We start from the raw sequence: 253,975 nt of genomic DNA on the forward strand, positions 1-253,975 counted from the left end.
TCCCCTTTTGCAAGAGCTTCTTTACAAGCCCCAGGGGCACCCCTCCCCCCAAAGCAAAGCAACTTCCACTTCTCCCCGGGGCAGGTAAACCTCCTCTCTGCAGGCGCTCCGCCTCCGCACAAAGCCAGGGCGGTTCTAGAATGGCCCGAGGAGTCCAGCAGGGCCTGGAGTCCCGAGGCCCAAGGTGCCCCCATGCTCCCTGTGGTGGTTCCTGCTGAGCCGGCAAGCCCTCTTGATGCCAGTGGAGAAAAGTGGAGTTGACGAGGGTGCGAGGTCTGATCCCTTCCTGCAGCCTGCTCCCCCCATCCCGACCTTCAGACCCAGGGGACAGGTTCCCCATCTGAGGAGGCCTCCATGGTCCTGGGGAGGAGGTGCCCAGGGTCCGGGAGGCTTCCACACGCGCCCACAGCCCCCTCACCCTGGAGAGGATGAGTCCAGCTGAGGAGGCGAGGGTGGGGCTGTGCGTGGTGGGGACAGCCCGGGGACGGATCGCCTACGCACATGCCCGAGGCACTTAGATAGGCAGGTAGGAGCTGAGAGGCCCGAGGTGAGACCCGGTCTCCCGGCAGGAGAGAGGCCCACCCAGACGCCCTCGGGTGGACAGCAGGGAGACTGACCTGCAGCAGGTCAGAACCCTCAGGCCAGTTGCTCAGGGTGGGGCTTACATGGGCCCCACTCCCCCTCAGAGCCGAGGTTCCTCCTTATTGGTGCGTTCAGTCTGTGCCTTCCCACTGGATCCTGGCCCTCAACTTCAGTGCCAGAACCTTGGCTTCCCCCTCCCTCCTCGATGGCCCCCTCCCCCACCTCCACCCCGGTCTTTTCTGGTCACCTCACTTGTGTCGTCACTTGTCTGCCGATCGCTTGCAGCTGGAACGTGGACATAGTTATTAGGCCTCCAACACGATCCTTCACTTTAGAAAATATATATTTTTACTGATTTCAAAGAGGAAGGGAGAGGGAGAGAGAGAGAAATATCAATGAGGAGCTCTAGTGGGTTTGGCTCAGTGGATAGAGCGTTGGCCTGCAGACTGAAGGGTCCCTGGTTCGACTCCTGATCAAGGGCACATGCCCAGGTTGCAGACTGGATCCCCAGTGGGGGCGTGCAGCAGGCAGCCCATTAGTGGTTCTCATCACAGATGTTTCTATCTTTCCCTTTCCTTTCTTCTCTGAAATCAATAAAAATTATTCTTTAAAAAATAAAAGTTTAAAAAACAAAAAATACCTGCCAGTTAGGAATACCAGGCTGGCATCAGCCCCAGAAGGTCCAGTGGCAGCAAGAATGTGTTACCAGCGGCCCTGGGCGCCGTCCTAGAGGTGGTGGTGCAGGGGCGAGCTAGGCCCATAGGAGAAGCCACCGACCTCAGGCTGAGCCTGTCACAGGTGTTTTTTAGGTAAACCAGGCCTGAGCCCCCAGGAAGCCCCCGAACCCCGAGATCCAGGCAGGATGCTCGCATCCCATGCCCCGTGAGAGATGCGGGTTAAGCCAAGGTGGAACGCAGACTTGCCTGCCCGCGGGCCGCATTTTGTGGTTGTCATGGTGGCTTGGTTTCATCTAAGCACAGGGGCGATTGCAGACTATAAGAAGCCCCCGGTCCCGGGGATTCGGCATCCCCTGGCTAAACTGGCTGGGTGGGGACCGCCCGGGGACGTCTGCGGACGCGGGCGGGAGGGAGGCCGGTTGGAGGGGGCGTGCCTACTCCGGTTGTCAGCATGGTCTCCCTACCCCAGCCGGGTCCAGGGAATCCGCGGGCTGGGCGGGCGTCCCGGGGACGCGGGACCTGGGACTTTCTTCCGCTCCATTCTCTGGCCCGGCGCGTGTCTGACAATCTACGCCGAGGAAAAGCTGGTGCCCGCGGTGGTAACCACAGTCGTGCTCCGCAAGGTGCGCTCTCGAGAACCGACACGCTGGGTCGGGGCGGGGTGGGGGGGGCCGAGGCGAGCTCCCACGGACAGGCCTCCGATCGGCGGCCAGACGGTAACGCCCCATAGGTTTCATAACCTCCATCCCCACACCCCGCGCCTGTTTTTGCGGAGTGGGCCACGGGGCAGGCCAACGGCCAGGGCAGGCGCACAGCTGCCAGCAAGCCGTGGGGAGCAAGGTCCTCCGCGTTCAAGTCCGCGCTGGGAAACTACAACTCCCAGGGTGCCCCGCATCGTGCGACCACGACTCCCAGAGTTCCCCGCGCGCCCGCGGACTACAAATGGGTGCGCGCCGAGCCCGCCCGCCAGTGAGCGGCTCGCAGAGCGACCCGGCGACCCGGCACGGGCTGGGCTGGCGGGCGCGCGCTGATTGGCGGCACGGCCGGCGCGTGGGCTACGGCGGCCGGCAGGGGGCGGCGGCGGCAGTTGGCCTTGGGTCCAGAGGCGGGGCCGCGGGCCTCGGGCGCGGAGAGCCCGGCGGGCTACGACTCGGCCGCGGCGAGGTGCGGGCTGGATCATGAGCGACCGCGGCGGCGCGGGCGGCTCCCGGCGCCGGAGGACGGGGTCGCGACCCTCGGGCCAGGGCGGCGGCGGTGGCCCCGCGGCAGCGGAAGAAGTGCGGGACGTGGGCGCCGGGGGGGACGCGCCGGCCTCGGCCCCCGAGAAGGACAAGGACCGAGACGCCGATGTGGGCGGCGGCCCCTGGGACCTAAGGTGAGCGGTGCCGCTGACTCATAACCTCTGACCCCTGACCCTGGCCCCTGCGACCCTCCCTGTCCCTGGGGCATGGCCGCAGCAGCCAGGGGTGCCCCTGGGGCTCCCACAGGGAAACTGAAGCCTGGGGGTGCAGGTCGCCTGCCGAGGTCACTCAGGCGGGGCGCCGAGGGGAGCCGACAGCAGCCCCCGCTTGCAGACCCTCCTCCGTCTCACATCCTCAGGTGGGTCGGGAGCCGGCGGCTTGGGCGGGCTGGTCCCAGCCGGGCACAGCTTTCCTCCGTCTGGACCGAGATGGTTCGGATCCGGGGATTTGTGATGAAGGGGGTCTCTCCTGAGGGCTGTGAGGGTGCCTTAGGGGTGGGGGAGCGTGAGCCCGCTGGGGAGACCTGAGGACAGGAGGGGGAGGGGGCAGTGAGTGTCTGTCCCTTCCTTTCCTGGCGCTTTCATCCCTCACCCGGCGCCCGGCCGGCCTGGGCCCTGCTTGTTGCCAGGACGAGTGCTTGCTGTGGGGCCGAGCTGGGCCTTGGTGGGGAACAGGAGAGGGGTGTGGAATGGGCCCACCCCCAGGCGAAGGACTGGGAGGAAGGGATGGAGGCAGCAAGTGGAGGCCGAGGGGACCCCCTGGCCACCCTCGGGGCTCTGGCTCTGGAGCAGCTTCAGGACTAGAGGTTATGGAGGAGGAAGTGGGCGGTCGGTCACTCTGCTCTCAGTAAACAAGGACTGAGGCTTTCTTCACGGGGTGCCCTGGGGACCGGGGCGAGGGCAGCTGGGGTGTGGGCACTGTTCTTGCCCTTGGGGTGCTCACAGTCCACCTGAGTGATAAGGTAATCTCCACGGAGCAGTGTGAGCAAAGGTCAGACACAAAGTTCATGAAGGCTCGCGCTGAGAAGGTGGCTCTAGGAGAGGGATGCTTTCTTCCGGGAGAAGGGGGGGTGCTGCTAAGGGAGGCTGCAAAGAATGGGGGTTCTTGAGGGCCCTCTGCTAGCTCCCCAAGTCACTTTACATGGGTAGAACCGGTCCTGTGCCTTTGCTAGCTAGCTGGGCGGAGGGGGACCCTGTCTGCCCATCCTGGAGGTCTGGACCCCTGGAGTGGGGTGGGGGCTGAGCCTGCCTTGCTCTGGCTGCCCTCCTGGATTGGCCTCTGGAACTCGGCCTCCACCTGCCTGCCCTCCTCCCTGCTGTGTTGCCTGTTCTCTCCCCTTCCTGCCCCCCCCACCCCCCCCCGCCCTTCTTGCTCACCTGCAGGCCAGGCTCTGGTGTGAGCTCATTTCTTCCAGCCCAGGGCCAGGGTGTGGCTGTGGGCGGAAGGAGAGGGCACCTCTTTCTGCCCTGCCTGGCTCACTCCTCCCAGGCTCCACACACACTCCCTCAGCAGGCCTCTCCCAGGGGGCTTGTCCCTGCGGTGTCCTCTGCTTCTCCCCTCCCAGCAGGGTCCGAGGATGTGGGGAGCTCACTCAGCCACCAGGCTTGGCCCAGAGGCTGGGGGAGTGCTGAGGAGGTGGCAGCTGGGGGTGAGCTGGCACTCTGCTCCCCTTTGCTCTGCTTGGCCCAAGAGCTGGCCATGTGGCCCCAGGCGTGGCTCACCACCAGGGGCTGTGCCTCTGGGCCAGCTTCAACCCTGGTCGGGCCTCAGTTTCCCTGTGCCCAGCCCCGTGCTGATGTGCGGGGTGAGTGAGGCGACACATGTGATGGTTAGAAGGGCCCTGCTGGCTGGGTGGGCCTGGGGGTGGGTGTGGGCGCTGCAGGGCAGAGGCTGGGAAGCCCCTGCAGGAGGGGAGAGGGGAGAGTCTGGCGTGGGGGCAGAGCTTGCCTCCGGTGCTCTGCTGCTTTCTCCCCTGGCTGGGGCCTCTGACCTGGGGTTGAGGATGGCCAGGAAGCTGGTGGAGGCCCTGAGGGGTCGGGGTGGGCGGCTGGGGGAAGATATGAAAAGGTTCTGTGACATTATTTTGTGTCAGATTGGAAAAGACACCCTTTCTCCACCCCCATTTCCATCTTAGAGACGGACGCAGATAAAGCCAGCACAGTCTTGGCGGCCCAAAGGGGGCAGGGGTCACGGTGTTGTGAAAGGCCCGTGGGTGTGCCGGGCTGGCACCACCGGAGGCGGCTTTGGGCTGGTTCCAGTGAAAGCCAATGGGTTTGAGCTTGGGGGAGGGCGTCTGGGACAGGCTCAGAGACCCTCCCCTCGGGGGAGCTGGGCCTCGGACCCCTACCTGCCTCGTGGAAAGGCAGGTGCAGGGCCTCACGGGGAAGAGGGCCTTGGGTGGAGGTCACAGGAGGGACCCAGAAGGTGGTGCCAGAGGCCGGGGAGAGACTGGGAGAGGCAGGTGGGCCAGGCAGGTCCAGCCTTGGTCTGGGAGGCAGGAGTGCGTGTCCGTGCTGCCTGGGCTGGAGAGCGCGGAGCAGCATCTTGGCTTCTTGGTCCCTCGCCTCCCATCGGAGTGCGGACCCCAACCACAGCCAGGCTCGCCTCTGACCCCAACCACAGCCAGGCTCGCCTCTGACCCCAACCACAGCCAGGCTCGCCTCTGACCCCAACCACAGCCAGGCTCGCCTCTGACCCCAACCACAGCCAGGCTCGCCTCTGACCCCAACCACAGCCAGGCTCGCCTCTGAAGCAGGACCCGCTTCCCCATCCGTACCGCTCAGGCAGAGATGTGCGTCTGCAAGAAGGAAGGGAGGCCCTGGCCTCACCTATTTCAAAACTGGAGGCCTTGCTCAATGTTTGTGGGGCTTTCTGCTGGCCTGGCGTGCTGCTGGGGTGAGGCTGCGCACAGCCTGCGAGCCAGCTGTGGCCCCTCCCCCACCTCTGCAGCACCTGAGGATCAGGCAGGGACGTGAGGGTCCCCCAGCCCTAGCACTGGGTGGGAGCAATCCTGCCTGCTTCTATGGGAGACCCCAGCCATCAGGTGTCCGGCCCCCGGTGGGCTCCTCTCAGCCCCCAGCCCAGCAGGAACACAGTGCTGACCTGTGCTTGGAGGCCACAGTGCCTGAGAACTGGCCGCACTGCTCCCCGAAGGTCATACCAAGCTGGGTGCTCAGCTGGCCCTGGCTGGGTCCCTGTGCCCGCTGAGCTGTGTAGGCCAATGTGGGGGGGCTGGCTTGAGGGGGGTCCCTTCAGCTCCCTGGTAGGTGGGATGGGCTGCCCACCCCACCTCTGCCCAGCCTTGCTGGGTGGACTCTGGCTGTGGGCCAGCACCACTCCATAGCTAGGTGGGTGGCGGCAGCTAGAGGCCTCTGCGGACGAGGCTGGGTCCTGGCCTGGATGCTCCTGCCTGGCTCCCCTCAGACTGTCGTGGGGGAGGGTTGGCGTGGGGAGAGGACACAGCTGCTGGGCTGGGAGGGATGAGTTGCCCAGTGTGAAGAGCTGGGTTTGGCTGCCCCAGACTGGGAGGGGTGGGCAGCTGTGGCCCTGCCCGAGGTTCTCATTGCCTCCTGCCCTGTCAGGTGCCACCGCCTGCAGGATTCTCTGTTCAGCTCGGACAGCGGCTTCAGCAACTACCGTGGCATCCTGAATTGGTGTGTGGTGATGCTGGTGAGTGGATGGTGGCTGGTGGGTGTGTGTGGGAAGCTTCTGTGCTGTGAGCTGTGGCTGAAGGGCATCGAGGAGCAGAGAGGAGGGGACAGGAGGGGTGGCTGGCCCTGGGCTGATGGGCTGTGGGGTTGAGGATGGGGTGTTCTGTGCATGCGGGGCTCCCTTGGCAGCACGTGTGAGTGGTTTTGGGGTCCCAGAAGAATCCCCTCTGCTCCTGAATGGCCCTCGTGGGTGTGGAGCCCTGGCTGGCCTGGCCTGGGGCGAACAGGGGTGTGAAGATGGCTTTTGGGCTCAGCACAGCAACCAGCCACTGCTCTGCAGGCCCCGTCCCTCTGCCTTAGCCTGGGTCGTAGGTGCCCCCAGGAACGTGCCTCTAACGCACCTGTGGCCGGGCTGAGGCCCTGCTGCTGGGCCCAGTTCCTGCTGCACCTGGTGGGGTGGGACCAGCAGTCCTGGCCCTGGAGCAGCTGGAGTCCAGGCTCAATGGGCGGCATGAGGGCGGGGCTGGGAACAATGGTCTGTCTGGGCCCAGCCCCGTCCACTCTGGCTGATATGGCCCCCGGCCTTCAACCCTCAGCCTGACGGGACACACCTGCCCCCAGGCTCCTGGCTGCCTGTGCGGAGGCCCAGGCACACCACACCCTCCCTGCGCAGTCCTAGGAGGCGCCCTGGGAGCTGTGGGCACACTGCCTGGTGGGTGAGAGGCTGGTGGGATGGGGTCCCTGTCCTCTGGAGCCATTGCAGGTCTGGGCTGGGCTGGCAGAGGCTTGGCAGCGGGCAGCACTGCTCTGCTCAGCCCCGGGGCCTGCCTGGCCCTTGGCACAGCCCCACAGCCTTTCCCCTGCTTCTGGAGCCTCTGCCGTGCCCACCGCAGACGTGCGCGCTCAGGCTGTGCGTGCCCGCCTCTCTTGCAGATCTTGAGCAATGCACGGTTGTTTTTGGAGAACCTCATCAAGTGAGTTCTTCCCCAGGGCCCCGGCCCCACCCCCGAGGCCCAGCCGCACTCACTGCCAACTCGGGGCCCCCACTTACCTGCTCAGGCCTTCATCTCCCCAACCCCCAGGTACGGCATTCTGGTGGACCCCATCCAGGTGGTGTCTCTGTTCCTAAAGGACCCCTACAGCTGGCCCGCCCTGTGCCTGGTTATTGGTGAGCTGGGCACTGAGGAGGGTCTTGGGTGGGGGAGGGCTTACTGGGCCTGAACCGCCTTGTGCTCCTCTGTCCTCAGTGGCCAATGCCTTTGCTGTGGCCGCCTTCCACGTGGAGAAGCGCCTGGCGGTGGTAAGCAGGGCCCGCATGCTGCTGCCCGGGCCAGAGGTCCCCTCCTCACAGGCCTGGGCCCAGGGCAGGTGCCACCCTCCCCACTGCGTGTGGCTCTCCTGGGAGGGGCTGCACCCTCGGCCTGGCAGCTCCCCAGGGAGACCCCTGGTCCAGGGAGTGGGCCCTGGCTGAGTGCTGCCCCCGCCCCCCAGGGTGCCCTGACGGAGCAGGCGGGGCTGCTGCTGCACACGCTCAACCTGGCCACCATTCTCTGCTTCCCAGCGTCTGTGGCCTTCCTGCTGGAGTCCATCACTCCAGGTGCCCCCCATTCCACCTGCCCCATCCCAGCCAGTCGTGGGGGGACCCCGGGAGAGACGCAGGCCAGCCTCAGGGGCTGCCCCTGGCCGCAGCTCTCCTGTGGGTGGTGTGGGAGGCCACGGCCTGAGCCTGCCTTTCCTGCAGTGGGCTCCGTGCTGGCCCTGGCGACCTACACCATCCTCTTCCTCAAGCTGTTCTCCTACCGGCACGTCAACCTGTGGTGCCGAGAGCACAGGGCTAGCGCCAAGGCCAAGGCTGGTGAGGCTGTCTGCCGGGGGCGGGCGGGACTGGGCAGCAGCAGGGCCTCACCTTGTGCATCCCTCTCCTTCCCTGGCCACCTCCCAGCTTCTACCGGGAAGAAGGCCAACGGTGGGGCGGCCCAACCCCCAGGCACCGTGAGCTACCCGGACAACCTGACCTACGGAGGTGGGGGGCCTGCAGCTGGCCTGGGGGTGAGGGACAGGGGTGGGGTTCACAGCCTGGGCCCTGGTGCCAGCTCTGCCCTCCCATTCCAGATCTGTACTACTTCCTCTTTGCCCCTACGCTGTGTTACGAGCTCAACTTTCCCCGCTCCCCCCGCATCCGAAAGCGCTTCCTGCTGCGGCGGCTACTTGAGATGGTGAGGCTGGGGGCTGAGAGGGGCTGGGTGGCTCCAGGTGCTGGGGCTCAGTTTGCTGCTCTGCTTCCTCCCCCAGCTGTTCTTCACCCAGCTCCAGGTGGGGCTGATCCAGCAGGTATGGGGAGCAGGACGGGTGGGGGGGCAGGGGGCCTCCTGGTGCTCTGGGGGGAGCTGATGCGTGCCCTCCTTTGCAGTGGATGGTCCCCACCATCCAGAACTCCATGAAGCCCTTCAAGGTGAGTGCCAGGCTCCCCGTGGCGGGAGGGGTGTGGCCTGGGAGCCCGCTGAGCCTTGTTCCCACAGGACATGGACTACTCCCGCATCATCGAGCGCCTCCTGAAGCTGGCGGTGAGCAGGCTGGGCCTGGGACGGGCCCGAGGGGTGGGGGTTCTGGAACCTGACACCACCTCTCCCCCAGGTCCCCAACCACCTCATCTGGCTCATCTTCTTCTACTGGCTCTTCCACTCCTGCCTGAATGCCGTGGCCGAGCTCATGCAGTTTGGGGACCGCGAGTTCTACCGGGACTGGTGGTGGGTGACCTCAGTGGGGCCGGGGCCGGGGCCGGTCCTGGCGTCCTCTGATCACGGTCTCTTACCCCAGGAACTCTGAGTCCGTCACCTACTTCTGGCAGAACTGGAACATCCCTGTGCACAAGTGGTGTCTCAGGTGAGTGTGGCGGGTGGTGGCAGGCCCTTGAGTGGACCTGGGCGCCTGCCCACGGCCTCCTCCTCCCATAGACACTTCTACAAGCCGATGGTCCGGCGTGGCTACAGCAAGTGGGTCGCCAGGACCGGGGTGTTCCTGGCCTCAGCCTTCTTCCACGAGGTCAGTGCTTTGTGGGCACCCTGCCTGGGGCCCGGAGCTGGGGTGCCGTGGCCCCGAGGAGCCAGCTGACAGCCCTCTCTCCCCCACCCAGTACCTGGTGAGCATCCCTCTGCGCATGTTCCGTCTCTGGGCTTTCACCGGCATGATGGCTCAGGTGAGCGCCGGGGCCTCCTCGCCTGCCGTTAGGTGCCCGGGGCAGCCAGCCCGTGGTCACCGTGGTCGGCTGACTGCATGCCCTCGTCCCCAGATCCCGCTGGCCTGGATAGTGAGCCGGTTCTTCCGTGGCAACTATGGCAACGCGGCTGTGTGGCTGTCGCTCATCATCGGGCAGCCGGTGGCGGTGCTCATGTACGTCCACGACTACTACGTGCTTCACCACGAGCCCCTGGCGGCAGAGGCCTGAGCTGCTGCCCGCACTCCTCACTGCCACCTCGCCTGCCTCACTGCCCGTGGCCGCCTCCTGGCCCTGGGAGGCCTCTCTGCCCCTATGGGGCTCCTGCCCCTCGGGAACGGGAGCAGCAGCACAGGCCAGTGCCTCAAGGACCTGTGCTGGCCCTGCCCAGGGTCCGAGGGTGTCAATAAAGTACTGTCCAGTGTGAGCTCGGCCTGCTGAGGGCGCTGGGTACAGCCTCACCACCTGGTCCAACAGCGCTGGCCGTGGGGGCAACTGTTTGGGGGCTCAGAGGGCCTCAGGCTGTGCTCTTGGGATGGGGAACTGGGTCCCCTGGGGTCCATGCCCTGGGGGGACAGCACCCTCAGGGTGGGGGCCAGAGGGGCTGGGCAGATCCCACCTGACGTCCTGGGTGGCAGCTCTCACTGCCTGAGGTCTGCTGTGGCCAGACTTCCTGCCCAGATCCCCCTTGACCCCGTGTGGTGTGGCTTAGGAGTGGGTGCCTAGTCTTCCTGGAAGTGGACCTTGGCTTGGGGCCGGGCCTGGAGAAGGGTCAAGTATGCCAATCCTTGCCTGGGGCCTCCCCCTTGGTGGTGGATGCACCCGTGGGGGTGGGGGCACATGTCTCTGGAGCGATCGTCTACATGACCTGAGCGGGCGGGCCCTTGCCACCCTACTCTGGCCCTGGGCTGGGTGGTCCCCATGGTGCAGCCTCAGGACACTGCCCAGACCCTGTTGCCCGCCAGGTGGGAGGCAGCCGGGCGGGTTCCCACCTTGTCTTCAGGATCCGCTCTTGGGATGGAAGAGCCGGGGGCTGTGCCAGGCCAGGTATTCGGTTGGCAGCTGGGGCCCCACAGGGAGTGTCTGAGATGCCCAAGAACCTGCTCCACCCGTGTCGTCCTCTTCCTTGAGCCACAGAGGCATTGCCGGAAGGAGGATGGGGAGCATTGGGTGGGGAAACCCCTGGGGGCGCCAGCTGTCAGGTGGGCTGTGCCTCACTGCCCTGTGGCTGACCGTGCAGGAGCCAGACCCGCAAGGCAGAGCCACACTCCCTTCCCTTCAGCCAGAACCCTCTTCTCCCAGTGAAGGCTCTGCTGGGCAGACAAGCCATGCCCCCCAGTCCTGCAGCCCCACAGGCCCCTCCCTGCTCCTTTATTAATCCTGAGTGCACACAGGCCCTAGAGCAGGTGTGCTGGGGCCTCCTCACTGCCCCCCTGGGAGGAAGTGGCCACAGGCCAGTGTAGAGCCCGTCTTGTCCATCCATGGCCGTCTACATATATACCTGTATGTTTATTTCTGTGAAGGGGGGAGGGGGACTCATGTAAAAACCAAAATACACTTTGTGAAAGCCACAGTATTGGTCAGTGCGGCGTGGCTGTGAAGCCCCAGGCAGGCCATGGCATGTGGGGCTGCGCCTCCTGAACCCGTTAGGAGACAGTGGGGTCCTTGGCTTTGGGGGGCTCGGAGCCCGTCAGCAGGGAGATGGTGGGGTCGTCTGCATAGTCGTCCCCCTCTGAGAAGTAGGAGCCATCCCCAAGCTCGAAGAGCACAGGCAGGTCGCTGCTCCCCACGTCCATGGGGCCGGGGTCCCTCAGGAGCAGGGGCTGAGCTGTGTAGTGCACCAGCTGCTTTCCTGGGGGGGCGGAGAGGGGATGGCATGGTTAGGATGCTGGCGGGAGGGGACGGGAGGGGACGGGAGGCGGGCAGGTGGGCTTGCTCACCTGAGTCGGGGCTGCTATTCTCTGCCTCGAGAGGCCTGGGGGGCTCCTGGGGAGAAAGGAGCTCCTGGATCTGCTGGGGCAGGAGGGCATTGAGGGTTCCTGCTCCCCCACCCTCGTCACCTCCCCCCACCCCACCCCCACTCTACACACACTGGCCAGGCTGCTGTCCAGGTCTGGCAGGTTCATGTCTGGCACTGTCACCGAGGGGCTGAACAGCTGCGAGAGAGGAGGAGAGTCAGGCTGGGCCTGCGAGCAGGGTGGGCGGCGGGAGGTGGGCGGGGCGGGACTCACATCCAGCAGGGCACTGGTGTCCACACTGAAGCCGTGGCTGGTCAGCATGGTCTGCAGGTTGTCCAGGTTGGAGTCCATGGCATCCAAGTGCTCACTGAGCTCAGCCCTGGCCGGGTGAGGGGGCAGCTGAGGCATCGCCCCAGAGCCTTCCCCCTCAGCCACACCCCCTGCCAGAGGGCTCCCCCTCAGCCACACCCACCCTGCCTGGGGCCAGAGCAGCCATGTGTGAGGACAGGGCCTGGGTGCTTGGCAACTGGGGGGAAGAGTGACTGGGGCCACACGGGCTGGCCCGCCCCTGCAGGCCTCTGACAGCACGGGCCTGGGCCAGGAGGGTTCAGGCTCTGAGCAGGATGGGGCAGTGGTTCAGGCTTGAAGTCTTGCCTTTGCATGGAAGACAGTAGGGAGGGGAAGGCTGTGCTCAGTGTGAGGTGGGCCGGGCTTGCCCCGTGCGGGTGGGAAATACCCAGGTCTGGTGGCTGTGACCCAGAGCATCCGGGCCATGGGGCGCACCGAGGACACTGGGGAGTGGCCAGCCCGCCCTGAGAGAAAGCCAGTCTGCACAGTAGCAGGGACCCCGGCCAGACTAGTAGCCGAGCTCGCCTGGAAGGCCCCTCGCTGTCAGCCAGTGATTTGGGGCACAGGCTTGGGCCCTAGAGCCTGGGGGCCACACTCCCTGCAGGCGGCCTGGGATGCTGTTCACCAGGCTGGGCCGAGTGGTCCTCAGCTGGGGAGGGGCCCGAGCTCTGGAAGAGCCCTCCCCCCTCCCCAGTGGGGACAGCGCTAACCCTGGCTGGAATCGGCCATGCAGAGAGGAGGAGGGGTAGGGGAAGAGGCGGGCGACCCCAGACATCTGTGGAGTGCGAGCCAAACTGCAAGATAGAAAGACAAGAGCCCATTGCAGCCGGGCCCGGAGGGTGCGTGCCCCGCCCGCGCGCCTGGCTCTGGTGGCAGGGCCTCTGCTGGGCAGCAGGACCAGGTGACTGACAGCTGCAGCCAGGGTGGCCCAGAGAGCAGGTGCCACAGGCCACCATCCTCGACTCCTGAGTGACAAGGTGTGGGAGCCAGGCTGGTCTCCATCTCCCTCCCCAATACCAAACTCTGAGCTCAAGACCAAGTCTGCAGCCCTGTGCCCAGCCCTCCAGGACAGTCCTAGCCAGAAGCCCCCGGCACGTCCAGGGAGAGAGGCAGTGAGGGCAGCACTCACTTGTCCAGGCATGCGACGCTGAGGCACTTCTCGGGGGACGAGGAGGTGGGCGGGGTTGAGGGGGGCCGGCCCCCCGCATCTGGGAGGGGTGTGGCTGAGGCAGCTGGGGCAGGCTCACTCTCCCGCAGAATGGAGTCAATGAGGGCAGTTGGGGACAGGGGGGTGTCCACAATGGAGGACAAGCGCCCAGGACTCTCCTCCGGCGGGGGGCTCCGAGGAGGACTGGGCGGCTCCTCCTTGACGTGCACCAGGGGGCTGCTCGGCAGGGGCCTGCGGGTGGGGGCACAGGCGTCAGCAGGCACCTCCGGGGCCCCAGCCCTCTTCGGACCACTAGGGAGGTGGCGCGGTCCCCACCGCTCATCTATGCTCCTGCCGGGGGAGGCCAAGGGGCTGCTGGGAGCCAGCTCGGTGATGTCGGAGATGATGGGTCCGGTGCTGGAAACGGCCTCTGGGGAGTAGAGGCTGGAGCTGCTGTAGGCCGGGGACGGAGCCTGCCATCAAAGAGGGGACACATGTGGCTGTGCCCAGGCAGCACGGCCCCCACCGCCCGCTGCGCCCAGAGCTCACCGAGTAGGGACCGGAGCCGTGGAGGGGCTCCAGGGAGTACTGCCGGCTGTACTTGGGCAAGGAATGTGCTGAGCCACTGTCGTTCAGCATCAGGGGGCTGCGGGGAAGGGTGGGTTAGCTGCCTCCTGGCCCCGGTGGCACCCAGGACCCAGTGCTGAGACGGGCACCCACAGCGCCTCACATCTTTCTCTTCACCCCCAGGATCCGGTTCGACTGCACCAGCGAGATGAGGAACTGGATAAGCTGTGGGGGTGGGGGGAGGCGGCAGTTAGCCCAGCCGAGGAGGGGACCGCGGGCGCCCTGAAGGCCCGCCGTGTACCTTGTTGACGACTTTCTGCTGCTGGGCGTGCTTCTGCCGCAGGCTGGCCACCTCCCGCCACAGGGCCTCGTTTTCACTGCAACAGACCAGGGTGCAGTCAGCGGGCCGGGTCCCAGGAGCCCCAGACTGAAGGGCTCCAAAGACACCCCACCCCACCCAGGCAGGTGCAGGGTGCAGGGCTGTTGGTGACCACCTATCGCTAGCTTGTCTCTCCACTCCGGACGAGGATGGGCTGTGTGACAAGATCAGGGGCAGGCCAGACCTTGCTGCCACTACCCCCCTCCTTGCTCACCTGCACCTCAAGGGAGGGATGCTCAGTCAGGTGGGGGGTCAGCTGGAGGCTAAGGTCAGATGCAGGCGGAGTGTTGGCTGCACCCCAGAATCCTCCTGGGGGCTTCCTGAGGCCCCCCCCCCTTGACCTTTGCCCAGCCTGAGGACAGGAAGGCAGGCCAGAGGGACAGTGGCAGCCCAGCTCTCCAGGCTGCAGAGCAGCATATGGGGTTGACTGTTACCTTTCCAGGGCTCAGGGCCTGAGTGTAGCTCAGAGGTGGCCCAGGGAATGGGAAGAGCCAGCTGAGCCCACCCTCCCACCAGGTGAGCAGGGCTATGAGCGGGTTGCCCTCCGCTGGGCCAGCCCTGCCAACACCCCCTCCCCACCCCGCCCCTGCATGTCTTGACAGAGCGGCCCTCTTGGCCTCACCTACAGAGATGCCCGACTGAAGGCCACGCTCATCTGGCCCCAATGTGAAGAGTCAGAGCCCAGGAGCCACTTCCATGACACAGGTCACAAGGGCACCAGCACCTGCCCCCTGAGCAGCTGAGGTGCCCTGAGCCAAGGACAGCCACCCCGGCTGGGGTTCCTGAGGTCCCCAGGGCCCTTGCGGGCATGGGAGGAAACCCAAGCTGGCCTTTCTGAGGGTCTTGGTGGAGGGGGTAGCACAGGGCTGTTATGTGGTCACCAGACGTGAGCCAGGGGCAAGGGTTCCAGAAAGTACCTGCTCCTTGCTCCCCAGGCCTAAGGTGGGGATAGGCAGGAGAGGGGACGTCTGTGCTGAGTGATGCCAGGGACAGTGGGAGCCAGCAGGAGGGGCCTGGCCACCCTGGTCTGCGGGGAGGGCCAGGAGGGCTGGTGTGAGCGGGCGGAGAATGGGGCCAGTGCTCTGAGCCCAGCTCCACATGCTGCTGCAGGAGCGGTCAGACCCCACCTCCCGGGGAAGGAGGGTGGCCAAGCAGGCGCCTCGAGGTGTGCAAGCCCAAACCTAACTCTGTTTGGGGAGCAAAAGGCCCGAGAGCACCTACCACCCCCGCAGGCGGTGGGAAGTGCCCAGCACGTGGCCCAGCACCGCACGCTCCTCCGCCCACCTCCGCCCGCTCCCGTGGGACCTACTGCTTCATGGCCAGGAGCTTGGAGTCCATGCTCTCCTGCTTCCCCTTCATCAGCTGCACGTCGGTCAGCAGCTTGGTGACACTGTCCTGGTGAATCTTCATGTCCTCACTCTTCAGGGTGGACACCTAGGTCCCCACAGGAGGTTACTGTGACGGGCCCCGCAGAATCGGGGGGTCTGGACACGGGGAAAGGGCCAGGGGCTGCGGCCTTGAGAATGGCCTTCTCTGCAGCAGCCGGCGGGGCACAGGCAGGGGTCCGCGTGGACAGGAGGAGGGGCCATCGGAAGTGGGCTTGGAGCAGCCAGGCCAGGCCAGCAGGGCGCCGAGTGGACGCAGCTACCCCACCGTCGGGGGAGGGCAGAGGGCTGGGGACAGGGAGGCGGCTACTCACGCTGGTCACCTTCCTCTTGATGTTCTCGAGGAGCTGCTCCTGGCCGCGCAGGAAGCAGGGGTGCTGGAACTCGGTGTCGTCCCGCTCCGGCTTCACCAGGCCGCCCTGCTCGATGTGCACCACCTTCCGGAAGCCATCTGCACACGATGGGGCATGGCAGCTCTGCCTCGGACCGGGGACCAGACCCGCCCCCACCCCCCAGCACTGCCACCTCAGAGTGTCTGCCTGCAGTGGCTGGGCAGTCTGGCCTGAGACCCCGTGTCCCCACAAGACGTGGCCTCTGGACCTCAGGTTCAGGCTCATGAGGACGGTTCCCCCAGGGAAGAGGCCGCCTCCCCGAGCCCTGAGGTGTGCTGGCTCAGGCCACGCCCCTGAAGAAGGTGGGTGAAACCACAGGTGGGTCACCGCCGGCGCTCTCTGCCCCCCAGACCCGCGGCGGGCACTCACACATGTTGAGCTGCCGCACGAAGCTGGCCATGTTGTTGTGCTTGAAGTACTTGGGCAGCACCTCCTTGGCAAACTGGCCCTGGTCGTACACGTGGAAGCTGTTCCCGCTCTGAGGAGACACGCAGCGAGTCAGGCGCAGCGGGAGCCACTCGGCCAGAGAGGGGAGGGGCCTCATGGCAGTCAGGTGCCCCACCCAGGGGCCTGGAGCTTCCCCAGGGCCGAGGTCCCATCCGGGAAGCACTGCGGCACTGCAGGCCCATTCTTCAGGGGACCCACTTTCGCTTCTACAAGCAAATGCACTGAGAGGAGCCGAGACCCCACCTTCCGGCAGCCAATACACGGGCCCTGATTCAGTTATTGCAGGAAAGCTGTGCTCAGAAACGCAACTCCACCTTCCTCTGGGCTCTGAGAGGAGAAACAGGTTGTACAAACCGCTACACTACCCGCTTCTTCCATGTCTTTCCACGAGGTGTGTGTGGGGCAGGCCCTGTGCCGGGCAGGGTGGCACGCGACCGTGAACGTAGTGGCACAGGGAGCGGGCTCCCCTGTGGGGAAGAGGGTTAAAGAGGTGGGAAAGCCCGATGATCCCTGCAGTGTTAGTCTAGGACTGGAGCACTTTTTTTTTTTTAAATTTCCGAGAGAGAGGAAGGGGGAGAGGCGGAGGGAGGGAGGGGGGAAATATCGATGTGAGAGAGAAACACTGATATTGGTTGCCTCCTGTACACACCCCAACTGGAGACAGAACCTGCAGCCTGGGTGTGCCCTGAGTGGGAACTGAACTGGCAACCTTTCAGGGCATGGCACAGCACTCCACCCCACCAACTTAGCCACATTGGCCACAGCTAGAGCTTCCTTTGTTAAAGCCTTCAGGACAATTTCCAGAGACTAAGTTATTTAAATAAGCTTTGCTGTCTTTGTTTGATTTAACTCCCAGCTCTCCCAGTATAAAAAGCTTTTTCTCTAGGGATGTCTAATTTTCTTTTTTTGTTAATCCTCACCCAAGGATTTTTTCCCATTGATCTTTAGAGAGAATAGAAGGGAGAGAGGGAGAGGGGGGCAGGGAGAGAGAGAGAGAGAGAGAAACATGTGCTGAGAGACATACAGACTGGCTGCCTCCTGTACTCGCCCAGACGGGGTGGGGGTCGAACCTGCGACCTTAGTGTACAGGCGGACACTCTAACCACTGAGCAAAAACTGGCCTGCACGGGATGTCTGGGTTTCACATCTTGTGGCTGCCTAAGACAGTGGACAGCCCTAGCTCGTTTGGCTCAGTGGATGGAGCATCGGCCTACAGACTGAAGGGTCCCAGGTTCGATTCTGGTCAGGGGTGCAGGCCCGGGGTTGCGGGCTCGGTCCCCAGTGGGGGCGTGCGGGAGGCAGCCAATCAATGTTTCTATCTCTTTCTCTCCCTTCCTCTCTGAAACCAATAAAAATATATTAAAAAACAAACTCCAAGAAGGGTAAATGCAAAGAAATCCACACCTGGACACTCATGTCAAACTGCAGAAAGCAAGAGATCAAGAGAACCAGGAAGCAGCAGGAGAGGAGACTCCTCACGCACAGCAATCCTTAAGACCAAAGCTGGTTTCCACCACAACCTCGGAGGGCAGAAGGCACTGGGTCATATTAAAGGTGCCGAGGCACCCTCACTCCAGGGAGCACGCCCTGCCCTGCCCTTCCCTTCTCCCTCTCCTTCCCCCACACGCATGTGCCCCTAACCTCTAAGGGACCCCACGACACTGGCACCCAGGGGAGCAATGGGCAGCGGCGGCCGGTCCCAGGCCAACCCTCTGAACCTGTCTCCAAGGCTCCCTTTAGTCCGACGTCCCAGTGGGACGGAGCAGCCCAGCCTGGGTGCTGGGTGGCTTTCTGCAGGCCCTCGGCCGCACTGTCCTGGGTGGGCGTGTGCTGTGGTCGGTAAGACTGACCGTGGAAAAGGAAGGAGCGAGTTCCCCTCTGGGATGGCAGTGTGAGCAGACCACCGAGCCACATCCAAGTACAGCCAGCAGGGCGCACTGCCGGATGCCGCACTAGGAGGGGCACAGCCAAGGCGATGGAGACGACTCCCCTCAGGTCCCAGCCAAGGCCGACTGCCTCTCAGGAGGGAGCAGGCACAGCAGCTCACCCGACCCAGCTCCAAGGTGACGAGGCGAAATGCCTGGTGATTGCAACCAAGAGCCTGGGGTCCCCTTCTTCATGTGCTCCATCCATGGGATGGAGGCTCTAACGCAGGCACGGCCGGCTGAGAGTACTGGGACCTAACTGCAGGGACTGCTCTGCTCCAGACTCTCAGCCAAAGACCGGCCCCTCGAGTGACCCTCTGACCACTGGTGGCTCTGACACAGGCCACCTGGATGGACCCGGCCTTGGGACCTCCTGTCACCAGGACTTCTCCCAGCCCCACCCAACTGTGAGGGTCATTCCTGCTCCCAGCAAGAAGAGAACAGCACTGACCAGGCTGGGACAGGTGAGGCTGAGAGACACCAGGGCCAAACTGTAAGCAGGGCCTCCAAGTCCAGGAGGAGGCCCTTTTACTCCAAGTGAGACGTGCCTCCTGAAACTGTCCGAGGGCTTCCCGGCCTCACTGGCCATGATCCTAGGCCACACAGACCAGGTCAGGCGTGCAGGCTCCAGCTGCTCCTCACCCCATGGAGAACTTGCCAACCGGGCTCAGGCCGCTGTGGCCACTGTGAGTGGCGGCTGCCACCGGTCTGATCCTATCGGACTTTTCTTTTCCAAGGCTTTGCCCAGAACACAGACTGCCGGTCCTGGGAGTATGCCAGCAGGGCTCCCCTCACACCTCACAATCTTTTCTTTTTAAAAATACATTTTTATTAATTTCAGAGAGGAAGGGAGAGGGAGAGAGAAACATCAATATTGAGAGAGAATCACGGATCGGCTGCCTCCTGCACACCCCACACTGGGGATCCAACCTGCAACCCGGACACGTGCCCTGACAGGGAAATCGAACCGTGACATCCTGGTTCATAGGTGGACACTCAACCACTGAGCCACGCTGGCCAGGCCGCCTCACAATCTTTAAGCACAAACAGCAAGCAGATTAAGGGGCAGGGCAGATCATCCTAGTAGAATTAAGCTCTGATGTCCCTCCCAGACTGGGTGAGGGTGTTCTCTGAGAGTTCAGGGCAGGAACAGGAGGAGGAAGGCCCAAGAAAGGAAGACAGAAACAGGGGGCCATTTCCTTTGGTCGGTCAAGTTCAAGGTCTAGAACAAGGGAAGGGTGGTAAGGGGGCCCGCCTGTGGGGACGCACCCTGACCATCTCTGGGACTTGTGCAGCCCATGAAGGCTCTGGGGAATGGGGAACACCCACCCGCAGGACCACATCCCTGGGACCAACAGAAAATGTCTCCAACGGGACTTCTAGCCTCTTTATTCCAAACACTCTTCCCGCAGAGCGAGCTTCAGCCACCAGACAACCCAAGGGCGAGAGAGCCTGGCTCGCGGGAGATACTTGCAGCCCAGCCTTCCCCTCCTCTCCTTGCAGCTCAGGAGCAGGAGCGGGAAGTGCTTAATGGCCCTCAGCGGGTAGGGCGCTCGGAGGCACCCAGAGCCTCTCTGCACCCGGACGGGCCCGTTTAGAGGCCGCACAGTCGCCGGCCCTGGCCCTCTCGGGAGGCGGCGTCGCAGCCAGGAGGCGAATGAACAGCAGGCTCTCGTCTCCAACTGCAGACACAGCCTCTGGTTTACCCCGCGGCCGGAGCGGGCGGGTCCAGCAGGCTCAGACCACGCATGTAAACAAGGCCGCTGCCAGGCAACTGGGCGCGGGGACGGGGATCAAGACGCCCCCTCGAGGAATGAAAAACAAAGCTCATCTTGGAAACCCAGCTGTGCTACCTGGACGCGGTGTGGAGGTCAACCTGAGCTTTCCGACCTTTTCCTTCCCGTTTTCGCACTAGAGCAACGCCCTCGGGCTCGTGAGCTAAGTCCTGGTGCTTTACGAACAGCTGCCGACCACACAACCGGTAACTCGTTTGGGAAGAGAGAGGCCACCTGGACGCAACTTTCACTAGCGGAACTGGGCGCCCGTCAGAGCACACACGCACCCCCGCAGCTGTCCGACAGTGAGCAGCCCAGGAAGGAGAGGCCCGCCCTCCTCCCCGCCCCGCCCCAGGGGAACTTGGCGCGGACCGGAGCCGGCGCCAGGCCTCGGACGCTCTTTCTCCCTTGGGCCCTCCGTCCCCACACCGAGCGGCCGAGGCGGGGGCCTGCCCCGGCCTCCCGGGGACGCGCCCGCCCTCACCGGGCTCCAGCAGATAAGCGCGTCGGTGGCCGGGTCGCTCACGAGGGTCCACAGCTTGGTCAGGAAGGCCGGGACGTTGCTGGGCCCCGCAGCGCCGGGGCCCACGGGCAAATCCATGGCGGGGAGAGGCGGAAGTAGCGACCGCAAAGAGAGGCCGAGGCCGGGCTAGCGCCGCCGCCGCGTCTGTAGGCCGGGCCGCGCTGCCGTCGCCGCTCGCTGCGCAGACACGGCCCACAGGCCTAGCATGGCCGCCGCCATCTTGCGACTGGCGCCCCCACGCCGGCGCCGCCTTTCTGCGTCCGCACGGCCCTAGGCCCCGCCCACACGCTGCGCGCCTGCGCACCCTGGCTCCGCTGCGCCTCACCAATCAGAGCGCGCGGGGCGAGCCTGCCGCGCCATCTGACCCCTCTGACCCCGCCCTCAGGCCCACGCGACCGAGTCGCTGCCGGAAGTGGCGGGACCCGCTAGGATCATGGTGGGCGCGCGGAGCACGGGGTGCGCGGGCGCGGCGGCGGGAGCTCGGCCCGGGAAGCGACCTCAGGAGCCGGAACCAGAGCCCGAGGAGGTGACAGCGGGCGCCGCGGGATGTGAGCGGGCGGCGTGGATCCCACGTGGCGGCTGGGGGCGTGGGTCGAGCTCGCGTGCGGGAGTGGGAGCAGGAGTCTGTCCTCCGGTGCAGGCGGCCCTTGGGGGCGTCCAGGGCAGAGAGTGCCTCTTGCGCAAAGGGCGGCCGAAGTGGGAGCGGAGGGGACGGGTCTGTGGGGCGGAAGGATGAGCAGCAGAGAAACAGCAACGGGAGCCGGCCCCTCGTGCAGCAGCCTCTCGGACCCGCGGAGTTCTGCCTCCCACCGGGAGAGAGATTTCCGCTCACGCCCGCCGTCAGCACTTCCATGTTTACACATCACTTACGTGTTAGATACGTTGCAAAAAGGAGGGAGGCTGTGCGAATAAGGAAGCCTGACTAGAACCCACTGCCCGCGGCCTCGGACACCTCGTTCTCACTGGACTCATGGCCGCTGGTGCTGTCCAGCCGAACCCCGGCTCGGCTGTGGGGCTGTCATCCAACCCGGGTCCTACCAGGCGCGGGCAGTGGGGCCTCTGGCTGACTCCAGGGGGCGGGGTTGCCCCTCACTTTGGGGCACGTCCTCCTGCCCCCCCCCCCCCCCCCCAGCAGGCCGCCCTGGGCCCGGGCTTGGCTGCTGGCACCACTGGGCTCGGCTCGTCCCAAACCGCCGATGCCATTTGCACTTGCTGCTCTAGTGGCGTAGCTAACTAAGTGTCGGAAATAGGCAGCTTGCTTCTGTGAAAGCGGAGGGGAGTGCTGTGGAATACCTGGTGCGTGCAGGCTGTCCAGTGAGGCGAGAGACTTATAAATACTGAGACACAGTGAAATATAGGACTCTCCACTCAGATGCTTCCTAAATGTCTGCCAGTCACACTTTCCAAAGAGGAATTTATTTTTCTTTTTAAATTTTTAAAACATTTCTTAGAGTGAGAGAGGGAGGGAGAAACATTGATTGGCTGGGATGACGCCCAACCAACGGAGCCACACCAGCCAGGGCTCTTGTTCCACTTCTAAAGGCAGTGATGGGCCCTGGCTGGTGTGGCTCAGTGGACAGAGCATCAGCCTGCAGACTGAAGGGTCCCAGGTTCTATTCCAGTAAAGGACACATGCCTGGGTTTCGCGCTTGATCCCCACTAGGGGGCGTGCAGGAGGCAGCCGATCCATGATTCTCATCATTGATGTTTCTATCTATCTCTCCCTCTCCTTCCTCTCTGAAATAATAAATAATAAACAAACAAACAAGTAAGTAAAGGCAGTGATGGGCCTGCTCACTGTGCACCCGGCCTGTAGAGTTAGGGATGAGATGGTATCTTCTCCACCAGGGGTTGCATGGTAATCTTGTTTTTAAGACAAGCTTCGTTTTTATCGTTCTTCAACCAAACTTTGCACCCACTGCTGTCCCGCCTGGTTGGGTACGGAGGCTCTTCAGGGGGGAAAGCCTTGCCCTCTCGCCCTCAAAGCTCTGGGGCCTTGGGTGCCGGGTGGGTGTGGAGGGGGAGAGCGGATGCGAAGTGAGTTCTAAGAAGGGGACATTGTTTTCCAAAGTCCTTCCCTTGTGAGATGCTGGGACTTAAATGTCCCTTCCAAGGGCGGAGGTGGGCTGTGAGGAAGGCCTGACCTGGCCGTGGAGGCTGGCCACAGGAGCTGTGGGTCCGTGTGTGGCCACGGGAGCAGGCCGTGGGGTCTGCCATCATTCACACTGTGCTTCTTGCAGCCTTCTCTCCTCTGGGCCCGTGCTCCTGGCCTCGGGGACGGCAGCGATTCTGGCCTCTCCGACAGTGAGGAGAGTGTATTCTCAGGCCTGGAAGATTCTGGCAGTGACAGCAGCGAGGACTCCACTGAGGGACAGGATGAGGCCGGCCGTGGTGAGGGCCACGGCAGGACAGAGAAGACTGCTGGGCAACAGGTGAGTGACCCAGGACCCCGCGTGGGCTCCCTTGTCTCCATGAAATCGTCCAGGAAAGAAAGCACCTGGCAGGCCTTGGGCCCTTGGGGGTGGGGGTGCGGGGGGACACATCTCCCTGCACTGCTTCCTCCCAGTTTTCCTGAGGAACCCAGGCCTTGTCGCTCCTCTGATGCACCTGGGACACATCTGGGACCAGGTGGAACACGTGTTTGAAGCTGGGATGCTCTCCAGGGCACTCAGCCCAAGTCGCTAGGCTGGTTTTTAAAAAATATATTTTATTGATTTTTTTACAGAGAGGAAGGGAGAGGGATAGAGAATAGAAACATCAATGAGAGAGAAAAGTCGATCAGCTGCCTCCTGCACACCTCCTACTGGGGATGTGCCCACAACCAAGGTACATGCCCTTGACCAGAATCGAACCTGGGATCCTTGAGTCCTCAGGCTGACGCTCTATCCACTGAGCCACACTGGTTAGGGCTAGGCTAGGTTTTTTTTTTTTTTTTTTTTTTTTAATATATTTTATTGATTTTTTACAGAGAGGAAGAGAGAGGGATAGAGAGTTAGAAACATCGATGAGAGAGAAACATCGATCAGCTGCCTCTTGCACACCCCCTGCTGGGGATGTGCCCGCAACCAAGGTACATGCCCTTGACCGGAATCGAACCTGGGACCCTTGAGTCCGCAGACCGACGCTCTACCCACTGAGCCAAACCGGTTTCAGCTAGGCTAGGTTTTTAGGGGCAAATCCTGAGGGGGTTTGCAGGCAAGGGACACCTGAGGGAGCCAGGCCACCTCACCGGACCCCGGGGCCACCTGTTCTGTGATGTTGGGGAAAGGTGCACCTCGCTCTTTCTTAATTAACAACAGGGAGACGAGCTGAATTTAACGGAAATGCAACGTTTGTTAGTTAGAATGTTCTGAGGAGCAGCTTTAACCGTGTGCACTGGCCCTGAGTCCGAGAACAGAAGGCCTGGGCTTGTGCAGGAGTTTCTCTCCTGACGGACCAGAACGCAGACTGGTGCCCGTGGCGCTGGGCGCTCAGAGGAGAGGGCGCCTTCTCGCTCCTGGCCCTGGGTTGTAGGGTTGTGAGCAGCTGTTTTTCCATGTCTTTTTAACTTTAAAAAAAAATCCTCACCTGAGGATATTTTCCCGTTGATTTTTAGAGAGAGTGGAAAGAAGGAGTAGGGAGAGGGAGAGAGAGAGAGACATCGATGTGAGAGAGACACACGGAATGGCTGCCTCCCACAGGCACCCCAACGGTGGTCGGGGATCGAACCTGCAACCCAGGTGCGTGCCCTTGACCAGGAATGGAACCCGAGACCCTTCCTTGCATGAGCGGACACTCTAACCACTGGGCCACGCCGGCCAGGGCTGCTCCGTCTGTTCTTTGGAATCCCTTTTCCTAGAACTCCCTTTCAGCTCACCTTTCCCCCTAAAACGCAGCTCACTGTCCAGCCTGAAGTCCCTTTTCTCGTTTCCTGGGTGGAAACGGCTGTGCGTTTACCGGGCATGTCCTTCCCACGGGGCTGGGGAAGCGCGGGTCGTCCCGGCGCTGGATTTCTGCGCTCCCTCTCCAGCCGCGGGCAGGAGGAGCTCGGGGAGGAAGAGCCGTGTCCTTGGGTGTGAATGAGGACAGGGACCGCCCGGCACGGCGGTCGGGTGCTGGCCGCTCCCCCATCCTTCCTGCGGGAGCAGTGGCCCCAGCCCTGTTGCTTGGCTGGGTGTCGTTGGGGGGACTCCTTGCTCCTCCTCATCTTGTGTCCGCTCTCCTCTGTGCACCCTGCCTGTCTCCAGCCCCCTGGGGGTGACAGCCCTGTCCCCGTCCTTTATCGCCCTGCTGACCTGAGTCCCTGTCTGCCAGGCCAGTCGCCCGGTCTCCTGGCTGCACTCTCCAGCTCTGCCCCTCACACTCTTTTTATTTTAAAAAAAATATTTTTATTGATTCCAGAGAGGGAGGGAGTGAGAGAAACACCAATGATGAGAGAGAATCATTGATCGGCTGCCTCCTGCACTCCCCCTAATGGGGATCGAGCCCGCAACCCGGCATGTGCCCTGACCCGGAATCGAACCCGGAACCCTTCAGTCCACAGGCCGACGCTCTATCCACTGAGCCACACCGGCCAGGGCTGCCCCGCGCACTCTTGACGGTGTGTCAGTGTCTTCGAGCTGCTGCTGGGAGCTTGGTGCCAGCCGCCTGCACCTGGGCCACCGAAGGAGGCCACACTCCCTGTGTCTCCCATGTCCGCCTCCGTCCTCTCCCTGGCTCTCCACTGACCACCCACACTGTCCTCTCTCTCCTTTGGGCTGGTTTCAGCCCCCCACCTTCCTCCCCACCCCCACTCACCCCTTCCTGGGGCCTCACCCATCTCCCAGCAGAGAGGCTGGCCAGGGTCACTGCCTGCTCTTGGTTCCACGTCTCGGGGGGGTTTGTGCCTAAAGCCATGTCTTCCCTTTCCTGCTTGTTTAGACCCACTTTTTTCTGCTTGTTGTGTTTGGTTTGGTCTTTTCTATTTACATGGGGTCATTTTCTATTTTTTTAAAATATGTTTTTATTGATTTCAGAGAGGGAGAGAGAGAAACATCAGTGATGAGAGAGAATCATGGATGGGCTGCCTCCTGCACGCCCCCTCCTGGCGATTGAGCCCACAACCCAGGCATGTGCCCTTGACTGGAATCGAACCCAGGACTCTCCAGTCTGCAGGCCGACGCTCTGTCCACTAAGCCAAACTGGCTAGAGCTCTATTTTGTTTTTTTAATCTTTTGTGAAAAAGTTCCCACTTTCATTAGTTTGCTTGCTGCGATCAAAAGAGACCTAGTAATGTTTCAGCCCAAGGTGCAGTATTTTCCAGATAACAGAGTCCTGTGTACAGAACTCACTGTGAACCCCGGGAATGGGGTGTGGGGACCCTGCCAGATCTGGGCTCCACCCGCAGCCCCTCCTCAGGGCCAGCTGCCCACAGAACCCTGCTTCCCGTGCCTCCTGCCTGCGGCCCCAGCAGTCCACATGGGCAGGTTCAGGGGGCAGTGCCAGATGGTGCCTGAGCCCCTCCAGGGCCGTGTGGATCTGGAACCCCACCACCGTGGCGGGGTGTGCCCGAGGACCCGGGGTGCTGACGGCCAGAACTGGGGTGCTGTGCAGGGACCTTCATTTCTGTGCTGGCATCCTTTCTGCTTTATGTCTTCCTGGTCTTGCTCCTTAACTGTTTCTTCAATGCACTGCCCCCTGGCGGCTGCTGGCTGCCCTGCAGCATCGGGTCTTGGAGGTGTGGGAGGGGGGGAACGGGGTGCCCCAAGGGGACTGCGCATTGAGTCTTGTGGGAGTCACCGGACAGGGCACGTGTCTGCGTCTCCCGCCCAGATCCCTGGCCACACCTTTGGCACAGATGCCGAGGGACTTGGCGCCTGAGGAGCGCCGGGCGGGCTGGCGCTGTGGGCGGCCGTGAGCAATGCCCATTGGGTCTTGTTGAGATTCACAGACAGCCGGGCCCAGGGCCTGGGGCAGGTGTGCCTGCTGGGGGCTCCGTGGGCACGAATGGCAGAGAGCTTTGGGCCTGGGTAGGGCAGGGACTCGGGGTCGCCCTCTGTATCCCTGCCTGCACCCACGCCTTCCAGGCCTTGCCAACCCACTTTGACCGGCGGTGCGGGAGCAGGGGCAGGGGTCATGGAGACCAAATCCTGCCTGGGTCCTGGCCGGGAGAAACTTAGGGTTCACCTTCCTCACACTGAGGGGAAAGCAGGAGGAAGAGCTGTCCTGGGGGCGGGGGGCGCGGGCTCTGGGCCTGGGGGGCTGTGCTGGAGGTTCCTGCTCCCCAGCACTTACTGCCCCCAGGGGCGAGTGCGGACTGTTTTCCCCATCACCCCCTTCCAGTGCACCGGTCCCCCCACCATGCGGCTGGAATCTGTTTTCCAGGTTGAGGTGTAAATGCTCAGCAACACCCACTCACTGACCTGGTGGATGGGGTCAGCCTGGGGCCAGGGATGTGGTGGGTGGGACGGGGCCTGAGAGCCGGGGACCCAGGTGCCGCGGGGCTGAAGCTGGGCCTGGGCCAAGGGCGGGGTCTGCTCTGGGAGGGGCTGCTGTGGCCCCTGGGATGTGGCTGACGGCGCCACACCTCCCTCCAGTGGGACCCCCAGCCCTCACTTTGCCCCGGACCCCAAGCTGGCACTGGGGCTGTTGGGCCAGGATCCCTGTAGCCCCCTCTTCCGTTACGGGGCTCAGGGATGCTGGTGGCTGGTTGCGGCCTGGCACCAGGTGTCGCGCCCTCCCCCCGCCTTCCCCCTACCCCCGGGTCCTCTCCCAGAGCTTAGACATGGCGTGGGTTTGGCCCCGACAGAGGACCCGGCTGGGCCCACTCCCCAAAAGGCCCCCGAGGCCTGGGGGTCCCTGGTCTTGTCCTGAGGCCCCGGCTGCTTTGGAGCTTCTCAGAGATGGGGGGTGGCGGGAACCGTGACCTCAGAGTCAGCTGGACGGACAGTTTGTCCTCACGCTCCCACCCCCCAGGAGGGGCCTGGGGTCAGAGGGCTTTGGTGTCAACAGGAGCACTTTCTCCTCCCTCCACAGGCCGCCAGCACCCCCTCCTCGCCCCCGAGGACGGAGGCGGCAGGAGCACAGGGCGAGGACGAGTACGCGGAGGACAGTTCCGACGAGGAGGTAGGCCGGCGCTGCGGGCAGGAGAGCGGCCCTCGGGCGGCCGAGTGGGCGTCTGGCCCCGGCCCCACTCGGGATCTGGAAGAGCGATTGGGGTCTGGGACTCATGACTGCAGGGTGTGTGTCATCGCGGGGGGAGGGGTGCGGCGGCCCAGCCTGTGCCCTGGCCCTGTGGGGGCTGGCACGCACGGTCACACTCCGCCTGGCGTTCCCCACACCACCCAGGCCTGTCACCCCGGCCACCGGGCCACCTGTCTCGAGCGCGGAGGGAGGAGGGCAGCAGCCCTGGCGCCAGGTCCTCCCGGCACAGGCTGGGCAAGGCCCCTGGATCTGGTGGCCTCAAGTTCACAGTCGGGAGGGGAAGTGGGGACCGTGTGATGTGGAGCAGGGGCTCCCTTTGGGGTCCAGAGGTCCTGATGGGTGGGCGGGGAGCGGGGAGCTCTGAGCGCGCGGTGGCCGTGGTCCTCGTCCACCCGTCCCCTCCCTGGTACCTCTGTCAGGTGTGCCTGGAGGCTGGGGGGCCAGGTCCTTGGCCTCAGGAGCGCTTCCTGCGCCTGTCGGGGCGGCCAGGCCTGGGGAGGGCGGCCCCCCACTTGCTTCCACCCCCATCCTAGGCTCTGCTGGCAGCGGCTGCAGGAGCCTTGGCTGTCCGCCCGATCCGGTCTCTGTGCGTTCAGAGAACAGAGACAAAACAAAATAAATTGGTTTCCTGGCCGGAGCAGCGGGCGCGCGGCGGAGGGGGGCCGAGCGGAGCGGCTCCCTGCCTGTCTCCCCCTCCCAGGGGCTCTGGCTGTCGGCAGCCACATCCTGTCGGCTACTTTTTTATATTCGGTATTTTGAGAAATCGATGATGATTGTAAATGGAGTGCAGGCCGGGGGAGGGGCCTCCCACCTGGGGGAGGGGCGCTCCTGTCCCGGAGCCACTGCGGGGGCTGCGGGCGCTTCCTCCGAGATGAGTATCCCATATGGCGGCTGAGTGACAGGCAGGAGCCGCGCTGCCCGCCCTCTGCCGCCAGAGCAGCCCCTGGTGGCTGGAGGGGCGGCCGAGCCCGGCTTTCGGGAGTCCGTCGGGTGCCCCCACCGTCAGAAACGGGTGCCCCTTGGGTGCTTGTGGGTCCGTGGCTCCCACCCTGAGGTGGTTGTGGCTGTGTCTCCAGCGTCTGAGCAACGCTGGGTGGGCTCGGGGAGGAGGCCCTGGAGGCTGGGGCGTGTGGGGTGCGGCCAGGTGACCGAAGGGTCAGGGTGCAGACCCTGGCGCTCCCTGGGCTGTACCTGGTTGGCTGTGATGCCAGGACCTGTGACCACCGCTCTGGTCAGGGCAGCTCTTCTCCCGCGAGTCTGGGGGTGGCCAGTGGTGCCAGGACCCCACTCGGCGGAGGGCAGGCTCCTGACGGGGGTGCTCCTGGGAGAGAGGCCCTCCATGCGCCAGCCTCCCGCCCCTCGGGCCTGCCCTACCCATCGCCCGGGTCAAGAGTTGAGGCCCGGGCTGGGGGCTTCTGGGCCCTCTGGCTGTGCCTCAGCTGGGCCTGCCCCCCCACCCCCATCCAGACTCCGCTGGCGTGGTGCCTGCCTTCCTGGGAGACCTGGTTCTGTCTCAGGACTCACCCTCTGTCCCTTTCCCCAAGCTCACTGGGCCAAGTCCCCGGACGGTGCTGGTCCTGGCAGGGTCCTGGCGAGTGGGGAGCCGAGGAGCCTGTGGGCTCGTCCGCCCAGCCCCCACATGTCCACCTCGCCCCTCTCCAGGGCACCGGCACCTCACAGACGTGATCTCATCCAGCCGCCAGGGCCCAGGGGTGGGGGAGGGGTGCGGGGAGGGGGCTGGCGGTCTGCACGGCGCTGCCCCTCCTCTTTGTTTAAGCAGCTGGAGAAACTGAGGAAAACCTTGGGCAGGGAGGGGCCCCCAGCAGGCTTGCGGCTGTGTGTCTAGGGTGAGGGGTCAGGGCCGCTGTGAACTCTGGCAGAAAGCAGGGAGGACCCCGGGCCCGAGCCAGCCGGTTGCGCCCAGGCCGGGGTGGGGGCAGGGCTGTGGCGCTGGCCGGCTCCTCGGCCCCCACGGCCCCCCTCGGCTCGGAGCTATCTCAGATCCGCAGGGACAGCCAGGCCTGTCTGCGTCCAGAACCCGCGATCCCCTCTGCTCTTGCGCCAAACGCCGTTAATGGCTTCTCCGAGCTACCGAACCGGCAGCTGCCTCCAGTGCTGGCGGCCTCCCGCTCCTCCGGGGCGCCCGCCCCGCCCGGCCGCGCACTCAGAGCGCTTGCGTCGTCGCTGGCAGCCGAGCAGGCGGCTCGGGTTTCTGAGCTGTTTGTGGGACGCCCAGCGCGGAGCCTGCTAGTGTCTCAGCCTCACAGACCGCCCCGTGCCCCGGCCTCCCTGGCGGCCTCCACCCCTCAGCCAGCCTCCGAATGGGGCCGCTGCCAGGCCCGGGTCTGGTCCCTGCCTCTCCTGGGAGGGGCACTGGCCGCACTGCTGACCCACGGCCTCGTCGGTGGCGGGAGGGCTCGGTGGGAGTGATGGTCGAGACCGCAGTGCCCCCTGGTGCCTTTGCCCCGCTCCAGCGCTGAGCCAGGCCAGGGTGCTTGGGTGGGGCCCCTGCCCGGGTGGGCCTGGCGCTGCCCAGGAGCCATTCTCGCTGGAGAGAAGCCCCCCGGGGGCAGGCAGGGCAGGGCTGGTGAGAAGGAAGGAAGCAGGGGGTGTCCTGGCCCCTTAGGAGGTGTGCAGTGAGCACCCTGGGACCCAGCGGGTCTTGGGTCTGTGCAGCAGCCGAGGTGAAGGTGGCTGCAGAGCCCCAGCCTGCTGGGTGCCCACTGAGAGCCACCTTCCCTGGCACTGGGAGCCTAGCCGGGGGGAGGAGTGCCGGGCACGGCCCCCTTCCAGAGAAGGGCTGCCTGGGGCTGGGGTGTGACCCTGGGAGGCAAGCTCTGGGGAGGTTGGCAGGGGTGTGGCTCAGGCAGGGACAGCTGAGGGCCCTGCTTGGTGCTGGGGGGGCCCTGCAGGAGGTGGGGGCCGGGGGCCAGTGTGCAGTTCCCAGGACGAGGGCTGCTCTGTCTCTGAGTCGTGTGGCTCAGAACAGGCCTTGACACTCAGTGAGGGGCCAGAGCCTGCACCCCACTAGCAACGCTCCCTGGACCCTGGTCAGCCCAGGAGAGGGGCCGGGGTTGGGGTCTCAGTATCTGAGGACCTGGGAGCAGGGGTGTCTCCGCGCCTTCCCCCTGCAGACCCCCTGGGGACAGACCTGCTCCCCCACAGCCGAGCAGGTAGGGGCATCAGTGAGCTTGGAGGGCCCTGTGCCTACAAGTGTCGGCTGGCTCAGGGGCGGCCCAGCCGGCACGGCTCTGGTGAGGGACGGACAGACGGAGTGGGGCGCCGGGGCTGGTGTCGCAGAGCTGCCCTGCTCCTGAGTCCAGACCTAACGGGCAGCCCATGGAGGAGGCGGGGGAAGGGGCTCTGCCTGCTTCCCGCCCTGCTGGGTCCCCTCCGCCGGCTTCCTCCAACCCTTGGGTCTCAGGACCGGGACGCCTGCCGGAGCCTCTGGGGTTCCCTGCAGCAGGTGAGCTGGGCCCTGAGATCAGACACCTCGGAGGAGCCGAGGACGGGGAGCAGGAAGGCCCAGGCCCCCAAGACAGGCGGGAGCTTCGTGCAGGGGCGCTGCGAACAGGGCCGCATTGTAATCGGAGAGGGCCGGGAAGAGCGAGCGGAGCGAGGGCGGCTGACCCCGCGCTCCCGGGGGACAGGTGGAGAGGGAACGAGGAGCGAGTGAAGGATTCCAGAGGTGGGCCGGCTTCCTCCCTCGCAGACAGACGGGCGGTGGCAGCCGGCCAGCGTACCTGCAGTTCCAATCTGCGGTCCTGACAGCTGCAGCCACTTTGGGGAGGGGGAGGGGCGGGCTCATCGGGCGGAACCGTCGCCGCCGCCGCCGCCGCCGCCGCACGCACGCAGCCACTGGCTGCCTCGTCCGGCGCGGTTCGGGGGGGACCTGCCCGTGGCTCCCACAGACGGATGGGGCCGGTCCCTGGGGCAGAGCGGCCCCAGGAGAGCGGGGCCGGGGCCGCCTGTGCCCTCAGCCCGGCCTGCAGCACAGGGCCTGACCTGGAGGGGCTGGCGTGCTCCCCCGCGGGGTCACATGTGCTTCCTGGCAGACGCAGGTGCTGAGCAGGGTGGGGGCCGGCTGGCCGCGGGCGCAGGCGGCCTGGTGATGAATCATGTGGTGCCGCCAGCAGCTCGTTCCCCGGCCGGGGACAGGGAGCTGACAGCCCAGGCCGATGGGAGTGTTTCCAGTCCAGCTTGGCCTGCAGAGGCGGCTGCTGGCCCGGTGCGGCGGCCCCCGCCTTCCCAGATGCCTGTGGGGCACACAGAAAGCCCTGGGTCTTTGTCCCTGGCCAGCGGTGGAGGGAAGGAAGCAGGGCTGCGGTGGGGGAGCACCTGCCACCCCCGGCCCAGCGGGCTGTGCAGCCGAGGGGACGTGCGTGGGGCCGCCCCCAGTCTGGTTTGAATTTCTGGAGCAGTGGAGGGTGACGGAGTGCTCCTCCCCGCACCCCCCCCCCCCCCCCCCCCCCCCGCTGGCTGGCGGTCCAGCCGCTGCTACTGGTGCAGCTCAGGGAGCAGCCGGGCCCGCTGCCCAGGCCCGAGGCAGCCAAGCTGCAGCCGCTGCTGGAGTCACAGGCAGCAGAGGGCTTGGCCCGCGTGCACCCGACCGGCTGGGCCCTGGGGACCGTCCCAGAGGCCTGTCCTCCCCCTGACTTCCCACCTCCACACGTCCTCCTCCGCACGCGCCCAGGCGGGTCCCTGCCGCTGCTCCCCCTCCACACCCCCTACCGCCCCCCCTCGGCCTCCCGTCTGTCCTGCTCCTCAGGATATTCTCTCGGCCTCACTGCGTGCCCCCCTTCCCCATGGGGACTTGGTGACGTGAGGTAGGCGCACAGTGGCTACCCATCATCTTGTGGGGGTTCATGAAGGAGGTTGTCCCCCCAACCTGGGCCCAGGTGTGGAGACGTGAGGCCAGTGTGCCACGGAGCCTCCCACAGCCTGCGTGGGCTCAGTGCAGCAAGGGGTGCCTCGGACACCCCAGAGCACTGCTGCCCAGCTCCCCCAGGGCATGTTCTTGGTGTCCTGGGGTCCCAGGAGGGGAAGGGGAGCCTCTCTCAGTCCCCAGGTGGCCCCGGAGTCCCCTGCTGGGTCCTGCTCCCCAGCAGGCGGGTGGGGGGCTGGTGCAGTGACCGAGCGCGCCCTCCGCCCTCCACCCTCCCTGGGCCAGCTGTGGGCTCCTTCAGGATTAGGGAGAGGAAATTTGGGGTTGGGTTTCTCCGAGTGGACCTGCCGCTGTGACTTTTTATCCTGTTATATTTCTATCAGATTGGACACAGCCCCCCTCTAGCCCTTAATGGCTCTGGCTTTGAGAATTTCCTCCGAAATTACACCACCGCTTCCTGTTCCGCAGTTCCCTGGAGCCCATCCATGCAGAGGAGGGGGCAGCTCTGGCCCTGCCCTGCTGGGTTGCCCATGTGAGCCTCAGCACCTGGCCGCTCCCCGGGGCCCAGGAGGGCATGTCCGAGGGGCCCGGCGCCTGCACGGAGGCTGAGGCCCAGGACCGATACCTGCCCTCTGGGCCGTTCCTCACACTCGCCAGAAGTCAGGCTGCTGGCCCCGGGGTGGGGGAGGAGGCCCACCGAGGCCACCCCGCCTTCTCGCTGTGCCCTCGGAGCTCACAGCCGCCGAGCTGTAATTGTCACCTGCAGGGTTTAATGGTGAGCCAGCTGTGCACAGCCAGGGAGGGGCCCCAGCGCCCTCCTCATTGGCAGATGGCACTTTAGGGTAGACACGGGGGTAAGTGGCTAAGGTCCTTCCCGTGTGGGCCAAGGGCAGGGCTGGGCAGGACGGGGCGTACCCCGGGGTGCATGCAGGGGCTGCCTCTTGGCCCAGGCCTGTGGACCCACGCTGCCAGGCACTGCCCCTCGCTCAGCTTCCCCACACGTCCATTTCTTGGGGCTCCATGGTCACAGGCTGAAGTGCCAAGGCCCTGAGGCCCACACGAAGCACTGGCACCATGCAGGTCCTGAGTGGGGCCCCAGGGCAGCTGCACCCACCAGCCCTGTCCTCCCCCCTCTGTCTCCTTTGTCCCCCAGGCCCAGTGCCCTGTCAGGAGGCGCCGCACTGTGCCTTGGGCCTGGCGGGTGGGGCCTGCCCTGAGAGCTGGGTGCCTCCAGCCCAGTAGGAGCGGGCGTGGAGAGACAGCCCCTGGGGGTGGGCCAGGATGGACGCTGGACCCTTTGAGAGGAAGTGGGCTCCCACTTTGGAAGATACTGTTTTGTTTTTAATTATACAAAATTTTCAGACTTTATATTATCATATCAAAGACACAAGATGCCAACATGTAGTGACCAAAGAAAACCCAGGGAGGAAGCCAGCGTGGACAGTTCCAATGGCCTGGGCAGTGCTGTGGCCAGCTCAGAGTCCCGTCGCCACCTGCCTCTCCATGGGCCCCACTCGCAGCCGGAGGCGGAGCAGGCCTGTGGGTGCCCGCACAGGAGGCCTGTGCCCGAGTCAGGTCCCTGGGGCTCTCCGGGTCGCCCGGTGGCTTCAGCCTCTAGCTCCGGATGGCCGTCTTTCTGTCCCGGTCCTTGCTCTGCAGAGGGAGGGCAGTGTCAGGGCCCGGCAGAGACCCAGTGCCGCCGGCGCCTCGGACCCTGCGCCCACGGGGTGGCGGGCCAGGGAAGCCCCCTTTCGCGCTCACCCCGCTTCCCCGGGCAGTGGGGAGGAGAGCACACTGCTGCGCAGCCGGAATTGTAAAATTAAATTTCCCAGATGTTCAGGCCCCAGGAGCTCGCGCGTGCTGTCTGGAGAGGAAGTGGGGATTGGGGAAAGCCGAGCCGTATTTTCTCCCGCTCACCCTGCTTCTCCGGTGCCACCAAGCACAGCAGGAGCTGTAAATCACGCCCTGCGGAGCCCTCACCCCCGCCCCAAGCCCCTGCCAGCCTCCTGCCTTCAGACCCACGGCACATCTGGGTGGGCAGCCCTGGGGCCCGGCTGGGCCAAGGGAGGGACGGCAGGTGCCCGAGAAGCCTTAGGCCAGGGCAGGGGCTGTAGCCTGGCAACTGGCCCCGAGGGGTCCTTCCTGCCTCCCTCCCCGCCCTGTGGAGGCAGAGGGCCCAGAATCGCTCAGACCAGCCCTGTGTGCCCCCAGCTTGTTCCAGGCGGTGCCTGCCTCTCAGACCCCACCTGGTCCTGGGTGGGCCTGTCTGGTCCCCGGAGGACTGTGTTTGGGGACGCACAGAGGCCCGGCCTGCCGCCTCCAGCCTTGCCTCCTCCCTCCCTGGGACGCGCGCCCTTGGGTTACAGGCGCTGCCAGGGGGCTGCTCCTTGGCCCTGCCTCTGCCCAGCAGGTGTGGGCTGTAGGGGTGATTTGGAGGTAGGGGTTCCACGTCCTTCTCAGGGCCCTATCCGTGGGTGCCCTGCGTCCACACTCACCAACTTCCTCTGGTTGCTGAGGCAGAAGGTGCAGATCTGCTTGGGCTGGGCATTCTCCGCGTCGCGGGCCGGGGGCGGCAGGGGCGGTGGAGGGCTGCCAGCCCGCGCGGCGTGGAAGAAGGCGGGCCCCGAGTGGCAGGGCTGCCCGTCGCCGCAGGCCTCGCCCACCAGCAGCACGTTGCCCAGGTGCGAGATGTAGCTGGAGGCCAGGCGCAGCGTCTCGATCTTGGAGAGCTTGCGGTCGGCCGGCTCGGTGGGGATAAGGGTGCGGAGCGCCGTGAAGGCCGTGTTCACGCTATTGGTGCGGTCCCGCTCGCGCGCGTTTGCCGTGTGCCTCTGCCGGGGCTCCCGGCCGGGCCGTCCTCCGGGGCCCGGGCCGCCCCCCGTCCTGCGCCCCCCGGCCCTTCTCCGGGCTCCCTGGAGGCCGCAGCGCGCGGCGTGCACGCGGCAGGGCTTCTCGTCGGAGCCCGAGCTCTCGCTGCCCTGGTCCTCGTCCTCCGACAGCGGGCTCACCTCTGGGTACAGGTAGCGGCCGGGCGGCGCCGAGCGCAGCATGGTGAGGGGCAGGGCCGGCGGGCACGCCGTCAGCTCCTCCGCGCGCAGCGCATGCCGCCGAGCCTCGTGGGCAGGCGCCCGGGCCGGGGAGGCGCGCGTCTGGGGCGCCCACGGTGGCGGCTGCAGCACCGCGCGCACGTGTGCGTCCCGGGCTGGAGTGGGGCCGCGGGCCCGGCCTTTATAGCGGCGGCGGCCCCTCCCCCTCGCGGCCCCGCCCTCCTCCCGCCTCCCCGCCCCTGGAGGCCGCGGAGCTGGGGCCCTGCGTCCCTTTGCCTCCGGGCGCCGCGCTGAAGGGGCACTGGCCTGGCCCAGAGCATCTTGCTGCCTCTGGGGGATGCGGGAAAGTGGGAGCCCGCTTCTGGGTGGATGTGGGGCTGTGCTGTGCAGCCCCCTCGCTCCCCCTCAGCAGGGCAGGAGGGTCAAAGGGGACCCCACGACCCCAGCCTTTTTCTCTGGCATGACCAAGTTAACCCAGCTGCCCTGGCCACGGCGCCTGGCCACACCCTGTCTGTCTCTCCCTCCCATGTACACTTGGGCCTTTTGTGCCAGGCAGGCGGGGTGGTGGGGGGGCACAGAGGATTATTGAGGAGCTACAGTTCAGCCCCAATTCCTGCAACCCCCCCTAACATTGACATGTGGGGTCCCCTGGTGGCACACAGCCTCCTCTGCACCTGCCCCCACCTGGCATCAGCTGTACCCTCCAGGTCTGGCACAAGCTGTGTCCTCTGCCTGGACCGCGGTCCCCCCCCCCCCCCCCGACTGCTTCCTGGCTCATGCCTCTTCTCTGGAGAAGCCTCCGCATGCCCCTCCACACCCCCTGCCCCTGGATTCCCCCCGAGGGTCTGTCCAGTTCAGAAATGGCCGAGTGGACTTGGGGGCACTGGAGGCCCCCACCCTTGCAGAGAAGGAAGGGCATTCCTGGCACTGAGCGGGCACATGGTGCCCGTGCTGGGAGTGCTAAGGCCGGTGGGCAGGTGCAGAGGGTTCTGTCCTGCAAGGGCCTGGGCTCCCAGCTGGGCTCACTCTCCTCCGGCCCCTCCCCCTGTGGCTACTGTTGCAGGAAGCGGCGCCTGGGCAGCAGTCTCAGTGCTGGGTGGAGGGAGGGTGGTGGCTGGCAGGGGCCTTGACCAGGAATGTGTGTCCAGGAATGCGGCTGCTCTGCCCATAGGGGTGGCGGACAGAATGGGGGTAGCTGGGGGGTCCTTGCATGCCTGTAGGCAGCATGCAGTGGCCTCTGCCTCCCCTTGGAGGGGTCGGCGGGGTCTTCCCTGCCTGTGGCTGCCCATTTTTGCTTCAGTCCCTGCCAGGGGAGGGAGCCCACGCGATGAGCTCACCCTTGTCTGTGGCTCCAGAGCCTTGGCCAGGGAATCCGGGGGGGCTCAGGGTCGGCACCACTTCAGTGGAAAATGTGAGGTGCAGCTCCGGAGCCTCTGTGGGCTGAAGGGGGGCAGCCTGGCCACTGTGCCACGTCACGCCCCAGAGCAGGCACGTGTCGGGGTGCCTGGTCCTGCCTTGAGGCCTGTCCTGTCCCTTGGTTCTCGCCCTTCCCCCTCGCCTGTCTCTGAGGGGCTTGAAAGGGGGGGTGGCACGGTGGGTTTGCAGTGCTGACCTGCTTCCTGCTCCCTAGGACGTGCGGAACACGGTGGGCAACGTGCCCCTGCAGTGGTACGATGACTTCCCTCACGTGGGCTATGATCTGGACGGCAGGCGCATCTATAAGCCCGTGCGAACCCGCGATGAGCTGGACCAGTTTCTGGACAAGATGGACGACCCTGATTACTGGTGAGCCTGGGGGGCAGGATGGGGGAGGGGGGAGGCTTGGAGCTGGACTCTGATGGGCGGTCCCCCAGGCGCACAGTGCAGGACCGGATGACGGGGCACGACGTGCGGCTGACAGATGAGCAGGTGGCCCTGGTGCAGCGGCTGCAGAGGGGCCAGTTTGGGGATGCGAGCTTTGACCCGTATGAGGTAGGTGGCTATGGCTGGCCCTGGGGTCGGGGCACCTGCAGGGACCTGGCCACAGCCTGTGCTCGTCTCCCCAGCCGGCCGTGGACTTCTTCAGTGGGGACCTCATGATTCACCCGGTGACCAACCGCCCCGCCGACAAGCGCAGCTTCATCCCGTCCCTGGTGGAGAAGGAAAAGGTGGGTGCCCCTCCTCCAGGTGCGGCCACACCGCCCACCCCACCCTGCCCTGCCCTGACCACATCTGTCTGCAGGTGTCTCGCATGGTGCACGCTATCAAGATGGGCTGGATCCAGCCTCGCCGGCCCCGGGACCCTACCCCCAGCTTCTATGACCTGTGGGCCCAGGAGGACCCCAATGCCGTGCTGGGACGTCACAAGATGCATGTGCCGGCGCCCAAGCTGGCCCTGCCGGGCCACGCCGAGTCCTACAACCCGCCCCCCGAGTACCTGCCCAGCGAGGAGGAGGTGGGTCTGGCTCAGGTGGGGTTTGTCCCGGGCCCTGGCCCCAGCTCACCCCCGCCCCCGTCTGTGTCCACAGAGCCTGGCCTGGGAGCAGCAGGAGCCCAGTGAGCGGAAGCTTAACTTCCTGCCACGCAAGTTCCCAAGCCTCCGGGCCGTGCCCGCCTACGGCCGCTTCATCCATGAGCGCTTCGAGCGCTGCCTTGATCTCTATCTGTGCCCGCGGCAGCGCAAGATGAGGGTACACAGAGGCGGGGTTCCTGGGTCGGGGAGTGGGGGGAGGGAGGGGTACACGGTGACCGCGTGCTTTCCCGCCTCAGGTGAATGTGGACCCTGAAGACCTCATCCCCAAACTGCCTCGCCCACGGGACCTGCAGCCTTTCCCCACATGCCAGGCCCTGGTGAGCAGGGGGTGGGGGAGCACACGCCTGGGAACTGTCCATGTCCTCGTGTCCTCACTGCCCCTTCTCTGCAGGTCTATAGGGGCCACAGCGACCTCGTCCGCTGCCTGAGTGTCTCCCCAGGGGGCCAGTGGCTGGTTTCAGGTGGGCCTAAACCTAAAGTGGGGGAACCCCAACCTGAGGGCCTGGGTGGGAGGGCGGGCACTGAGGGCCTATCTGCTGTGTCCAGGCTCAGATGATGGCTCCGTGCGGCTCTGGGAGGTGGCTACTGCCCGCTGCATGAGGACTGTGCCCGTGGGGGGCGTGGTGAAGAGTGTGTCATGGAACCCCAACCCCGCCATCTGCCTGGTGGCCGTGGCCGTGTAAGTGTGAGGCTGGGTGGGGGAGGGGCTGGGGCAGCAGGGGCTGCCTGTCTGAGCGGCCACGCACGGCTCTGCCTACAGGGAGGACGCGGTGCTGCTGTTGAACCCAGCTCTGGGGGACCGGCTGGTCGTGGGCAGCACGGACCAGCTGCTGGGCACCTTCACCCCACCCGAGGAGCCTGCCCTGCAGCCCGCCCGCTGGCTGGAAGCCTCCGAGGAGGAGCGCCAGGGGGGCTTGAGGCTGCGCATCTGCCACGGCAAGGTGTGGGGCATGGAGTGTGGGGGCATGGGAGGGCGTGGGGTGGGGGTGCAGAGGAGGGCCTGCTCAGCCAACCTCACCTCCTGCAGCCGGTGACCCAGGTGACCTGGCACGGGCGAGGGGACTACATGGCCGTGGTGCTGGCCACCCAGGGCCACACCCAAGTGTTGATCCACCAGCTGAGCCGCCGCCGCAGCCAGAGCCCCTTCCGCCGCAGCCACGGGCAGGTGCAGCGCGTGGCCTTCCACCCCGTCCGGCCCTTCCTGCTGGTGGCCTCCCAGCGCAGCGTCCGCCTGTACCACCTGCTGCGCCAGGAGCTCACCAAGAAGCTGATGCCCAACTGCAAGTGGGTGTCCAGCATGGCTGTGCACCCTGCAGGTGAGGGGGGGGGCATGGGGGACGCACCCCTTGGGTGGCATCACCGGCACCAGGTTCCCACCACCACGTCTGCCCCCAGGTGACAACCTCATCTGCGGCAGCTACGACAGCAAGCTGGTGTGGTTTGACCTGGACCTTTCCACCAAGCCGTACCGAGTGCTGAGGTGAGGCCCTGCGCGTGCGTGTGCGGGAGGGCTGTCATCGCTGGGCCACCCCCCACCTGCCCTCAATCGGGTCCCCTTTCCAGGCACCACAAGAAGGCCCTGCGGGCGGTGGCCTTCCACCCCCGGTACCCGCTCTTCGCATCCGGCTCCGACGACGGCAGCGTCATCGTCTGCCACGGGATGGTGTACAAGTGAGTGCTGACCTCTCTCCCCCAGGGGACTGCCCCGGGGACTGCCCCTGTCTGAACCCTCCCTCCCTCTCCCACAGCGACCTGCTGCAGAACCCGCTGCTGGTGCCCGTGAAGGTGCTGAGGGGGCACACGCTGACCCGAGACCTGGGCGTGCTGGACGTTGCTTTCCACCCTACCCAGCCGTGGGTCTTCTCCTCGGGGGCTGATGGCACCGTCCACCTCTTCTCCTAGAAGCCCGGCCTGCGCTGGGTCCAGGCACCGGCTCAGACCCTCAATAGAGATGTTTCTCCCCGACTGGGGCTGTGGCCTTGCGTTTGAGTTGCTGACTAGCTACCCCCACGCCTCACGAACTCAATCTTCCCAGTGGGGGGACCAGCTAACCTGTCCCACAAGGAAAGGCCACGCGTTGCACCCCCCGTCACCTGCTGAGGAGTGAACAGCTTTATTGGAAGCCGGGGGGAGGGGCACAGACTGCCCGCCCTGCTTGGTCCCGCGAGGCCTGGGCAGGCGCTCCGAGGCCCAGGCCAGCCCTGGCGGTGCTGCTTGTCGGGGACAGCATGCCGGAGCCTCAGGCGAACTTCACCAGGCGGCCCAGAGTCTCGGCAGCTTTCACTCGCACCTTGGGGGCTGGGTCCTTGAGTAGGAGCTGGAGGGCTGGGGGACAAGGAGCTGCATTGGGGCGCCTCCGTGGCCCTTCAAGAACTGACTCTGAGCCAGGGCCCCCACTCAGGCAGTGCTAGGACTTGTCCCACCCCCTTCCTGGCGCAGGACCCCATGGAGCACTCCCCACCCGGTGCGTGGGGCCACCCGCCTACCACCCTCCTAAGACAGGCCTCTGCTGGGAGGGCTCGGGAGCCAACGGAAAGATAGTTTTTCCTTTTTTAGTGTTTTTTAAGCTCTTTTGGAACAGTTAAGAAGTTTCCGTGAATTACTAGAGACGATGAGGTCACCAGTGACAGGGAAAAAATCCTTGAAATCCAGGAAAATCACTTAGTCCCCCCTGGTGCCCACAGGGTCAGTGGGAGCCCTGTGCAGCCAGACAGGTGGGGGTGGCAGGGGCCCCTGGGCCCTGACCTTGGGGGGGCGGGGTGCTGCTCACCGGCAATGAGCTGCTCCAGGTCCACCTGCGCCTGCTGCTGGGGCTCCACGTGCAGCACCAGGAACCCTGCGGGCAGGGGTTGGGGTCAGGGGGCGGGGAAGGCCCTGGGGAGGGGCAGAGAGGGGGGCACTCACCTGTGAGCATGGGCGCAGCCGCGCGGACGTCCTCCCAGCTGCTCTTGAAGTAGAACAGGCTGGTGCTCACGAGGCGGCCCAGCAGGTCTGGGAAGTAGCACATCTGCAGAGGCCGCCAGCCAGTCAGGAGCACCCCACGCGGTCACACCCACGCAGTTCACGCACCCCACGCCCACCCCCTCACCAGGTGCTTGCAGGCGGCATTGAGGAACTCCCCGAAGTGCAGGCCACGGCCATCCTGCAGGTGCTTCTGGAAGACGGCTGCCAGCTCCTCACACTCCAGGTTGGGGCCGCACATGCGCAGGGCAAACCTGCAGGCCTGCGGGGCAGCACTCAGCGCCCTGCCCGTCCCAGCCCCACCTGGCTCTCCCCTCCCCCGCCGGCCACTCACAGCAGCCACAGAGGCCTGGGGGTCCCGCAGATGCAGCAGCAGGGGCACCAGTCCCCCCACCACCTGCTCCAGGAAGACGTCGTCGCAGGCCCCGTGGCAGGCCTTGTTGAGGTGCCCAAAGAGGCGGATGGACACAGAGCGGAACTCCATCTTCTCCTGCGGGGACATAGGTATCACCCCCAGGCATGCCCAACCCTGCCAGCCACAGCACCAAGCCCTGGGCCCTTCCCCTCCACATCCTGTCCTTGTGTTGTGGGTGCTGCCCGCCTGCCACGGGCCTGACCAGGAGCAGAGGTGGGGCCAGCAGAGCATTGGGAGGGAGCCAGGGTGACCTGGGGAGCAGGTGGGGCAGGGGCTGAGGCTCAAGAGGCAGGAGGGCCGGGAGAAGGTGCCTGGCTGGGAGTGGGTGCCCTCCCATCCCCGCCCGCCTACGCTGTCGAAGAAGGGCCGGATGCGGATGGCCGTGTGCAGCAGCACCGCGCGCAGGTCCTCGGGCTCCGCCAGGCCCAGCAGCTTGGCCAGGCCTGCCATGGCCTCCAGGGCCACCAGGCTGTGTGGGTCGTCCCCGTCGTCCAGCCCGCTGATCATGGCTGTCAGGAGCTGGGGGCCGTGGGCCCGCACCTGGGGACGCCCTGCACTCAGCTGTGTCCCCAGGTCACCGAGCCCTGGGGCCTGTGACACGGTTCACAGAATCACCAGACCCCGCCCACAGGCTCGCCAGGCCACCTCCACGCACACCCCCACCTGCCTGGGTCTCCGGGACCACAGCTCCACTGTCCCTCCATCGGCCCCAGGGGCTGGCGGGGAGCTCACCTTATCGGGGGAGCCGGAGGCGAGGTTGGCCAAGCCGCGGAGCACCAGCCGCCGTACACCGGCACATGGGTCCTTCTGCCGGGCGGCCAGGTTGTCCAGCAGCGACTCCAGAAGCATCAGGTCATTCACCACGTTGCTGGTGAGCAGCTGGAGGCAGAGGAGCTGTGACCTGTTCCCAGGGGCTCACTCCCTGGCCTGGCCCCCTCCCCAATGCTCTCCAGTGCGCTGTGGGCAGCCCAGTCCCAGGCCACTGTGAGGTGGATGCTGCAAAGGTCAGCTAAGGGCCAAGCTAGGCTAAAGGCTTTCCCTGTCCTCTTTCCCACCTTCTGGACCCAGCCCACCCGGCCCCATGGTGTGGCCTGGGCAAGTCGTCAGCACTGTCGGTGCTACTGGCACAGAGCAGGCGTGGCACCAGGCGTGGCCCAGGGGGCTGGGCGAGGCCAGGTCAGTGCCAGCCTATGGGGGCTGCCCCGCTATGGGTCCCTCGCCATCAGAGCAAGCAGCACCTACCTCGGCCAGGAAAGCTGTGGAGGTGACCCTCTGGGCCTCGTACACACTGCTGTGTGCGCCCAGCAGCGCCTTCATCACCAGGGGCAGCCGGGGGCCTGCGAACTTGGCCATGGCACTGGGGGAGGAGACCACGCCATGCAAGGGTGGGGCTTTGGGCCACCCCCGAGTCCATCCTGGGCCAACTCCCCCATGGAATGGGCAGGGCCTCTTCCACCCTGCACGTCAGAGCCCTCAGTCCCAGGAACCTGTGCCCCACCCCCCCACCCCGCACGCCAGAGGGAGGCCCATGCGCCCACGCGTGCCCTCGGGTATACCTGCTCTCAGGCTGGGCAGAGACTCAGGAAGCTCCACCACTAGGGGGCCCTCATGTGTGCCTCCCTGTGGGTCCCAGAGCCCCTAGCCACTGCCTGGACAGGAGCTGCCCACAGTGCTCACCTGGCCAGCCGGGCCACCCCATCCTCATGCCCTGCGGAGGTGCTCAGCAGCTCCCAGCCCCCCTCCAGCTCCACACGCTGCACCACGTCCTCGCTGCCGCCCCGCAGCAGCACGGCCCGCAGAGCATCCACTGCAGTGCTGGGGGGACAGGCAGCTGCACTCAGCCCCCGCCCCCCCCCAGGCACACAAGTCCCAGGGCTATGCAGCCCACACCCCGCCAGCTCCCCCTCCCACTCCGGACCCTCTGTGAAGACTGCTGCCCCCACTCCTGAGCCTGGACCCTCACAGAGTTGTCCCTGCACCTCAAGCTGTCTTTCCCATGTGCACAGCCTTCCCCCCGCAGGGGCCCCCACATCCTGCAGGAAGGGACAGCAGGTGGAGCCCAGTCCACTCCCAGGGGTCAACTGGGCTGCTGTGCAAATGATGGAGAGAACCTGCTCCGAGGACATGGCCGCCAGGAGCCGGAGCAGCTCGTAGGAAATGCCCGGTGCTGCCCACCCACTTGGCCAGTCGCAGATGGTAGGTTGGGCCGTGCCTGCTGTCCCAACCAGAGCCCTGCAGGAGGGGCCAGGCCCACAGGGCCCAGCTGGAGTCCAGTGTCCACCCCTCTCGCCGGGATAGGCCCCCAGCTCAGGCAGAAGCGTTCAGCTCAGGGTCGGGGGAGAGCAGTGGGCCTGCACCTGCAGAGCCTCCCAGCAAAGCCTGTGGCCCACAGACAGTTTGGCAGGGTCCTCAGAACCACGCAGGGAGCCCCTCCTCCCGCACTGTCCCCTCCCCGCTGCACAGTGGTCCCCTCTCACTGGCCCGCGGAGGTGTGTGTCTGCGAGGCACCCTCCCTGGGAATTCCTGGCCGAAGCGCAGACACCCACCCAGGGGCCAGCGGGGAGAAAGCACTGGACGGCGACTCTTGCTCTTCCCTTTGCTGTCCCTGGAGCCTGGAGTCCAGCGGAGGCCCAGGCATAGGGGGGGCCTCCCTCACCGGCCACCAGGGTCACTGGGCAGATGCAGGGCCAGCCCCTCACCCTGCTCCAGGCTGAGACCAGTGCTCTGGGCAGCTCTCGGCTGCAACAAATGAAGGCATTGGTCTGGCCTAGGAGGATGTGGACAATTTCAGGGAGGAGCCTCCCTGCCGGTGCCTGCTGCCGGAATTTCTGTGGATGCGGCATTTGCAAGGGTCTGACTCGCAGGCTCACGGCCTCCATCAGAGCCAAGACCTGCGCCAGGCTCTGCTCCGGTCCCAGCTCAGGGGTGGCAGCCCAGGGCCCCGGGGCAGGGAGTGTGGCCTGCAGCCCCCACAACTCCCGGCCATGGGGCAGCGTCCGGCGCGCCAGGCCCTGGGCTCGCTGGGTTAGTGTCCTCTGGTCCGTTCACATTTTCCACTTGGCCTTGCAGAGCTGGGCAGGCCCTGGCACGCAGCCTCTGCGAGGCTTTACGAGCTGGTCCTGTGGCAGAGCAGCCTGCATGGGGGCGGGGTGGTGACGCTGTCCCCGTGCGTCCCAGCCAAGGGGCACATCCAACCCCAGACACCTGGGATGGGTAAGGAGGTGGCCCGGGCTCACGGCCACTCAGCTCCTGTGCTCACCTTGTGGCCGAGGTAGCTGGAGCCCTGAGGGGCCACTGTTGGGCCTGGTAGTGGCCCTAGGGACCAGGGCGGGCAGGCAGACACCCAGACTGCTGAGCTCAGTGATCCACCCTCAGCGAACAGCTGACCTCGCCTGTACCCCGTCTCCTGCCAGGGCCAATGCCTGCTTGGCAGAGACCACAGGACCCTGGGCCCACGTGGGCCTGGGGGAAGTGGCTGCACAAGCTGAGGCTGGGCTGACCTGGGACAGCAGACCTTGGGGAGGCAGTCAGGCTCCTGCAGAGCTTCTGCCTGGGTGATGGGGGGGGACTGGGCCGAAGAGGCTGCGCTGGAGGAGTGGCTCCCTGCAGGCCCTACAGCACCCCACACCCTTCCCGAAGGAGGAACCCTCTGCACCTGCCTGACCGTCCCCACCAGCCCCTGCCCACCAGCGCGAGGCGAGGCCGGCACTGCCCCAGGGACCTGCAGCGCATCCCAGACAGTCCCCAGCCAAGCTTCTCAGAGGAGAGGAGGGGGCAGCCCAGGGCAGCTGCATTCCCAGGAGTGTGCCCCTGCAGTGTGTCACCAGGGAGACATGGCTCCAGGCACAAACTCCCCCCTTGGCCTGGCGCATACACACCAGAGGCACCCCAGTGTGGCGCGCTCACACCACACGCTCTGTGCTCACAGGAAGGTGCTGGGGCAGGAGCTGAGGACCTGTTACCTGCAGGGATCAAGGGTCCTGGAGGCCAGTGCTGAGCTGCCGGCCCTCCGCTCCTTGGCCTGCAGGTTCCGGGGCAGCTGGACGCCCACCGTGCAGCTGACGCGCAGCAGCAGCCCCGCAAACAGCTGGGGGTAGAGCTCGGTCACCGCAGGCCCGGACGCCGGAGCAGACATGACCTCGTGCAGCGCGCAGGTGGCCTGGGGACAGGGGCCATCTCAGGCTCACCCTCCCTTTGGGCCACATATAACGAGGGGAGGGCGGCTACTACGAACGCTGAGCCCTGCCTCCTAGGACCCAGACTAGCCCACCAGAGGTCTGGGGTGTGCGGGGACCCCTAAGGGCTGCCCAGCTGGGCCCCTGGGGCGGGAGGAGGCTCAGGAGCCGTGTGCCCACCCGGGCACAGCCCCCTACCATCTGCTCTTGACTCCTCAGCAGAGAGGAGGAGGGAACTCACAGCTGCTTTACTGTTGAAATCGCTGCCAAGCCAGGTTTATTTTTTCCGAAGGATGAAACAGAGTGGTCTCCCTTGGGGACCGACACCTGTGAGGCCTTTACGAGGCTGGGCTCTGAGCTTGCTGGCTCTGGGGCCCTAGGCAGCTGCCAGGTGCCTTTGGGGGCAGTGCCCAGACCACCTGTGGGGTCAGCCCGCCCGTGAGGAGAAGGGAGCGGGGCAGCACTCACCGCGAGGGGCAGCAGCGTGGCCACGCGGTCGGGGGAGCTGCTCAGCAGGAAGGCCCGGCTCTCCTTGAAGGGGACGTCTCTGCTCATCCTCTCCAGCAGCAGCCCCAGCACCTGGGCGCTGAGGCCGGGCTCCACCGCCAGTGCCCGCCACAGGGAGCAGGTGTGGCTGGGCAGGGAGGGTGGTCACCACGAGGCCACTGCCAGCCCCAGTTCCACCCCCCACATGCCCACCAGACTCAGCTCCAGCCAGGAGGAAATGGTGCCCTGACCTCAGACTAAACTCACCCCTCCCCTGACCCCAGGGTCCATAACAGAGGGCCTCAGTGAGGCAGTGGGAGGGGTCCCAGGAGCATCTACAAAGCGCGCGGCACGTGGCTGAGACCAGGCACACGGAAGTCAGCCTGTGAGAAAAGCAGACGCCCCTGCATACGGGGCTCAGACACAGGAGACGGCTCTGCTTGATGTCAGCGTGTGTACAGAGGACGTGACAACCCAAATACCCGACAGAACGGGAAATTCTAAAATCAGAAAGAGCACCAACGCCCGTTAGGAAGAGGTGTATCGCTGCTTGGTGGACACGTGCAGCCGGATGCAACAGAAGGGAGAAGCAGGGACCTGGAAGACGGATGGAAGGAACCAGCAGGACCCAGCGTGGGGAGAGGCCACGGTGGGGTCCAGAAGACGGAACCGGAGACAGGTCTACAGACACTGACCTAGGTCCCAGGAGCAGAGAAAGAGACTGAAGAGAATCAGGTTGAAAAGTGTCCAGAATTCAGGAAGCTCAGCACTGCCCAGCAGAATCCAAGGACCCTGGGCCCAACCCAGAACATGCGCAAGTCAGTGACCAGGGATGGCTCCTGCACGTCCAGGGAGAGCGCGTGGCACCCTCACACAGCTCGCCAGTCAGACTCAGGAGCCAGAGGCGGCACAGCATCTGACAGCAGTTGCCAACTGGTGGTCCGTGAGGGCCGAAAGGTTGGCGACCACTGATCTGACACACACAGTGAAAGAAAACGCTGAACCAGAATTCCAAACGCTGCAAACAATCGTCAAGAAGGCAGCAAACGAATACGTTCCAGGCCCACGCAGTGCTGGGATGCCAAGATGCACAGGTTGGGCATCGTCCTGTGCACTGAAGGGTCCCTGGTTTGGTTTCCGGTCAGGGCACATGCCCAGGTTTCAGCTTGATCCCCAGTGGGGGGCATATGGGAGGCAGCTGATTGATTTTTGCTCTCACATCAATGTTTCTCTCCCCCTATCCTTTCTTCTTTCTCAAAAAAAAAAAAAAAAAATCAAATTAAAAACACACACCAAACTAAACAAAAACAAGTACATCTCAGCTGACAAAGTGCAGCGTTTTCAGCAGCAGACCCTCAGCAAGGAGCAAACCCTGGTGGCCCTGTGGACAGACGCACATGCCCACCAGGATGGCGAGGACACACCAGGGGAATGGGCGGTGGGCAGGTGGACGGCCCATCCCCTGGCACCCCAGGCGGCCGCACACTGCTGTGGGAACAAGGGGGCATGCTGGGCCCAATAACGTTCCTCATGGACACTGAGACGTCGCGACCTTCACGTGATTTCACATCATGAAACATGCTCCTGATTTTCTCAGCTCACAGGCTGTGTAACAACAGGCAGGTGAGATGTGGGGGAGGGCTGCACGTGCCAACCCTGACCCAGGTCAGCCCACTCCTGTCCCAGCCGGGTGCTCACAAAACATCAAGTGACCAGAAAGAAGGAGCGACTGCGCATGTGCCAGAGACAGCACATCCCACGGCCCCCTCCACAGGCCGTCCATGGCCCACGGGCCTGTGACTCCTCAGGCCCTTCTGGAAGTGACGCCCCCATGAAAACTGAAGCCCGGGAGGGACGAGGAGCCACATGCAGACACGGGCGGGCACCGCCCCAGAATGACCTCCAGGAGCTACGGCGACAGCGGGCGGGCGGGCAGGTGTGCACAGGGCCTGGAGGGAGGCCCCGTGCAGGTCCCTCCCCTGGGCCCACGTGGTCATTTTAGAACGACCCCTGAAGGAACAGAGGCAGAGTGTACGACCCCCACAGTAATGCGTGGGAAAGATGACGTTACAGCTGCGTCAGCAAGATGACGAGGCCGAGACGGGAGGGCGGAGGAAGCACCAGGCAAGCAACGGCCAAGGTCGCCTCAAAGCAAAATCCTCGCCAGAGAGGAGAGGAGCTTCGCCTGTGACGGCTGTGGAGCCAGCGCAAAAGCAAGGCTGACAGGACCCGCAACGCAGAGCACCGGGTCTCCGGGTGACAGTGGGCCGCCATCACCGAGGGAGCAGCACAGAAGGGCAGCGCGGGCAGCAACGGCCACCAACAGGCTGAGGTGACGAAGGAGACGCGGGGGACAGGAGGACGGGCACTGATGGGTGCTCGGGAGCCGGGAGTGCGACACGGGGGACGGGAACCCCTTCCTGGCTCAGAGTGAGGGCCAGGCCCCAGGGTCTACTCACAGGTGGGAGTGACACCCTACAGAGGACAGGCCAGGAGAAGTGACCGCGAGCCCAGGGTGCCCACTGAAACGTGGAGGGCACAGTGATCCCAGGACAGGGTGTCTCCCGGCCCCCCCCAGGACCTGGGGTCTCGCCAGCTCCCAAAAGGAGGTGCCAAGTGCAGAGGCAGGTGGAAACTGGGGGCGCAGGGAACTCTGAGCTGGTGCCCATCCCAGCAGCTGGTAGACACCAGGTACCTGTCGAAGGGCAGGGGACTGCCCAGGAGGCTGGTCACCACAGCCACGCAGTGCTGGGACGCCAGGACATACACGCTGTGCTGGGCAGACTGCAGCACGTGCTCCTCGCGGGTCTCCTGCAGCTTGGAGCGCAGCACGCTCATGATCTCGGGCACCTGTGGGTGGTGGGTGCGGCGTCAGACCTGGAAGCAGGACCCCGGGAGCCAGGTGCTGTCCATGGGGCCATGGGAGGGGGCAGCCCAGGAGCTGCAGGGTCCCTCATGGGGCTGGGGCGGAGAAGGGAGCCTGGTGCCCTCTGGATCTGTGTGGAGCACTGAGGCCAACAGGCCCCAACAGCCCCTCACTCCCTATTTAGGGTGTCCAAGCCTCAGGCACTCTGACCAAGGAGAAGGTGGGCAGTGGGCTGGGATGGAGGAGAGGGAAGGGGAGGCTGACCTATCCCCAGACTGAGGCTGGGACGGGCCAGGAGAGGGAGGGCCGCGGCCCCCACTGCAGAAGCCACCAGTGAGACAACCAGAGCGAGGAGCCTCCTCATGGCCTCATCATGCTGGGTCCCCGCCCTCAGCAGGTGCTGGCCCCGACCACAAGGACCCCCACTGCATGCTGCACACGTGGAAAGCACCTTGGTCTGAGGTGAACACGGGAGACAGAGCTGCAGGGACAGGGTCCTGGGACAGAGCTGCTGGCAGTCGGTGCACCCCAGCAACCGCTGGGCCCTGGGCAGGGCTGGCCGACACCTGCCCAATGGGACCCCGAGATGGGGCTGGCCCGGCTGACGTGAACCCCCCAGGCCAGGCCTTGCCTGCTCTTCCATGTGGTGTGTGCCATGGGTCCCCTCTCAAAGGTTTGTGGACACTGACACCTCGAATATAGAACGAGGACCAGCCCACTCGCCATGCCCCTCCCAGAACCTGGGCATGGCCATGTCTCCTGGACCAGGCGCCCTCTGCTCCCAGCTCGGGCAGTGTGGCAGTAGGAGGTGCTGAGCCTGAGCTATGCTTCCTGCACAGGCCTCCTCCCGCTCTTGCCCTCTGTTCTGTACAATGTGCTCTGTTTTGCGATCATGGGTCACACGTCACCTGCTAGAACCACATTTTCTGACTCGATGTCAGAGGAAGTGTCCAGGTGTCTCCGAGAGGCCCCCTGCCAAGCTCTCGTAGGGCAGGAAGGGAAACGCGGCCCACCGTGACCCCTGTGGGCACCAGGCACTAGAGGCCATGTCACTGCAGCTGGGAGTCGGACATGTGTCCCACCGCCCCTGTGTCTGTGACCGAGCTGGAAGGAGATGGCTCGGCAGCTTTCCCCTAGGAGCCCAGCAGCTGGCTCAGTAAGTGGGGCGCCTGCCTTTACCAAGAACAGGGTGTGTGTGTGTGGGGGGGAATCCAAAGTTATAAAATTTCTAGAAGAAAATGGGAAAAGCTTTATGACACTGGATTTGGCGATGGTTTCTTTGACACCAACAGCAAAAATAGACATGGGCCGAAACCGGTTTGGCTCAGTGGAGAGAGCGTCGGCCTGTGGACTGAGGGGTCCCGGGTTCGATTCCGGTCAGGGGCATGTACATTGGTTGTGGGCACATCCCCAGTGGGGAGAGTGCAGGAGGCAGCTGATCAATGTTTCTCTCTCATCGATGTTTAAGTTTCTATCCCTCTCCCTTCCTCTCTGTAAAAAAAATCAATAAAATATAAAAAAATAAAAATAGACATGGGACACATCAAATGTCTATGCATCAAAGGACACAATCAACAGAGCGAAAAGGCAACCTACAGAATGGGGAAAAACACAAGTCGTATACTTGGTAAGGGGTTAATATCCAGAATTTATAAAGAACTCAACAACAACACAATCACACAGCCTGACTTACAAGGAGGAAAAGGACTTGAGCAGACGTTCTCCAAAGAAGACATACAAATGGCCAACACGCCCATGAAGACGCTCAGCATCACCAATGGTGAGGGAAATGCAAATCGCAACCACAGGGGAGCTCTGGCCGCTGTGGGTCAGCGGTTAGAGCGTTGGCCCGCACCCCACAGGATCTAGTTTGATTCCCGGACAAGGGCATGTACCTGGGTTGCATGTTCAATCCCCGGCCCTGGTGGGGGCACATGTGGGAGGCAACTAATCCATGTGTCTTTCTCACATTGACGCCTCTCTCCCTCTTTCTGCATCTCCCTCCCTCTCTTCTGCTCTCTAGGAATCGATGGGAAAAGTATCCTCAGTGAGGATTAACAAAAAGCCCACAGGAGACACCACGTCACACTCATCAGGCTGGCTATACAACAAAACGGGCAATAATCAGCGCTGGCGAGGATGTAAAGTCAGAATCCTCATGCATTGCTGGTGGGAATGTAAACTGGTGCAACTACTATGGAAAACAGTATGGTGGTTCCTCAAAAAATCAAAACAGATTTACACCATATGACCCTGCAATTCCGCTTCTGAGTATCTACCCAAAAGAACAGAAAACAAATGTAAAGAAGATATTTACACACCATGTTCACAGCCTTATTCTTAAAATAGAAGCTAAGAGACAGAAGCAACCCAAGTGTCTGTCTACAGCTGAAAGGAAAGACACGAAAGGGCCGCTATGAGTGCACTGGGACCACCAGTGGCCACTGCCTCCAGCTGGCCGGTCCCCCTCCGCCTGCCCAGAGCCACAGCACCCCTTCCTACCACTCACATCTGACCCGGAAGCCCCACTAAATGCAAAATAAAAGCCAAACCTTCGCCCAGCAAACCCCGACTGTCACAGCTGTGCCTTCTTCCCAGCCTCCTGCCACACTTCCCCTCCCCGGTCCTGAGGCCAGCGCCACCCCGCCTGAGTGCCGTTCCTCTCCAGCCTCACAGCGCTAACCCCCATCACAAACTGCCTGCTCACCCTACCCCCCCTGAGGAGAAGACCTTGGCGCTATCCGACAGGAAATCCTGTCCACAGGGTATCACCTACCGCTGCAAACCAGTAAGAAAGGCACAAACAGCCCAGGAGAAAGATGGGCCAGGCCCGCTGTGACGCTGGAGCAGCAGGCAACATGCAGAAACGCAACTAGAACTCATGGAAAGCCATGGCACACCCACTGGAAGGGACCCACCCTCGCACTCCCGTGGCCACCTGGTACTTGGAGCCTCCAACCTGCAGTCATTTTGGGGAGTCGCAGCGGTGCGTACTCAGCGGCTTCTCCGGGTGAGCCTGCTGCGGGCCCTCTGTGCAGGCACCTTCTGCTCTCAGGGCCTGAGACCTCACCAGCTTCCAACTCCACCCCTGGAGCATTTTGCTTACCATTCCCTTTTCCCACCTTACTTTCTGAACGGAGTGACTTTTGCCAAATTCTCAGTCTTCACACAAAAGAGAATTTGTCCCTATTAGATCCGCAGGGAAAGGGGGCAGAGTAGGGAGCCCCCACTTACCCAGGCCCCGCCCCACAGGTCTAGATAGACCCAAGGTCCATGCCTAGCCACACCCCTCCCCAGAAGCCACGCCCATAAAATGCCTCCACGCCCCCTGTCCAGCCCGCCCCACCTCACCTTCTCCAGCAGCATGCTGCCCCGCTCCTTCAGCAGGCAGTTGATCATGACTGTAGCCGCTCGGGAGCAGTTCTTGTCGGGGTCTCCCAGGCTCTCAAACAAGGTGAGCAAGAGGTTGATGAGCTGATCCGGCGGGAGGCGCTTCGCAATAATCTAGGAAGAGGGCTGTGCGTCAGAAAGCAGAGGAAGGGCTTCCAGACATGGCATCTCTGGGCGGGGCCAGCGCCATTCTGCCTGCAGGCCCCTCCTCCAGCCTCAACACCCTCTTCCTGGCCCTGCGCTGTGGGGTGCCAGGGGCCGTGGCCCAGTCACAGAAGCCCCAACTCCCCACTGAAGCCTGGTGCTCCCATCCCTGTGCCCCAAGCCCACTGCCTGGTGCTGCACCCCGTCCAGCGCCCTGCCCCGCCCACAATGCCAGGGGCTCCTGCGAGTCCCTCTCAGCCCAGACCGTGGCCTCCCCTCTGTGGGTGCCTGGCAGGTACCTGAGCTATGCTGTGGCAGGTGTGGAAGAGGATGGCAGGGTCGGGGTGCACAAGGCCGTCTTTGAGGGTGAGGAGCCGCTCTGCCACATCATCGCGGTAGTCACGGGAGAAGCCTGTGGAGGCAGGAGGCACGTGGAGCTGGGCAGGACCCCCCTGGCCACCTGGGCCCAGCCTGCTCCTCATCCCTCCGGCACCTCTGCCCAGCCAGAGGCTCACCCTCGTAGCCCAGCTGGAGGTAAAGCAGGGAGTAGACACAGCTCACAGCCTCCTGGCGGGTGGCAGGCCACAGGTCCGCACACCGTGGGGAGAAGAGGCCGACGAGGAGGCCCAGGTTGTGGAAGGGCACCAGGGCCTGGAGAGGAGGGGTGGGCGGTGCTGTGGGGACACTGGCTGGGGGGACAGTCAGAGAGGGGAGCTGGGGCCCTGGGGATGAAGGGGATGGGCAGGTGCTGCCTGTACCACTTAGACCCAGCTATGGACCCAGTTCAGGCCATACGCAGTCTACTGGGGCACCTAAGAGGGGACACAGGGCAGGGCCGATCAGGAGACAAAGACGGAGCCCCACAGGCAGCAGAGGGGCAGGGCTCCGATGATTCCACCAACCCCCGTGGGAAGCCCCCTGCCCCAGAGGCAAATCCCACCCGGTGAGGGAACTGCAGGAGACCCCCTTTACCAGCTGGTCCTGGTCCCGTTTTCAGGGCCCTTTCTTCTCTCCTCAAACACTGAGCCTTGCGTCCTGCCCTGGGCCTTTCACCACCAGTTACGACCAACCCACACCCCTGGGCCTTCCTGCCTCCTGCCCGCTTCCTGGTCCTGGAGCCACCAGCCTGGGGATTCGTGGGAGGAGGGAGGCTGGAGTGTTGGGCAAAGAACCCTGTGACCAGCTGCTGCTCATCTTGGGGAGGTCAGATGTCGGCTACCGCTGGATGGGGTCCTGTGAAGACCAGGCACGAGGGAGCCTGAGAGGGGAAAGCCTGGCCGTGCACACGGAAGGCAGGAGCCATTGGGAGGCCTGTGCAGATCTGGCCACATAAGGAATGAAAGCTTGGGCACATTTTTTTAAAAATAGTAAAACATCAAGAGAAAAAGCCTATAATCACCCTGATAGATGAAAAAAAGGCATCTGGTAACATCGTCTGTGCTCCTGATAAAAGTCCTCATTAAGACCTTAGCCGGGTAGCTCAGTGGGTTGGAGCGCCGTCCCGACATGCCAAGGCTGCAGGTTTGATCCCTGGTCAGGACACATACACGTAGCGACCAAGGGATACAGAAATAAGTGGAACAACAGATTGAGGTCTCACTCTCTCTCCCCTTTTCTCTCAAATCAATGAACTCCGGAACCAGTGTCCTCATTAAAACGTGTGCTATGGGGGGCGTGAGAGGAAGAACACGTGGCCCAGCAGCAAAGCTTCCCAGGGAGGGGGTGTCGCCTCGCCGTGTCCCCGAAGTGCTGGATGAAGAAGGGACTCAGGTGCACGTACGGGGGGAGGGGGGAAGAGGGGGAGCCAACAGTCCCAGCGTTTGAAATTTGGTATGCGGCACGGGATTATGTATCTGAGAAGCACAGGAAACTCACGGAAAGCTCATCAGAAGTAACGGAGGAGTCTTGTAAATGACCCAGTTACTAAGTATCCAAAAACCCAGGTTCCTCCATACCACCGTCAGCAGTAAGTAGGCCCCAGTGAGGGGAGTCACACTGACAACCACATCTACCCTGTGGAGGGCTGGGGGCGCCACCCTCCCAGCCGCTGCGGCTCAACTACCATCCTCGGTTCCGTCCGCCTGCCACAGAGTGCCAGGGCTGTGCCACATGAACCCCAACCACCTAGATGACAGCCTCGTAGGACACTGGAATTCTGGGAGAGCACACACATGAGCTCCATGTGTCTCACCAAACACTGAAATGCACACACTGGCTCTCGGGCCAGCTCTGACCACCCGCCGGAGCTGTCCCCGTCTCCGCCTTTTCCACAACATCCCTGTGGTCGGGCTCCGTCGTTGCCTACCTGCTGCTTCCACCTCCAGAGCCCTCATCTGCTCCCCAGCATGCATTCCCTCACCCGGGGACCATATACACATCAGTTCTGGGTGGCATGTGGGCCCCGTCAGACTGAACTCCCAGTGGCCAGCCCTGAGGACACTCCTGGCCCCGACAGGCCTCCGCCCATGTCTTCAAAGAGCACGGACACTGTCTGGGTGTGGGACGAGCCTGGGGTGGTGGCCGATGACAGCAGGAAGCCCGCCAAGTGCTTGGTGACATGAGGGCCCTGACCATGGGACCCAGGGACGGGACGGTCAGGAAGGTGGGGGCAACTGTGTGCTCACTGCCTGTTACTCACACTGACGTGCAGGTGCTCCAGGAAGAATTGCAGCAGACAAGCGCTCAGGCCCAGCGCCCGCACCCGCTCGTAGCCCCGCGGGGACTTGATCCACGGGCTCAGGTGCTGGGGAAGATGGGAGTTTCACACGGGTGCCCATGGGGACAGCCCAGGAGGCAGGAGTCTGTGCACAGTGGGCAGGTCAGTGTCCCTGCCAGGCCACCCTTCCAAGCTTCAGGGGCCAGAAGGACATCAGGGTGGGTCACCACAGCTGCAGCTCATCCCTGTCCTGCTGGCCTGGACCACACACATGGCCCCCCAGGTGGACCCAGAGCAAGCTGGGCCTACAGAGGGATGGGGTGTTCCCAGGGAGGGAGACAGCATGGCCACCACCTGCCCATCCCGGCGTCTCGATGGCCCCAGACTATCAGAAGCTCACATCTGAGGCACCTGCAGGGTCTCTGGGTCCCAGCACCATGAGATGAAGGAAATGCGGGAATGGGCTCTAGGCCCCATCTGGGTGAGGGCCCACCCACCTGCACACCTACCCACAAACCCCCACTAGAGAAAGCACCAAATGGCCCCTGTGCTGCCCCTCGGCAAGGAGGGTCCTGAAAAACAATGGAGGATTGGCTGCCAGGTGCCCACCCCCTGGACAGTGCACCCCATTGCACACCTCCACCATGAGCTGCAGGCCCTGGGGGGTCATGTTCCGCCGAAGGATGCTCCTCAGCAGATCCTCAAGGGCGTGCATGGTGTCCAGGTACAGGAACTGGAGGGAGGGAAGGAGGTGCCGGCCCACCAGTGACCACACCGCCCACAGCAGCCTCTTCTCTGCCCCCCACGGACACGGATAGGGGGCGAGGGGCACATGGAGATACCTCCTGGGGGCCATCCTCCCCCTCGGGCTCGGGCAGCACAGCCATGACGCTGTGCAGACAGCTGTGGATCATGTCCGACTGCACCTGCTCTTCCAGCTCGGGCTCCAGGGAGCTGCGGGGCAAGTTAAGGGCGGGGTCTGTCCAGTCGCACCTCCACCCCTGTGCCCTCACCCCAGGAGCCCATGCCCAGAGGAAAGGATACCTCAGGTGAGAGCAGGCGAGCATGGCCTTCTTCCGAATGGGCGTTCGCAGGGAGTCCGTGGGCTCTGCCTTGATGAAGTCCTGAGGGGCAGCAGGTGACTCAGCCCTGAGCTGAAGCACTGGCTCTCCTCCCCGTCCGGCTCCCACCTTGCTGTGCCCAGTAGGTGCTGGGCCCTCACTGCACGTGCCCCGCCTCCCCAGACCCACCTCCCCTTGTCCAAGTCAGAGCCCTCCAGCCGCCCCGGGCACCCCAGAGCCGCACGGCCTCACCATCATCTGGGCCACCAGCTCGGCCTTCCTGGCGAAGTGGAAGGAGCCGGCCTGCGCACTGCTGCAGATGGCCTGGCACACCATGCACACGCTCTGGACGAGGCACAGCTGCAGGCCCGGGTCCTGCAGGGACAGCAGGCTGCAGGAAGCCGCCGACACTGCTCCCCAGCCACTGCCCCTGGGTTCACAGGCTGAGCCCATAAAGAGGGGCTGCCCACAGCAAGAGGCCAGACCACACAGCCTGTTCTTAAGGGCTTGTCAAAGCCACAAGGACAAGAGGGCACCTGTGAAGGCACCTTGAGGCACTCGGCTCTCTGCCTGGCCCAGGCCCTGAGGCCCCTGGTCGTGGCTGTGGGCAGGCCCTGCAGGTAGATGGCGAGCTCTGTCCTGTGTCCCCTGCATCCTGTGGCTGGAAGGCTCCCCCCAGGTGGGAGAAGGAAGCACACTCAAGAAAAGCCCACCAGATGGGGATGCCCCTGCCTGTCCCACCAACCTGGCCTCTGAGGGTTTGAGGAAGGTAGTGAGGGCAGTTGTCCGGGGGGCATGGGTGGTCTCCCCACCACCACTCTAATGGGCTGCGGGGGGACAACTCTTAGGACAGCCCCTCCCCCAGCAACCCCAGGAGAAGAGAGGGTCTGTCTTTGAGGGGAGGGCCCAACGGTCACAGAGGGGCTTCCGGGTTAGTGCCAGAGGTCCCAGCAGGAAACATGTTAGTGAGGCCAGAGGCCACTGTCGCTACCTCCGAGCTTAGCCTTTTCCCAGGAGCGGCTGTGAGGCCAGCCCCATGAACATAGGGGAGCGGAGCCAGGAGAAGGACTGAGGTCCGCATCTCCCTGCCCTGCCTGCCAACCTCTTCCCACCGCCATCCAGAGCCCGGGACAGAGCGGGGAGGGGCTGCTCCAAGGTACATGAGGATGCCCCCCTGGCTCCTCCCGTGAAGCCCAGCCCAGCAGAGAGAGAAAAGCACAGTCCACGCTTATCTCCTACACACTGTACCTTGGTCTCTACCTTTATTCCCAGAACCTGAACAACAAAAAGTGAGAGGCATTAACATGTGCAATGCTAGGTCATGGCGTCAGTGCCCGCCCCGGACGCCCGCCCTGTGCCCACCTTGGTGCTGAAGCACTGAAACATGTTCCGCAGGATGTCGGTCTCAGCCCTGGCCAGCACCAGCTCGCGGGGGGCCTGCGCCGCCACATGCCCGTAGCACAGGATCAGCGTGCCCTTCACTTTGTCTATGTCATTATCGCTCCGGTCCTAGGCGGGGCGGGGGCAGCAGGCCTCAATCACACAGCCCCCTCTAGCTCTTGCCCTGCATCCCACACCCCGCACAGGAGGCCTCCCACGCAAGCCCCAAGTCTCTCTGGGAGAAGGCATGGCTGCCAGCAACATCAGAGGCTTAACCGACCATACCAGCCCCAGGAGAGCCCAGATCTAGGCTCTTTGGGGACCAAGGGACAGACCAAAGGTCTGAGCAGGGAACAAGGTGGGAGGGTCAAGCAGGAGGAAGCCGAGCCAGGGTCTCCTCCGCCCTTGGGCCTGCTCACACCTACACACAGGAGTGCGGGTCGGCCCTATGCACACAGCCCAACCCTGAGAGTCTGTGACTGGGACCGGCCTAGGGGGCAGGCACCCAGCCCTCCTGTAATGGGTTTTGGCAAGAACGCAGCCTCTACCGGCCACCAGGGGGCAGAGAGGAACAGGGGCACCCAGGAGGAGGGCTGGGTGCCCCTTGACACGGGCTGAGGGGGAGCCCACACTCAGTCACTCCACCCACGAGGAAACAGAGGCTGGATGCAGCTCCCCACCCCACCCCTGGCCTGCAGGGCACCCAGAGCCAGGTTGCCCCACCGCCCAGGACCGTAGAACCCAGTCTAGTCCCATCAGACCTCCTCCCTGGACCAACTGCTGCACCTTAAAAATGTTGAAGATGCCGATGGATTTTCTGAACACATCCGACCTCACAAAGTCCTCCAGCTGGGCCAGGGTGTCGTCCAGGTGAGAGATGGCACAGATCCCAAAGCAACAGGCCAGGCCCTGGGGAAGTGCATGGGGCACTCACACCCGGGCAGTGATAGACAGGGGTTTGGGGGTGAGGACAGGAGGAGCATGCATTATGCATGCACACTGCACACACCCTATGGTTGCATCTGTGCACAGCACACACATATACACTCACACTCACTAGTGCCTAAGAGAGGACAGTGAACACTGCCAGCCAGTCGTGGGCCCAGGACTTTGGGGGGTGGGGGTGGGTGCTGGCACCTCACGCTCGGCCTCCTCCTGGTATCTGGCTGTTTCCAGCAGCTCCTGCAGGAGTTTCCTCACCACGTCCTTACTGGAAGCAGCACCCAGGGTGGTCCCCACACATTTGTACAGGAAGTTCTGCAGCAAAGCCAGGGAGTGCACTGCGCTGGTGCCCGGTGGAGGGAGGCCCGGCACTGCCAGCCAACATGGGAGGGGCTGTTGGGAACCTGTGGTTCTGGCCACTGCCTGAGCGGGGAGTCTCTAGCCACCAGCCACTATGAGGCGGCTCATAGGCCTTCTCTTCTCGGCTCTGCCAGAGCCACAAGGGCCCAGAGGTAGGCTCAGGTACCAAGTGACGCAGAATCAAAGCCCAAGAGCTTGGACCTAAGGACTGTGCCCAGAAAACCCCAGCAGACTATTCCCCCACACTTTCTCCCAGGGTGCCCCCCACCTGGGCACCTTCTCCTGGACCCCCCCTCACATCTTCCCCTGAGGCTTCCCCGCCCCCGCACCTTCTCCTGGGGCTCCACCCCCGCACCTTCTCCTGGGGCTTCCCCCCCCACACACCTTCCCCTGGGGGCTCCCCCCCTGCACCTTCTCCTGGGGCTCCCCCCCCCCCGCACCTTCTCCTGGGGCATCCCGTTGTAGCAGGGTAGCTGCTTGCACATCTCCAGGCTCAGCTGGCAGATCCACGTGTTGTCAGACACAACAGCAAGACTGTCCCGAAGGAACTGCAGGCAGGAGCAATGGTGAGGCTGGGAACTCAGCCTCCCAGGACGGGCTGGGAGGGTGGTCCTGTGCCATGGTTCTGAATGGTGGTGGGTGACCCTCGAGTCCAGGCAGACATGCAGTGGGTGAGGGTGCGGACAGCTCTGGGCCAGGCAATGGAAGACAGAAGGCGCCGTGGCTGGGCAGCTCAGAGCCCCTGAACTCTGGCTGTCACAGCAGTCCGGGCAATCTGTGACAGTCCTCACCCAGAGACATCCATCTGTCCTTCCCCCAGGCATGCCACTCGGTCAAGGCAGGTGTCACAGCCCTAGAAAACTACAGTCCCCTAAGCTCTCCCTACCCAGGCTGGCCACACCTCAGTCTCTTCTCCCTTCTCTCACCACCAACAGCTTTTCCTCCCATTCCTTCTGTGACAGGGTCTTCTCAGTATGTTCTGAAATGACAATCACCAGTCAGCCTGCCAGGCAGGCCCGTCACACAGACAAGAATGGAGTGTTCAGAACACCCAGCCCAGGCCCCGCCCAGCACCCCGACCTGGCCCAGGACCTGCCCAGCACCCCCACCTGGCCCAGGTCCCACCCAGCACTCCCACCCAGGCCCAGGCCCCACCCAGCACCTCCCACCTGACTCAGGCCCCGCCCAGCACCCCCACCTGGCTCAGGTCCCACCCAGCCCCCCCACCCAGCCCAGGCCCCACCCAGCACCCCACCTGGCCCTGCCCCACCTTCCAGAGCACAAAGAAAACCCAGAGGGGCCCACATCCAGGTGCTCCCAAGTGACACCAGCAGGAGCACCCTTGGGCCTGCTGTCTAGACCCTCTCTGAACCCCAGTGGAGGCTATTTCTTCCCAATTAGGGAATCCTGGTCCTCACAGGCCAGAGCTGCCCTGACAGGCATAGTGGGGTGCAGGGGCCCCCACCTCCTGGGGCCTCACCTTCCAGGTACTCCAGCAGCAGGGCGATGGTCGTTGCCCACCGCTGACCCAGCAAAGGGTGGATGTCCCGATGCAGGACGTTCAGGAGGCACAGCGAGGCCGCCCCACGGCTGCCCCCCAGGTAGGGGCTGGAAGACACGGTCTGCAGAGGCGCAGGTGGGAGTTCGCGCCCATGCCGGACCATAAGACCGCCCACGAGGTACTGGGGTGGAGGCAACAAGCCCCTCAAGACACAGATCCCCGATACCCAAGTGGGAGTGCCTGTCTGGCCCCCATTGAGAGGCAGCATTCTTTGCTCGGCCATGACAGCGCCGTGAGCACGGGGGTTCCCAGGGACAGAGGGGAGCGCCCACTCCTCTCCCGATCCCTCGGAGGGAGCTGCATGCTCACCAGAAGCCTCGTGGCTATGGCGTATGGAGATGGCAGGGTCACTGCAAGGGAGACAGGACTCTCAGAGCTGCTTCCAGGGCGAGGTGGGTGGGGGCGGGGTTAGCAAGGGGCAGGGACCTAGAGGGGCGGGGCTAGTGAGGGGCGGGGCCTGGGGACGGGGCCACGCACACCAGCTGCGCACCGTTGCCGTCGTACTGGATGAGGGGGGCGTCAGCCGCCGCCTCCTGCCTCTTCTGGGCCAAGTGCACGAGGCTCCGGCAGAGCGGGGTCAGCGCCCCCGTGAAGCGCACGGGGGTGAGGAACTCGAGCAGGTGCGGCCAGAGGACCTAGGGGCAGTGCCATGGTCAGTGCGGCCGCGGGGGCCACAGCCTTGGGGAGGCTCTGCCGCCACACCCCCGCAAGCCCCGCGGAGTTCAGGAAGGTTTGGCCAGTCAATAGGCCCTGGACCCAGGGGCCCGAAGGGCGTGGTCAGTCACAGGGCGGGGCGGGGCGCACACTCACATCGCTCATCCTGTCCACGGTGGTGCTGACCAGGTAGAGGGTGCTGACGCTGATGTCACGCACGCTGTCGGCCTGGGGCTCCTCCTCGCCACTGGGCTTCTGATGCTGGGGGACGGGGCGAGGCAGGAGCACGTGGAGCGCACACAGCATGGCTGTGACCCAGGGTTACCGGGCCATGGGCTCTGGGCCGTAAGGTCAGACCCTGCCCAGCCACCACCCAGGGGATAGCCACGTCCCCATGGACGGGAAATGCAGTCTGCACTCAACTCGCCCAAGAAAGCAGGCTCACTGGCTTAGGTCTAGTCTCCAAAGTAAAGGAAACCCTGCGCATGTCCTGTGGGCCACTGACTGCCTGAGGAGTAACCTCACCCCTGACTCTGGCCCTGCTGACGTCTGCAGAAATGGGGGTCACCGCCTGAGAACACGCCCCCTTCGACCAGGAACAGACTACAACCTCCAGACAGTGCGGGGCCTCTGAGAAGCGTGCATCCAAGAGTGACCTGCCTCCGAGTGCTCTGCCTGCCTTCCACTCCTGCTTCGGAGCACCAGCGCCCAGCACCACACTCGGCAGCTGCAGGGCTGTGCAGGCTGACCCCACTCGCGGGAGGCCCAAGCCAAGGAGAAACACTAGGGTGTGCAGGCCTGGAACTGCAATGTTTAAGCTCACTCTAAAAACACACCAAACACACAGAAACAACTGTGAAGGCCTGACCACCCATTAGGCCAAAAAAGGATCTGAACAGACTCTTAAAAGCGGAACTATACCTCGCCAGATTCAATGCAGATGATGCAATAAAGTTACAAATGCACAACAGCCACGGAAAGCCGTTCCTCTAGAAAAGGTTGAATGCCCTGAGAGGAACTTTGGGTTAATAAAGAACCCAAATAGAAATGGCAAACTATCTCACAGTGGCTAGCGAGACCACATCCAAGTCCATCAGGAGCAGAACTATGAGGACACAGGCCAAGAACATGCCTGCCCTGGAGAACATACTACAGTGTCTCTCAAAAGGCAGTTTTAATGTTTCAGAAGCCCAGTTAAGAGCTTTGTTTTTTGTAATTTATAGACCATGCCAGTTAGAAAATCCTTGCTTAACCCCAGGGCTTTCTCCTATGTCGTCTTCCAGAAGTTTTAGGTTTTAGATTTCGGTCCAGGATCCATTTTGAATATTAATTTTTGTTTTGGCTGAGGTTCATTATTTTGCATATTTGTCCAATTGTTTCAGCTCCACTGTTGAGAATATAAAGACACCATGCAACAGAGGTGTCAAAACATCTTTACAAACCCAAATCTGACTGAGAACTTGTACCCAGAGAACTCTCACTACTCAAGAACAAGGAAACAAACAATCCAACTCAAACTCAGGCAGAGGCTGCGACCAGATGATCGGAGAAGACACATGGGGCCGTGAGCGCCCGAGGAGACCAGGCCCAGAGTGGGAGGGCGACCAGGCCCCATGTTCCCCAAGGCTGGCAGCAGGGAGGGCAGACCACCCAATAGTGCCTGTTTCATTCACCAGGGTCTAGCTCGCTCTCCCTCCAGAAGAAAAGTGGGATTTGCTTAGTAACATTTTAAATAGAAAAGCCTCAAAGAGAGCCCCATGCCTGTTCTGTCTCTCCTGTCTGAGGACGTGACCACTGGGGCGCAGGGGCCCCAACTGACTCGAGAGAAAGGTGCTGGGCCCGCTCCGCCTGCCCCCACCTGGGGCCACGCACCTTCTGGTGCCCACTCTCCAGCAGAGCTGACAGGCCCCAGCCCCAGCGGGGGCGGGGGGGCCCTTACCTGGGCTTCGGGGGGCAGTGCACACTGCTGCACGATGTACTCCAGCATCGCCTCGCCCCCGGGCTGCTCCAGGTAGCCATGGTGGGCCATGGCGCTGATCACCTGCACCACCGCCCGCTTCACCTGCAGAGGGACAGGCCTGGACAGTCGTCTGGACACAGGAATCTCGCCCTTTTCTCTGCCTGCACCTGTGCCTTTCTCACAGCCCCTCAAAGGTGCCTCACATTTGGGGCTGGGATCCTCCTACCCCTTCCCCAGCTGGCAATTGAGGGGCCTCTCTCTGAAGGGTCACCAAAACTCAGCTGTCACCAAAACTCCCTTGGGAGTCCTGAGCCTGCCTTCCAGCCCCGCAGTGGCTCCACCTGAGGGCACGGCCAGGTCACCTCCTCCCGGGCCACTTCGCTCCAGCTCAGCCTTCAAGGGGCTGGCAACCGAGGTCTACATGATGGGAGCCCCGATGAAGACCCTGAGGCAGGCCAGGGGCCCCCGGAGTGGCAGCCTCTGTGCATTCACATCCCTGCCCACGATTCCACGGGGACAGGGCGACTGGAGCTCCCATCCTGCCCTTGTGGGCCTGCCCCATGTGCTTCCTTCCCGGCTGAGGTTGCTCTGTCTTTTCATTGCAATGAGCCAATACTGAGGATGGCAGCTCTCGTGAGTTCTGGAGTCCTTCTAGAGAATTCTCGAACCTGAGGGTGGTGTTGGGACCAGTGTCTACCTTCGTGCCTGGGAACTGTCAGGAGCAAGGTGTGGGATGCCCAGACACACAACTGATGATGCCCGCACACACTGATGCTGAGGGCTGGCTGCGGGCCGCACCCAGTCAGAGCTGGTGCAGATCCCGGCCTGGCCACTCTCTGCAGCAGTCGAGGGCCCAACTCCGCTGGCCCTGCCCCTTACCTTGCTGTTGGGGTCCAGAAGAGGAAGCCTCATAGAGGAGAGGATGAAGGGCTTCTTAACTTCCATTTGAGCAGCTGCAAGAAACGAACCGGTGGCTCAGCCTCGCCACTGAGACCGAGGCCAGCTGGCCTGTTCACCACCAGGAGCCCCAAGGCCCTGTGGTGGGGCCTGGCCTCAGCATGGCCCTCCACGTGGGGGAGAGGGGAGCACATAAGCAAAGCCCACCACTTCTCTCCAGGAGATAAATTCCCATTAAAAAGCTAGAAAGGTCGGCCGTTTAGGGCAACAGGACAGTCAAGGAAATGTGAACCAAAAATTTTATAACCAGCAAAACTGACCAAGTATAAAGGCCCAATGATTCTCTCTCATCACTGATGTTTCTATCTCTCTTTCCCTCTCCCTTCCCCTCTGAAATCAATTAAAAATATTTTTAAAAAATATAGAAGATGGGCAAAGATGATACAAAACTTAGAAAGTCCCAAACAAGAATTTTGAAACAATGGAGTGGGGGGTCCTTATTCAGGAGCCAGTGTGCTGCAGGCAGGGTCTGTCTGGGCTGCCACTGTCCCCTGTCCCTACCCCTCTCCAAGCTGCCTCACATCCACGGTGCTGTTAGTGACCCGGCCCGACCCTGACCCTCATGAGACGGGGTCAGCACCCTTGCTCCCTAGCGGGCTGAAGAGAAGACCCTGCCGACGCAGGGCCGCGTGAGGTCTCCATCACCTCTGCTCCGCCTTTGCAGCCTGTTCATGTTAAAAAGCCCTCCCAGCCCTGACTGGTTTGGCTCAGTGGATAGAGCGTCAGCCTGCGGACTCAAGGGTCCCAGGTTCGATTCCAGTCAAGGGCATGTACCTTGGTTGCAGGCACATCCCCAGTAGCGGGTGTGCAGGAGGCAGCTGATCGATGTTTCTCTCTCATCGATGTTTCTAACTCTCTATCCCTCTCCCTTCCTCTTTGTGAAAAATCAATAAAATATATTAAAAAAAAAAAAAAAAGCCCTTCCAGCCCGCAGACTGCAGGCCTCATGTGGCTTCTGCACGCAGGCGGTAACAGGACAGTTCAAGACGCATTGAGAACACAACGCAGTGCGAAATAGGCTCCAGCTCTGTGCTGGGCAAATCAGCCATCAAAGCAGGAAACGTGGAACCTTCCATCCTACTGTGAGGAAACCGTCAGACACAAGCAGACCTAGGGATGTTCTACAGGACAACTGGCCCCACTTCCCCGAAGGCCCATCCAAGACCAGCGTGCGACCCCTCAGATTCTTCAGTAACAATGAGTGGGGCCAGAAGAAAGGGGAGGAGCGAGCACCTTTCCTGAGGGTCCTGGAGGAACCAGCCATGGTCCCTCCAGGGCAGCTGCTGCAGACATGGTCTGTCTCATCTTGTGACTCTAGGCCATCCAACCACAGCACGTGGCCAAATTTTGCAAAATAGAAGGTTGGGAACATTTTTAAAGAATTCAAAGTGAGACGCCCCTCTCACCAGATTCTCAGGCACTGCCCTGTGCACTCACCGGCTGAGTTGATGATGTGCCTCAGAACCTGCAGGGTGCCCACGCGGGTCCTCTCATTGCTGGTGTCCAGCTTGGGCAGCAGGAAGGCCAGCAGGCGTTCGGGCGAGCAGCACGCTGCAGGGGAACTCACAGACAGTAAGGATTTGCCCCTGCTCCTTGCTGCCTACACCTCCAAACCCACCAGCAGGGGGCACACTTGGGACTGAGGCTCTTGGAGCCCCACACAGGCACAGGCAGAGGTGGACCCACGCCGAGGCTGCCACCAGGCCCATACCCAGGCCAGGCGGCCACTCACCCAGCACCGTGAAGCAGCGCAGCACCTCCTTCTGGTTGCTCGTCACCAGGGGACTGGTAGTCTCCACAGGCACACAGATCTGCGGCCAGGGACAGGGGTGATGATGGCACTGCTGCCCTGGGCCTGGCTGGGCGGGAGAGCAGGCCACACGTGCTCCTGACAAAGCACCCAGCTCACACACTGCTGAGGGCCCTGGCATCTACCCAAACCAGCCACAGCCAGGTGCAGGTCATGGGCTGGCCTCCCCTGCGGCGTGGGGGTGGGGATGGGGTGGAGTGGGCGGACAGGGAGGCTAACGGGATTCCCATGCACACGGCTGGGCTGTCTCGAGGGGGAGGAGTTTGCCGGCTTCAGTAGAGCCCAGCTTGTGAACCAGAGAGGTGACTGACAGTGCAGGGAAGCCCTGACCCACAGGCCCTGCCCAGCTGTGCTCAGGCAGTTCTCAGAGCTGGAGAAGCAGGTGGGGGCAGGGCTTACACGTGGCAGGTGCTGCACTAGAGGTTCCATGGTAGAGCCCTGACCTGGTCACAAAAGGCTCTCCTCCTGCCTGCTCTCCTGCCAAGCTCCCACTCTGGAAGAGGAGAGCCAGGTCCTGAGGACCCCCCCCAAGCAGTCCTAAGCAGAGCCATGTGGCCAGGAACCACGCCTCTGCCTGCAGCCACGAGAGGGAGCCCCGTGTGGGCAGCCGCCCAGGACCTGGGCAGAGCCTCTGGCGAGGGGCTCTGGGGTGTCTGGCCATGTGACTGCGAGATACAGTGTCTGTTTAAGGTGCTGCGTTTCAGTCACCAGTTACAGCAGTAACTAATGCAAATTGGTGGTCACGTGGAAGAAAGGCAAACCTGAATTCTCACTCGCTTTTCCCTAAAGTAAATTCTGGGCGGATTCAACAATATAAGTACAAGGAAATGGGAGACTCTGGCAAGCAAATGTGGGATCAAGGGGCTAAGAATAAGGAAACTTGCGTTGTAAAATAGAAGACAGATTAGGATGATGTAAAAATTAAACTATGTTGCATGCAAACAAATATAAAGAGAGCCCCAAAATAAAGGACTTTTTTTTGGGAGGTCCTTTCCACGGATCACTACTGGTGCAGAGAAATGCTGTCGATGTGTGTGGTGAGTTCTCATGGGGCTGTGCTGACTCAGTGCCCACGGGAATGGTTTCTGGATGACAGTCATCCACACAGGAACCACTGAGTGCTTGCAGGTGACAGGAGCTACGCTAGGGGTGGGACACAGCTGTGAGCAAACAGACAGAACCCAACCTCACACAGAACTCCCTCTGGCGGGAGAGGCAACAAGCAGTCATTGATACAGTTGACCCCTGAACTCGAGGCGTCAGGGGCGCTGACCCCCAAGCAGTCAAAAATCCACACGTAACTTCAACTACCCAAAAACTTACTAATAGCCCCATTGTGACCAGAAGCCTTACCAATGCCATAAATAGCGATGAACACACACTTTGTAAGTTACCTGAATGGAGGCCAAAAACTTTTAAAGATGTGATTTAAAAAGTATAGAAGAGATCAACCAAAGGACTTACATGCATGCATATAAGCCTAATCAATGGACACAGACAATGGGGGTAAGGGCATGAATGGGGAGTTGGGGGGTAATGGACACATATGTAATACCTTAATCTATAAGGAAATTTTTTTAAAAAGTATTGAAGAGCTGGGCTGGTGTGGGTCAGTGGTTGAGCATGAACCAGGAGATCACGGTTCAATTCCCAGTCAGGGCACATGCCCAGGTTGCAAACTCCATCCCCAGTGGGGGGCGTGCAGGAGGCAGCCGATCCGTGATGCTCTCTCATCATTGATGTTTCTATCTCCCTCTCCCTCTCCCTTCCTCTCTGGAATCAATAAAACATATTTTAAAAATACAATAAAAATAAAAGGAGGTCAGTACCGAGGGGAAGCACAAAGCGGGGACCAGGACTGGGATGCAATGATAAGGACGTCCCCACACCCATCATCCTCTCACCGAGCCAAGCACATCCCATTTGTCTCCCTCCTCCTAGAACTGGGATGAGTGGGTTCTTCAAGCCCTTGACCCTGACGGGAATGTGCCTGTCTCCCACTCAGTATGATGCACGCAGAGGGTGTGGGTAAGTAAACTGTATCAAGTTAAAGGAAGGCCTCTCGGATCCCAGCAGCTGAGAGTTCTAAGGACAACTGAGTGCTGACCTTCATCAACAGCTTTCTCGGCATCGACTGAGGTCAGAGGACATTTCCCTCATCCACGTCCATGTGACACAGGAGCTCTGCCCCCAAGTTCCCACGACCTCCACACCTCTCACCAGACCAGGCCCTCCAGGGCCCCCAGAGTGCTCCCTGCACTCACCCCATGTCAGTGTGCCTTCCACAGACACCCCCAGCACCATTCTGCAGCCTACCTGAGCATGCAGAGCAGCCAGGAGCGAATCCAGCTGGACCTCCAGCGTGCGGCTGCCCACGCTCACGGCCGCCTCGAGGATCTGGCCCAGGCTCTGCTGGGCAGAGGGGCTGTCAGTCCCACCTGAAGCCCCAGCCCTGCCCCCACCCCTAGAAGTCAGAGGGGAGGGGAGGGATCAGGAAAGGGGACCTGGGAGAGGTGGTAGTGCAGGTCCCGGTGCGGGTGGTGGGGAGCAATGGAGCTACCACTGACCCTGAGCGGCTCGGGCACTGCTGCTCCAGTGGAGGGGATGTTCTTGACCAGACCCTGCTGAGCTCTCACCTTGGACACGTGGGAGGTCTCGGCGTGCTTCTTGTAGAGGGCCAGGACTCCCGGCAGGAGCTTGGGGAGCTGCTCCTCCAGCTTCTCGCTGGGCAGCAAATGGCTCATGGGTCCCAGGGCCTCCACCACAGCAAGCCGGAGCTGAAGGGGAAGCAAGACAAACCATGCGGCAATGCTCACAGCCCACCGGGGGCAGAGTGGCAAAGAGCTCATTCAACCAAGAACCAGGGCTGATGGGAGGAAACCACATGACAGGGTCCTAATGGGGCTAGGCCAAGTGCTGTCACCACTCCTCGCCCTCCCCCAAGGCATCATGGGGTGAGGACGGGAGGTGGTGTCCATGGCAACTGGGGCTCAGAAGTCAGTACACCCTGAGGGGATCTGCAGGTGAGACTGCACAGGGCACGTCTCTTCCCTGTGGAGGTCCCACCTCCTGCCTGAAGGGCACTGGATGGGGACAGGTGTACCAGACAGCTCCATCCCTCCCTGCAGAAGAGCAGGAGGCCCAGGCGTGGGAGGGGCCTGGGTGGGCAGGCTTGGGTGGGAGGGGGTGGCCAGCAAGGTGAGGCATACCTTGGCTTCGCGGCTCTGCAGCCAATGGTGAAAGAGGGTGTCGTAGGCACTGCTGATGTCGGAGGCAAAAGTGTCCTTCCTGACTGTGGGGTCTGGGGCTTGGTCCAGGTTGGCCAAGTACTCGAGGGTGCTCTCGCTGAAGCGCTGCAGGGCTGCAGCAACCGGGCGGTGAGTGGCGAGTGGCCGCGGACTTCACACTTAGTGTGTGTGCTATTCCTTCCAAACCGATGACCACCCCAGAGCACCGGCCAGGCTGGGATTCCTGGACTATACTGGGCAAGCACTGTCCCGCCAAGTTCATGTCCAAGCCCTCAGGACAGGGCCTTTTTTGGAAATAGGGTCTTTGCAGATATAATGAGTTAAAACGTGGTCACAGTGGGGGACCCTAATACAACAGGACTGTGTCCTCATACGACGAGAACACAGACACAGGGAGACCAGTCACCCTTCCTCTCACTGTCCCGCCCTCCTCCTGAAGCCTGAAGGACCCATGGCCCCACAAAGGGGCCCTGAAGACAAAAGGTCAAAGAGAAGTCAGGCAGCACCCAGCCCCCACCCTTTAAAGACCCAGCTGCCCTGGAGGCCCCGACTTACCACAGCAGAACACCACCCTCATGGAATCGTGCTTGGCCATGCCCAGCATGGGCAGCATGGTGCTCAGAACTGACGTCAGGAAGGGCACCATGCCGAACACTGCAACAGATGGGCGTCACAGCAGCCCTGCGCCACCCTGCCTGTCTCCCCCACACCTTGTGCCCACCCCACGCTGCAGGGCCTTGAGCTCTTGCTGCTCAGCCAAAGGCAGGCGGCGAGGCTGCTGAGACAGGAGCAACCGCGGTGCCAATGGGGCTCAGAGGAACTCACGGCTCGCTCGAGAACGGGGTGAACGGGTGGAGACCAAGTCGACACCTACCATTGAAGACCGAGAGGTTGGCCAACGTCTGCACCACGAAGCAGTGCGGCAGGACCCCGGGCTGGAACTTGCCCAGCATCTCCTCCATCACCATGCCAACGAAGCGCTTGCCCACCGCCACGAGGACGCTGCTGGCAGCCTGCTGCCAGTCAGAAACCAGGTCCTGCAACCCCAGAGAAAACGTGACCTGTCATCCCAGCCAGGAAAAGGGTGCGGGCCCTCACCCTGCATTTGCCCGAGAGGCACAACGCACACCCTGCCCTCAGCGCGTTGTCTTCAGGCTCCCCAGTGAGCGCCTGCCAGAGACTCAAGCCCAGCGCCTGGTCCAGGCACCACTGCAGAAGGAGCACAGCCCTGGGAAAAGGGACCCGCTGAGCCTGGCTCCACCCCCAAACACCGGGATGCGGGCACTGGTGCCCCTACATTCACTCGGAGAGCTTAGGAACTTTCTGCTTCGGTTTCCACCTCTGAAATGACAGGGCGGCCCTCCCCACCCAGGAGGGCGATCAGTGTGCAGAACCGAGGGGCCAACCCGAGGCAGCCAGACCCAAACCCACATCCTAGCATGCTGGGCAAGAAAGAAGCCCCTGAGCCACGGCCACAACCAGCAGGGGCAGCACATGGCCTCTGAGGGGGCTTGGCCAGCAGCCGCAGACCTTCGCCTTGGTCATCTCGCTGGAGGCCAGGAGGATGATGGCCCTGACCGTGTCCTTGTCCAGCTCACTGATGTGATTGCTCACGATTGTCTCCATGGCCCTCAGGATCATCGTCCGGTAAGGATGTGCCAGCTGAGAAGAGAAACCATTGAGGAAGGGCCTGGAAGGTGAGCTGAATGCCCCGGCACCCAGCCAGGGCCTCCAGCACTCTCCATGGGGTTTGCTCAAAACATCACCCCTCTCTCCCCCACACGGAGCGTCTTCCTGGCCCTCAGGACCTACTCAATGCCTTGCACATAAAAGAGGCACATGGCCTTCAGAAGGGTCAGGTGACCTGTGCAGCCCAATGAAGAGCAGATGGCGAGCAGCGGATCCTGCCATCCCCGCTGTGGCGTTCTGAGCAGTGTGGTGAAATGCCACTCCGCCCCGGGTGTGAGTCCTCCCTCTGTCCAGTGCCTCCAGGGCCTTTATACTCCCCGCCGCGTGGCCACTGAGTAGCCACTGGTTCTCAGAGCGAAGGCTATGGTGTTGAGTGCTTGGGTTCCAGTCACCCTCATTTTACTGAGTGAGGAACGGCCACAGAGCGCCGAAGCAGTGATGCTGACACGAGGTATGCCAAAGAGAGGCCGCGCTCCCCTTGAGTGGTGAAAGGTGTGGCTGTACAGTCTGTAGGGGGCAGCAAGGCGAGGCCTGCCCTCCTCCGCAGCCCCCTGGAGGGTGTGCCCACCTCCCACCCCTGTCCACGTGCTCCTGTTATTGTAGTTGATGAAGGGCTTTCTCTCCCTTGGTTGGGACAGCACAGACCCTGGCAGGGAAAGCCATCCAGTCTCCACCAGTGAGTGAAAGGGGATGGCCACACTAGGCCTTGGCTCGCCAGCACAGGAGCTGCCGTGCTGAAAACCCAGTCTTGGGATATACCAACCCCCAGCCCCACTCCCCATCCCAAATGCCTAGCCTGGAGAGAGCTTGGACTTTGGCCTTCTGCCCAGTGCCTTCAGACCCCAAGGCCCCGCCCCGCCCCGCCCATAGCCCCGCCCCAGGGGCATGTCCCGCCTCAAGGCCCCGTCCCCACAGTGCAGGCCCCGCCCCCAGAGCAAGCTGACCCCACACGCCCCGCCCACAGCCCTATCTCAATACACGCCCCGCCCACAGCCCTATCTCAATACACGCCCCGCCCACAGCCCTATCTCAATACTCCGCCCCAAGAGCGGCCGGGCGTGCCCTGGTCCCCACACCTTTTCGTGCTGCCGCAGGTGCTCCTCGCAGGCGCTGAGCGTCTCCTCCGGCTGCGACTCCCCAAGGGCACACAGGGCGCTGCATACCTGCTCCTGCACCAGGGGGTCCTTGTCGGTGACGGAGTCCAGCAGGATGGTGGACAGCTCTGCAGTGACAAAGCCCACCCGCGTGCTCAGGCCAGTGGGAGGACTCAGACCTGGTGCTGGAGGGGTGGGGGTGGGGGGCGCCTCCAGGGCCGGCCCACCACTGCACTCACTCTTCACGTAGGGCTCGCTCATCGCGGGGGTCTCGGCGGTCTCGGCATGAACATGAACAGCGCCTTCTCAAACCTGGCGTAACCAGGGCACAATACGGAATTCACAGCCTCCTCGATCGCATCGCGGGCAGTCACTATGTCTGCGAAAAGAATACAACTTCAACACGGGGCTCTGGGGCGGTCTCTGCTGTGCTCGGGCAGCTCGCAGGGAGGAAGGGCGCCCTCCCCGCCGCAGGTCCCAGCTCTCCTGTCCGGCACCCATGGTCCTGCAGCAGCTGTCGGCCCCCAAGGCCCATTCCTGGGCAGGCAAGGGCACTGCCTTCACCCACAGCACTGCCTTCACTCTGAAGGGAGGCCAGGACGTACTAAGGCCTGGGGTCCTGGGGGTTTGTGTGTGGCAGGGAAACCTGACGGCCAAGAACAGGGCCCTGAGCCGCTCAGAGCCAGGATCCCCCAGGCGGAGATTAAGTGAGCCCCTGGGGGCTGAGAGGGGCTGGACGAGCAGCCCCTGAAACCGCAGTCCGCCCATCCCCCGGCATTGGAGAGTGGCAACTTTCCAACATCAGGTGCCTCCCAGCACCAAACAGAACCACCTCCATTAACCGCGCCAGGGCCCCTGATCGCCTGTCCCTCTCCGGGGAGATGTAAGGGAAGCGGCCCAGGCCTGCGGGCGGCAGCCACCTGCTTCCTAACACACATCCTCTACTCGCTGGTGACCCCCTGCCCTTCATCTCTCCATCAGGGACTGCGGTGCTGCCGGTGTGGCTGTGCAAGGGCGGGAAGAGGCAGCATGGAAGCCCATGTGACCGGGGTGGGGGTCGGGGGGAGCTGGGGAATCACAAATAAGTGAGAATTCAGGTTCAAGATGGCAGATGGGTCCTGCACATTCACCCGCCACCAAGACCTCAGGGAAGTGACAGGAGAGGGGTGTGTCTTAAGAGAATAAACTCACAAGAGCACTAGAAGACAAGAAAGATAAAATTAGCAGACCAGAAACTTCCAGGGATCCCAGGCGGACAGGAAGCAGATGGAGAAGGCTGGCTTGAAGAGGGTGGCATCCACTGGGCGTTTCTGCTTTCTTCCTGGAAAGCAGCTGAATATCACAAGGAAAACGAGACATAAAAATACGTATTCCATTTGGGCAGAGCAAGAAGGCAAAACCTCCAACCCCACAAGGCTGAGGGCGGAAAAGCACCATGGCTGTCAGGTGGTCCTGAGGTTCCTGAAACAGCCCACAGAACCCACTGCTCCAAGGCGGGCACCCCCTACATGGAACCCTAATCCTGAGGTCCCATACCCGGTCTGAGTCCAGGAGGTGGGCAGCCGTGCCTGGGCAGAGGCTTTGCCCGGTGAAAAGCCACAGCTGCCTGTCTCCAGTGCCTTCGACAAAACAAGGGCTAAACCAGCTCCAACGCCACCCAGCTGGGAAGGCCTCTGACAGGAGTGCAAAGGGCTATGCTCAGCCAACCAAACAGGAGCAAGCAAAAACACGTAAGCGTGAGAGACGTCAGCTCCCAGCCCCATGGGCGTAATGGACCCATTTCTCCTCCCAGCCAAACAACTGGAAAACTGGACAAAACAAATGGTGGTGGACATCAGGAGTGAAGGGCGAGGAACTGGGGTCACCCAGCTCACCTCCAGGAGGCACTTCAGGCTGAGGAGACGGCTGGGGGAGTCTGGGAGGCCTAGGTCCTGCGGGGCTTGGTAGGCTCTGGGCCCAGAGAGAACCCCAGAGATCCGCACAGGGTCCCTGGTCCTCGGCTGTTGCACGGGGCAGTGCGGGGGGCAGAATAATGTTCCCAAAGGTGCCCTCTCCAGAACCTGTGACTACGGCAGGTTTGGAGCAAAAGGGATCTAGCAGATGGGATTAAGGGTACAGACTGAGGTGGGGGTTCCCCTGGATTATGTGGGTGAGTCCAGACTAGTCACACGAGTCCTTAAAAGCAGACCACCTATCCCAGCTGGGGAAGGAGATGGCAGGAGGAGGCAGAAGCGGTCAAAGCGCTGGAAGGACTCGACCTTCCACGCCTGGCTTTGGGGGTGGAGGAAGGAGGCTCGGAGCCAAGGCACGTGGGTGGCTCCAGGAGCTGGAAACATCCCTCAGCTCAGAGCCAGCAAGCAAACAGGGACTTCAGTCCTACACACCGAGAACCAAGTTCTACCAACAACCTAGAACGGAGCCCCAGAAAGGAACTTTGCCCGGTGAGATCCCTGGCAGACCACTGACCTCAAGGGCTTTAAGACAGTATCTAGCCCAGTGATGGGCAACCTTTTGAGCTTGGTGTGTCAAACTTCGCCAAAAAACTGAGCATAACTCGGGTGGTGTGTCACTTTGAGGAAAAAAACATTATTTCACAAATGTGTCATAAGAAATGGCTACGCGTGTCAGTGCTGACACGCGTGTCATAGGTTCGCCATCACTGATCTAGCCGAAACCGGTTTGGCTCAGTGGATAGAGCGTCGGTCTGTGGACTGAAAGGTCCCAGGTTCGATTCTGGTCAAGGGCATGTACATTGGTTGCGGGCACATCCCCAGTAGGGGTGTGCAGGAGGCAGCTGGTCGATGTTTCTCTCTCATCGATGTTTCTAGCTCTCTATCCCTCTCCCTTCCTCTCTGTAAGAAATCAATAAAATACATATATTTTTAAAAAGGCAGTATCTACCCAGCCAGTGTGGCTCAGTGGTTGAGCGTCAATCCATGAATAGGAGCTCACAGTTGGCTTCCCAGTCAGGGCACATGCCCAGGCTGTGGGCTGGTTCCCCAGTGTGGGGCATGCAGGAGGCAGCCAATCAATGATTCACTCTCCCTCTCCTTTCCCCTCTGAAATCAATTTTAAAAAATTGTAAAAAAAAGAAAAAATAATACGTGTCTGCTGTTTAGGTGGCGATGTTTGTGGTTCCTTGTTATAGCAGCCTTAGAAAACTAATACAACAAAGACTGGGGACAGGTGTACCCAATGTTTGAGCAGAAAGCCCCAAGGCTGCGGAGAGCCACCAAACAGGTGAGCAGAAACAATCCCTTGAGCTCCTGGCCAGAGGGGAAAACACCAGAACGCCCATCGCAGCAGGAAGAGCACAGAAAACGTGCCTCTCCCTGGCCAGTGTGGCTCCGTGGGTTTGGCATCATCCTGGGCACCAAAAGGTTGCCAATTTGATTCCGGGTCAGGGCACATGCTGGGTTGTGGGCTCGATCTCCAGTAGGGGGCGTGCAGGAGGCAGCCGATGGATGTTTCTCACATTGCTGTTTCTCTCTCCCTTCCTCTCTCTCTAAAAATCAATAAACTATTCTTTTAAAAATTAAATTAGAATAAAGAAGATTTGCCTGGGGTGTTTCATCTTGAAGGGTGTCTGCTGGCTTCTGTTCTGAAAGGGCTGCATTTAATACCAGTCTCTGCAGGTGCCCCGCATCATGCTCTCCGCCACGCAAACTGATAATCACTGGCCTGGTTGCCAAGAATAATGCAGAAAGGATATTCAAGTAGAATCTGTAGACGTTTGTGATTATTTCTGGTATTATGTGTTTCTTCGTTCATGAGCTGATGGTCATTTATGAAAGATACTGGGAGTCAGAGGAAATCACCATGATTCAACCCAAATTACCAGGGTGTTTCATTAACATGGATCAAATTGTTGCCTCAGTAAGGAAGAAACTGAAACTTAGGGTGGTCTTAAACCTGGACATCTCTGAGCCTTTTTAAAGTCTCTTGAGCATTTTTTAAATAGAAATAAATTCTGGCTTTAAAAAAAAAAATTTGCCGCAGTAAAGAATGAAATGAGTCCTACACTAAACACCATGGTCTCAGCTAACAAAGCCAAAAGCAGGGCCTAGAAGGGTCAAACCGCTCCCAAGAAACTTAGCCACATCCCAGCTCCAAGCTCAGGAACAACAGGAACACGAAGCTATCCCACAGGGTAAAACAGCAATGTCTGACGTCCAATAAAAATGACCAGGCATTCAAAGAAGCAAATATACATACAACCCATAATGAGGGTGAACCAATCGGTGCAAACTGACTGGAAATGATGCAGAGGAAAAAATTAGTAGACAAGAACATGTAAGCAGTTGTTATAACTGTATTTCACATATTCAAGAAACCATGGGCAACCTGGCCAGCCAGGTTGCTTAGAGCATCCTACCGATATCCCAAGATTGAGGGTTCAAGCCCTGGTCAGGGCACATACGAGAATCAACCGATGAATGCATAAATAAGTGGAACAACAAATCTATCTCTCTCTCTCTCTCTCTCTCTCTCTCTCTCTCTCCTCTCTCTCTTTCCCACTCCCTGCCTCTCTCTCTCAAAAAGAAATCAATAAAGTAAAAAACTTTAAAAAGAGTTTTTTTAAAAAAGAAGTCATAGACAAGTCTGAATATGTTAACATGAAGTTAAAGTGGAAGGATGGAAAAGAAAAATGAAGCTGATACTGGTCATAAGAAAACTGGAGTGTCTACATTAATATCAGGCAAAGTAGATTTCAGAGACATACAACCCTAAACATTTATGCATCTAATAATAGAGCTTCAAGATACACAAAGCCAAAACTAATAAAAATGCAAGGAGAAATACACATATCCAAATTATAGTAGAGGTTCCAACACTCCTCTCTTGATAAGGAAGAAATAATACCAACTCTACACAAATTCTTCCAGGAAAATGAAAAGTAAGGGAATACTTCCCAATTGACTGAGGCCAGCATTAGTTTGATAACAAAACCAGACAAAAATAATAAAGAAAACATAAGAATTAAAACTATAGACCAATATCCTTCATAGATACAAATGCAAAAATTCTGAACAATATTTTATCAAATCACATCCAACAACATGTAAAAAAGGATAATATATCATGACTAAATGGGGTTTATCCTATGAATACAAGGTTAGCTCAGTATTTTTATGTGCAGCCAATGTAATTCACAGTAACAGACCAAAAGCGAAAAACTAAATACGGATAGTCCCTGACTTACGATGCTTCAACTTACAATTTCCCAGTTTTCCGAGGGTGCAAAAGCAACTGTATTCAGTAGAAACTGTCCTTAGACTTTAACTTTGATGTTTTCTCGGGCTAGTGATACGTGGCACTGGGCAGGGGCAGAGAGCACAGCTCCTGGGCAGCCACGGGCACACAGGGTAGACAGCCAACACTCCACAGTGTAGACTTCAATGCATTTTAAGTACATGTTTTTATTGATTTTAGAGAGAGGCCGGGGGTCTGCAGGAGGACACTGCAGCCAGAGGGAAAACACCAGAACTCCGGGGATGACAGCACCACGGGCCTGCTCTCTGCCCACAGACCTCTGATGGCAAAGTGAGGCACACAGGTCAGTGCTGACACTGACAGCCGCCAGCACCTCCAGGCACCAGCACCTCCATCTACATGGCTGAGGGGGCTGGGGAACACCGGTAGTTAGCAGCTACTTAGTGGTGGGGCAGGACTCAACCAGGACCGGCTCCCACCGGCTCCACCCTATGGCCAGGTCATGGGGGCAGGCCTTCCCTCCCTGCATCAGACACAGGAGTCAAGAACCAGCTTCTTCAGTGCTCAGGCACGCATCCAACTGCCTTTAGCCAACGCCCCCAGGCACCGTCTCGGCATATTCCCACAGCGTCCACCCCCCCCCCCCCCCCCCCATGCAGCACAGGCTCACAGGCCCGGGGACCCTGCATTGGGACTGGGCCACAGCCCAGGGGCAGCCGTGAGTCTGTCTGGAGGGCTGGTGTGCTGGGGAGCCTGGGAAGTCAGGACCCAGTTCTGGGTCAAGGGGATGCCCCCCACAGCAGGCCCTCCTGACTTCCCCTCCTGATGGAGCCGGAGACCCAGTCAACTCCCAGAATCACCAGCAAGAACCTGGGCTGTCATGGCTCAGGGCTTCCCCCTCTTCCCCTCAGAACCCTGCTGCTCCACACAAGCCATCAGGCAACCCCCAAGCCAGGACCCTGCAGCTCCGTGAAGAAAGCACATTTCTCATGGCGTCCAGCGGCCAGAATCCCCTGAGCACAGAAGCCACAGGGCCTTCCTGGAGCCCCGACCTGAAGGGGGTCCAACGAAGCTGGTGCAGGGGCCGCTGAGCACCCACAGGCAGCAGCCCCACCGCTCACCTGGGCCCCGGGGACCGGGTCTCCTGCTTCCAGGCACCTGGGCCCCTCGGGCTCCACCTCCGGGTCCCCCTCGGACACCGACACCCCCAGGAGCCCGCACACAAGACGCCATCCCACAGCAGGGCCATCAGAGACGGGCTGGGGCCCTGCCGTCCACTCGCAGACACACGCCTGCCCCGTGCAGCGCCAGGCAGCCCCGCCAGGCACACGCATGTGCTCTGCATCTCACACATGAGCACCCACACTGGACACCCACAGAGACCCCGCGAGGACAGGGGTGCCGAGAAGCCCAGGCAGTTCCGCCCAGGTCACTGGGCTCTGACACCAACGCGAGGCCCAACACCTGCCTGCTCCCTGGGGGGGCGCCAGGCCCAGGGCGCAGAGCGGGGACAGCGCACCCGGCCCTGCGGGCGCCGGACTGTGGGTGCCCGGCAACCACCCCACCCGCGGGTCCCTGCGCGGCCTCCTGGGGCCCAGCGCCCACGGGGCGCCTTCCCCTGGACCCCTCGCCGCCCAAGCCCCACAGCGCCCACGGGCTCGCCCTCGCCACCTCCCTGCCTCCCCCGCCACCGCCAGCACCTCCCTCCCGGGGCCTCCTTCTCCCCAGCACCCGGGCCAGCACCCCCTTCCAAAGCGTCCAGCTCCAGGGCCCACCCCTCCAGGGACGCCGCACAGCTCACACCGGGCCAGGCCGCTCCCGGGATACCCCTGCGCCCTCTGCCCCCTCTTCCCCCCACCCGCACCCCCACCCCCGCTGGCGAAGGGGAACCTCTGCGAGGCTGCAGGCAGGACTCCCTGCCCCCCCAGAGCCCTCTCCTCCGGCCTCCCGCTGCGGGAACCAGAACCCCAATCCCGGCCGGGGGCCCGGACGGCGCTGGCCCAGCACCGCAAGCGCTCCCCTGGTGAGGTCTGGCCCCCGCCCCGCCCGCGGCCGGCCTGACCCGCAGCCCTCGTGACCCGCCGAACACCTGCCTCTCGGCCTCGCTTCCTTCGGGTCCCAGGGAGAAGGGACAGGATGCAGGGCTCCGCGCTCTGGGGCTCTGGCGGTTTGGGCGCAGCTTCACACACAGAGGGCCCCCCATGTGCCCTTGGGGGAGCAGGAACGTGGGCCCCAGGCCCCGGGGAGGTGACAGGCGCTAGGACTGGGGCTCTCGCGCCCTCCGCGCAGGGGACGTGCACCGCACCGGCGTGAGGAAGCGGGCGGGAGGCAGCGCCCCGAGCCTCTCTTCCGGGTGGTGACGCGGCCACCTGGCCCCGCGGGGACCTGGCGCACCTGAGCCCGGAGGGGGGGCGGGCTCGGTCCCGCAAACCCGGTACCTCCCCGCGCTCCCTGGTGACCTTGGGGAGGCGCCCCCCTGACCCGGCCTCCAGCGCGACCCGGACGAGGCGGCACCGCCAGCTCTCGGGCCCAGGCTTCCCCGAGGGGCGTCTCCCCGAGCGAGGGCCGAGGGCCCCGGTCCCCGCCCGCCGTTTACCTCAGGAGCAGCGGCCGCCGCGGCCCGGGTGCAGCCCTCCCGCCCTGCCGCGCGAGAGTGGGCGGGGCTTCGCGTTGATCCCGCCCCCCGGCCGCTCTTCGCCAACCGAGGCCCGGCGCGCGGCGTTCCGGGCCCGCCCCCATGCGATCTCAGCGCTCATTGGTCGGAGGTGCGTCCCTCTCGCTCTCTACACCCCGCCCACCGAGCCCCAGCGAGCGGCAGTGCGCAAACTCCGCCCCGCGCGCGGCCCCGCCCCGGGCGGCCCTGGGCCTCGGCTCCTGACTGTTGGGCTCCAGCGCAGGTTCGGGCCGGCACTGCGCAGGCGCGGGTTTCCTTCGTGCGGGACGCGGGCTCCTTGCTCACTCTCTTCCGTGTCCCCCCGGACACTTACACCCCCACGATCCCCCCACACAGGACACCGTCCCGCACAGCAGGGAACCCATCAGGGACGCGGGCTCGGCGCGTGATTGCGCCCAAAGCCGGTCCACTCGCAAACACATACCTGACCCAGTACACATGCCGGGTGGCCCGACCTGGGCACACGCGGGCACTGTGCTCTGTATCCCACCCATGAGCACGCACACTGAACACCCACAAACCCGCACGCACCGGAGATCCCGAGGCCACCGACCTCTCCTCCAACAGGTACTGGGTGTACCGGTTAATAGTGCGGATTAACCATCAACCGGTTAATAATGCAGATTTTGTAATAGAAGAAAACACGATAATTTCAAGAGAAACATCGAAAGTGCTTCATTCAAAGTAATGTCCATCGCTAGCTACACATTTCCCCCATCTTTCAGGGAATTGGTGGGTACCGTCCCAAAAGAACTTTTCTTGTTTGAGGCAGACCATTCAGAGACCCCATTTTCCACTTCTTCGTCCGTGTTGAAGTGCTGCTCAGAAAGTGCGTGGGCCATCGATCGGAACAAGTGGTCATCTGAAGGAGCAAGGGCTGGTGAACACGGCGGGTGGGTTCATACTTCCCAGGCAACATCTTTTAACGTGTCTTTAACTGGTTTTGAAGTGTGTGATGCTGCGTCATCATGAAGCAAAATTACTTTGCCGTGTCTTCTGGTCCATTCTGATCGTTTTAGGATCAAAGCGTGGTTCAAATTGATTAATTGTTGTCGTTAGCTATCAGTATTAATGGTTTCACCTGGTTTTAGAAGCTCATAATACACCACACCTTCCTGATCCCACCAAACGCAGAGCATTGTCTTCTTTCTGAAGCCATTTGGCCTTGCAGTCGATGTTGATGGTTGACCTGGATCAACCTATGATTTTGTGCGTTTGGGATTCTCCAAATAAATCCATTTTCATCGCCAGCCCCAATTTGATGCAAAAAAGACTTGCTTTCGTGCCATTGAAGCAATATTTTACTGATGACTTTGCGGTTTTCCATTTGTCTTTCGTTCAGTTGATGTGGCACCCATTTTCCTTCCTTTAAAATCTTTCCCTGCCGAAACCGGTTTGGATCAGTGGATGGAGCGTTGGTCTGCGGACTGAGGGGTCCCAGGTTCCATTCTGGTCAAGGGCATGTACATTGGTTGCGGGCACATCCCCGGTAGGGGGTGTACAGGAGGCAGCTGGTCGATGTTTCTCTCTCATCGATGTTTCTAGCTCTCTGTCCCTTTTTCTCTCCCTTCCTCTCAATAAAATATATTTTAAAAACTGTCTTAAAATCTTTCCCATTGTTTGTAAACGATTGGAAATTGTTTGCTGAGCAACGTGTAATCTTTCTGCAAGTTGTTTTTGAGTTTGACACGCATCTTCATCCAATAATGCTTGTCATTGTTGGTCTTCAAACTTTTTCAGTTGACCTGGACGTTCTTTGTCTTTCACATCAAAATCATCACTTTTAAAGCATTTAAACCAGCGCTCACAAGTATCTTAAGATGGAGCATGTTCACCATAAGCTTCCCGAAGTATTCAGCAGCACTTTTCTTCAAAATACAGTAATGAATTAAAACTACCCACAAATGCTTTTTTTTTTGGCACGAAATTCGACAAATATCTATGATGTTAACACCTTCAGAAAATTTGACATATGAAGTTTAGAAGCTTATGGTCAATACAACAAAATAGCATACATATCAAATCGCATATATCAACATATGTGTAACTCCATCTATTGAAAAAAATCTGCATTGTTAACCGGTACACCTAGTACACACACACACACACACGCGCACACACACACACACACACACACACAGGAGGCCAGCAGACCCTGGAAGTGAAGACGAGCAGTTCTCTTCCTTCAGGGCCTTGGGTCTGGAGAGGCAGACAAGACAATACACAAGTAAAGACCCATAAGACACACAATGTGCTATAAGGGGGTGCCATCCGGCCTGGGAGAGGGGCCCGTGTTCTGGGCAGAGACACTGGCACCTGCAGAGACCCCGAGGCTGAAATCGCTTGGATGTGTTCACAAACCGAACTAAAGGAGCGAGTGACATTCTAGCAGCTCAGGAAGTGAGCAGCACGTTTGGAGAAGGAAGTGGTCAGCGGCAGGACATCCAGGGTGCAACAAGTGTCTGCAGAGAGCTGTGGGCGAGGGGACAAGGTGGCAAAGTGGGGCTCCAATATGAGGGCAGGTGGCAGCTTAACAGTGAGGGGAGGGGCATTCTTCCACAGAGAGGACTTCAGCCTGTTTCTTTTGTTTTTATTTTTTATTTTTTAATATATATTTTATTGATTTTTTACAGAGAGGAAGAGAGAGGGATAGAGAGTTAGAAACATCAATGAGAGAGAAACATCAATCAGCTGCCTCTTGCACAACCCCTACTGGGGATGTGCCCGCAACCAAGGTACATGCCCTTGACCGGAATCGAACCTGGGACCCTTGAGTCCGCAGGCCGACGCTCTATCCACTGAGTCAAACCGGTTTCGGCTGTTTCTTTTGTTTTTAATATATTTTTTATTGATTTCAGAGAAAGAGGGAGAGGGAGAGAGAAACATCGATAATGAGAGAGAATCATTGATTGGTTGCATGCAACCCAGGCATGTGCTCTGACCGGGAACTGAACCGTGATCTCCTGGTTCATAGGTCGATGCTCAACCACTGAGCCACGCCAGCCAGGCCAGCCTGTTTCTTTTGTAGGGACGGGACAGAACTCAGATGGCTGAGTGAGGTGCTGACAGATGGGGCTGGCACCTCAGAAAGAGCCCCAACCCCAACCCCAACCCCCCAACTGGCTCGAGGGGAGAGGTCAAATAGGACATGTGGAAGTTGCCAGGGATGGACAGGAGGCTTCTCCCAAGCTCAAGGCTGGACGGCCTGCTCTCCTGCAGAAGCCCTGCCCATGCTCCCCGTAGCCAGTGCCCGGCCTGCCCTGCTGGCCCCGCCCCCTCCCCAACTCAGCCAGACTCCAGTCCCCAAGCGCACACACACTGCCCAGCACTAGCACAGGTGTCATCTAACTTCTATTAAATGGCTAAGCCCATCTCCCTTCCACACCGTCAGCTCTACGACAGGCCCATATCTGCTCTTTGCCCAGCCTGCGTTGGGTGCTCAGTGCACGTCCCTGGAATGGAGGGGTGACCTAGGGTGCAGAGCAAGAGGAGGGTAAGACGGACTTTGCAGAAGGAGGGTGGCTGAGGCTGGGGACCGACTTGCTGGCCTCCAGTGTGTCCTGGGCCCTGGTGGGAGCAGAAGGTGAGAGGGCAGTAGCGCAGCCACCCTTGGCCGGACCCCCACATTTTCCCCTTGTGCTGCTCTAGCGCTAGACAGGGCCCCTCTCCACACCTTCCAACCCCCGAGTGGCAACCCCATCTTAAATCCCCCCTGGCCCGGCCGGTGTGCTTCACCTGAGCATCAACCCGTGAACCAGGAGGTCAGGGTTCGATTCGTGGTCAGGGCACATGCCAGGTTGTAGGCTCCATCCCCAGTACGGGGCGTGCAGGAGGCAGCCGATCAAGGATCCTCTCATCATTGATGTTTCTCTCTCTCCCTCTCCCTTCCTCCCTGAAAAACAAAAACAAAAACATGTTAGCCCTCTGCTTGGAATCCTGGAGTGGCTGCTCTTTTCCTCACCTCCAAGCGGCAACAAACCAGCTAGTTTATCCACAGTTGCTATATTCTAGGCCCGTTGTCGGCGAACTCATTAGTCAGCAGGGTCAACAACAGTACAACGATTGAAATTCCTTTGGCGAGCCAAATTTTTTAAACTTAAACTTCTTCTAACGCCACTTCTTCAAAATGGACTCGCCCAGGCCGTGGTGTTTTGTGGAAGAGCCACTCTCAAGGGGCCAAAGAGCCTCATGTGGCTCGCGAGCCGCAGTTTGCCGGCCGCTGTTCTAGGCAATTTTCCAGACATAGGCTGTGGGTGAGTAAGGGAGTAGCAAACACAAGCCTTGCTCCCAAACAGCTCCCAGTCCAACAGGGATGAAAAATTAGCCTTGGCCTCCCAGGCAGAGCATTCCCAGGCCTGCCCTGCAGCAGGCACGCCCCACCTACCAGGAGTCCCAGTGGGGGACAGTCAGGTCCACGGATACCCAGCTCCACCACGCCCAGGCCCTGTGGGACACTCCCAGAGCCGCCGTCCTCCGTCCGTGCCATCCAGTTCATGGCAGAGAGACTGCGTATTGGGGCCTCAGTCCTGTCACCTGTAAAATGGGCATCACCTGGCTATGCTCCGATTTTAGGTCCTGAATGTGCACTGCCTGCCTCCTGGGTCAGGCACATCAGGTGTGGTCTGTGCTATGAGGGGGGAGGTGCGCCTACGATGGCCGCTTTGCACGGCACCTGGCATGCAGTAGGCACTCAATAAATGTCACCTGCTACTCCCTTTGCTCACAGTGCTCACAGGAGACTCTCGAGGGCAGGAGAAGGCAGGGTCATGTTGGCTGCTCTCTCCGGAAGCTGCAGGGATTGGGGTGGGCCCAGGGCGCCACACTTCCTTGGGGCTGTGTCCTTGAGTCTGCAGAGAGCTCCGGGGGCCTTTGCTGGGCAGGAGAAGCTTCCGGGCCTCAGCAGAAGAAGGCCAGTGCTCCCTCCCCCGGCTGCCAGCCTGGGGCCCTCCCAAAGGACAAGGGGTGCAGTTAAGACAGCTGCTGGCAAGTGTTGTCCTTTCCCCCTGACACTAGCCCTCAGGGGTTCTCACCACAGAGGGGGCCCCTACGCAGGACAGGGCAGGGCTGGTCTCAGCAAGATGCTCTCGACAGGAGGTGCTGGGGACAGAAGGGCACCCCCTTTGAGGGCACAATGCAGGTGCAGTTCTAGAACCCTTCCTTCTAGAACCTTCCCTTCTTCCCCAGAGCTGGCCCTCCCCACAGCCTCAGTCCCCACCCTGAGCTCTCAGCCCTGGCCACTCCCCTGCCTCTGCCCCAGTCCCAGCAAAGCCTCCCAAAGCCGCGAGGGGGTGCAGGTCCTGACTGGCCTCCTGCGACCCTGTCACCCCAGTTCCTCAGACACAAGTCAGGCCTCTGCCAATCCCTCCCCCTTCCCCTCCCAAGAGCTGGACAGCCCCAGCTCCGTCCACAGCGCCCTGCCCTCCATGAAGGGCAACGGCAGGCGGAAGCCGGACCAGCGAACCTTCATGGCCCAGGTGCGTGAGTGCAGGGACAAGGGCTACCTGCTCTCGTCCAAGAAGATCGGCTCCGGGGCCTTCTCCAGAGTCTACCTGGCCTACGCCACGCAGGAGCGCATGCAGCACAACCCCAGGCTGGCCTCCGACCTGCGGGGCAAGCGCCACAGCATGGTAAGGCAGCCGCCTGCTCCCGGGCCCAGGGCTCGGGGTGTCCTCCGACCCAGCCCTCGTGGGCCCCATCCTAACCCTTCTCAGGCTCCTCCCAGCGCTCGGCGTTCTCCCCATCAATCCCACATCCTCCCTGGAGGCCAAGCCTCCCACAGGCTGGCTGACCACTTGGAGTTCTCGATCCCCGAGGAAGTGCCGGACAGGAGGGAGGAAAAGGTCGGCGCTGTCTCCCAGGACTCTGCTTACCCCGGGCGTCCTCCAACTACGGCCCGCGGGCCACAAGCGGGCGTTTTTGCCGTTTTGTTTTTTTACTTCAAAATAAGATATGTGCAGTGTGCATAGGAATTTGTTGATAGTTTTTTTTTTAAACTGTAGTCCGGCCCTCCAACGGTCTGAGGGACAGTGAACTGGCCCCCTGTTTAGAAAGTTTGAGGACCCCTGGCTTACCCCCTCCCCCCCACACCAATGTCGGCACTGTGCACAAAGGACCTGGGACCTGCCCCGTCACCCCCTGCCCTGGGGTCCGCCCACAGCCGCTCCCACCCACCCCACAGGTGGCCATCAAGATCGTCTCTACTGCCGAGGCCCCCGTGGAGTTCGCCCAGAAGTTCCTGCCCCGAGAGATCTCGTCCCTCAACGCCACCTACAAGCACTTGAATGTGGTAGGCAGAGACCCCCGGATGTCTGACCCCATCCCGCCCACCCCCTGCGCCAGCCCTCGCCATGCCCGCCGCCCACCCAGGCCTGCCTCCTTCCCCATCCCGGCACCCCAGTCTCGGGCACCGGACGGTCCCTTCCTGGGGTGCTAGCAGGCGGGTGGGGTCCCGCAGGTGCAGCTGTACGAGACCTACCACAACAGCCAGCGTGCCTACCTGGTCCTGGAGCTGGCCGGCCGCGGCGACCTGCTGGAACACATCAACACGGTGTCGGACCGCCGCCGCTGCCCGGGGCTGGAGGAGAAGGAGGCCCACAGGCTGTTCTGGCAGCTGGTCAGCGCCGTGGCCCACTGCCACAGCTCGGGCGTCGTGCACCGGTGAGGGCGCCCGCCCCGGCCCACCCCTGCCTGCACAGAGAGGCGGCCCACTGAGCCCAGGCCCAGCCCCACCTGCGCTTCCCCACGCAGGGACCTGAAGTGCGAGAACATCCTGCTGGATGACCAAGGGTTCCTGAAGCTGACAGGTGAGCGCAGCCCAGCTCCCACCTGGCCCGGGCCGGTGCTGACTGCTGACCCAGACACTCACTCACCTGCCGGAGGCCCCCAGCCGCCACTGGTCTGCTCCAGACTGGCTTGACCTTCCACCCTCCCAGGAGGCCTGCCCCCCACCTTGCCTACAGCCACCCTGCAGTCACCCCCACCCCCATGCCCACCTCCCTCACCCCCCTCCCCGTTGCCCCGCCGGCCCCGCCCCCGGCCCCCTGCACAGACTTCGGCTTCGCCAACCAGTCGGCGCTCAAGAACGCGCTGCTGAGCACCTTCTGCGGCTCCGTGGCCTACACGGCGCCCGAGATCCTCATGAGCAAGAAGTACAACGGGGAGCGGGCCGACCTGTGGAGCCTGTGAGTGTGCCCCGCGGGCACCCCGGCGGGCCAGGACCCGGGGCGGGGCGGGGGGCGGGCCCGAAGAGCCCCCGCCCCCAGAGGTGTCATCCTCTATGCCATGGTGACCGGAAAGCTGCCCTTCAAGGAGCGCCGGCCGCGCCGCATGCTGCTCCTGATGCGCCGGGGCCCCGCCTTCCCGCCCGGCCTGTCCCCAGGTGAGCCCGTCGCCCCGGTCCCGCCCCAGTCCCAGCGGGAGACCCGGGCCGGCGGGGCCATTCTGCGCCAGGAAGAGGGTAACAGAGGTCAGACTCACCGGGCACCCCTCACCCCACCCCTCCCGCCCGCTGGTGAGGGGGAAGCTGCGGGAGGGGAGGCCACCCTAAACTGGAAGCCGAGGGCAGGCTGCCCGGCTCCGTGCCTGTCTCCCTCAGTGACGGGGGGCGGGGGGTTCAGTTGACACCTTCGAGCTGCCCTAACTGTTGGCGGGGGATGAGCACCAGCTGGGCGGGGGAGGCGAGAGGGCAGCGGCGAGGGGGCAGGCGCTGCAGCCGTGAGTCCTCGCCCCCAGAGTGCCAGGACCTGATCCGCGCGCTGCTCCAGCTGCGCCCATGCGCGCGCCCGGACCTGCAGCAGGTGGCCGCTCACCGCTGGATGCTGCCCGCCCCGCCCGCGCTCTTCCGCGCGGTGCTGGGCGCGGCGCCAGGTGGGGCGGTGCCCGAGGGGCGGGCGGGAGGGCTGGCTGCCCCTCAGCGCCCAGCCTGACCCCCCAATGCGTCCCCAGCAGAGAATCCGGCGGAGCCCAGAGAGGACTCCGACCCCACCAGGCCTCTTCTGCAGCTGCGTCGCCCCCAGCAGCAGGGGACCCCCAAGAGTGCCTCTGGCCCAGCGCCCCAGCCCCCAGGGGCCCGCCCTAGCCGAGGGGCGTGGTCTGCCTCTGCTGGGGTGGGGCTCCAGAGCATGGCGAAGGCCAGCCCCGGGGTGGGCGTCTCCAGGCGGCCCCCTTCGCTGTGGGCCCCCAGCGCCCTCAGGAGCGCGCTGGGGCACCACCTGGTCAGCTGAGGGCAGTGCGTGGACAGGGTGGAGGCCAGATAAACCGTTTCTTCTGTGGAGCCGAGGTGTGAACCAGCGGCCTGGGGGAACTGGGGAGCCTCCTGAACTAGGGAGAAGTCCACACGCCCACAGGCCAGAGCTTTAACGGCGGGAGGGGGAGACACCAGGCACCCGTGAGCACTGGCCTCCAGGGGCCAGGACGGGTGGAGCAGACCTGTGGCTTGGGGAACAGCAGGGGACAGAGGACATGAGGGTGGCAGTGCTGGGGACCCCGGGGGAGTCTTGCTGGGCTACAGCACCAGGGTGCCCGGGCCTGGGGGGCAGTACTTGGGTGCTATGCACCAGATGGCACTGAATGTGGTGAGAGCCCAGGAAGGGAATATAGAGGGTGAGGGCCACACTGACCGCCCATGTGACCACTTGGAGGATGCAAAGCAGGGGGACCACCCATGGGGGAGGAGGGGGGACTCGGTCTTGTGCTGGTGGGGAGCTGCGGGAAGAACAGGGTCTGGGTCAAGTGGAAAGGGGGAGAGGATGGAGGGGAGGCAGCACCCCGCGAGTGCTCCAAGGACGGGCTGGGGGGCGGGGGCAGGGGGCAGCTCTAGGAGAGCCCAGGGACAGCCTGCAGCTGGTGAAGGTCTCAGGTCAGGCCGGAGGCTGAGGGTCAGCAGAGGGCCCAGGTGGAGGGACGTGGGTGGGACTGGCAGGAAGGAGCACTGCTTACACCTGCCTAGGCCTGGACCCCGGTGGGAACCCTGGGACTGGGAAGCGCCCGCTGGCCTCTCAGGCTGCCATGTCCAGGCCCACCACCACCGGGCTGGGGAGGAGGTGCGTGGCTCCCGGACCATCCCGCTGGAGGCACCTGAGAGCCACAGGACCTGGCCAGCTCCTCCGAACAAGTTGCACTTAAAAAATATACATATTTTTATTGATTTCAGAGAGGAAGGGAGAGGGAGCGAGAGAGAGAAACATCAGTGATGAGAGAGAATCATGATCAGCTGCCTCCTGCTCACCCCATGCTGGGGATGGAGCCCGCAACCCAGGCTCAATGTGCCCTGACCTGACCGGGAATCAAACCGCGACCTCCTGGTTCATAGGTCAATGCTCAAGCACTGAACCACGCTGGCCAGGCACCAGCTGCATTTCTGCTCAAGCAACAGGGCACAGGGAGGTGCCCGCAACCCTCCAATGTCTAAGGGGCCTTAGCCCTAGAGCCCTCAGCACGAGCCCAGAGCTTAAGTGTAGCTCTGCTTCTCAGGAGGGCACAGCCTCGGAGCAAAGTGACCCAGAGGCCTGCAGGACGGCCTGGTCTGATGGGCTCGTCAAGGTGGGCCTGGCAGTGGTCTGTGCAGGTGCCTCAGGTGGGGGCAGCCCCCTCCGCGTGTGGCTCTGGAGATAGTTCCTGCTCCCGCTGCTCCCGCTCCCGCTGCTCCCGCTCCCGGCGGTCCAGCTCCTGCAGCTGCCGCTCCACATCCTCAGGCACCTGCACTTCCAGCAGGTTTTCCATGCCACGCTCCGGCTCATCCCCAATAAGCACCTGCAGCCGCGGAGGCAGGTGAGCAGGCGCTGGCACGCCGTGGGCATGCCCACCCCTCCCCTCCCCCCAGCGCTGCACCCACCTGGATGAGTTTCTCACAAGCCCCCCGCACATCAGACTCAGGCTCCCAGCCGTGCAGCTCTCGGAGAATCGGGTAGGCTCCCTGGTCCCTCACCTGCCGCCGCCCAGGTGCTGTGGCCGTCAGCTGAGAGAGAGCAGACATTAGCCAGATGTCAGTGTACGTGTTGGGGGGCGGGGTTCCCGCGGCGGGACCCCTGCTCACCAGCATGATGGCCTCAATGAGCATCTTCCGGATGTCAGCGTCAGGCTCCCGCTGCTTGTCTGGCGGCAGGTACTGCAGGTCCACGGGCAGGCCTAGGGGTGAAGGTGCGAGTCCCTGGGTCGCGGTGCTGGGCCACCAGGCCAGACCCCCCCCTTTGTCAGCCCCATCTGTGCTCAGCCACTCGCGCTAGGAGGTTTCAGAAGGGGCCCTGATGGGGACAATTCCTCCCCCTCCCACTACTGTCCTCCCCTCCTGCCAAGCCTGAGGCTCCACCTAAGCCACTCACGCTCCATCTCCTCCTCGGAGAAGTCCTCAGGCCCGGCCAGGGGCAGTAGCAAGAAGGGGAGAATGTCCACCTCGGGCCCCAGCAACCATTCGTGGTGTCCTGGAGGGGGTAAGAGACAGGGATGGGGGCCACTCCAGTCTAGAGGGGCCCTAGAATTCAGTCTCCCCCTCCATTGCCTCCCACCGCAATGCCCCCCCCCCCCACCCTGCCGCCACCACTCACGGTGCTCGAAGCAGCAGTTTCGCAGCGTCCCCACGACCCCGCCCCTGCGCACTGTGGAGTCTGGGTACTGGGTGAGGGGCAGCAGCCGCTGGACCACGCACCTGAAGGGAGGGGCCACTCAGTGCTGCCCCTGCTCACTCCCCGCCTCCCCGCGGGCCTCATGGGGCTCACCTGTCCGGGTCCAGCAGGAAGGCCCTGGCCGCGGGACGCTGGCTGAGGTTGGAGAGCACTGGCCCCAGGTAATGCAGGGGCGCGCGGGCGTTGTAGCCGGGCGTGCACAGCGCGCGCACCAGCCGCTCCAGGCCGGCCTCCCCGGGCTCCGCGGCCGTCAGCGCCTCCATCAGCGAGGCACACGGCGCCGGCTCGCGGCTGAGGTTGGCCAGCACGGCGGCCGCCTCCTCCGCCCAGGGCCACTGCGGGTCCAACGCGCGGCCGAGCAAGCGGGCGGGCAGCCCGGGCGCAGCCGCCAGCAGCGACTCGTGGAGGCTGGGGTCGGCGGCCAGGTTGACGAGGGCGCGGGCGGCGTCGCGGGCCGGGGCCGGGGCGGGTGCCGCCGCCAACTCCACCAGCGCCCGCAGGAGCGCCGCCTGCCCAGCCAGCAGCGTCCGGCCCGGCCCCGAGCCCGTCAGCGCCAGCACGTGCCGCGCCGCCGCCTCCTGCAAGTCCGCCCGCGCGCCGGGCGCCAGGAAGGGCAGGAGCTCGGCCGCCTCCGCCTCCGCCTCCGGAGTCAGCGACCCCGCGGTGCCAACGCCGCCGGCCCGCGAGACCGCGTCCGCCGCAGCCTCCCCCGAGCCTCCCCGCATCTCGCGATCGCCCGGGAAGCTCAGCCCGGGTCTGTGCGCCCCGCCCCGCCCCTGGGTCCACGGCTCCGCCCACCAGGAACACGGAAGCCCTGGAGACCAATCCGAGGCCGAGGACTCTGTGAAAAGGGCGGGGCCAGCGTGTGGGGCGGGGCTACGCCGAGGCGCGGAGCATTGTGGGACTGGGTGCCGGCCGGAAGCGGCCAGCTGGGTGGGAGGACGGGGCCTTGGGGCTCCTTTAGGCACAGACATTGGGGCTCCTCTATGGCACCTTCCCCTGGGTGAGCCGCCAGCCCCTGGTGGCTGACATCACATGCCTCTCCCATCTTGGACTGGGCAGAGGCCCATCTTCGCTGGAAGAGACGATCAATGACATCAGCTTGCCTTGCATTCCTAGCCTAACCCCGTTTTGTTCATATGTTTTCATTTTTATATATTATATATTTAAAATATACTTTTTATTGATTCTAGGGAGGAAGGGAGAGGGACAGAGAGAGAAATATCAATGAGGAGAGAGACTCATGGATTGGCTGCCTCCTGCACGCCCCCTACTGGGGATCGGGCCGCCTGCGTCCTTGCCTGGAATCGAACCCCAACCCTTCGGTCCTCAGGCCGACGCCCTATCCACTGCGCCCAACCAGCTAGGGAGACCTCTCTTCTTTCCTATTATAAGGTTTCCCCCATTTATCCTTTGTCGTGGGTTATTTGTTATGTACTTTACCTTTACATGGTTACAAGTCTCTTAAAAGATGGATATTGCCCTAACCGGTGTGGCTCAGTGGGTAGAGCGTCAGCCTGCAGACTGAGGGATCCCGGGTTCGATACCTTGGTTGCGGGCACATACCCAGTAGGGGGTGTGCAGGAGGCGGCTGATGGATGTTTCTCTCTCATCGATGTTTCTAACTCTGTATCCCTCTCCCTTCCTCTCTGTAAAAAAATCAATAAAAAATATATTTTATATAAAAAAATTGATATTATTTTTATCTACACGGAGGGCTAGGATGATACCCCTAGGATCAGTGACGCCCAGGAGAGCCACTCTCGGGCAACAGCACGCCCCTGACGCCTGTAGGTAATAGGCCCAGGAGCTGGGATTGGCCCCGGACGCAGACCCATGAGAAGGGCACTCCACAGCCGCCATCCCAACGTAACCTGTCCCTTGGGAGCTGAGGAAGAGGGTGCCCTCCTTGCCAAGGGAACTCTATGCTCCCCACACACAGATCTAGCCCATAAAAGCAGGTGTCTCGGGAAATGAAGTGGGGTGTTGTGGCTCACATAGGTAAATGGTGCCCTCTGGTGGGCACTTTTGAGACAAAAATGTGCACCTTCAGGGCCCACTTGTAGTCCAGAAGTGTTGACAGAAATCACCGGCTAGGGAGCTTTAAATATTTCCAAGATAAATGAAAAGGTAAAAATAAAAAAATAATAATTTTAAAGTTAAAATTACAAGAGTTGGCCAGGCTGGCGTGGCTCAGTGGTTGAGCGTCAGTCCATTTTTTTATTCAGCAAATATGTCTATCTTTCCCTTCTAAGTGTTCTGGTACCTTCTGGTACATCTGTAGTTTTATTCCTACATTCCAATACTCAAATCGTCTGAAGGTTTCTCCTGTCAATAATGTGAGGAAGGGTCCAGCTTCGTTTTCTGTCTGCATGCCCTGTGCTGAGCTGGTCCTACGTGTTGAGATGTACTGATTCATTTCATCCTCACAGCAGTCCTGTGAGGTGTCCCCCTTTCATAGATGGGGAAACTGAGGCTTACAGTAACTCACCTAAGATCACACAGGAAGTGGAGTAAACATTTTTCTTCTATTTCGACTTCTATAGTGAAAATCCCATTCTGGCTTTTTGCACAATTTTTTTCCATCAGGTTGTGTGATTTTTCTTGTTATTGATTTGTAGAAGTTCTATGTTTTGGAGGTGAGTCATTTTTAGTTACATGTGGCCTGCCTTTTCACTCTTAATGCTATATTTCAGTTAACAGATTTCTTAATTTAAAAATAATTGCATATTGATATGTATTTTAAAATATTAATATTTTTATTTATGGTTAGTGGGGTTTTTTTACCTGTTTACACTTGCCCTGCTTTCTCATATGGTTGTTTTGTTTGTTTGTTTGTTTTTTGGTATTGTTTTTGTTAATCCTCACCTGAGAATAGTTTTTCCATTGATTTTTATTTTTTATTTATTTTATTTTTAAAATATATTTTATTGATTTTTTACAGAGAGGAAGGGAGAGGCATAGAGAGATAGAAACATCGATGAGAGAGAAACATCGATCAGCCTCCTCCTGCACGCCCCCTATTGGGGATGTGCCTGAAACCAAGGTACATGCCCTTGACCGGAATCGAACCTGGGACCTTTCAGTCCACAGGCCGACGCTCTATCCACTGAGCCACACCGGTTAGGGCTCCATTGATGTGTAGAGAGTGGAAGTGAGGGAGGGGAGAGAGAGAAACATCGATGTGAGAGATGCTCATCGATTGGTTGCCTACCACACAGCCCCAACCGGGGCCAGGGATTGAACCTGCAACCCAGGTACGTGCCCTCCATGGGGAATCGAACCCTCAACCCTTCAGTGCATGGGTCAACACGCTAACCAATGGGCTACATTGGCCAGGGCTCATGTTTTTAATTTTAAAAGCTTTTGTTGATTTTATCATTTAAACCATGAAAACCATAGAGGCAGACCACCGTAGGCCGCACAAACCCCCTTTTACAATGGCTGCGCCCTGCAGCTCTGCAGGCTGGCACTCCCGGCCCTGCTTGGCCTCAAGAGAACCCTCTACCCAGCAGCCCCATGGCGAAGGGGTGGGAGGCCAGCCGTAACTCACAGGAAAGAAACTGCTGCCCTGGCAGCCCAACCGAAGGGTGTGAACGCCAGACTAGGCCCTTCCCCAGCGGGCCAGGTCGCCGGTGTGCCCTGGAGTCCCTGCAAGACCTTCCAGACCCTGCACTTCGCAGATCAAGTCTGCCCCCTGCTGGTAAGTTCAAGGGTCCTGAGGACACTGCCCCTTTCATTGCTTTTTGGATGAGACAGGTGGAGCCCCTTCAGCAATTCTTCTTTCTTAGCCTAAAGGGAACCATGTGCCAACAGACTCCCAGCTTCACCGGCATCCAAAGACCACAGCCCCTGCCAGGCCGGCGTGGCTCAGTGGCTGAGCGTTGACCTATGAACCAGGAGTCACAGTTTGATTTCCGGTCTGGGCACATGCCCAGGTTGTGGCTCGATCCCCAGTGGGGGGCATGCAGGAGGCAGCCGACCCATGATTCTCATCATTGATGTTTCTCTCTCTCCCTTCCTCTCTGAAATCAATAAAAATATATTAAAAAAAAAAAAAGACTACAGCGCACCCACACCTGGTGCCATCCAGACCCTCTCCTCCCCAGAACACCTGGCCACCGCTGGCCTGCAGTCCGCCCTCCCTTCTTGCCCTCAGTAACTGACGGAGAAATGTCAGCTGATGCCTGAGCAGGGACGAACCCACACAGGTCCGGCCCACCAGGGGCTGACCACAGCCCCGACCCTGTCCCACCCACTCCACCCGCCAGACCTCCCTGCCTGCCTGGGGGCCCCCAAAGATGGTCGCGGCATCCAGTTTGCCGGCTGGACTTTATTCCAGTCCCCGGTCTTGGCCAGGGGCGGACAGCCGGGCGGAGAGCTGTGTCCTGTCCCTGTGCTGGAGGGCAGGGGCGGGGGCTGGGAACGGGGTCCAGCCAAGGTCGCCAGCAGGTCAGCCGAAGAAGTCCGGGTCTGCAAGGTCTGGCAGGAAGTAGCGCCGCAGGGCGGGCCGCAGGAGCAGGGGCGGCAGCGGGCGGGCGGGCCTGGGCCAGTCCAAGGGGAAAGGCCGCAGGTCCACCCGAGGCAGCGGCAGCTTCAGCGTCCGGATGGAGCCGTGGAGGGTGAGGCCCTCCGGGTGCCGGGCCAGCATCCAGCCTGGGGTCATCAGGGCAGTGAGGCCGTGGGGGAGCTTGAGGCCCCGTGGGACCCAGGATGGGGTGGGGGTGGGGTGGAGCTCAGGGTCCAATCTCTACCCCTGTCCCCACTCACCCCTCAGTCTCATGGCAGATTGCTGGGGCTTGGTCTCCTGGAGCCTGAGAATGGGGTCAAGCCTAGGGTGGTAAGAAGGTGGGTGTGAGCCCTGGCTCGTGTTGCTCAGTGGGTAGAGCATCGGCCTGCTGACTGAAGGGACCCGGGTTCGACTCCAGGCAAGAGGGACATGCCTTGGGGGTTTCGGACTTGATCCCCAATAGGGGGCGTACGGGAGGCAGCCAATCGATGACGGTCTCTCATCATTGAGATGTTTCTCTCTCTCCCTCTCTTTTCCTCTCTGAAATCAATAAAAATACATTTAAAAAAATAAAAATAAAAAAGAAGGTGGGTTTGACTGAGCCAGGCTCCCAGCCACTCCCCTGTGGGCCCTGCCCCAGCCCATGCCCGGCGCCCTCAGCCGCTCACACGTGATCGCGGGGCTGCGGCACCACGGCGTTGGGCGGCAGTCTGGGCGTCCCCTGGTCCCCTGCCTCCTCCAGCAGGCAGCTCCTCCGCTTCTGCTCGCAGAACAAGTTGAGGGCGTCGATCGGCCCCAGGTCCAGCATCTTCGACCGCGACCAGTCCGTCTGCTCCAGCGGCAGCGGGCGTTCCGGCAGCGCGTCGGGCGCCGAGGAGCGCACGTGGACGTCGGGCACGGAGGAGAAGGGTATCAGGCTCTCGGAGAGCGTGCGGTGGGTGCGGCTGATGGAGACCAGCTGCTGGGTCTGGGGGTCCAGGGCCACGGGGCCCAGCTCCTTGGGCAGGACCAGCTGCGAGGGTGCCCAGGAGCCGGCGGAGAGTGTGGACGAGCGGGCCGAGGGCGGCACGGAGAGGGTCTGCGACAGCGCCGTCTCCGAGACCTTGGGCAGCACGTCCGACAACTTGGCAACCGATGGCTGCAAGGCTTCTATCTGCGGGGGAGGAGGCGGGGGAGGACGGGTCAGGGTGCTGCTCCCGGCCCCGGCCGGACCCGCTGCAGGCTCCCTCCCAGGAAGGAGCAGGAGATCCCGAGAGAGGCGGACGGGAAGACAGGTGCCGGGGACCTAGAGCAAGGCCAGGCCCCTGGCTCTCCCCTGCCCCTGGGGAAGCCCTGGGCGAGAAGGCCAGAGGCTCCACTGGCAGGCCCCTCCCCTGCCCCCTGCCCCCCCCGCCCCCCCCCCCCCCACCTTCAGGAGGTGGATCATCTCCTCCAGCTTCTGGGAGCAGCAGCTGCGCAGCACGGCCTTGCAGTGCAGGTCCAGGTCCTGCACCCAGGTCAACATCTCCCTGAACAGGAAGCCCTCCGGGTCCTGGAGGCCCAGCCCGTCCAGCAGCTTCTTGAGCTCGGGCCTGTGACAGGGGAGGGCGGCTCATCCCCGTGCCCCGGCTCCCGCCTCCCCCACCCCTGTGGGCGAGGAGGGCGGGCGGAGGGCGGCCTCACCGGCAGGAGGCAGGCGAGTAGAGCAGGTAGGACATGAGCTCCAGCACCACCTCGCGGGACTCCAGGGAGCAGGCCAGCTGCAGCTGCAGGGCCAGCATCACGAACTGCTTCTGGGCCCTTTCCTGAGCGCGACAGACACGAGGGTGGTTTGTGGGGCCGGCCTGGAGCGTGACAGGGCGGGGCGGGGCGGGGCGGGGCGAGGCGGGGCGGGGCGGGGGGGCGGACCTGGAGGTTGGGGGGCTGTTCCAGGTTGAGCAGGTACAGAAGGATCTCCTGCAGCCTCTTGTAGAGGCTTTTGCTCATCTCGGGCAGCAGCCTCAGCAGCGCCCGCAGGATGTGCGCGCGGTCCTCCCAGGAGACCTCCCTCAGCAGGTCCATGAACCACCAGGCCAGGCCGTCCACCGTGCCCACCTCGGGGTACGCCTGCAAGGGCCGCGCGCTGAGGCCCTGCCCCTGCGCCACTCCCCCTTCCCCCAACCAGCTTCTCAGGCGCCCCCCCCCACCCTCCCGCTGCTCCCCGAACCTCCAGGGTGAAGATGGGGAACAGCTTCTTGAACCAGTTCTGGATGACGAAGAAACGCAGGAACCTGGGCAGGTGCCCGTAGCGCAGCTCCCAGAGGGAGTGCCCGCGGCGGTACCGGTGGCGGCGCAAAAAGGTCTCGGTCCTGGAGATGCCCTCCTGGGAGCGTCTCTTGACCAGGGACTCGAACCTCCGGGTGGTGGCGTGGAGGGGGGTGGTGACCACGGCGGGCTGCGCCTCTCTCTCCGGTCCGATCGCCGCAGCCCGGCTGGGGATGCTCGCCCGCGTCCCCGGCAGCTTCTCGGACGCCAGCAGCTCCTGGGAGAGCTCCGGGGAGGGGCTCTGGTAGTCCAAGGTCCAGTCCAGCTCCAGGTCCAGCCCCTGGTCCTCGTCCCCCTCCTCGCCCGACCACTGGATCTGGCTCCTGGTGTGGGGCCGTTTGCCCCGCAGCAGCCACAGGTCCTCCTGGCTGCCCGCTGGCTGCAGAGGGGACGGCACCACTAGCCACTGGCACGAGTGGCAACCTCCCCCCCCCCCCAGCTGCAGAGCCCTCCCCTGCCCACAGGCGAGCCCCAGCCCCACCCCTTGCCTTGGACTGGCTTCGGTCGGCGAGCTGAGGGAGGGCCCCCAGGCCGCTGACCTCCTGGGGCAACCACAGCTGCTGCAGCACCGAGGAGTTGGGGATCCAGCCTGGGAAGTGGACGGGCCTCGGCAGGTTCTAGGGGTAGAGTGCAGCCTGGCAGGCGAGGACCCGGATTCTGCCCTGTTCCAGGGGCGGTCTGGGCAGGGCGCCTGCCACCCGCCCAGCTTCCTGCCAGGTCTCCATGCGCTGAACGCCCCCCCCCCCACACACACACACACAACACACACAGACAGGTGGAGAGAGCCTTCAGGAATCAGGGGAAGCCCCGTGTTCTATCCACTAAGCCACAGGAAGGCCAGTGTGGCTCAGTGGATAGAACATTGGCCTGCAGACCGAAGGGTCCCGGGTTCGATTCTGGTCAAGGGCACGTGCCCGGGTTGTGGGCTCGGTCCCCAGTGCGGGGCGTGCAGGAGGCAGCCGATCCATGATTCTCTCTCATCATGGACGTTCCTATCTCTCCCTCTCCTTCCTCTCTGAAATCAATACAAAGTTTTTTTTTTAGCAAAAGAGAGATGATGGGGAGCACATCAGGGTGACTCCTGCAGGGAGGGCCTCTGGGGGGGGGTCTCACCTTGAGGTGCTGAATAGCAGGAGGAAAGAAGCCCCCGAGGTTAGAGAGCAGCTCCTTGGGCCGCCGTTCCAGCAGCAGCGGGACCTGGGGACGGGCCAGGGGCTCAGAGCCCAGCGGGGACTCAGTGCCCCCCCTGCAGCTCTGCCCTGGTGGGGGGTAGCATCCCACCTGGCTAGGCCCCTCACCCTGTGCTTCAGGTGGGAAGACGGTGCATCTGGGGCCGCAGGCCTCCCCTGTAGGAGCTGCTCCGACTGCAGCTGCAGGTCCACGCTGAGGCCCAGGCAGGAGCTCAGGGAGGAGCGGGCCAGCAGCTGGGGCATGGGAGGAGTCAGGGTGGGGGGCAGGGTCCTGCAGCCGGGGCAAAGGGGTGGCAGGGGTGGGAGGCCTCACCTGGGATGCCCGGCTGTGTACCCGCTGGTGGGTGGGTGGAATGGGCACGATGACTCGGGGAGGGTGGGCGAAGCGCAGGCTCAGGGCCCCCCAGTCCCGTGGGGGCAGCGTTTTAGGGGAGTCAGTGCAGACCCCAGCCTTCACCAGACTGGGGGTGGAACTCGGCAGGGTGGACACATCCCCGCTCTTCTCCCCGGTGACTGCCATGCTGATCCACTGCTGGGACTCTGTCCTGGGATGCATGCCCTGGGGGGTGCAGGCAGGGCAGGGGGTGGTCAGAGCCCCAGGAAGGAGGAAGGGGCTGGGTCGGGGCTGGGTCGGGGAAGCACCCCACCCACCAGCAGGGACGGGCCGTAGATCAGATACAAGTAGTCGTCAAAGGCCTCCAGTTGCTGCTGCCAGGAGAGCGGGGCCCGGGCTGCTGGCACCACCTCACCCCGTCTCAGCTCTTGAAGGTCTTGGTTCCGGGCACATAAGGGTTCCAGGTCCTGGGGCAGGGGGTCAGAGGTCAGCCCATTCTTCCCAGAGTCTTGCCATGTGCTACCCAGAGAACCACAGGGATCCCAGGCCTGCCCCAGGGATGTGGCCCAAGCCTGGGCAGGGGGCAGGGCTGGGCCTTGGGGTGGGGAGGGGGTCAGGACCCACCCCACCTCCTTTAAGAGCGGCGGCTGAGGTACTGCCGTCCAGCGGTGGATGAAAGACAAGGCCGAGCTGTAGACAGAGACGACAGGAGGCACACTGAGCGGGACTGCACTGAGGCCGGGGCAGTCATTCAGGAGGGTGGCCAGGCCCCTGCGGGGGCACAGGGGACAGGAGGGGGGTGCCAGGGCTGGGACAGGCTTGAGGTGGCCCCGGGTGCCTGGGAGCCCTGGGACTTGGTGCTGGGACCCTGGGGGCACGCAGTCAGACCTTGAGCCGGGGCAGCTGGGTGGGAGTCTCCAGGCTGGCTCGGCAGGCCTGCTGGTTGACCGGAGGCTGGCCACCCCGTGCAGGCTGGCCAGCCTCTGCAGCTGGACTGACGTCAGCGACTCCTGGCTGGTCAGCGGCAGCGGGGGGTCGTCGAGCCCGTCGGGGGCCTTCTGGCACAGCTTCTGCGCAGGGAAAGGAGCTGGAGCCCAGCTGGGAGGCTGTGTGCCCGCAGCAGCCCCGCCCGCACACCCTGGGCTCCCCGCACACCTTCACCAGGTAGGTCGTGGGCAGGTAGAGCCTGTGGGAGACCAGGCAGAGGCGGGGGCCCAGGGCCAGCACCAGGTCCCCATTGTTGCTGGAGAAGGTCAGAGCCTGAGGCGCTCCGTTCAGCTGCAGGAGTCTATGGGGGGGTCGGGGGCATGAGGCCAGGCTTGCTCCAAAGAGCAGGAAGTACAGGGAGGTGGGGGAGGCAAGAGGCTCTCTCCCCGTTCAGCCGCTAGACTCTGCTGGGGGCGAGGGAGGGGAGCCCAGCTGGCTGTCCCCAGGCTCCCAGCCAGGCCCTCCCTCCTCACTCCAGCATCAGGGCCCAGCCCACCGCAGCAGGCGGTTCTCTGAGGTCCAGATCCGGATGGTGCAGTCCAGGCTGGAGGAGGCGTACAGCTTGAGTGTGGGGCAGCAGCACAGGCCTGGGGGCGAGGCTCGGAGTCAAGAATCAGGGCCAACCCTGGCAGGTGTGGCTCAGTGGATAGAGCCTAGGCCTGCAGACTGAAGGGACCCGGGTTCGATTCGGGTCAAGGGCACATGCCCGGGTTGTGGGCTCCATCCCCAGTTGGGGGGTGCAGGAGGCAGCCGATCCATAATTCTCTCTCATCATTAATGTTCCTCTCTCTCTCTCCCTCTCCCTTCCTCTTGTGAAATCAATTTATTTATTTTTATTATATTTTAAAATATATTTTATTGATTTTTTTACAGAGAGGAAAGGAGAGGGATAGAGAGTTAGAAACATCGATGGGAGAGAAACACCCATCAGCTGCCTCCTGCACACCTCCCGCAGGGGATGTGCCCGCAACCAAGGTACATGCCCTCAACTGGAATCGAACCCAGGACCCTCCAGTCCGCAGGCCGACGCTCTATCCACCGAGTCAAACCAGTTAGGGCAAGAAATCAATTTTAAAAAAATATATTTATATTAAAAAAAGAACCACCACCCGGCCCCGCCCCCGGCCCCGCCCCCTCACCAGTGATGTGGTCCAAGTGGTCGTCCTGGGGCCGGTGGTCGTAGCGCTGGCTGTGGTGCAGGCCAAACTGCACCAGCCCGTAGGTGGCGCTGTCGGGGTCCTCGAAGGCCACCATGATGTTCCTCCCGAGCGCGCACAGCGCCAGGGCGGGGTGGCAGCAGGAGAAGGTGCGCAGCAGGCTCAGGCTCTCCTCCGAGTAGGGGAACACGCGCCACACCTTCACCGTCAGGTCCCCGCCTACCGGGTGGGGCGGAGCCAGCGCTGGGCCTTTGCGCAGGGAAGGGGATCCCGGCTCTGGGGGAGCGGGAGGGGGTACTGACCTGAGGACACGATGCTGTTCCAGGTGGATGCAATGGCGGTGACCGGGCCCGGGCTGTGCGCCTCTGTATGGAAGGTGGGCTCCGATGTGTGCCAGTGGAGCACCGACAGGGAGCCATCCGTGTGCCCCACCACGGGCAGGTACCTGCAGGCGACATGCAATGGCGGTGACCAGGCCCCTACAGGCCCGCCCGGCCCTCACTGGCTCCGAAACCTACCTGTTCTTTTCTTTTAATATACATTCTTTTTAAAAAATGTTTTTATTGGTTTTTTAGCGGGAGAAGGAGGGGAGGAAGAGATAGAAACATCAACGAGAGAGAATCATGGATCGGCTGCCTCCTGCACGCCCCCCACAGGGGATCCAGCCCGCCACCCGGGCCTGTGTCCTGACCGGGAACGGAACCTGCGACCTCTTGGTTCCTGGGTCAACGCTCAACCGCTGAGCCACAACGGCCGGGCAAACCTACCTGTTCTTGTCCTTCCAGGTTTGGATGTTGCTGCGGCCCAGCTCACCTTTGTGCTGGCGCACCATCTCCCAGCTGTTGAACGCGCTGCTCGGGTCCGTGAGGTGGCTGTAGAGGTGCAGGCAGCAGGGCCGGGGCGCCGGGGGCGGCCCCGGGCTCCGGCGGAGCACCACGCGCATGGGGCTGCGCGCCGCGTTGGCCCGCACCAGGTGCCCCGCGCGCGTCAGCAGCCACAGCACCTCGCGCGGCAGGCAGTAGGCCACGGCGGCGGCGCAGTCCTCGGGCCCGAGCAGCAGCGCGCTCACCGTGCGCCCGGTCTCGGGGCTCACCAGGTAGACGGAGCCATCGGAGCAGGCGCACACGAGGCGAGGGGGCAGGTACGCCGACAGGGGCAGCTCGGGCGCCACCTGCAGGTGCAGGACGGGCGCGGACAGCTGCGCCAGTGGTGAGTACAGCTCGCGCAGGCACCACAGCTCCACGCTGCCCGCGCGCAGGGAGAACACCGGCCAGCCGGGCCTGGCGGGCGCCAGCAGGCAGTGCACGCTCTCTGACCGCGTGCCCTGGCCCCAGCAGCTCAGCAACACTTCGCCCACCTGAGCCACCGCCTGCAGGTCCCACGTGCGAAGCGTCCCGTCCTGAGAGGCGGACAGCACCAGGGACGTGTTGGGGAGCACGGCCATCGCTGTCACCGGGCCTGCAGGAGGGCGCGTGTCACTCGGGTGCACCAGGGACTGAGAGAAGGGAAACCACCAGCTCGGGTTCCGGTAGAGAGAAGCTTGGCCAGAGATGGCCGAGATTCTGACAGCGCAGAGCTCTTTCCGGCTGGGTGGAGAGAGGCGGGGCCTGGAGAGACACAGGGGCGGGGTGTACCTGTGTGGCCCACGAACACCATCCGGATCTGCCAGTCAGCCCCCCACACCTTCACCGTGCTGTCTCGGGACGCAGTCACCATGGCCTCCATCGCCCCGCAGTACGCCAGGTCCGAGATGGTGCTGGGGGAAGGCCCGGCGGACTCAGCATCGCCTCCTGGGAGCCTCTGCGCCCCTGCCCAACTGGCTTTCCCTCCCCCGACTCCCTGGGCCCCCCTCACGTTTTGTGGAGATCCTGGCGCACATCTATGACAGTCCAGGTGTGCAGGTTGAAGGTGAGCACAGCCGAGCCATAGGCGGCGAAGCAGCGAGGGACGTAGTTGGGAGACAGGGGCCCCAGAGCCAGACGCGTGAGTGCACCCGTGGAGCTTAACTGAGGCTGCAGCGAGGGCCCGCAAGGCAATAGGCAGCGACCCCCCAAACGGAACTTCCAGAGCGCCAGACCACCGCCCGCCTCCGCCACCAGCAGCAGGCCCAGCTCCGGCACCGGCAGGCAGCATATGGGCTGGCGGCGGGGCGGCCTGCCCACTCTGGGCTCACTCAGCCACAGCAGGCTGAGGTCTGGCTTCAGGATGGCCAGCCCTGCGGGGCCCCAGCCCACGAAGCGGCTCATGGAGCCCAGCGGGCCCAGCACAGCCACCAGCCCCGTGAGTGCCACGGGGGCCGGCAGCGTCCCGAGCGCCCAGCCGTCCTCTCGGTGCAGGTGCAGGCAGCCCGCCCCGTCCAACACCACAAAGCGTCTCCCCACCGGGTCCTGCGCCACCGAGCGCAGCCCGGCCACCACCTCCAGGCGGCGCAGGGGCTCCAGTCCGTGCGTCAGGCGCGCCACGCGCAGCTGGGCTTTCTTTTCCTGCGGGCAGGCCGGGTGGGCAGGCCGTCAGTCCACTTGGGGGAGTGGGGAGGGAAGGGGCCCCGCCTAGGGGAGCCCAGAGGATTGGCTGGGACCCTGCTGGGGACCCCGGGGAGCCCCCAGGCCAGGAGACAAGCTTCCAGACGGACACCTTTTCCAGGAAGCTGTGGAGGCTTCTGCGCAGCAGCAGCCACAGCTGGTGGGCGCGGGTCCTGGGGGTCGTGCTTCTCCTCCAGGAGCTCCGCATGAAGATGTGCGGGACCAGCTTCGAGAACGACAGCTCTGCGGGCCGGTGGGGGAGCGCCGTCACGTCGCCGTCACTGTGTGGCCCCGGGCCCCCTCCCCAGGAGCTTGCGGGCAGCCGGGGTCCTTCTGGAGGCCCCGTGGGTGAGGGGCGGCCCGAGGCGCTTCGGGTTCCCGGCTGAAATCGCGCCTGAGGGAGGGCCTGGCCAGCTCACCGTTTTCTTCGAGCAGCCCGGGGTCCGGGTCTTCATCGCTGTCCGTGTCATACAGGCCTAGGTCCAGGGTCAGGTAAGTGCCTTCTACTGAAAAGGGTTTGCTTGCTTCGGGCACATCCGCCTCCATTTTGGCGGCTGCAGGTCCAGGCGGCTTAACAGCCCCTACTGCCTGTTGCTAGGATACCGGGGGACGTAGCCCCGCCCCCACGCAGGCCCCGCCCCCAAGCCACACAGAGCCCAGGTCCACAGTAAGTCACAAACTTTTATTGGAAACAAACAAGCTGCAGCAAAGTGACACTCAGTGCACGCTGCCCGGTGGGCGAGGTGAGGGTACAGGTGGGCACCGAGGGCGGCCCACGCCGGGGAGGACGACGGCCAGGGCCTGCTTGCTGGGTCTCAGGCCCTTTGGGCTGGAGTGTGCAGGCCCAGGTACAAAATACAAAAATAAACTCTGTGGTCCAGCTGTCCCGCCGCCGGCAGTTCGTTCGGGCAGGGCAGTGGCTGTTCCCACCAGGCCCCGTGCTGTCTGTCCAGTCCAGCCACAATGTGGGCAGCAGAGCCTGTGGGGTGAGTGGCCATCCATAGGCTGGAACCAAAGGGCGAGGTGGGCAGCGCTGGAGCTGGAGCCGTGCCAGGGTCTGGCCAGCTGCTGGGGAGGCCCTGGGGCCGCTCAGGTGAGCAAGTCCAGGCACTGGTTGACGCTGGATGAAGCTGGGCCTCTGCTTCTCCTCCTCACATACAGATCACGGGGACTCTGGGCAGAGGGGGCACACAGTGGCCTTGAGGAGCTAACACCTGGGAGACCAGGCAGAGGGCCCCACCCTGTCCTGCCCACCCCACGCTCCAGAGAGCCCTTCTGCCACCACATTCACACACCTGTCCTCCATGGGGCTGGTCTCCTCGGATCCGCCCTCATTGCCTCCATCTCTGAGTTCCTCCTCCTCCTCCTCCCCCAGCTCCATGTCCAACTCATTGCCTGCCTCTGAGGGTGTGTACGTGGATCCACTGGGGGAGGTGGGGAAGCAGTCTTAGAACTGCCCACCCTGGCCTGCTGCTGCCCCCAGAGGGGACAGAGTCAGGAGTGGGGTGGGCCTCACAGGAAGCTGGGGGGGGGGGGGAGAGGGGGAGGACAGACGCCAACCTGATGGAGCGACAGCTGAAGAAAACAATCCGCTTAAGCCGCTTGTTGTAGAAGAAGTAGTTAAAGGACCAGAGGCTGCCATCTTCCCCAAAGGGGTCAGAGTCCAAGTCCGGGTTGTAGCTGGATAGTGTGAAGTGGAATGGGTGTGAGGCCCCAGGTGCCACACACACCCAGCACCCACCTGCAGGGACGCCAGCCCACCTGTAGATGTCACACTCGGCCAGGCAGATCTCCTCGTCCACTGCATTCCACAGCTGTGGCTTCAGGGCCTTGAAGTCCTCCCGCACCGCCGAGAACAGGCTGCAGTTGACTGCATTCACCACCTAGGATGGGCACAGCTCAGCTGACTAGGTGCCAGGACAGCAGGCATGGACTGGGTGAGGGGCCACTAAAAATGGGGAGGACAGTGTGAATAGCTGTGGGCTGGGGAGTCCTTCCCCCACCCAACCCTCACCCAGCTGAGACTGGGCTCCCGGCTGAACTCGTGGCTTCGGGCCGTGCTGAAGTCGTAGTCGGGGCGGAAGGACTCGTTGAGCGTGGCGATCAGGTAGAAGAGGGTCTTGCGGCTGCACTTGTCACTGAGGGGGCCCTCATCCTCGCCACCTTGGCTCTTGCTCAGTCTGCACAGAGAAACAAGTGTCAGCCCAGCACTGCCCTGCACCCGACAGCCCCCGGTGGGCAGGCCCTGCCCAGGCTCACCTGCTGGGGCTGAGGCCCGAGGTCTGGGGCGGGGACAGGGCCTCCAGCACGTGTGGTTGGCCTTCCTGGCAGAACTGCTTGAACATGTGCTTGTCGTCTCCTGCCATCTTACACGAGTAGCTCTCGATCCTGCACGGTGGATACAGGTGGGACCGTGGAGCATGCCACCCCCAGGTTCCACTCAGGGCCAGGGCAGAGGGAGCTCTGGGACCTCAGCTCCTAGAGCCCCACCCTCACCTGCCAATGATGTGGGCATCTCCAGTCTCCACAGTCAGCTGTGAGTTGATGGCCTCAAAGCTTGAGTTCTCCAATAGCTTCATGTCCTTGGGGAGGGCGTCCTGTGCTCTGAGGGGCTAGTGCTGCCCTGAGGACAGGAGGCCACTCCATGGGTATCTGGCCCCAGGCCCTTCACCTGCAGCCTTCTCTCCGGTAAACCAAGCCCAGGTAAACAAGCTAGGCCCCTCCCACAGCCTGCTCCCAGGCCCAGGCACTGGCAGCAGGCGATGAGATCCTGTTACCGGAGAGTGGCAAGTCCAGGCCCCAGCTCGGCCACACCCCCTGTACCTCTTTGGAGTCCTGCGGTCAGGCTGGGGGCCCAGAGAGACCCTGCTCACCCCAAGACTGCTGGGTTCGTCTCTTCCTTAACACTCCCCATCCCGGTTTGGAACCCGGACACCTGGGGCTCGGGCTTGAGGTCACCTGGACTACGCGCTCTTCCCTGCTCTGCGGGCTGCTAGCGAGGGGAAGAGGAAACCTGTAGGCTCCTCTGTTCTCCAAAGTGTGCCTAGCTTCCTCGGGAACGGAGGGAGAGCTCACGGCCCCGGAACGGCCCGCAGCGCCCGCTTTCCGGCAGGGCCTAGTGGAACCCCAGCCTAGCCGCGGCGAACTACAAATCCCAGAAGGCCGTGCACCCCAGGCATGCGCAGGGGCCGGCGCGAGGCCTGCTGGGGTCTGTAGTTCTGGAGGCCCCGATACGACGCCGAGCACAGGGCGGACACCTACTTGCTTGCTTTACGCTCTATCTGGCCGGGCAGAGCCAGGCCGGGTCAGGTCGGTTGGTGTCGATGCGGATGAGAAGGCGGTGCGGGCTCCGGGCAGCGCGGGATCCTCAGGATCGGAGGGCGGCGCCGCGGCCTCCACTCGGGCCGCACTGTATCCGGAGGAAGAAGCTCTGCGGCGACATCCCGTTACTCCCGGCCCTGCCGGCCGATCCGGGCTGCCACCGCGACATAACCTCGCCCCTGCACGACGCCCGACAATCGCGATGGACCTGCCCGCCGACCGCCACAGATCGCCCCAGCTAACGAGCTAGCGACCGACCGACCTCTGCCTCCTCCGGCCGGACAACAACAAGCGCCCGCAAGGCCCGGCCCCACGCCTCTGAATGGCCGGCTCCAGCCGCTGCGATCGAGAGCTCGGAGAGCCATTGGGAACGTTACCCGCCGCTCAGTCCTGTCTTTTACATCTACTGGCTGCAGCACCTGTCCGTCACTCTTCTCACCGCCCGAACCCTTCTTCCTTCCTAGCGCCCATTGGTCACGGCTCCTTGCCTGCCCCGCCCCCGGCGGCCGCCAGGTTCCCAGGAGAGGCTGCTGGATCTGTGCGGTGTGGGCGGGACCGGGCTGCAGAGCGCGGGGCGCGGCGACTACCGGAAGGGGCCTGGGAGCGGCGTCCAGCTCCCGCCCGGGTAGACATGGGCAGCTGGGCAGCAACTCTCCCGCTCGTCCAAGCCTTTAAGGCGACAGGACCGCGCCTGCCTTCTAGCCTTGGCCGGCGCACCCGTCCATTACACTTTGCCTCGGCCGTACAAGCCTCCAGGCCCAGCCTCGACCACCCGTGTCCGAGACCCTTAGACCCAGTATATCCTGGGCAAAGCCGGAGGGTCCAATCCCCTCCCCCGCCTACACCCCGGGCTTCGACCCGCCGGCCGACCCCGGAACCCCAGGCTCGCGGCCTCGGTTTCCGGCCGGCACAAGCGCCCGGCGGTCCCAGCCCACGGAAGCGAAGTCGGACGGCCGAGACACGGCTGGACCAGGGATGGCGCCGCCGGCGGGAGGAGCGGCGGCGGCGGCCTCGGACCCGGGTTCGTCCACGGTGCTGCTGGCTGTGCACGCCGCCGTGAGGCCGCTGGCCGCCGGACCGGACGCTGAGGCGCAGCTACGGAGGCTGCAGCTGAGCGCGGACCCCGAGCGGCCCGGGCGTTTCCGGCTGGAGCTACTAGGCGCGGGGCCCGGGGCGGTGAGTGGGGGCGGCCAGGCCCCTCCGCTTGCCCGTGGAGTTCCCCGTAGCAGGCCACTTTCCTTGCTTCCGTTTCCTCCTCTGTAAACGGGGATAATGGTGGCACTAATACTGTGCGGTTTCGTAAGAGAAGCCTTAAAGCGCTTAGGACGGCGTAGTGGCCCATACCTGCTACCTCGTGCCTTCCGTCCCATGTAGTATGTGCTTGCGGGGAGGCATGAGCTTTGCCTCTCCCATCCTCAGGTCAGCTTGGAGTGGCCTTTGGAGTCCGTCTCCTACACCGTCCGAGGTCCCAGCCAGCACGAGCTGCAGCCTCCACCAGGAGGGCCTGGGACCCTAAGCCTGCACTTCCTCAACCCTCAGGAAGCCCAGCGGTGGGCAACCCTGGTTCGAGGGGCCACGGTGGAGGGACAGAATGGTCAGTGCCACGGAGCAAAGGTTCATGTGGTTGGCCAGGGACTGTGCTGGGAGAGCGGAAGTAGCCCTGGCCCCTCAGGCTTGGATGGGGAAGGTAGTGGGTAAAGCTGGGCCCACTTGACCACTGCTGGCCTTCTGGGAAGGCTCCCGGGAGGAAGTGGGGAAAGGAACCGGCCCAGAGCTGGGGCCTGGAGTACCAGACTAGTGTGGAGGGCAGAGCCAGCAGGCCCAGGACCTGGGGAAAGTATTCAGTGGGCGAGGGACAGGCTGGCCTGGCGAGACCTGCATTCGTAGGGCGTGGTGCAGATAGGGCTGGAGAGAAGGATGTTTCCAGAGATGCTTAGGAGATGGAGTGGGCTGGGTTTTGTGGGTGTTTAACTAGAAGTTAGCGGTTGAGACAGAAAGACCGGGGACCAGATACCCTTGGGCTCCCAGAGAGGAGTCCTGTTTGGGAGAGCATGAAGGTGGCCCCGTTTTTATCATCAGGGGAGTGTGTGGGGGGGGAGGGTTAACCGAGGTCAGCAGGAGAGAAGAGGCAGACTGTATCAGCTGGAAGAGCTGCCAGAGGGGCAGGAAGAAAACCACAAGATGGCGTGCCGTAGCCCAGACAGCACAGCGTTTGCAGAGGAAGAGGAGCCTTTTCATTCCCTCGATCACCGGGTGTGTCCCTGGCACCGTCCTGGACTCAGCACTCCCTTAGGCTTTGGAGACCGGGCATGAATAAAACTTAAAGTATCTGCTCTCGCGCAGCTTTTGGTTCTAGAGGGGAGGCAGACATAAGTGAGGAAATAAAATTGTCAGAAGGTGGGAGGGAGGCAGTGAAGGTGACACCGAGTGAAATTGAAGATTGAGGTGTCACCCGTGTGGCCAGAGAGCAGTGGGTACATAGGCCCTGAGGCAAGAGCATGCATTGAGGAGGGCCAGGCCTGGTGCTGGGTGCTTGGGAGCCTGCTTATCTCAGTGGGCAGACAGCTCAGAATTCTGAGGGCCTGACCTGCCTCAAACTCAGGTGGGCTGGGCCTTCAGTAGAGGGATGAGGGAGAGATGGAGCAGCCAGCTCTGTAAGGACGCCCAGGGCAGACAATGCCTGAGAGGGTTTGGGATGGGAGAAGTCTGAGATGTGCTGATGGTAGAGGAAGGAGAGGGGATGGAGGTCCCTGAGGGCACCAAGAAGGGGCCATGCTGACTGCAGGGCTCCTGTGCACCTGCTTTGGTTCTCCTGAGGTCAAGGGAATACCCCTGGCTGGTTGAGAGGGCCTGTGGAGGCCAAGAGAAGTCTAGCCTCCGTGGAGGAAGGACACAGGTGGGACCAGACGGCAGAGGGTCCAGAAGGCTCCAGAACACAAGTGCAGCTCCAGCTCTGATAGGAGTCAGCAGGGACCTGAGGGGTTCCTTGGCCCTTGGAAAGGCCAAGGCTTGAGGGAAGGCCCGGCTGAAAGTGTGGCCAAGGCAGAGCCCTGGTATCAGCTGAGGCGAGGAGGGAGGAGGCAAGGGTCCTGGACACCTGAGGTCAGAGGGCAGAGGCCCAGGTGAGAGGCTGATCTCGGGAGACCACCTGCCCACCCCACATCTTCCCTCCTAGGCAGTGACAGCCTGCCTCCAGCCCTAGGCCCAGAAACGTGCCCTGTTTCCCCACCCAGTCCCCCTGAAGTGCCCACACTCAAGGCCCCCAAGATGGATGTTCCCTCGAGTTCTGGAGACTTGATGGAGAAAGGTAAAGGCAGGTGGCCAAAGGGGGTGGGGCAAGCAGCCATGCCCAGCTGTGATGGTGCACTCTCTCCTTGTAGAAGAGCTGGCAGGGCGCCTGGCGCAGGCCATTGAGGACGGAGACGAGAAGGGGGCAGCCCAAGCTGCAGCTATCCTGGCCCAGCATCATGTGGCCCTCAGTGTCCAGCTCCAGGAGAGCTGCTTCCCTCCTGGCCCCATCCGGTGAGACCTGGGACTTTGTCCTCACCCCACCCTCCCAGTCCTCCCAGGCACCCCGTCATTCTCTGAACCGAAATTCTGGCCCAGGCTACAGGTCACAGTTGAAGATGCTTCGTCCTCTGCCCACGTCTCACTTCAGGTCCACCCTCACTGCACCATCTCGGCCCTCCAGGAGCAGGTGAGCACGGGGTCTGGGGAGCCCCGCTGGAGGCAGGGACCCTGGTGACACTGCCTGGCCCTGACGCTCTGGCTCCAGGTATTCTCGGAGTTTGGCTTCCCACCAGCTGTGCAGCGCTGGGTCATTGGGAAGTGCCTGTGCGTGCCCGAGCGCAGCCTCGCGTCCTATGGGGTCTGGCAGGACAGGGACCCTGCTTTCCTCTACTTGCTCTCAGCCCCTCGAGAAGCTCCAGGTCAGTCCTTGCTTGTGTTGGGGTGAGGAAGGTGGGGTACAGCTGACAAGGCTCTGAGCCCCCCTCCCCCCACCATAGGACGCAGCCCTCAGTGCCCCCAGAAGATGGATGGGGAACTAGGCCGCCTGTTTTCTCAGACATTGGGGCTGCCCCGAGCTCCTCAGCCAGCCAGCTCCAGCCTCCCCAGCCCCCTTCAGGTAGGCAGGAGCCAGGTAAGGTGGGCCTGGGTGGCTGTGGGCATCGGAAGGAAGGGGTCAGCAACTACTGTACCTCCTCCTCAGGCCGGCTGGCCCTGCCCTTCCTGCACCTTCATCAACGCCCCGAGTCGGCCTGGCTGTGAGATGTGTAGCACCCAGAGACCCTGCGCTTGGGACCCCCTTCCTGCAGCCTCTACCCAGCAGTCGCCAATGGTACTCGAGGAGAGGAAGGATGGGATGGGGAGGGCAGCAGAACAGCAAAATGACCGTCTTCCCCCTACCCCCAGGTCACAAGGAGAGAGGACGGCCCTTCCCTTCCAGGCCCGAGGTCCCTGGATGCCCTCCTGAACCTCTCAGGGGACCTCCACTGACTACTCCCTGGGGACAGACCAGAGATGGGGGGAGGGGCCACGAGCCAAAGTCATTAAAGATTCTTCTGAGCCAGCTGAGTGCCCTCACTTTGTGCGGACTGGGCAGCTGGGAGGATGGAGAGCAGGGCACAGCTCCACCCAGGAAACTTGGCAGAGAAGGGCAGAGTCTGGCTCTCAGCAGGGCTGCCCAGCCGGGTCCAGGTAGCTACGCAAGAGCTTACTTGGACCCCAAGTCCCAGGAGTCCTACAGGCATGGTGCTGAGACCTTCATACACCGAGAGGCTTGCAGAGCCCTCACCCCCACCCCAACTGCTAACCACTGGGCTAGGGCCCTCTCTGAGCCCCACCCCCAGCCACCATGCCTCCCCTCATCCACCTTGAGCCCCTCAGGCATGCACCCTTTTCCTTTCTCCCACTCAGCTCTCTGCCCTCCCAATTGGCCACCATTCCTTAGGGCTGCTCCAGCCAGGATGCCTTAAATTCCCTTCCTGGGGACAAGAGAAACTCAGGAGCCCTGAGCTAGGGCCCTGTGCTCCTGCTAAGGCAACATGTCCATGGCACTCCTTCCACTGACAGACCCACTGAGGTCCCCCTCCCCAGCTTGCTGCTGTTGCACCCAGCTCCGCCTAGCTGTCTGGCCGGGACCGCCACAGCTGCCTGTTGACTGCTAGTAGCACTGCGCTCCCCGCTCCCCTCCAGCATGACCCTTTCTCCATGGACCCCTCTAGCTGTGCAGCCAAGAGACCAGGAGCACATTCTGGGCAGGCTTCCCTTGCTTATCTCTGCTTCCTGAGCAGAGGTGAGAGTTGTCTCCCTCTCTCAGCCATGCCCAGCCCAACAGCTCCTCCTGCAGGCCAGGCCCCTCCCTTTGGAATGCGGCCAAGGGCTCCCTTCCCTGCTGCCCTCAGAATGAAGGCCAAGTGGTTCAACACACTGACACTTGGCTGGGTTCTCTGCAGATCCCTGGGCCATGGCCAGCCAGGCCCTTTTCACCTCTGTGACCAGGTGCTCCCCACCCCAACGAGAGCTGCCACCTTCTCTAACAGGTCTCTGCTTCCTGTCCCACAGACAGAACGGAGGGCACCCCCAGCCCGCAGTCAGTACCACACTGCACGAGACATTCCTGGGAGCTCCGAGGGAAAAGGTCTTCCTCTCAGAGTCCCCTGCAAACTGCACTCATCACACAATAGCCCAACTGTATCTATTGAGAAACTTAATTTATTTCCATGATAGAAGCTGAAGGATCTGGAGCTCCAGCCCGGTCTCCTGCCCCCTCCCCTTGTGTCCCAGAGAAGAGGGCCAGCTGGGGTCTGAAGAGACCCAGGGTGGCTTCTTGGCTTGAAGGCCCATTCAGACAGGATGGCAAGCAGACCTTGGGCAGGGTCACTTGGGTGGACGATATGCCAGCTTCCGGCTCTTCAGTACTGACCACTTATGCCGCTTCATGGCGTAGAGCAGAGGCAACAGCAAGCCCATCATCATCAACATCTGGGGATGAGACAGGCTCAGAGAAGGGAGGCAGAAAGGACCCCTGCCCAGCTCCCAGCCCCTCCCTCTGCCATGCCCACTGTGCCCCCTTGCCCGATCCTTTCACCTTGAGCCCCATGCGTTTCCGATGGTCATGCTCTGGCTCGGATGCCCAGCGCAGGAAGGTACACACGTCCTTGGCTACCTGGGACATGGTAGCTGGGGTGCCTGGGCCAAGGACAAGTGGTGAGGGCTACTCTTGGGGCCCCTGCCCAACTTAGGATAGCCCCCAGAGCACCCCTTCCATGGTAGATGGGTCCCTGCCCAAGGCTTCAGAAGGGATGGGACCCCCTCAGGACACAATGGCCTGAGCTGGACAGGGCAGTGAAAGCTGCCCACGAGCCTCAGACACGCACAGACAGTGCCCCAACCAAGGAGGACCCAGTGGGGAAATTAGGGCCTACCCTCAGGGTAGGGACCTCACCATCATCAAACTCCAAGACCTCGTCGTAGATGGGAGGAGCCATGCCAATGGACTGGCCAGGGAAGTAGGGGTTGAAGTAGAGGCCTTCTCGTAGCGACACCCCAGTGGGCGGCTCACAGTAGCCCGTGAGCAGGGAGAAGACATAGTCTTCACCACCGTGCCTAGGACCAAATCCATGCCCCCTCAGCCTCTGGCATGAGTTGGACCTTCCTCCCTTCCCACCAGCCCCTGCAGGAAGCCCGCGTACCTAGCTCGCACGATGTAGCTGAGGTCAGGGGGCACTGCTCCATTGTTGGCTGCTCTGGCAGCCTCAGGGTTGGGGTACGGTTTGGGGAAGTAGTCAGACAGCTTTCCTGGCCGCATGAACATCTCCCCGTCATCATTGGGGCCGTCCTGAATCTCCACCTGCCACGGAGAGCATCATCACAACCCTGCTCTGTCCTCCACAGAGGGAGCCCCAACCCCTGGATCCTTTGCAGCACCCCCAGGCACCCCACCTCTTCAGCCAGGGCTTTAGCTTCATTCTCAGTGTAGCACACGCCCACCAGGTGGCGGTAAGCCACGTAGTCCATGCTGTGGCAGGAGGAGCACACCTGCTTATACACCTGGAAGCCCCTCCGGATGCTAAAGAGAGGGGAAGGGTTAGTGGAGCCCGGGATCCCACCCACCCACACACTCCCCCAGCCAACAGCCGCACACCTGGTGTGGTCCAGGGAGGAGAGGAGGCCGCGGTGAGACCACGGATAGCTGGGGGGGTGCAGCTCCAGGTCGCTGGCACTCACGGCCGTATGCAGAGCCACAGCCAGCCCTGCACCCCCTGCCGCCAGCATGCCCAGTGCTGACAGCATCACTTTTCGGCCCCGGGACTGACCAGACTTCGACGACAAGGACACTGCCTGCAAGAGCCGCGCTCAGCGCCTGCCAGGACACCACCCATCCCCACCTGGGCTCTGAATCCCATTCATCACCCAGCACAGGCCACCTCCTGGGGCCGCCAAAAGACCACACCGCGCCGCTGACCCCTCGACCGTGAGTCCCCCCTGAGGACGGGGTGTGAGGCGTGTTCTCGGATCCTGGGCCGGGGATCACGCCGAAGTGCACAGGGGTGCAGGGGCAGGCCAAGGTCACCGCAGCGGCCGAGGTCAGGCTGAGGTCACTTCAGGACGCCGGCCCCGTGCGGAAGGCGCGAGCCCGCGCGGGCCTGGGCGCGCCCCCAGTGAGAGCCCTCACCCCGACCCGGCAGCGAGCCCGCCCCGACACCCCCACGCTCGGCACGCGGCGGTTCGGAGGAGTGGGCGCCCGGCCCTGGTCCCAGGAGGCACCTAGGTCAGCAGGCAGCGGAGGCCCGGCAGGGCGCCGGGTGGCCGAGGCCGCTCCCCGCTGGCTGGCCCGCGCCCGGAGCCTCCCCGCCGTGACCTTCAGGGCTGTGCGGCCGCGCGGCGGCCGGGTCCGGGCCAGCGCTCACCTGAGGCGTCCGCAGCGGGAGCTGCCCGGGCCGCGCGCCGCACAGCAGACCCCGGGCCCGCGCACCGGGCAGCCCCGCGCCCCGCGGGCCCAGCACCGCCCCGCGAAGCGAAGCCGCCGCCGCCGCCGCCATCTTGGCCTCTGCAGCGCGGCCGCCGCTCCCGACGGCCCCTGCGGCGCCACGGGAGTTCAAAGCTCGCGAGAGCCTGGAGCGCGGGGCGGGGCTGGAGTCCGTCAGTCGGGGCCCAGGCGCTGTCCTGCGACGCTGTTGGTCGCGTCCTGGGAACCAGCCGTGGGCGGGCCCCGTCGTCTAACGGTCAAATCCCCGGTCACCGGGCTCAGCGGAGATGCGCCCCCAATGCCCGGACGACCCCGTCTAGAACCCAAGGCGTCTCCTAGGCCATCGCGCGCTTTTATCCGTGCAAGTCTGCACCCGGCGCGGGGGGCGGGCGGGCCCTGCTCCTGGGGTTGCGGGCAGGCACGCCGCCACAGCAGAGCCACCGGGTCACGCCTGGCCGCTGGACAACAGCCGGACGTGTCGGAAGTGGGGGGCTATGGAGAACACTGACCTTGGTGGAGAAGTCACCGCACTGCCACAGCTTTAAAGGGAAGTGCTTAGGATTTTAAATTCATCCTTTTTATAACTGACCCACATCTTTACCACTTGACTTTTCTTAAAAAATATATATATATACTAAATAAAATTTATTTTTTAGCCCTAGCTGGTTTGGCTCAGTGGATAGAGCGTCAGCCTGCGGACTGAAGGGTCCTGGGTTTGATTCTGGTCAGGGCACAGGCCCAGGTTGCGGGCTCGATCCCCAGTGGGGGTGTGCAGGAGGCAGCCGATCAATGATTCTCTCTCATCATTAATGTTTCTCTCTCTCTCCCCCTCTTCCTTCCTCTTTGAAATCAATAAAAAACATATATATATATTATATTTAATAATATATTTTTAAAAAGTGACTAGAGGTTCCAGCTAGACCTTGGGGACCAACAGGCCAAAGGGAGTCACAGTGGGTCTCCAGCACCCTTGCCCCAGGTCCATCCCCACATGCTGGACAAAGGGCACATGCCCCTCAACAGGGACTAGCAGAGATCTCTGGAGAGAGGTCCCAGAGAAAGCCCCTCTGGATGCTGGCCCTGGGAGTGTGCCGGCTGAGCCCCCACTGTGGAACCACGGGGTCCACGGGAAGACAGGAATACAAGCCCCACCACGGTGCAGGCCTGGGCAGGAGTTGGCGGCTGGGGCTTCCTCCTTGGGACTCCCCAGGCCACAAGCAGTACTGAAGGGACATTGGTCAGGAGCTGATCCTCCAGGTAGCACAGCTCTGCCTCCCTCCAACACCGAGGCCTGTGAGGACTGGACTCCTCTCCCAGCCCTGTGGGGTGCTGGTGGGGGCACCTGGGCCCTCCCACAAGAAGAGGCATTTCCAGCCTGAAATTTCCACCCATGATGGATGGGCCAGGGCATCACCAAAGGGTCACCCTTTGCTTTCCTTCCCTCCAGAATGGACACTGGATCCCAGTTCCTTTCAAGGGTCTCAGAACAATCAGCTATCCATGCCAACCCACCAGTGCCCTCCCCGGGGGGCTGCACCCCTGTAGTCTGTTTCTGGGTGGGCTCCTATGCCCCGTCCATCCTGGGTGCCTGGTCTGGTTCAGCTGAGGAAGATGGGCCAGGTGCTCCTCTCTGCTCCATCCTAAGCCCGCTCACAGCAAGGTCCTGGCCCTGGCTGGGCCCCAGGCCCCACACCCAGCCTCCTCAGCAGGGCTCCAGCTCCAACACCTGTGCCCGTTCAGCCCCAGCACCGACGATGGTGGTGGTGTGAGGTCTCTGGGTGCCTCAGCTCCTGTCAGACACCCCCCTGCTGCCACTGTTTTCTCTTACCAGCCCTGTGCCTCCCCCAGCACTGGACGGTGATGCAGAGACCTCTGGGGTTAGCAAAGATGCCGCCCAGTCAGTGGACCGGGGCGTGCCCTCCAGGAAGGAGCTGTGCAGGAATGCCAAGCCTGCAGGCAGAGCGGCTCCCCCACAGGCCCTGGAGCCCACAGACAGCAGGCAGTGGGTCAGCAGCACAAGGGCAGCTCAAACAAGACACCTGTTTATTTCCTAGGAGGGAGAAGATGGGGTGTTTGGGGAGTTCCTGCCACAGTCTTTGTGCCACAGGGCAGGCAGACATCACTTCCAGAAGAGAACGTTCCAGAAGAGCAGCCAGCAGGGGTAGAGGCCCAGCGCTAGCAGCGGGAAGAGCAGGGCGCCGTAGATGTGGTGCTCCAGCACGCCCTGGGCCAGCGCCGCCAGGAAGAGCTGCCAGCCCTCGGCCAGCGACAACGGGGCCTCTTGCAGCTCCCGCCACAGGAACAGGCTGCCCAGGAGCGTGGCTGCTGGACTTGTCAGCACCAGCAGGGCGGCATAGAGGGGCCTAGGGGCAGGAGCAGGGTCAGGGCTCTGAGTTGGAGGCACAGGCAGTAAGTTGGTGTGGAGGGGTACTGTGTGAAGGCATAGTCTGTGGTGAGGGGCACAGGCCCTGGATGGGGGTGTGGAGGGCAGGGGTGTGGGGCGGGGCAGGGCGCGGGGTGTGTGTGTATGTGTGGGGAGGCTGACCAGTACATACCGGGGCCCACTGGGCTCAGTGAGTGCAGCAGCAGGCACCATGGTGGTGGCCAGCAGGAAGCCCAGGGAGAAGTTGGTGAGGGTGATGCAGGCCAGCTGGAGTGCCAGGTAGATCAGGGCTACCAGCTTCAGTGCCATCCAGCCCCTGTCTGGGGCCTGTGAGCTCACCACACTGAAAGGGAAGGGGCTCAGAGGCAGCTACCTGCATGGCCAGGGCGCCCCCTGCCTGTGCCCACCCAGCCCAGCTCCTCACCGGTGGGTGTTGTGCGGAAGGGCCAGGCCGGCGGCATAGATGGCCAGCAGCGTCAGCACCACAGCTTCAGCCTCAGCCACAGGGAAGTGCTGGGCGGCCACGTGCTGGCCCAGCACCGGTAGGACGTAGAGGGCCAGGCCCATGGCCTGTGAGATCAGCAGGGGTGCCACAAGGGAAGCCAGCCCCACGCCCTGCGGGGCACAGAGGTGGTTGGAGATGGGCCCTGGGGCCAGGTGAGCCCAAGGGTCCTCACCACCACCCACCAGCTGAGACTGAGTGGCAGCAGTAACCACCCCCGGGACCCTAGAAGCCCAAACTGAGAGCAAGAGCGGAGGGACCGTCACCTGTGCTGGGGGGAGGGGAGGACTGAGTCCAGAGGCCGCCCCAGCCTCCTTAGGGCCCACTCCAGCCTCATGCAGCTGCATCCACAGTTCCAGGGCGTGGCCTAGTCAAGGACTCTGACGAGAGGTGTGACAGATCTGCCTGCTGGGGAACCCAGGGCTCACCCTGCCTCCCTCACCCCGAGGATGAGGGGCTCTCCCTAGCCTAGAGTGGAGGGGACCTGAGGGAGACTGGTCACAAGTGGACTGTGGGGGTGCAGAGGATATCTTGAGACCAAGGACCAGGAGCAAGAAGCCAGCAGCAGGCATGTAGAGGCCGATGGAGACAAAGCGGGACAGGGCGGGGAGCAGGTAGAAGAAGAAGGACTGGTGCAGACGCTCCAGAAGGTGGTTGAGCTTTCGAAACATGCCCTCCAGAGCCCTGCAGGCGAGCGACAAGGTTAAGGCCGGCCAGCCCAGGCACCCCCACCCCCGAGCAGGGAAAGGGAGAACCAGAGCCACTTACTTGCCCACTGCCACCAAGTCATACTTATACTGGCGGAAGCTGTTGATGCCGCGCAGCGTGAGAGCCTCCACACGGTAGCGCAGGAAGAGGCCGTGGGGACCGTGGGGGCGGCCAGAGGCCTGTTGCAGAACCATGAGCAGCAGTGTCTGCAGACCCTGCAGCGGCCCATCTATCGACGTCCAGTCCTGGGGCTGCAACTTGGAGGGTTTGGAGACGGTCAGACACCACCCTCCCGGCCACAGGCCCCGCCTCCCCAGGCAGGGGGCCCTACCTTGCCCTGAAGGGTGCACAGCAGCCCCCCTTTCTGGCAGAAGGTCTGGAAGAGGTTGAGCAGGTCAAGGTTGGGCAGCTGCCCATTGAGCCCCTCCACGGCCACGTCAAGGCTAGTGACCACATCGCTGCTCAGCTCCAGGGCCACAGCTGCCTGGATGGCCCCGGCCCGGCCCTGCAGAGGGGATGACTGCATGCCTGTGGGAGCAGGTGAGTGAGCTGCCCCTGGGGGCTGGTGAACCAGGGCCGGAGAGAGGGCCGGGAAGCAAGAGCACTCACCAGTGACGTTGACGTCGTGGTAGGCTTCCAGCCACGCCTCGGTGCCCAGCAGGTCGTGTTCCGTCACCAGGAAGATGATGTCTTTGGCCCAGTAGATCTGCCCTGGGGGCGGGCAGCGGGGTCAGCAGCACCCGAGGCAGTGGCCACGCCCTCCCTTGCCAGGAGTAGCCCAAGACTCACCCCGAAAGTGGGCAGCCAGTGCCAAAAGCAGCCCCACAGCCTGGCTGTTGGTAGAGTCGGGGCCACAGGGCACGGTGAGCACCAGAGACTCGGTGCTGGCAGCGCGTGGGGCCCGCAGGATGCCGTACACGTTGGTGCCCGACACCATCTGCAGGCGGGATCGGTGGGGCAGCCTCAGCACGACCGCCCTTCAGCGGGCTGGGGCCTCTCCCCTGGCCCCGAGCCAACCCCCAAGGCGCTCTTTGGTCCCGGGCACCCCCGACCCCCAAGTACATAGCGCTCGTGGGTCTCATCGGGAAAGGGCAGTTTCCGGGAGAAGCTCTGGGTGTAGACCTCCAGCCCCACGGACCGCATCGTCCGCTCCAGCCAGGCCACCGGCAGAGCCCTGCACACAGACAGCCTCAGGGTAGAACCCGGCCTCGACGACCCTGCGTCCCCCCTCAGGGCTCCGCCGCTCACCCCAACTTCCGGCGGTGGGCAGCAAAGTCGCGGGCAAAGGCGCGGGCGCGGTCCCCGCCCGCAAACTGCTCCTCCACCATGGTGGAGCCCATGGCGTTCTCCGACATGTAGGTGCGCTGGGTCAGCGGCGGGAAGGCCAGCGCGAGGAACCAGGCGATGCCCGCCACGTAGCTCAGCACGCTGCGGGGGGAGAGGGGCCGGGGAAACGGGGCGTCAGGGGGTCCTGGGACCCCGGCCTGCCCTCTCCCCGGGGCCGAGGGGGCGTGTCTGCGGGACCTGGAAGCGGAGTCCCTGTACCGTCCTCAGGGCGGGAGTGCGGGGCCCCGAGGGACGCCCCCGGCGCCCGCAGCCGGAGGGGCCGGCAGCTCGAGCCCCGACCCCCGGGCCCGCCCTCACCAGAGCGGCGCATTGAGGCGCAGAACCAGGCGGACGAGCGCGCGCCGGCGCACCGGGTCCGACAGGAGGCCCATGGCGGGCGGGGCGGCTCGGGCCGCGGTCCCGCTGCCGCTCCGGCCGCCAGCCGGGCGCCCCCTTCCCGTACCACACGCCGGGCTCCGCGCCCCCCGCGGTTCCGGTCCTGGCGGCCCTCGCGCAGCCGCGCACGCGCAGTGCCCGCCCACCCGCACGCCGCGGGCAGAGGGGGTGGGACAGAGCAGGACGGGGCGGGGCTCCGGGCCGCAGCGTCAGACCCGCCCCGCCCCCGGCTGGCCGAGGCCTCGGGAAGGCTGGGCGCGCAGAGAAGGTGCGGGATTAGGCAGGTGAGTGGAAAACCCGAGGCGGCCATCGGGGCGTGGATGCCGAGGCTGCTACTGGGCATGACAGGTCGGATGCCGGTGGGGTGGGTGAGAAGTAAGGGGCGGCTGGGGGCTGAGGCCAAGGCTTTGGCAGACTCATGCCTATGGCTGTCGGTGCCCAGACATGGCGGTGGGTGCCCAAGTGGAAACACAGGTGAGCCCAGCACTGAGGGCATCGGGGTCAGAAGGCCACAGGAAGGTGCAGATGGCACTCCTAGCCAAGACGGGTTCCAGAGGGGGGCGGGGGGGGGCGCCTCCAGGTGGGGACTTTAGGGGAGAAGCAGCCTCTGGGTGTGGGCTGCAGGGCTGGTGGCCGGGGCTCAGGCAGGTCTGAGAGCAGGAGGGGGAGGAAGGGGCTCTGCCAAGAGCAGTGGGCAGAGGGTAGTGTCTGTGTCCCACTGAGGGTGGTCGGAGCTGAGAAGACAAAACTCCAGGTGAGAACATTTGTCTGCTGTATTTTTGGAGCCCAAGGCCAGTAGGACAGGCCCAAAGAGTTCTTAGGGGGAAAGGGGCCATTTAGTGCAAGCCACAGTCCCTAGGATGTGGGACACGGTCCCCCACATCTCCATGGTGGGTACCCATAGCCAGCTGAGTCTCCCTCAGCCCTTGTGCTCAGGGCCCTGCTTGGGCCGGGCAAGACAGACTCCATGGTCTAATGGCCTGGCTCAGTGGTCGGCAAACTCATTAGTCAACAGAGCCAAATATCAACAGTACAACGATTGAAATTTCTTTTGAGAGCCGAAAACTGACTTCTGCGCATGGGCCACGAAGTTTCAATCGCACAGTACGTGCGTGCCCGCACGTGGTGTTTTTTTTTTTTTAAATATATTTTATTGATTTTTCACAGAGAGGAAGGAAGAGGGATAGAGAGCTAGAAACATCGATGAGAGAGAGACATCGACCAGCTCCCTCCTGCACACCCCCCACCGGGGGATGTGCCCGCAACCAATGTACATGCCCTTGACCGGAATCGAACCTGGGACCGTCCAGTCCGCAGACCGACGCTCCATCCACTGAGCCAAACCGGCTTCAGCCCGCACGTGGTATTTTGTGGAAGCCACACTCAAGGGGCCAAAGAGCCGCATGTGGCTCGCGAGCCGCAGTTTGCCGACCACTGGCCTGGCTCATTGGCTGCCTTGAACCCTTCTGGGCATAAGCTGCTCTCTCCACCCAGGGACACGCTCCCCCCACCTTCTTCAGGATCTGAATTCTGAGGCTGTAAGAGGGATGGAGTTCATGTGGGTAAGGTCCCTAGTCACCTCCATGAGCCGGCACAGGCCAAGCTCTGAGAGAAGGAACTCCTGTGGGGATCGAAGTACGGTGTGTGGGTTTTATTCTGGGCACAGGTGGCAGGATGCTCAGTCCCCCAACAAGACAGAGGCCTCACGTACGTGCTGCCGGACCACGCGGTCCAACACGGTGTGCACATCTCGGGCAGCCCGGCCAGCGGCCTCTAGCACCCGCTCCAGGTGGTCCTCGTGCAGCCTGGCATCCATCTCTAGCAGTGCGATCTGGCCTGAGGCTGGCAGCAGGGCCAGGGCCAGCTGGGGGCCACCAGCTGCTTCCTCTACGTGGCTGAGGTCCGCCAGGGCTGTGCCGTCCACAAAGCCCGCTGAGCAGGCGCACACAAAGTCCCGCATCGGTATCCCAGCATCCAGCACTGCCAGCGTGGCTGCATTCACACAAGCCGCGTAGGTCCCACCGTCTGCCTGCAGCACCTGCGGGGAGCCCCACCCACAGTGGCTTAAGTCCATCAGGCTGCCCACCCTTGCCCACATGCCCTCACGCCCTCCATCTCCCTCCTCTCCCTCGGTTGAGGGCTGCTGCCTGCTCACCTGCACATAGATGTCAATCTGGGAGCGTGGGTGCAGCTGCGTAAGGATAGCTGCCTCGAAGGTCTGACGCAACTGCAGACCCATCTCGCAGGACTTCCGGTCCCCATGTGGCCGCCGCTTCCGCTCACCTGTGCTGAAGGTTGCGGAACTGTACTGACAGTTTACCAGGGCCCTGTCAGGAAGGGCTCGTGACCGGGAGCCCCGGATCTGAGGGAGAAAGGACAAATGAGCCAGGCCCACTCCTCCCAGCTCACACTACGCCTTCCTCTGGCCCAGGTCCCAGCCCTCAGCCTCCCCCATCTCCCTCCAACATCTCAACGAGCGCAACTACTTGACCTCAAAAACAGAGGGCCGCGAGAACAATCTCTAAGCCACCATCACCTCCGGGTCTTAACTCTCTTAACAAGCCTCCCTGTTTCCGTCCTCGCCTCATCCCCTCCAAACGCATTTTTCACTTGGGGCCAGTCTGTTTACAAATACCAAGTCTGATTCTGTCTCCTCTATACAGCCACACCCCCCCTCCCCCCAAAGGCTTCCCATCAGATAAAATCCGAAACCTTTCCCCTGGTCTACAAAGCCCCGAGTTCGTGCCTCCCTAGAAACCCCTCAATCTCATTTGGAATTATTCTCCTTCTCCCCACCAGCAGCCTTTCCGCTCTGCAAAGACGCCCTGCTTGTCTCCACTCCCTCTGGCCTTTCCCCTCCAAGTTCCCGCCCCCGGAAAGCGGGGCTCCTAGACGCACGCGTTGGGCGAACATTTCTTCGGTGCCTGTGCTGAAGACCGGCAATGAAACCGGGGTGCGGGGGGTGTTATTTAAAGCCCCTGTGCCTACGGAGCTCATGTTAGTGGGAGACAGAGAGTGAGAAAGAGAAATGAAACTGGTGTCTGAGGTGACAGGTGCAGAAAGGCAGGGGAGCCTGCGTGCCGCTGCGTGGCTGGCGGGGACAGGACTCGGCACGTGAATAAGGGCGCCTGGGGAGGTGCGGCCCGGACGGCGAGGTCGGAGAAGAGAGGTGAGGACTCGGGGGGAGCGCGCTGACGCTTTGAGGAAGAGGAGGGGAGGGCGCAGAGGGGCAGAGGCCGATGAAGAAGGCAGGGACCCTCGCGCATCACAGGACTCGGGCTTTCGCTCCGATGGAGCCGCGGCCCCCCAGGCCGTGCCGCGCAAACGGAGGCGCGAGCGGGCCGTCGCCTCCGGGGCCTCTTTTCAGCCCGGCGGCCGCCGCCCACCCCCGCAGGTCGTCCGGCCCGCGCAGCCCACTCGCCTCGTGCGGCCCGTAGACCACGGCCAGCGCCTTGGTGTTGCCCTGCTCGATGTAGGCCGAGCCGTCGGCCTGCGAGAACACGCCCATCCGCGCCTGGATCTTGCGCAGCTCCCCGGCGCGCCGGCCGTCCACCCGGTAGCCCTGGTCCGACAGGAGCTCTAACCCCGCCATGCCGCCCAGCCGCCGGCCCGGCCCCCGCCTCCCAGAGAACTACGGTTCCCAGCGGCAGAGACGGCCCCACTCCAGACTTGGCGAGGTCTACGGTATCCGGCGGCCCGGCTCTCCACTTCCTGCCTCAGAGAACTACGGTTCCGGGAAACCCTGATCCCCACTTCCGGTCTCAGAGAACTACAATTCCCGGCGGCACCACTTTCCTCACTTCCGGCCCCGGGGAACTTGGGCAGAGCCGGCCGGCCGCCGAGCTGGAGGCCCGCGGGGGCGGAATTCCCTCTTCCCACGCCGGCCAGGTCGCCCGCACAGGGCTCGCTCCTCTTCGGGTCCGGGAGTCCCCTCGGCGGTTCGCAGGCGCAAATGCATCTATTCGCCCAAGAAAACACTTTCTCTTACCGTTTAGTATTTGCATTTGTTCACTTGGAAATAGGCACATGTGCCCCAGCTGGTTTGGCTCAGTGGGCAGAGCGTTGGCCTGCGGACTGAAGGGTCCCAGGTTCCATAGCGGTCAAGGGTACAAGCCTGGGTTGCGGGCTTGATCCCCAGTATGGGGCATGCAGGAGGCAACCATTCAATGATTCTTTCTCATCACTGATGTTTCTCTCCCTCTCCCTTCCTCTCTGAAGTCAATAAAAATATATTTAAAAAAGACGCATGATTTTGTATTATGCATACACTAGTGACCCAGTGCATGAAATTCCTGCACATTAAAAGGGGATTAATTAGAGGAAATAATTTAATATTGCTATTTGCCCTTTCTCTATAATAGAAGTGTCAGAGATGAAAGAAAATTAGTAAAATGTATATGAAAACCTTCCTCCTGTCAGAGTCTGGGGCACATCACGGGACCCAGAGTCAAGTCCCCGCCCACCCTCATGCACCTCAAAATCGTGTGAGACCCAGACCCTGCCGGCCCTCCCCATTGGGCTAGATCCAGACCCGGCCAGTCCCACCCTTGTCAAGCTCTGCCGGGCAGGGGGCTAGCCTCAGGTCCCCTGGCCTGGCGCCAGGATGGGGGGCGTGGCCTGAGGTCCCCCAGCCCAGACCGGGGTGGGGGGCGTGCCTTGAGGTCCTCCATCAAGCCCTGCCAGGTGGGGGACATGGCCTGAGATCCCCTGTCAATCCCGGCTGAATGGGGGGCATGGCCTGAGGTCCCCCGTCAAGCCCCGACTGGCGGGGGGGGGGGGGGTGGCGCAGCCTCCGGTCCCCTGGCCCAGCACCTGAAGGGGGGCGCAGCCTCAGGTCCCCAGTCAAGCCCCGCTGGGCGGGGGTGCGGCCTGAGTTCCCCTGACCCAGCATTGGGGGTGCACCTTAAGGTTCCCCGTCAAGCCCCACTGGGTGGGGGGCACTGCCTGAGGTCTCCTGTGAAGCCCAGCCAGACAGGGGTTGAAGCCTCAGGTCTCCTGGCCTGGCACTGGGTTGGGGGCTTGCGGCCTGAGGTCCTCCAGCCTGACGCCAGGGCAGGGGGTGCAACCTGAGGTCCCCTGTCAAGCCCCATGGGGGCAGGGGAGGGCGTAGCCTCAGGTCCCTGCTGATTGCTCCTTAAGGCTCCTTATGGGAACTTGCCCTCAGCTGTGGGTGCAGCCATCTTTGTGACAGAGTGGTGGTTAATTAGCATATTCCCTCTTAATAAGATAGGATGTGGTCACATTTTTATTTTTTAATAGATTTTTATTGATTTCAGAGAGGAAGATCGAGGGAGAGATAGAAACATCAATGATGAAAGAGAATCATTGATCAGCGCACAGCCCCTCCCCCCCCCCCCCCCCCGCCCCACTGGGAATCCAGCCGGCAACCAGGGCATGTGCCTTGATGAGGAATGGGAATCGAACCCGACCTCCTGGTTCGCAGGTTGTTGCTTGTAGGAAATAGGCCTCTGTGATCCATCTCCAGCCGTCAGCTATTAATGGGAACGAACGTTACTGAGTTTCCCCAGGGCAAACAATGGAGGGAGGAGCGGAGAGGGTACAAGAACAAAGAGCTATGTGCCTGAGGCAGCATCACCGTGGAGGAAACCCTCCAGGTGCCCAGGATGAAACACTTCCTGCAGCCTCAACTGGGGGGAGGGGGAGGCAGGGGTCGGGAGACAACTAGAAAAGGCCTCGGCCTATTTATTTACTTATTTTTACAAACCCTGTGTCGAGGGCAGCCCATTTTTTTAAATGGCCCAATGGGAGACAAGGAGACCTCCCGAGTTCCGGGAAAACAGCCCCACAGTACTCAGCCAATGTGGAACGGGAGGAGGGACTCTTGCACCCGAGGGGTAAACAGCCCATGCTCCCCCGCTCCCTGTGAGCCTGTCCAACCACACCCGCTCTTGCAAGAACGCAGTAGGTCTGGTTTTTGCCATACTTCTGTCCCTGAATCTGTTACTGAATTCGGACAGGGGAGCATGTCTCACAGTGCTCAACCACTGAGCCACACCAGCCGGGCCTCTTGTGACTTTTGAGGTTTTCTCTTTGTCTCTCCATGTTCAGGCTACATGTTAACTCCTGGGGGTTTCCAGGAGAATCCGAGGATGCCCCTGGCATGGAGTCACTTTCACGCGCTGCCTCTCTCCACCAGGAAGAGATCTGTCCTTCCAGGAACGCCCCCGATGACGTGAGACGCAGCCAGCATAGTCCCCACTTATACCTCAGCTGTGCTACCAACTTACCCTAATGCTGGTGTAACTTCCGTCCTAGTCATAGACCCCATCGTGCAGAGCCTGTCCCCGAGGCAGGAAGCCTGGGGCTTTTTAGAATTCTGCCTCCACAGCCTGCTGGCCGGCTTCAAGAGCCTCTGAGTGGAAGTTTACTGCCCTGAGCCTGTCACTCTTTTTTCTTGTTTTTTTTTAATCCTCACCCAAGGGCATTTTCCCCATTTATTTTTATTTTTATTTATTTATATTTTGGTTAATCCTCACCTGAGGATTTTTTTTTATATAGATTTTTAGAGAGAGTGGAAGGGAGGGAGGGGGAGAGAGAAACATCAATGTGAGAGACACAATTATTGATTGCCTCTGGCAGGTGCCCTGACCATTCACGTCAATGGTGCCAGGGATGGGACCTGCAGCCCAGGTGTGTGTCCTTGGCTAGGAATTGAACTCACAATCCTTCAGTGCATGGGCCGAGGCTCTAACCACTGAGCCACTGGCCAAGGTGAGCGTGTCTTTCTTTAGGGGTAAGAGCTCTAGTCCTGTCATCAATACTCTACCCCATAACCCTTAGAATTAGGATTACTTTCTAATTATTGGGACCTTTAAAATTGTCATTATTTTCATTGAGATTAAGTGCAGTTGCCCCTTAGTCCCCTGGAACACTGCTCTCAGAGGCTTCCCCCCAAGTCAGCAACAGTAAGAACTCCCCAAGAGGTCGCCATGCCACACTGGAGGTCACCGTGCCACACTGAAGGTCATCATGCCACACTGGAGGTCGCCATGCCACACTGGAGGTCACCGTGCCACACTGGAGGTCACCGTGCCACACTGGAGGTCACCGTGCCACATTGGAGGTCGCCATGCCACACTGGAGGTCACCATGCCACACTGAAGGTCATCATGACATGCCACACTGAAGCAGCTGGGGAAGGGACATGCAAATCCCAGCCACACCTGCTTGGTGAGTGTGAACCGCATTGAGCAGACCAGCGAGGAGGAGCCTAGGACGTACAATAAGCAGTGATTAAATAAAAATAGAATAAAATGAAATAAAATAACCATAATGCAAGGAAAGGCCTCAAAACGGGAGCTGCTGCTGCCCTGACTGGTGTGGCTCAGTGGATAGAGCGTCCGCCGGCAGACTGAAGGGTCCCAGGTTCGATTCCGGTCAAGGGCATGTACCTTGGTTGCGGGCACATCCCCAGTGGGAGGTGTGCAGGAGGCAGCTGATCGATGTCTCTCTCATCAATGTCTCTAACTCTCTATCCCTTTCCCTTCCTCTCTGTAAAAAATCAATAAAATATATTTAAAAAAAAAAAAAAAAAAAAAAAAAAAAAAAAAACGGGAGCTGCACAGAACGGCCCCCGAAGAGGACAGACCATGTGAGAGAAGAGAGTCCTTCATGTTTTGTGAACCGTAGACCCAATCGCTGGCCTTGGGGTGGCTCCCCTGACCCTGAGAACCTGCCGTCCTCAGACCTCTTGCAGGGCCTGCCTGCAGATTGCCCCAAGACTGGGGCCCTGAATGTGGGGCCTCTTACAGGGTGCCTGCCCTCTATGTGACAATGCCACTGCCTACACCCCTGTAACACCCCACAACCTGGCACAGGTGGATGGGGACCTGGGAGTGGTGGCCAGTGAGTGGCCAGATGAGCAGGTGGGGATGACTAGCTCTCTACCCCTCTCCCTGCAACACGTTGCTGGGCTGGGACGAGGAAGCTTTTGTCACCCCGGCTGGTGTGGCTCAGTGGATAGAGCGTCGGCCTGCGGACTGAAGGGTCCTGGGTTCGATTCCGGTCAAGGGCACATGCCCGGGTTGCAGGCTCCATCCCCAGTAGGGGGCGTGCAGGAGGCAACCGAGATCAATGATTCTATCAATTGATGCTTCTATCTCTCCCTCTCCCTCTCCCTTTCTCTGAAATCAATAAACATATATTAAAGAAGAAGGAGCTTCTGTCCTCCAGGAGGGATCTCCCTAAGGGACCCCAAGGCCTGGGGCGGGACCCCGCTAGTCATTTAGCCGTGGCCCGTGTGCCTGCTCCAGGTGGTTGGAATCGCTGGGCCTGGCCCCGGAGCCCCGGAATGCCCAGGGCCGCGGGGGCAGGGGGAACGCTGACCTCACAATGGCGCCTCTGCCGTCCCTGGCTGGCCCGCTGCTGCTGGTCGCTGCTGCCCTCCCCCGCCCCAACAATGCCGGGCATGTCCCTCCTCAGCAGCTACGAGGGCCTGCGGCAAGAGATCCAGCGGCTGGCCCAGGAGAACGAAGAGCTGCGGCGGCTCGTGCAGCTGATCCAGGAGAACCAGGAGCTGAAGCTGGTGCTGAGGAACCGCGGCAGCAGCCTGGGCTTCTACAGCTCGGAGCTCCTCGCGGAGGTGGCCTCCAGCCCCCGGCTGCCCCGGCGCAGGACCATCAAGTTCAAGGATGCCGAAAGAGGTGAGCCGCACGGGCGTGCAGGGCTGCACCAGGGGCCCCTCCCGGCTTCACTCATTCGGCTTCTGCCAAGACAGAGGAGGGAAACCGCCCGCCTGCCTGGCTCAGAGGTTGGGCGTTGACCTATGAACCAGGAGGTCACGGTTCGATTCCAGGTTTGGGGCTCAATCCCCACTGGGGGGCGTGCAGGAGGCACTCATCAGTGATCCTCTCTCATCATTGATGTTTCTATCTCTCCCTCCCCCCTCCTCTCTGAAATAAAAAATATATACATTTAAAAAAAAGAAAGAAAGAAAGAAAAAGAAAGAAAGAAAAAAAGAAAGAAAGAAAGAAGGAAGGAAGGAAAAGGAAAAGAAAGCAGGACTCCAGGGTGGCTCATAGGTTTTGGCCAGACGCTGCAAGTGGACAGCGGCCTTGGCACAGGCGGGAGGGGACCCCAGGCCTCACCACACTTGGGAGGCCTCTGGCCCTACAGGGTCAAGGGGATGGAACCGGACAACCCGGGGTCGGGCCGCCTGTCGCTGCTGCAGCCAATAGAGCAGAGGCCGACCGGGGCGACTCCTAGATGAGCGTTTATTCCAGTCCTGGGGCAGCGTGGGGGGCGGCAGGCCCTCCACAGGCATCCGCTCTGCACCCCAAGCCGCTGCTTACTGGGTGGGAGGAGGGAGGGTACACGGGAGCAGGAATGACAGGCCAGGGGGGCGGGAGAAGGGGCTGGGGTGGGGCAACCAGGTTGTTCACCTTCCCCTGATGGGCGGTTCCTGGAAGGGGATGGACCGCAGGCCAAGGCTGACCCCAGGTGGGGCGAACCTCCCAGCCGGTTAGCGTGTCCTTTCTTTAACCAGAACCAGGCGAGCACGGCTCACAGGCCATGATTAATATTTCCCACCACCACAGCTAGGCCCCGAGACTCGGTTTCTGCCCCAACAGGGAGACACGAGTGGGTGCGCTGGAGGCGCAAGGCCTGGCGGCCAAGGTGCCTGGTGCCGGGCCGTGGGGGAGGGGACGCGCCCGGCATCCGGCTGGGACGGCCCCCGCCCGCCGTCCTGGGGTGGCTGGCCGCCCGGGGCAGAGGCAAATCCGGGCAGGCCGAGCCTGACGCAACCGGGAGAGCCCGGCGCACGGGGACTGGTCGTGCGGGGGGTGGGGGGTGGGGGCGGGCCCGCTTCCGGGCGGAGCGGGCGGTGTGGGTGTGGGCAGGGCGTGCAGCCCGGACAGAGGGCGAGAGACGCGCAGCCGCCCCGCCAGGTGGGTCCCCGCAGCCGGCCCCCACCGCGCGCGCCGCTCCTCCCCGTCCCGGCCCGCTCTCCCCCGCCCCCTCGCTGCGCAGGCTCCGGTCCGGTCCGGTCCCTGTCCCACAGGCCTGGGCCCGAAGGTCGCACCGCTGGGAGGTGGAGCTCCCCTCCCTGCCTCCTGGTGCTTAAGAGACGGGAACCCCAGGGCCAGGGCTCCTCTCTGACAGGCCTGCTGCAGGCCCCAACCCGAGCAGCGAGGTGCGGGGGCGGGGGGCTGGGGGCGGGGGGGGGGGGCGGGACTAGGCCTGGCGCCCCAACCTGCCCAGCCCTGGCCCTGCCTCAGGCTGCCCTCTGAGCCTGGTCCTGCAGCTCGGCCTCCTCTCAGTCCTGGATGCCCCTCCCTGCTCTGCCCCCTGAGGGTACGCCCCTCCCAGCTGCCCCCCTGAGGGTACGCCCCTCCCCGCTGACCCCCTGAGGGTGCGCCCCTCCCAGCTCTGCCCCCTGAGGGTGCGCCCCTCCCAGCTGCCCCCCTGAGGGTGCGCCCCTCCCCGCTGACCCCCTGAGGGTGCGCCCCTCCCCGCTGACCCCCTGAGGGTGCACCCCTCCCCGCTGCCCCCCTGAGGGTGCGCCCATCCCCGCTCTGTCCCCCTGAGGGTGCACCCCTCCCCGCTGACCCCTGGCCTCTGTCCAGTGTTCCCAGGACTGCAGCCTGAAGAGTCCCTGCTGGACTCCAGCCCCATCACCATGGGCAGCCCCGAGGGCCGCTTCCATTTTGCCATCGACCGCGGAGGCACCTTCACGGACGTCTTTGCCCAGTGCCCAGGGGGGCACGTGCGGGTCCTGAAGCTGCTCTCAGAGGACCCCGCCAACTACGTGGACGCCCCCACCGAGGGCATCCGCCGCATCCTGGAGCAGGTGGGGGCGGTGGCAGAGGGGCAGGCGGGGAGGGGCCCAGGGCCAGAGGCCTGACCCTAACGTGGTTCCCAGGAGGGGGGTGTGCTGCTGCCGAGGGACCGGCCTCTGGACACCAGTCGCATCGCCAGCATCCGCATGGGCACCACCGTGGCCACCAACGCGCTGCTGGAGCGGCAGGGGGAGCGGGTGGCGCTGCTGGTCACCCGCGGCTTCCGAGACCTGCTGCACGTGGGCACCCAGGCCCGGGAGGACCTCTTCGACCTGGTGAGCTCCCCCACCCAGTCCAGCAGGCGGCTGGGCCTTCGTGGGGTGGGCGATCCTTGAAAGGGGCAGTGCCAGCCCAAGGCCACCAGCTGAGAGGCAGAGAGGCGGCTCGGAGTGCTCCCAGCATTCAGAACGGCCACATGTGCTGTTCCCGCTGGCCACCACGCCCGGCCCAGGGGTGAGGCAGCCCACGCCAGCCTGTTCCCCTGCTGGGGGAAGGAGCTGCTCTGGCGAGGGCAGGGAAGTTGGGCACGCTCCGCTGCCTGGGGCAGGGAGCCGCCGCCTGGGTGGGCCGTGCTAGGACCACCCCCTCTGACTATCTCCTGGGCCTGTCGGGACATATTTCCTTGCCTGCCTCCCTGAGGGTGCACCCCTCCCCGCTGACCCCTGGCCTTTGTCCAGTGTTCCCATGGAGGGTCCACTGATGCAGGACCCCAGCAAGGACCCTCAGGCCTGGGCCCCCTCTAAGCCTCTGCCACCCCCAGGCCGTGCCCATGCCCGAGATGCTGTACGAAGAGGTGCTGGAGGTGGATGAACGAGTTGTGCTGTATCGTGGGGAGCCAGGCTCCGGGACGCCTGTCAAAGGTATGTGCCTCGCCCTAGCCTGTTTGGCTCAGTGGACAGAGCGTCGGCCTGCGGACTGAAGGGTCCCGGGTTCCATTCTGGTCAAGGGCACATGCCTGGGTTGCAGGCTTGATCTCCAGTAGGGGGCGTGCAGGAAGCAGCCGATTCATGATTCTCTCTCATCATTTCTCTTTCTCTCTCTCCCTCTCCCTTCCTTTCTGAAATCAATAAAAAAATTTTTTAAAATATATTTTTAAAAAATAGCTGGTGTGGCTCAGTGGATAGAGTGTCGGCTTGCAGACCCAAGGGTCCCGGGTTTGATTCCGGGCAAAGTCAAGGGCATGTACCTCGGTTGCAGGCTCCTTCCTGGCCTTGGTCGGGGACACGTGCAGGAGACAACCAATCGATGTGTTTCTCTCACATTGATGTTTTCTCTCTTCCCTCTCTTCCGCTCTCCCTGACAGTCAGTGGAGAGGGATCCTGGGTGAGGTCTAAAAAAGTAAAACGGTGCATGCCTCGGCACTGGGCTCGGGCAGCATGAACCCGGGGCCTCTGATGGGCCGTGGGGCTTCCTTGCAGGCTGCACCGGGGACCTGCTGGAGGTGCAGCGGCCCGTGGACCTGGGGGCCCTGCGTGGGAAGCTGGAGGGGCTCCTGGCCCGCGGCATCCGCAGCCTGGCCGTGGTCCTCATGCACTCCTACACGTGAGTGCGTGTGCCGGGGACCAGGGCTCCTGGCAGCGCCTCCCCCTCTGAAAGGCCTGCTCCAGGCCCAGGGCGTTGGGGAAGTGGGGGGCATTAGGCCTGGCGCCCCAACCTGCCCAGCCCTGGCCCTGCCTCAGGTTGCCCTCTGAGCCTGGTCCTGCAGCTCTGCCTCCACCCAGAGCCCCTCCCAGACCTGGATGCTCCTCCCAGCTCTGCCCCCGCCCCGGGGAGGGGGGCGAAATTCTCCTGAGCAGAAGGCCAGGACCGAGTGGGGGGCAGTGGCCAGGCGGTGGGGCGATGGGGGAAGGACAGTGCCACAGGTCCTTGTCACAGGTGGGCCCAGCACGAGCAGCAGGTGGGCGCCCTGGCCCGGGAGATGGGCTTCACGCACGTGTCGCTGTCCTCGGAGGCCATGCCGATGGTGCGCATCGTGCCGAGGGGGCACACGGCCTGCGCTGACGCCTACCTCACACCCGCCATCCAGCGCTACGTGCAGGGCTTTTGCCGGGGCTTCCAGGGCCAGCTCAAGGTGAGGCCCCCGCCCGCCCGCTCCAGCCCCCCCTCCCCGGTGCATGCCCGGCCCCTCACCGCCTGCTCACCCGCCCGCAGGATGTGCAGGTGCTGTTCATGCGCTCCGACGGCGGCCTGGCGCCCATGGACACCTTCAGCGGTTCCCGCGCGGTGTTGTCCGGCCCCGCTGGGGGTGTGGTTGGCTACTCTGCCACGACCTACCATGCCGAGGGTGGCCAGCCTGTCATTGGCTTTGACATGGGAGGTACGAGGGCCGAAGGGTATGAGCCTTCTGGGGGCGGCTCGGCAGCCGGGCTGGGCAACGCGGGCATCCGGGTCTGTGGGGAGCCGCCTCACCGCCAGATCCCCCACCAGGCACGTCCACCGATGTGAGCCGCTACGCCGGCGAGTTCGAGCACGTCTTTGAGGCCAGCACGGCCGGCGTCACCCTCCAGGCCCCCCAGTTGGACATCAACACGGTCGCCGCGGGTGGGGGCTCCCGCCTCTTCTTCAGGTCAGCTCCCCCACCTGGGCCGGGACCCCCTGCCCTGCACCCAACCCGCCTCCAATTCCAGTTGTTCCTCCCCCAAGGTCCGGCCTGTTTGTGGTGGGGCCCGAGTCTGCAGGAGCCCACCCTGGCCCCGCCTGCTACCGTAAAGGTAAGATCTGGGGTCCCCCTGCAGGACCCTCCCCTGCTGCCCAGGCCCACCCACCTCTTCAGCCAGGCCCCTGCTGCCCACGCTTGGCCCCCAACTTCAGCCCCTAACCCCCCCGACCCTGTGCACACTTCCCAGGGGGCCCCTTGACGGTGACGGATGCTAATCTGGTTCTGGGTCGCCTGCTGCCTGCCTCCTTCCCCTGCATTTTTGGGCCGGGAGAGGACCAGCCGCTGTCCCCGGAGGCCTCCCGAAAGGCCCTGGAGGCTGTGGCCGCCGACATCAACAGCTTCCTGACCAACGGGCCGTGCCCCGCCTCCCCGCTGAGCCTGGAGGAGGTGGCCATGGGGTTTGTGCGTGTGGCCAACGAGGCCATGTGCCGGCCCATCCGTGCCCTCACGCAGGTACGCCGCCTGCCTTTGCTCTTGCCCCCTGGCCCTGCCCCCGGCCTCTCCCACTCAGGCAACCCCCTGGGGGTGAGGGGTCAGGAGGTAAACAGGGTAGGTTAAGCCCCTGACCCTCTTCTGGCTCCCTAGGCACGAGGTCACGACCCCTCGGCACATGTGCTGGCCTGCTTCGGAGGAGCTGGCGGGCAGCACGCCTGTGCCATCGCCCGGGCCCTGGGCATGGACACGGTGTACATCCACAGGTGTGTCTGGGCCTGGGGCACGCCCAGGAGGGGGGACTGCCTCGGGAGGCTCCCCTCACCGCCCTGTGGCCCCGTCTCCGTAGGCACAGCGGGCTGCTGTCAGCACTGGGGCTGGCGCTGGCTGACGTGGTGCACGAGGCCCAGGAGCCCTGCTCCCTGCCCTACGTGCCCGAGACCTTCATGCAGCTGGACCAGAGGCTGAGCCGGTTGGAGGAGCAGTGCATAGACGCCCTTCGGGCCCAGGGCTTCCCCCGGTGGGTCCTGGGGGCGGGGCTGGGTGGGGCTGGGCTGGGCCCAGGGGTTGCCGCATCCCAGGTGCCCTCTAGCCTGTTCAGCACCTGGCTTCCCCGATGGTGCCGGGCCCCTTCGGGCAGTGCTCAGGGAGGAAGGGACCACGAGGCTGGAGGAGGTGGGACAGGCGTCCTCGCAGGGTGCCTGTGTGAGGGTCCCGCCTGTGCACCCCCGCAGGTCCCAGATCCACACCGAGAGCTTCCTGCACCTGCGCTACCAGGGCACGGACTGTGCCCTGATGGTGTCTGCCCACCAGCACCCGGCCACTGCCCGCTCTCCCCGCGCTGGCGACTTCGGGGCAGCGTTCGTGGAGAGGTACGCAAGCTCGAGGCCTGGGAGCGCTGGCGGGTCGCTGCGGGCCGGGCCGCCTGGCCCTGACCGCTCCCTCGGGCCGGTGGGGGCAGGTACATGCGGGAGTTTGGCTTCGTCATCCCGGAGCGGTCCGTGGTGGTGGACGACGTGCGGGTGAGAGGCACCGGCTGCAGCGGCCTTCGCCTGGAGGACGTTGCCAAAACCCAGACGGGGCCTCCCCGGGTGGACAAGGTCAGTGGCCCTGCCATGCACCCCCACCTATGCCCTCAGGGACACGGGGGCAGGTGGGGATGGGGAGGTTGGGGACGGTGCTGGACCTGGGAACCTCCTTCACCCCATACCTCCTCAGATGACCCAGTGCTACTTTGAGGGGGGCTACCAGGAGACCCCCGTGTTCCTGCTGGGAGAGCTGGGCTATGGGCACAAGCTCCAGGGACCCTGCCTGATCATCGACAACAACAGGTAGGCTGAGGCCCGGCCAGGCCGGGTCCTGGGGGTGTAGGTCCAGGCCACAGCTGTGGGGGCCTGGCAGGGGGTTCTCTGGCCTGAGGCTGCAGGAGTCTGAAGGACTCTAGGGTCCCATTAGGTGGGACCCCGGCCTGGGGGAGCGAGGTTCCTGGTTGGGAGTGGGGTCCGGCTTGGCCCCTCCAGCCCCCGTGCGCCCCTGCCCCCAGCACCATCCTGGTGGAGCCAGGCTGCCAGGCAGAGGTGACCGAGACCGGGGACATCCGCATCTCTGTGGGGGCCGAGACCCCCGGCACGGTGGGCGCCCAGCTCGACCCCATCCACCTGTCCATCTTCTCACACCGCTTCATGAGCATCGCGGGTGAGTGTGCCGTGCCGCGGTCCTCCGGGCCCTCCTCCCGGGATGTCGGTGGGGGGTCTGCCAACCAGGCAGAGGCGGTGCAGAAAGTGGTTCCGGGGAAGGGGCCGAAGCAGGGTCGTGACTGTGACAGGGCGAGCCGTGTGGCCCTGGCTCTGGGGGGGCACCGCCTCCCTGCACCCGCCGGCCGCGGGCAGAGCGTGCCTCCCTCCCACAGCGCCTCTGGTTGTGGGCAGGAAATGGGCTCTGCGCCGTGAGCCGATCTGAGCAGGGCCAGGCCAGGGGCCCCAGGCTCTTGGGGTGCCTGGTAGGGCAGGGACTGCTGTGGGAGCCCAGGTTCTTGCTGGGGCTCCAGGCAGCGGTGGGGGAGGGCGAGACATGGCGTCCAGGTGGGCCGCGGCCGCCTTTGGGTCCTGGCTCAGGGACGTGGGTCCTGCCGCTCCCCCCGGGGCGGAGCTGTGGGTGAGCTGGGCCAGCAGCACCGGCACTTGTTGCTCCAGAGCAGATGGGCCGCATCCTGCAGCGCACGGCCATCTCCACCAACATCAAGGAGCGCCTCGACTTCTCCTGCGCCCTCTTCGGGCCCGACGGGGGGCTGGTCTCCAACGCCCCCCACATCCCCGTGCACCTGGGCGCCATGCAGGAGACCGTGCAGTTCCAGGTTTGCCAGTTCCCTCTTCCTGTCCTCTCATCTGCCCCACCCCCCCACCCCGCCCCTTCCTGACTCCCAACCTGTGTCCTGGCTTCAGATCCAGCACCTGGGGGCTGACCTGCACCCTGGCGACGTGCTGCTGAGCAACCATCCCAGTGCAGGGGGCAGCCACCTGCCAGACCTGACGGTCATCACGCCGGTGAGGGCCTCTGCCTGGGGACCGGGAGGGGGTGGGGAGGGCCGGGAGGGAGCCCGGTGGCCGTACAGCTGACCGCGGCTCTCCACCCCTAGGTGTTCTGGCCGGGTCAGACTCGACCTGTGTTCTACGTGGCCAGCCGCGGGCACCACGCAGACATTGGGGGCATCACCCCAGGCTCCATGCCCCCGCACTCCACCGCCCTGCAGCAGGAGGGCGCGGTCTTCCTGTCCTTTAAACTTGTCCAGGGAGGCGTGTTCCAGGAGGAGGGTGAGTGGGAGTGGGCCTGGGGCCGGGCGTTGGGGGCTCAGTGGGCTGCTGCCTCCAGCCAGGCCAGGGCAGGTACGAGGCACAGCCCGGGGGCCAGACCTGCCAGAGGCTGGGGGAGCATGCGGTGGCATGACCAGAGGCGCTGAGCTGAGCTCTGACGGGGCCCAGGAATGCAGGCCTCGGTGGCTTTAGGGGCCGGGAGGTGGCTGAGACGCTGCAGGGGCCAGTGCAGGAGGGCAAGGCCCCTGTGCCAGGCGTTTCCCATCTGCACTGGGTTGGCACCGCGTCTGGGGGCTGCAGGCTCTTAGAAGGCCCAGGTCCCCGTCATTGGGTGGCATGGCCGCGGGCGGCTGTGAAAGGCCCAGCCAGGTGCACGCCGGTCTGCCTGTGCCCCCTGCCTACATCCTACATGCAGAGTGGAGGGGGTCCAAGGGTGGCCCAGACCCTGGGCCAGGGGAGTGGGGTGGGGCCGCTGCAGTTACCCTGGGAGGGTGCTGAGTCTTCTCCTGGGCAGCGAGGGTAGAGTGGGGACAACTGTTGGAGGTCGGGGTTGGTATTTGATGGGATTTGGGGGTGCGGGGGACAATGGAGCCTGGACAGCTGGAGGGTGGAGCTCTGGCTCTGAGGGGGTACGGAGCTGCTGCGGGGATGGTGGCACGGAGTGGCCGTGGGGCCCAGGAGGGAGGAGCAGCAAAGATGCCAACAGGGGGCCCCACAGTGCCCAGCAGGGGTGCAGCAGGTGGAGAGCAGGGCACCAGGCAGCCCCGGGCTTGGAGGCTGGCTCAGGGGTGACTCTGTCCGTCCATCCAGCGGTCACGGAGGCCCTGCAGGCCCCAGGCAAGATTCCCGGCTGCAGTGGGACTCGGAACCTGCATGACAACCTCTCAGACCTGCGTGCCCAGGTGGCAGCCAACCAGAAGGGCATCCAGCTGGTGGGGGAGCTCATCGGGCAGTACGGCCTGGATGTGGTGCAGGCCTACATGGGCCACATTCAGGTGGGCCTGGGGCACGAGCATGGGGGCCGCTCTGTGCCAGCCCCAAGGCTGCTAGGACGGGAGGGGGGTGCTTGGTCCACCCGGAAGGTGGCACGGCTGCCTCTGAACATACTCCCCGCCAGGCCAACGCGGAGCTGGCTGTGCGGGACATGCTTCGGGCCTTCGGGTCCTCCCGGCAGGCCCGGGGCCTGCCTCTGGAGGTGTCTGCGGAGGACCACATGGATGACGGCTCCCCCATCCGACTCCGAGTGCATATCAACCTGAGTCAGGTCTGGCTGCCTGAACCGGGGCCTGGGGGAGGGGCGTCGGTGGTGTGGCCCCCTCATCGCTGATGGCCTCTCCCCCCTCCCCTCGGTGGGCAGGGCAGCGCGGTGTTTGACTTCAGCGGCACCGGGCCGGAAGTGTTCGGCAACCTCAACGCACCGCGGGCCATCACGCTATCTGCCCTCATCTACTGCCTGCGCTGTCTGGTGGGCCGCGACATTCCGCTCAACCAGGTGTGCAGGCATGTCCCGTGTGGGAGGCCAGCGGGTGGACCCTAAGTCCCAGGTCACCCTGAGCAAGCCTGGGGCAAAGGCAGCCCAACAGCCCAGTAACAGACGGATGGTCCTAGAGGTGCTGGTGGCGGTGGTTGGGACACAGATCTCCCAATTGACCCTGAGGGCTGGCCGCTCCCTGCACAGGGCTGCCTGGTACCGGTGCGCGTCGTGATTCCTAAAGGCTCCATCCTGGACCCCTCCCCGGAGGCTGCCGTGGTGGGCGGCAACGTGCTCACGTCACAGCGCGTGGTGGACGTCATCCTGGGGGCCTTTGGGGCCTGCGCCGCCTCCCAGGTGCCGGCGGGTTTGTTGTGGGGACGGGGGGGGGGGGGGGGGGGGGTAGGCAGGGGCGGGCCTCGGGCTGGGGCGCTCGGGGAGCGGACACGGAGGCTTCCCCAGCCTCAGCGACCGCTTGTCCCTGCCAGGGTTGCATGAACAACGTGACCTTGGGAAACGCGCACATGGGCTACTACGAGACGGTGGCGGGCGGCGCGGGCGCGGGCCCCGGCTGGCACGGGCGCAGCGGCGTGCACAGCCACATGACCAACACGCGCATCACGGACCCCGAGATCCTCGAGAGCAGGTGAGGGGCGGGGCGGAGCTGGGCGGGGCGTGGGAGCCGGACCCGGATTGGTGGGCGGGGAGAGGGCGTGGCGTGGGAGCCGGACCCGGATTGGGGGGCGGGGCGTGGCGGGGGCGGAGCCAGGACCACCTCGCTGAGCCGCTGGCCCGCGCAGGTATCCGGTCATCCTGCGCCGCTTTGAGCTGAGGCTGGGGTCCGGGGGCCGCGGCCGCTTCCGGGGCGGCGATGGTGTTGTCCGTGAGCTGCTGTTCCGCGAGGAGGCGCTGCTGTCCGTACTGACGGAGCGCCGCGCCTTCCGGCCCTACGGCCTCCACGGTGAGCGCCCCGCCCCATCCCCCAGCCCAGTCTCTTTCTCTCACCCCAACCCGGTCTGTTTCTCCCCCGCACCTTATCTCCTTACCAAGCCCCCCCCCCCCACTTCCTGGCTTCCTGGGCCACCCCGCGCCTCGCCTCTTCCTGCAGGGGGTGAGCCCGGCGCCCGCGGCCTAAACCTACTGATCCGCAAGGACGGCAGGACGGTGAACCTGGGCGGGAAGACGTCGGTACCCGTGTACCCCGGGGTAAGCATGGTCTCCTGTCCCGTCCCATCTCCATCTCCCCGGCGGCTACCGTCCCACAGAAGGTGCACAGAGTTTGCAAAAGTAACAAGCGACCCAGTTTAATTCGGCTTCTGGAGAAAGGGGGCAGCAAACCCGGCTCCATGGCTCAGGCTGGGCCGTGCACGGGCTGCTGTGGGGACGGGACCGCAGCGGGCGGGAGGTGGGGACCACGCCTGCGCTGAACTGTTCCTCTGCTCCACAGGACGTGTTCTGCCTCCACACGCCAGGTGGCGGGGGCTACGGGGACCCCGAGGACCCCGTCCCACCGCCCGGGTCGCCCCCGCAGCCCCCATCCTTCTCCAAGCGCGGCAGCGTCTATGAGTACCACAGGGCCCAGGAGGCTGTGTGAGGGAGGCCCGCACAATAAAGATCCACTCAGACGCTCTGCTCCCGCTGCTGCGGCCCGCCCGGCTCCCGCTTGGCCTCCGTGCCCGTCTTTCCCCCGGGCCTCGCGGCCGTCTCCTGCGTGCCTCCGTGCGTGGAAACTCGGAGCCGAAGTCCCACGGCCAGGTGGTCAGTGAGCCCTGCCAGGGCGGTGCTGAATGTCACCTGTTCTACTTCCTGGGGGGCGGGAGTCAGGTTGAGGGGTGGCCCCGGCGCCAGCCTGCCCGGCGTCCTGAGCTTGGGCACTTACTGGGCTCAGCGGGCCTCCGGGCACCCCCCGGTAGGTGATGTAATCCAGGCGCCGGCCCCGCCAGGGCTTAGCCCGGGGTCCCCCATGAGGAGGGCCTGCCAGGTAGCGGTGGCGACCTTCCTCGTGCTCCAGGGCCCTGAGGAGGGGCGGTGTCATCAAGGCCAGGGCGCCCCTCCGTTCGGGGCTGTTCGGACGGTGCCTCGCCCCCAAGTCGCCACTCACCTCCGCAGCATCTCTGGGGAGCAGGCCACCGAGTGGCGGAGCCTGGAAGTGCGCAACATCGTTCCTGGGGGAGGCGGGGGAGGCCGGATCAGCGGAGCGCGGGTCCGCGAGCCCTCCTCCCTGGGTCTGTCCCCCGCCGGGGCGCCGTACCCAGGGCCCACGGCTGCTCCCGGCGGGTGTCCAGCCGGCAGGGGTCCTGGAAGCGGCTGAAGAGCTGGTGCTCCTGTTCCCGAGCGTCGTCTGCAGAGAAAGGCGCGCGCTAGGTGGGCGGGGCCAGGACCCCCGCCCCGCCCCTCCGCGGGCGCCCCTCACTTTGGCAGCAGTTGTCAAAGTTCAGGTCCCCCAGGAGCACGCTGAAGGCCACGGTTTCATCGCTGGAGCGGCTCTCGGCCTCAAACTGCTCGGCCCAGTTCAACAGCAGCGTCAGCTGTTTACAGCGCAAATGTCCGTCCCCTGCAGGAGGGGGAGGGAGGCAGAGGAAGGCTCAGTTCAGGGTGCCCTTTAGAATCCGGAACACAGCACCGAACCTCCCCATCGCCCCCCCTGCCCATCCCCTGTGAGTCCACCCAGGCACTCCAGGGATTCGCGGTGTCTGGGGCAGTGAACAAACGGCGGGGGAGGGGGGGTCCGTCGCCACGCAGAGGCAGGTCGGCCTGCCCACGCGCCCACAATCCCGCCCCCCCCCCCCCCGGGGCTCACCACTCGGGGCATGCAAGTGCGTGCAGTGCAGGAAGCCCACGATGCGGCGCCCGTTCAGGATGCCCACCTGCGCCTGCAACACCACGGACAGCCCCAGCAACCCTCTCCCGTGGGACCCCACGCCCCACCCCCTCCCCGGCCTCCCGGAGCGCAGCCGCGGGTGGGCGGGTACCTGTGCAGAAAGAAGGCCCTTGGAGGCCAGCGCGTCCTCGCGGCGAGCTTGGGGGAAGGCCCGGAAGGCGGCGCGCAGCAGCGGGTAGCGCGAGGCCAGCAGCAGCCCGCTGCCCAGGAGTTTGAGGTGCGGCCCAGGCTGCAGGCCGAACGTACCCACGTCATGCAGCACTGGGCCCAGGTTGGGTGCCAGGCGGCTCACCAGGGGGCGCGCCGCGCGCAGGTCGAACACCTCCTGCAGACACACGAAGTCCAGGCCCACCGGCAGGGCAGCCGACAGCACCCCGCAGGGCGCCCCCGGCTCTGGCGGGCTGCAGCCCGTGGCCCCGTAGCGCGAGGGCGAGGAGCGCAGGCCGGCGAGCAGCAAGGCGCCCGCGGCGTCCGCTCGCCGCTGGGTGTGCTGCAAGTTGCTGAAGCGCGCCAGCCCGTCGGGGAGCAGGCACAGGTTGGCGCTGAGAAAGCCGAAGCAGCGCGCGGGCTCCGCCGGGGGGCGCCAGGGTGCGGGGGGCGCCCAGCCTTGCGGAGGGGGCTGGTAGCAGAAGGGGCGGCGCCAGGCCTGCAGCGGCAGCCAGAGCAGCAGGCCCGGCAGCGCCAGGGGCAGGCCGAGCAACACCAGCAGCAGGAGCGCCGCCCCGGCCCACAGGGCTACGCGCAGCGCCTTCAGGAAGCTGGGGCTTGCCCTCGGAGCCCAGCATCCCAGCAGCTGGTCCAGGGCCCAGTAGGCGGGGAAGAGCAGCACGCGGGCCAGGTCGTGGAGGGCGTGCAGCACAGGGTGCGGGAAGGGAGAGGGCCTGAGGGCGCCGGGCACCGGGGGCCAGTCCGGCAGAGAGTGCATGGCGCGCGGGGCTTCTCGGCCGGCCGCGGGCGCCTCAGCGACTCATCGGCTAGTTGACCTGCAGGTGCGTCCGCCGGAGCTGGTGCGGGGCCGCAGGGGTCAAGGCCAGGGTCAAGGCCAGGTGGCGCAACCTGTGCGCGACCCAGGAAGGTGCCCGAGAGCTTGGGGACACGCGCACGGGCGGAAATTTGCGTCCAGGAAACCGCCCTCTCTCCCGCGCGAAATCTCGTTGGCGGTTAGAGAGAACCAAAGGGAAAGCGAAAGGGACACTGGCCACGCAGTCCCGCCCCGCCCCTCCTCGCCCCGCCCCGCCCGCCCCTGAGGGCCGCATGGGGAACTAGACGCGGCTGAGGGAACGGGGGCTGGGGTGCAGCCCGCACCGGGCGGATGGTGTTGCTTGGCGCGGGCGCGGGCGCGGGCGCAGCGCTAGCGAGGGGCGTGCGGTGGGCGTTGCGTCCCGCTCCCTCCCGCCCCCTGCACGTCCGCGTGGAATTGCCCGGGTGTTCCTGCTGCCAGACTTTGGGATGTACTCCATCCCACCCACGCCGTCTCCCCAGGGGCTCGGTGTCCAGCCCTTGAGTCAAAAGAGAGGTCCCCAGCGAAGGGACGGTCTCCAGGCTCTGAACGGCCTAACCAGCCGCCCAAGCCGCGCTCCGCGGAGCCCCCCCGAGGCTGGCGCGCAGTAGGACGGCTCTTTGACCCTACCCCACGGAGCTTCCCACCTGGGGGGCAGGGGCCGTTGGTTCCATCCTGCGCGGCCACGCCCCCGCCCCCTCCTGGCACGAGAGCCCGTCTCCGTCTCCGTTACCTGCTGAGCCCGCTCCCACCCGCTCAGGTGGTGGCCGGGGAGCTGGCGTTGCTGGGCCCCACCTTTCTAACTGGCGCTGTGATCCAGTCCCCACAGCAGGTTCTTTTTTTTAAAAAAAAGCCTGTTTTAAAAAATATATGTTTATTGATTTCAGAAAGGAAGGGAGAGAGAGACACAGAAACATCAATGATGAGTCATAGATCAGCTGCCTCTCACACGCCCCCTACTGGGGATGGAGCCTGCAACCCGGGCATGTGCCCTGACTGGAACTGAACCATGACCTCCTGGTTCATAGGTCAACACTCCACCACTGAGCCACGCCTGCCGGGCCAGCTCTCCTGCTCTGTCCCGCTTTCCCATCCTGCCTCTGCCCCTGCAGCACCCGGTGGAGCTGCCTCTGCTTCCTGGGCCCCGGGTGCCTTGAGAAGGGGTCCCATCGCCCTGGGCCACCCATGCCCAGGTCTGCGGAAGGCTTTCTCCTGGTTCCCTTCCCTCCCTCTCAAGTCCCCCTGCCCTCAAGAGGGCCCAGAACCCCCCTTCCTCCCTGCCTGGTCCAGTGGGAGGAACTCCCACAGCCACATCGTCCTCTCCCGTCCAGTCTGCCTTCTGCACGGCACCCAGGCCTCAGCTCCGCACGTGCTGCCAGGGGTGCAGGCACTGCCACAGCCCTTCCCTGCCACTCGGCTCCTTCCTGCTTCCTGCTCTTCCCCTCCGAGTCTCAGGGCCTTTCGCTGCGCCCACGGCCAGGCCAGGGGAGCCTTGGGCCTTCTGAACCCCCCCCCTCGGCCAGGCAGCTGCCCCAGGGCCGGCAGGACTGCCCGGGCAAAGGGGAGCGGGCACTGGGAACCACCCAAAAAAGCAGCACGGCCAGGAGTGCGGGCAGGCCCAGCGGCCAGCATCAGTGGGAATCTTTAATGTCTACGCGTGGGGAGCTGGGCCCGGCGAGCCTGGGCCGGCGGGCAGGCGGCCGTCACCAGATGAACATGGGCTTGCCGTCGTCGTGCGCCAGCTGGCTGAGGCAGGAGAGCAGCAGCAGCGCGTCGGTGAGCATGCTGGGGTGCACCGTCTCCACCAGCACGCGCTGCAGGAAGTCCACGGTGTAGGAGCCACCCTCGGACACGGCCAGCTCGGGCCGCTCGCGCAGGATGCCGTAGGCGTTCACCAGCTGCTCCGTCAGCGCCGGGTGCACCCGCCCGTTGTAGCCCAGGCTCTGCAGCCGGTTCATGATGCTCACGTAGCGCTGGGTGAGCGTCTGGCACAGCTCCTCATCCAGCTTGTGGTCATTGGGGTTCAGGGAGGCCTGGGAAGAGGGAGGGGACACGGTCAGGTGAGGGGCAAAGGTTCCCTAAGCCCCATCCCCGGATCCATCACCCCGGGGACTCAGGACCGAGCTGAGGCCAAGAGGAACTGAGGACCGAGAGCGAGAGCGAGGCTGGGAGGTGGGGTTGGAGGGACAGCGAGGGAGCTGAGGGAGCTCTGAGTGCCCCCAGGGTTGCCTGACCCACCAGACGCCACTTGGGGGCTCTCCCAGGCTCCCTCCTGGCTCCCTGCCCTTCCTCTCATCCCTCCAGACGCCGCTTCCTCTGCACCCTGCACAGGCCCTGCTGGCGTCACTCCCACCTCTCACGCTGACATGGCCGCCCAGGCCCGGAGCCAGCCATGCTGCCCCAGCACGGGTCCTGCTGTCCCTCAGGTGTCTGCTCCTGGTGCCCGGACCTGGGGACTGGCAGCGGCTGGGGGTTGTCTCCACCTACGAGGTCTTCCTCATCCTCGCCAGGTGGTGGCCGCGTCCTTCCATAGCATCTCACCACGAATTCAGTCCCTCCTCCCCTCCCCCTCCTGCTGTGGCCTCCGGGACATAGGACCTGGGCAGTCACATGACCCCCGGCTCAGAGGGCTCAGCCGAATGCTCAGCGGCAGCCCTGTATTTTCCTTGGCACCGGGTCCTGCACATGGTGTACCTGTCACAGGTGCGGTGGCCCCCAGGCCCGCAGAACTAAGCGTCGGAAGTGGGCATGCGATAGGGTGTGTCCCTGCCTGAGCCCTCTGTGGCTCCCACGGCTCCCGCTCTGGGACCAGGGCCGACGGTGAGGTTGTGGTCTGGCCCTGCGTGCCCCCTTCCAGCCACTCCCTGGATGCTGGCTCCTTACCTGATGGGAAGGCCCAGACTAGAGGCTTAGGCATCGCCTCCTCCAGGAAGGCCCCCCTGTCCTCCCTGCCCCCGCCAGGTGGTCATGTGAGCAGAGCACTGGGCTTAGGGCTGGGCTCACCTGAAGTGACCCCTGACCTCTGGCAGGTGACACTAGAGCTCTAGGCTCGGCTCTTCACTTCCTGGGCAGCCTGTCTCCCTGATTCTAGCCTGCTCTCCAGGCCCCAGTGGGAAGGACTTCCGGAGCTCAGCCAACAGTGGAGGGTAAGCAGGGGAACTGTCACCCCAGGATGGCAGGGAGCACCGTGGGTGCACAGCTGTGGGCCGTGCCGGGAGGAGGCCCGCGGCCTGCCCAGCCCGGGGCCCTGGCTGAGCTGCTGCTGCTGCGCGAGGTCTGGGGCACGGATCTCAGGACGGGAGCAGGAGGTCAATGGGGACCAGACAGAGCCCACCCTGCAGGGTGCTGGGCCCTGGAGAGCAGTGTGGGCTGAGACAAGGCCAGGGCTGCCCCAAGGAGGTGACCCTTTAAGAGTGGAGCGGGGAGCATGCGGGGAAGAGTAGGACAAGCACCCTGGGTGGGGGAGCTGTGGGCATGCCCCACCCCCACCCCGCAAGGTGCTGAGAGCAGAGCAGGAGGAAGGGCCCTGTCCTGAGGGATAGAGGCCCCGGGGGGAGAGGGGTGTTTTTTCTTAAACTTAATGTTTTTATTTTGTTAATCCTCACCCGAGGATATTTTTTTCATTGATTGTTAGGGAGAGTGGAAGAGAGAGGGAGAGACCGTGAGAAACATTGATGTGAGAGAAACACTTCGATTGGTTGCCTCCTGCACGTGCCTGGACCAGGGAGGAGCTGCAACCCTTGACTGGAATGGAACCCGGAACCCTTTGGTCTGCGGGCCAGTGCTCTATCCACTGAGGCAAACCGGCCAGGGCGGCTCTGTGGTTTTAAATGCTCAAGCTGACCACTGTAGGGGATGGACAGGGTCTGGCCATCTGGCCAGAGGGAGAGGGCTGGGTTGGTCCACCCTGCAGGTACTCTCCGAGGCAGGCAGCGGGGTGGCAGACACAGGGCGGTGGCGGCTCTGAGACGGCTTCCCCACCAGCTGCTGAGCAATAGAAGCTCTCCCTCTGCCCTGGATCCCGCCTCACCGTCCACTCCGGCTGGTGCTCCGTAGTACCAGTTGTTCCAGGTTTTTACTGCCCGCCCCCTCCCGCCCTAAATGCTTTATTTAAAAGCAAAAGAAATGCAAAATGGAATGAAGTACTCAATCCAAGAAACAAATAGCCCAGCCCGTGTGTCTCAGTGGCTAACCAGGGGGTCACGGTTTGGTTTGATTCCTGGTCAGGGCACATGCCTGGGGGTTGAGGGCTCGATCCCCATTGCGGGGCATACAGGAGGCAGCCGATCGATGATTCTCTCTCATCATGGATGTTCCTGTCTCTCTCTCCCTCTCCCTCCTCTCTGAAATCAAAATATATTAAAAAACAAAACAAACACTGGGATTAGTTTATGATCAGAATATCTTATCTCAAGTCTCAATATGTTAAGACAGTGGTCGGCAAACTCATTAGCCAACAGAGCCAAATGTCAACAGCACAACGATTGAAATTTCTTTTGAGAGCCAAATTTTTTAAACTTAAACTTCTTCTAACGCCACTTCTTCAAAATAGACTCGCCCAGAGTGTGGTATTTTGTGGAAGAGCCACACTCAAGGGGCCAAAGGGCCGCATGTGGCTTTCAAGCCGAAATTTGCCGACCACGGTATTAAGAGAAAAGGGAGGGAGGGGAAATCATGTGATCATCTCATCAGAGACAGGAAAACATTCTAAAAAAAATCCAATGTTTGTTCACGATTAAGAAAAAAAACAGCCCTAGCCGGTTTGGCTCAGTGGATAGAGCGTCGGCCTGCGGACTGAAGGGTCCCAGGTTCGATTCCGGCCAAGGGCACATGCCTGGGTTGTGGGCTCGACCCCAATAGGGGGCGTGCAGAAGGCAGCCGATCAATGATTCTCTCTCATCATTGATGTTTCTATCTCTCTCTCCCTCTCCCTTCCTCTCTGAAATCAATAAAGAAATATATTAAAAAGAAAAACAAAAAAAACAACCAAAAGCTGTCAACAAAGGAGGAAGAGGGGGAATTTCTCAACCTGATACCGAATCTGGCTCATCTGGTTTCTGTTCTAGAGCCTTCTAGTGCCCTCTGACCTCCAAGGGGCTGGGAGTTAAAAGCCGCCTTTTCTCGACGCCCCTGTGACCTGGGTTTCTGCCATGGTCTGTCCACTAGGAAGGCCCCTGGGGTGCTGGCATTTCTCCTGGTTGCAGAGCAGAAAACGCCCAGTGTTGACCGCTTCCTGGAGCTTCTGGACTTGCAGACGCAATAACCCTTTCTGCTCACACCAGCTCGGGAGGGTTCTGTCCTCTGCAACCGGGAACTGGCTGACCTGGCAAAAAGCCTGGAGCAGCCCGGCCGGCCTGGCTCAGGGGTTGGGCATCGACCTAGGAACCAGGAGGTCAGGGTTTGATTCCCGGTCGGGGCACATGTCCAGGCTGTGGGCTCGATCCTCAGTAGAGGGTGTGCAGGAGGCGGCCGATCCATGATTCTCTCTCATCATGGATGTTTCTCTCTCTCCCCTCTCCCTTCCTCTCTAAAATCAATGATTAAAATATAAATATAAATATATATATTTTTTTTTTAAAAAGCCTGGAACACACATCATACTTAACAGGAAGTGTTCCTCATCAAGTCAGAAACAGGATGCGGTTGCCACATCGCCGGCTTCCCGTAACTACTGCACAAAATGACTGTCTGCGTAGAAACCTGAGCTGATGAGAAGTGAGCTCTGAAAACTAGTAAGAGGCTTCGGCTGGACAACCAAATCATCGCACAAAAGTCACAAACATTCCCAGAGCCAGTGAGGGGGCTGGGGGAGCACCGCGGACACCACGTTAAAATGAAAGACTGAGGGCACCTTAACAACAGGGAAAGACAAGCGCGTCGCTGGGCACGGATGGACCCACTGGAACCAAAGTCGCTCCTGCCCAGTCACCCCCCAGGTGGAGGGTGCACAGACACAGGGGCCTAGAGGCGGCAGCCGGGAGCACAGGGGCTGTTTCCCAAGGGAAGGCCACATGCACGCCCCCTTCCAGTCTGGGGGGGCCTGGGAGGCCATTGCAGAGGCAGAGGGGGAACCACGCTCAGCCGCTCCCCTGCCCTGTTCTCTGGGGAGTCGGTGCAGCTGGGGCCACGGCCTCCTGCTGGTAGATGCCCCGGGCACTGCTGGCCCCTTGGACGGAGCGCCGTCCTTGCTCCGTCCCAGGTGCCCTTGGGTGGCACTGTGCTCACCTGGCTGGAGTGCAGGGCCCCCAGCAGCCCCTCAGGGGCCAGCATGCTCCCCATTCCTGCCCTGTGCCGGCAGGCCCTCTGGCTGTGAGTGGGAGACGGGCACACACCTGGATGATCTTCTCGGGGATGTTGGAGACGGTGAAGCCATAGAGGCGCACGCGCTCCGGGAAAATGCTGGACAGGATCCTGCGGTCCAGCTGGAACGCGATCTCGCCCACCAACCTCTCCAAGGCCAGCTGCTTCGGCTCTGGGAACGGCAAGGGGTGGAGGGGGTGGGCAGTGGCGTGGTCTATAGCCCAGGCAGGCACCTGGAGGGGTCTCCGAGGGCGGCCAGGAGCCCCCAGACAGGAGTCCACCCCGGGACAGCACCGACCTCGGGGGGTCTCAGGGAACTTGCTGGTCTTGCGGTGGGCCAGCTTCCGCTCCAAGTCCAGGATGCTCTTCCGAGCCGTTTCAGGGCCGCGTGGGCCGTTGACAGAAGCCGGGGAGGAGGAGGTGCGGGGCGGGGTGTGGGAGGTCGGTGCGGGCCGGGTGAGGGAGTGGTTCACTCCGGTGGCAGAGTGGGTGGTGCCCTGGGCAATGTGGGCGGTGTTTGAGGGGCTGTGATGGGTGGCAGCTGGGGGAGCAGGATCAGGGGCAGAGGGGACGATGGGGGAGACAGCTGGGGGGGTGGGGACTAGGGCAGCCGCTGCTTGTCCCTGAGGGGCACCCGGCTGAGTCTGGGCCTCTGAGGTGCTGAAGGAGAAGGCGGTCACGGAGCCCGACGTGCCCACGGCGCCGACAGGGGTGGAGGTCTGGATGGGCCCACCCACGAACGTCACGCTGAAGGACTCGGGGTCCTGGGTCGGCAGGGGGTGCTCGGTGGAGAGTGGGACTGGTGACAAGGTGGGGCAGAAAGGAGAGGAGGAGGGTAAGGGCGAGGTCGGACCAGGGACCGGCCTGGCGGGGAGCCCCTCCCCCCTGCACCCACCACTTACTTTTGCCGGTGGCAGCAGGCCCTGCAGCGCCAGCTGAGGAATGAGGTCCAGAGGCCGATCCTTGGAGGGGCTCTGGTAGCCGCACCCGGGCGGCCTCATTGGCCGGAAGGTTCTGAGAAGCACCTGGAGGGGCAGTCGTGGAGGTGAACAGGGGGCCCACCAGGGGGCTGCTGGGCGTCAGGGAGCCGGTCGAAGGCAGGCCCAGGGAGCTGGTCAGCGTGCCCGCCGGGGGCACCATCATGGAGCCGCTCAGGTGGCTGTGTGGCGTCAGGGAGCCGGTGGAGGGCAGGCCCAGAGAGCTGGCTATTGCGCTCGGCATGGGCACCGCCATGGGGCAGGCTAGGTAGCTGCCCAGGGGGCTGTTCAGGAGGCTGGCGAGCGCGCTGTTCTGCGAGATGGGCCCTGTGGAGGGCAGCAGCATGCTGCCTGCGGTGGGGCTGAGCTGTGGGCTGTTGAGTATGTCGGCCGTGGACGACAGCCCCATAATCCCCACTTCGTCCACGACGGGTTCATTGGCTGCGGCTGGGGCCGGGGGCAGGAAGACACCTGGGGGACACAGAGAAAGCACTGAGACCCCAGGGGGGCCCCGGGGAGAGGGCTTTCTCCCGAGAGTGGCAGGGCCTGGACCAAGGTGCCCATCTACCTCTGAGGAGCTGACCCCCCCTCTGAGCCTCACCTCTTCGTGGGACCCCAGACCAGGGGCCGGCCCCTCTGAAGGAGCCTTGCTTCTCCCAGGCTCCTTTCTCTAAACACCTGCTCCCCAGCCACAGGGACCTTCCTCAGCTGCCCACCCCTCACCCGTGCTCCCCACACGACTGCTGACCCCTGGACAAGGAGAGAGGAGAGTCAAAGGGACCCCTTCATTCCCTGGTGGGGAGGGGTGGGCCCCGGCCCCCTGACCTCTGTCCTTGCAGGGGAAGCCTCACCTCGCCAGGTGGGGGGACCCACAGGGAGGCCAGAGCTAGAACAGGTGTGAAGCTTCATGTGGTGCGTGCCCTTGACTGGGAATCGAACCCACAACCGTTCAGTTGTGGGCCGATGCTCTAACCACTGAGCACCGGCCAAGGGCTGTAATTTGTAATGGATTTAGATTTGTGAGTTGAAATCTCCTGGGTTTTAGAACAGTTTCAGAAACGTAAAGAGAAGTTTAGGTTCGTTGCATTTATACGTTTATTTTGTGTGTAAGAATTACTAGTGTCCAAGGAGGATTGCTTGTTACCTCGGACAATTTAGGTTAAAAAGGGAGGCCAGTGCTTTAGATTTGCAAATGTCGTTTAGGGTGTTTTCAACAGTTTAACGGAAGGGATTCCCTGTCCCCAGTGCTCCCAGCAGGGCAGCTCAGGACTTGGGAGTGGCCCCTCGGTCTCCCATCCTCAGGGCGCAGGTCGGGGCGCGCCTTCGCACTGTCCTGACCTCCACCGCACCACGTCCCGCACCGGCCTCCACTGGGCTGCAGCCGCTTCCCCCGTGGTCCCTCCCGGGTCTGCCCATCTCCCGCGGCCTCTCCGGCCTCGGAAACCCCGGTCCATGCAGGCACAGAGGGGGCAACAAGGTGGCCGGAGGGGCGGGCCCTGACCTGGCAGAGACCCAGGGAGGAAAGGGGCCCTGCACGGGGCGGGGCTAGGAGCGGGGGCGGGGCCCTCCATGGGGCGGGGCTAAATCAGATTGGCATGGCTGTGCACGGGGCGGGGCCCGCCGTGGAGGCGGGGCTAGAGTATTGGGGCGGGGCTACGGCGAGGGGCGGGCGGAGCTATAGTATCAGGGCGGGCCCGGTGGGCGGGGCTCCGTAGGGGGCGGGGATAGGGGCGGGGCGCAGCCCGAGCGGCTAGCTGGGCGGGACGACGCCTGATGCCTGCGGACCAAACGGGGAGGCGGGATGCCCTGAAGGTAGACGGTGAGCAAAGGCGGCTCCAGCCACGTTCTGAGGGGCCTGAGGCAGTGGGAGGGGGGCCAGGGAGAGGGGACAGGGGCGGTCTGAGGGGAGTCGGGGTCCTGAGGGGAGACGGTCCTGAGGGGAGACGGCCCTGAGGGGAGATGGGGTCCTGAGGGGATGGGTCCTGAGGGGAGATGGGGTCCTGAGGGGAGATGGGGTCCTGAGGGGAGACGGCCCTGAGGGGAGACGGTCCTGAGGGGAGATGGGGTCCTGAGGGGAGACGGCCCTGAGGGGAGACGGTCCTGAGGGGAGATGGGGGGTCCTGAGGGGAGATGGGGTCCTGAGGGGAGATGGGGTCCTGAGGGGAGACGGTCCTGAGGGGAGACGGCCCTGAGGGGAGATGGGGGGTCCTGAGGGGAGATGGGGTCCTGAGGGAGACGGTCCTGAGGGGAGATGGGGGCCCTGAGGGGAGACGGTCCTGAGGGGAGATGGGGCCCTGAGGGGAGACGGTCCTGAGGGGAGACGGCCCTGAGGGGAGATGGGGTCCTGAGGGGAGATGGGGGTCCTGAGGGAGACGGTCCTGAGGGGAGATGGGGGTCCTGAGGGGAGATGGGGTCCTGAGGGGAGATGGGGTCCTGAGGGGAGATGGGGTCCTGAGGGGAGACGGTCCTGAGGGGAGACGGTTCTGAGGGGAGATGGGGTCCTGAGGGGAGATGGGGGTCCTGAGGGGAGATGGGGTCCTGAGGGGAAATGGGGTCCTGAGGGGAAATGGGGTCCTGAGGGGAGATGGGGTCCTGAGGGGAGATGGGGGTCCTGAGGGGAGACGGTCCTGAGGGGAGATGGGGGTTCTGAGGGGAGACGGTCCTGAGGGGAGATGGGGCCCTGAGGGGAGACGGTCCTGAGGGGAGACGGCCCTGAGGGGAGATGGGGTCCTGAGGGGAGATGGGGGTCCTGAGGGAGACGGTCCTGAGGGGAGATGGGGGTCCTGAGGGGAGATGGGGTCCTGAGGGGAGATGGGGTCCTGAGGGGAGATGGGGTCCTGAGGGGAGACGGTCCTGAGGGGAGACGGTTCTGAGGGGAGATGGGGTCCTGAGGGGAGATGGGGGTCCTGAGGGGAGATGGGGTCCTGAGGGGAAATGGGGTCCTGAGGGGAAATGGGGTCCTGAGGGGAGATGGGGTCCTGAGGGGAGATGGGGGTCCTGAGGGGAGACGGTCCTGAGGGGAGATGGGGTCCTGAGGGAGACGGTCCTGAGGGGAGACGGGGTCCTGAGGGAGACGGTCCTGAGGGGAGATGGGGTCCTGAGGGGAGATGGGGTCCTGAGGGGAGATGGGGGTCCTGAGGGGAGACGGCCCTGAGGGGAGATGGGGTCCTGAGGGGAGACGGTCCTGAGGGGAGATGGGGTCCTGAGGGGAGATGGGGGTCCTGAGGGGAGATGGGGGTCCTGAGGGGAGACGGTCCTGAGGGGAGATGGGGTCCTGAGGGAGACGGTCCTGAGGGGAGATGGGGTCCTGAGGGGAGATGGGGGTCCTGAGGGGAGATGGGGGTCCTGAGGGGAGACGGTTCTGAGGGGAGATGGGGGTCCTGAGGGGAGACGGTCCTGAGGGGAGATGGGGTCCTGAGGGGAAATGGGGTCCTGAGGAGAGATGGGGTCCTGAGGGGAGATGGGGTCCTGAGGGGAGATGGGGTCCTGAGGGGAAATGGGGTCCTGAGGGGAGATGGGGTCCTGAGGGGAGATGGGGGTCCTGAGGGGAGACGGCCCTGAGGGGAGATGGGGTCCTGAGGGGAGACGGCCCTGAGGGGAGATGGGGTCCTGAGGGGAGACGGCCCTGAGGGGAGATGGGGTCCTGAGGGGAGACGACCCTAAGGGGAGATGGGGGCCCTGAAGAGACAGAGGGGGCTGCGCTGGGGCCAGGGAGGAGGACGCTGAGGGGAGGGCCTGAGCCCTCATGGGGTCCTGGTTGCTCCTGGTCCCACGGGGCCGCCCCGCCTCCACCTTCGAGTTAGTCCAGCTCCAGCCCTCATTCTCCACTGACCCCCCAGGCGGGTCACCCTCTCTGACCCCCGGGCGGGTCACCTACTCTGACCCCCGGGTGGGTCACCCACCCTGACCCCCAGGCGGGTCACCCACTTTGACCCCCGGGCGGGTCATCTACTCTGGCCTCCGGGCAGGTCACCCTCTCTGACCTCCGGGCAGGTCACCCACTCTGATCCCCGGGCGGGTCACCCACTTTGACCCCTGGGCGGGTCACCCTCTGACCCCCGGCGGGTCACCCTCTCTGACCTCCAGGCAGGTCACCCACTCTGACCACCGCATCCGCAGCCCAGCCGTCCCCACGTCCCTCCACAGGCCACCACTCTTGCTGAGCCGCCTCAGCGCGGCCCTCTCCTCCGCCTTCATTTGCTGCCGCTGCCCCCGGGAACTCTCTCGGCTTTCCCAGCACCGCGCAGCTGGGGCTGCGTCTCCCTGATGCTCCGTTGCCAGGTCCCCACCTGCCCTGACTGGGGACGGGCTCCTCCGTCTGCTCTCACTGTGCTCTGTCCTCAGATGCTCTCACTGCCGCCTGCAGCTTCAGTCACCAACACAGAATCCTCTCTCTCGCTCCTCTGAGCGCCAGGCCCATAACTACCACATGGACATCCTGCGAATGTCGGAAAGTCAGTGTGTCCCAAATAGAACGCATCCTCTTCCTCCCAAACCGCAGGTCCTTCTCCCAGGCCAGTGGTCGGCAAACTCATTAGTCAACAGAGCCCAATATCAACAGTACAACGATTGAAATTTCTTTTGAGAGCCCAATTTTTTAAACTTAAACTATATAGGTAGGTACATTGTTATTAACTTAATTAGGGTACTCCTAAGCTGACCTTTGCTAAGAACTCAAGGGGCCAAAGAGCCGCATGTGGCTCGCGAGCCGCAGTTTGCCGACCACTGTCCCTGGCTCACCCTGGGCCAGAGCACAGAGAGAGCACGCATACTGCATGTCAACATCATTCAAAGCTATCAATGGAGCTAACCAAGTGTTAGATGATGGTCTAGCTTCCTACCTGACGAATGCACCTTGTAACAACCTGAAAGGTCAGGGTTCAATTTAGGATTTTGCCCTGGAGTTCTGTGCCACCAAGTGGTAGCTTGGGAAGAGCTGCCCCTCCCCCCCATCTCTCACCCCTTTTCTTCCCATCTGGGCTGGGGGGCTGGCACATGATCTGTGAGCACCCACAAGCACTCCGCCCCCTCTCGCCTATATTCCTCCTAAGTGGGGATGGGCTAGAGCTCTGGCTGGAGGGTACAGGAGGGAGAGCTGTGCACAAGAATCTAGGGCAAGAGAAGGGTGGGGGCGGCCAGAAAGAGGAATTGAGGGCCAAGTTCACTAGAGCAAATCGAGAGTAAGAGCCTGACCCCATGAGGAAGGTCGGTCACAAGGAAAACAGGCAGGGGAGGCCACGGCCCTGAAAGAGCCTCGGGGGCACACATACCACATGCTCACACACACACACATCCTATCTAAAGAAGAGGGAATATGCAAATTGACCCTCACACTGTAACAAGATGGCTGCGCCCACAGCGGAGGCCAAGTTCCCATAATGAGCCTTAAGGAGCAATCAGCAGGGACCTGAGGCTACGTGGTGCTGGGCTGGGTCAGGGGACCTCAGGCTGCGCCCTCCACCCAGCAGGGTTTGACAGGGAACCTCAGGCCGCACCCCCTGCCCTGGCACCAGGCCAGGGGACCTGAAGCCGTGCCCCACATCCTAGCGCTGGGCTGTGGGACCTGAGGTTGTGCCCCCCCACCCCGGTGCCAGGCGGGTGGACCTGAGGCCATGCCTCCTGCCATGCAGGGCTTGACAGGGGACCTCAGGCCACGCCCCTGGCCCAGGCTAGGGGACCTCAGGCCACACACCCCACCTGGTGGGGCTTGATGGGGGTGGGGCTGGCCGGGTCTGGATCTAGCCCAATGGGGGAGGGGCCGGCTGGGTCTGGGTCTCACACGATTTCGAGGTGCACATGGGTGGGCGGGGACTTGACTCTGGTTCCCGTGGTGTACCCCAGACTCTGACAGGAGGAAGATTTTCATATACATTTTACTAATTTTCTTTCATCTCTGACACTTCTATTATAGAGAAAGGGCGAATAGCAGTATTAAAATATTTCCTCTAATTAATTCCCTTCTAATGTGCAGGAATTTCGTGCACCGGGCCACTAGTTCTCATATACACACGGACCACACACCCTAGTCACATACCTGCCCCACGCACTGCATACACATGCCACACAATACACATGCACATCACACTATACAGTACACATTCATGGACCACCCACACTTGCACACCACATTCACATGCTTGCACACATGTGCTAATGGCTGAGACAACAGGTGATTCACATCACACATGCTCATTATCCCCCCCCCAATCAATACCCACACCCACACCTTCTCACACACAAACCACACACTCAATACACAACACACACACCCCCACACGGAGCCCGGGCTTTCACCACACTGAGCTGCTTCTCATTCCTGAACCTCCAGGGCCAGACCTTCCACAAGTTGCTCCTCCCCCTGGAACGTCCGCTGCCCCCTTCACCCCTCGCTGACTGGGCTCACCTCCGGAAAGCCTTTCCTAGCCCCCTAAGCTTGACCCTTCAGGAGCTGGAAAACCAGAAGTGGCCCAGGATTTTATTAAGAATCAAACCTAAGCCCTAACCCAGTGGTCTGCAAACTCATTAGTCAACAGAGCCAGATATCAACAGTACAATGATTGAAATTTCTTTTGAGCGCCAAATTTTTTAAACTTAAACTTCTTCTAACGCCACTTCTTCAAAATAGACTCGCCCAGGCCGTGGTATTTTGTGGAAGAGCCACAATCAAGGGGCCAAAGAGCCGCATGTGGCTCGCGAGCCGCAGTTTGCCGACCACGGCCCTAACCGGTTTGGCTCAGTGGATAGAGTGTCGGCCTGCAGACTGAAGGGTCCCAGGTTCAATTCTGGTCAGGAGCTTGTACCTTGGTTGCGGGCACATCCCCAGTGGGGTGTGTGCAGGAGGCAGCTGATCGATGATTTTCTCGCATCGATGTGTCTAACTCTCTATCCCTCTCCCTTCCTCTCTGTAAAAAAAATCAATAAAATATATTAAAAAGAAAAAGAAAAAAAGAATTAAACCTAAGTGCTCGCTTCGGCAGCACATGTACTAAAATTGGAACGATACAGAGAAGATTAGCATGGCCCCTGCGCAAGGATGCCACGCAAATTCGTGAAGTGCTCCATATTAAAAAAAAAAGAAATCAAATTTAAGAGGAGAATTCTTGCTTGGTAAGCCCAGTTGTCGGCAAACTGCGGCTCGCGAGCTATATGCAGCTCTTTGGCCCCTTGAGTGTGGCTCTTCCACAAAATACCACGTGCGGGCACGCACGTACAGTGCGCAATCAAAACTTTGTGGCCCATGCGCAGAAGTCGGTTTTCGGCTCTCAAAAGACATTTCAATCGTTGTACTGTTGATATTTGGCTCTGTTGACTAATGAGTTTGCCGACCACTGGGAATCTAGTTTCTTAAACGATGAGATTTCTTCAACATTGAACCTCCCTGTGCAGTTAGTGGCTGCTGAACCTTTCAGACAAAGGGGCCTGTGTGCTTGTGGTCCGTCAGTGGGACTGTTAGACGGGTCCCGTGCCACAGCCAGGGTGGATGGCAGGGAACCCAGCTCATTATCCGCTCCCCAATCAATACCCACACCCACACCCACACCTCAGGGTGGGTGGCAGGGAGCCCAGCGGGTCGGAGCTTTTCCAGAGTAAAGGAGACAAGGCTGTGAGCTGGAACCGGGTGGGGAAGGAGCCCCACCCTAGAGCTCTAGCATCCTGGTGGGAAGGACAAGTTCTGAACCAGAAATGTGTCGAGCTTGGAGTGAGCTACGTTCGTTCCAGGGACTCACTGCGTCTGCCAGCGTCTCTGGGCGGGGGCGGGCGGGGAGGGCGGGGGGGGGAGGGGATCCCCACTTCTAGTAGAGGGCCGAGGCCTGCAGTGGGCAGGCTGGCTGAGGGTACAGGGCCCGGAGCCCCCTGGAAGCAGCGGTGGTTACGCTGAGCCAGGCGGGCTAAGGGTGCTCTTGGAACTCAGAAAGAGAGGCGTTTTCTGTCCCAAACGGACACAGAGGTTCAGAAGGCTGTGGCCCCTGGGACGCCACCTGTGCCCTTTCTACAACAGCAGTGTCAGGCCCACCGCCAAGGGGGCTGCAGGGGAGGCGTCAGGGGCAGAGACGCAAAGAGCACCATCCTCTCCGGAAAGGAGACATTCACACCTGAGCGCACAGAGTGCCCCCGTCCCCCCCAACCCCCCACCGCCCTGCAGGCTGAGTGACAGGGCAAGAGGAGGTTGTAAGGCAGGGGGAGGGGTGGGATGTAACAAGCACGGGGGGGGGGGGGGGGTGCATTTCATCACCTCCTAGCCCTGTAGAACCATTACCGACATGCTGTGACAGCCACTGACTCCTGTTGCCACACCCCCAGATCTCGGGCACCCCCAGAAATCCTCTCTCTAGTCTCTTTAACGCCAACCACTTTCTGCCCCCTGTTTTCCATTCTTCTGGTGCCTGCCTCCTTCCTGCCATCACATTCAGCTAGCTGTGTGGCCGCTTGGGTCTCCTGGCCTCAGCGTGCCCTCGTGGCGCAGCCCCTAAGCTCCAGGTTGAACGCCACAGGTCCTCACTTCAACTCGTCCGAAAACACCCGTCATGTCTTTGCCCGATCTTGTCTCACCCGACTCTGGAAATCTCCAGCCCCAGGGTTCTGTCGCGCACTAAGTCCCACACCTCCAGCTTCCGTCCCAGTTCCTGTCCTTGGCTTCTGGACTTGGATTGTCCATCGCCTACTGACCATCTCTGACGGGAGAGTAATGGGGGGGAGGGACAGGGGTGCTGAGGAGGAGGGATGGAGGAGAGGACTGGGAGGCTGAGAGCGAGGGACATGTTGGATCCTATACATTTGGATTCCAGGGCTGGGAAATCCGTGGTGTATGGAACTGCTGGGACGTTTAGCTCGAGGGAGGCGTGTGGGCTGGGGCTCCTCCCACCAGGTGGATGGGACTGGCACCCAATTTTGCCTTTTGATTCTAAGGGTCCTGTGTCCTCACCCTTCCCTCGCCTGGCGGGGCCACTGCCTACCTGTGTGTTACTATCTGTGCCCTTCTCCCCGGGACTCCCGAGACCCCAACATAGTCTCCTCTTTAGTGCGGCCTCACCCTTCCCTTTCTGCTCTCCTTGACTTCAGGCCTTGGATAGTTACCCTGGCGTTGAGAAGGTCCAGTTGGCGCCTCACCAAGCCCGCTGCTGAACCCGCTGATGCCCAGGGCACCTGCTTGCGTCTTGATTGCCGACTTGAGCTCCTGATTCTCCCGAATGAGCCGCACCAGCTTCTTCAGTTCCTCATTTTCCCGCACCAGCCTCTCGATCTGATGCCGAAGCCCCTCATAATTGGTGAGTAGAGACATGCCCCAGGGCAGCGGGTAGGGTGCGGCCCACCGGAGGGCACTGCACCTGGAGGCTGCCCAGGGCCCCGGGCCTTGCCCGGGCTGGAGGAGGGCGCCAGAGTTTGCAAGTGGCAAGGCTGGCCCAGTGGGTATTGTGAGGTCAGAGGCTGTCCAGACAACTTTACTCTCATGGTGGCCCCTCTGTGAAGCTTCCTCTCTCCCATGGCAAGCTCGTCACTGCCCCGGAGGCCGTGATTCCTCTGCAGAGGTGTTCTGTGTCAGAACGCTTACCTGGCTCTGTCTGGTCAGCTCATTAAGGCTGTTCTACTCTCTGTATGTTGAAGGCAGGATTGTGGGACTCCCCAGAATTCGGCAAAGGGCCTGGTGCAGTGTAGGTAGGTAACCAGCGACTGTCTATTGAATGAAAACTCATCACCTCCCTCCTGGCCCCGGTGCCCTTTCCTTCTGACCTTGGGCACACCCAGGTGTAGCCTGTCAGCCTTCACCTGGGGACCTTCTAGGACCTCTAGACACCTGGACCCTGGGCCATGCTTTCCACTGGCCCCAGTGATCAGAGTCTTTCTCTGACTGCCGGCCCAGGGCCTTCCTTGTCCAAGCATCTGGCTCCCTATCACTTGGAGTTTCCGTTTCTGGTGACGCGAGCTCCCCTCTTCCAAATCCCCAGGGGGCCCCCTCCGCACCCATACCTCCATTCTCTGGCTCCTTGGATTTTCCTGACTGTGGTCCTTCAAGAACCCGACCGCATTCCTCGTCAGGTTCCAAGAAGTCAGACCTCTGAGTCCCGATTGCGCTTCCTTTTTTAAGTGCTACCTACACAGACAACTCTGTGGGCCTGACCTTGGGAGTCAGGCGAGGCCGTGTCTTCATGATCTCCATGGGCTCTGCGGGCATCTGCTCTCCAACAGAAGAGGATGGTGAAGTCCAGGGTGAGGCCAGAGGGCACACTCCTAGTAGGAGGTTGGGGGCGAGGACGAGGTTGGAGATCAGCCAGGACTGGGATCAGTCTGAGCTGAGCATTCTACCTGGACCTCACAATGGGGGCGGGGGGCTTGCCCCCACCCTCCCCCGACACCCTGGACTGTAACCCTGCCTGGACTGTAACTGTGGCCCTGGGAACCAGTGCTTACATCCCTTCAGCGGAGAAGACCTCTGCTCGTGGTAGAACATCTCTGCTGGGCTGTCCTCCAGCAGGTGAAACCGGCTTCCCCTTTAGCCTGCTCAGTCCTCTCCTCCCTCTTGTCTTGCCCCACTGTTGGCCTCTCCTGGGGCTGATCCGGTCTTTACCATCTGGGATGGTTCCGTGTTATGGGTCAGTTGGGCGGGGCTGTGGGGCCCAGGAGCCGGTGTGAGGTACTTGGTCGATGTGCTGGACACAGGCAGTCGTCTGGCTTTAAAGAAGATGACTCTCACGGGGCGGGCTTCAGCCAGCCAGTCGCAGGCCTGCCATGCAGCACTCTGAGGGTGTCCAGGGAAGAAGGATTCTTTCTCAACCGTCCTACACGTCCCGTCGGAATTTCCCGCCTGCTGGCTTGCTCTGCAGATTTCGAACTTGCCAACCCTGCAATTGTATGAGCCAATTCCTTCAAACTGATCTTGGAATAGATAAGAACTCTGGCTGATACGTCATCTCTGTTTCCCTTTGCATCACGCTTCTTTCCTCAAAAAAACAAACAAACAAAAAAACAAATATTGAGCACCGACCGTGTGTCAAGCATTGGGTTAGGAGTTGGGGGTTCAGTGCTTGTCACAATCTGGCACTGCCCTGCCTTACGGACCGTACAGTATAGCGGGGAGCAGCTGTGAACTGGGTAATCACCTGTAACTGTCCAATGGGCATGGTGATGAATGCTGCTCCTTTTGCTGGGAGATGGCATCGTGAGTGGGTCGGACCCGGCCAGGTCAGCTCAGGGCAGCCTTCCCTGAGGAAGTTCCGAGCGAGGTGCCGTGGAGGGCTCTTTGCTGTGGGAATGCAGAGGCTGTCGGGCAGTGGCCTCACTGAAGGAACGAAAGGGGCTGGCATGGGATGGGGCAGAGGAGGGGCTGGGACACATGGGGAAGGACACAGGGCCCAGGCCGTGCTAAGGCCTTCTGGCCCCAGGCTGATGTGGATCTTCATCCTGAGGGCCTCGGGAAGCCTGGAAAGGCGTAAGGGAGGGGCTGTGGGAGGGGGCTGAGGGGAAAGAGCCACCGCAGTCATCGGAGCAAGCTGTGAGGGCAGCTCTGATCCCAGTGGAGCAGACATGGGCAGAGGTGGGTCCTGGTGGGCTAGTCTTGGGCATGAGCGAGAGCCAGAGTCTCATAGTTTCTGGTATGGGTGCTGGGGCTGAGAGGTCACCAGTCACCCTGCTTCTGCCTCCAGCCTCTCCGTAGACCTGCAGGGCTCAGTAGAGACCCCCAGGCCCCCAGCACCTGAGTGGGAGCCCTCAGCCTTCCCCGGCTCATCTGCTCTCTGTTAGTTCCTCTCATTGCAACTGTCTTACCTGTGTTGTTGTTGTTGTGTCAGGGTGGAGTTTGGGATAGAACAGAAGTCTGGAGAGCGAGGTTCTCAGCCTTAATTTGGATCACGTGTTTGGAGGAGCGAGCCTGGGAGTGAGAGCTACCGGGCCGTGCTTCGTCATCCTCTGTGCAGCTCTGCTGTCTGAGCTCTGGGACAGTGTGGCTTTGGAACGGCCCTTGGTTCCTGGCCGCCAGGAGGTCTCACCTGCAGGAGGAACAGGAACCTCCCGGTGTCCACCCAGGGTCTGTGCTCCTCGCGCATTTGCCGCAAGCAAACCTTCAGCGTTTTCCCTCTTGCTTAGCTGACCCCCCGGTTGGGGGTCACTGGCTTTTGTAGTTTGCCCCCCTTCGGATGAGCCCTTTAGACTCAGCTGGCTTGGCGAGGCCTTTGGGGGTCTTTGCCCCCATTTGGCTTGGGATTCTTTGTGGGGTTAACAAGCTTCTTTGCAAAGCCATCTTCTCAAGGCATGAAGTTGTTGGAGGACAGGGACCTCGAACCCGAAGCCCTCTGTCCATACCTTCTACCTCCCCTCCAGGCAGACAGTGTGAATGCCCCGTCCTCCAGGTGAGGGCACCGGGACGCAGTCATGTCAGGTTCCTGGGCTCTGCCCCAGGTCCCCACGACCAGCCCGTTTCTCCTATGTTTTCCCAGCTGTCGAGGATGGGGCTTGCTGCAGGCAGCCTCGTCTCTGGCCTGCGTTGCCTGCCTCCAGCTCACCCATTCTGCTGCAGCCTTTCTCTCCACACCTGCCCAAGTCGGGGTTTTCCGACCCCGCCCCCCCCCCCCCCCCCCCCCCCGCATTGGATCTAGGCTGTACTCAACGAGAAGACCCAGGTGGTGGGGAAGGGACCTCAGGGAGTCTCAGGAAGGGGGTGCTAGAAAGGCCTTGCTAGGATTTGGCTTGATGGCACCTGGGGGGACTTCCGGAAGCAAGGCTTTGCTCTGGATGGGGTGCTGTCAGGAAGGGGAGCCATTCTGTGACTGGGTATCCACACACCTCTGGGGGGACAGACTGAAGACAGACCCGTGGCGCTCAGAGGGGGTAGGGCGGGGCGCGCTCGCTCTTACTGGCTTGATTGGGGCTCGTGTTTTGTCTGTGTTCAGATGTGATTATGGAGTGGGCTTTTGCTTTTTTTTTTTTTTAATCTTCACCCGAGGATATTTTTCCACTGATTTTTAGGGAGAATGGAAGAGAGAGGGAAAGACAGACAGAAACATCGATGTGAGAGAAACACGTCAATGGGTTGCCTCCTGCATGAGCCCAACCAGGGCCTGGGCTGGGGAGGATCCTGCAACCGAGGCATGTGCTCTTAACAGGAATCGAACCCGGGACCCTTTGGTCCGCAGGCTGACGCTCTATCCACTGAGCCAAACCGGGTGGGACTGGAGTGGTGTTCTTGTCTCCATGGGTCACAGAGGGGCTTTGTCTGAGGCTGGTTTGTATGAAATTGTTTATATCTAAACAGAGAACACCCAGGCCTGCATCTGAGCGTGCCAGGCCAGCTGCTCGCGACACCGGGCCTTGCTGATAGGCCCCGGCCAGGGCCCAGAGGGAGGCTGCCTACTTCCCCCCCTGAAGAATCAACGTGGTTGACATCACAACTGCTGTGGTTCCATTCAGCTTCAGGGATCAGTGTGCGCACCTTCTGCATGCCCACCTGCCCGCCTGCCCGCCCAGTCTTATCAGAAGCTGCCCCTTCCCCTCCCTGGGTGGCTCACAGCAGGTCACAGTCCACTGACAGAAACACCCGCCTGCTTTGCCCCGACCCAGCCTGACCCCTTTTTGGCACTAAAAACGACCTCCCAATGTCCCTGCCCCCCCCCCCCGCCACCCCCCAAAGCACTGCTCCCAGCTCTTCTCTGGCACTCCTCAGCGCTTCCTCCTCCTGGCTTTCTTCACCTGCTGGCACCTGCTCACCACGGCCTGGTCAGTCTGTGGCTGGACTCGTCTGCCTCAGCACCAACTGGGGCCCTGCCGGAGTCCCCTTCCCCTGCAGGACAGGCCCACACCCTTCCCCCTGTGCCGGTCTCCCTGCTGCAGGCAGGATCTCCTGGTTCTTGCCCACTCCTGCCCCACGACTCGAGGCCCTAGCTGTCCCCAGGAGCCTCCCTCATGGGTTAGCTTAGCCCAGAGCTTATCCTCCTTTGAACTTGAGAAGAGCCTGTCCTTGCACAGTTCGCCTGAGGCTCATGCCTGGGCTCCTTCTGCCTTGACTGCTGTTCTCTTTAGCCCCGTGAACGCTCCATGTTCCCTCCTCAGTGGGAAATCCTGCTGGTTCTGTGAGCGACCACTGAGCGCAGAGCTCTGGTGGGCAGGGCCCCCTCGATGAGGAACTGCTCCAGTTCAGGAGGCAGCGCAGAGGAGGTGGGGGGAGGGGCTGCGGCGCCTGCGGGTCAGTGCGCGGCATGTGAACAAAGCAGGATGACCAAGGGTGGCTGGACAGCTGCTGTCACGGGCCAGGTGGCTGGGAAGGCGGTCCACATCCCAGCCCAGGGGAGGGGGGCCTGCCTGAGGCTCAGGCTGTACAAGGTCAGGCCTGGGCGTGGAGGGCGAGGGGCTAGCAGGAGGCCAGCTGGAGCAGCCTGAGGGCAGATGGCGGGGACCGTGTTCCAGGGAGGAATCTGGACTTCGTCCCACCGGCAACCGTCGGAGGGCTTGGGGTAGGCAGGTGGTGCGATCAGTGTTTCAGACAGAAGGTTGGCGAGTGGAGCAGACAGGTGAGCACGGACGCACAGGCCTGGGCAGGCCGGGAAGGTGGGCAGGGAGACAGGAGTTGAGGCAGGAGAAACAAGGGGAGAGAGAACAGCCCCGTTGTGGCCTGGGTGCTGGGGTGGGTGCTGTTGAGGGAGAGGACACAGGAGCAGCAGGTTAGGGGGAGGATGGACTTGGTTTTGGGCAGGCCTCAGCTGAGGTGCCTGCTGACATTGGGTGGGGGGCAGTGCTGGTTCTGTGTGGATCTCTTCACAGATGCTGGGGTGCTGTGCCGGTTAAAGGAGGGGGTTGATGGGTTCCCAGGGAGAAGGTGGAGCCCAGGAGGGTTCTCAAGCCAGGCAGGATAGAGGTTCCTGCGGAAGAAGGCTGCAGCGAGCGGGTGCCATGGGTTAGGAGCTCAGGGAGGCTCAGGCAGGATCCTGCTCCTCAGAGCTGAGCCCGGAGCAGTGGAGGGACCCATCATTGGGGAGCCAGGGTGATATGATGGGACAGCTAGCTGGCATCTGGACATGCACCCGAGAGCCAGGGTGCAGATGGGCGAGGGCTCCAGAGCTGTGGCAGCAAAGGCACAGGGGAGGACATGCGGTACACCTGGGCTGAGGGTCCTTGAGGGGTGGGGCCTGTCGAGGCCAACGGAAGGTGCCGGAGGCAGGCCGAGAGCCCAACTGCTGAGCCTCAGTCTTTGCCCAGCTCTCGTCTGCAGGCGTCGCGTGGGGCGGGCGGAGGGCCGGGGAAGGCCTTCGTTGGAGCCAGGCCTGGGCGGCATGTCTGGTGCCCAAGGATGGGCTGCCTGGGGGCCTGCAGAGCAGAGTCTGAGGAGCCTGGCAGGGGCATTGCTCTTCGGCAAGATGGTCAGGGTCTCCCATCACGCTGTGCAGGTCCCAGGAGGGAGTGGCAGACGCAGCCGGGCCACTTACCATCACGTCACCCAGGCACCTTGCTTAACTTCCAGGAGCCTCAGGGTCCTGTCCGTCACCTGGGAACACGGGCTCATCCCTTAGGACAGTGGTCGGCAAACTCATTAGTCAACAGAGCCAAGTATCAACAGTACAATGATTGAAATTTCTTTTGAGAGCCAAATTTTTTAAACTTAAACTTCTTCTAACGCCACTTCTTCAAAATAGACTCGCCCAGGCCGTGGTATTTTGTGGAAGAGCCACACTCAAGGGGCCAAAGAGCCGCATGTGGCTCGCGAGCCGCAGTTTGCCGACCCCGGCTTTAGGACACCGCTGGGAAGAGTGCAGGGAGGGAGGCGGAAGTGTGGCTAGGGCAGGATTAGCTACTGCCGTTTGCTCTGCTGTAAGCTAACCCCACCACCGAGGCCCGGTCCTGCCCCTTCGTCACGCGGGGGAGGCCCAGAGCCCCGCCTCGCCTCCTGCAAGAAGTGGCACTGAGAAGCGTGACAAGAAGAGCAGAGGGTCCCGTTTATTGGAATTTTAAAGACAGCAGAGTGAGAGAGGGGCATCCTTCTCCCCCGAAATATTCCATCCTCTCTGCCCTCCGGGCTCAGCACAGGAACGAGACCCTCCCCCAGCAGGTCCCCCAGAGGGCAGCACTCCAGGGTGGGGGCGGGGAGAAGGGGATATTTATGCCAGGCGGGGAGCGGCGACAGGAGGTGAGACGTGCACCCTCACCTCTTGGCTCGATCCCTCTCCCCTGGGACCTGGGATTGCCCCCTGGGGTGGGCTGGCAGACAGAGCTCATGCAACAGTGAGTGGGCAGGAGGTGGCACAGAACCCAGCCCCGCTGCCCTGTGTCAGAGCGGGAGGGCTAGAGGGGGCCATGCCGGCCACAGCGGGTCCAAACGGAAGTATCTGCAGTGCACACACAGGAGGGTGGGAGAGGGGCTTCCTCTGCCCCAGGCTGCATCCAGGGAGAGAGAGGGGAAGTCCAGATGGCACTGCCACGCCAGCCACACCCCCCGCGTGGGCCCCCCGCGTGGCAGGGCTCGGCTACTCCTTGGCGCGGCCGATGATGGTGAGGATGAACAGGAAGATGTTGATGATGTCTGTGTACAGGTTAAGCGCCGCGAACACGTACTCCTCCGGGCTCAGCGACAGCTGCTTGTTCCCCAGCAGCAGCTGGGTGTCCACTGCCAGGAACTGAGGTGACAGCATGCCGTGCTGAGGGACCCGCCCCCCCCCCCCCCAGCCCGGTGCCCGCCCCAGGCGGCCCCTCACTCACGCAGGTGAAGAGCAGCGCGCCCAGCGAGGCGTACACGATCTCCAGGATGCGGTTGCGGATGAAGATGCAGAGGATGGCGAAGAGGATCAGCACCACCATGCTCACCAGCAGCACGCCCATGCACGACGTGAAGTCGTAGCGGGTCTGCGGGGACAGCGGACACAGGCCCTGGTGCCCCCTGCCAGGCCCCCGGCCAGCAGCCCCCCGCCCCACCGGGAGCCCTCCCAGGCATGGAGGAGACCCCCACCAGGATCCGCACCTGCATGGAGAAGATGACCACCGTGAAGCAGACGATGGTGGTGATGCCCACAGCCATGATGACCGCCTCGGTGTTGTAGAAGCTGGCGATCACGCCCACCATGTAGGACAGGCTGATGGTCAGGATCGACTGCGGGGAGACGGGGCCTTGCGGGTGAGGGCTGCTCCAGCCACAACCCTCTCCCCCTTCAGTGCAAACAGTGGGAGTGTGTGTGGGGGAGGCAGGGCCCTAGTGGCCAGGGGCTCGGGATCTGGAGTTACCAGTGCAATGAGGTTCCAGGGGTGCTTTCGGCGGAAGTCCCCACAGCAGCTGAGGGCGATGAGGGAGATGAAGAAGATGGCGTAGGAGACATAGTAGGTCCAGACGTTCTCCCGGACGAAACCCTTCACTTCCTTGACGAACGTGAACACGGCCACGGTGGACAGCGTGAGGGACAGCTGCAGGGTCAGCACCAGGAACACCTGAGGAAGGAGCCACTCAGAGCCTGCCCGGGCCGCTGCCCCCCACCCCAGCCCGAGCGAGGCCCACCTTCCGGATGAAAGCCTGGCGGATGCTCTTGTCATCCCAGTTGGTGGCAGGGAAGTCCTGGTTGTCATAGTAGGACGGGGGTCCCTCCTCGTGATAGGTCCCACGTGGAGGTGCTGGGGAGCAGGGGGGCCGGGTCAGGGCCACTCGTGGATCCCCGGAGCCCCTGCCCTCCCCGAGCCCCTGCCCCGCTACTCACAGCCAGGGTCCTGGATCGGAAAGGCCTGTGGCTGTCCATAGGGGTTGGGTGGAAAGGGGCTCTGTGGATATGGCCCCTGAGGGTAGCCCCCTTGGGGGTAGGGGCCCTGGGGGTATCCCCCTTGGGGGTAGGGACCCTGGGGGTAACCTGCTTGGGGGTAGGGGGCCTGAGGGTAACCCCCTTGGGGGTAGGAACTGGGGCCCTGGGGATACCCTGGCTGGGCATAGGGGGAAGGCTGGAACTGCGCTTGTGGGTAAGGGGCCCCAGGGTAAGGAGCTATGGGGGGCTGGGCCACCCCGGGGTATCCAGGGTTGGGGGGAGGATAGTTGTCCCCAGACACCAAGAAACTCTTCTCATGAGGCATGGCCTCAGGTTCTGCGGCTCCCCCTAGAGGAGAGAGAGAGAACAGTCAGCCTAGGGCGACTTGTCCCCCGCATCCCCGGGGGGCCCCACCTGCTGCCGGAACCAGGAGGAAGGGCGAGGACCCACGACCTTTGCCTCTGGGCAGTCCCGAGCCCCACGCAAGGGGCACTTGGGTCCAGGAGGGTCGGTGGGTGGCGGGGCGAGGGCTTCCCGCCCAGAGGCCGCGCTAGACCCGCTCCCAAGGTGAAGGGGAGGCTGCCGCCCGGGGATTTGGCTCCGGTTTTCTGAGAAGCAACTGGAAGGGCCTTCTCGCGAAGCCGGAGTCGGGCGAGGGTGCGGTCGGGAGGTGTGGGGTGTGTCCAGACCGCCCCCTTCCCATCCCTCCCCTTAAGCAGCTTTCAGGGGCAGAGCCAGCGGCTATTTCCATCCCAGAAAATCCCCGGGCCATCTGTGCGCGGCGCGGGCCTGACCCCTCCGAGAGCCGGGCCCGTCCGGCCCTCGCCCCGGGGTGGGGGCAGCAGGCCTGGATCGGCTGCCGGGGTGCCTGCCAGTGGGGTACGCCAGCAACAGCGGGGTGCGGGGGTGTGTGGGGGATGGAAGCAACCGGAGGCCGTGCGGGGGAACAAAGCGGGCGTGGGGCGGGGGGGCGAAGCGGGTAGGGGCGGCGGCCACGGAGCCTGCTCCGAGGGCGGGGTGGGCCTTCCTGCCGGGTCGGGGGGCGCTCAGGCCATAGGTAGGTCTCGCCGCCACCGCAGCTCGTCGTGCCCTCCCTCCCGCTCCAGGCCGCGGGCCTCCGATCCCCGTCACCACCCCGGTCCCAAACGGGTCGCGAGCCCCGGCCAGACCGACCGACTGACCCACGGGGGCGCCGCTGGCTGCGCAGGGTCCGCGCGGGGGCGGGGGCGGGCGGGCGGCCGGCGGCTCAGCGAGTGGCCTCGGTGCGGGGCTGGGGCCCGGTACTCACCACTCGCGGGGCCTCAGGCAGGTCGGTGAGTACGGTGGCCGCTGCGCGGCCGCGCGGTCGATGGCCGCTGCGCCCGAACCCGTACCCGCACCCGCTCCGCAGCCCGCTTGGCTGGGCCTGCGCCTGCGGCTCGGAAGACGCAGCCGGGCCTTGTGACGGGCCGGGGCGGGGCCGGGGCGGGGCCTGGCGACGGGGGCGGGGCCTGGCGACGGGGGGCGGGGCTTCTCAGGGTGGACTGGACCCGCTGCGGCCAGCCTGCGGTGCGGGCTCCTTCTCAGGCTCCAGCCCGCGGCCCACACGGTCCGCCGAGAGGTGGGCTTGGGCCGTGGTGGCTGAAGACCTCTGACCTCTGCAGGCTGGCGTCTGCCTGGCCACCTTGGTTCAGGGGGTTGAGACATGTATTCCCAAACCCGGGATTCCTGAGGCTGCCAAGCACTCTCCATCCTTTCTTGGCCTTAAAACACCACTTGCCCTTTTTTTTTTTTTTTAATAAATTTTATTGATTTTTTACAGAGAGGAAGGGAGAGGGAGAGAGAGTTCGAAACATCGATGAGAGAGAAACATCGACCAGCCGCCTCCTGCACACTCCCTACTGGGGATGTGCCTGCAACCAAGGTACATGCCCCCGACCAGAATTGAACCTGGGACCCTTGAGTCCGCAGGCCGACGCTCTATCCACTGAGCCAAACCGGTTAGGGCCACCACTTTTCCTTTTTACCCAAGCCTCTCGAAGACCCGGAGGCCTAATTGCTTAATCGCTCCATCCCATGTCCCGGTGATTGAGAGCAAATCATTCCAGTCCCCACAGGAGACCTTCATCCGCACTGTCCTCCTCACACCTCACACCACAGGCTGCAGTCCTTACACCTGTTTCACCGCTAAGGGCCGAGGCAGGCGTCCTCAAACTACGGCCCGCGGGCCACATGCGGGTGTTTTTGCCGTTTTGTTTTTTTTTTACTTCAAAATAAGATATGTGCAGTGTGCATAGGAATTTGTTCATAGTTTTTTTTAAACTATAGTCCGGCCCTCCAGCGGTCTGAGGGACAGGTGATGGAGCCCTGTTTAAAACGTTTGAGGACCCCTGGGCTGAGGCTTCATTTCTTCCCTCAGCTCCAGTGGCCAGCCGTCCTGGGGGGGCGCTGACGGCCACAGCCAGGGACACCCCTGCTGCGTTGCCTCCGCCCGGGGCCTGGGGACTTGGCAACTCTGGCTGTTGCACGGTTGGCCTCTCCCAGGCCCTGCCGTGGTTTGGAAAAGCTCTGTCCTGTGCCCATGATGTGCTGGTCCTATGGCTAACGAAGGGCCTAGCAAGGGGGAGCCCTGGCGTGCACCTTTCGCACATGCTCATGGTGTAAATACTCCGTCACGACTGGTTTCAAGCTGCCACCAGTGTAACAACCGGCTCCTAAAAAGGCAACCGTCTGGCCCCGGCAAGAGCTGTCCAGTGCCCGCTGCCCGGGCAGCAGCTCTGCAGCAGGCAGGGGCACGCTGGCTGAGCTATGCGTGTGCCAGGGGGCGTGCGCTCTGCGAGGAGAGGAGATACAGAGCAGGCAGGGATGCGTTGCTGCTTCGTGGAACTAAACGCTCATACAATTTAGGACACAATCGAAAACGAGGAAGATGAAGTTGAGGTCAGGGCCTTGGAAGTGGCCTGTATAAGGTCCTTAAAGACTTTCAGCGTCGAGTTAAATCTGCTCCTGAGAGCAGGGTAAGGGGCCAGGGTGGCCAGGTGGCTCTGTGAGAAAGGCCAGTGCAGGGACAGAGGTGGGATCGGTCTGCTGTCCTGGAGGACCAGGCTGGAGCTGGCTGAGCGTGGGGAGTTTAGTGGGGATGGGGCCCCAGAGGGAACTGGGGCTCCATCAGGCAGGGCCTGGCAGGCCCCCCAAAGGCCTTTTACTGTGAGTGACTCTGGCTTTTCTCATGCCCTAAGCTGTAGCCGCTGATGGTGCCATTTGACAGGGCTCGCTCTGCCTGCTCCGTGGAGGGACGGTGAGGTGGGTGGGAGTGGCAGAGGGAGGTTCGTCAGAAGGTTGCTGTAGAGATCCAAGTGAGAGATGATGGAGGCTCAGACCAGGGCAGGGGCAGCAAGAGGCCAGCTGTGCTGCTGGGCCTGCAGGTTGCGAGGGCCTCAGTCCCCTCGAGGAGCAGTGGGGGTGGAGGCTGATGGGTAAAGGGGAGGTGGGAGGTAGCGCACAGCAGTGAGCACACCCCCCGGAGAGGCTGGAAGCGAACGGAGCGTGGCGGGGGGGGGGGGGGGGGGGGGGGCGGCAGGGCTCTGGTGCGAGAGGGAGTTGGATTCTTAAGGTGAAGCCTGGGTGTGAACACCACCGCGGGCCCTGTCTGCGCCCCCATTTCCGCCTGTGTGACGAGGATTGGCTGCGGCAAGGCACAGTGCCTGCCCCTTCGGGGGTTAGCCATGGTGACAACAATGACGAGGGAAGATGGGACGACTGGGCGGGTGCACAGACCAGGGAGAGAGGCAGAGGAGGGCGTCGGGAGGCAGAGGCAGGTTGTGCTGGGAAGCACTTGTAGGTCAAGGGTGGGAGCTGCTCGTCCTCCATGTGCATTATGGGTGAGGCCTGGCCCCCTGGGGGGTGTAAAGGGCGAGGGGCGGGTTTGGGGAGGCTGCGGGAGAGCTGAAAGCCAGCCTGAGGTAGGGGCATGCCTGGGGACCACCGGCTGAGGCTGTGGGGGAGGGGAACACACAGGCTAAGGTCAGTGACTGGAGCCCCCTGGTGGACTTAGTAGGAAGGGTGATTGGCCATTTAAAGGTTCACGGAGAGAAGCCAGTGGGAGTGGAGGACAGAGGGCTCACGCCCCCCACCCGGCCGTCAGCGGGCAGGGTGGGACAATGGGGCTGGAGGGCTGGGCTGAGTGGGTGCCCGGCCAACACCCCCTGGGGGCTTTTTCAGACTGAGGAGCTGGGGCGGGGCAGGCGGGGAGAAGGCTCTGCCTGAGGACTTGCCTGCAGGAGGCAGCCACCCAGCCGGGCTGCAGGCCCCTCCCTTCCCCCTCGCCTCAGACAGTTTCACTTTTGTTTCCTGACCCAGGTCTTCTGCCGGCACAGCAGGTTTGGGGCGGCCCCAGCAGCCGGCAGTGTAAGTGAGGGTGTGGGTTGCCCATGTAGGGGGGTGCCAGGGAAGGCTGTGGGGGCAAGGGGAGCTGGTGGGGGTTGGACGGGGTAGGGTTGCACGGGGGCGGCTACCCTACCCGCTGGTCCCCGCCCAGGGTTGCGATGGCAGAGGAAGAGGAGGGGGGCGCGGCAGTGGAGCTCAGTGGGCTGCCCCCCGACGTCCCGGATGAGCTGCTCACGCTCTACTTTGAGAACCACCGACGCTCTGGGGGGGGCCCCGTGCTGAGCTGGCAGAGACTTGGCCTCGGAGGCGTGCTCACGTTCCAGGAGGCCGCAGGTGAGGGGCTGATGGAGAGGGCAGCCTGGGCACGGTGGGTGGGCCACCCGCCCTGACACACCACCCACCCCTGCCCGCAGACGCAGCTCGGGTCCTGGCCCAGAAGGAGCACGTGCTGCAGGGTGCCCGGCTGAGCCTGCGGCCAGCCCCGCCCCCCGCACCTGCCCGCCTGCTGCTCCTAGGACTGCCCCCTGGGACCACACCCGAGCGCCTGGAGCAGCACGTCCAGGCCCTGCTGCGTGCCACGGGGCACCTGGAGCAGACCTGCCATGCCCTGGCCAGTCCCCGACCAGACCGGGCCCTGGTCCAGCTGCCCAAGCCCCTCTCGGAGGCAGGTGAGAGATGGGACGGGGCAGGCGTGCCTGTAGGGGGGATGCACTGAGCCAACTTGCACCTTCCCCACAGAAGTCCGTGTGCTGGAGGAGCAGGCTCAGGCCCTGGACCTGGAGGGGTCCAAGGTCTCCCTGGCGCAGGTGCCCCAGGCCCGAGCGGTGCGCGTGGTGGGGGGCACTACCCCTGTGGACCTTCTGCTGCTGCAGCTGTACCTGGAGAATGAGCGCCGGAGTGGTGGGGGCCCCCTGGCGGGCCTGCGCAGCCTGCCAGGGCCCCTGGGCACCGTGGTCTCCTTCCAGCAGTGGCAGGGTGAGTGGGGCGAGGCACACCCGCCCACCCCTCTCATCCCTCAGACTGCTCATGGGCCTCCTGTCCTTCTCCCTTCCCTCAAGTGGCCGAGCGGGTGCTGCAGCAGGACCACCGGCTACAGGGCTCAGAGCTGAGCCTGGTCCCCCACTATGACGTCCTAGAGCCTGAGGACCTTGCTGCGGACGCCAGTGGAGGGGACCGCTCGGCCAAGTTGGGGTCTGGGGCCGCTGAGCATGCTTTTCTGGAGGCTGGAGAGCCAGCGAGGGCACTGGAGGGTGTGGGGACTGTGACCTTGGCCTCTAAGGAGGCACCAGGCCCATCAGAAGCCCCTGTAAGGACAGAGCCCATCGGGTCTCTGGGGCGGGCCGTGCCCGTCAGCTCGGGGCCTATGGGGTATTGGGGCCAGGAGGGGCTAGAGAGCCTAGGGCTCCCGGGGTCTTCAGGGCAGGCAGAGCCGGTCAGCTCCAGGCCTGTAGAGTCTCCGGGCCCAGTGAGCTCAGTGGAGACCGCCCTGGGGCCTCCAGAGCAGGTGGGATCTGGGGGCCTGGAGCCTGGGGGGGGCCCGGAGCCCGAGGGGCTGGTGGAGATGGTGCTGTCGATGGAGCCGGGCTCCATGCGCTTCATGCAGCTCTATCACGAGGACCTCCTTGCTGGCTTGGGCGACGTCGCCCTCTTCCCCCTTGAAGAGTCAGATATGACCGGCTTTCGAGTGAGTGACCTTTGCCGATTCCTCCCCGGTGGCCCCCTCTCCCCCTGGGTGCTCTAGGGACCTTTCTGGTGCCCTACACCTGTGAGCTGCCCCTCACCTCACCCCCTCGTCCCGCAGCTCTGTGGAGCCCTGGCCCCGTGCCAGGCCGCGGAGGAGTTTCTGCAGAGCCTGCTGGGCAGCATCAGCTACCACGTGCTGAGCCTGAGGCACCCGGGCAGCGCCAGGTTCCTGCTGGGCCCCGAGGGGCAGCACCTTCTCCGGGAGCTGGAGGCGCAGTTCCAGTGTGTCTTTGGGACGGAGCGCCTGGCCGGGGACGCCCTGGACACAGACCCCACAGAGGTGGAGTTGGAGCCTGCCCCGTCCCGCCCCTTCCTCACACCTCCGCCCGACGCCGCCTCCACCCTGCTCGGAGGCCAGGGAAGGGTGTGTGCTGGGGTCTCTAATGTTCTCCCCTGACAGGTGGACCCCACTGAAGCCCTGCAGGCCCCCCCTGGCCAATCCCACACTCGGTGGCCCCCAGACAGTACAGGCAGTGACCCGGAGAGCCTGAGCCTCGGTAGGGCTCCCTGGGACACCGGCACTTCCTATAGCCCTTTCTTGACCTCACCCTCTGCCTTGCTTTGCACGCCCACCTGTCTTGTGACCCCGTATCCACCAAGCACCTCATTTTCACCTGTTCCCCGACTCCTCCTATCCTTCAGCCCCACCTTGGCTGGTCTCGACCCCTCACCCAGTGCCTCTCCCTGTCCCCAGAGGAGGTCCGAGAGCTGCTGGCCACTCTGGAGGGCCTGGACGGGGAGGACTGGCTGCCCCTGGAGCTGGGGGAGGAGGAACCGGAGGAGCCGCCAGAGGAGGAGCCTGCACCCAGCGCTCAGGAGGAGCCCGTGGCCCCCAGCACCGGGGCCCCCGTGAGGCTGGAGGAGGAGGCCGCGCTGCAGCTGGCTCTCCACCGGTCCCTGGAGCCACAGGGCCGAGCGGCTGAGCAGGAGGAAGCGGCTGCGTTGCAGCAGGCGCTGGCCCTCTCCCTGCTGGAGCCGACCCCCCTGGAGGCCGAGGAGGAGCTCCTGGGCGGGGGCCCTGGTGGCCAGGCCCAGCTGGTGGTGCATGCGGACTTTGAGCAGGACATGGACGAGCTGGACCGGGCCCTCAGGGCTGCCCTGGAGGGGCACCTCCGGGAGGAGACGGTGGAGCTCTGCGGTCACTCGCTGCCCGCAGAGCTGCGCGCCCGCCTGGAGCAGCGCCACGGTGTGAGCGTGGCCCTTCACGATGACCACGCCGTCCTCCGTGGTTTTGGGGCCCAGCCCACCCGTGCAGCCCGCCACTTACGGGCACTCCTGGCTGGCCCCTGGGGTCAGAGTTCGCCCTATCCTTTGGAGGCTTCGAGCCCCACCGGTGAGTCTGCACCTGGGACAGGTGAGGGTGGGGAGGGCTAGCTCTCCGAACCCACCCATGCGCCGGGCATGGCCCAGACCTTCTTTCTCCCCCCGTGCCAGGGCCACGGCGGAGGCCGGAGGGGCCCCAGGGCAGGCTGGAGTGTCTGGCTGAGAACAGCCCCGAGTTCCAGGCGGTGGTGCAGGCCTTCTACGACACCCTGGACTCTGCCCACAGCAGGACCCGCATCGTCCGGGTGAGTCTAGTGTCGGTCTTGCCAGCCTCGTGGCCTCCTGGGCTCTCGGCACGGTTGTTGCCTTGCAGAGCCTGTGGGCTGTCATTTCTGCCGGTCAGGGTCAGTTGGCCAGGAGCTGCCCGGCGTGGGGCAGGCTGGGAGCTGTGGGAGGAGGGAAGAGCACCCGGCTCCTGGCACCATTCCCTGAGCACCTGGGTTGGGGGAGACAAGGGCATAGAGGCGGTGGGGGGAGGTGTCCCAGGCCCTGGCAGGCTGGAGCAGGCCCCTGCATTGCCAGCTACACCAGCGGCGCCATCTTGTGGCGCTTGTAAGGATGACTCACTCCACAGACGAGCGTGCGAGCGTGCGGTGCTGTTCTGGGTCTCTTCTGCCTCTCACAGTGGCTCCAGCAAGAAGAGGGCTGGCTGGCCCTGGCTGGTGTGGCTCCGTGGATAGAGCATCGGCCTGCGGACCGAAGGGTCCCGGGTTCGATGGCGGTCAAGGGCACATATCTTGGTTGCAGGCTCCTCCCCGGCCTGGGCCCTGGTTGGGGCTGGTGCAACCGATGTGTTTCTCTCCCATCGATATTTCTCTCTGTCTCTCCCTCTCTCTTCCACTCCCCCTAACAATCAATGGAGAAATACCCTCGGGTGAGGAGGGGTGAGGAGTAACCAAACAAAAAAAGAAGACGAGGGCTGGCTGCAGGGCCACCGCCTCCTCCTGTCGTGTTCCTTGCTCATTGAGGCGTCTCTGAGCGTAGGTGCGCCTCACAAAAGGCTGGGACGCCCGTGGGAGCCAGAGTGACACCCCAGGAGTGCAGGGAGGAGCGGCTGAGGAGGGGCTGGGCAGGGGTGGGTGTTGCAGGGGGGCGAGGCCCAGGACATCTGCATGGCCAGAAGGAAGGACAGGAGGAGGCCCTGCCGGGCTGGTCAGCTGGCAGGAGGGAGAAGGCAGGGCTGGAGCTGGAGCTGGGCTGGGGGAGGAAGGTTGACTGGGCGGGGAGGACACGGAGCTGGTCAGAGAGGCAGGGCCTCTGGCCTTCCCAGACCCGCCCTGTCAGTTGCCAACACCTGCTAACCTTCGGACCAGGTCCACTTCCTCCATTCTGCGCCTGGCAGCTGTCTCTGCGCGTTGGGAGGGGAGGGACACCCTGCTGGCTCCCTGCACATGTGGTCAGCTTTGTGCACTTGAGTCTCCCGGGCACCACCTGTGTGACTCTGGAGGATACCCTTGAGACTCTCCCCCCCGCCCCCCGCTCCCTTCCCCGCCTCTCACCTCCTCCATTGTCCACGGCACAGTGTGGTCGGTTACATCCGTGGTCGGCAAACTGCGGCTCGCGAGCCATATGCGGCTCTTTGGCCCCTTGAGTGTGGCTCTTCCACAAAATACCACGGCCTGGGCAAGTCTATTTTGAAGAAGTGGCGTTAGAAGAAGTTTAAGTTTAAACAATTTGGCTCTCAAAAGAAATTTCAATCGTTGTCCTGTTGCTATTTGGCTCTGTGGACTAATGAGTTTGCCGACCACTGGGTTACTTCATCTTTATTCTGTCATCGAGGCTGACAAATGAACGGCAGCGTCTATTCTGTAACCATCACAGAACCCCGTCCTCGGGCTGCAGGCTGATGGGTATATAGGGATAATGGGAAATGTACTTGCCATTGAGCCATAGCGCTCACGGAGAAACACCGTCCTCGTGGTGAGAACGGGACTGTGTGCGAGAGGATGGGCTGGGGTTCAAGGACGCGGCGGCTCTCCGCCGTCCTCACGCTCTCCGTTCTTCTCTGTGCTGTGCTTGGCGCTGAGGCGTGCTTTGTGCTCCTGGCGGCCCTCTTGCACGAATCCTTTCTTCTGTCCAGTAGAAGTATCTCCTTGAGTGGGTACTAACCATCTTTTAAAAATTAACTTTGAGAGAGACACAGGAAGAGAGAGAGAGAGAGACCTTGGTTTGTTGTTCCACTTGTTCGTGCATTTCTTGGTTGATTCTTGTATGTGCCCAGACCGGGGGAGGGGGGCGGGGGGGGGGGCGGCAGCGGAGGAGGGGATCGAACCCACAACCTTGGTGGATTGGGACGAGTCTCTAACCAACTGAGCTACCAGCCAGGGCCTGGTAGTGACCATCTTGAACTTTTTTTTTTTTTTAATATATTTTATTGATTTTTTACAGAGAGGAAGAGAGAGGGATAGAGAGTTAGAAACATCGATGAGAGAGAAACATCGATCAGCTGCCTCTTGCACAACCCCTACTGGGGATGTGCCCGCAATCAAGGTACATGCCCTTGACCGGAATCGAACCCGGGACCTTTCAGTCCGCAGGCCGATGCTCTATCCACTGAGCCAAACCGGTTTCGGCCATCTTGAACTTTTAAATTTTGTTTGCCTTTTACAATTAGAGGTAATTTGCAACTATAATTTGATATTGATGCCAAGTATTCTCTTTTAAACAAAAGTTATATTTGTGTGTTTTTAAAATTATTATTATTTTAAAATATATTTTATTGATATTTTTACAGAGAGGAAGGGAGAGGGATAGAGAGTTAGAAACATCGATGAGAGAGAAACATCCATCAGCTGCCTCCTGCACCCGCCCTACTGGAGATGTGCCCGAAACCAAGGTACATGCCCCTGACCAGGATTGAACCTGGGACCCTTCAGTCTGCAGGCTGACGCTCTATCCACTGAGCCAAACCGGTTAGGGCGTATTTGTGTGTTTTTTTAAAACACTTCTGTTCACTTATATGAGCACAGCTGGTTCTGCCTATGTTAATGTGCCCTGATTTTGTCCTCACCAATAACAGCTTGGCTGCATGTAGTGTTCAGGATCAGAATATGTCTTCTTTCCAGGAATCTTGGGAAAACATTACTCTTTTTCTTTAAAAATGTTTGCTCTTGGAAAGTTTAAAAAAAAAATCTCTCTTCGGTTTCTTAGCACCCGGTATCGGCGGGGAGGCGCCGTGTGAGGATGGGAGACGTTTTCCATCCGTGCGTTGACGGTGGTGTGGGTGTGGCCATTAGTGGTCTTTCGCGTTGGAGGTTGACACTCTCTGGCAGGGACGTGTCCTTGTCATCTCCTGGGTCCTTCCCACCCGGAGACGCCGCCTTCAGCTCGGGGGCACTGCCTTGCGTGAGCACCTCCGTGCTCCTGTCACCTGCTGTCCTCTTCCTGCGCGTTTCCCTTCGCCCAGGCCGCAGCCTCCTCCCTCACGGGTCCGCACAGGCTCCGCTCTTTTCTCTAGCTCTGCACGCGGAGTCCCTCCTTAACTCCATCTCCAGGATCTGATTACCTGGCCTCCCCACTAGATTTCGTTCAGCAATTTCTTTTATTTTTTTTTCGTTCCGCAATTTCATTCCTTAAAAGATTTTACTCTATTTTTTAAAATATATTTTTATTGATTTCAGAGAGGAAGGGAGAGGGAGAGATAGAAACGTCAATGATGAGAGAAGTCATTGATTGGCTGCCTCCTGCATGGCACCCCCACTGGGGATCAAGCCCGAAACCCAGGCATGTGCCCTTGACTGGAATCAAACCTGGGACCCTACAGTCTGCAGGCCAACGCTCTACCCACTGAGCCAAACCAGCTGGGGCTCTTTAAAATATTTTTAAAATTTTTATTTTTCCAGTTTGTCCCTGTGGATAGAGCATCGGCCTGCGGACCAAAGGGTCCCGGGTTCAATTCCGGTCAAGCGCATGTACCCTGGGTTGCAGACCGGGGTGCGTGCAGGAGGCAACCAATCGATGTGTTTCTCTCACATTGATGTTTCTCTCTGTCTTTCCCTCTCTCTTCCACTCGCTCTAAAAAAAGATCAATGGGAAAATATCCTTGGGTGAGGATTAAAAAATTTCTTTTTCGGTTAATAGTTCCATTCCTAACGTAAGAACTCGCTAGTTTTCAGAGCACTTCTTTCCACGTTCACTAGCTTTGTTTTGCGGATCTACTATTCTTTTGCATCGCCTGCAGAGCCTACTCAGAATTTCCTTAGAAACTCTGTGTGGGTCCCCACAGCTCGCCCATGGCTGGCTGTGTGACTGGTCGCCTGGTCTTCCCAGCACCCAGAGGCCCAGGGGTGTCTCTTGGTGTTGGGGGTGAAGTCCTGCGCGCAGGGGAGGTACCTGGCTCAGCTCCTCTCCGCAGAGGCCTGTCGGTGGTGCCAAGGGCTGGTGGGTGGCAGGGCCTCCCTGGAAGGTTGGCCCCGTGGTCTCCCCAGACCCTGACCTCCTCCAACACAGGGCTCTTTTTATTTATTATTTAAAAAATATATACATTATTGATTTTTTACAGAGAGGAAGGGAGAGGGATAGAGAGTTAGAAACATCAATGAGAGAAACATCGATCAGCTGCCTCCTGCCACCCCCTACTGGGGATGTGCCCGCAACCAAGGTACATGCCCTTGACCGGAATCGAACCTGGGACCCTTGAGTCCGCAGGCCGACGCTCCATCCACTGAGCCAAACCAGTTAGGGCTTTAAAAAAATACATTCTTTTATTGACTTCAGTGAGGAAAGGAGAGGGAGAGACAGAAACGTCAGTGATGAGAGAGACTCATGGACCGACTGCCTCCTGCACGCCCCACACTGGGGATGGAGCCCACACCCTGGGCATGCGCCCTGACCGGGAGTCAAACCAGGACCTCCTGGTTCACAGGTGGACGCTCCTCCACTGAGTCACGCCGGCTGGGCCAACACAGGGCTCCTGGTTTCCCGCCCCAGCGCGGTCCCTTTGGCCCAGAGGGTCGGGAAGGTCTCCAACTGACGCTGTGGCCGCCTGGCAGGTGGAGCGCGTGCGGCACCCGCTGCTGCAGCAGCAGTACGAGCTGCACCGAGAGCGCCTGGAGCAGCGCTGCGAGCAGCGGCCGGTGGAGCACGTCCTGTACCACGGCACGTCGGTGCCCGCTGTCCCCGAAATCTGTGCCTACGGCTTCAACCGCAGCTTCTGCGGCCGCAATGGTGAGCCCGCGGGAAGCTGGGTGCCGCGGGGGCGTGGGCTCTGTGGCCCCGGGGCCCTAACCCCAGCCATTTGGCCCGCAGGCACGCTCTACGGGCAGGGTGTCTACTTCGCCAAGCGCGCCTCCCTCTCCGTGCAAGACCGCTACTCGCCCCCGGACGCCGAGGGCCACAAGGCCGTGTTTGTGGCGCGGGTGCTGACCGGGGACTACGGGCAGGGCCATCGCCAGCTGCGGGCGCCCCCTCTGCGCGCCCCGGGCCACGGGCTCCTGCGTTACGACAGCGCCGTGGACTGCCTCCGCCAGCCCAGCATCTTTGTCATCTTTCACGACACCCAGGCGCTGCCCACCCACCTCATCACGTGCGAGCACATACCCCGGGCTCCCCTTCCGGACCCCTCTGGGCTCTCGGGCCACTCCCCGGATTCCTAACCCCAGCGGTCCCTCTCGGCTCTGTCTCTGGCGGCCCGTCTTTGGCCTCCTGCTCTCCCCAGGCCCCAGCTGCACACAGCCTTACAGATCGACTGTCCGAGCCCCCCTGCCCCCTTTCCCCCCTCCCCCGCCTCCTGTCGAGGTGCGGGGACCAGGGGAGCAGCGAGGAGGGCTGGGGCGGGTCCCTTCAGGGGCGCGCCCAGCCACCAGGGGTCAGCAGAGCCCAGGAGGAGGGCTGACGGCGACACCCTCCGCCGAGGCCACACCTCGCTTAAGCGCGACTCTGTTATTTGAATAAACGTGGAACCAGGCGGAGGGACCTGCTGGAGCAACTAGTCCGTCCGACCTCATTGGAAGGGCGGGAGGGACCTCCGCGTGGTGAGAGGCAGGGGCGGCGTGGGGGTGGGGGTGAGGCAGGCCCGCTGCTTCTCTGGGGCGGTCCAGGGCGCGCACCCCACGTCGCCTTAGTGTCACGCACGCGCCCCCAGCAACGGACCGGCCCACCCCGTGTGCGGGGGGAGGTGGCCGTGCCTGGCGATAGGGGCGCCGCCCAGGCCGAGCCGCACTCGTGTTCCAGTCCCACCGCCTCCGTGGGCTCCCAGCCCCACGCGCACTTGGGCGCCCCATTGCACAGGCGGCGTTCGGTTGGGAGCCTGGGCGGGGCTCCGGGCTCGCCCCGCCCGCGCCGCCTCCGCGACTCTCCGGGTCCAGCAGTCTGGCTGCGGCGGCCGAGCCTCGCTGAGCTGAGCCACCAGGCACGTATGACCGGGTCCGAGGCAGAGGCGCGCGGCTCACGGGAGCCTGGGGCGGGGTGGGGGCTCTCCGGCCTCAGAACTAGGAGCTGCGTCCCGGAACTAGGGGCTACGTGGCGGCCCATCCTCCCTCGGGAGGACTCCACCTCTGCGCCCCGAGACTGCGGAACTGGTCGGGCGGTGCCCAGGGTGTGGACAGGAAAGATTGTTGGGGCGGCTCGGCTGACCCCGGGGCGCCGGGCCGGGGGCTGGAGCACAGGCGGCCGGCGGAGGAGCTGGGAGAGGCGGGGCGGAGTGGCCCCCCCGGCCGGTGCCCCTGTCTCCTCCCCATACCTTAGCCCGAGGGCCGAGGCACAGAGCCCACATTGTGCCCCCACGCCACCCCACCCCCGCGGGAACAGAGCCCCATTCACCTCTCGCACGCCAGCGCTCTTGGGGTCGGGGAGCTGAAGAGTGCACGCGTGGGTGTGCGTGCGCTCGGGCAGCGCCGGCGGTGCGGGTGCGGGTGCGCGTGCACTCGGGTGGGCGCCGAGCGGCTCCCTCCCAGCCCCGCCGCAGCCCGCAGCCAGCTCCGGGGCCCACGCCGCTGCGGCTCCGGCTATTTATAGGAGTTCACTGCGGAGACGCGTGCGGGGCGGGCGGTGGGGCCTTGGGGAGTCCTAGAGGCTGAGACCGCTTGGAGACGGCGTCCTTGTCCAGGGGATGGGGTCGGGCCTGGAGGGGAGGGGCAGCGGTCAGTGCTTCCGGATGGCCTGGTTTTCCTGGTGGTCAGAGGCTTAAAGGAGACAGGGGTCAGGTGGGGGGGCGGGTTGTGGGCGTGGGGTGGCCGGTGTGTGAGTGATGCGGTGGAGGGCGGGGTCAGTGTCCAAGTGGAGGTAATCACACCCCCCCCCCCGCCGTTGGTCAGGGTCAAGGGTAGGGTCAGTGTCCTCTGATGTGGCGAGCCCATGGGTGACAGCACAGAGGGGTCAGCATTTGGGTGACTGAGGGGGACAGCCATGCGGGGAGTCACTGTCCTAGTGATGGCCTGGACGCAGTGAGGTCAGTGCTGGGGAGCGGTCACTGTGTGGTGTCCTAGGGGTGAGCTGGAGGGGGTGGGGCCAGCCGTGGGTGGAGAAGGTGGGGGTCGGTGTGTGATGAGGTGGGACACGGGGGGCGGGTCCGTGTCCAGGGGAGAGGGTGGATGGGGTGGGGCCAGTGTCTAGGTTAAGAAGGTGCCGGTCAGTGTGCAGTGCCCCCAGCGTGACCCCTCCTGCTCCCTCTCCGCAGGCCATGTCGGGGGAGGACGTTGAGGTGCGGACGGCGGCCGAGGATGGCTCCTCCAGCGGAGGCAGCGGCTCCCCCAGCCCCGGGGACACCCTGCCCTGGAACCTGGGCAAGACGCAGCGGAGCCGGCGGAGCGGAGGCGGCTCGGCGGGCAACGGCAGCGTCCTGGACCCGGCTGAGCGGGCAGTCATCCGGATCGCAGGTAACGCGCCGGGCCTCGTCCTCCCGTTTCTAAGTGCTGGCTGGTTGCCCGAGCCGCTGCCCAGAGCTGCGCGGCGCTGCGTGCAGGTGTGGGGGCTGGAAGGACAGGTGAGAGGTCTGCGGGTCGGAGAGGCCCCCGCGTCCCCGCGATTGCAGGCAGCACAGCGCCACCTCCTGGCCGCACCCGGTCTCCGCACCAGGCCTGAGGTTAAGTTCCCTGCGCGGCGCCATCACAGGCCTCCCGACCCAGCCCAGCGCCCCAATGTCCTGAGGACGCTTTCTGGGGTTCCTGGGGCAGAGCTGCCTCCCAGGCCCCCGGGCCTTGGCCGCCCCCATGAGGGGCGGTGGAGGCACGTCCTCAGGACCGGAGGGTGCCCTCCCTGAGTCAGCGCCTGGCCTGGCTCTCCAGGTGTGGTTCTGGGGAGGAGGGGGGGAAAGCCAGGCGGAGAGGCCTCCAGGGCTGGCAGCTGGACAGGGGCCCCTCCCTTGGGGAAGTGGTGACCTCGTTCTGGACACCCCCAGGGTGTGCTGGGCACGGAGGAGCCCGTGGAGGGTCGCTCTGCCAGACTGTGGAGTCCTGACCCCACCCACCATTCGGACCCGGATGAGGATGAGGCGTTTGGAGGGCAGGGCTGGCTCTGAGGGGCCTGAGAGGGTGGCCTGAGGCGGGTGGGGGAGAGGCTGGGTGGCCAGCTGCTGAGCAGGGATGGTGTGGGCAGCAAGGGACTTTGGGGGTGGGAGCACAGAGGAGCAGGACAGGGTGGGGGCTGGCCACCCCCCCCCATCCCCAGGGGCAGGTGTGAAGGGGACCCATGACCTGACAGGTGTTTTTCAGGCGTCACATATGGCTGGTGAGCTCAGTGGATAGAGTGTCAGCCTGTGGACTTAAGGGTCCCGGGTTCGATTCCGGTCAAGGGCATGTACCTTGGTTGCGGGCACATCCCCAGTAGGGGGTGTGCAGGAGGCAGCTGATCCATGTTTCTCTCTCATCGATGTTTTTAACTCTCTATCCCTCTCCTTTCCTCTCTGTAAAAAAATCAATAAAATATATATTTTTAAAAAGTGGTCCTTGCCCTGGCTGGTGAGCTCAGTGGTCAGAGACCTGCCCACGGAAGGGTCACAGGTTGGGTTCCCAGCCGAGGGCACGGACCTGGGTTGAAGGGTTGAAGGGTCCATCCTGGCCTCAGAGGCAACCAACCCAAGTTTCTCTCTTTCCGCCTCCCTCTCCCTTCCCCCCTCCTTTCCACTCTCTGAAAAAGAAATCAGTGGAAGTGTCCTCGGGGTGAGGATTGACAACAACCAAAAACAGAGGCCCTTTTTCCCCAAAGAAGGCGGATCGGGAATGTCCTTCCCTGTGGGCTCCGGCCACTCAGCAGCCAGGGCTGGGTGGGGCCGCGGGCATCGCCTGCTGATGTTCTTAGCATTGACTCCCAGAGCGGGCGTTTGAGGAATAAGCCAGGGGCATCTCAGAAAGCCGGGCGCCTGCCAGTGTGGAGAGAAGGGTCTGTGCCAGTTTGACGGGTGGGAAAGAATGCCTCTTATTGGTACCAAGCATTTTATTCCTTCTAAAAATTCCCTATTTCAGTCCTTTTGTATTACATAAAGTTTGTTTTTATGGTAATCTCCTTAACTTTTTTTTTTTTGGGGGGGGAGATATTTACTTTCCTGTTGCTGTTTTTTCCCCTTTTTAAATTAAACTTATTGAGGCGACGTTGGTTAATGGGATCATATAGGTTTCAGTGTGGGTTTCTGTTACACGATCTGTTCTTAATTTTTTATCCTTTTTTGTACTTAATTAAAAAAAAAAATACTAGGTGTACCGGTTAATAATGTGGGCTTTTTCAATAGATAGAGTTACACATAGGTTGATATATATGCGATGTGATATGTATGCTATTTTGTTGGGTTGCTCCTTCAGACGACCACTTGTTCCGATCGACGGCACATGCGCTTTCTGAGCAGCACTTCAAGACGTAGGAAGAAGTGGAAAATTGGGTCTCTGAATGGTCTGCCTCAAAACAAGAACAGTCCTATTGGGACGGTATTCATCAATTACCTGAAAGATGGGGGAATGTGTAGCTAGCGATGGACATTGCTTTGAATAAAGCACTTTGGATGTTTCTCTTGAAATTATCGTGTTTTCTTTGATTACAAAATCCACATTTTTAACCGATTAATAGCTAACCCCAATTTTTAACCTGTATCTGCATTTTTAACCCGTTAATAGCTAATCCGCATACCAGTTAAAAACTCGGATTAGCTATTAACTGGTTAAAAATTCGGATTTTGTAATCAAAGAAAACATGATAATTTCAAGAGAAACATCCAAAGTGCTTTATTCAAAGCAATGTCCATCGCTAGCTACACATTTCCCCACCTTTCAGGGAATTGGTGGGTACCGTCCCGATAGGACTTTTCTTGTTTTGAGGCAGACCATTCAGAGACCCCATTTTCCACTTCTTCGTCGTGTTGAAGTGCTGCTCAGACAGTGCGTGTGCCGTGGATCGGAACAAGTGGTCGTCTGAAGGAGCAAGGGCTGGTGAACACGGCGGGTGGGTTAATACTTCCCAGGCAACATCTTTTAACGTGTCTTTAACTTAAGGTGACCAGATCGTCCCGCTTTTGGGGGGACAGTCCGGATTTTTAACAATTTGTCCCGCGTCCCACGGCATTTTAAAAAAGTCCCTAATCTTTCAAAAAATAGGGACTTTTTTAAAACGCCGTGGGACGCGGGACAAATTGTTAAAAATCGGTTTGTCCCGCCAAAAGCGGGACGATCTGGTCACCTTACTTTAACTGGTTTTGAAGTGTGTGATGGTGCGTCATCATGAAGCAAAATTACTTTGCCGTATCTTCTGGCCCATTCTGGTCGTTTTACTATCAAAGCGTGGTTCAAATTGATTAATTGTTGTCGGTATCGATCAGTATTAATGGTTTCACCTCGTTTTAGAAGCTCATAATACACCACACCTTCCTGATCCCACCAAACGCAGAGCATTGTCTTCTTTCTGAAGCGATTTGGCCTTGCAGTCGATGTTGATGGTTGACCTGGATCAACCTATGATTTTGTGCGTTTGGGATTCTCCAAATAAATCCACTTTTCATTGCCAGCCACAATTTGATGCAAAAAAGACTTTCTTTCATGCCGTTGAAGCAACGTTTTCCTGATGACTTTTCGGTTTTCCATTTGTCTTTCGTTCAGTTGATGTGGCACCCATTTTCCTTCCTTTAAAATCTTTCCCATTGCTTGTAAACGATCAGAAATTGTTTGCTGAGCAATGTTTAATATTTCTGCAAGTTGTTTTTGAGTTTGACATGCATCCTCATCCAATAATGCTTGTAATTGTTGGTCTTCAAACTTTTTCGGTTGACCTGGACGTTCTTTGTCTTTCACATCGAATGCTTTAAAGCATTTAAACCAGAGTTCACAAGTACCTTGAGATGGAGCATGTTCACCATAAGCTTCCCAAAGTATAGATAACTTTTTCTTCAAAATAAAGTAATGAATTAAAACTTCCCGCAAATGCTCTTTTTTGGCATGAAATTTGACATTTTTTGTGTGGGATCCCTTGTCACGTCCCGCGTGTTTCAGAGATCCCGTTCGGGTCTGGTTTCTGGAGAAGGCCGCAATCAAAATGAAGAGAAGCTAGAAAAGAATCAATTTGGGAAAATGTGGGGCCAGGCGGGAGCCCACTTCTAGTGGGAGGACTGCTCCGCTTTGACCTTTGCCATCCCTTTTATTAGAGTTCTGAGATACATCCATTGCCCTTAGGCAGGTAATTCCAGTAACAGACAGATGATCTTTATCAATAAGGATTTACATGATTATTTGGTGGGGAAGTTGCCTCAGTTACCATTGTCTCAATTAGATAGGGAGTGGTTGGCTCTGACCTTTAGCTTCAAGGTTGACCAGCCTTCCCGGGTTCCCTTTTCACATAACTACCAAGTGACAATGTTCGGCCGGCAATTTTTAAGTGTAAAAATATCTATGATGTTAACACCTTCAGAAAATTTGACATATGAAGTTTAGAAGCTCGTTGTCAATACAACAAAATAGCATACATATCGAATCGCATATATATCAGCATATGTGTAACTCCATCTATTGAAAAAAATCTGCATTGTTAACCGGTACACCTAGTATGTTTTTATTGATTTCAGAGAGATGGAGAGGGAGAGGTAGAAACATCAATGAAAGAGAAATATGCATTGGCTGCCTCCTGCACGCCCCCTACTGGGGATCGAGTGCACAACCCGGCCATGTGCCCTTAACTGGAATTGAACCCGGGACCCTTCACTCTGCAGGCCGATGCTCTATGCACTGACCCACACCAGCTAGGGCTCAAGCCGGGCTTTTTATTTTATTTATTATTTTTAAAAATATTTTTATTAAAAAATATTTTTATTGATTTCAGAGAGGAAGAGAGAAGGAGAGAGAGACAGAAACATCAATGATGAGAATCACCTATCGTCTGCCTCCTGCACGCCCCCTGCTGGGGACTGAGTGCACAACCCGGCCATGTGCCCTGGACTGTAATTGAACCCCGGACCCTTCACTCTGCAGGCCGACGCTCTATCCACTGACCCACACCAGCCAGGGCTCAAGCCGGACTTTTTAAAAGAGCCCCCCCCCCCCCGTTTTTTCCTCAAATCCTCACCTGAGGATACCCATTGTTTTGTTTTGTTTTTTAGAGAGAGAATGGAGGGGGGAGGAGAGAGAGTGAGAGGGAGGGAGGGCAGAGGGGGCAGAGGAAGAGAGAGAGAAACATCGATGTGAAAGGGACACATGGATTGGTTGCCTCCCGCAGGCACCTCAACGGGCCGCGGGCTGGGGACCCTCTGGTGCGCAGGCCTGCGCTCTAACCACTGAGCACACCGGCCAGGGCTGAGCGCCTTTCTATGTTGATACCAATTCTAGGTCCAAGGTTGCAAGGGAGGGGTTCTTAGTGGAGGCGGAGGGAGGGGCGCGAGGAGGGAGGGGCGCCCAGGGTGATCAGGTGAAGTGGCCGGATCCCCGGATCCCGGGGTTACGGAGAGGTCGGGGCTGGAGAGGGAGGGGCCGCCGCGGGGCTGGGAGTCGGACGGACGGGGAGAATTCAGGCTGAGGGCGCCCCGACCCGGCGGGAGGTGGGGAACGCCCGCTGGCACGCGCCGTGGGGCAAGGCGTGGGGCCCGCGGAGCCCGGTCCAGCCGCGCCGACCCCGGGAGTCGCCCGGCCGCGCGGCCGCAGCTCCCCTGGGCCCGGCCCCTGGCCCCGCCCCGCCCCGCCCGTGGGGCATCCTGGGTGCGGGGGGGGTGGTGCGGGGGGGCGGACGGGGGCGGACACTTGAAGCGGCGCCGGCGGCCGCGGGGACAGAGTGGCCGCCGAGGGCTGGAGGCTCCCAACGTGTCGCAGCGCCCCGCCGCGTCCCGCGCCTGCCGCCCGCATGGCCGCCCCGCCGCCGCCCGGCCCGCCCGACGAGCAGGACTTCGTCCAGGCCTACGAGGAGGTGCGGGAGCGGTACAAAGGTACGCGCCGCGGCCGGTCCCCAGCCGGTCCGCCTGGCCTCGGACGCCCTGTCCGCGGGGGCTGCCCAGGGCGGCCCGGACAGAGCCCCGTGCCCTGTCCGCCGCGCTTGTCCCCGCGGCCCGGCGCCCGGGAAGCGGCCGGCGAGCTCCGCGCAGCCCCCGCTGTCATGCCCTTAATAGGGCATCGCGCTGCCCGGGAGGTGGGGTGGGCCGCGCTCGGCGGGGGCTCCTCCCGGCCTGTGGCCAGTGTCCCGAGTCCGCGCTCAGCAGACACGTGGGTCCAGGCTGTGCTGCTCCTGCCCCGCGGCCGGTGCCTCCCACATGGTCAGGGGCGGCCGCCACCGCCTGGCAGTGGGTCGCATAGCTGTGGCCTCTCCTCACCTCCCGAACGGGCCGGGGCTGGGCAGCGCCTCGCCGCCTCCCTTCCTTGGCAGGGACCCCGCCACACCCCTCCTCTGTCCGGCGGCAGCTGTGGGCTGGGGAAGTCCGGGCAGCCCCCTTTCCTCTTGCGAGGAAGCCACTTGAGGGCTTTGGGCAGACCGCCGTGTCCTGCTCCATGACCCCGGACCCCTCTGGACCCGCCGAGACCCAAACTGCTGTCAGCTGCCTGCAGCCCCTGGGGGTCCCTTTCAGGCCCCCAGGCTTAGGGTCTGGGAGTGAGCCCCTGGGGCGGGGAGGGAGGGGCCCTGGGACAGCCGACCAGAGCAGGTTCCAGCTCCACGCGGCTGGTTCTGCTGGCTCTGACCCAGGTCAAGGGCAGCTCAGGGAGAGCGTCCTGCTGGGGCTCTGCCCGGAGCCTGTGAGACCGCTCTGCACCCACTCACATCGCCCAGGCGGGAGGGTCCGCTGGGCCCGGGGCTCATCTCTGCTGCGGGGGCGGGGGCGGGGGTGGGGGTGGGGCGGGGGTGGGGGGGGGCGGGTCCTGAGTGGGATGGGTGTGCTGTGAGGTTCTCCCTGTGGCCAGCCGTTGGCTTCTGTACCCGTTCACCTGGGCCTGGTAGAGACCCTCCTGTGACAAGGGGCTCCTCGTCTGCCCGTCGCACCCACAGGGAGGGAGGGTGCACCTGGGCGGGGGCAGGGCAGGCCACAGCTCTCCTGACAAACCCTGGGACAGAGCTGGCTCCACTGGCCACTCTGTTGAACGTGGGACACCTAACTGTACGCACGGGGCTTCGTTCCAAATCCTCAGTCCGGTCGGCCGCGGGGTTGCATGTGGCTCCATCCAGAGCCTGTCCTGGCCCCAACGCCTCCCAGGAGTGAGCTGTGGTGGGCCCCGGGGGGGCGGGGGGGGGTGTCCCCGTCTCTGTCGCCAGGGTGGGTGTTGGACACACTGGGCTGTCTCAGCCCATGGTCCCTTCCTGGGCTCGGTGGGTGACGTATGCCTGTGCCTCCTGCCTCTGGGCACCCGGGCACCTGCCCGCACTGAACTGGCTAGGGTCAGGGTGCAGCGCCCCGTGTGGCCCCAGCCCGAGGGTGGCTGAGAGTTGCCAAGCAGGAGAAGAGGTGCTGGGGGTCCCCATGCAGCCAGGGTGTCTGGCGCAGGAGTCGGGAGAGCTTCTGGGGCACAGCAGGCACCCCAGGTCTCCTCCGCTCCTGGCTTGAGCCCGGGGACTAGGTGAGGGGCTGGGCCCCGGAGTGGCCTAGAGACGGCTCGAGGTGGCTAGGCTCTGGGCCCGTGGCTGACCTTGGTGAGCGCCTGGGACCTACCAGAGGCCTGAGACCCTGGCCCCCTCTCCCTGGAGGTGCAGGGCTGCCCCAGGGAGGGAGGGAGGGTGAGCATGGCCCCTGAGGTCAACCGGCTAGTGAGTGACCGCCCGGGGCTGGGGTGTGGAGGAGCCCTGGCCTGCGCTGGCGCTGCCTTCTGCCCAGCCCTGCACACCCACTCTTGGTCCTCCATTGGGCCCGGGAAGGGCCCTGGCTTCTGCCTCCTGGCCTGTTCCCCGAGCGGCAGTCACCCCCACCCCCACCCTCCCCTGTTCTTACTCACCAGACCCAACTTCGGTTCTCCCCTCCAAAGTCCAGCCACTTAGCCTCTCACCCCAGTGACCTCCCCACAACACTTTAGGCCCCACCCTGGACACGTCACCATCCCCGGCTACCATCCCCGCTCTGCCCTGGGAATCCCAGGCCATTCCGTCTCCCAGCCACACAGATCCTCCCAGAACATTCCTGATTTCCTGCCAGCCAGCGCCCCTTGGCCCTCCCCACCCTCCTCGCCTTTTCTCCAGGGCAGATTCCTGTGGGGCTGCAGCCCCTGGGGTGGGTGTCCGGGCACCCTGCCTCTCAGGTCCCCAGAGCCTGGCCTCCTGCACCGGGGGAGGCAGACGAGGCCGGGGGTGGGGGTGGGGGTGGGCAGGGGTACATGCGGGGGAGGGTTTGAGGTGAGCAGGGGAGTGTGGAAGGAGTGTCTGCAGACGGAGCCTCCCAGGCCCTCAAGTGGTGCCGTGTGCACAGGGCCAGGGCCTCTCCTGGGGTCAGGGCCTGAGGTGCAGGACCGCAGTGGGGGGTGGGCACCAGGGGGGACGTCACAGTTGACCCCTCAGGGCTGGGAGCAGGTGAGGCTCAGTGTGGATCGGATCGGAGGCGGGGCTGCAGAGGGCGAGGCCCGATAGAGGTCAGGAGGAGGTCGCCAGTGTCAGCCTGTCCGCAGGGCACCTGTGACTTTCTTTAGAGCTCAGCTGAAGGCGCCCGCCCGGCCCGCATGGCGCAGTGGTCAGCGCCGACCTGTGACCCGGGAGGTCACAGTGGGTTCCTGGTCAGGGCCCACGCCCGGTCCACGATTCTCTCTCATCATTGATGTTTCTTTCTCCCTCTCCTCCCTTCCTCTCTAAAACCAATAAAGATATTAAATCAATCAATGAGTCAGTGAAGCTTGGCTGCAGGGGCTCCCCACCTCCCCGGCCGGCCCCAGGCCATGTGCCAGGCACCCTCCTGGTCTGTCTCGCCCTGTCCTGTCCTGGACTCCGAGCTCCGTTATCTGTGTCCCTGGCACCAGCCCTCAGCCCTCAGCCAGCGTGTGCAGGGTGCTCGCATGGGGGGGGGGGGTGCCGTGCTGTCATCTTTGGGGGCCAGAGCTCCGCTGGCAGGAGCAGGGGCTGGCAGGGACCTGTTGCTCTTGGGAGAGGGCTTTGGACTGTTTATTGTCAGAAGTAAACCGTGCTCAGCGCCCGGAGGACAGCAAGCGCGATGGGCGTCTATAGAGAAAACGGTTTAAGTCGCAGCGTCACGCTCTGCCCCCCCCCCCCCCCCCCCCCCGTCTCACTGGCTGCGGTGCCCACAGTGTGTGTCTGTGTGTGAGAGAGAGAGAGAGAATATGAATCCAGTGGTTTTTACACATTAATAGACTGTTTATATCACCTGATCCTGGGCAAACCCCGATCTGCTTCAGTCCCCACGGGTTGGCCTGGATACAGGGACCTCCTTCATTTTTTTTTTAAACTAAGGAAGGTTGTAGCAACCCAGCACCCAGCCCCTCTGTGGGCACCGTTCCCCGCTCATCGCTCATCGGGTGCTGGTGCGAGCTGCTCAGCAGTAAGGAGATGACGGCACGTAGTTCTGTTCTGTTCTGTTTGCTTGTTGGTTCATCCTCACCGAGGATATTTTCCCACCGATCGTGAGAGCGGAAGCGAGAGGGAAAGACACGGAGAAACATCGATGTGAGGGAAACACACCGCCCGGTCGGCTCCCGCACGACCCTGGCCAGGGCCTGGGCCAGGGAGGAGCCTGCCACCGAGGTACGTGCCCTGGACCAGAATCAAACCCGGGACCCCTTGGTCCGCAGGCCGACGCTCTGTCTACTGAGCCACACCGGCCAGGGCTGTAGTTTTTTTTGTGTTTTTTTTTTTAAATATATTTTATTGATTTTTTTACGGAGAGGAAGGGAGAGGAATAGAGAGTTAGAAACATCGATGAGAGAGACACATCGATCGGCTGCCTCCTGCACACCCCCCACTGGAGATGTGCCCGCAACCAAGGTACATGCCCTGGACCAGAATCGAACCTGGGACCCCTTGGTCCGCAGGCCGGCGCTCTGTCCACTGAGCCACACCTGGCAGGGCTGTAGTTTGTTTTTTTGACGTGATGCCGTCGTGTACTTAATAGATGTCACTCGATGGATATGTGGTTGTTTCCTCCTTGTGGCCGGTCTGAGCAGGGCTGCTGTGGACACGGTGTGTGAGCTTCTGTGCTTGGGTAGATTTTTACTGTCTCCGTCGCTCCTGGGCTGACACCAAGGAGTGGAATTGCTGGGTCAGGGGGTCGTTCTCTCCTTAGCTGCGCGGAGAACTGCCAGGTCGGTCCCCAAGCCCTGCCCCCCCCGCCCGCCCCCCCGCGCCCCAGGAGCCTCCCCGCACTCAGCACTATCTGCCCGGCTGATTGTGGACATCCAGTCGAGTGGGTGTCAAGTGGGCCGGCCGCTGGTTTTCGTTTGTGCTTCCTGACGCCTGGCCGGCCACGCGCCTTCTCGTCTCCTTGGCCACCGTGTGTCTTCTTGTGAGGAACCTTTGTCCAGATCCTTTGTCCGTTTTTATTTTATTTTTTTAAAAACTTATAAAGAGAAACTGATTTGCATTAGAATTTTTTAAAAATATATTTTTTATTGATATTTTACAGAGCAAGGGAGAGGGATAGAGAGTTAGAAACATCGATGGGAGAGAAACATCCATCAGCTGCCTCCTGCACGCCCCCTACTGGGGATGTGCCCGCAGCCAAGGTACGTGCCCTTGACCGGAATCGAACCCGGGACCCTTGAGTCCGCAGGCCAGCGCTCTATCCACTGAGCCAAACCGGTGAGGGCCCTTTGTCCATTTTTAGAAAATATATTCTTATTGATTTCAGAGAGGAATGGAGAGGGAGAGAGAGAGAAACATCCAGGATGAGAGAGAATCGTCCATCAGCTGCCTCCTGCACGCCCCGCACTGGGGATGGAGCCCGCCACCGGGGCATGTGCCCCGACCGGGAATCCAACGGTGACCTCCTGGTTCATAGGTCGACGCTCAACCACTGACCCCTGCCTGCCTGACCCTTTGTCCACCTTTAAATTGGGATTTTATCTGAGTGGGCTGTGCGTGCCCTTTATGGGTTCCTGATGCGAGCCCTGAGCAGACGGGCGATTTTCAGAAACGTGACCTGGTGCTGCAGGTTGCGTGTTTACTTCCTGCGTGTGTCCTTTGCATGCTTCATCACATGAGCCCACTTTATCTTTTTTTTTCTTGGTTGCTAGTGCTTCTGGTTTTATTGCCTATTCCAAAGTCGTGAAGATTTACGGCTGTTTGTTTTTCAGGAGTTTTATAGTTTTAGCTCCTGTGTTTAGGCATTTGATCCGTTTTGAATTAATAATTGCGAGTGGTAGGAGGTAGGGGTCCACCTTCAGTCTTTTCCATGGAGGAGCCTCGGGGGAGCTGGGAGCAGGGACCGGGATCTGAGAGCTGTGGGAAGGGACGCAAGGAGGCCAGGGAGGGACGGTGCAGGCGGCCCCGGTGCCTAGACACACCATGGCCTGGGGCCAAGGGCAGTGCCCAGGGGCCGGCCCACAGGGGGCAGGGAGGTGCAGGGCTGGGTGCCTGGTGGGGCCATGGGTGCTGGTGGGCTGGGTGGAGGGGGAGCCAGGAAGTGTTTTCAGGGGAGGCGAGGAATGGGTCTCGGGGAAGACTTGGGGCGCCAGCCCGCAGGGCCTGTGCACCTCCACCTCCCTCTCGTTTCGGGGAGCTCGGCAGAGGGGCCTGGGCCAGGAAGAGGACGGGCACCTGCTGCCCACTCGGCTCCTGGGTGGGGCAGGTCCAGAGCCAAAGCCGCGGGAGAGGGAGGACCTAGAAGGACAGTGGGGTGGGGGTCAGCTGGGTTCTGGACCACAGGGCGCGGGGTGGGGGGTGGGGGGTGGGGGGCTGGCAGCTGGTGGAAAGCCGAGCGTGGGGTCCCCAGCAGGTGTCTGTGAGCACGAGGCTACTGTCATCCTTATTCTGTTCTTTTTGGCTTTCAATGCGTGTGTACGCTGACCTTTTGAAACGTATCCTTGTTCTCTTCTCTGAGTAAATGAATGACTACATGGGAAGCTCATGAAACAGGCAGGGGATTAAGTATCCGGAGATACAATGAGCCTCACTGTTCCTGCCGCCGCAGGACTCACCCCAGAGCTGTGTCCCTGGGCGGCGTGACCGAGCGACAGGGGCTAAGACAGCAGAAACGGGTTCTCTCACGGTTCCGCAGGCCAGACGTCCAAAATCACAGTGTTGGCAGGGCTGTGCTTTCTCTGAAGGCTCTAGAACCTTCCTGGCCTCTCCCAGCTCCTGGTGGCCCTTGGCATTCCTTGGCTTGTGGCCACATCCCTACAATCTCCGCCCCCGTCCTCACATGGCTTCCCTGCGTGTCTCCTCTTCTCTGTCTTATGAGGACACTCGTCGTGAGATTTAGAGCCCGCCAGCCATTCCAGGGTGATCGCCCGAGATCTGTAATTACGGTTGCAAAGGCCCTATCTGTATATATAAAAGGCTAACGTGCTAAGTGTCCGACTGTCTGACCGGCCGCTATGACGCACACTGACCACCAGGGGACAGACGCTCAGCGCAGGAGCTGCCATGACATGCACTGGCACCACAGACCTGGCGCCCACAAAGCCACACTTGGCTTCCCCCAAGTGGGACACAGGCCCTGCCACCACCCCGGGGCGACACCCCACCAAATCGCAGCCAACGCTGCCAAGACCCCATGGTGCAAAATGCGGCCCACAGCCCAGCCCAGCCTGGAAACGGTGGCTGTGGGCACAGGTAATGACATCACATAGCAACGCCCAGCTTCCTCTCCCTAGCAACTAGCCTCCTAGGAGTTTCTTCAGCCCAGGAACAGACTTGCTTTATCGCCAGGTGCACACATTTTACACTTTAACCAAATATCTGTGAAGCGTTTTCCTGTACCTCATCTCATTTGATCCTCACAGAAGTCCTGGAGTAGGTAGATAGGAGACTCGGTGGAATCCTATTTTCTTTGCATTAGCCGGAAAACAGAGATTTAGAAAGTTTAGAAACTTGACCCGACTGAAAAGAAGTAAGAAATGGTGGACCTTGACAATGACTTCAGGTTTTCTCACTGTGCAGATTTTAGTCAAACACTGCTGCAGTTAAATATTTTACCCTTTGTTCTCACTGCATGATCTACAATAATAATCTGCTTCGTGTTGGTATTTACTGCTGTGTTGCTGACAATTACCTGAAAGAGAAGTTGGGGTGCTTCACGGGGCTGGAAAAAGTTTAGCTGCATCAGAAAGCAGGTCTAACTAAGCAAGTTTATTCTATACGTATAAAAGGCTAAGTTGACTCACACATGTGCGATACATATAAAGCTCTCACTGGTGCCAATCGCACGCATGTGTTTCCATCTGTCATTGTCGATCGTGAATTTGGTTGACACTTGTATTATAGAGAAAGGGCGAATAGCGATATTACAATATTTCTTCTAATTAATTTCCTTTCAATGTGCATGGATCCGTGAACCGGGCCACTAGCTTCCAAATAAGATCACAGTGACAGGTACCAGGGGTTTAGACGTGAACTTACCTTTTGGGGGCCACCATTCAATGCCCTCCCCAACTGACCCTGCACTGGTTTGGTTGATGTTCTGTAAAACTTCCACATCTTTTTGTTTTGTGTGTGTGTGTGTTATTGACTTTAGAGAGGAAGGGAGAGGGAGAGAGAATGAAACATCAATGAAGAAAGAGAATCATTGATCGGCTGCCTCCTGCACGCCCCACACTGGGGATCGAGCCCGCAAGCCAGGCATGCGCCCTGACCGGGAATGGAATTGTGACCTCCTGGTTCACAGGTCGACGCTCAACCACTGAGCCACACTGGCCCGGCTGTTGGTTGTTTTTTTAAAATGTGCACATTGTGCTCTGGCCAGGTGGCTCAGCTGGTTGGAGCATCATCCCTCGCACCAAAAGGTTGAGGGTTGGGATCTCAGTGGGGCACAAAGCTAGGTGGTGGGTTCGATCCCCGGTCGGGGCATGTATGGGAGGCAACTGATCAATGTTCCTCACATTGATGTTTCTCTCTTTCTCTCTCTCCCTTCCTCTCTCTCTCTCAGATCGATAAACATATCCTCCGGTGAGGATTTAAAAAACGTGCACAGTGTTTTGTCATATAATTTAATTTATTTGTAATTAAATATGATAAAAAAATTTAAGAACAGGGCCTGCTTAAGGCAAAGATAACCTTTTAAAATATTTTTATTGATTTCAGAGAGGAAGGGAGAGGGAGAGAGAGATGGAGACATCAATGATGAGAGAGAATCATTGATCGGCTGCCTCCTGCATGCCCCCTACTGGGGTTCAAGCTTACAACCAGGGCATGTGCCCTGACCGGGACTCAAACCGTGACCTCCTGGTTCACAGGTTGATGCTCAACCACTGAGCCACGCCGGCCGGGCTGATGATGAAATATTGTAGACATACATAACTTCTTTTTACTTACTGCTGATTGGACATCTTTCTACAACATTAACTTACAATATAATAGTCCCCTTAATGGTAACCCTGTCATTGTTTAAGCGAACCCCCTGTCGTAAAACATTAAGGTCATTTCTGTTTTGTTTTATTCTCTGGGATTAGAAACTGCCGCTGCGGACAGTTTTGTAGCTGGATTGCTGTGCGTGACTGCGACAGTTGTTACACACGGGATTTCTGGGTCAAAGGGTACACACAATGTCGGCTTTATCTCCACCCGGATTCCCGTGTCCACCCCTCCGATTAGCAGAGGTCCCCAATCCTGGATTTCTGGGTGGTGGTGCAGCTGTGGGAACCGGGCCAGTGGGCGTGTCTGTCAGATCGGAAAGCGCCTGCCCAGGCGCCAGGCAGCACTGGAGGGGGGGGCGGTGGCGTGCTGCACGCCCAGGCGCGGGGTGTGTGTGAGGCGCCACATTTTGTGTTAAAAGGGGGGAAACCACTGCCCAGCCGGCGTGGCTCAGTGGTTGAGCGTCGACCTATGAACCAGGAGGTCACGGTTTGGGGTTCGATTCCCAGTCAGGGCACAGGCCCGGGTTGCGGGCTCGATCCCCATTGGGGGCCGTGCAGGAGGCAGCAGATCAATTATTCTCATCATTGGTGTTTCGCGCTCTCTCCCTCACCCTTCCTCTCTGAAATCAATAAAAAAAAATATTTTTAAAAAGGGGAAAACCAAGAATCCCGTTCATGTTGCCCGATGTTCCATAAAGAAATTCCAGAGGACACACAGGAATCGGGGAACATTGAGCCCACGCGTGTGGGTGGGGAGGGGCCGTCAGGAGGGGACGCAGTGGAGTCGGGCGAGGATTCTCTGTTCGAATACCGTTATGTCTCTCAGATGTTCTCCTCCCCACGCCCGCCGCTCCCTGCCTGAGCGCTTCCCCGACAACACTGAGTGCGCAGCGAGGTGGTGGGCAGAGGGGGGCCGTCGGGCAGGGCCGCGGCAGGTGGGTCCGAATCGCAGTTTTGGCAAATGCGTCAGTAAAAGTGGGGAGCGCTGTCGGTCCTGTGGGGCCGGACCTTCTGGAAGTCACTTTCCCCCGGGTCCCTGTGTGATGCTGGCTTTCTGCCCTTAAGTTCCTACTGGTTTTCAGTCATCACGTTCCACAGTACTTTATTTTTTAAACTAGAGGCCTGGTGCACGAAATTTGTGCACGGGGGGGGGTCCCCTCAGCCCAGTCTGCACCCTCTCCAATCCGGGACCCCTCGGGGGATGTCCGTCTGCCAGTTTAGGCCCGATCCACAGTCGGACATCCCTCTCACAATCCAGGACCACTGGCTTCTAACTGCTCACCTGCCTGCCTGCCTGATTGCACCTAACTGGCCCCCCTGCTGGCCTGGTCGCCTCATGCAGCCTGTTCAGTCGTCCGTTTGGTTGTTTCGGATGGGATGGTCGCTTAGCCTTTTATATATATAGATATTTTTATTGATTTTAGAGAGAGGAAGGGAGAAGGATAGAGAGATAGAAACATCGATTGGCTGCCTCCTGCATGCCCCACACGGGATGGAGCCCACAAGCCAGGCATGTGCCCTGACCAGGAATCGAACCAACGATCTCCTGGTTCATGGGTTGACGCTCAAGCACTGAGCCACACCGGCCGGGCCACAGGACTTTCTATCTCGCATGGCTGATGAGGGGGCCCCTGTCCCCCTCCCCCCTCTCCACCGGCCCCCCCCCCCCCCCCCGCTGTTGCTGGCCCGTAAGAAAGCCCTTGGGCCTCAGAAGTGGGCTCTTTTGTGGGTGCAGACAGGAGATCAGCGTGGCTTGTTTGGGTGCTGAGAGAGTGCAGTCACAGTCCTCAGCCTCACAGCGTCCCCAGTGGCCTCCCACGGCCCCCGCTCACCGGGGTCCACCCACAGGCAGAGCCGAGGCTGGCTGCCTACCACCGAGGGCCCAGGGGGGTCTGGCCCCCAGCCGAGGGCCCTTAAGGCCGAGCTGAGGGGCACTGGCTTGCTCCCCACTGGCACCCCCTGACCTGCCGTGTCTCGTGCCTGTGTGGCCCCAGGGGGGTCTCGGTTTTGGGGGGACATCTGTTCTGGGGTTACCAGCGCGTCCTCTTTCCTAGAGTACTGGCCACTTCTTACAAGAAGTGTTGATGCCTTTTTGTCAGATGAGTTGTCAGCGTTTTTGAGGTCAGCATACATATTTTCCTTTTGTTTTCTTAGTCTTCACCCGAGAATATTTTTCCCATTGATTTTTTTTTTAGAGAGAATGGGAGAGAGGGAAGAAGAAGGGGAGAGAGAGAGAGAAACATCGATGTGAGGAGACCCATCCATTGGTTGCCTCCCGCACACGCCCTGACTGGGAATCGAACCCGTGACCCTTTGGTGCGTGGCCGGCACTCTAACCTCGGCGTTACACCGGCTGGGCAGGCCTTCTCTCTTATTCGCGAGTGAAGCTCTGTCAGTAGCCTTCCTGGGAAGTACGTGACCCTTGACCTGCAGGAAGGTATCCCTTCCTTTCCCGGGGCCACGCATGCAAGTCCAGGCCCCGGGTCCGGGGATGAGACAGCCGCCCCTCCGGCCCAGACCAGCGTCTCCGGGTTAGAGACGCTGCCCTTGCCGGGAGGGAATGCAGACGGTGGGCCTGGCAGGAGGCGGAAAGGGGGTCCATCGCCCAGTGAGCAAGGCTTCTGTGCCCTGCACCCCGGCCTGGCCCTCGGCCCTGGGAGGTGATGGCTGGCTGGCTGAGTGCAGAGGCTGAGGCGGCCCACAGGAGCGTGTGGGTGGAGGAGGGTGCGGGGCAGGGGCAGTACCACCGGGGGGATGGGAGGTGGGGGCATGACCGCGGGCAGGCCTCGCCCCTGCCCTGGTGGGATCCACCTTCTCACCCAGAGTGCTGGGTGGCGGCACGTGGAGGCCCGTGGGTGGCTTCTGCAGGAGGGACGGGAGCACGGCGCCCAGAGGGCCCTGAGGGCCGGGAATGCGCCTGGACCAGGCGGGCGGTCCTGGCCATGCGGCCGGAGTTGGGGTTAGACGCCTGGGAGGTGGGGGTGGGAGGGGAGGCAGGGGCTGGCTGGGAGCATGCCCGCGGCCTTGCCCGGCATCGATCCGCTGAAGCCCCGCCCAGGCCGGCAGGCCCCGCCCCGGCCCCCGCCTCCTCCCCGGGCTGCGGCTCTGGCCCGGGCAGCACGGTGCGGGGCTGGACTCTGCGTGGCGGCTCCGAGGCCGCCCTCGGTGTCGCCGGAGACATGGACCCCTCGCGAGCCATCCAGCACGAGATCAGCTCCCTCAAAGGTGCAGGCCGGGCCGGGCCGAGCTGGGGTGCGCGGTCCAGGCATGGGGTGCAGTGACCTCGGGTGGGGTGCAGCCCCCGCAGGGCCGGTGTCAGGGGCGGCTGCAGGGACAACTTTGGGGATGGGGCGCTGGAGCTGGAGCGCGGAGACCTCAGGTCCCGGCCCCGTCAGGGCACCACCAGGGGTGGGGTCCGCCCGGGACTGGTCGGGGGCGCCTCCCGCCGCTGCCCTGAAGCCCGGCCGTGCGTCGGGGGCGGGGCGGCTTCCGCGGGGCGGGGCGGGGCGGAGGAGGGAGCGGGCTTCTGCAGCGGGGCGGCCCCTGCTCCCCTCCCGGACTCCCCGGAGCCCAGGGCCGCCGCCACCCCACGTCCGAGGGGCGCGGGGCCAGGCAGGGCCTGGGGATCCCCGTGCAGAGGCGCCAGGCCGGCGGGCCCCGGGCGAGCCCACCCCGCGGCTCTTTGTTCCGGGCGGGGTGGCCGGGCTGCCCGAGGGCCCGGGCTGGTTGCTCTGGAAACCTGCAGGGCCGGAGGGGCGGGCCGGGGGCCATCGCTGCGGGCCTGGCCCTCCTGGTGCTGAATCAGCAACTGCGGCTGCGGACCCGCAGGGGGGGCGGGGCGGAGAGGGGCGTCCCCCCAGCTCGGCGGGAGGGCGGGGGGCGGGGGGGCGGGGTGGGGGTGGCGCAGCGGGGAGGGGGCGTGGCAGGCCGGGAACTTCTAGCTCCGGGCTCCTCGGGGCTCCTCCCCTCTCCCCCCTCCATCGGGGCGCGTGGGAGGCAGGGGATTCCCCACCGCGCTCCGCCCCCTCCCCGGAGCCCCGAGTGACCGCCCCCCTCTCTCCGGAACCCCGAGTGACCGCCCTCCTGCTGGGCCGGCCGCACACCCCGGCCTGAGTGTGGAGGTCTGAGGTCCGAGCCTTGGCTGTGGCTGGGCGTCGCTTGGGGAGGGGGCCTGGTTGGCTCGGTGGGGAGCTCAGGTCGGGGAATCAGTTCCAGGAAGAGAGCGGGGATGTGTGGGGCGGCCATGCGGGAGGGCAGGCGGCAGTGTGGGGCTGTGGGGTGCACACGGGGACCCTGAGGACTCAGGGACAGGCTCGGGGGGTGGGCTTGCTGTGGGTCCAGGGCTGGGCCACCGGCCCGAGTGCTGGCCTGGACCACAGCGGTGTGGGCTCCGGAAGCCACAGCCCTGGGGGCCGGGAGCCGGGGCTCCACCTCCCGGAGCCGGTCCTCCTGGGCTGGCGCCTCCCGCCTGTGGGGGGAGCGTGGCCGCGGGGCGCTGGCGGGCAGGGCTGTGGGACGCTTGGCTGTGCCTCCAGTTTCCACCGCCGCTCCTGCCTCGCGCTGCTCCGTGTGTGTGTGTGTGTGTGTGTGTGCGTGTGCGCGCGCGCGTGTGTGTGTGTGTGTGTGTGTGTGTGTTTGCAGCAGGCTCGGTGGTGCCATAGCAACGGCTGCATAAACCTGCCCCACGCGCTGCCTCTTGGCTGCAGCAGCTGCAGCCGCAGGCGCCTCCTACCTCGGGATCCCCACCCCGCCCGCCTATTTATAATCCGTTCCCGGCCGGGCGCTTGGTGGGAATGGGTGTGTCCGCGTGGGGGAGGGGAGCCCGCAGATCCGGGAGTGGGTCCGTGTGGGTGGAAGCGTCGCTGTGTTGGGGACTGGGTGTTGGGAGGGATGGGGTGGCACAGGGTGGCCATGGTGGAGCCTCAGTCCTGGGGCCTGGAGGCGGCTGATGGGTGTGGCTGGGCCAGACGCCGGGCCCTCGTGGGGAGCCACTGCCCTTCCCCCGCCCTGCGCTGGGTCGCCTTCCGCTTGGGCCCCCGACCCTCCCTGCTCTGTGGCGCTCCTCTGACCAGCCTCTGTCGGGCCGGCTCTCCAGCGGGCACTCGGAACGGGTGTGCGTGGCGGCCAGGGGCCCTGGGCCTGGGGCCGCGGGACTCGGTGACTTTGATTCCCCGTGGCAGCTGAATGTTTCTGGCCTCGACAGCTGGCCTGTGGGGCGGGGAATGCAGAGCCCCCACCCTGCTCCCGGGGGCCCCATGTTCCCGGGTTGCCTGGGACCGGCCTGGGAAGTTTTAAATAGGGTGGCCATTGTCCCGCCCTGGCCCGAGTGGGGGCTGCGTGATGGACAGCAGCCAGCCGTGCCCGCAGCCCTCCTGACCATGTGCTGAGCGGCTGCCCTGGAGTTCCCTTAGTCCTCTTCCCCGAGACCCCGCCCACCCTCCCCGCAGACCTCACCCGGCACCCGGCACCCGGCACCCGGCACCCGGCACCCGCTTTAGATCTTGTGAGCCCTGTGTGGGGTCCCCTCCTGCCCTCTGCCCCCCACTCCCTCTGCCCACTTGGAGAGTCTTGGTCCCTAGCTACTCCTGTCCCTCCCCCTCCCCCCGGCCGGGGGACCTTGAAGGAAGTGTTTAGAAACTGATGTAATTTCTGATGATGGAGCTGAGTGGCCCGGGAGGGAGGGAACGGGGGCTGCCCCGGGGGTGGCTGCCACAGCGAGGTGCCCCCACTCTCCTAGGGGCCCTCGGTGCTGCGGGTGGGAGGGGCCGGCGATGCTGCTGAGTCAGAGGGGGCCGGCCTGGGCGTCCTGGAGGGAGGGCAGGCGGGAGGGAGGCTCCCCAGGCGGTGGGCAGGCCCAAGTGCCGGCAGGAATCAGGAATCGCAGGAGCCAGGCAGCCGGCGCCAGAGCCTCAGGTCCGGAGCCCAGGCCCCGAGCCCAGCACCAGGCCTGCCCACCCGCCTGCCGCCCCAGGCCCCTGCTGCTCCCTCTGCCGAAGAGCCTTGTCGGCCTCCTCCCTGTGCCCCGCCCGCACCCGCCGCAGCCATGGTGGCGGGCATGCTCATGGCCCTGGACCAGCTGAGGGCCATTTACGAGGTGCTGTTCCGGGAGGGCGTGATGGTGGCCAAGAAGGACCGGCGGCCCCGCAGCCTGCACCCCCACGTGCCCGGCGTCACCAACCTGCAGGTCATGCGGGCCATGGCCTCCCTGCGGGCCCGGGGGCTGGTGCGGGAGACCTTTGCCTGGCGCCACTTTTACTGGTACCTCACCAACGAGGGCGTGGCCCACCTGCGCCAGTACCTGCACCTGCCGCCCGAGATCGTGCCCGCCTCGCTGCAGCGCGTGCGCCGCCCTGTCGCCATGGTGATGCCAGCGCGCCGCGCCCCCCACGTGCAGGCCGTGCAGGGTCCCTTGGGCTGCCCACCCAAGCGGGGACACCCGCCTCCCGAGGATCCCGTCGGTGAGGAGCGGAGGGTCTACCGCCGGAAGCAGCCCGAGGAGGGGGCCCCCGAGCCCCCCGTGGTGCCCGCCGCCACCCCCGGAACCCTGGCGAGGCCTGGCCCGGAGCCTGCCCCGGCCACAGGTCAGCTGCATCCTGGCCCCGGCCATGGGGAATGGGAGGGGGAGCTGGGGCCTGGGCCTGGGGGGCTGGGGGTGGGTGTAGCACAGGTGGGGGCTTTGCTCCCGCCAGCAGGGGGTGCTCTCTGTGCCTGAGGGTGCTGGGTGCCCTGGTATCGGGCCACGTGGCTCCTCCCCCTGGCTTGAGGCCCTGGGTGGGTAGGCCAAGGAGGAGCACATGGGCCCCTGCCAGCCCGTCCCCGAGCACAGCCTGGGGCGCGGGGTGGGGCTTGTGGCCCTGGACTGGCAGGACCAGCTGTCCGCCAGCCCTGCCCTCGCCCAGGCCTGTCTGCCCCTCGGCCTCCTCTGTTCCTGGCGGCGCATCCAGAGAAGGTGCTGGATGCGTGGGCTGTAGCTCTGTCCAGCAGTGCGGCCGGGCAGCCTGCCTGCCCTTTCTGAGCCTCGCGGCTGTCCAGTGGGGGTGACCCCTGCCCGCGGGGTCTTGTGGCTCAGATGTTGTGACGGGTGTTTGCCTGGCCTGGGGTTGGTGATGGCCTAGGGGGCGGCCTCGGGTGGGGGGACGAGCTGACCCCAGGCAGGAGCACACCGGCGGGCAGGGGGCCCAGCCCCACACCGAGGCGGGTCCTTTGTGGTCTCAGAGGATGGGACAGGCCCCTGGCTGTGCCCTGCTCTGCAGCATCCTCTGTCCCTAAGCACCTGTGCTGACCGGACCAGGGGGGTGGGTGCCGTGGGTGCCGTGCACTCGGGAGCTCACTGGCCTTGGTGCTGACGTGGTGGCCCAGGCCCCCCAGCATCAGGCAGGCTGGACCCTGCTTCCCTCGTTGTGTCCCGACACCTGGAGAGGAATTGACATCTGAGGGGCTGGGAAGGGGGCCTGGATTCGGGGGGCAGGAATTAGCCAGGTGAATGGGCGTCATGGAACCCAGGTGTGGAGCAGGAGTCCCCGTCCTGGCCTGGTCTGGTTGGACCCACCGGGTCTGTGCTGTGGGAACCCCCCTGAGCAGTCTGGTGGGATTGGGGGGGGGGTTCAGGGGCCGCCCCTGGCTCTCCTGTGGGCTCTCCAGCTCCTGGCCATGGGATGCCTGTTCCCATAAGGAGAGGAAGGCGCTCGGTCAGGCAGCCGGCCAGCAGTGACTGGTCAGCACTGACAGCATCGGGGGGCCAGATCCCCGCCCAGGGCCGTCTACCCCGGCCTTCCCTCGCCGCACCCCTGTGCCTCCGTGGTTTGCAGACCCCCCGCTCCCCCGTCTCTGGTCCTGGTGTGGGGACCCAGATCCCCTCCCTCCTTTTCCCTCCTCCTTCCTCATCCGGGCCAGGTTGGACCGCTGGGCTGCTGGGCAGGCATTGGCCGCAGAGCCGAGGGGGACTGGGTGTGGCCGCCGTGGGCAGGGAGGGCACCCCCAGCCCTGACGGGGGTGACTCAGTTCTCCCTTCCCTGCCACAGCCGCAGCCGCAGCCGCCGGTGGCAGCTCAGAGTTTCCAACAGGAAATGAGCTCCAGCCCCAGGCTGAGTCAGGGCCGAGGGTGTGGGCCCCCTCCTTCCCTTCGTCCCTCAGGCCCAGCCCAGGACCGCGGGTCCCTCTCTCTCCGTCCCCAGGTCCCCAGGGTGTGGCACGATGCTTCCTCGTCGTCTGCAGGTCGTGAGTGAGGGCTCCGCACGTGGGCCGACACCTGGAACCTCCACTTCTCAGAGCTTTTTTTAAATTTTTATTTTATTTTTATTGATTACAGAGAGGAAGGGAGAGGAGAGAGAGAGAGAGAGAGAACATCCATGATGAGAGAGAATCATGGATGGGCTGCCTCCTGCACGCCCCACACTGGGGATCGAGCCCACAACCCGGGCGTGTGCCCTGACCGGGAATCAAACCGTGACCTCCTGGTTCACAGGTCGACGCTCAGCCACTGAGCCACGCCGGCCGGGCTGCAGCTTTAAAGATGGTCAAGTAGGGAGCCCGCACGTCCTCCCCGGGCACTGCCTCCCTCGAGTTGGCAGAGGGCGAGGTCAGGAGCTTGTGGGCCAATGCACTGGTTCCTAGAACGACCCGGGTCAAATGGGCCGCCTCCGTCCATCCAGCCCTGGCCGGGGAGCCCTGGTCGCTGCAGGTCAGTCACACGTGACCCCCAGCCCCGCCCTGTGCCCTGGTGGTTTGCTCCTCAGTGTGGGAAGGTCTCTACCAACTCTGTCACCCACATGCCAGCCGGACCCAGACCGAGGCCCTGGCCCAGGGAAGCCCCACCGTTTGGATGAAGGGGCAGCTTTGAGGAGCAGCCCGGGAGGGCCCCTCGGAGGAGGCGCCCTGAGCTGAGCCCTGACCGATGAGGAGGGTCCTGCTTGGCCACGAGGAGCCTAGCCGAGGGTGGGACAGGGAGGCCTGGCGGCCGGCGGGCAAGCAGTGGGAGGGCCCGTGGCCCTGGCTACCAGTGTGGGCCTGCTTTGTGGGGTGGGATGGGTTCCATAAATGAACTTCATTTACATCTCAAAGCAGCCGCACTTTCGCCTGTCTCCAAAATCCTACGTGAAGCCAGACATTTATAGAGAAAAGGCGCCATCTGAGCGGTGTGCGCGTTGCCCGTGGGCTCCCACCCGCTACGCACCTTGATCTTCCCACGGCCCCGCCCTCCGGGGATGTTGAGTCAGCACATGGAGCTGCCTCCCTCTGTTCTAGGACCCGGTGTGGCTTCGGGACATTAGGGTCTAGGCCCATGGTCGGCAAACTCATTAGTCAACAGAGCCAAATACCAACAGGACAACGATTGAAATTTCTTTTGAGAGCCAAAATTTTAAAAATATATATTTTATTGATTTTTTACAGAGAGGAAGGGAGAGGGATAGAGAGTTAGAAACATTGATGAGAGAGAAACATTGATCAGCTGCCTCCTGCACACCCCCCACTGGGGATGTGCCTGCAACCAAGGTACATGCCCTTGACCGGAATCGAACCCGGGACCCCTCAGTCCGCAGGCCGACGCTCTATCCACTGTGCCAAACCGGTTTCGGCGAGAGCCAAATTTTTTAAACTTAAACTTCTTCTAATGCCACTTCTTCAAAATAGACTCGCCCAGGCCGTGGTGTTTTGTGGAAAAGCCACACTCAAGGGGCCAAAGGGCCGCATGTGGCTCTTGAGCCGCAGTTTGCCGACCACGGGTCTAGTCAGCTTTTTAAAAAAATCATATGTTTTTATTGATCTCAGAGAGAAAGGGAGAGGGAGAAAGAGACACACCAACAATGAGAGAGAATCATCGATCGGCTGCCTCCTGCACGTCCCCCACGGGGTGTCAAACCTGCATGTGCCCTGACCAGGAATCGAACTATGACCCCCTGGTTCATAGGTCGCTGCTCAACCACGGAGCCACGCTGGCTGGCCAGGCAGCTTTTTGTGAGAGTCCCCAGGTTGGCGTCTGGGTCCTGTGTGTGCTCGAGGGTGTCTGTAGATGGGGGGGGGGGGGGGGTATGGCAGGATTTGGGTTGCCTTTCAGCTGGTCCTGCAGTGGCTGGTGGGACATGCGTGGAGGAGGACCCCTGAGGCAGGGACACGGGTGTGGCTGTGCCCAGCTGGTCGTGGGGAGGGGCAGTGGAAGGGCCGGCTCTGGGAGCTGAGGGGTTGAGGATGGGGAGTCCAGGGGGCTGTGAGCGGAGGGGGCGTGGGCTGGGCAGGAGAGCACAGGAGGGAAGACGGGTGCCCCCAGGGCCCTGCCTGTGGGCTCAGAGGGCTGGGGTCGGGCGGGCTGGCCCACTGCACCACCCAGGCTGGTCTGACCCGTTGGCCAGCGGGCTGCAGCGCTGCTCCCCTCTGACTAAGGGGTGGCTGTGAGGAGGAGCCAGGGCTCCCAGCTGGGTGGGGAGCCCTCCCTCGGCCTCCCACCCCTTCCCTCCTTCCTGCCTCCCTTCCTTTCCTCTCTGCGGCCTGGGCTTGGAGCGGCCTGGCCGTGCTCGGCGCCATGGACAGGTACAGCATGGAGGAGCTGATCCAGCTGGGCCAAGGTAGGGCAGGGCCTGGCCGAGCTGCAGGCGTGCGGGGTGAGGGGGACAGGCCTCCAACTGGGCTGGGCTCCCCAGGCGGCTTGTGGCTGGGGCCCGGGTGGGGGTGGGGGGACTGGAACTCGGGGATGCAGGATGAGTGCGGCTTCCGCTCAGAGCTGCCCAGGGCGTGTCTGGTGTGGGATGGAGGTGCTGGCCCCGGCCCAGGTCTCTGTGTGTGTGTGTGTGTGGGGGGGAGGGCTGCCCTCGCCCTCAGGAGCTGGTGCTGGCCCCGGCCCCGGCCCCCTGAGCCCCGATGGGCTCCTCAGAGCTGGCCGCAGCAGGCCAGGCCCCTCAGACAGGAGTTTCTGAAGCAGCGAGCAGGCCTTCCCTCGTGGGCCAGGCGGCCCCGTGCCCAGCAGGCCCAGGCCCCGGCCCCGTGTGGTTTTCTGGGCGTGGCTGCAGGCCGACCGGGCACCCCAGAGGGACCTCCCGGGCTCAAGCCGCACTGTGTGCCCGCAGGCCGGCTCCTCACCCTCTCTGTGCCGTGGTTTCTCATCCGTCTGATGGTGGGACAGCACAGGACTCACTTCCTAGGGTTCTGTGAGGGTTAAATAGGATCGTGCTTGACAGGGAAGTGCCACAAAATGCCACAGAAACCCTGTGTGGAGTCCTCAGCCCTCTGTCTGCTGGGCCTGGGAGGAGGGGGACAGGATGGTGACCCCCGTATCCTGTTTCCCGGGCACACGGAGGTCCAGGATGTAGCGTGGGCCTTCCACAGACCGGGGCTCCTGGGGGAGGGGGGGCAGGGCAGACCCCAGGAGTGGCCTGGGGTGGGGAGGCACAGCCCCTCGATGGGGGGCTCTTTTATGCCTGTGTGGGTCTCTGGCCGGCCAGGTGACCTTGGGGAGGCTGTCCGCACCCCTTGCCCATGTGGCCTTTTCCAAGAGCACCCCAGGACTGCTCAGCGGGGGGGTGCACGCCCACTCCCTAGGGCCGGCGCTGGGCCAGGAGACTTCTTATTATTAGCACGGCTGTGGGAGCCGGGGCTGAGGCCGGGGGGCGCCACGCCGCCGGACCAGCCACGGGAGGCCGAGGCCCCGCTGCCCGCGCTGCACGTCATGTTCTAAGTCGGGACAGATGACGGGCCTTGCTCGTCCTCGGATATTTATATCCCTCGGGCCCCCTGCCCACCCTGCCCCTCCCCCACGGCCACAGGCGCCGCCGCTGACCGCGCACGCCCGTGCCCTCCCTCCCGACACCGCTGCCCGCTCTCTGCCGCCTCCGAGGGGCCTGTGACCCTCCCTCACCCGAACCCACTCCCGTCCGCCCCGAGGGCTCTCGCCGCCGTCCCCAATGAAGGTCGTGCCCGGTAGGTGGGAGCCCAGCCCGGCGGCCTCTCTGTCCCATTTCCCTGCCCAGGCCATCCCCGCCGCCCCCGTCCCTCCCTCCGGCCCCGGGCCCTGTTTGCCGTCCCGTGTGGGGGGCCTTGGGACTCTGGGGCACTGAGGTGGTTAGATCAGCTGCAAGCCTGGGGCTGGGGGGGGCCGGGCCCTGGCATGCCTCCCCTGTGGCGCCTGGCAGCTGTCTCCAGGGGGCACCCTCGGAGGCAGAGTGGGGTGCTTGAGCACTGACTGGGGTCACCCTCCTGGTGGGGGTGGGGTGTCCCGTGCTGAGGCCGCCGAGGCTGCGCTGGGGGTGCCTTTCTTGGCCTGGAGTCACCCACGCCGTGCCGCAGGCCCCTCCTCCCGCGGGTGTGGCTGTGGGTAAACAGGGGTTAAGGCTCCCGCTAACCTTGAGCCGGTAGCTGTGCGCAGGGACAGCTGAGCTGGGCTGGGCAGGCCGGGTGGGGAGCGGTGCCGAGTGACAGGGAGGGAGGAGGGGCGGAGGCGGTGGGAGCCCGGTCGGTGCAGGGACAGCACCAGTCCCAGCCCGGCCGGCGGTGCTGCAGGGCGGTCCTGCGGGCAGGGCGGTCCCGGGCGCAGGGAAGGGAGGGAGGGGGCTGCGGGCCTCGCGCAGCCAGCGCCCCGGCCCGGAGGGCAGCTCCGCCAGCTCTGCCCGCACGCAGCCTGGGGGCCCCGAGCCATGGAGCCCTCGGGCGGCCTGTTCCCCTCCCTGGTGGTCGCGGGCCACGTCGTCACCCTGGCCGCCGTGTGGCAGTGGCGCAGGGGGCGCCGGCGGGCGCAGGAGGAGGAAGGTAAGCCGCCGGCTCTGCCCGGGCGCTGTCACCAGCCGCCGCCTTCGCCGCCGCCCCTGCCGGAGGGAGCGGGAGGTGGGGCGGGGCGGGGGCGCCTCCTCTCACCCCGGCATTTCCTCGTCCCTCCCCTTCCTGTCCCGAGCCGAGCAGCTAGCTGCACGTGGTCGCGGGGAAGCCGTGCTGCCCCTGCCTCCCACCCGCACCCGACGCCCTGCCCGCTCCCTCGCGGTCGGTGGGATGAGGCCGGCGCCGGGCGCGGCGTGGGCAGTGCGGGAGCGCCCCCTGGGCGGGGAGCCCTCCGGCCGCGAGGGACCCGGGGAGCCGAGCGGCTGTCAACACGGCCCGCAGGTGCCTGGCCGGTTCCTGCCCCGCCGAGGCCCCGCCCCCTGGAGGCCGAGCTGCGCCGAAAGGAGGCAGGTGCCTCCGCACCCTCGGCCAGTGCCCAGGCAGCCCGGGGCGGCAGCCAGGCTGCACCCTGCCCCCCCGCCCCCGGCTCAAAGTCACCGCTCTGGGCTGCAGCCCGGCGGCCATGCCCCGCACAGCACGGCCCGACTCCGGCCTCCGCGGCCCGCGGGGCTGGGGGACCGGGCTGCCGGCCAGAGGGACCGCCTAAGGGGCACGGGAGGGTGTGCTCGGGTCTGCGCCCAGCGCGGCCTGGGGTGCGGGCCTCATCCCCGGTGGGGTGAGGGGCCACCCCCTGGCAGGCCCGCTGGCCCTGAGGTCTGAGTCAGGATGGGCTTCTAGGCGTGGTTTTGGGGGGCTGGGGAGCGGATGGTGACTCAGCTGCGGTCAGTCAGTGCGCAGGCCGGGGCTGCTCCCCTGGGCTCGGCCCCCCCTCCCTCCCTCCCTCCCTCGGCCCACTCTCGTCCTGCCCCCCCCCCCCCCCCCCGTGGGGAGCCCCTCCGGCCACTGTCCTGGCTGCTCCCTGCTCCCGGCCCGGCGGTGCCCCGGGCTCCGTGTCTTTGTCCCGTTTTGGGCTCTTCTCCGCCAGCGCCTCCCTGTCCCGTCCCCCCCTCACACCCCCTCCCCCCGCCTCTGGCGCATCCCGCTGGGAGCCTCCTCTCGGGGAGTTCCCCGCTCCTGGGCGGAGGGGAGGGGGCGGAGGGGGGCTCCCCTCCTTGGGAGCCTGGGCAGCCCCGAGTTCCCAGGCCCCTTGGTCCTCAGCCCCCCAGGGTTAGCAGGGTCCTGTCCCTCCACACGGGGGTGCGGCTTCCGGTCCCGTGCTGGGCGGGGCGCCCCACCAGGGGCAGGTTCTTCGGGTCTGGGCGGCTCGCCCGCCGGCTGCGGGGGAGGGAGCGAGCGCAGAGCCGGGCTCCGCGCGTGGGCTGCGAGCAGAGGCACCGCCGCGCTGCTGGCCGCCTCGGCGGGCGATCCGGGGCCCGACTCATGGCTGCGGCCGGCACGTGGGGGGCGGGGGGCGCCTTCGCCGCCCGGGAGGCGCTGCTGGAGCGGCCGTGCTGGCTGGACGGGGGCTGCGAGCGCGCCCGCAGGGGCTACCTCTACGGGCAGCTGTGCTGCGTAGGTGGGTGCGGCCTGCGGGGGCGAGGCTGGCGGAGGGGGGGGCGGCGGTGCCGTCCAGGTGCAGCCCCGCCCCCTGCCTGTCCCGGAAACACCTGGAGGGAGGGAGGGAGGTCCCGGGGCCCATTTGTTTTCCCTGCGGAGGGGGGCGGGGAGGGGGCGGGGCCGGGTTGCGGGGTCTGGCCTTGGATCCTGGGCCTGGGCTGGAGGCTGCCAGGACGAGGGCGGAGGGAAGCGGGCGCCGAGGGCGGGGTCTGGCATGCCTGGCTGTGGGGCTTCCCCACGTCTGTCCAAGGGGCCGCGATGCCCCGCACGGGCCTTGGGCAGCTCCAGGGGACACTGATGGGGGCAGAGGGGCAGCTGCTCTGGGAGAGTTCAGGGGTCAGGCACATGCGTAGGAGCCGGTGCTGGGCAGTGCGTCCTGGGGGAGGGGGCCTGTGGAGGAGGAGAGAGAATGAACCCTGGGACCCCAGAGGGCCTCAGAGGAGGGGTGCCTCCAGGGGATGGCGGTGCCACTCCTACCCCTTACCCCCACCTCCACCTGTGGGGCCCCTTAGTGGCGGAGAGAAGGCTGGGAAGGGGTGTGACGGGCGCTCCCACCAGTCTTGGATGTCCGGCCCGGTGCCTCTGGGTTGTAACTTCTGGGGTTCCTGATCCTCCTCCGGACCCATCCCGGGGGCCTCTGGAGTCCCCTAACCCAAGTGCCCGCCCCCTGCAGGCAGGGACCTGCCTCCATTCCTGCTGGCCTAGCCCAGAGCCTGCCTACAGCAGGTGCTCAGCACAGACCCCTGAACTCTGACCCCCTGCTGGGCCAGGGGCCTCCTCAGAGGCTCCGAACCTGGGGAGGGGCCCGGCGGGGGTGCTGGGGGCTGAGAGAAGTTCTGGGTGTGCCCTGTGCTGGGAGCGGTGGCCAGGCCCTGCCCAGGTGAGGGTGGGGGAGTGGAGGAGGAGGACTAAGACCTTGAGGGAAGGTGGGGGCACAGCCAGCTCCTCCGGGCTAGGGCCCCGCCCCACGGGGTTTGGGCGCCCTCCTGTGGCCACAGAGGGGCAGCAGGGATGCGGGGGGGGGGCGGGGGGGGGCTTTTCCCGGAATGGGGCCTCGAGTGCGGAGTGGGAGGGGGCTGCCCACAGCTGGATCCCATCAAGCCAGATGCTCGACTGGAAAATTCTTGCGGTCGGGGCCGTGCATTCTTTCCCTCGGCGGAGAGAGCCCCAGTGCTGGCCGCCGGGCAGCTCGAGGCCCGCGCCCTTTGCTCCGTCTCCCACCTTTACAGCCCTGAGGAGCTGCTATCTGGGAGCCCTGCCCAATGCAAACATCCCCACCCATCCTGCGCCCACTGCCCAGAGCGGCTTCCTTTCCCGTGAGTCACCAGCCTGGGCCCCCTCCCCAGCCCTGACTCACTGGCGGGGGCCCCATCCGAGTGCTCCCCGCTGCCCCCAGCCTCCCCCCCCCCCCCCCCCCCCCCCCGACTTGGGGCAGAGTTCCTGCAGCTCGGGCTGGGCGGTCCTGCTGGTGAGTCAGCGCTCAGCTATGTGCCGCTCTGCCCACCGTGGGCTCTGCCTGCAGACCGTGCAGCCGGGACGTGCGGGATGGGCAGCTTGGGAAGCGCCAGGCCTGCCCAGCAGCACCGTTGTGGCCCAGCCGGGCAGCACAGAGCCCAGCAGTGGGCATGTGGGCCTATGAGGAGGTGGGGTTTAGGGGGCAGTGGGTCCCCCCCAGGCCAGGAGTCACTCCAGCAGGTGGGGTAGGCACCCTGGGCCCAGCCCCACGCTAGCCGCTCGCCCTGTGCAGGGGGTGTCCCGGGGGTGGGCATGGGTGCAGACAGTGTGCGGCCGAGGCCAGCCCACACACACACACACACACACACACACACACACACGTCCCCGGCTGTGGGCAGGATGGGTGAGGAAACCCCTGGGTTTCCTGTTTCTGCTGGCGGAGGGTGGGGCGGCGGGGGAGGGGCTGCTTTCTTCCCGCCGGAACACTCCCTCTGGGGGGTGGGGTGGGGCTCCTGGGGCGGGGACCGCGGGGCTGGGAGTACCGCGGGCAGGGAGTGGCCAGCACAGACTTGGCCGGGAGCTGAGCCCGCTGCTGAGTGCGGAGCGAGAGTCCCGTGCTGCGCCCGCGCAGCCGTCTGTCCGTCCGTGCGCACCAAGGGCGTCCGAGCGCAGCACCGGGGGCCGGGGACCAAGAGCGAGGGGCGGGGTGGCACCATGTCTCAGCACCGGCTCCGTGTGCCTGAGCCCCAGGGCCTGGGCGGCAAGAGAACCAGCTCCGAGGACAATCTCTACCTGGCCGTGCTCAGGGCCTCCGAGGGCAAGAAAGGTAGCGCACTCCCCCGGCCGGGCGGCGGCGGCGGCGGGCAGGACCCACTTCCTGCGGCAGGAAGCCTGGCTCTGGGTGGGGGGGCGGGCCGGACTCTGGGGTCTGAATTTGGGGGACAGACTCAGACAGGGCCTGGGGCTAAGGGAGGGGCTGGGCCCATGTTGGCAAGGCTGGCGGGGGCCTCTGGGCCTCGGGTACGGGGCCTCCGTGGGCGGGGCGCTCTGTGCCCTGCAAAGGGCCCATTACCCGGCTGGGGGGACACGGCCGGGCCGGGTCCGGGGGAGCCTCTCTGCTCAGGTGTCTGGGAAGCGTGTGTGGGGACGGGGCAGGCTGGGACTTGCGCGCTCTGGCTCTGCGCTCTGGGCGCGGCTGCCAGCTCTGGACCCTCCCATCTCTGGGAGACAGCGGGGCGGGGGGGGGGGGGATTGAGCGGTGGGCACCTTGTCTGGCCTCCTGCTCCCCTCCCTGCCTGGACAGGGCTGGCTGGGCCTGGGCACCGTGGTCTCTGCCAGTCCGGCGGGGGCGCCGGGTCTGGGTGGCTGAAGCCCCGCCCGGCTGCCCGCTCCTGGATCGGAGTGGGGGCTGCCTCCTGGGCGTCCGGGGCTTCTCCAGGCCCCAGGTGACCTGGCCTTGTCTCTGCAGACGAGCGGGACCGTGTGCAGAAGAAAACCTTCACCAAGTGGGTGAACAAGCACCTCATCAAGGTGGGTGCCTGTGTGTGTGCAGGGGAGGGGCGAGGAGCCGGGGAGGGGGGTGCCGGGCCCTCCAGGGAAAGCAGAGCTGCCTGACCTGCCAGAAGGTGCCCCGCCCCTGCCCTCAGGGTCCCGAAGGCCTGGGAGCTCACCTTTCTTCTCCAACCTGTGGTTTTCTCTCTCGTTCCTCCTGTCTCCTGCCTCCTCCTCCTCCTCCTCCTCTCTCTTCTGGACTCTCCTGGTCTCTCCTCACCTGCCCTGTAGCACTGGAGGGCAGAGGTAGGTGCCTCTGAACACGCAGGGGGCATGCTCTGTGGGCCCCCTGCCTCCTGCCCCTGGGGTCCATGCCCCGCCCCCCCGGGCCCGTGGGTGGCGCTGGGGACCCCGTGGCCGACTCAGCCCCTGTCCCCCAGGCCCAGAGGCACATCAGCGACCTGTACGAGGACCTCCGCGATGGCCACAACCTCATCTCCCTGCTGGAGGTGCTCTCAGGGGACAGCCTGGTACGTGCGCCCGCCCGCGCGCCCTCTGCGGCCCCGCCTGCCTCACCTGGACCCCTGTCTGCCTTCCTCCCTCCAGGCCTTTCCCACAAGCCCGTTCTGCCGCGCTGGGGCTCGCGCCTCCCTGGGCCTCTGGTCCGGCGCCAGGCCCTGACCCCTGCTGTGGGCGCTCGGCCCTGCTGCTCTCCTCCCCGAAACCCCGACACAATAACCTCACGCTCTACTCTGCTTTGGTTTCTCTGCTGCTTGGACTCTGAACCTTGACCTCTGCCCTTTACCCTTTGCCCTGCTCTGGCCGGGCAGCCAAGAGAGCGGGACATAATCAGGAGCTCGCGCCTGGTGAGTGGCTGCGCCCGCCGGCCCCGGCGCACGTGGGCTCCCTGAGGCTGGAACCCGGCTCGCCGGGCCCGACCTGTGCCTGGCACGCGGGTGGGCAGATGGCGGTGCCTCCAGCCGCCCGCTGTCCTGGCCGGGGCCAGGCCTGGGACCCGCCGGGGCTGCCACCGCGGGGCAGGAGGACCCCTCCCCCCATGCCACTGCCCTCCGCCCGCGGCTTCCTGGCTATTGTCTCCTCCCCAGCCCCTTCCTTCCTTCCCTCAGCCTGGGCCTGGCGGCTGGACTTCCCAAACCCGCTGGGCCTGGCCTCTGGGTCCATGGCCCCCTCTGCAGCTGCGGGGAGGGGGGCGGGGGGACCAGAGCCAGAGGGGGACGGCGGCCGCACTGGGGAGGACCTCGGTTGCGCAGAGGCCCGGGGTCCTGAGGGTGGCGGGACCGTGCCTCTGCCCCTGACGCCGCCGCCCGCCCCCACAGCCCCGCGAGAAGGGGAGGATGCGGTTCCACAAGCTGCAGAACGTGCAGATCGCCCTGGACTACCTCCGACACCGCCAGGTGAGGCCCCCTCCGCCCCCACAGGCCCCGCCCCCGCCCCCTCCGACCCCACAGGCCCCGCCCCCGCCCCCTCCGACCCCACAGGCCCCGCCCCCGCCCCCGCCCCCGCCGCCCGCGGGCGCCACTGAGGGCTCCTCGCTTGCAGGTGAAGTTGGTGAACATCAGGAACGATGACATTGCCGACGGCAACCCCAAGCTGACCCTCGGCCTGATCTGGACCATCATCCTGCACTTCCAGGTAGCGCGCCGCCGCCGCCTCCCCCCGCGGCTGTGGCCTCCGCCCCGGCCCAGGCACCCCAGCCCCGGGCTGCCTCTCTCCAGGGCCTGCCTACCTGTGCCCTCTGGCCCTGTCTGGGCAGGGCCGCAGAGCCTCCCTGCGGAGGAATGCCTGCCCAGGGAGGTGGTGGAGAAGCACGGCTGACTCATCCGCTGCCTGCCCGGCTGCACAGGAAGCCACAAATCTGAGAGCTGGGCAGGCAGAGCCCGGCTGGCACGGCGGCTGAGTCAGAGAGGCGTGCAGGCCGACAGGCAGGAGACAGGCGGGCCGTGCACAGACAGCCACACGGCTGGCGGGCAGGCCTGAAGGGTGGATCCGCGCAGGGCCAGGTGGTGCCATGGCGGGCCGTGCCCAGACCCAGAGACCCTCCCCGAAGCCTGCAGCCGGCGAGGGGCTGGCGGCCCCCCGTCACCCATGGCCTTTGCTGGGCCCGAGCTGGGGGAGCTCTGGGACCTGCAGCTGCTCTTCTCGGCCCCCCTCCACCACCTTGGGGGGCTCGGGCTGTGCTCCAGGTCCCATCTCCCCAGCGGAGGGAGCCCCGGGCACCCGCCTGTGTCCGCAGGGGGGCCGGGGGCCCTGACTTAGGCTCCGGCAGCTGCAGGCTGATGTGGCCTGGCCTCCTGGGGCTGAGGTGTGGTGGGTCCCAGCTGCTCAGGAGGGGACCCGGGGCCCCCCGCGCGCCCTCTCTGGGCCTGGTGGTTCCCGGGTGCCACAACCGGGTCCCGAGCCGCCTCTGCCCCCAGGCAGGCGGTTGTGGGGCGGTGGGCACGGGGCAAGGCGGGCGGCGTGGCTGAGCTGCTCCCGCCCGCCGTGGGGCAGATCTCGGACATCCAGGTGAGCGGGCAGTCGGAGGACATGACGGCCAAGGAGAAGCTGCTGCTGTGGTCCCAGCGGATGGTGGAGGGCTACCAGGGCCTGCGCTGCGACAACTTCACCACCAGCTGGCGGGACGGCCGCCTCTTCAATGCCATCATCCACCGGCACAAGTAGGAGCCGGGCTCCCAGGCAGCGGCGGGCACTGGGGACGCGCGGCTGGGCGGCTGCAAACAAGTCGGGGCAGGGAGGTGGCGCAGGGGCGGCTCACCCTGACAGGAACCCGCTGCCCCAGGGGACGGGTGCCCGTGCCAGCCTGCCTCGCTGGGCGGACGCAGGCCCAGCCACGCACACCCAGCACGCCTCCGCCGGCCCTTCCAGCGGCCCCGCTCCCTCCAGGCCAGAGGGCCCACAGCATGAGCATCTGCCCCGTGGGGGCTCTCCAGGGGGTCTGGGTGGCCGGGCCACATGGGGGATGGTCCTCAGGGGACCTCCGCCCCCACCCAGGAAGGACCTGGGGCCTGCGGGGCAGGGTGGCTGCAGGGCGCCCAGCTGACCGGCACCCTCGCTCCGTGCACTCCACCTGCACCTGTGCACACACAGGGCTTGGAGCTCCAGGGACAGGCCCAGAACGCAGAGGGCTACCTGTGGGGCAGGCCGGGCGTCGTGGGGGGCAGGGTGCTTTTCAGGGAGAGTGTGGGGCTGGGGAGGTACGATACGGGGACGGTCTGTGTGCTGGCGAGTCCGCGGGCCTCGCCGTCCCCCGTGTCCCCGCCCGCCTGCCCCACGGACGCCTGCTCTGCCCACAGGCCCATGCTCATCGACATGAACAAGGTGTACGGTCAGACCAACCTGGAGAACCTGGACCAGGCCTTCTCTGTGGCCGAGCGGGACCTGGGAGTGACCCGGCTCCTGGACCCGGAGGGTGGGTGCCGCTGCCCCTCCCGCCCCTCCCCTGCTGCCTGCGAGGGGCCCTCTGACCTCTGACCTTCCTCCCCAGACGTGGACGTCCCTCAGCCCGACGAGAAGTCCATCATCACGTACGTCTCATCGCTGTACGACGCCATGCCGCGGGTGCCGGACGCGCAGGATGGGGTGAAGGCCAACGTGAGTGGCGGCTGGCAGGCCGGGGTGGGGGTGGGGGTGGGGTGGGGGTGGGGGTGGCCCCGCGGCCCTGACGGCCCGGCCCCCCAGGAGCTGCAACTGCGCTGGCAGGAGTACCGGCAGCTGGTGATGCTGCTGCTGCAGTGGGTGCGGCACCACACCGCCGTCTTCGAGGAGCGCAAATTCCCCTCCAGCTTCGAGGAGATCGAGGTGGGCGTCCCGGTCCTCGCGGGCGGGCGGGGGCCCGGGGCCGCGGTGGGAGCCCGGGCCTGGGTGCTGACAGCTCTGCCCCCACAGATCCTGTGGTGCCAGTTCCTGAAGTTTAAGGAGACAGAGCTCCCGGCCAAGGAGGCCGACAAGACCCGGTCCAAGGGCATCTACCAGTCCCTCGAGGTGAGCGGGGCCGCCGCGCGGTGTGGTGCGTGGGGTCGTTTCAGAGCTCAGGAGAGGGCGTTCCGGAGGCCAGCGAGGCCGTCGAGGGGCCTGGCCTCACGCCTGAGCCTCAGGGCGGGTGGGCGGGCTGGGGGCCTGGAGGCTGGGGGGCTGGGCACCCCCACCCCTCTGCCGGCCCAGGCCTGAGTTTGGCTCCCGCCCACAGGGGGCAGTGCAGGCAGGCCAGCTCAAGGTGCCACCCGGCTACCACCCGCTGGACGTGGAGAAGGAGTGGGGCAAGCTGCACGTGGCCATCCTGGAGCGGGAGAAGCTGCTCCGGAGCGAGTTTGAGAGGTGGGTGGCGCCCGAGGCTGCGGTCGGTCGCGGGCGGGGCCCTGCGGTGGCAGGGAAGCCACCCGCGGATGAGTCACCGCCTGGGGAGGAAATCCCCCCCGGGCTGCAAACCCACACTGGCCGGCGGGACACTGGGCTGCAGGCCGGCGGGGAGGCCGGGCGCAGCGGGCACTGCTCTGCCACCCGGAGCCGCCGGGCAGTCCCCCCTCGGGCAGTCCCCTCACGTTGGTCCCTGGCGTTGGGCCTTAGGCTGGAGTGCCTTCAGCGCATCGTCAGCAAACTGCAGATGGAGGCCGGGCTGTGCGAGGAGCAGCTGAACCAGGCCGACGCCCTGCTGCAGTCGGTGAGGGGGGAGCGGGGGCAGGGCTGGACTGGGCAAGGGGCGGGGAGGGGTACGCGGGGGAGGGGGAGAGGGGGGGAAGGAACCCACACCTGCCCCGCCTCCTGGCCCCCAGCTCCTCCCTCCTGGCACGTGGCCAACTCTGACTGCTAGTTGGGCTGAGCTGGCTCTGGGCACCAGGCAGGACCCAGAAGAGGCGCGGAGGGCTTGCTGCTGGGAGGGCGTGGCGGGCGAGGCCCAGGAGCACGAAGGGGCCGTGACTGAGGCCGTGAAGGGCTGGCTGCTTGGACCCAGTGAGGCCTCTGGACAGGGTCCTGGTCCCCGAGAGGGCCAGGGCTGACAATTTAAAAAAAAAAAAATACATTTTTATTGATTTCCGAGAGGAAGGGAGAGGGGGAGAGAGAGAGAGAAACATCAGTGATGAGAGAGAATCATTGAGCGTCTGCCCCCTGGTGGTCAGTGCATGTCATAGTGACCGGTCGTTCCACCATTTGGCTGATTTGCATATTAGGCTTTTATTATTATAGATTGGTTTCAGAGAGGAAGGGAGAGGGAGAGAGAGAAACATCAGCGATGAGAGAGAATCATGGATCGGCGCCTCCTGCACGCCCCACACTGGGGATCGAGCCCGCCACCCGGGCGTGTGCCCTGCCCGGGAATCGAACCGTGACCCTTCAGTCTGCAGGCCGACACTCGACCCACTGAGCCGCCCTGGCCGGGCAGGGCTGGCACTTTGTGCATCAGGAGGATGTGCAGGGAGGGAAGGGGAAAGGCCGGGGCCGGGGTCTGAGTCATGGCGCCCACCACGCAGGACATCCGGCTGCTGGCCGCGGGCAAGGCGCCCCAGCGGGCGGGCGAGGTGGAGCGGGACCTGGACAAGGCCGACACCATGATCCGGCTGCTCTTCAACGACGTGCAGGCCCTGAAGGACGGGCGGCACCCGCAGGGCGAGCAGATGTACCGCAGGTGGGCTGGGTGCGCCCGCCGTGGGCCCCGGGGGCTGGGGCACCAGTTCCCTGCTCACCCTCCCGCCCCTCCCCCCCCAGGGTTTACCGCCTGCACGAGCGCCTGGTGGCCATCCGCACCGAGTACAACCTCCGGCTGAAGGCGGGCGTGGCCGCCCCCGTGACCCAGGTGACCCAGGTGACCCTGCAGACCACCCAGCGGCGCCCCGAGCTCGAGGACTCCACGCTGCGTTACCTGCAGGACCTGCTGGCCTGGGTGGAGGACAACCAGCACCGCGTGGACGGCGCCGAGTGGGGCGTGGACCTCCCCAGCGTGGAGGCGCAGCTGGGCAGCCACCGCGGCCTGCACCAGTCCATCGAGGAGTTCCGGGCCAAGATTGAGCGGGCGCGGAGCGACGAGGTGAGGGGGTGCCCGTGGGGCGGACCTCGGGGTGGGCCCGGGCCCCGGCCACGCAGGCCTCACCCTCCCGGTCCCCTGCAGGGTCAGCTCTCCCCGGCCATCCGGGGCACCTACCGGGAGTGCCTGGGCCGGCTGGACCTGCAGTACGCCAAGCTGCTGGTGAGCGGGGCAGGCCTGGCTGCAGGCCGGCGCGTGGCGGAAACCACGGGGTGTGGGCAGCTGGGACCAGGGGCTCTGGGGCTGGAGGCTACCAGGACCAGGGTTGGAGGGCCGGCGGTGGGGGGCGGGCCGTCCCGTGGACACGCCCTGCTCGCCCCCAGAACTCCTCCAAGGCCCGGCTGCGGTCCCTGGAGAGCCTGCACGGGTTTGTGGCCGCCGCCACCAAGGAGCTGATGTGGCTGAGTGAGAAGGAGGAGGAGGAGGTGGGCTTCGACTGGAGCGAGCGCAACGCCAACATGGCCGCCAAGAAGGAGAGCTACTCGGTGAGGCGGCCCCGCATCCCCCAGTGCACCCCAAGGCTGGTGGCCCCTCAGTGCTGGCTGGGCAGTCAGCTCCAGGCCCCACGGGGGAGGGTCCCTCAGTGCTGGCTGGGCAGTCAGCTCCAGGCCCCACGGGGGAGAGTCCCTCAGTGCTGGCTGGGCAGTCAGCTCCAGGCCCCACGGGGGAGCCCCCTTGTCGGGAGACGGACAGACCCGGTGCGGCCCTGACGCTGTCCCTGAGACCTGCTGCCCTCCTCTCAGGCCCTGATGCGTGAGCTGGAGCTGAAGGAAAAGAAGATCAAGGAGATCCAGACCACAGGGGACCGGCTGCTGCGCGAGGACCACCCTGCTCGACCCACAGTGGAGGTGGGGGCTGCAGGGACTGGGGGCTCGGGACCGGGGCTGCAGGGACCGGGGATGAGGGGACCAGGGCTGAGGGGACCGGAGCTGAGGGGACCAGGGCTGAGGGGACCAGGGCTGAGGGGACCGGAGCTGAGGGGACCAGGGCTGAGGGGACCAGGCCTGAGGGGACCAGGGCTGAGGGGGCCAGGGCTGCGGGGACTGAGGACGCAGGGCCAGGGCTGGGGGGCTGCAGGCTGACAGGGACCCGTGCGCAGTCCTTCCAGGCGGCCCTGCAGACCCAGTGGAGCTGGATGCTGCAGCTGTGCTGCTGCGTAGAGGCGCACCTGAAGGAGAACACGGCCTACTTCCAGGTGAGCCCGCCACACCGCTCAGGGGCGGTGTCCCCGGAGCCCCTAGACCACCCCTGGGGCATGCGCCCCGCCCCCCGGCCCTGCACCGCCCTGCTGTGCGCGTGTCCCGGCCCCTGAGCCCAGCCTGGCCCCTTCCCGCTGCAGTTCTTCTCAGACGTGCGGGAGGCCGAGGAGCAGCTGCGGAAGCTGCAGGAGACGCTGCGCAGGAAGTACACCTGCGACCGCTCCATCACCGTCACGCGCCTCGAGGACCTGCTGCAGGATGCCCAGGTGAGCTGGCGGCGCAGGTGAGGGGCAGGCAGGGTGAAGGGGCTCTGGGGGGGGGGCTGTGGTGGCGTCTGGGCACCCGGGTGCTCTGGGAAGGTCCCTCTGGGAGTGGAGGGCCGGATGGGGCCGTCAGCACAGTGGATGGGTGTGGGGCGAGGCCGGCAGGGGGCACGGTGGAATGGGTGTGGGGCGAGGCCGGCAGGGGGCACGGTGGGATGGGTGTGGGGCGAGGCCGGCAGGGGGCACGGTGGATGGGTGTGGGGGCGAGGCCGGCAGGGGGCACAGTGGATGGGTGTGGGGCGAGGCCGGCAGGGGGCACGGTGGGATGGGTGTGGGGGCGAGGCCGGCAGGGGGCACGGTGGCAGCAGGTGTCTGGCCGGAGCTGGGAGGAACCCTCCCCCTCGGGGCCCCTGGGCAGCTGCTCTGCTGCAGCCCTTTCCCCGAACACGGGCCCTTGGGCGTCTCAGCCTGATGCCTAAGGGGCTGGCACAGCGAGGGGCTGAGGCGGGCGGAGGCAGCATGCCCTGGGCTGGGGTGGGGCGCCCAGGAGGGGCCTGGCTTCTGGCAGTGCTGGGGGGAGGGACGGAGGAGAGAGAAGCAGGGAGCTGCTGGCTGGGGCTCCCGTGCTCAGGAGTGAGGGTCAGTGGGGGCTGGGGGTCCAGGAGGCCACGAGAGACGCAGGCAGCTCCGGGTGGACCCTTGACCTGAACCCCTGGACAGTCCTTGGTGGGTCTGGCCCCTGGAGGGCTGAACGGGAGGAGGGCGGTGACTGGCAAGCGGAGGGAGAGGGGAGAGGAGACAGGCTGTTTGGGGACCAGAGTGCAGCTGGGGCCCGTCCCCTGGAGGGTGTGACCTTGGGCTCAGCGCTGGCCAGGAAGGAAGGCGCCACGGGAGGCCACGTCCTGGGGACCTGCCTCGGTCACGTGTCCTGTTTCCACACGCCTGGCCCCCTCCCTGGGCAATGGAAGGACCCCTGGCCTCAGGGTGGCGGCACCCAGCGTGCCGGCTCCTTGCACGGTGGGGGGTGGGCCTCACGGACGGTCCCCTGAGCACCTGCTGCCTGGACACGGAGTGACAGCCCCTGGGCGGCCCCGCCCCCTCCCCTCAGGACGAGAAGGACCAGCTGACCGAGTACAGGGGGCACCTGTCGGGCCTCGCCAAGCGCGCCAAGGCCATCGTGCAGCTGAAGCCCCGCAACCCGGCCCATCCCGTGCGGGGCCGCGTGCCGCTGCTGGCCGTGTGCGACTACAAGCAGGTGGAGGTGAGGCTGGGCTGGCGGGGCGCCGTGGAGGGTGTGTTCGAGGGGCCGGCGGGGGTCGGGGCGTGGCGCACTGACCGCTCCGCTGCCCCAGGTGACCGTGCACAAGGGTGACCAGTGCCAGCTGGTGGGCCCCGTGCAGCCGAACCACTGGAAGGTGGTCAGCAGCTCCGGCTCCGAGGCCGCCGTGCCCTCCGTGTGCTTCCTCGTGCCCCCACCCAACCCGGAGGCCCAGGAGGCCGTCGCCAGGTGGGTGGCCTGGGGTCTGGCTGCTGGGGCGGGTGGCGGAGGTGGGGGGGGTGCCTGGCACCTCTGACCGAACCCTGACCTGCCAGGCTGGAGGCCCAGCACCAGGCGCTGGTCACGCTGTGGCACCAGCTGCACGTGGACATGAAGAGCCTCCTGGCGTGGCAGAGCCTCAGCCGGGACCTGCAGCTCATCCGCTCCTGGTCCCTGGTCACGGTAGGCCGGGGCCACGGGGCGTGGCAGGGGCTTCCGCCCGGGCCTGCCTGTGTGCTCAGCTCCCTGTGCCCCCCCCCCCCCCCCCCAGTTCCGCACGCTGAAGCCGGAGGAGCAGCGCCAGGCCCTGCGCAACCTGGAGCTGCACTACCAGGCCTTCCTGCGGGACAGCCAGGACGCCGGCAGCTTCGGGCCCGAGGACCGGCTGCAGGCCGAGCGCGAGTACAGCTCCTGCAGCCGCCACTACCAGCAGCTGCTGCAGAGCCTGGAGCAGGGTAGGCCTGTGGCCTGAGCGGGTGGGCGGGTGGGCCTGTGGCCTGAGCGGGCGGGCGGGCTTGTGGCCTGAGCGGGCGGGCGGGCTTGTGGCCTGAGCGGGCGGGCGGGTAGGCTTGTAGCCTGGGCAGGCAGACGGGTGGGCAGCGTCTGAGCAGCTCGCGTCCCCAGGTGAGCAGGAGGAGTCCCGCTGTCAGCGCTGCATCTCTGAGCTCAAGGACATCCGGCTGCAGCTGGAGGCCTGCGAGACGCGCACCGTGCACCGCCTGCGGCTGCCGCTGGACAAGGAGCCTGCGCGGGAGTGTGCCCAGCGCATCGCCGAGCAGCAGGCAGGCGTCCCCCCTCCCCTCCCCTCCCCTCCCCTCCCCTCCCCCCGGGCTCCGTGCTCAGCTCACCTCTCCTCGCTCTCCCCTCAGAAAGCACAGGCGGAGGTGGAAGGGCTGGGCAAGGGGGTTGCCCGGCTCTCTGAGGAGGCCGAGAAGGTCCTGGCCCTGCCCGAGCCCTCCCCGGCCGCCCCCACGCTGCGCTCGGAGCTGGAGCTGACCCTGGGCAAGCTGGAGCAGGTCCGCAGCCTCTCGGCCATCTACCTGGAGAAGTGAGTGCGCCGGGGCCCCGACCGGGAGGGTGCTGAGCAGAGGCCAACCCCCACGTGTGGGGGGACAGGCTGGCGGTGGGGGGTCTGTGGAGGGGGTGCTCACGGGGTGGTGGGTGTGGCCCTGGCCGGTGTGGCTCAGTGGATAGAGGGTCGGCCTACGGACCGGAGGGTCCCGGGTTCAATTCCGGTCAAGGGCATGGTGCTTGGCTGCAGGCTCCTCCCCGGCCTGGGCCCCCGTCGGGACGCGTGCAGCAGGCACCCAATCGCTGTGTTTCTCTCACATCGATGTGTCTCTCTCCCTCCCTCTCGTCCACTCGCTCTAAAATCAGTGGGGAGACATCCTTGGATGAGGATAAACAACCAAAAAAAGAGGTGGTGGGTGTGGACCAAGGTGGGGGTCATGGACGTGGAGAAGGGTTCAGCCCTGTGCCTTGAGGGCGGGACTTCCTAATGACTGGACCCGGGCCGAGAGGGGTGGCTCCCTGAGGTGGGGGCTGTGGGAGTGAGGACTTGGGGGGATCCCACCCGTGTGATGTCAGGAGCTGGGGTGTCTGAGGGAAGTGTGGACCGGGGACGGGCAGAGGGTGGAGCCCAGGAGGGTGAGGAAGGCCCACGGGGGAGTGAGGGGGGCGCCAGCCACCTCCAGCGGCTCCTCGGGGGTGGGCAGGGGGTGGGCAAGCAGGGCATGGGGCTGTGGATGTGGGAGGGGCCCGTGCCGAGGTCGTTATGGGGGACCTGCACCTGCCTCCCACCCCTCGGCCCCGCGTCTGGGGAAATGCAGAGCCCTCGGGTCGTCCTCCCATTCGCCTCGTCCTCCAGCCCAGGGCCCCCTTCTGGCCTCTGGCTCATCAGCGTGCACACACGGGGCTCCCTGCTTCTCCTTCACAAGGGGAGACAGGACCCCCCCCCCCTCCGTCGCATCTCGGACTCACCCTCCCAGTCCCGCCCGCGTCCCACGTCCTTGTTTTCGACGTGTCGTTTCTTAGTCCCTTCGACGTGGTGGCAACATGCCTACCTCTCACCCACCTTTTCTTTCTTTTTTTCTTTTTTTTTTTTTTTTAATATATTTTATTGATTTTTTACAGAGAGGAAGGGAGAGGGATAGAGAGTTAGAAACATCGATGAGAGAGAAACATCGATCAGCTGCCTCCAGCACAACCCCCACCGGGGATGTGCCTGCAACCAAGGTACATGCCCTTGACCGGAATCGAACCTGGGACCCTTGAGTCCGAAGGCCGACGCTCTATCCACTGAGCCAAACCGGTTAGGGCCTTTTCTTTCTTTTTATTTTATGTTTTTATTTACTTCAGAGAGGAAGGGTGAGGGAGAAGATAGAGACACCAGTGATGAGAGAGAATCATTGATCGGCCGCCCCCCCCGCACGCCCCACACCAGGGATCGAGCCCGTAACCTGGGCATGTGCCCTGAACGGAATTGAGCTGTGACCTCCTGGTTCATAGGTCGAGACTCAACCCCTGAGCCACGCCTGCCGGGCGTTACCCAGCGAGGCTGACAGGTCCCTGTCCCCTGCCTGGGGCGGGAAGGCTGAGCGCTCCCAGGCCACAGGTGTAAGCGCTGTGTCCGGCCAGCACGGCCTCCATCGCAGCGCCAGCATCCGTACCCCGAGGTCCCCGAGCACTCTCCCCTTGATCCTCCCGGAGCCGGCCCCACCCCCAGCTCTACCTGCTCTCCCCCAGGCTCAAGACCATCAGCCTGGTGATCCGCGGCACCCAGGGGGCCGAGGAGGTGCTCCGGCACCACGAGGAGCAGCTCAAGGAGGCCCAGGCCGTGCCCGCCACCCTCCCGGAGCTCGAGGCCACCAAGGCTGCGCTCAAGGTACCGCCCTCAGACCGGCCGGGCGGGGGGCCCGGGGGCGGGCGGCAGGGCCTCGGGCTGAAGCAGCACCGCCCCTCCGTCCCCAACAGAAGCTGCGGGCCCAGGCGGAGGCGCAGCAGCCCGTGTTCGATGCCCTGCGGGACGAGCTGCGGGGGGCGCAGGAGGTGGGGGAGCGGCTGCAGCAGCGGCACGGGGAGCGGGACGTGGAGGTGGAGCGCTGGCGAGAGCGGGTGGCCCAGCTGCTGGAGCGCTGGCAGGCGGTGCTGGCCCAGAACGACCTGCGGCAGCGGGAGCTGGAGCAGCTGGGCCGGCAGCTGCGGTACTACCGGGAGAGCGCCGACCCGCTGGGCGCCTGGCTGCAGGACGCCAAGCAGCGGCAGGAGCAGATCCAGGCCTTGCCGCTGGCCAACAGCCAGGCCGTGCGGGAGCAGCTGCGGCAGGAGAAGGTGGGCCTGGGCCAGGGTGGCTGGGGCCGGGGGGGGGGGTTGGGGGGGGCCGGGGGGGGGTTGGGGGGGCCATGGCCCGTGCTGACCACCCTCCGCCCCCCCAGGCGCTGCTGGAGGAAGTCGCGCGCCACGGGGAGAAGGTGGAGGAGTGCCAGCGGTTCGCCAAGCAGTACATCAACGCCATCAAGGTGAGCGGCTGAGCGTCGGCCCCGGAACCAGGAGGTCACAGTCCGATTCCCGGTCAGGGCACAGGCCTGGGTTGTGGGCTCGACCCCAGTGGGGGGCGTGCAGGAGGCAGCCGATCCATGATTCTCTCTCGTCATGGCCGTTTCTCTCTCTCTCTCTCTCTCTCTCTCTCTCTCTCCTGCCCTGAAATCAATTAAAAGTAAATTTTTTTTTCCAAAAGTGAGGCTTTTGCCTCCTGCCCTCTCAGCCAGGCTGGGGACCTGGGGCCTGAACCCTCAGGGTGGCCCCAGGCACAGGCCTAGCTGGCGGGGGTGGGGGCGGGGTGAGCCGGCGGCTCACGGTGTCTCCCCGTGTCTCCCCGTGTCCCCCCGCAGGACTATGAGCTCCAGCTGATCACATACAAGGCGCAGCTGGAGCCCGTGGCCTCTCCGGCCAAGAAGCCCAAGGTCCAGTCCGGGTCTGAGAGCGTCATCCAGGAGGTGAGGCGGTGGGCGTGGCCTGGTGGCTCGGGGCGTGGCCGGGTGGCTCGGGCCGTGGCCGGGTGGCTCGGGCCGTGGCGGGGGCAGGACTGACCCTGGCTGCCCCCCTCCCGCCCCCCTCCCACCCCCAGTACGTGGACCTGCGCACGCGCTACAGCGAGCTGACCATGCTGACGAGCCAGTACATCAAGTTCATCAGCGAGACGCTGCGGCGCATGGAGGAGGAAGAGGTACGGCGGGGGGCAGGGGCGGGGGGCGGGGCGGGGGCGGGGCTCCCGCTGCCCAGACGCAGCCCTGGGGGCTCGGGGTCATCACTTCGCGCAGCCCCCCACTCCCGCTGCCTGATGCCGCCAGCGCCCCACTCTGAGCTCGGCCTGCTCTCCACGGTGGCTGGCACCTCCTCCTCCTCCTCTGTGTGTGCACCTGCCCCACCGGCTGCCCCACCGGCTCTCCTTGGGGTTCTTCCTCGGGAGCCCACGTCGCCGCTCCTCGCTCCTCGCGGCTGCTGCTCTGGAAGAGCTGGGGTGCTGGGCTGCGGGCAGGGCGGGGGTGTCCTTGGGTGAGGCGGGGGGACCAGCTCTCCGGCTCCTCAGGCGGCCTCGCCGTTGGCCCACCTGCAGCCTCCTCTGTGGTCAGCGCAAGCGTGTGCGTCCTTCTGAGCTGGCCGTCTGCACCACGGTCCCGCTGGCGCCTTGGGGTCGGGTCCCGCACTCACGTGCTCGGGCAGGGCTGGTGGTGTGCGGCTCAGGGCCTGCGAGCCTCTGCTTTGCTCTCTCTCCTGTCTGTCTCGCCGCCTGTCTGAGGGAAGAGGGGCTGTGCTTGAGCCTCCTCCCGGGGCCGGTGAGAACTGTGCCAGCTGCGCTCGCTGCCCTGTATCCCGGGCGGGTGCACGCTCCCTCTGCGCCGGGCTGTGACCTCTGTCTCCCTGACCCCCCATCGTGCTGTCCGCGTGGACTGTGGCGGTGCCGTGCCCCCCGCGCGCCGGGCCCGCACTCACACACTCTCTGGTTCTCTCCCTCTCTCTGCCGCGGCCACAGAGGCTGGCCGAGCAGCAGCGGGCAGAGGAGCGGGAGCGCCTGGCCGAAGTGGAGGCCGCGCTGGAGCAGCAGCGGCAGCTGGCGGAGACGCACGCGCAGGCCAAGGCGCAGGCCGAGCGGGAGGCTCAGGAGCTGCAGCGGCGCATGCAGGAGGAGGTGGTGCGGCGCGAGGAGGCCGCGGTGGACGCGCAGCAGCAGAAGCGCAGCATCCAGGAAGAGCTGCAGCAGCTGCGGCAGAGCTCGGAGGCCGAGATCCAGGCCAAGGCCCGGCAGGCGGAGGAGGCGGAGCGCAGCCGCGTGCGCATCGAGGAGGAGATCCGCGTGGTGCGCCTGCAGCTGGAGACCACGGAGCGCCAGCGCGGCGGGGCCGAGGGCGAGCTCCAGGCCCTGCGGGCGCGCGCCGAGGAGGCCGAGGCGCAGAAGCGACAGGCGCAGGAGGAGGCGGAGCGCTTGCGGCGGCAGGTGCAGGAAGAGGCTCAGCGCAAGAAGCAGGCGGAGGCCGAGCTGGCCCTGCGCGTGAAGGCGGAGGCGGAGGCCGCCCGGGAGAAGCAGCGGGCCCTGCAGGCGCTGGAGGAGCTGCGGCTGCAGGCGGAGGAGGCGGATCGCCGTCTGCGGCAGGCGGAGGCCGAGCGGGCCCGCCAGGTACAGGTGGCCCTGGAGACGGCCCAGCGCAGCGCCGCGGCGGAACTGCAGAGCAAGCGCGCCTCCTTCGCGGAGAAGACGGCCCTGCTGGAGCGCACCCTCCAGGAGGAGCACGTCACCGTGACGCAGCTGCGCGAGGAGGCGGAGCGGCACGCCCAGCAGCAGGCGGAGGCGGAGCGCGCCCGGGAGGAGGCCGAGAGGGAGCTGGAGCGCTGGCAGCTGAAGGCCAACGAGGCGCTGCGGCTGCGGCTGCAGGCGGAAGAGGTGGCGCAGCAGAAGAGCCTGGCGCAGGCCGAGGCGGAGAAGCAGAAGGAGGAGGCCGAGCGTGAGGCGCGGCGGCGGGGCAAGGCGGAGGAGCAGGCGGTGCGGCAGCGGGAGCTGGCCGAGCAGGAGCTGGAGAAGCAGCGGCAGCTGGCGGAGGGCACGGCTCAGCAGCGCCTGGCCGCAGAGCAGGAGCTGATCCGGCTGCGGGCCGAGACCGAGCAGGGGGAGCAGCAGCGGCTGCTGCTGGAGGAGGAGCTGGGGCGGCTGCAGCGCGAGGCGGCCGAGGCCAAGCAGAAGCGCCAGGAGCTGGAGGCGGAGCTGGCCAAGGTGCGCGCCGAGATGGAGGTGCTGCTGGCCAGCAAGGCCCGGGCCGAGGAGGAGTCGCGCTCCACCAGCGAGAAGTCGAAGCAGCGGCTGGAAGCTGAGGCCGGGCGCTTCCGGGAGTTGGCGGAGGAGGCCGCCCGCTTGCGTGCCCTGGCGGAGGAGGCCAAGCGGCAGCGGCAGCTGGCGGAAGAAGATGCTGCGCGGCAGCGGGCGGAGGCGGAGCGGGTGCTCACGGAGAAGCTGGCCACCATCAGCGAGGCCACGCGGCTAAAGACGGAGGCGGAGATCGCGCTGAAGGAGAAGGAGGCGGAAAATGAGCGCCTTCGGCGGCTGGCGGAGGACGAGGCCTTCCACCGGCGGCGGCTGGAGGAGCAGGCGGCCCAGCACAAGGCGGACATCGAGGAGCGGCTGGCTCAGCTGCGCAAGGCCTCGGAGAGCGAAATGGAGCGGCAGAAGGGGCTGGTGGAGGACACGCTGCGGCAGCGGCGGCAGGTGGAGGAGGAGATCCTGGCCCTGAAGGCGAGCTTCGAGCGCGCAGCCGCCGGCAAGGCGGAGCTGGAGCTCGAGCTGGTGCGCATCCGCAGCAACGCGGAGGACACGCTGCGCAGCAAGGAGCAGGCGGAGCTGGAGGCCACGCGGCAGCGGCAGCTGGCGGCCGAAGAGGAGCAGCGGCGCCGTGAGGCAGAGGAGCGCGTGCAGAAGAGCCTGGCGGCCGAGGAGGAGGCGGCGCGGCAACGCAAAGCGGCGTTGGAGGAAGTGGAGCGGCTCAAGGCCAAGGTGGAGGAGGCGCGGCGCCTGCGCGAGCGCGCGGAGCAGGAGTCGGCGCGTCAGCTGCAGCTGGCCCAGGACGCCGCGCAGAAGCGGCTGCAGGCGGAGGAGAAGGCGCACGTGTTCGCGGTGCAGCAGAAGGAGCAGGAGCTGCAGCAGACCCTGCAGCAGGAGCAGAGCGTGCTAGAGCGGCTGCGCGGCGAGGCAGAGGCCGCTCGGCGGGCCGCCGAAGAGGCCGAGGAGGCGCGGGAGCAGGCCGAGCGGGAAGCAGCACAGTCGCGCATGCAGGTGGAGGAGGCGGAGCGGCTGAAGCAGTCGGCGGAGCAAGAGGCGCAGGCCCGGGCGCAGGCGCAGGCCGCCGCGGAGAAGCTGCGGAAGGAAGCCGAGCAGGAGGCGAAGCGGCGTGCGCAGGCGGAGCAGGCGGCCCTGCGGCAGAAACAGGCGGCCGACGCGGAGATGGAGAAGCACAAGAAGTTCGCGGAGCAGACGCTGCGGCAGAAGGCGCAGGTGGAGCAGGAGCTGACGACCCTGCGGCTGCAGCTGGAGGAGACCGACCACCAGAAGGGCATCCTGGACGAGGAGCTGCAGCGGCTGAAGGCGGAGGTGACGGAGGCGGCGCGCCAGCGCAGCCAGGTGGAGGAGGAGCTCTTCTCGGTGCGCGTGCAGATGGAGGAGCTGGGCAAGCTCAAGGCGCGCATCGAGGCGGAGAACCGCGCGCTCATCCTGCGCGACAAGGACAACACGCAGCGCTTCCTGGAGGAGGAGGCCGAGAAGATGAAGCAGGTGGCGGAGGAGGCCGCACGGCTGAGCGTGGCGGCCCAGGAGGCGGCGCGGCTGCGGCAGCTGGCGGAGGAGGACCTGGCGCAGCAGCGGGCGCTGGCCGAGAAGATGCTCAAGGAGAAGATGCAGGCGGTGCAGGAGGCCACGCGGCTCAAGGCCGAGGCCGAGCTGCTGCAGCAGCAGAAGGAGCTGGCGCAGGAGCAGGCCCGGCGCCTGCAGGAGGACAAGGCGCAGATGGAGCAGCAGCTGGCGCAGGAGACGCAGGGCTTCCAGCGGACCCTGGAGGCCGAGCGGCAGCGGCAGCTGGAGATGAGCGCCGAGGCGGAGCGCCTGAAGCTGCGCGTGGCCGAGATGAGCCGGGCGCAGGCCCGCGCGGAGGAGGACGCCCAGCGCTTCCGGAAGCAGGCGGAGGAGATCGGCGAGAAGCTGCACCGCACGGAGCTCGCCACGCAGGAGAAGGTGACTCTGGTGCAGACGCTGGAGATCCAGCGGCAGCAGAGCGACCAGGACGCCGAGCGCCTGCGGGAGGCGATCGCCGAGCTGGAGCGCGAGAAGGAGAAGCTCAAGCAGGAGGCCAGGTTACTCCAGCTCAAGTCGGAGGAGGTACCAGCTTCTCGCGCGTTCAGGGAGGGGCGGGCGGGGTGGGGGGGCCCGGGCTGAGGTCCCTGACCGCCCTCCCCCTCCACAGATGCAGACGGTGACGCAGGAGCAGCTGCTGCAGGAGACGCAGGCCCTGCAGCAGAGCTTCCTGTCGGAGAAGGACAGCCTGCTGCAGCGGGAGCACCTCATCGAGCAGGAGAAGGCCAAGCTGGAGCGGCTGTTCCAGGACGAGGTGGCCAAGGCGAAGACGCTGCGGGAGGAGCAGCAGCGGCAGCAGCAGCAGATGGAGCAGGAGAAGCAGCAGCTGGTGGCCAGCATGGAGGAGGCCCGGCGGCGGCAGCGCGAGGCCGAAGAGGGCGTGCGGCGCAAGCAAGAGGAGCTGCAGCGCCTGGAGCAGCAGCGGCAGGCGCAGGAGAAGCTGCTGGCCGAGGAGAACCAGAGGCTGCGGGAGCGGCTGCAGCGGCTGGAGGAGGAGCACCGCGCCGCGCTGGCCCACTCCGAGGAGATTGCTGCCTCGCAGGCCGCGGCCGCCAAGACCCTGCCCAACGGCCGGGACGCCCCCGACGGCCCGGCCGCGGAGGCGGAGCCCGAGTTCGCCTTTGACGGCCTGCGGCGGAAGGTGCCGGCCCGGCGGCTGCAGGACGTGGGCATCCTGCGCCCCGAGGAGCTGCAGCGGCTGGAGCAGGGCCGCACCACGGTGGCCGAGCTGGCGCAGCGGGAGGACGTGCGCCGCTACCTGCAGGGCCGCAGCAGCATCGCGGGCCTGCTGCTGGAGCCCGCCCGCGAGAAGCTGAGCGTGTACGCGGCCCTGCAGCGGCAGCTGCTGAGCCCCGGCACGGCACTCATCCTGCTGGAGGCCCAGGCGGCCTCGGGCTTCCTCCTGGACCCCGTGCGCAACCGGCGGCTGACGGTCAACGAGGCCGTGAAGGAGGGCCTCGTGGGCCCCGAGCTGCACCACAAGCTGCTGTCGGCCGAGCGGGCCGTCACCGGCTACAAGGACCCCTACACCGGGGAGCAGATCTCCCTCTTCCAGGCCATGCAGAAGGACCTGATCGTCCGGGACCACGGCATCCGCCTGCTGGAGGCCCAGATCGCCACGGGCGGCATCATCGACCCCGTGCACAGCCACCGCGTGCCCGTGGAGGTGGCCTACAAGAACGGCTACTTCGACGAGGAGATGAGCCGCGTGCTGGCCGACCCGAGCGACGACACCAAGGGCTTCTTCGACCCCAACACGCAGGAGAACCTCACGTACCTGCAGCTGCTGGAGCGCTGCGTGGAGGACCCCGAGACCGGCCTGCGCCTGCTGCCGCTCACCGACCGGGCGGCCAAGGCCGGCGAGCTGGTCTACACGGACTCGGAGGCCCGGGACGTGTTCAAGAAGGCCACCATCTCGGCGCCGTTCGGCAGCTTCCAGGGCAGGACGGTGACCATCTGGGAGATCATCAACTCCGAGTACTTCACGGCGGAGCAGCGGCGGGACCTGCTGCGCCAGTTCCGCACGGGCAAGGTCACGGTGGAGAAGATCATCAAGATCGTCATCACCGTGGTCGAGGAGCACGAGCAGAAGGGACAGCTGTGCTTCGAGGGCCTGCGCGCCCTGGTGCCCGCCGCCGAGCTGCTGGAGAGCAGGGTCATCAACCGCGACCTCCTCCGCCAGCTGCAGCAGGGCGAGCGCTCGGTGCGCGAGGTCGCGGAGCTGGACGCCGTGCGCCAGGCCCTGCGGGGCAGCGACATCATCGCGGGCGTGTGGCTGGAAGAAGCCGGGCAGAAGCTGAGCCTCTACGAGGCCCTGAGGAGAGACCTGCTGCCGCCGGAGGTGGCCGTGGCCCTGCTGGAGGCCCAGGCCGGCACCGGGCACATGGTTGACCCCGCCACCAGCGCCCGGCTGACCGTGGACGAGGCCGTGCGCGCCGGCCTGGTGGGGCCCGAGCTGCACGAGAAGCTGCTGTCGGCCGAGAGGGCCGTGACGGGCTACAAGGACCCGTACTCGGGGCAGAGCGTGTCCCTGTTCCAGGCCCTGAAGAAGGGCCTCCTCCCCAGGGAGCAGGGCCTCCGGCTGCTGGACGCCCAGCTGTCCACGGGCGGCATCGTGGACCCCGGCAGGAGCCACCGCGTGCCCCTGGACGTGGCCTACTCCCGGGGCTTCCTGGACAAGGACACCCGCAAAGCCCTGAAGGCGCCCCGGGACGAGGCCAAGACCTACGTGGACCCCCGGACGCGGGAGCCGGTCACGTACGGCCAGCTGCAGCAGCAGTGCCGGCCGGACCCGCTGACCGGGCTGAGCCTGCTGCCGCTGTCGGAGAAGGCCGCCCGGGCCCGGCAGGAGGAGCGGTACTCGGAGGTCCAGGCCCGCGAGGCCTTCCAGAAGGCCACGGTCGAGGTGCCCGCGGGCAGCTTCCAGGGCCGGGCGGTGAGCGTCTGGGAGCTCATCCACTCCGAGTACTTCACGGAGGAGCAGCGGCGGGAGCTGCTGCAGCAGTTCCGCACGGGCAAGGTCACGGTGGAGAAGATCCTCAAGATCGTCGTCACCATCGTGGAGGAGGTGGAGACCGTGCGGAGGGAGCGGCTCTCCTTCAGCGGCCTCCGCGCCCCGGTGCCGGCCAGCGAGCTCCTGGCCTCCGGGGTCCTCAGCCAGGCCCAGTTTGAGCAGCTCCAGGGCGGCAAGACGTCGGTCAAGGACCTGTCGGAGGTGGACTCCGTGCGGACGCTCCTGCAGGGCGGCGGCTGCCTCGCCGGCGTCTACCTGGAGGACTCCCACGAGAAGGTGACCATCTACGAGGCCATGCGGCGCGGCCTGCTCCGGCCCAGCACGGCCACGCTGCTGCTCGAGGCCCAGGCGGCCACCGGCTTCCTGGTGGACCCCGTGCGGAACCAGCGGCTGTACGTCCACGAGGCGGTGAAGGCGGGCGTCGTGGGCCCCGAGCTGCACGAGAAGCTGCTGTCGGCGGAGAAGGCCGTGACGGGCTACAAGGACCCGTATTCGGGCAGCACCATCTCCCTCTTCCAGGCCATGCAGAAGGGCCTGGTGCTCCGGGACCACGGCATCCGCCTGCTGGAGGCCCAGATCGCCACGGGCGGCATCATCGACCCCGTGCACAGCCACCGCCTCCCCGTGCACGTGGCCTACCAGCGCGGCTACTTCGACGAGGAGATGAGCCGCGTGCTGGCCGACCCGAGCGACGACACCAAGGGCTTCTTCGACCCCAACACGCACGAGAACCTCACGTACCTGCAGCTGCTGGAGCGCTGCGTGGAGGACCCCGAGACCGGCCTGCGCCTGCTGCCGCTGAAGGGGGCGGAGAAGGTGGAGGTGGTGGAGACGACGCAGGTGTACACGGAGGAGGAGACCCGGAAGGCCTTCGAGGAGACGCAGATCGAAATCCCGGCCGGCGCCGGCGGCGGCGGCGGCCCGGGCGGCTCCACCATGTCGCTGTGGGAGGTGATGCAGTCGGACCTGATCCCGGAAGAGCAGCGGACCCGGCTGATGGCCGACTTCCAGGCCGGCCGGGTGACCAAGGAGCGCATGATCATCATCATCATCGAGATCATCGAGAAGACGGAGATCGTGCGCCAGCAGAACCTGGCGTCCTACGACTACGTGCGCCGCCGTCTCACGGCCGAGGACCTGTACGAGGCGCGCATCATCTCCCGCGAGGCCTGCCGCCTGCTCCGGGAAGGCACCAAGAGCCTGCGCGAGGTGCTCGAGGCCGAGTCCGCCTGGCGCTTCCTCTACGGCACGGGCTGCGTGGCCGGCGTGTACCTGCCCGGCTCCCAGCAGACGCTGACCGTCTACCAGGCCCTCAAGAAGGGGCTGCTGAGCGCCGAGGTGGCCCGCCTGCTGCTGGAGGCCCAGGCGGCCACGGGCTTCCTGCTGGACCCCGTGAAGGGCGAGCGGCTGACGGTGGACGAGGCCGTGCGGAAGGGGCTGGTGGGCCCCGAGCTGCACGACCGGCTGCTGTCGGCCGAGCGGGCCGTGACCGGCTACCGGGACCCCTACACGGAGCAGCCCATCTCGCTCTTCCAGGCCATGAGGAAGGACCTGATCCCCGCCGAGGAGGCCCTGCGGCTGCTGGACGCCCAGCTGGCGACGGGCGGCATCGTGGACCCGCGCCTGGGCTTCCACCTCCCGCTCGAGGTGGCCTACCAGCGCGGCTACCTCAACAAGGACACGCACGACCGGCTGTCGGAGCCCAGCGAGGTGCGCAGCTACCTGGACCCCTCCACGGACGAGCGCCTCAGCTACACGCAGCTGCTCCGGCGCTGCCGCCGCGACGAGAACAGCGGCCAGCTGCTCCTGCCGCTCTCGGACGCCCGCAAGCTGACCTTCCGCGGGCTGCGCAAGCAGATCACCGTGGAGGAGCTGGTGCGCTCGCAGGTCATGGACGAGGCCACCGCGCGGCAGCTGCAGGAGGGCCTGGCCTCGGTGGAGGAGGTCACCAAGACGCTGCAGAAGTTCCTGGAGGGCACCAGCTGCATCGCCGGCGTGCTGGTCGACGCCACCAAGGAGCGGCTGTCGGTCTACCAGGCCATGAAGAAGGGCATCATCCGCCCGGGCACGGCCTTCGAGCTCCTGGAGGCGCAGGCGGCCACCGGCTACGTCATCGACCCCATCAAGGGGCTCAAGCTGACCGTGGAGGAGGCCGTGCGCATGGGCATCGTGGGCCCCGAGTTCAAGGACAAGCTGCTGTCGGCCGAGCGGGCGGTGACCGGCTACAAGGACCCCTACTCCGGGAAGCTCATCTCCCTCTTCCAGGCCATGAAGAAGGGCCTGATCCTCAAGGATCACGGCATCCGCCTGCTGGAGGCCCAGATCGCCACGGGCGGCATCATCGACCCCGAGGAGAGCCACCGGCTGCCCGTGGAGATGGCCTACCAGCGCGGCCTCTTCGACGAGGAGATGAACGCCATCCTGGCCGACCCGAGCGACGACACCAAGGGCTTCTTCGACCCCAACACGGAGGAGAACCTCACGTACCTGCAGCTGATGGAGCGCTGCGTGGACGACCCGCAGACGGGCCTGCGCCTGCTGCCGCTGAAGGAGAAGAAGCGCGAGCGGAAGACGTCCTCCAAGTCCTCGGTGCGCAAGCGCCGCGTGGTGATCGTGGACCCCGAGACGGGCAAGGAGATGTCGGTGAACGAGGCGTACCGCAAGGGCCTCATCGACCACCAGACCTACCTGGAACTGTCGGAGCAGGAGTGCGAGTGGGAGGAGATCACCACCTCCTCCTCGGACGGCGTGGTCAAGTCCATGATCATCGACCGCCGCTCCGGCCGCCAGTACGACATCGACGAGGCCATCACCAAGAACCTCATCGACCGCTCCGTGCTGGACCAGTACCGCGCCGGCACGCTCTCCATCGCCGAGTTCGCCGACATGCTCTCGGGCAACGCCGGCGGCTTCCGCTCCCGCTCGTCCTCCGTGGGGTCGTCCTCGTCCTACCCCATCAGCCCGGCCGCCTCCAGGACGCAGCTGGCCTCCTGGTCCGACCCCACCGAGGAGACGGGCCCCGTGGCCGGCATCCTGGACACGGAGACGCTGGAGAAGGTGTCCATCACGGAGGCCATGCACCGCAACCTGGTGGACAACATCACGGGGCAGCGGCTGCTGGAGGCGCAGGCCTGCACGGGGGGCATCATCGACCCCGGCACCGGCGAGCGCTTCCCCGTCGCCGACGCCGTCGGCAGGGGCCTGGTGGACAAGGTCATGGTGGATCGCATCAACCTGGCCCAGAAGGCCTTCCACGGCTTCGAGGACCCGCGCACCAAGGCCAAGATGTCGGCCGCGCAGGCCCTGAGGAAGGGCTGGCTCTACTACGAGGCCGGGCAGCGCTTCCTGGAGGTGCAGTACCTGACCGGCGGCCTCATCGAGCCCGACACGCCGGGCCGCGTGCCCCTCGACGAGGCGCTGCAGCGCGGCACGGTGGACGCCCGCACCGCCCAGAAGCTGCGCGACGTGGGCGCGCACTCCAAGTACCTCACCTGCCCCAAGACCAAGCTCAAGATCTCCTACAAGGACGCGCTGGACCGCAGCATGGTGGAGGAGGGCACGGGGCTGCGGCTGCTGGAGGCGGCCGCCCAGTCCAGCAAGGGCTACTACAGCCCCTACAGCGTCAGCGGCTCCGGCTCCACGGCCGGCTCCCGCACCGGCTCCCGCACCGGCTCCCGGGCCGGCTCCCGCCGGGGCAGCTTCGACGCCACGGGCTCCGGCTTCTCCATGACCTTCTCCTCCTCCTCCTACTCCTCCTCCGGCTACGGCCGCCGCTACACCACCTCGGGGCCCTCCCCCTCCCTCGGGGGCCCCGAGTCCACCACGGCCTGAGCCCACCTGCCCCCCGCCCACCCGCTCTGCATGTGGCCAGGCTCCCCGCCAGGCTCCCAGGCTTTCCTTCTGTCACGTTTAACGGTGTCTTCCTCCCGAGCGGTGCCTCAAGTTTAACCAAAAAGACCAGACTGACGTGTGCACGGCGTGCCGTCCAGGCCGCCCTGTGTCTCGGGGGTCAGGGCTGGCCTAGCCCCGCTGACCACCCCACCCCCTCGGTCCTCCTCCTCTACCTGCCACTCACCACAGCCAGGTGCCTTGCAGGGCCCAGAGCAGGGCCCCCAACCCAGCCCTCCTGCCTCCCCAGGGGTTCTATGCGGTGAGGTCCCCCACCCTGTAGGCCGGCCCCGCTCAACGACCAAGCAGCCCCAGTCCTGGCTGCTCGGGGCAGGGGGCCCCGTCCCTGGCAGGGCCCCCGGGTCTGGCGCTTTCTCATCTTCCAGGACTGACCAGCTGGCCCCGTGGGCCTTGGGGGGAGGCCGCGGGTCCTGTGTCACCCGTCTCGTCCCGTCTGTCCAGAGCAGCCCCTTCCCCATGAGAAGATGAGGGTCCTGCCTGCAGGGCCAGCTGGCCGGGCTCTGTCCCCAGCCCCCAGCCCCCGACACTCTCCTGAGACCCCAGGCTCTGGCTTCTGCCTTCAGCCTCCGCTCCTAGTAAGTGCCTTCTGTGTCCGCCTCGCACACCCGGCCCCGATGGCCCCAGCTTGGGGTGAGACGGCCCCCCCTACCCCCCCCCTCGGTGCACCTGGGGCTGCTGGCCCTGGCTGGCACGGCTGGGACTTCTGCGGGCTCTTTTCTTGGGGACCCGTGGCTCCTGGGGCCTCGAGTCCTGCCTAGGGTGCTGCCCGCCCGCGTGTCTCTCCGGAGCTCAGCCCTGCACGGGGCCGGGGACGCCGGATGGACTGTGTGCGCTGACTTAGCAGCCCAGCCAGCCCACCCCTCCTGCTCACCCAGCCCTGGCCTCGGGGCACCCCCACCCCCACCCTCTGACTGAGCTTTGCATGTTCCACTAACCCGGGTGGGCGGCGGGTGAGGGGCCAGGCTTCCGGCTGCCTCTGGGCAGAACACTAACCTGACCACGGGCGGGCCTGCGGCGCCCACCCCAATAAACGCAATTCCACCTCCTGCGGCCTCGCCTCTCCTTTGTCCTGGGGTCCGGGGGGTGTGGGGGTGCGGTGGGCGCCGCCGGCCTCGGCTCAGAGCTTGGCCCCTGCACCCTGGCCCGGGCCTCGGAGCCGGGCTTCGGCCAAGACGCGGCCCTGAGGTCACGTCGCGGGCAGGAGGAAGCCAGACTGAACCGCCCTGAGCAGGAGACGGGTGAGGGGCAGGCAGGGGCCAGGCCAGCTCCTGCGCGGTCCTGCCCTGCCGTCCCTCCACGTGGGGACGCGTCGCTGCTTAGCCCTTCGCTGGGGGCGTGATGGGCACGCACGCTGAGGGGGTGTCCTCCTGGAATTGGGACGGTGGTGGTGTTTTTTCAATTTTTTTTTTTCTAATGTGTTTTTATTTATTTTTATTTTTATATGTTTTTTATCTCAGAGAAGGAGGGAGGGAGGGAGAGAGAGAGAAACATCAATGATGAGAGAGAATCATGGATTGGCTGCTTCCTGCACGCCCCCTACTGGGGATGGAGCCTGCAACCCTGGCATGTGCCCTTGACCGGAATCGAACCCGGGACCTCCTGGTTCCTGGGTTGACACTCCACTGCTGAGCCGCACGGCCGGGCTGGACGGCTGTGTTCTCACAGCCTGAGGTCGCAGGGACCAGAAGCCCCTGCCCCGTGGGCACGCGGGTCCTGGTATCCGGCCCCTCCCCGCCCACTCCCTGGTTCCTGTCTCCTAGGGCCACGACTCGGGTGGCACCCGTCCTGAGACGGTGCTGCGGTCCTCGGGGACGCCCGCCTTTCCTCAGGCGCTGCCCAGCCTTCTGCCGGCCAGCAGCTGCTGCTGGGCGAGGCGTCCCGGCCCCGGCCCCACGCTGCACCCCTCGCTGTGAGCCGGTCCGTTTTGCAGGAACTCACACTGGAGACGGACGGACGGAGGCGCCAGGCCAGCATCGAGCCTGGAGCCGTCGATTTCCCGCGGAGCTGCTGGCCGGAGTGTCTCCGGGGCCCCTGGGAGGCTGATGGGCAGCAGGGAAGGGCCGGGCTGGGAGAGGGGGCCGTGTAGGCGGGCCGTACACCTGGGCAGCCCTGGTCGTGCCGAGTTCAAGCACTGGAGGCCTGGCGTCCTCGGGCCAAGTCGTCGGCCGTGGGCGGCTCGGTGCCCCCAATGCCCACACTCCCTGTGTCCACCCAGCAGCCCCTCCAGCCAGCGCAGTCCCGCCCCTCAGGTTCTGACCGACCAGCCGGACCATTTCCCCAGGTGACTGAGTCCAGGTGAGCCCAGCCGTGGGCCCCGCCCCTGTCCACACGGAGGACCCGGGGCTTCACAGCCCATCAAACGCAGGGGGGTGGACAGATCCGCGATGACAGATTGCAGAGCCCCTTCCTCATGGAACCCCGTGAGGGATGGGGATCTCGAACGGCACTACATGCAGCCTGGCCTCCTGGGCATCATGGAACCCTCCACCCATGTTAGCAGAACACGTTCTTTCCCACACGGAACACTTGTCAGCACATATTCTGGGCCATAAAATTAGACGCGGCGGGCTTCCAAGGATTCAGACATCGACAGCATGTTGTCTGACACAGTGAAATTAAATTAGAAATGAACAGGAAAAAAAAAATCTGGAAATTCCCCAAATTTTAGGAAACTAAATAATCGGCTTCTAAATAATTTGTGGGATGAAGAAGTCAAAAGGGGAATTGGAGAGTATTTCGAACTGAATAAAAATTAAAAAATATTCAAGTTTGAGAGATGCAGCTAAAGCAGTACTTAGGGAGAAATTCATAGCACTAAGTGCCTTTGTTGGAAAAGGAGAAAGGAGGTCTTGGAGCAATGGTCTCAGCTGCACCTTAAGAAACTAGAAAAAGAAGAGAAAGCTCGCCCAGCCGGCGTGGCTCGGTGGATAGAGCGTCGGCCTGCGGACTGAGGGGTCCCAGGTTCGATTCCGGTCAAGGGCACATGCCTGGGTTGCGGGCTTGATCCCCCGTGTGGGGCCTGCGGGAGGCAGCCGATCAATGATTCTCATCATTGATGTTTCTCTCTCTCTTTCTCTCCCTTCCCCTTCCTCTCTGAAATCAATAAAAATATATTAAAAAAATAAAAAATAAATAATAAAAAAAAAAGAAGAGAAAGCTCAAAGTAAGAAGAATGGGGATAAGGACGGTCAGAGCAGGAACCAATGAAATGGAAAACAAAACGGTAAGGAACTGGGGGGAATCAAGGAAACTGGCAGCTGGAGTTGGAGGCAATAACAGTAATAAACCCAGTGACACAGGGAAGAAGTTAAAAATCAACATCAGGAAGGAGGGGGAGACAGCACACAGGCAGTAAAGACAAACAGAGAACATGACGAACAACTTTCTGTCAATAAACTCGACAACCGAGATGAGAGAGAGACGTTTCTTACGAAACAGAAACGGCCGGAGCTCACCCAGGAAGACACGGGCGCCCGCACAGCCCTGAGTCCATGAAAGAAGTTGGATTTGCCGTTTAAAATCCTTCCCACAGCCGAAACCGGTTTGGCTCAGTGGACAGAGCGTCGGCCTGCGGACTCAAGGGTCCCAGGTTCGATTCCGGTCAAGGGCATGTACCTTGGTTGCGGGCACATCCCCAGCAGGGGGTGTGCAGGAGGCAGCTGATCGATGTTTCTCTCTCATCGATGTTTCTAGCTCTCTATCCCTCTCTCTTCCTCTCTGTAAAAAATCAATAAAATATATTTTTTAAAAAAAATCCTTCCCACGAAACCAGCCCCAGGCCCCGATGATTTCACCGGGGAATTCTACCAAATACACGAGGGGAAAATAGTTCCAATTCTGCACAGACGTCCCAGGACACTGACGAGGAGAGAACTCCCTTCGCGTGATAAAGGGCATCTACGCAAACACCTACAGCCAATGTCGTCTGTAACGGTGGCAGACCCAGAGGTCACGGAAAGGGCACATTGTATCAGAAGTTACAGCCACGGTCCATAGGGTGAACAGTAATCTGTATGAGGAAAGCCTGAGCGACGGTTACGGCGGAACGACCAGGACGACCGGTCGCTGTGATGCGCACTGACCCCCAGGGGGCAGCTCCTGTGTCGAGCGCCGCTCGGCCAGAAGCTGGGCTCACGGCTGGCGAGCACAGCCGCAGTGGCGGGAGCCTCTTCTGCCTCCACGGCAGCGCTAAGGAGCGAGGGATCCCGGATTGCGAGAGGGATCGGGCCTAAGCCGGCAGTCAGACATCCCCCAAGGGGTCCCGGACTATGAGAGGGTGCAGGCTGGGCTGAGGGACCTCCCCTGCCTCAGTGCATGAATTTCATGCACCGGACCTCTAGTAAATAATAATAATAATAATAATAAAATGCTTCCATCTTGGAAAGGAAGAAGTAAACTGTCTTTATTCACCAAGGACATGGTCATCCATGTAGGAAAATCTAACAGATTCTATGAAAAAGCCAGTAGACCTTTTATGAGCTTAGCAAGATTGTGGGACACAAGATCAAGATACAAAGGGCCCTTGTACTACGTTGCAACAATGAACAGTCAGAAACTGACATTTAAAAGGTCTTGTTTAAAGAGCATCAAAAATATGAGCTACTTAGGGATGATCGGACAAAAAGTGTGCAAGACTTGAGCACCAAGGACAGAGCATTGCGGAGGGATCGTAAACACCTCAGTTAGATCAGTGGGCCCACACCCCAACTGTATGGTCATTCTAACCAATGTCACCCCAAAAATTTAATTTCAAAAAGGGGGAAAAAATCAAGTCAGTGGAGAGATCGAGCCCTTGTTTGTGGATCAGGACACTCAGTGTGGTTAAAGAATTCTCCCCAAATCGAACTATGGCTTCAATGCAACTCAATCAAAATCGCAGCAGGTTTCGTGTGTTTTTTTTAGAAATTGACAAGCTGAGTCTAACGTTCATGTGGAGGCCTTGGCCAGGCCGCGCAGCTGGTTAGAGCATGCTCCCAACACGCCCAGGTTGCAGGTTCGATCCCCGGTCAGGGCACAGATGAAAAAGCCACCAATGGCCCTGGGTGGTGTGGCTCAGTGGATAGCGCGCCGGCCTGCGGACTGAAGGGTCCTGGGTTCGATTCCGGTCAAGGGCACATGCCCGGGTTGTGGGCTCGATCCCCAGTAGGGGGCGTGCAGAAGGCAGCCGATCCATGATTCTCATTGTTGATGTTTCTCTCTCTCGCCTTCTCCCTTCCTCTATCTACAATCAATCAATAAACATTAAAAAAATAAAATAATAAAATGGGCGTGGAATGCAAGGGGCCAAGGACGGCTCCCACAGGTCCGGGAAGAACGGCCGGAGGACTCGCACGGCGTGAGGGAAGGCTGACCGCGGACAGACAGGCGCCGGGCAGGGGGGCTGTGCTGACAGACGGGCAGGCAGCAGAGGCGGATGGGACCTGGCGTGTGTTTCCATCGGCCTTTAAGTGAACGGGCAAAGGCGATTCCGCGGCAGGAAGGCCCTCGCTCCCACGAGCGACGCCGGAAGCACCGAACAGCGTGTGAAACAGCCCCACGCTGCAGAGCAAGGCCGCGAGGCTCGGGCCCGGCGGCTCCGGCGGTCAGAGCGTCGTCCCCATACCCCACGCCTGCGGGGTCGAGCGCCAGCCAGAGCCGGGGTAGGTGGAGCGGCCGACAGATGTTTCTCTCTCTAAAGTCAATGCGGAATGCTTGAGAGGAAAGGAAAAGAAAGGGGAACTCGGCGTGATTATAGTTGTAATCTAAAACTCGAAAAACATCTCAAAGGAAACACGAGAGAAATCTTCACGACTTTAGGTTAGGCAAAGAATCCCTAACACAACACCAAACGCCTGGTCCACACAAGAGAATGTTCTAGACTAGGCTTCACTGCCGTTAAGAACTCAGGCTCTTCAAAACACACTGAGAGGATTAAAAAAACTCCAGAAAGCACGCCGCCAACTGGGGAAGGATACCTGCAAATCACATAACGAGTAAAATAAAAAACGTACATCCAGAATCCTATAGAATCCTATCTAATAAAGAGGGAATATGCTAATTAACCAGCACTCTGTCACAAAGATGGCTGCCCCACAGCTGAGGCCAAGTTCCCATAAGGAGCCTTAACGAGCCATCAGCAGGGACCTGAGGCTACGCCCTCCCCTGTCCCCGTGGGGCTTGACAGGGGACCTCAAGGTGCACTTCCCCTGCTGGTGCTGGGCTAGGGGACCTCAGGCCACGCCCCCCACCTGGCGGGGCTTGACCTTGACGGAGGACCTCAAGGCACACCCCCCAGTCCTGGCACTGGGCCAGGGGACCTGAGGCTGCGCGCCCCCCCCCCCCCCCCGCCCAGCGGGGCTTGACAAGGGTGGGACTGGCCGGGTCTGGGTCTCACACGATTTTGAGGTGCATGTGGGTGGGCGGGGACTTGACTCTGGTTCCCGTGGTGCACCCCAGACTCTGACAGGAGGAAGGTTTTCATATACATTTTACTAATTTTCTTTCATCTCTGACACTTCTCTTATAGAGAAAGGGCAAATAGCAATATTAAATTATTTCCTCTAATTAATCCCCATTTAATGTGCAGGAATTTCGTTATACAAATAACACTCAATAACAGAAAACAACTCGTGTAGAATGGGGGAGTTCTGAACAGACACTTCACAGTGAGACGTGTGGCTGGTGCTCAGCCCACGGGAAGATGCTCAGACCCATGAGTCAGCCGGGAGCAGGAATCAAAACCACCCTGGGCCCGGCCCACGAACCAGGAGGTCAGGGTTCGAGTCCCCATCAGGGCACAGGCCCAGGTTGCAGGCTTGATCCCCAGTTGGGGGGCGTGCAGGAGGCAGCCGATCCAGGATTCTCTCATCGTGGATGTTTCTATCTCTCTCTCTCTCCCTCTCCCTTCCTCTCTGACATCAATACAAACATATTTTAAAATATTACTTTTTAAAACCCACAAGGAGAGAGCACGCACACCCGCTGGGGAGCCTTCACTTCAGAAGGACGTGGGCAGCCGCCCCAGGAGAGCCGTCCGCCCTCGGCGTTTCTCCAGCAGGAGGCGCAGCAGGCGTCCATCAGCCACTGGCTCTTCGGCGGCGGCGGCGGCACGTAAGAGCCCGAAGCTGGAGAGCAGCCCCGTGTTCCAGCGTTGGCGGTAACAGATCGTGAGATAGTCTTGCAGGGGGAGCGAGCGGGAGGGACAGAGAAACACGCAGCGGAACCAGCTGAGCGACGAGAAAGAATGAGCTCCTGGCACTCGCAGAGCGTGATGGGGGAGGGAGAGTGGAGGCTCCCAGATTAAAAAAAAAAAAAAAAGAAAAAGCATGTACTTTGCGACCCCGTTTATGAAAAGTTCTGGCCGAAAGCAGACCCAGGGCTGCCTGGGGAGACGAGGGGGCAGCGGGGAGCGGGGGGGGGGGGGGGGGGGGGCATGGTTTCCGGGTGTAAAGATACGTCGATGCTCAGGTAGAAGCAGCCCCAGCGTTTCCACAGACGGGCTCCGTTCTGGGAGAGGCTCCCCGTGGGCGCCCGGCACGTGGCCAGGTCCTGGTCGGAGGTCACGCTGGAAGGACCCGTGAGCGGGTCCCAGGCCGGGTGCGCAGAGCCAGCATGAACGGGAACAGGTGACGAGAGCGGCCTGGGAAGCGGGGGCGCGGCCTGAGTCACGGAGGGCGAGGAGCTTTAACGGTTGTTACTTTCTAACCCTCTAACCCTCACCGGGGACAGTCCTCCACTGGCCTTTTAGAGAGAGGGGGAGGGAGGGGAGACAGAGAGCTGCACCTCGATGAGGTGCCTCCTGCACGCGCCCGGCCAGGGCCCGGGCCGGAGAGGAGCCTGCAACCCACCCAGGTGCGCGCCCTTGACCGGAATCGGACCCGGGACCCTCGGGTCGGCAGGCCGACGCTCTACCCACTGAGCCACCGGCAGGACGAGGACGGAGCGTTTGGCCGGCTCTGGCGTGTTAAGTGCTTGTGTGGACAGAGAGCAGCCATGAGAGGCCGGGAGACGCTGTGTCTGCGGGGGGAGGGGGAGGGGGAGGGGGAGGGGGTCCTGGCAGGGAGCAGCGGCGGAGCCGGCGGCGGCACAAAGGCTGCGTTCAGGGATCGGCAGGAGGGCGCCGGGCGGTGCTGCTGGCCTGCACAGCGTGTCCTCCCCCGTCCGCTGGGGAACGGCGGGCGGGGCCTTTCCAGGGCGTCTTGTTGTTAATCCCCGTTGGAGGATTTCCCGCTGATTCTTAGGGAGCGGGGAAGGGAGAGGGGGAGACAGAACATGGATGTGAGAGAAACACGTCGATGGGCTGCCTCCTGCACGCGCCCCGGCCAGGGCCCAGGCCCGGAGGAGCCTGCAACCCACCCAGGTGCGCGCCCTTGACTGGAATCGAATCCGGGACCCTTGGGTCCGCAGGCCGACGCTCTACCCACTGAGCCACACCGGCCAGGGCTTTATTACAATATGTTTGGATGATGGCGTTTTTAGGGAGTTCCCAGCAGAGGGCAGCACCGCGTCTTGTTCTAAGGAAACCCGCGTTCGCCCAGCTTTGCCTGGCACTGGCTGAGAGAGTGGAAGCACCCAGATTTAAAAAAAAAAAAAAAAGCATGTACTGTGCGACCCCATTTACGTAAAATTCTGACCGAAAGCAGATCCAGGGCTGCCTGGGGTGCGGGAGGCGCTCCGGGGAGATGGGGGGGAGGGTGGTGACGGGGGAGGGGGTGGGGGGTGGAAAACCCAGGAACAGTGGCCGTTAAACAACAGACCCCGGCGTCACCCACGGTCCAGGGACGGAGCAAAAACTGATGAGTGAAAGCGAACGCGGCTGCTGGGGCCTGGAAGGCGGTGCTCGGTGCTCGGTCTGCGCGGCCTGAGGCCCGGCGGCGGCGGCCTGTCACCCGGAGAAGCAGGCGAGGCAGCCACCCCCACGCCGGGTGGCGCCGGGGAGAAGGGGCCGAGGGCAGAAACAGAAACAAGGAAACAGCAGAAAAGGTCACTGAACCGGCAGCCGCTCTTCGGGAAAATGAACGAATGGAAAACCCTTTAGGCCGCCGGTGGCTCCCAGCGCCCCGCCCTTCCCGGGCAGCTGCCCGGCTCTTTCCTCGGGTCCACCCCCCACCCCCCCCCCCGCCAGGCTGCGTGCAGGGGCGGCTTCATCCCGGCTCAGGGACTTCCGCGAGGCCGCCCGCCCGCCCGCCGCGCCCAGTCCCAGGTGTGGGGGGTCCCCTCCCACGGCTGCGTGAGGATGGGCCGCCGGCGGGGTGCCGGGCATCGCGGGTTCAGCCTCTCAGATCCGGACCCGGTGCCGCAGGGCCGAGCGCCCTCTGAGCCCGAGGCGAGTCCTTCCCCTGGTCCGGCTCCCGTGCCCCCTCCCCGTCCCCCCATCCCTCGGTGAGGTCACACAGGTGTCCTACAGGGACCCAGTGGCTCAGGCCCAGCCAGTGACCTCATCTAACTTGATTACATCACCCGCAAAAACTCCATTTCCAAACAAGTCCAGGTTCACGTGTGCAGCTAGGATTTCAGCACAGCGTGTGGGGGAGGGGCCACCGTCCCCCCTCGCAGGGAGAGCCAGGGCTTCTAGAACCCGAGGAGGGAGGCAGGTGGTTCCTTTTCCTGCTGTGATGGTGTTTCTCGGCTGGGCCCTGGGCCCCTCTAACCTGAGAATGAGGCCGAACAGGAAATATATGAGAGAGGGGGGGGGGAGAGAGAGAGAGAGAAATAGGCAGCATGCCCCACGTGCTGGATCGACCCGTTCCTGAAGGCAGCTCGTCACTGGGCTGCTCCGGGTGAGAGCTAACCGGTCCGTTCCTGCCTGAGCACCTCCTATGGAGCCCTGTCACTATCAGCGCAGGCCATCGCCGCCCTGAGACGCTGGCGCAAGGAGTGGGCTTGGCTCCCTGTGGCCGGGAGGCCCAGCAGGCGGAGGGCAGGCGACCTCGCCCGCTCCGGGAAGATGGCGCTGGAGGTGGCCTCCCTCCCAGCCTGGCCTGTGTTTCAGGTGGCTCCACGCTGGGCCTGGGAGGGCCGGGCAGACGGACGGATGGATGGATGGACGGTCGAGGAGGCTCTGACGCTGCTTGTGGCCCTGGAGTGTCGGGCGCAAACGGACCCGTGTCCTCGGGTCTCAAGGGTGTTGGGTTGGCAATGAGGCCGCGCCAGGCCACTCGCTGGGCTTTCCAGGGTCTGAGGGACAGACGCCGGGCCTTCTCTTTCTCTTGGTTCAGCCGGAGCTGCCGGCACAGCCGCCGGACACAGCGCCACCCCCACCCGCGGGGCCTCTCAGCTGCTGTGTATTCCGAGCCAACAGGGTCTCTCTCTTTTTGAATATATTTGCATTGATGTCCAAGAGGAAGGGAGAGGGGGAGGGGGAGGGGGAGGGGGAGGGGAGAGGAGGGGAGGGGAGGGGGGAGGGGAGGGGAGGGAGACAGAAACATGGGTGATGAGAGAGAATCACTGACCGGCGCCTCCTGCGCGCCCCCCACTGGGGATGGAGCCTGAAACCCAGGCAGCACGGCCGATGCTCCGCCCCTGAGCCCGCCGGCCAGGCCAGTTTCTCTCCTTGTTCAGAGCCACAGGTTCTGGTGACTGACAGACGTTGAGGGTCTGCTGGACCTGCCTCATGGCACCTGGTTTAGGGGTGCAGGTTCCTGGGGTCTCAGGTCCCCCAAACCCTCTGGGCTTCTCGGTCGCACTGGTTCTTACCTCTCACTCTGGCTGCGTCTTCTGCCCATAAATCTCTTTTGTCACAAGAACCTCCTCACCTCCACGCACCCCGGCCCCCCCCCCCCCCCCCCGCTCCCCGACCCCGCCAGTCTATAAGGTGACAAGCCTCTGCCTGAGCCAGCCCCCCGGCCCCCCAGCCCCTCTGCCATGGCTGGGAGCCCCCCCCTCCCCCCGCCGCTCAGGTATGAGGGCAGCTGTGCCCTCGCCTCCTCAGCCCAGGCCTGGGGCCGGCAGGTCCCGCCCCGCTCCCTCCTGACCCTCCTGGGCCCTCGGATTCTCCCCCGCAGGCTCCCCCACCCAAACCGTGGCTCTGCTCCGGCTCCAGGCCACGGCGGCTGCCGCCAGAGCCAGCTGGTCCACCCCGGCCCCAGCCCGCCCGACCACCGCCCCCCAGGCCCCGCTTGGGCCATTGCCACCGTCAGACATGCCGCGGCGTGCTCACCGGGGCCGGGCGGGCACTGCCGTGGGGCTCGGCGGGACGGTTTGGGCTTCACCCGCACGCAGCCTGGTTCTGACGGCATCCTCCCCGGCTCAGCGCTGCCATGCATGCCGAGAGTGCGGGCAGGGCCGGGCCGGAGCCCGGGGGGATGGGGGTGGGAGGGGAGCCGGGGGAGGGGGGGCACTAGGTCATGTGGCCTAGGAAAGAGAGGCTCAGGGGGCCCCAGCTGATGTGCAAGGAGAGGACTCAGGGAAGGGAGAGCCCGGCGGGACGGACAGACCCGTGCAAAGGGCCTGTGGCAGCGGGAGGACGAGCCCGGGAGTTCAGTGCACAGAGGGTGGGCTCAGCACCCGGCTTCCCCTGCGAATGAGCCGGGGCAGGGCCTCTGCCGTCGCCTCTCCGTCCCGATGGGCCGGTGAGTGGCTGCGATTCCAGCACCCCCCGTGGCAGGAGGGCCCGTGCCGCCTCAGGTCCCGCCGGCGGGTGCTCCTGCTCCCCCTGCCCGTGAGCCGGCTCAGCCTGGGACCTGGCCCAGTGGGGAGGCCGGAGGCGGCCCCCAGTCTGCCCGGGGCCCCCAGGGCCCCTGGTCCCTGCTCTCAGTCCCGGCCCGGCCTGCCCTGCACAAGCTTGAACAGAACCTGGGTCCAGCCTGGTCTTGGGTGGGAGCGGAAACCCGTGGACTGGGTGTCAGGAGCCAGGGACACCCACGCCCTCCTGAGCAGGAGTGGGGAGCACGGGAGGAGTGGGGAGCACGGGGAGGAGAGCTCAGAGGCCAGCACACGCACGCACGCGGGCAGGTGGGTGGGCACGAGGCGGGCCGCGTGCGGGCGGGCGGGCAGGCCTGCGCTGGAATGCGCCCCTCCCAGCCTGTGGAGGGCCCACCAGCTCGGTGCTGGCTGGGCTGAGGGGGGTGGGAATGCGGTGGGAAGGGCAGGGTGGGCCCTGCTGAAGTGCCAGCCCCTCCCACAGGCCGCCGCCCACCAGCTACGCAGTCGGCCCGCCTGCCCCGGCCTGCCCACCCCACCCAGCATTTTCCGATGGGGCGTTCCCATGGCAACAGCATCACAACCGGGACAGGCGAGCCTGGGCAGGGGCGGCCGCGTGCTCACGGGGGGGGGGGGGGGGGGGGGGGGGGGCCGCGGGGGCAGAGTCTCTCAGGCACGAGGGGCCGTGCAGGCCTCCAGCTCCCCAGAGGCAGGGCACCCCCTCCCCGCAGGGCACCCCCTCCCCGCAGGGCACCCCTCTCTGACAGGGCACCCCCTCCCCACAGGGCACCCCCCTCCCCACAGGGCACCCCTCCCCACAGGGCACCCCCTCCCCACAGGACACCCCCCCCCGCAGGGCACCCCCTCCCCGCAGGGCACCCCCTCCCCACAGGACACCCCTCCCCACAGGACACCCCCTCCCCACAGGACACCCCCCCCCGCAGGGCACCCCCTCCCCACAGGACACCCCTCCCCGCAGGGCACCCCCTCCCCGCAGGGCACCCCCTCCCCGCAGGGCACCCCCCCTCCTCAGCAGGACACCCCTCCCCGCAGGGCACCCCCTCCCCGCAGGGCACCCCCTCCCCACAGGACACCCCTCCCCACAGGGCACCCCTCCCCACAGGACACCCCTCCCCACAGGGCACCCCCTCCCCGCAGGACACCCCTCCCCACAGGGCACCCCCTCCCCACAGGGCACCCCCTCCCCACAGGGCACCCCTCCCCACAGGGCACCCCCTCCCCACAGGACACCCCTCCCCACAGGGCACCCCCTCCCCACAGGGCACCCCTCCCCACAGGACACCCCTCCCCACAGGGCACCCCCTCCCCACAAGGCACCCCCTCCCCGCAGGGCACCCTTCCCCACAGGGCACCCCCTCTCTGACAGGACACCCCCCTCTCTGACAGGGCACCCCCTCCCCGCAAGGCAGGCTCCCGGAGGGTCTGGGCCCAGCCTGGCTTGTCTGCTGGGCGCAGCGTCCACTGCTTGCTGAGCACCTCGCTGCGTGGAGCCCACAGGGGGTGAGGAACGAAGGAACGAAAGGTCCCTGGATGCCGACCGCCACGAAAACACGTCAGAAACCGTGACCCTGGAGGACGGAGCCCGTGGCTGGGCCGCCCCGCGTCCAGCGTCCAGCCCAGAGGCCTGGGAGCAGGGGCTCCGGCTGGAGGAGGGGAGGGTGGGGCCCAGTGTGCAGGCAGGTCTGGGTGCCGGGAAGCCTGGGTGGGGTGTCGGGCGCCCAGGGTGGGGTGGCTGAGGAGGGAGAGGCCAGTGAGGCCACGTGGAGGTGGGGGTGCAGCCTGGGTCTCGGGGTGTGGCTGAGGAAGGGTCACAGGAGGTGGGCAGCCCTGGCCTCAGGCAGCCACAGGGGCTCCCCAATGTGTGTGCTGCCTCCCATGCCCTCCGACCCCAGGTCCCCAACTGGGCAGGCTGGGCTCTCCGGCCCCGCAGCAGGGGGGGGGGTCTGGACGGGCCTGGATGGGCCTGGTGGGAGGGGGTGCCCTGCCTCTGGAGAGCCGGCCCCCCTCCGTGTGTGGAGACAGAAACATCAGTGATGAGAGAATCGCCGGTCGGCTGCCTCCTGCACCCCCCTTACTGGGATCAGCCTGCAACCGGGCCTGTGCCCTGACTGGGCATCGAACCCTGACCTCCTGGTTCCTCGGTCGACGCTGGACACTGAGCCACGGGCCGGGCTGCAATGACCTTGTTCCCAACGAGGCCCCATTCCGAGGGGCAGGGGGTGAGGACTTCAACATATGGATCTGGGGGACCCAGGCCAACCCATAATAGGGGGTGACCCTGCCGGCTCTGCCGGCCTTCCTCACCCCAACCTGAGTGCCCGCTCCTGCCGAGAGCTGTGGTGCCGCCGGGCAGAGCTGTGGGCTCGCCACTAAGCAGGCCTCTCGGCCGCGCGGATGGCCAGCCTGTCCCGTCCCCCTCGCTCCTGGAGGCGGCAGGGAGTGAGGCTCCTGTGATGACGGGGTTCCGAGGGAGCGGTGGGGCGTCTGTCGTGGAGCAGCCCTGCCCTGGGAGGAGGGACGGGGAGGCACCCGCCCGACGGGCCTGCTGGGCCCTGGCGTCCAGCCCCTGTCCGTGTGTCCGCTCGCATCTCTGGGCAGCGAAGGGGAGGACCAGTCGTGGGCGCCCACAGGAGGCGGAGGCGCCCCCAGGCCCCGGACCTCCACCCCCAGCCTCCACCCCCAGCCTCCAGCAGCCTCCACCCGCAGCCTCCACCCCCAGCCTCCAGCAGCCCCTGCCAGGAAGATGGGCGCTGGGACGGGCATGAGAGGGGCAGGGACTCTGGGCGAACCGGGTCGCCTCTGAGCCCCAGGTGGAGGGGCTGGGCCCTTGGGGTGAGGCCGGGCCCTCCCTCCCAGACAGAACGAGCCTGCGGCGCAGAGACCCCAGCTCGTCCAGGTCAAGGCCACCGAGGGGCGCACGGGGTGGGGGTGGGGAGCCCCTGAGGCCACCCTGGCTCAGCCCAGACAGGGGTAACGGCAGCGCGGGGAGCGGACGGGGCACCGGCCTCCAGCCCCGCGCGGGCAATGAGGTTGCGATTTGGAGCGCAAAGCCGGGCGCCCCGCGGCTCGCACGTCCCGCACAGACTCCGTCCCCGCCGCCCTCATTCCTGAGCGGCGAGTGGGGAGGGTCGGACGGGCGGGGGGGACCCTGCCCCACGGGGGTCCCTCTCCGCCTTGGGGCGCTCACAGACGGCCGCCACAGGTCGCGCGTGGGGCGTCGCTTCGGCCCCGCGCGGGATCCCCAGGACCTGTCGCCCCGCCAGGCTTCGGGGCGCCCCCACCCGGCACCGCCCTCAGACGGGGCGGGGCCACCGCGGGGAGGAGCCGAGCGGGTTTAAATCCGTGCGCGCTGGGCGCCGCCGGGAGCGAGCGAGCAGAGGGTCCTGGACGGTGCTTGAGCGCAGGTGGGGCGTCCGGGGCGCAGGTGGGGCGTCCGGGCGCAGGTGGGACGTCCGGGCGCAGGTGGGGCGTCCGGGCGCAGGTGGGACGTCCGGGCGCAGGTGGGGCGTCCGGGGCGCAGGTGGGGCGTCCGGGCGCAGGTGGGGCGTCCGGGCGCAGGTGGGACGTCCGGGCGCAGGTGGGGCGTCCGGGCGCAGGTGGGACGTCCGGGGCGCAGGTGGGACGTCCGGGGCGCAGGTGGGACGTCCGGGGCGCAGGTGGGACGTCCGGGGCGCAGGTGGGACGTCCGGGGCGCAGGTGGGACGTCCGGGCGCAGGTGGGACGTGCGGGCGGGAAGCTCCAGCGAAACCGAAACAAGTGCGCGGCGAGCGGAGCGCGCAGGTTGGGGAGGGGGCGCGGGGTCTGGGCTGCTGCCACCCGGGCACCTGAGCTCCGCCGACGCGGGTCCGGGCAGGCGGGCGCCCCGCCCCTCTGGGGGCCAGGGTCCTGGCGGTGGCCCCAGCCCGGGTGTGGGGCTCGGAGACCGGCTCTGGGGGTCCCAGGACGGTGCGCCTCTCGGCCGCCCCGTAGGACGGGCGGTGGGGTGGGGGGCGCGTTTGGACAGGAGCCGCCAGGGCACCGGGGGCAGCATTCTGGCGGCGTGGCTCCCGGCTGGGTGCTGGGGCGCTGGTGCTGGGGCGCTGGGTGCTGGGGTGCTGGGTGCTGGGGTGCTGGGTGCTGCCCGCTGTCCAGGGGGCGCAGGGACTCCTGGGCGCGGTCACCCCGGGACCCTGGGGGGCAGGCGCGGAGGGAGGGGCCGCTGGTCCGGGCCCCACGCTCCAGGCCCTGCTGCCCCGCCCACCGCCCATCAGGCCGAGAGTCTGCGGGGCTATCGATCCCGTCCTTCAGCGCCGGGGCGGGGCTTCCGGGCAAAGGCTGTGGTTTCCCGTTTCCCGTTCTGGTCTGGCGGCAGGTGGGCGGTCAGGAGGCTGCCGGCCCCAGGAATTCACCTGCGCCTCCTCCGGAACCGCCCCCCTGGCCGCCCGGCCCCTCCCTTCTCAGATTCCCTTTGCCTTTATTATTTATTTATTTACTTTAATGGGGGAGGGGATCTGCTCCGCCCCCTCTTCCCGCCCCCAGCCCCTGCCCCACCGCCTACAGCCACCCCCCTGGGACCCTGGGCCCCCTCACAGGCCCGGTCCGTCTCTCCCAAACCCTAGACCCCTCCGTCCTGTGGCCGCTCCAAGATCCCCACCACAGACTCCAGGCACCTGCTCCCGTCGCCCCGGAAGGAGGCCCAGTCCAGCCCCAGCCCCCACCTCCCCTGCCTATGCCCCTCGGGCACCCAGCCCGCCTCCTCCCCCAGCACAGCCGTCAGGGTCTGCGCTGGCTGCCGTGCCGGCCTGGCTGCCCTCCCCCTTCCTGGGAGAGAGGTGCCCTCCTCCTCCTGACCCTTGTCCCTGCCAGCCTCCGGGACAGGTGCTCTGTGCCAGCCTGTCACCTGGCCTCCTGCCGAGAGGGCGGGGCTGGGGGCCAGCCTGCAGGCGCGCCTGAGAGAGGAGCCTGCCGCCCGGGCACGTGCCCGCCTCCACCCCCTCCGGCCCTTCTCGAGGGAGCAGAGACCCGGACTCCCCCCAGCGGCCTTTCCCCGGTCTGGCCTCGGTGCAGACTGCGTGCCAAACCCAGAGGGGGCGGAGGCTGCCGGTCTGGCCTCGGTGCAGACTGCGTGCCAAACCCAGAGGGGGCGGAGGCTGCCGTCCACCCGTCTGCATGGCCTGCGGCTCCCTGTGCAGACCCACCGCCCCGAGGGCAGAGCCGGTCGGAGCAGAGCTGACGGGAGAGCAGCAGGGTGCTCAGGCCTCAGGCCGGGC

At 63.8% G+C, this 253,975-nt stretch overlaps 19 protein-coding genes, 2 long non-coding RNA genes and 1 other non-coding gene across 43 annotated transcripts; 9 read left to right on the top strand and 13 right to left on the bottom strand.

Annotated features, from left to right (window-relative positions):
- Positions 1-2,237: 2,237 nt before the first annotated feature.
- DGAT1 (diacylglycerol O-acyltransferase 1) lies at positions 2,238-9,791 on the top strand. 2 transcript variants are annotated; one of them, XM_008159692.3, is made up of 17 exons: positions 2,239-2,634; positions 6,082-6,169; positions 7,084-7,124; positions 7,233-7,318; positions 7,398-7,450; positions 7,642-7,747; positions 7,892-8,005; positions 8,093-8,173; positions 8,263-8,366; positions 8,443-8,481; positions 8,561-8,602; positions 8,670-8,714; positions 8,785-8,897; positions 8,968-9,033; positions 9,105-9,192; positions 9,284-9,346; positions 9,440-9,791. In XM_008159692.3, the coding sequence occupies exons 1-17, from the start codon at positions 2,438-2,440 to the stop codon at positions 9,593-9,595; spliced, it is 1,482 nt and encodes a 493-aa protein (XP_008157914.2). In that variant the 5' UTR covers positions 2,239-2,437; the 3' UTR covers positions 9,596-9,791. The 2 variants fall into 2 exon arrangements, with proteins under 2 accessions (XP_054564688.1, XP_008157914.2); XM_054708713.1 differs by lacking the exon at positions 8,093-8,173 and having other exon boundaries at positions 2,238-2,634.
- Positions 9,792-10,852: 1,061 nt separating this feature from the next.
- HSF1 (heat shock transcription factor 1) lies at positions 10,853-20,430 on the bottom strand. Of its 5 annotated transcripts, none has more exons than XM_054708712.1 (14): positions 20,172-20,430; positions 15,910-16,018; positions 15,463-15,599; positions 15,073-15,197; positions 13,686-13,761; positions 13,548-13,579; positions 13,367-13,463; positions 13,154-13,290; positions 12,800-13,069; positions 12,381-12,464; positions 11,596-11,701; positions 11,455-11,520; positions 11,305-11,374; positions 10,853-11,216 (listed from the first exon to the last, which is right to left on the bottom strand). In XM_054708712.1, exons 1-14 carry the CDS (start codon positions 20,286-20,288, stop codon positions 11,011-11,013), a joined length of 1,632 nt encoding a protein of 543 aa, XP_054564687.1. In that variant the 5' UTR covers positions 20,289-20,430; the 3' UTR covers positions 10,853-11,010. The 5 variants fall into 5 exon arrangements, with proteins under 5 accessions (XP_054564687.1, XP_027992430.2, XP_027992431.2 ...); XM_028136629.2 differs by having other exon boundaries at positions 11,596-11,689; positions 13,548-13,609; XM_028136630.2 differs by having other exon boundaries at positions 11,305-11,350; positions 13,548-13,609.
- A 32-nt stretch (positions 20,431-20,462) lies between these two features.
- Positions 20,463-39,790, top strand: BOP1 (BOP1 ribosomal biogenesis factor). The gene is made up of 16 exons (XM_028136626.2): positions 20,463-20,736; positions 22,451-22,642; positions 27,204-27,293; positions 36,934-37,088; positions 37,157-37,274; positions 37,349-37,450; positions 37,525-37,737; positions 37,811-37,972; positions 38,052-38,132; positions 38,207-38,276; positions 38,362-38,494; positions 38,576-38,756; positions 38,843-39,131; positions 39,211-39,295; positions 39,379-39,486; positions 39,564-39,790. Exons 1-16 carry the CDS (start codon positions 20,644-20,646, stop codon positions 39,715-39,717), a joined length of 2,226 nt encoding a protein of 741 aa, XP_027992427.2. The 5' UTR covers positions 20,463-20,643; the 3' UTR covers positions 39,718-39,790.
- Positions 33,543-35,445, bottom strand: SCX (scleraxis bHLH transcription factor). The gene is made up of 2 exons (XM_008159694.3): positions 34,752-35,445; positions 33,543-33,909 (listed from the first exon to the last, which is right to left on the bottom strand). Exons 1-2 carry the CDS (start codon positions 35,304-35,306, stop codon positions 33,871-33,873), a joined length of 594 nt encoding a protein of 197 aa, XP_008157916.1. The 5' UTR covers positions 35,307-35,445; the 3' UTR covers positions 33,543-33,870.
- A 119-nt stretch (positions 39,791-39,909) lies between the features above and the next one.
- On the bottom strand, positions 39,910-79,473 carry MROH1 (maestro heat like repeat family member 1). 2 transcript variants are annotated; one of them, XM_054708388.1, is made up of 44 exons: positions 79,435-79,473; positions 72,854-72,956; positions 71,864-72,003; positions 71,607-71,699; positions 70,372-70,503; positions 69,716-69,878; positions 69,397-69,495; positions 68,803-68,954; positions 68,230-68,370; positions 67,910-68,002; positions 65,516-65,594; positions 65,221-65,334; positions 63,706-63,779; positions 62,806-62,928; positions 61,023-61,127; positions 60,703-60,847; positions 60,522-60,562; positions 60,132-60,273; positions 59,578-59,630; positions 59,092-59,199; positions 58,487-58,606; positions 58,136-58,258; positions 57,332-57,478; positions 57,218-57,244; positions 56,222-56,344; positions 55,953-56,032; positions 55,751-55,862; positions 55,546-55,641; positions 54,891-54,995; positions 52,768-52,903; positions 52,552-52,664; positions 52,070-52,222; positions 48,548-48,702; positions 45,835-46,000; positions 45,154-45,350; positions 42,869-43,006; positions 42,434-42,548; positions 41,924-42,070; positions 41,543-41,731; positions 41,111-41,266; positions 40,904-41,038; positions 40,720-40,822; positions 40,586-40,651; positions 39,910-40,140 (listed from the first exon to the last, which is right to left on the bottom strand). In XM_054708388.1, the coding sequence occupies exons 5-44, from the start codon at positions 70,480-70,482 to the stop codon at positions 40,055-40,057; spliced, it is 4,731 nt and encodes a 1,576-aa protein (XP_054564363.1). In that variant the 5' UTR covers positions 70,483-70,503; positions 71,607-71,699; positions 71,864-72,003; positions 72,854-72,956; positions 79,435-79,473; the 3' UTR covers positions 39,910-40,054. The 2 variants fall into 2 exon arrangements, with proteins under 2 accessions (XP_054564363.1, XP_054564362.1); XM_054708387.1 differs by having other exon boundaries at positions 71,607-71,752.
- A 3,353-nt stretch (positions 79,474-82,826) lies between these two features.
- LOC129147220 (uncharacterized) lies at positions 82,827-84,600 on the bottom strand. Of its 2 annotated transcripts, XR_008554566.1 has the most exons (3): positions 83,897-84,600; positions 83,248-83,404; positions 82,827-83,079 (listed from the first exon to the last, which is right to left on the bottom strand). It is a non-coding gene; the product is annotated as an uncharacterized LOC129147220 (long non-coding RNA). The 2 variants fall into 2 exon arrangements; XR_008554567.1 differs by lacking the exons at positions 82,827-83,079; positions 83,248-83,404 and adding an exon at positions 83,575-83,759.
- A 104-nt stretch (positions 84,601-84,704) lies between these two features.
- On the top strand, positions 84,705-87,797 carry LOC103302695 (testis-specific serine/threonine-protein kinase 5-like). Of its 2 annotated transcripts, none has more exons than XM_028136632.2 (8): positions 84,705-85,139; positions 85,691-85,798; positions 85,967-86,169; positions 86,260-86,315; positions 86,561-86,693; positions 86,775-86,890; positions 87,244-87,378; positions 87,460-87,797. In XM_028136632.2, the coding sequence occupies exons 1-8, from the start codon at positions 84,936-84,938 to the stop codon at positions 87,732-87,734; spliced, it is 1,230 nt and encodes a 409-aa protein (XP_027992433.2). In that variant the 5' UTR covers positions 84,705-84,935; the 3' UTR covers positions 87,735-87,797. The 2 variants fall into 2 exon arrangements, with proteins under 2 accessions (XP_027992433.2, XP_008157961.2); XM_008159739.3 differs by having other exon boundaries at positions 87,457-87,796.
- An 834-nt stretch (positions 87,798-88,631) lies between these two features.
- On the bottom strand, positions 88,632-90,983 carry HGH1 (HGH1 homolog). The gene is made up of 6 exons (XM_008159740.3): positions 90,225-90,983; positions 90,054-90,154; positions 89,832-89,930; positions 89,546-89,637; positions 89,345-89,467; positions 88,632-89,262 (listed from the first exon to the last, which is right to left on the bottom strand). The coding sequence occupies exons 1-6, from the start codon at positions 90,854-90,856 to the stop codon at positions 89,083-89,085; spliced, it is 1,227 nt and encodes a 408-aa protein (XP_008157962.2). The 5' UTR covers positions 90,857-90,983; the 3' UTR covers positions 88,632-89,082.
- A 3,463-nt stretch (positions 90,984-94,446) lies between these two features.
- WDR97 (WD repeat domain 97) lies at positions 94,447-103,660 on the bottom strand. The gene is made up of 23 exons (XM_054708484.1): positions 103,534-103,660; positions 103,227-103,357; positions 102,447-103,075; positions 102,227-102,348; positions 101,360-102,050; positions 100,895-101,037; positions 100,575-100,811; positions 99,932-100,022; positions 99,604-99,736; positions 99,337-99,518; positions 99,078-99,138; positions 98,766-98,915; positions 98,428-98,673; positions 98,223-98,348; positions 98,038-98,121; positions 97,413-97,541; positions 96,827-97,303; positions 96,529-96,726; positions 96,304-96,425; positions 96,050-96,212; positions 95,310-95,794; positions 94,902-94,963; positions 94,447-94,787 (listed from the first exon to the last, which is right to left on the bottom strand). Exons 1-23 carry the CDS (start codon positions 103,658-103,660, stop codon positions 94,585-94,587), a joined length of 4,992 nt encoding a protein of 1,663 aa, XP_054564459.1. The 3' UTR covers positions 94,447-94,584.
- A 117-nt stretch (positions 103,661-103,777) lies between these two features.
- On the bottom strand, positions 103,778-106,765 carry MAF1 (MAF1 homolog, negative regulator of RNA polymerase III). Of its 3 annotated transcripts, XM_008159697.3 has the most exons (8): positions 106,376-106,763; positions 105,611-105,737; positions 105,374-105,502; positions 105,129-105,294; positions 104,876-104,997; positions 104,675-104,794; positions 104,410-104,538; positions 103,778-104,287 (listed from the first exon to the last, which is right to left on the bottom strand). In XM_008159697.3, the coding sequence occupies exons 2-8, from the start codon at positions 105,691-105,693 to the stop codon at positions 104,266-104,268; spliced, it is 771 nt and encodes a 256-aa protein (XP_008157919.1). In that variant the 5' UTR covers positions 105,694-105,737; positions 106,376-106,763; the 3' UTR covers positions 103,778-104,265. The 3 variants fall into 3 exon arrangements, with proteins under 3 accessions (XP_008157919.1, XP_054564338.1, XP_054564337.1); XM_054708363.1 differs by lacking the exon at positions 104,410-104,538 and having other exon boundaries at positions 106,376-106,765; XM_054708362.1 differs by lacking the exon at positions 105,611-105,737.
- Positions 106,766-106,984: 219 nt separating this feature from the next.
- SHARPIN (SHANK associated RH domain interactor) lies at positions 106,985-111,005 on the top strand. The gene is made up of 9 exons (XM_008159742.3): positions 106,985-107,611; positions 107,855-108,029; positions 109,611-109,742; positions 109,816-109,957; positions 110,042-110,132; positions 110,211-110,364; positions 110,443-110,561; positions 110,646-110,774; positions 110,849-111,005. Exons 1-9 carry the CDS (start codon positions 107,411-107,413, stop codon positions 110,930-110,932), a joined length of 1,227 nt encoding a protein of 408 aa, XP_008157964.2. The 5' UTR covers positions 106,985-107,410; the 3' UTR covers positions 110,933-111,005.
- Positions 111,006-112,132: 1,127 nt separating this feature from the next.
- On the bottom strand, positions 112,133-114,524 carry LOC103302658 (cytochrome c1, heme protein, mitochondrial). The gene is made up of 7 exons (XM_054708614.1): positions 114,349-114,524; positions 113,583-113,779; positions 113,381-113,507; positions 113,131-113,288; positions 112,884-113,044; positions 112,527-112,627; positions 112,133-112,420 (listed from the first exon to the last, which is right to left on the bottom strand). Exons 1-7 carry the CDS (start codon positions 114,478-114,480, stop codon positions 112,316-112,318), a joined length of 981 nt encoding a protein of 326 aa, XP_054564589.1. The 5' UTR covers positions 114,481-114,524; the 3' UTR covers positions 112,133-112,315.
- Positions 114,525-116,433: 1,909 nt separating this feature from the next.
- GPAA1 (glycosylphosphatidylinositol anchor attachment 1) lies at positions 116,434-119,852 on the bottom strand. The gene is made up of 12 exons (XM_054708573.1): positions 119,645-119,852; positions 119,249-119,428; positions 119,063-119,174; positions 118,790-118,937; positions 118,610-118,711; positions 118,332-118,528; positions 118,061-118,257; positions 117,823-117,976; positions 117,559-117,654; positions 117,215-117,405; positions 116,963-117,133; positions 116,434-116,770 (listed from the first exon to the last, which is right to left on the bottom strand). The coding sequence occupies exons 1-12, from the start codon at positions 119,716-119,718 to the stop codon at positions 116,527-116,529; spliced, it is 1,866 nt and encodes a 621-aa protein (XP_054564548.1). The 5' UTR covers positions 119,719-119,852; the 3' UTR covers positions 116,434-116,526.
- Positions 119,853-121,358: 1,506 nt separating this feature from the next.
- On the bottom strand, positions 121,359-123,442 carry EXOSC4 (exosome component 4). The gene is made up of 3 exons (XM_008159699.3): positions 123,144-123,442; positions 121,878-122,084; positions 121,359-121,760 (listed from the first exon to the last, which is right to left on the bottom strand). The coding sequence occupies exons 1-3, from the start codon at positions 123,312-123,314 to the stop codon at positions 121,401-121,403; spliced, it is 738 nt and encodes a 245-aa protein (XP_008157921.1). The 5' UTR covers positions 123,315-123,442; the 3' UTR covers positions 121,359-121,400.
- A 4,698-nt stretch (positions 123,443-128,140) lies between these two features.
- On the top strand, positions 128,141-139,518 carry OPLAH (5-oxoprolinase, ATP-hydrolysing). 2 transcript variants are annotated; one of them, XM_028136707.2, is made up of 27 exons: positions 128,141-128,385; positions 130,309-130,532; positions 130,605-130,796; positions 131,282-131,381; positions 131,940-132,063; positions 132,397-132,592; positions 132,673-132,838; positions 132,949-133,087; positions 133,165-133,232; positions 133,368-133,633; positions 133,766-133,878; positions 133,962-134,132; positions 134,347-134,484; positions 134,574-134,712; positions 134,831-134,943; positions 135,156-135,307; positions 135,805-135,965; positions 136,054-136,155; positions 136,248-136,422; positions 137,233-137,417; positions 137,540-137,686; positions 137,780-137,914; positions 138,101-138,250; positions 138,382-138,539; positions 138,694-138,854; positions 139,002-139,099; positions 139,341-139,518. In XM_028136707.2, the coding sequence occupies exons 1-27, from the start codon at positions 128,142-128,144 to the stop codon at positions 139,485-139,487; spliced, it is 4,164 nt and encodes a 1,387-aa protein (XP_027992508.2). In that variant the 5' UTR covers position 128,141; the 3' UTR covers positions 139,488-139,518. The 2 variants fall into 2 exon arrangements, with proteins under 2 accessions (XP_027992508.2, XP_008157922.2); XM_008159700.3 differs by lacking the exon at positions 128,141-128,385 and adding an exon at positions 129,565-129,630.
- On the bottom strand, positions 139,514-141,945 carry LOC103302701 (sphingomyelin phosphodiesterase 5). Of its 4 annotated transcripts, XM_054708239.1 has the most exons (7): positions 140,866-141,945; positions 140,694-140,766; positions 140,307-140,447; positions 140,145-140,234; positions 139,995-140,058; positions 139,773-139,908; positions 139,514-139,699 (listed from the first exon to the last, which is right to left on the bottom strand). In XM_054708239.1, the coding sequence occupies exons 1-7, from the start codon at positions 141,697-141,699 to the stop codon at positions 139,514-139,516; spliced, it is 1,524 nt and encodes a 507-aa protein (XP_054564214.1). In that variant the 5' UTR covers positions 141,700-141,945. The 4 variants fall into 4 exon arrangements, with proteins under 4 accessions (XP_054564214.1, XP_054564213.1, XP_054564216.1 ...); XM_054708238.1 differs by having other exon boundaries at positions 139,773-140,058; positions 140,145-140,217; XM_054708241.1 differs by lacking the exon at positions 139,514-139,699 and having other exon boundaries at positions 139,779-139,908; positions 140,145-140,217.
- A 1,436-nt stretch (positions 141,946-143,381) lies between these two features.
- On the bottom strand, positions 143,382-159,256 carry SPATC1 (spermatogenesis and centriole associated 1). Of its 3 annotated transcripts, XM_008159701.3 has the most exons (5): positions 158,127-158,450; positions 148,977-149,522; positions 148,373-148,873; positions 148,107-148,246; positions 143,382-143,807 (listed from the first exon to the last, which is right to left on the bottom strand). In XM_008159701.3, the coding sequence occupies exons 1-5, from the start codon at positions 158,329-158,331 to the stop codon at positions 143,478-143,480; spliced, it is 1,722 nt and encodes a 573-aa protein (XP_008157923.1). In that variant the 5' UTR covers positions 158,332-158,450; the 3' UTR covers positions 143,382-143,477. The 3 variants fall into 3 exon arrangements, with proteins under 3 accessions (XP_008157923.1, XP_054564212.1, XP_027992448.1); XM_054708237.1 differs by lacking the exon at positions 158,127-158,450 and adding an exon at positions 159,018-159,256 and having other exon boundaries at positions 148,107-148,873; XM_028136647.2 differs by having other exon boundaries at positions 148,107-148,873; positions 158,127-158,451.
- LOC114229063 (U6 spliceosomal RNA) lies at positions 156,013-156,119 on the top strand. Its single transcript, XR_003615159.1, has one exon. It is a non-coding gene; the product is annotated as a U6 spliceosomal RNA (small nuclear RNA).
- Positions 159,257-159,275: 19 nt separating the features above from the next.
- Positions 159,276-159,952, top strand: LOC114229056 (uncharacterized). Its single transcript, XR_003615150.2, has 2 exons — positions 159,276-159,522; positions 159,708-159,952. It is a non-coding gene; the product is annotated as an uncharacterized LOC114229056 (long non-coding RNA).
- Positions 159,953-164,941: 4,989 nt separating this feature from the next.
- GRINA (glutamate ionotropic receptor NMDA type subunit associated protein 1) lies at positions 164,942-168,182 on the bottom strand. The gene is made up of 7 exons (XM_008159703.3): positions 168,036-168,182; positions 166,709-167,095; positions 166,513-166,625; positions 166,245-166,445; positions 165,985-166,113; positions 165,726-165,869; positions 164,942-165,643 (listed from the first exon to the last, which is right to left on the bottom strand). The coding sequence occupies exons 2-7, from the start codon at positions 167,070-167,072 to the stop codon at positions 165,494-165,496; spliced, it is 1,101 nt and encodes a 366-aa protein (XP_008157925.1). The 5' UTR covers positions 167,073-167,095; positions 168,036-168,182; the 3' UTR covers positions 164,942-165,493.
- Positions 168,183-171,086: 2,904 nt separating this feature from the next.
- On the top strand, positions 171,087-179,855 carry PARP10 (poly(ADP-ribose) polymerase family member 10). The gene is made up of 11 exons (XM_008159746.3): positions 171,087-171,133; positions 171,264-171,445; positions 171,526-171,780; positions 171,851-172,087; positions 172,171-172,796; positions 172,914-173,135; positions 173,256-173,352; positions 173,550-174,188; positions 174,290-174,423; positions 179,170-179,344; positions 179,426-179,855. The coding sequence occupies exons 2-11, from the start codon at positions 171,271-171,273 to the stop codon at positions 179,770-179,772; spliced, it is 2,907 nt and encodes a 968-aa protein (XP_008157968.2). The 5' UTR covers positions 171,087-171,133; positions 171,264-171,270; the 3' UTR covers positions 179,773-179,855.
- Positions 179,856-180,384: 529 nt separating this feature from the next.
- PLEC (plectin) lies at positions 180,385-237,067 on the top strand. Of its 6 annotated transcripts, XM_054708567.1 has the most exons (33): positions 180,385-180,527; positions 181,794-181,992; positions 213,218-213,279; positions 213,681-213,770; positions 214,578-214,655; positions 214,801-214,893; positions 215,752-215,918; positions 216,555-216,670; positions 216,746-216,852; positions 216,940-217,059; positions 217,147-217,242; positions 217,448-217,575; positions 217,825-217,918; positions 218,727-218,881; positions 218,962-219,280; positions 219,362-219,439; positions 219,601-219,762; positions 220,021-220,125; positions 220,377-220,472; positions 220,617-220,742; positions 221,848-222,000; positions 222,092-222,246; positions 222,333-222,459; positions 222,548-222,731; positions 222,901-223,058; positions 223,146-223,324; positions 225,022-225,160; positions 225,250-225,606; positions 225,711-225,794; positions 226,167-226,271; positions 226,403-226,501; positions 227,309-230,689; positions 230,775-237,067. In XM_054708567.1, the coding sequence occupies exons 2-33, from the start codon at positions 181,797-181,799 to the stop codon at positions 237,006-237,008; spliced, it is 13,743 nt and encodes a 4,580-aa protein (XP_054564542.1). In that variant the 5' UTR covers positions 180,385-180,527; positions 181,794-181,796; the 3' UTR covers positions 237,009-237,067. The 6 variants fall into 6 exon arrangements, with proteins under 6 accessions (XP_054564542.1, XP_054564547.1, XP_054564546.1 ...); XM_054708572.1 differs by lacking the exons at positions 180,385-180,527; positions 181,794-181,992 and adding an exon at positions 199,141-199,224; XM_054708571.1 differs by lacking the exons at positions 180,385-180,527; positions 181,794-181,992 and adding an exon at positions 201,905-202,580.
- Positions 237,068-253,975: the final 16,908 nt, after the last annotated feature.

This window comes from Eptesicus fuscus, chromosome 19 (assembly GCF_027574615.1).
Source record: "Eptesicus fuscus isolate TK198812 chromosome 19, DD_ASM_mEF_20220401, whole genome shotgun sequence".
Classification (NCBI taxonomy): Eukaryota; Metazoa; Chordata; class Mammalia; order Chiroptera; family Vespertilionidae; genus Eptesicus; species Eptesicus fuscus.

What these genes read in the sequence shown, in the direction of transcription:
- SPATC1 (XM_028136647.2), bottom strand. Translation starts at nt 158,331, where the DNA reads ATGTCTCTACTCACCAATTATGAGGGGCTTCGGCATCAGATCGAGAGG. An exon ending in TGGACCTTCTCAACGCCAGG is followed by an intron (nt 149,523 to 158,126) that starts GTAACTATCCAA and finishes TGTGTCCCCCAG; the next exon opens with GTGTCTTCCTGCCCCCGGCC. An exon ending in TCCCCGAGAAGATCATCCAG is followed by an intron (nt 143,808 to 148,106) that starts GTGTGTGCCCGT and finishes CCCTCTTCCCAG; the next exon opens with GCCTCCCTGAACCCCAATGA.
- MAF1 (XM_008159697.3), bottom strand. Translation starts at nt 105,693, where the DNA reads ATGAAGCTATTGGAGAACTCAAGCTTTGAGGCCATCAACTCACAGCTG. An exon ending in TCGGGCCTCAGCCCCAGCAG is followed by an intron (nt 105,295 to 105,373) that starts GTGAGCCTGGGC and finishes TTCTCTGTGCAG; the next exon opens with ACTGAGCAAGAGCCAAGGTG. An exon ending in GGGAGCCCAGTCTCAGCTGG is followed by an intron (nt 104,998 to 105,128) that starts GTGAGGGTTGGG and finishes TGCCCATCCTAG; the next exon opens with GTGGTGAATGCAGTCAACTG.
- OPLAH (XM_028136707.2), top strand. Translation starts at nt 128,142, where the DNA reads ATGCCGGGCATGTCCCTCCTCAGCAGCTACGAGGGCCTGCGGCAAGAG. An exon ending in GTTCAAGGATGCCGAAAGAG is followed by an intron (nt 128,386 to 130,308) that starts GTGAGCCGCACG and finishes GCCTCTGTCCAG; the next exon opens with TGTTCCCAGGACTGCAGCCT. An exon ending in GCTTCCAGGGCCAGCTCAAG is followed by an intron (nt 132,593 to 132,672) that starts GTGAGGCCCCCG and finishes ACCCGCCCGCAG; the next exon opens with GATGTGCAGGTGCTGTTCAT.
- WDR97 (XM_054708484.1), bottom strand. Translation starts at nt 103,660, where the DNA reads ATGGAGGCGGATGTGCCCGAAGCAAGCAAACCCTTTTCAGTAGAAGGC. An exon ending in CCCAGCTGCCCCGGCTCAAG is followed by an intron (nt 99,139 to 99,336) that starts GTCTGACTGCGT and finishes CTCTGTCTACAG; the next exon opens with CTCGGCCTTGTCTTTCATCC. An exon ending in CCGACCGAAGCCAGTCCAAG is followed by an intron (nt 97,304 to 97,412) that starts GCAAGGGGTGGG and finishes TCCCCTCTGCAG; the next exon opens with CCAGCGGGCAGCCAGGAGGA.
- LOC103302658 (XM_054708614.1), bottom strand. Translation starts at nt 114,480, where the DNA reads ATGGCGGCGGCGGCGGCGGCTTCGCTTCGCGGGGCGGTGCTGGGCCCG. An exon ending in AGCTACATCGTGCGAGCTAG is followed by an intron (nt 113,045 to 113,130) that starts GTACGCGGGCTT and finishes ATTTGGTCCTAG; the next exon opens with GCACGGTGGTGAAGACTATG. An exon ending in GGAAACGCATGGGGCTCAAG is followed by an intron (nt 112,421 to 112,526) that starts GTGAAAGGATCG and finishes TCTCATCCCCAG; the next exon opens with ATGTTGATGATGATGGGCTT.
- GRINA (XM_008159703.3), bottom strand. Translation starts at nt 167,072, where the DNA reads ATGCCTCATGAGAAGAGTTTCTTGGTGTCTGGGGACAACTATCCTCCC. An exon ending in GCCAGGCTTTCATCCGGAAG is followed by an intron (nt 166,446 to 166,512) that starts GTGGGCCTCGCT and finishes CTCCTTCCTCAG; the next exon opens with GTGTTCCTGGTGCTGACCCT. An exon ending in GCGCGCTGCTCTTCACCTGC is followed by an intron (nt 165,644 to 165,725) that starts GTGAGTGAGGGG and finishes CTGTCACCTCAG; the next exon opens with TTCCTGGCAGTGGACACCCA.
- PARP10 (XM_008159746.3), top strand. Translation starts at nt 171,271, where the DNA reads ATGGCAGAGGAAGAGGAGGGGGGCGCGGCAGTGGAGCTCAGTGGGCTG. An exon ending in CAGATATGACCGGCTTTCGA is followed by an intron (nt 172,797 to 172,913) that starts GTGAGTGACCTT and finishes CTCGTCCCGCAG; the next exon opens with CTCTGTGGAGCCCTGGCCCC. An exon ending in CAGCTTCTGCGGCCGCAATG is followed by an intron (nt 179,345 to 179,425) that starts GTGAGCCCGCGG and finishes TTTGGCCCGCAG; the next exon opens with GCACGCTCTACGGGCAGGGT.
- SCX (XM_008159694.3), bottom strand. Translation starts at nt 35,306, where the DNA reads ATGCTGCGCTCGGCGCCGCCCGGCCGCTACCTGTACCCAGAGGTGAGC. An exon ending in TCAGCAACCAGAGGAAGTTG is followed by an intron (nt 33,910 to 34,751) that starts GTGAGTGTGGAC and finishes CTCCCTCTGCAG; the next exon opens with AGCAAGGACCGGGACAGAAA.
- SHARPIN (XM_008159742.3), top strand. Translation starts at nt 107,411, where the DNA reads ATGGCGCCGCCGGCGGGAGGAGCGGCGGCGGCGGCCTCGGACCCGGGT. An exon ending in TGGAGACTTGATGGAGAAAG is followed by an intron (nt 109,743 to 109,815) that starts GTAAAGGCAGGT and finishes CTCTCCTTGTAG; the next exon opens with AAGAGCTGGCAGGGCGCCTG. An exon ending in AGCCCCTCGAGAAGCTCCAG is followed by an intron (nt 110,365 to 110,442) that starts GTCAGTCCTTGC and finishes CCCCCACCATAG; the next exon opens with GACGCAGCCCTCAGTGCCCC.
- GPAA1 (XM_054708573.1), bottom strand. Translation starts at nt 119,718, where the DNA reads ATGGGCCTCCTGTCGGACCCGGTGCGCCGGCGCGCGCTCGTCCGCCTG. An exon ending in TGTGCACCCTTCAGGGCAAG is followed by an intron (nt 118,258 to 118,331) that starts GTAGGGCCCCCT and finishes AAACCCTCCAAG; the next exon opens with TTGCAGCCCCAGGACTGGAC. An exon ending in TCCTGGTCCTTGGTCTCAAG is followed by an intron (nt 117,655 to 117,822) that starts ATATCCTCTGCA and finishes TGACTAGGCCAC; the next exon opens with GCCCTGGAACTGTGGATGCA.
- HSF1 (XM_028136627.2), bottom strand. Translation starts at nt 20,288, where the DNA reads ATGGATTTGCCCGTGGGCCCCGGCGCTGCGGGGCCCAGCAACGTCCCG. An exon ending in AAGCTCCTGGCCATGAAGCA is followed by an intron (nt 13,762 to 15,072) that starts GTAGGTCCCACG and finishes GGTCTGTTGCAG; the next exon opens with TGAAAACGAGGCCCTGTGGC. An exon ending in GAATAGCAGCCCCGACTCAG is followed by an intron (nt 11,217 to 11,304) that starts GTGAGCAAGCCC and finishes CCGCCCCCCCAG; the next exon opens with GAAAGCAGCTGGTGCACTAC.
- BOP1 (XM_028136626.2), top strand. Translation starts at nt 20,644, where the DNA reads ATGGTGGGCGCGCGGAGCACGGGGTGCGCGGGCGCGGCGGCGGGAGCT. An exon ending in AGAAGACTGCTGGGCAACAG is followed by an intron (nt 22,643 to 27,203) that starts GTGAGTGACCCA and finishes CTCCCTCCACAG; the next exon opens with GCCGCCAGCACCCCCTCCTC. An exon ending in TGCCTGGTGGCCGTGGCCGT is followed by an intron (nt 38,495 to 38,575) that starts GTAAGTGTGAGG and finishes CTCTGCCTACAG; the next exon opens with GGAGGACGCGGTGCTGCTGT.
- PLEC (XM_054708571.1), top strand. Translation starts at nt 202,043, where the DNA reads ATGGTGGCGGGCATGCTCATGGCCCTGGACCAGCTGAGGGCCATTTAC. An exon ending in TGAACAAGCACCTCATCAAG is followed by an intron (nt 213,280 to 213,680) that starts GTGGGTGCCTGT and finishes CCTGTCCCCCAG; the next exon opens with GCCCAGAGGCACATCAGCGA. An exon ending in CTGCTCGACCCACAGTGGAG is followed by an intron (nt 220,126 to 220,376) that starts GTGGGGGCTGCA and finishes ACCCGTGCGCAG; the next exon opens with TCCTTCCAGGCGGCCCTGCA.
- LOC103302695 (XM_008159739.3), top strand. Translation starts at nt 84,936, where the DNA reads ATGAAGGGCAACGGCAGGCGGAAGCCGGACCAGCGAACCTTCATGGCC. An exon ending in AGGGTTCCTGAAGCTGACAG is followed by an intron (nt 86,316 to 86,560) that starts GTGAGCGCAGCC and finishes CCCCCTGCACAG; the next exon opens with ACTTCGGCTTCGCCAACCAG. An exon ending in CCCGCCCGGCCTGTCCCCAG is followed by an intron (nt 86,891 to 87,243) that starts GTGAGCCCGTCG and finishes CCTCGCCCCCAG; the next exon opens with AGTGCCAGGACCTGATCCGC.
- DGAT1 (XM_008159692.3), top strand. Translation starts at nt 2,438, where the DNA reads ATGAGCGACCGCGGCGGCGCGGGCGGCTCCCGGCGCCGGAGGACGGGG. An exon ending in GCTGGAGTCCATCACTCCAG is followed by an intron (nt 7,748 to 7,891) that starts GTGCCCCCCATT and finishes CCTTTCCTGCAG; the next exon opens with TGGGCTCCGTGCTGGCCCTG. An exon ending in AGGTGGGGCTGATCCAGCAG is followed by an intron (nt 8,482 to 8,560) that starts GTATGGGGAGCA and finishes CCTCCTTTGCAG; the next exon opens with TGGATGGTCCCCACCATCCA.
- EXOSC4 (XM_008159699.3), bottom strand. Translation starts at nt 123,314, where the DNA reads ATGGCGGGGTTAGAGCTCCTGTCGGACCAGGGCTACCGGGTGGACGGC. An exon ending in TGGTCTACGGGCCGCACGAG is followed by an intron (nt 122,085 to 123,143) that starts GCGAGTGGGCTG and finishes TTTCTCCCTCAG; the next exon opens with ATCCGGGGCTCCCGGTCACG. An exon ending in AGATTGACATCTATGTGCAG is followed by an intron (nt 121,761 to 121,877) that starts GTGAGCAGGCAG and finishes GGCTCCCCGCAG; the next exon opens with GTGCTGCAGGCAGACGGTGG.
- LOC103302701 (XM_054708238.1), bottom strand. Translation starts at nt 141,699, where the DNA reads ATGCACTCTCTGCCGGACTGGCCCCCGGTGCCCGGCGCCCTCAGGCCC. An exon ending in GCACTTGCATGCCCCGAGTG is followed by an intron (nt 140,448 to 140,693) that starts GTGAGCCCCGGG and finishes CCCCTCCTGCAG; the next exon opens with GGGACGGACATTTGCGCTGT. An exon ending in CTTTGACAACTGCTGCCAAA is followed by an intron (nt 140,218 to 140,306) that starts GTGAGGGGCGCC and finishes GCTCGGGAACAG; the next exon opens with GAGCACCAGCTCTTCAGCCG.
- HGH1 (XM_008159740.3), bottom strand. Translation starts at nt 90,856, where the DNA reads ATGCGGGGAGGCTCGGGGGAGGCTGCGGCGGACGCGGTCTCGCGGGCC. An exon ending in TTCCTGCTGGACCCGGACAG is followed by an intron (nt 90,155 to 90,224) that starts GTGAGCCCCATG and finishes CCCTCCCTTCAG; the next exon opens with GTGCGTGGTCCAGCGGCTGC. An exon ending in CTTGTGAGAAACTCATCCAG is followed by an intron (nt 89,263 to 89,344) that starts GTGGGTGCAGCG and finishes CCGCGGCTGCAG; the next exon opens with GTGCTTATTGGGGATGAGCC.
- MROH1 (XM_054708387.1), bottom strand. Translation starts at nt 71,885, where the DNA reads ATGAGCGAGCCCTACGTGAAGA. An exon ending in TGGAGCACCTGCACGTCAGT is followed by an intron (nt 52,904 to 54,890) that starts GTGAGTAACAGG and finishes CCTCCTCTCCAG; the next exon opens with GCCCTGGTGCCCTTCCACAA. An exon ending in ATGCCGCCTGCAAGCACCTG is followed by an intron (nt 40,823 to 40,903) that starts GTGAGGGGGTGG and finishes CGGCCTCTGCAG; the next exon opens with ATGTGCTACTTCCCAGACCT.